The sequence below is a fragment of the Mesoplodon densirostris genome, chromosome X (assembly GCF_025265405.1).
Source record: "Mesoplodon densirostris isolate mMesDen1 chromosome X, mMesDen1 primary haplotype, whole genome shotgun sequence".
NCBI classification, from domain to species: Eukaryota; Metazoa; Chordata; class Mammalia; order Artiodactyla; family Ziphiidae; genus Mesoplodon; species Mesoplodon densirostris.
In genome coordinates, this window is record NC_082681.1 from 42570314 (window position 1) to 42858671 (window position 288358).

Genomic DNA, 288358 nt, shown 5'->3' on the forward strand with positions numbered 1-288358 from the left:
GACACTAGGCAGTTAAGTGAATAAAACAGAGGGCACAGGCAGAAAGTAGCATGTACATAGTCCTTCAAAATCCTCAAGCCTTAAATATGGGAATAGAAATTATGTTCAGAAGATACTCTGAATCATAGGAAGTAGGTGGCTACATGAGTCTGGAACTTGAGAGATCAAAACCTGGCTTGGAAACATAGATCTGGAAGTCATCAGCATAAAGGTGGAAGTCGAAGCCACGGAACTGGATGCGCTCACTCAGGGACAGTTATTCAGAGGGGCGCAGATGAGGAGAGAAGAATGAAGGGACAGCTGTTTAAGGAATAGTTACAAGAAGAGTTTACAGAGGAAGCAGAGGGAAGCAGCAAGAGGGGTGGGAGGCAAACAAGGAGTGAGGAGGATGGCATCAATGGTCACTCTGCCACTGGAACCTCCTTCTGTCACCTCCTTCCCTAGACCTCACAGTCCACGTTCAACATCACTTGAATGTCCCCTGCAAGAATGTCAGAGTTGGGCCTTTAGGGGTTATTTACACAAGGGTATCTCAGTCTTGACACTATTGACATTTGGGGCCAGACAGTTCTTTTTGTGGATGGCTGTCCTGTCAATTGTAGGAGGTTTAGCTGCATCCTTTGCCTCTATCCCCTAGACGCCAGTAGGACACACTCCCCACCCCCAAACCACCAGTCATGACAACCAAAAATGACTCTAGACATTGACAAATGTCCCCTGAAGGGATGGAATGGTCCCCGGTTGATAACCACTGAGCTACACAATCTTCCCATCTCTGAAATTCTGGTAGGGGACATCCAAGTGATGAACCTCAGGCAGATGATTAGAAGGGTCTGGAACTCAGGAGAAATGAGTCTAGATGAGGGTACATATTTGACAATTCATCAACATGTGGTGGAAGTTGAAGCCATGAGCATGGATGAGATCACCCAGGGACAGGGCATAGCATCAGAAGAGAGCAAGACCCAGGACAGAGTCCTAGAAAGCACTGACATTTAAAGGGGAACCTGAGATGAGAATTCAGAGAAGGAGGAATAACAATTCTACCCAAGCTACTACTATCATTTACTACCACATGCCATGTGCCAATGATTATGCCAAGTTCTTCACAGGCATCATCTCATTTAATCCTGAACAGAACTTTGTGAAGTAGGTATTATCATCTCCATTTTCCTGAGAAATAAACAGGCCCAGAGACATTAAGGAAGCCTGCAAAAATGTATGCTGTTAGTCAGTGCCAGAGCCAGGATTCAAACCCAGATTTGTCTGCCTTTTCAGTTCACACATTTGCTGCCAGCAAACCTAGGAAAGAGGGTGGTCCTGGGATCCAAGGAATTAAGGAATATAAAGAACAGAGCAATCTATAGCATCTAATCCAGCCCAACAACATAGGCAGGTCAGAAAAGTACAGAAAAAGTGTAGCAGATGAGCGGCAAGGATGCCATACGTGACCTTGGTGAGGATGGTTTCAGTAGGTGGTGGGAAGTCAGGCTGGATCGCAGACAGTTGAGGAGAGACTAGAGAGGAAACACGTGGAAAAGCAAATGGAGGCTTCAAAGCATTTAGATCTGAAGGAAAGAAGAGAGATAAGGTGGTAGCTACAAGAAGGGAATAACCTAGTGTCTAGGGAGGGTTTTTTTTTTCTTACTACAAAACTTACATGTTTAATGTAGAAGATTTAGAAGACATTGGTCAATCAATGGTATCCCACAAACCAGAAAAAATCACAGGTAATATTTTGGCATTTATCTTTCTGGTCCATCATTGTCCTATAATACACGCACACATTTTTAGAAAAATGTTATCAAACCATTCATATTGTTTTGTAACTTGTTTTTTAATTAAAATACATAGTAAACATTTTGCAAGGATAATAGCAATCAATGTGCTATGTAAGCATCATTCTAATATTTTCTTGCTATTCCTATGGGCCATATTGAAACATCATTTCTCTCATTGTCAGCATCCTTCCCTTCCCTTCCGTTCCCTTTCCTTTCCTCTAGTCTCTTCCATTCTTTTCCATCCCACTCCCCACCCACACCCCCCAAACACAAGCTATCGTGCATTGGAAGTGTAATTAATTCAAATAGACTTAATTTTGAAGAAAATATGAAGAAACTGAATAAAATATCAGAGAAATACTTGTTTGAAAAGAAAATTTGGGTTTTTTAAGCTGAATGATACTTGAGCATATTTATACCTAACAGTGTGTGTGTGTGTGTGTGTGTGTGTGTGTGTGTGTGAGTGAGTGAGTGAGAGAGAGAGAGAGAGAGAGAGAGAGAGAGAGAGAGAGAGAAGGAGAAAATAGTAGAGAGAGATAGGTTGAAGATACAGCTGGGAGGCAGGAAGGGAGGGTTGTCAAACAATGGATCAAAGTTCCGAAGAAGGAAGGAGGATACAGGGCATAGATGCCACAATTAACATTAAATAGATGTCTTTAAGTCTGTGAGGGGTGTATCAGGTTGGGTGGCAGGAAGTTGAGGTAATTTCTGGCCTCTGTAATTATGGAAAAGTAGGAGTCCAGGTTAACTGCTGAGAGGCAGGGGGAAGGGGGCTTAGGAAAACTGGTGAGGAGCTGAACTGGCTTCTTGAGTGAATGGGAGAGAATGCTGATGAAGGGCACACAAAGTATCCATCATGGTAGTGTGGAAAACCCAGCTGAGACTGAAGCCAATCCCCATGCATAAGAGATAGACATTTTCGTTTGATGTAGGTTTGGGGTTCTGCTACTATGCAAGTACAAAGATGGGCAAACAGCAAGGGGTTTGAAAATATTGGTAAGTTGTCTGAGGTGGAAATGAAGAAGAGAGGGCTGATATATTGCTTGGGATATAATGGAGGGGTCAAAGGAGTAGAGGGTTAAATGACTTAGAAGAATAACTGTAGTGACAATAAAGACTAGAGAAATAGAGGGTTTTGGTCAGAGAAGTGGAACTCTAGCCACCAGGGATGCAACAATGCTAGGCCGCAAGGATTGAGACTGAAGCTACCTCTTCTGGGATCGATGCCACTCCAGGCTATGGCAGTATAGAAACTATAACCCCTGGGTTTGCCATCATGTTAATCCAAATAGGCAGAGACTATACACGCTAGGCTGAACAAACTCTGGCCATAGGACCTGGTTTCCACTCTCCTCCAAGATCTGCTGAGATGAAATCCACCAGGCCCTCACCCTGGTTGTCATCACTCCTCCAGCCACAACCTCCTATTGTGAGTTTTTCAACTAGCACTATGAAAATGCCTCAGCTCCTAAAGTCCATGGATCCCTCTACTTCTTCCCAATCTACCAGGACTCTTCTTTTTTATTTCCCTCATTACTTAGCTTAGATGCCATGGTTTATCATTTCAGTACCATTCTTGCCAGTTCTAAGTTCCCTTGCCTTGAACTTGTTTTGTAAACCACCTACCCTGCTAAGCCCAAATCTGTCTTCTCTGTACATGCACCTGAGCACTGCTAGAGAAATTCACACAGGTATTTCAAACCTTCTCAGTCTCCTTAAATCCCAGTTCTCCCTCATATGCTTCCCTCTTCCCTTCATATCCACCCCTATTCTCAGCAGTTCTTCCAGTATCACAAAGAAAATGATCTCCTTCCATCTTCATCTTCTTTTTTGTTACATTAGAAAAAAAAGGTGTTGCTTGTTCTCTCCACTGGCAATAGTTCTGTGTATACTTTTGATCCCATTGTCTGTCTTTCAGAAGTCTTACACTATTGATGATCCCTGATCTTTCCTATTTGTTCAAATTTTTTCTCTCCACTGGATCCTTCCCAACAGGTTTAAACATGTTGAAGTGTCTCTATTAAAAACAAAACAAAAGAAAACAAACAAACAAAAACTTGCTTAACCCCACACTTCACTCAATCAACGACCTTCCCCTTCACAGCCAAACTTCTTGAGAGAGTGGTGTTTCTTACTGTCATTGTTTCCTTGCTTCCTGTCTACACCTCAGTCCACTTCCATCTAATTTCCAGCCCTTTACTACAGCAAAAACAGCTCTTGTCACAATAACCTCCATACTGTCAAAAGTAATGGGCATTTTTCACTTCTCACCTTGCTAGGCTTCTTGGCAGCCTTTGACCAGTTAATCACTTCCTCCTTCTTAAAATGTTCACCTCCTTGACTTTTTAAAAAGTTGAAATTACTATTTTAAGATAATTGTAGATTCACATGCAGCTATAAGAAATAATACAGAGAGATCTCATATCCTTCACCTAGTTTTTCCCAACAGTAACATCCTGCAAAGCCATAATATAATATCCTAACCAGAATATTGACATTGATAGTCAAAATACAGAACAGTCCCATCACCACAAGGATCGCTCACAGTGTCTTTTAATAGCCACACCCTCTTCTCTCCCAGATACTTGCTCTCCCCCATCCCTGCCCTTAACCTCTAATCAGTCCTTCATTTCTAAATTTCATCATTTCAAGAATGTTATATATATGGAGTCATAAAGTATGTAACCTTTTGAGACTGGCTTTTGGCACTCAGCATAATTCTCTGAAGATTCATCCAGTTTATCATGTGTATTGCGTAGTTCATTCCTTTGTATTATTGAGTAGTATTCCAGGGTATGGATGCACCATGGTTTAAGTTGTTTTGTATTCACCTGTTGAAAGACATTTTGGGTTGTTTCCAGTTTGGAGCTATTATGAATAAAACTCCAGTGAACATTCATGTATAGGTTTTTGTGTGAACATAAATTTCCATTTCTCTAGGATAAATGCCCAGGAGTACAATTACTGGGCCATATAGTAGTTTTATGTTTAGTTTTATAAAAAACTGATAAAATGTTTTCCAGGGTGGTTGTACCACTTTTTACCAGCAATGTATGAGTGATTTTTTATCTCCATCATTATCAGCATTTGGGGGGGTTTTCTCTAGTTCTATTTGCATTTCTTTAATGGCTGATGATGTTTGACATCATTTCATGTGCTTCTTTGACATCTGTATATCCTCTTCAGTGAAATATTTGTTCATGTCTTTTTCCCATTTTCTAATTAGACTGTGGTTTTTTACTGTTTTGAGACTTCTTTATGTATTTTAGATTTGAGTTCTTTGTTGGATATGTGGTTTGTAACACTCCTGCTGGTTTGTAGCTTGTCTTTTTTTTTAAATTTATTTATTTATTTATTTATTTTTGGCTGTGTTGGGTCTTCGTTGCTGCACGCGGGCTTTCTCTAGTTGCGGCGAACAGGGGCTACTCTTTGCTGTGGTGCACGGGCTTCTCATTGCGGTGGCTTCTCTTGTTGCAGAGCATGGGCTCTAGGCACACGGGCTTCAGTAGTTGCGGCTCATGGGCTTAGTTGCTCCGCGGCATGTGGGATCTTCCCGGACCAGGGATCGAACCCGTGACACCTGCATTGGCAGGCTGATTTTTAACCACTGCACCACCAGGGAAGCCCTGTAGCTTGTCTTTTAATCCTCCTAACAGAGTCTTTTGCAGAGCAAAAGTTTTTAATTAAGTTTTAAATTTTATCTAGCCCTAGGTTCTGAAGATTTTCTCCTATGCTTTTTCTAAGGTTCTATAGTTTTATATTTTGCTTCTAAATTTGCAATTCATTTTCATTTTTTATAAGGTGTGAAGTTTAGGCTGAGGTTCATTTTTTTCTTTTTCTTTTTCTGTCTTTTTTTCAACTATGAATGTCCAATTGTTCCAACACCAATTGTTGAAAAGGCTACCCTTCCTCCATTGAACTGCTTTGAAAAAAACAAAAACCTTGGCATATTTGTGTGGGTCTATTTTTAGGTTCTCTATTCTGTTTCAGTGACCTATGTGTCTATCCCTCTTCCAATGCCACATTATCTTGATTAGTAGTAAGCTTAATAAATGTAGTAAGCCTTAATAAACGATACCTATTTTGTTCACCACTGTATCCTCACCTCCTTGAACAGTGTCTAGAAAATTGTAGATACACATTCTGAGGTGTAGCAATTCTGGGTGAGGATGATGTCACAAGCTACGCTGTCTAATAGAGCTTTCTTCACTGATGAAAATTTTTCTCTATATGGCAGCCACTAGGCACATGTGGCTATTGAGCACCTGAAACGTGGCTAGTGCAACTGAGGAGCTCATTTTTAATTCTTATTTAATTGTAGTTAATTGAAATAGCCACCTGTGGGACTTCCCTGGTGGCGCAGTGGTTAAGAATCTGCCTGCCAATTCAGGGGACACGGGTTTGAGCCCTGGTCCGGGAAGATCCCACATGCTGTGGAGCAACTAAGCTGTGCACCACAACTACTGAGCCTGCACTCTAGAGGCTGCAAGCCACAACTACTGAAGCCTGCATGCTACAACTACTGAAGCCTATGCACCTAGAGCCTGTGCTCCTCAACAAGAGAAGCCACTGCAATGGGAAGCCCGCACACTGCAATGAAGAGTAGCCCCCGCTCGCCGCAACTAAAGAAAGCCTGCGCACAGCAAAGAAGACCCAATGCAACCAAAGATAAATAAATTAAATAAATAATTGTTTTAAAAGTCCTGTCTAAAATAAATAAATAAATAGCCACCTGTGGCTAGTGGCTAATGTATTGGGCTGTACAAGTCAAGAGAGCAGCCATGAAAGAGCGTGACTAAAGTGGAGGCAGGTCACTATGGAGAACAGTATGGAGGTTCTTTAAAAAACTAAAACTAGAACTACCATACAACCCAGCAATCCCACTACTGGGCATATACCCTGAGAAAACCATAATTCAAAAAGAGTCATGTACCACAATGTTCATTTCAGCTCTATTTACAATAGCCAGGACATGGAAGCAAACTAAGTGTCCATCAACAGACCAATGGATAAAGAAGATGTGGTACATATATATATACAATGGAATATTACTCAGCCATAAAAAGGAATGAAATAATGTCATTTGCAGCAACGTGGATGGACCTAGAGATAATCTTACTGAGTGAAGTAAGTCAGACAAAGACAAATATCATATGATATCACTTATATGTGGAACCTAAAAAATGATACAAATGAACTTCTTTACAAAACAGAAATAGACTCACAGACTTAGAAAACAAACTTAGGGTTACCAAAGGGGAAAGGTGGGGGGAGAGGCATAAATTAGGAGTTTGGGATTGACATATACACACTACTATGTATAAAATAGATAATCAACAAGAACCTACGTATAGCACAGGGAACTCTACTCAATACTCTGTAATCACTTACATGGGAAAAGAATCTGAAAAAGAATGGATATATGTATATGTATAACTGAACCACTTTGCTGTACACCTGAAACTAACACAACATTGTAAATCAACTATACTCCAACATAAAATAAAATTAAATTAAAAAAACAAAAACCCAAAATTGTCTTCCTCAAAGTCACTCCATTCAGTCCATAATAAAAGAGATCAACATACATCTGAAACTAACACAACACTGGAAATCAACTATACTCTAATATAAAATAAAAATTAAAAAATAAATAAAATGGAGGCAGGTCAAAGTCATTAGGTTTTAAGAAGTCAGGAACTGCTAGGCCAAAATTTTGGATGAATAAAACAGGTGAACAGTGAAGCCCCTCAGGACAATGACATGATATTGGCAAGGAAGGCTGTGTATTAAAAGCTAAAAGGCCTGATTTACTTTGAGGGCATAAACAGTGTCTAGACAACAAAAATGAGGTTGTGGTAGATGATTAGACTAGCATGCGACTTGATGTTGTGTTTCCAGCAGGGCAGATAAACAATGGCCTGGAAGCTGCCTCAAAAAAGCAGGAGGGGGCTTCCCTGGTGGCGCAGTGGTTGAGAGTCCGCTTGCCGATGCAGGGGACACGAGTTCATGCCCCGGTCCGGGAAGATCCCACATGCCGCAGAGTGGCTGGGCCCGTGAGCCATGGCCGCTGAGCCTGCGTGTCCAGAGCCTGTGCTCCGCAACGGGGGAGGCCACAGCAGTGAGAGGCCCGCGTAGTGAAAAAAAAAAAAAAGCAGGAGGCTGCAAATCACTCCTGCGGTCCTTATAAATGAGTGTCCTTGGCAAAGTGCCGGCGTCAGCTAGGGCAAGGAGGAGTGAGTAGCATTTGGTGATGGTGACTGGGAAAAGCATGTAGGAGAACTTGTTTATCACGCAACAAAGGATCTGAGGGACACAGTACAAATATTTGCGAGGGAAAGAAATCATGGGAAGAAGGGCTGAGGAGAAGAAGGACAAAATAGTACAGGCATACCCTGGAGATATTTTGGCTCAGTTCCAGACCACCGCAATAAAGTGGATACTGCAATAGAAGGAGTGACCCGATTTTTTTTTTTTTTTTTTTTTTGGTTTCGGAAAAAAAGCCAAGCCCAAATGTCCTCTCTGTCACATGGCCTCACAGCATGTCCCTGGAGGTTTTGTGTCTGAGGCTGGTCCACCCCCCTCCCCTATCACTTCCTGGCCACCCACAGCATATGCTCAGTAAATATTAGCAAAGTGAGTTTACTTGATGTTTCTTTTGGATGTCTCAGAATAAAGGAATCTTATACATTGAAAAAAAAGTTATGTTTACACTGTACTGTAGTCTGTTGAGTGTGCAGTAGTGTCATGCCTAAAAAAACAATGTACATACCTTAATTTAAAAATATTTTATTGCTGAAAAATACTAACCATCATCTGAGCCTTCAGCAAATTGTAATCTTTTTGCTGGTGGAGGGGCTTGATTTGATATTGATGGCTGCTGACTGATCACGGTGGTGTTTGCTAAAGGTCGGGGTGGCTGCGTCTTAAAATAAAACAGCAATGAAGTTTGCCACATCAATTGATTCTTCCTTTCACAAAAAATTTCTGTATAGCATGCAGTGCTGTTTGATAGTATTTTACCCACAATAGAACTTCTATGAAAAATGGTGTCAATCTTCTCAAACCCTGACACCGCTTTACCAGCTGTTTATGTGTCAATACTATTCTAAATCCTTTGTTGTCATTTCAACAATCTTCACAGCATCTTCCCCAGGTGTAGATTCCATCTTAATCAATCAATTACTTTGGTCATCCATAAGAAGCAACTCCTCATCCATTCAAGTTTCATCATGAGATTGCAGCAATTCAGGCACATCTTCAGGCACCATTTCTAATTCTAGTTCTTTTGCTATTTCTACCACATCTGCAGTGATCTCCTCCACTGAAGTCTTGAACCCCTCAAAGTCATCCGTGAGGGTTGGAATCAACTTCTTCCAAACTCCTGTTAGTGTTGATTTTGACTTCTTCCCATGAATCACAAATGTTCTTAACAACATCTAGAATGGTGAATCATCTCCAGAAGGTTTTCAATTGACTTTGCCCAGATCCATCAGAGGAATCATTATCCATGGCAGCTATAGCGTCATGAAATGTATTTCTTAAATAATAAAACTTGAAAGTCAAAATTACTCCTAGATCCACAGGCTACAGAATGAATGTTGTGTTAGCAATCAGAAAAACAACATTAATCTCATTGCAGATTTCCATCAGAGTTCTTGGGTGACCAAGTGCATTGTCAATAGCAGTAATATTTTGAACGGAGTATTTTTTTTCTGAGCAGTAGGTCCCATCAGTAAGGTTAAAATATTCAGTAAACCGTGTTGTAAACAGATGTGCTGTCATCCAGGCTTTGTTGTTCCATTTTTAGTGCACAGGCAGTGTAGATTTAGCGTAATTGTTAAGGGCTCTAGGATTTTTGAAATCCTAAAATGAGCATTGGCTTCAACTTAAAGTCACCAGCTACACTAGCCCCTAACAAGAGTCAGCCTGTTCTTTGAAGCTTTGAAGCCAGGTATTTTCTCCTCTCTAGCTATGAAAGTCCTAGATGGCACCTTCTCCCAATAGAAGGCTGTTTCATCTACATTGAAAATCTGTTGTTTAGTGTAGCCACCTTTATTAATTGTCTCAGCTAGATTCTCTGGACAACTTGCTGCAGCTTCTACATCAGGACTTGCTGCTTCACCTTGCACTTTTATGTTATGGAGACGGCTTATTTCCTTAAGCCTCGTAAACCAACCTCTGCTAGTTTCAAACTTTTCTTCTCTAGCTTCCTCACCTCTCTCAGCCTTCATGGAATAGGAAAGTTAGGACCTTGCTCTGGATTAGACTTTGGCTTAAGGAATTTTGACATGCCTTCCTCACTAAGCTTAATTGGTTTCCAGCTTTTGATTTAAATGAAAGACATGTGACTCTTCCTTTCACTTGAACACTCAGAGAACATTGTAGCACTATTAATTGGCCTAATTTCAATATTGCTGTGTCTCAGTGAATAGAGAGGCTCAAGGAGAGGAAGAGAGATGCGGAAACGGCTGGTCCGTGGAGCAGTCGGAACACACACGTTTATTGGTTAACTCTATCATCTTACATGGGTGCAGTTCATGGCACCCCAAAACAACTACGGTAGTAACATCAAAGATCACTGATCACAGATCACCATAACAAATATAATAATATTGGAAAAGTATGAAATATTGTGAGAATTACCAAAATGTGACATAGAGACACAAAGTGAGCAAATGCTGTTAGCAAAATGGCACCAACAAACATGCTCAACACAGGGTCTCCACAAAGTTTCAATTTGTAAAAAACACAATATCTGAGAAGCACAATAAAATGAGGTATGACTATATGAGAATGTGAGATATGATTGCAGCAAGGCTGCTCTCCCAAACTGCTGAGGTGGTGGCTAGAGCTGGTCTCCTGGGAAAAGGCTCTGTTGTCCTGATTATGAACACTATAATATTTAGCTTTTGTAATTTTTTTGTGCAGGAAAGTGATTTTCTGTAAACCTGCAAGGTATATTAAACTTTGTATAAAAGTTAACATTTTGTGTAATAAATGTTTTTTATTGTGGTAAGTTACACATAACATAAAATGTATCATTTTATCTATTTAAAAGTGTACAGACCAGTGGCGCAAAGTACAATCATAACGAATGAGTGGTTTTAAACAAAAAAACGCTGGTGCGGCGCATTTGTGGTGGTGGCCAATGATGAACTCTGGTGGCCTTCACTGTTCTCAAGGTTCCAAATGCAATGAACGTATAGTGACAAGGTACTTCAGACCAAGTGCTGGATCTTGAAGCAGCTGGTAGCTCTGGTCTGTAGGCTCTGAGGTGGGTGCATATACATTTAGTTCACTCAAAAGGAAGGCATAAGTGAATGTTCAGCCCAGTTCTCTCCTGCCTCTGAAGGGCCCAGGAACACATTATTCTGAGCCACAAAAGTTAATGAAACCTCTACTAGCCTTGTCTCCTGACCTGTAAAATGCAGTAATCGTCCCAGAGTTGTCACAAGGATTAAATATATGCAGACTACATTAGCATAGTGCCTGACACATGGTATGCTCTCAATAACTGGTTCCTATTATCATTATTATATTATGGTCCTGATCAAACTCTGCCTTCTAGTAGAGCTATTAGAACAATGGACATATCTCCTCTGTTCAACTGAGATCTTGTTAAGGGAAAGGACTGTGCCTACTCATCTTTTTATATCCCATAAACCCAGCACATAGTAAGTAGTGCATACACATGTGTTGAATGAAAATATTCTCCCTTTATGTCTACCTCCTTCTTCCTCCAACCCTAGCCAGAGTCCACATGAAGAGGTGTGGTTGTTAAGGGCACAGGTTTTGGGGTGAGATAGGTTTGAATTTTGGCTCTGCCACTTACCTGTGTGACCTTTGGCAAATTACTTAACCACTCTGCATCTCATATAGAACATGAAGAAAATAAATATCTACTTCATAGAATTAAATGAGAATATATAGTAAAGCACAATGTCTGTCACAGCTGAGTGCCTGAACAGTAATAATTCCTACTACTACTACTATTATCTGTTTCTTTCAGAAAAGGGGGCATGCCTCCCCCCTCCCGCCATTCTGATAGGGATTAAATGAGAGACAGGCTTGGTGAGAGAGAGTGTGATACATTCACACTAGGGAATGGAACTTTTTCTTTTTGGCCGTGCCACGTGGCTTGCGGGATCTTAGTTCCCTGGCCAGGGATTGAACACAGGGCCACCGCAGTGAAAGCACTGAGTCCTAACCACTGGACCACCAGGGAAGTCCCAGAATGGAACTTCTTCAAGGAAGATTTCCTGGATTGGTAAAGCAAGAAAGAGATAAGTGAGCAAGAGAAACAATCAACCATAAACAAAACTGAGAAGTGGGTGACATCTGTCTGTGGTGACTCCCTTCCACACCAAGGTCATTACCTCTCTTTCCAATTTAGGGTTTTACTGATATGCCCAGACAGTCTTCCGTGTTGTCTGGCAGTGCTCTATAACCTTCCCCGCTCCTGTTCGTACCACCTAGCTCACATGTTCTGTATGTTTTAGACTCTTGGAAACCAATCAGGAACTAACTTACTAACCTGAAGTGAGATGTTAACAGCACTTTTGAGCACCTTAACTCATGAGAGAGACTGGCTTATAAAAATTACAGGTCTGGGGCTTCCCTGGTGGTGCAGTGGTTGAGAGTCCACCTGCCGATGCAGGGGACACGGGTTCATGCCCCTGTCTGGGAAGATCCCACATGCCGCAGAGCGGCTGGGCCTGTGAGCCATGTCCGCTGAGCCTGTGGGTCCAGAGCCTGTGCTCCGCAACGGGAGAGGCCACAACAGTGAGAGGCCCGCGTACCGCAAAAAAAAAAAAAAAAAAAAAAAAAAAAAAAAAAAAATTACAAGTCTGGGTGGTGGGGAGGGGCAGAAGGGGGAAAGTTTTTGGACAGAGAAAACTTTTCCATGCTGCACAGGCAACTGCCTACTTAGCCCTTGGGTGGAGTGAGTCTTGAACAGAAGAAAAGAAAAACAAAGTGGAATAGGCAGGTGCTTCCCAATAAACTCCTTTGATGCCCTCAAAGTGCTAACAACCACAATAAGCGCCTCAAAGTTACAGCCACCCCCTTTTGTATTCACACTCATTATCACTCTCATTGACACTACCTTTTGTGATCCTTTTTCCTTTGAGGCTTGCCTCAGATCCAGAGTCTTGCCACCTGCATTTGCCACCAGCTGGTAGACCAGACTCCAGCTTTCTACCATCCTTGGGCCTCCATTCCCATTACAGGCCTGCCTCTCTGCAATCATCTACCACCAGTGGACATCTCTGAACACCTATCACATGTAAGGTCCTATCTTTCCTCCTGGCTACTACTGAGATTGTGTAAAGTGTGGAGCTTTATGCACAAATGTGCCCCTAGTTAGCTCACAGAAAGAGATATATTGAAGCTACTTTCCCAAGAATGGAGAGAGCTTTCAATTGATTTACCCACCTGGTTCCTTTAAAAAAAAAAGTGTACCAACACTAGGGTGATCAACTATTCTGGCTTTCCCAGGACTGAGGAGTTTCCTGGGATGTTCAGGAATCAAGAGTCCTGAATAAACTGGGATGGTTAGTTACCCTCAAACATTTATGGACTGCCCACTGTTTATCTAGCATGACTTTAGGTACCGACGGGTTGCCTTCCAGGTCAGCCTTAAATGAATGGCAGGGAAAGTGATGCTCTAAGGCAAAAATGTGCTGGTAAAGTTTTAACAAACAGCTCTCCTGGAGAGGGGGAGGAGGGGGATCCCTAATTTGTAGCATTTGCCCATTTCTGTGTTGTAAACACTCCCATTATGGCCATTTTCAAGCTACCGAAGAGATGCAGAGTAAAACATTATTGAACATTTCCACTACACAAATACAACAGATGTGAATTACCTCAAGAGCACAGATGATAGTAAAATGTGATAAAAATAAGTAGGAAGTCATGAGTCTAGAATATTTATTACCTTTAATAAAATTTATGTAATCACAAGTTTATATCATGTGATTTTTTAATGATGGCTTTAACAACTGATTGCAAAATTCCTGAAAACGTAACCATCAACTTTCACCAGTCATTATGAGCCAGTTCCAGCACATCACTGAAAGAACCCTGGGAAATCACCCCTTTTCATCACGCACACGTCTCCTTCCCACTGGTATGCCACAAAAGACTGAAGACCAACCATTTGCAATTTATTCCTTTGATCTGAGCTCTGCCTTTAGTACACTAAGATGAGCAAGACCAGGAATAAAGACACAAGTTCTAATCTCAGTCTTATCATGAATTGGCTGTGTGACCTTGACCTCTTTGGATCCCAGGCTCCTTATCTGCAGAGTAAGGGGCTTAGCCAACTGGTGTTCTTAAATGACTCTTTCAGACATGTTTGTGTGTGTATGTGTTTACAGCTCTGTTGAGGTACAATTCACATACAATAACCTAGATATATTTTCAGAGTACAATTTGATGAGCTTTGACTGAAATAATCACCACAAACAAGATAATGAGCATATCCATCACACCCAAATGTTTTCTTGTGCACCTTTATATCCCTTCCTTTCCTCAACTGTCACTAGGCAACCACTAATCTGCTGTCACTAAATACTTTGAATTTTCTAGAATTTTATAAAAATGGAATCATACAATATATATGTATTATGCTCTTATCTTTATTTCCTTTTTTCTGCTTACTTTGGATTAAATTTGATCTCCTTTTTCTAGTCTTTTTATTATGTAACCTGAAGTCATTGATTTAAGACCTTTCTTTTCTAAAATATGTCTCATGTGTTCATTTTCATTCTGTTTAAAATACTTTCGAATTTCCCTTGAGATTTACTCTTGAGCCATGGATTATTTAGAAGTGTGTAATTCTTTCCAAATATTTGGAGGACTTTCCATGTATTTTTCTTTTACTGATTTTTAATTTAACTCTGTTGTGGTCAGAGAACACACTTTGTATGACTTGCATCCTTTAACTTAATATTGAGACTTGTTACATGATCCAGATATGGTCTATCATCGTAAATATTCAATGTGCACTTGTAAAGAATGTTTTCTGTTGTTATTGGGTCGTGTTGTATAGATGTCAATTAGGTCAAATATATTATTGGTGTTATTCAAATTTTCCATATTCTTATTTTCTTTTTGGTCTATCCATTATCGAAAAAGATATTTAAGTCTCTGACTAAAATTATGGATTTGCCTACTTCTCAAGTCAGTTTTTTCTTCATGTATTTTGAATGTTACTAAAATGCACATATCTTTAGGATTGTTATGTCCTCATGATGAATTAGCCACATTATGATGAAATGACCCTCTTTACCTGTTAATATTCTTTCCTTTGCAGTGTACGTTCTCTGATAATAATATAGTCACTCTAGCTTTTTAAAAAATGTTAACATAGTGTATCTTTCCCCATCTTTTATGTTTCACCTATTTGTGTTTTTATATTTAAAATGGATTATCTATAAGCAGCATATGGTTGAGTCTTTGAAAAATATTTTTTTCCATTCTACCAATCTCAGCCTTTTAATTGGGTTGCTGTGAGACCATTGAGTTTAATATGACTACCGATACAGTTCTGTTCAAAACTACCATCTTGCTATTTTTTGTCCCAACTCTGCCTGTTATCCAACGTCTGGAAACTGCTGTTTCCCATATCTTGCCCATTTTTTGAGTCGTTCATGTGAGAGGGTAAATCCACTCACTGTTACTTCATTATTGCTGGAAGTACAAGTCCTCTGTTTTGTTTTTGATACTGACTTGTTATTTATATTTGGACATTTGTTATTATATATATGGACATTAGTCTTGTCTTTATACATATGACAAATATGTTCCTCCAGTTTATCAATATTCTTTTAATTTTATTTATGGTGTTTTTTTTTCATAAAGAATTTTTTTATTTTGATGTTGTCAGGTCTTTCTCTTCCTTTACGTTTTTATGTCATGTTTATAAATGACTGCCCTGTATTTTCTTCTAAATTGTCATGTTTTAAAAGAAGAAAAATAACTCCTCAGTATGAATAAGTTTTATTTTTAACATCAAGTTTATTAATTATAAAAGTAATACATGCACATGGTAAAAATCAAGTAAAACAGAGGGTTATAGATGAAAATGAAAAGTTCCTTTCCTGTTCTCCCAGTGCCCCTGCTTGCCAACTTCCTCTTGCCAGAGGTAACTTCTGTTAGCAATTTCTTGTATATATCCTTCCTTACATACTCTGGACACATACATACACATGCATATTTATCCTTTTGTACACAAACAGGAGACACACACACACACACACACACACACACAGGGTTCTGCAATTTTTCATTTAACATTATATCTTTGAGTCCTTAACGTGACTGAATTTTATCAGATGTTCACCAGACTGACAGAAGGACCAGGGCAGTCCGAGAACATAGTAAGGAAAGTGCACAGAAAAAGGCATATTCACCTCTGTAAAGCCAACACTTAGCACAAAACCTGGCACATAATAAATCCTCAATAAATAAGTGTTAAATAACTAAAGGAAAAGAAGAACTTGAGAAAACTGGAAACAAATTGCTAACTTGACCATTCTTCTCAGGCCAGACCGGGTCTCTGAGAGTTACCACCTCCCAGGGTAGCAGGGAACAGTACCTGATGATAGATGAGGACATGGAGAGCTGGACCTCTCGTCTGCAATAACTTTCCACTGTGTGTCTCTTCCCCCACTAGATTTACCACCTCCAGCACACACATTTAGTTCAAATGTTCACACTGACACACAGTTCACACTGACTACACAGTCTGGGGGCTCAAAGACTACACAGTTCAACTATATTATAGGTACACACTCATACATATAGCTACCATTAATCAGTACCTACTGTGGGATAGGCACCATGCTGGGAACAGCAGCCCTGCAAGGTTAATGTCAATTTACCCCCATTTTATAGATTAGAAAACTGAGGCTCCAAGAATCCAAGTGACTTATTCAGGGTCACACAGCTAGTAAGTAGCTTCCAGAGACAGCTCTACACCTTAATCAGGTCAGCCTACTTTTCTGTCGGTCCCACAGGCTCTGTGCTATTTTCCTTGCCTGGCACTCCCTTTCTCCACTTGTCTCATCTAGTGTTTTGTGGAAGCCAGGCAGAGATAGAAATATGGGGTTGTGCAGGATCCATGCTAGGCTACGGAATATGCTGTGAGGGATGAGTAGTGAGTCAGTCATAAGAGTCCATGAACAAGAACAAACACATGGGGGAGGTATTAAAAGTTCAGAAAGGGAGTGGAGCCTGGGAACTGGAGAGCACCCTCAGGAGCCTAGGATATGAATATTGTGGCAGCTCAAGAAACTCTAATGCAAGTATTTCTCTCTCCCTAGGTGCTTCTGGTGAGCTGCTCACAAACATAGCCCTTTTGCCTGCAGTCTTATAGCCACTGGCCAGTATATCTCCCCGCATCTTAATCCTATTCATTCTCAAGGCCCACATTAAGTCTCACCTCAATGAAGCCTTTACCTAGTAACCCAACTCATTCCTCTTTTTTTTGTGAATTACAGTTTTACTTAAAATCAGCACCATAATATATAACATGTGTTTGTCCACCCTCTTGTTCTTTAATCATTTCAGGTATCTTGCCTCTTTAAGTGGACTCCTTCACATGTCTTTTTTTTTCTATTGTTTCCCTGCCCTGTCTGAGTATTGGGAAACCTGGCTGGATGCTAGTCCCAACTCTCCCAATGAGCTGTGTGACTTGGAGCTCGTCACAACCTCTCTGAGCCTCATCTTCTGACCTTGGAAGGTTTTTGTAAAAACACAGTAAACATTGTAACACAATATAAGAATGTAAGGTATTATTGCTGAAGACATTTCAACTAAGGTGCTTCCACCTTTTACATCCTATTTAGTGGATGGTTCTATGTAAGAAATAGCAATCACTGCTGCTTGTTTCACACTAGTGTCCTCAGCAAAGGTTAATAGGTTTAGAACAAGAATACTGCACAACTGTTAGAGATGGTGCCAGACAGAGGAAGTCTATATGCAGCTGATTCAGGGGCTCTCCTTGAAAACTACCAGGTGATTCCAGGCTTGCTCATTTTTAAAGCTTCTATTTTTCTGAATGTTTCTTCATGTAAATGATCCGTGTCAATGCTATGAAAAATGAAAAGAATCTTGTGTCAAGTCAAGCCAACAGACGCCTTCAGTACCTTTCTTTCCTGTTCTTAAGGATAAGATTCCTATTCACACTTGCACCACAACACCACTCAGTTACTTCATCCACTCCAGTATCTTCCTTCTCCCTCAGCCTTAACTGCCTTCCTCGGATCTCAAAAGAGAAAATGCTTAACTTCCTCTTGAACTCTCACTCCTATCCCTCCCTGCATTTGTCCAAGGCCCTGCTCCATGAGTCCATCAGTTCCTGATCCTGTATCTATAACCTCTCCCTCTCTATGGGCTCCTTTCTCTCAGCTTACAAATTTGCCTATGCTAAAAAGCAAGACAAAAAAGAAAATGAACAATCCCTCCCCAGCCTACAACCCCACATTTCTTCTCCTTTTCACAAAAGTCTTGAAAAAGTAGTCTCGACTCCTTCTCCACTTCTTTATCTTCCATCTTCTCAAGTCACTGCAATCTGGTTTCCAGCCCCATCACACCACTAAACAGCCCCTGACAAGGTCACCTATGACCTCCTAATTGGTAAATCCAAAGGACACTTTTCAGTACTCATCATTTTGGAAATCTCTGCTGCATTTGACACTGTTGAGCAATTCCTCCTTGAAACTCACTTTTTCCATAGCTTTCAGGACACCTTTCTCTCTTGGTTTTCTCCATGGGTTTTCCTTTCCATACCCACCTCTTAAAAGTTGGTACTGCCCAGGGCTAATTCCCAAGAGATGTTCCTCAGAGGTTCTTCTCTTCTCATTCTCCCTAGAGGATCTCATCCATTGCCATGGCTTCAGCTATCACCTCCAGGGAATACTCCTATATCCAACTGTTACCTACTAGAAAACTTCCCACAATGTCCTGCAGGCACTTCAAACTCCACATGTGTATCCCTGATTAAAACCTATTGACTACAAAAGAAGGTATAAACTCTTTCAAGTGTGTAGTGAGGTACAGTTTTTAGTTTTTAATAGATAGAAGCTAATCTTTATCTAGCAAAGTGAAATGAGTAGCACTGCTAGTTATGCAATTGTAGGGTAAGTAGACATTTAACGCCATGGAAGTGTAACAAGAACTTTAGAATTTTTTGAGTGACTTAGCAAAAGCTGTTTTACCACCTGACATGTATAACTCACTGCTGGAGAAGAGGCCGGTCAATATGCTTAGGAAGCCTGGAGGTCTTCTGGGAGTTAAGGGACCACCTACTCTCAACCCCTTCTTTCCAAATTTAGAGTTAGGAACATGTGTCAGGGTGATCTAGGGGGTTTTATCTAAGGCCCAGTGCCTGGGAAAGGCACCAAGGCACCAAAAATAAAATACCTTGAAGAAAGAAGAAGGCGTAAGTGGGGCTCCTGACTCAACTCAGGGGCCTACATCTTTGTGGGCAAGGACTGGCTTCACACATACATACCTGTGGCTGATTCAAAGAGCTCTTCTAGACCCAGACACTCTGACACATATGGTACTTTAGAGAACAATGACTGCACATTTGGGTGTGGACTAAAATATATGTAACCTCGGAGTCCAAGTATAACGGCACTGCAGGGCTGGGAGGGTTCCACACCAGCCAGGGTAGCACCATCCAGTCACCAAGCTTCTGTGGGACTGGGTAGGATCATCAGTTCTCAAGATGAGCCCCATGTGGCAGTAAGAAACAGCAGTAGCAGTGGACTGATTCTCCAACCAGCTTTGGAAGCAAAACTGGCTCCATCTTTGGAACCAGATTCGGAAAGGTGAGGAAAGGCCCCCAAATGTACTACTACTCAGATATGTGAAAGAAAAGAGAGACAACTGAATTCGAACCCGGAATTCTGCAAACAGATCTTACTAATCACACATGGCATACAAGGCCTTGCATACCCCTTCAGTCTCATTTCTTGACACATTCTGCTTTGCACTTTATGCTCTAACAACAGCGAACTTCCTAGAGGTTTCCCACCTCTATCCCCCTCAAGTACCACAAAACATGCTGCTTATTGTCTGTCTACCTTTGCTCATGCTATCTCCTGAGCATGGACTACCCTTCTCCATCCATACCCCCATTTCCCTGGCTATAGTCCCAAGACTCAACTCAGGTGGCCCTTCCTCCAGGAACCTTTCCCTGAGCCTCCTGGGCTGGGTGAGTTGTCTCCTGCCGTGGTTCCCTTAAGATTTCATGATTACCCTACTGCATTCATCAGTTTATGTGCCTGTCTCTACCACTAGGTCCACTGGTCCCTAAAGAGTACAAATCATGTCTCTCATCTTACTCATTCTTGTCTCCCAGCACCTGGCACATTTGCCTAGCACATAGCAGATATTCAGCAAGTGCTTGTAGAATGAGTGAAGGTGAGCACTGTCACTCTGAGGCCACAACCTCTTTTTTTCCCCTCAATCTTCTGAAGGTCTAGATACCTAGTCTTTATTGAACATATCATCAACTGTCTCTTTGCTTTGCCCCAAGATGTTCTAAGTTAATAACTGGTTTCCTATATGCATTTACTAAACGCAAAGCACTGAACTAGAAAGTTTATGGGGAAAATACAATGAGGAATAAGATTCAGACCTCATACTGAAGCAGCTCTTCTTAGAAAACAACCTTCTTCCTTCAGCCTTTCCAATTCTCAGACAAGACTCCCCTTTTAGGAGGCTCTCCTGGATTTATCCCCTCTCTAGCCCACCACCACATTAAATGACCAACAGTTTCCTCTCACTTTACTTGGGCAAGTATATATTTCTACTGATTTCAGTGTTATCTGTCTTATATACACTCTAATGTTCAAAATTTATTTGAGGTCAGTGAATGGTGTCTACTCTGTGTGTGCGTGTGTGTCTGTCCTTTATTTTGTATTTTGAGCTACTATTGCACACTGCTATCAACTTGTAGATTGACAAATTACAAGGGTTTGAAGGTTGGCCTGAAAACACAATGGAAGCACATTGGTTAAAAGACAAAGGGTGAGAGAAACAGCAAATGGTGCAACAATTTACAATAAAAAATAAATAATGGCATCACAAAATAATTTCTCTGTGATGTCATTTAGGACTTTTGCTGAAGCTTACACACCATAGGGTGCTACCACATTAAATCACTCTATATTTAAAGAAACATTAGGATTGATTGTTGAGTTTATTTCAACCTACTGAAAATACAGACTCCAGTCACCCTTTTCTGAGAAAGACACCAGGGAGGTCCCTAAACCCCTGAGGCTTATTATGTTGTGAATAATTCCCTCTTCCTGGGCAGTAATTACCACAGTCTCGAGTCTAACAGACTTCACTTTGCTAGTAGAGAACCAGCTTCTGTTTCAGCCAGACTTGTAATCAGGCCTTTATGCTGTTTTCATTTACGCTTCAATCCATCAAATTGGCTTTGGAATGTGGAATTTTTGCACTCAGCCTTTATTTTCCATTATGTGTTCCAGTTCTGAATGCCAGAAATAAATGGCCATTTGGCCACTGGTTAGCTGCCAACAGAGCATAGCTATATCCTATTTAAGAATTACTTTGTGTGTTATGCCTGCCTGCTGAGCTGGCAGATGGATATTGACCCGAAAGGGTGAAGACCTCCACTTTCTGTAACTGTAATTCTGTAACAGCTTCATCCCCCTGAGTCTTGAAGATTCTCAAAGTGTAAACATCAAGCCCTCTGGCAGGTATTAGAAGAAGAAAGGGAAAGGGTCTAACATTTATGGAGTACCTCCTATGTGCCAGGGGCTGCACATTCATAATTAACGTCTCACTTCATGCAATCCCCATGCTAACACCAGGCAGTCAGGTACTACTCATGTTAGCCCCATTTTATAGACAAGGATACTCAAGTTCAGGGAGGTTAAGTAAGCATGGGCATATAGCTAGTAGATGCTAGACCTAGTATTTAAGCCAGACCTAGCAGAATGTGGATCTGATGCTCTTTTTCCTACACCCTGTTGCTTTTCTTAGTAATGGGATCCAGCACTACCTGTTCTCTACCTCTCTCCTTGTCCCTGTGTCCAAGGAAGAGGCCTACTGGTAATTTCACTTACTTTGATATTTTGCCTAGGTATGGCCAGCCCTCATATTTTCTTCTCTTTCCTCACTGCAATGACTATGATCAAACCCAATGTGCCTGTCCTGACCCCCCTCTCCCACTTCCCCCACCACAATAACTTACTAGAATGTTTGTAGTTTACATATTGGATGAATCAGTGCATCACACAGCAGTTGAACTCCGAAATCCTTAAGGTCATTTCCACTTAAGTCTAGCAACGTTAGGTTCTCATTTCTGTTGAGGACAGAGGCGAGGGCTCCACAGCATGCATCTGTGAGATGACATTCTGCTAGCCTATGGGGGATTGGGGATTCAAGAAAGAAATTGGTTTTACCAAGTTCCACAGTGACCCTCCATTTCATATACAGCCTGGAACAAGAGCCCAGGGTACAAAGAGTCTCTGTGCACTTACCACAAGGTCTGTAGCTTGCAGGAGGGGTGTTTCAGCCCTTCACACAGCACCTGCATGCCCTCGTCCCCTAAGGCATTGTCACTGAGGTCAAGAACTCGTAGGTGTTCATTGGTATACAGTGCATTGCACAAATCCTGACAACACTCTCCAGTCAGGTGACAGGTCCACAGTCTGCCAGGAAGTAAGGTAGATAAGGTTGGCATCATTTCATCTGCATTGGGTCACTTTAGGTATTAGGATTACCCACTAGAAAAACACATTAGAAAATCAGAGTGGCGGGCTTCCCTGGTGGTGCAGTGGTTAAGAATCCGCCAGCCAATTCAGGGGACATGGGTTCGAGCCCTGGTCCAGGAGGATCCCACATGCTGCAGAGCAACTAGGCCCGTGTGCCACAACTACTGAGCCTGCGTTCTAGAGCCTGCAAGCCGCAACTACTGGGCCTGCGTGCCGCAAGTACTGAAGCCCGCATGCCTAGAGCCCGTGCTCCACAACAAGAGAAGCCACTGCAATGAGAAGCCTGCGCACCACAACCAAGAGTAGCCCCCACTCTCCACAACTGGAGAAAGCCCACGCAGCAACGAAGTCCCAAAGCAGCCAAAAATAAATAAATAAATAAATAAATAAACTTATTTTAAAAAGAAAAGAAAATCAGAGTGTCATGTAAAAAAAAATCCCTTGGGTCAGGGCCAAACAGAGATTATGGAGAGGGGAAGATTTATTCCCCCTAAATTATCTGGGTCTTCATTTATTGTTTCCTCAGAGATTATATCACCAGGCCAGAAAAAAATCATTTAGTTTTGGGAGTTGCTGAAACATCAAGGAACTCTGCCTGTGGCTATTGTCCACGATACTTACGCCAGATCCTTTAACTGACAGTCAGGCTGTTTTAATCCTTCACACAGCAATTTCAGTCCCAAATCTTCAATTTTGTTATTAATTAGGAGCAGCCTTGTCAGGCTCCGGGTAGAGCTCAGGACTTGGGCGAGGGACTCACAACAAGCTGCAGAGAGGGAACATTCGGAAAGCCTGGAGGGATGGGGACACCAAGGTGGCTGTTAACCACTGCAGCAGGGAGGCCCACCGAACCTCAAATGCCAGTGCCCACAAGAAGGACAAGGACAAGCAGACACTTACACAAGATTCTCGATTATACCATTTGCATGCCGCAGACCTTCACAGAGATGCTGTACTCCTGTGTCCCCCAGGGCATTGGCAAACACAAACAGCTCTTTTAAAGTCTGACTCACTTGCAAGAAAGAAGAGAGCTCCACACAGCTAGCATCTGTTAGGTAACATGTGCTCAAGCTACCCAGAGACAAAGAAGAAAAATTAGCCACTGCTGTCATTTAGCTTCCTGGGAATGTTCTCCCAGCCTCCCCATTTAGCTAAGTCCTAGCCATCCTCCAAGTTCCAGCTCCTGGCCCACCACTTACACAGAGCCTCCTCCTGAGGTCTCCAGCCCCCAGTGACCTCCTCCCTTTCCCTGGGCTCATCTGGCTTTTCTAAATGATTCTACAGTGTTCGGCACTTGATTACACGTTGAACTGTGTTGCTCTCTAACTGTTTCATATCTGTGTGTCCTTAAGGGCAGCCCTGTCACTTGTAGTCCTTCTGATAACTCCATCCACATCTAGCCCAGTGTTGAGTACATAGTAGTATTTTTTACAGAGTTAATATTTAATTAGCATCACTCCTGTAAACACACAGGATGGTAGTAATACTGGAAAGAGCATGGGGTATGGAGATAGATTTTGGAGTCACATCCTGACTATACCACTTTTTAATGGTGTGACCTTGGACAAGTCACTTTTCCCCCAATCCTCAAAGTTTCCTCATCTGTACAATGGGGTAAGAAAAGCCACCCTATATCGTTATTTCAAGGAGTGAATTACGTGAAATAACTTCTGGCAAGCACCAAGCATAGATCCTGGCACACAGCAGGCATTTAACAAGTTCAATAGTTATAAGATGATGCCAGATAGTTCTAAAAAACTTACTCTAGTTTCTCTACTTTACAGTTGGAATGTCTGAGACCCTCACAAAGATACTTCACCCCTGTGTCCCCCAGGGGATTTTCACTGAGGTCCAGCTCAGTGAGGTTTGGATTGCAAATGAGAACAGAGGCAAGATATCTGCAAATAGTCTCTGAGCTTCCAGGGAGAAAGCTAGCACACAACCTGGAGAGAAAGAAAGATGAACAGACACAGAATTGGCCACTTTATCATCCTACTCCCTACCCGCAAAATATCATGAGCAAAGAAAATACAGGCTCACCCATACGAGACCCCCCAACCTTGAATATGTCACAACCCCCTTTTATCCATGAGAGTGACTTTTACGTTGCTCCCACAACACTGTGTCCCCCAATGAGAACTCAAAACATGTTGACTGCCCCCAAAAAGGAAAGAATTGGGAGGAAATATCAACACGACCTAACCTCATTTTAATTCCCTGCATGGATTTTAGCACTCTATCTCATATCTTCTTTCGAATCACAGGGGAAAATGCTATAATCATCCTTAATAAAGTTTACCATCAAAAGATCTTTCCTTTCCTTTTCTTTTATCTAGAAGTTCATTACTAATTAATTTGCCATCCTTAGAGAGACCCAGCTCATCACCATCATCCATATAACATTTCTTCTTTGGCACAAAGAGTGGCTTCTACTGACCTTCCCATCTTCTCAATCTTTGGTTCTCCATATTAGGTAGTCCAATTCCTTGAACTATTTCCCATCAACTTTCTCTTCCATCACTTTCAAGAATTTCTATGATATACATTAAACCTCTGAGTCTTCAATTTTCTCTTGAGTTACCAGGCTCCAAACTCAGTCTTGAAGAGGGCTCATAAGGACATCATGTATCTATATTTCCCCAACTTGGAAATTTTAAATAGAGGTATTTTGCCCAAAAAATGAGTTTCAAAGTGGATTTAGAAAGCTTTAATGCTAAAGAGATTTTACTTTAGAAAACCCCACATATATGTTGTGATGGTTAATTTTATGTGTCAAGTAGTTGGCTAGGTCATGGTACCAGATATTTGGTCAAACATTATTCTAGATGTTTCTGTGAAGGTAGTTTTTAGATGAAATTAACTTTTAAATCAGTACACTTTGAGTAAAGTAGACTACCCTCCATAATGTGGGTGAGCCTCATCCAATCAGTTGAAAGTTTAACAGAGGAAGACCGACCTCCCAGGAAGAGGATGGAATTCTGCCAGTGGACTGCCTTTTGACTTGAACTGCAACACTGGCTCTTCCCTGTGTCTCCAGTCTGCTGGCCTACCCTGCAGATACTGAACTTGACAGCTGCCATAATCCGCGTGAGCCAATTCCTTAAAATAAATCTCTCTATATATTTATACACATCTCTTTGGTTCTGTTTCTCTGGAGAAACCTGACTAATACATATATGGTAAATTTTTTATTACAGTCACTACATGGACTTTGAAGTCAGACACATCTAGGTTTCTACTTGTGCCTTTGCCATGTTATTTAGCCTTTTGAACTTGGGTTTCTGTTTCCTCATCTGCTAAAATGGGGAGAGTAACCTGAATCTCTCAGAGCTGTTGTGCACATGAAAGGAAATCATGTATACAAAGCACTCAGCAGGATGCTTAGCACAAAGTAATTGCTCGGTAAGTGTGGGGTTTCATTATTGTCATTAACGTTATTGCCACTTTTATTCTTCCTCTCCATGACTCCTTGAAATGTGTTTTGATCATATAACATCCATCTTGAGCTGCAATATTTTAAAATTTTTTCTTGCAGTATGGAAACTAATAGTGACAACTTACTTGAGCTTCTGTACTTTGCAATTTGGATCTTTTAAGCCTTCACAGAGCAATTTCAAAGCTGAAGCTTCCAGTTTTGTTTCACTGAATTCCAGCTCAGTGAGCCACTGATTGGTGCTGAGAACAGCTGCTAGCGCACCACAAGAAGCAGGAGAGATAAGGCATCGGTACAACCTTCAGAGAACAGAAGAATGACCTCATTACCTTATTCATGCTCTATCCCAAAACAAAAGAAATTGACAAAAAAATTACATGAACACAGACAACAAATTCTCCTGCTCAGTTACCTCAATGTCTGTAAGATACAGTTTGGCTGTTTTAATCCTTCACACAGAAGCTTCATTCCGGAATCTTCCAGGGTATTTTTCACAAATTCCAAATCTGTCAGATATTGGTTGGTTTCAAATACTAAGGCAAGGTCTCTGCCATAAGAAGCTGTGAGGTGGCAGAAAATCAGTCTGTGTGGAGAAAAAGGCATTTCAGAGAAGAAAATAGAACTCTCTTTAAAGGTACCGGTTTGTCCCTTACCGATGTAATGAATTATTTAAATTCATTCAATAATTAATTTATCAGATGCTTACCACTGTGCTAGATGCTGAAAACACAGAAATAATTAAGATCCAGACCCTGCCCTCAAGGAATGCCCAGTTAATGGGGAAAAATTAGAAAATCATGGATTATAATAGTGTGAAAAGTAGTGCAAGTGGTATGCACAAGGTATCATGAGGACACAGAAAGGTGGCACAATTCAGCCTAGCTTGAGGTGGGGTTTGGAGGATCAAGAAATATTTGTAAGAAGAACCACTACTTGAGTGTTGTTCTGAAAGGGTAATAAAAATTGAACAGGACTTAGATGGATGAGGAGAATGGGAGTGGGGAGAGCAGGAGGCGCTGAGGGACAATCCACTCATGGAGCAGCCTGAGTGAAAGCGAGGAGGCAAGAGATGGGATGCTTCATTTGAGAAACTGCCAATTATTTGTTATGGCCTACTTTAAAATACTGGAAGATATATATCAAACTGCTAACAATGGTTATCTTCCAGGTTGAAGGGAAGGGTTGGATTACAAGGAGACATAAACTTTCTAGATATTTAGAAATTGTTTACAGTGATCAGAAGTTATCAGGAAAAAATATCTTAAAAATCTGAAAAACATAATACATGTTTATTATAAATAATTTTTACAGTAGAGAAAATATAAAGAATAAAGGTTTTTAGGGCTTCCCTGGTGGCGCAGTGGTTGAGAGTCCGCCTGCCGATGCAGGGGACATGGGTTCGTGCCCCGGTCCGGGAGGATCCCACATGCCACAGAGCGGCTGGGACCGTGGGCCATGACCGCTGGGCCTGCGCGTCCGGAGCCTGTGCTCCGCAGCGGGAGAGGCCGCAACAGTGAGAAGCCCGCGTACCGAAAAAAAAAAAAAAAGAATAAAGTTTTTTTGAGAAAGTTCTGTATTCCTACCACCCAAAGGTAACCACTGTTAAAATTTTGGTATATAATTTTCCAGATTTTTAATGCATGCATACATATACCATCATATGTTCTCTGTAACAAATGAAATCACAGAAAGATTTTTTTTTTTTTTTTTTTTTTTACGGTATGCGGGCCTCTCACTGTCGTGGCCTCTCCCATTGCGGAGCACAGGCTCCGGACGCGCAGGCTCAGTGGCCATGGCTTACGGGCCCAACCGCTCCGTGGCACATGGGATCCTCCCGGACCGGGTCACGAACCCGTGTCCCCTGCATTGGCAGGCGGACTCTCAACCACTGCGCCACCAGGGAACCCCGAAAGATCTATTTTAAGAGACGAAAACGTTTTCCCAACTTCCCCTCCAACTCCACCCCCAAGAGGTCCCCTGCGTTGACAGTCTGATGTGTATGCTCCCACTCCTTTCTCCAAGATCATAGAAACATATGCAAACACACACACAGGGTTTGTACATTTTACAAAAATGGGACCATAGAAAACATTACTACTTTACATGCCCTTTGTCATTCAGTCCTTATCTTAGGCCCATAGGTAAAAACTGAAATTTAATTATAGCACAAGGTCATACAGTAAGTGGCAAAGTAGTACTCAACCTGAGGGCTGTCTGGTTTATCCTCTACGCCTGGAAAAAACATTAGAAGTTTAAAGAGACATGGTCAGATCCCTCTGATGCCAGGGTAGGGCAGGAAACAAACCTGGGGTCAGAGGGCTGCAGTGGTCCAGGGAATAAATTGCCCAGGGGGAGGGGGGAAGGCCTGGAGGCAGAGAAATTCAAGACACGTTTTTGGGTGGGATATGGCCAGGATCTATTACCACTTAGGGTGATGGGGGATAAGGCTGTACTCTGGCTCCACCTTCTTCCTCCACAGGGTAGCGGAGGCCACTGAGGGATGGGGGCTATTTCCGGTTCTAGAATAGTCCACCTCTAGGAAGGGCAGGGCCACCGAGTGGAACAAACCATTATGGTGGTGGGGGGGGTGTTTGAGATTTTTGTACTTGATTACAAGCGCTTCCCGTTCTTGGTTCTGAATCTTTTCTGACCACTCCTGTTTCTTCCCGCCTGCAAAGACTTTCAACAGCATAGGGGGTTCCCTTATGTCGGGGGTGGGGGGCGGGAATCTTCCTCATGCACCCCACCCACCCCCGCTGTTTCTGGAAGTTGGAACAGTCCCAACGTAAAGCGTGAAGGGGTAACGCGAGGCTTTGCTTCGTCGGAGAAAGAGCGAGCGAGCGAGCGAGCGAGCGGTGCCCTCTCTTTAAGCGTGGTAGGCCCGTGTGTTCAGCCTGGACCCGTACTAGCCAGGAGGTAAGGCTTGGCAGGAGGTGTCCTGGGGCAGGGCAAGCCAGTCGGGGGGAGAGCTCTTTATTAAGGGGGGAGGGGGGAGGGGGAAGGCAAGCGGAGATGAGGAGACTGAGGGAGGGGGGAGGGGACAACTGGTTGATTTATCCCCGCAGGGCCAGCCAAGCCCCAAAGGCCCTCAGCTATCATGGCCTTGAGCTCCAAGGACGACAGTAGTGGGTTCCGGCATGGCAGCGTGGTGGCCTTCATCAACGAGAGGATGGCCAGGCACGAGAAAGGCTCTGCGTTCTATTTCGAGAATATGTCCTTGTCCTGGGAGGCGGTGGAGGACAAGCTCAAGGCCATACTGGAGGATAATCAGGTGCCCAGCAAGGCCAAAGAGGCCTGTGCCTGGGGCACCTTGGCCCTGGGCGTGCGCTTCAACCACAGGGAGAACCTATTACACAAGCACAGGGAGCAGTGGCTGCACGACTTGTCCAAACTGCACAAGACGGCCAAGAAGGCCTTGGTCTCAGACCTGTCGTTGCTCAAGGCACAGCACGAAGTGGAGCGCAAGGAGACGGCCTCCCTGATGCGGCGAGCCCATGTCAGGCTGACGGAGGTGCAGAAGGAGCGGGACCTCCTGAGGTGGAAGCTGCTTCAGGTAGTAAGATTACTCTGACTTGGTCCCTGGCCCGTCCCGGGACCCGCCCTAAGTCCCGTTCGCTGCTCCCGTGTCCCCCCCACCAGTGCCGTTCGCCGCTCCGCTGCCCCCGCCATCCCTGCCCCCAGTGCCGTTAGCCGCTCTGCCACCCCACCCCCGCCCCCGTCCCCAGAACAGGTCTCAGACCTGCTCACTTCTGTCCAGGAGCCGGTTGCAAAGGGACCAGGCCTGGCCACTGCCAGTTGGACCGGGGCAGAAGGAGCAGGTGAGGAGGAAGAGGAGGCAGGGGCCGCTGCTCCTACTGCAGCCACTGGTGGAGCCACAGGAGGAGGAGGAAGACAGAAGGATGTGGAAGGGTCAGAAGCTGCCAGGCGAGCCGAGGAGCTGCGTGGAGACCATATGCAGCTTCTCGGATTCAGGAACCAGACAATGTACACCTCTGGGGGGCAGAGGGAGAGAGGTCGCTGGGCCGTGGATACAGGCAGGCTTTATGTATCTGGGATAGCAAAGTCCAGGTCCACAGCCTCACAGAAACCCCCTCCTGCCCAGCTCCCTGCCTCATTCCCACCCTCACACTCATGCCCCTTATTCCCCTTCCCAGACGCACCCACGTCCTCCCCACCAGCAGCGCCGTTCACAGCAGGAGCTCCATCTCAGACGTCTCCCCGCTTGGGGCCCTCTTATTCTAGCTTTTGGTCTGATGTGGGGGGCCAGGGAATGGGCCCTCAAGAACCACAAAGAGAAGGGAGGGACTCTGATCCCCACCAGCAGGGGAGACCTCCAGTACTTCGAAGGCCAGGGGAGAAAATTTGCTTATACTGTGGGAGGGGAATCTGGCTATAAAATCCTTGAATTCAGAAATGTGAAACAGAATAGAAACGTACCCTGATGGGAAGTCAGTTTTCAGAGGGAGGGGGAGGGTGGGGGAGGGCTTGGGAGGAGTGGAAGGAAAGGGTGGGTGGGTGGGTGGGGCTAGGGAGCTGTGAGAGAGGAGGGGAAATGGGGTGGAAGGTAGGGTATGGGGTGGTGGCTGGGGAAGTTGTAGATTAGGGGCTTAGAGGGAGAGAGACCTAGAGAGACAGACGTGTTCTGATGACCCTCTTTGTGTTCCAGAGCACTAGTACTCGACACCCCAGAACTACTGCCGCTTCTCTGTGTGTCTCTCCCCAACTCTAGCATCTGGTGGACCTGGGCAGACAGTATATAACACCCCCGTCTCTGTTTCCCCCCCACCCCTGAAACTAGACTGTAGATGACTGGAGCAGGAGTGGACATTTGACCCATCCTGAGCCAAACAGATCCTCACACTAGAGAACCTGAACAGAGAGGCAGATTACATAGCCAGGATGGTGTCGGGCAATGAAGCAGTGGGTCACTGGGAGTCGGGGGCAAGGTCGGAGTCATGGACACCGAGGCCATAGCTGAGGCCTGGCCTTGGCTGTGGGGGAACAGAACCACGTGCTTTACAAAGGCCCAGTGCCCTTTAGAGAATCACAGTCTGAGGCCCGAGGGAGCAGAGAGACAGAGAAGCAGAGAGGAGTTGATCCCGTGACCCTGGATGTGCAGAGTGGCAGCCCGACCACTTTTCACTTCCTGCAGTTGTGCTGAGTGAAAATCCACTTTACACAGATCCTTTTGTCTTTAAGCTAACTTGAGTGGGTTCTTGTTCTGGGCAACCAGATTATTGCCAAGCCAGAAATTTACACCAGAAGAGCAGTTGCAAACCACAAACCATCAAAGAAAATGCCAGAACTGGCAGAGGAGGTGCATCAGGGAGTGATGGGTAGTGGGGATTCCTGCGTCCCACGTCTCCAGGAATGAACTGGACAGGAAGCTCATTCATGTTCTGGGCGAGTTACATCATGAGAAACAATCAAAACAGGCCTGGGGTTAACCCTGGGCTTACAACAGGGCCACCCCTAAAGGAATCCTTCAGGGCTGCACACACAGGACACCAGCACCAGCTGCAGACGAGGACTACTATCATTCAGCCCCATGACAGGAGAAGCCTCCCCAGTCTCCAGTGGGGAAGCAGGAGTGGGGGTATAGGGTGGGGAGGGGTACGGGGCAGTGGGATGGAGGGCTTTTATGTCTTTATATACTTTGGTGTTGTGTAAAGTAAAATAAATGTTCACAAAAGTACAAAAAAGTAAGTGAATTTACTGGCTCGTTTGAGTTTGGAAAGGCTACCTCTTCCTCTGGGGCAGAAGGGAAGGAAAGCAGACACCGATCTGTGTGGCGAGGAGGTGGGAAACCAAGCAGGCTCCTGTCTGTGTGTGTATGATGTGGACAGACAAGCAGACAACTCACCTGAGAGTGAGCGAGGATGTAAGGTCCAGGTGGGGGGTGGGGGCTTCAGAGCAGTGGCACTTGGGGGAATAATTGCAGAGGAGGATGGGGGTGGGCAATGGAGGGAGAGAAAAGGAAACCAAGGGGAAAGACAATGGGAGTCTGGAAGGAAAAGGCAGGGGAGTGGGGTAGGGCCAGGACGGGCATCAGACACAAACTTGGGTTTTACAGCCTGGCACGCACTTGCTACAGCAAAAACAGCACATACAAAAGGAGAAGAGGCAGGAGGGGTTGGCAGGGATCACTGCCTGACTCCCTACCCCTTCTAGGCTTGTAGCGTATCTTTTCATCAGCTGGGAGTGTGATTTCTAGCAACCCAGTCTTTACCTGCAAATACCTAAGAGTTTAAAGCAAAGTTCAACTTACTTCAGGTCTTTGACTTTACAGTATGGGTTACGCAGTGCTTGGCAGAGCAAGTGTAGTGGAGAGACTGGCAAATTACGCAGCTGGAAGGGCCTAAAAGAGATGAGAAAGCAAAAATAAAATGATTAAAAACAAAATTTTAAGTAACAGGCTTATTTTGGCTTCTGTTGCCATCTTAGTACTAATTTACAAAAACCTTAGGAGGTATTTACAAATACCTTAGGAGGTATTATCCCATTTTTCAGATAAGGAAATTAAGGCACAAAAAGGTAATTTGCCCAAAGTCACATAGGAACAGAATGAAGGTCAGTACTCAGGTCTGTCTGACTCCAAAGCCAAAGCCGTGGTACTGTATGCCAGGCACCGAGGTAAACACTTTACACACAGAATTTATCTTACCTGGTCCTTAATCCAATGACAGGTATTGTAATCACCATTTTGCAGATGCTCAGAGAGGTCAAGTGACTTGCCCAAGCTATCTGTACACTGTAACTGATTCTTGGTTGTCAGTACTAATAGAAGAATTAACGACAATAATTGAGAACTAGGAAAGTTCAATACGGTTGACCTTTGAACAACATGGGGATTAGGGGTACCAACACCCCCACAGTTGAAAATCCACATAAAACTTCACAGTGAGCCCTCCCTATCCCTCCATATCGGAGGTTCTGCATCCGAGGATTCAACCAACCTCAATCCTATAGTACTGTAGTACACATTTATTGAAAAAAATCCCCATGTAAGTGGACCTGCACAGTTCAAATCTTTGTTGTTCAAGGATCAACTGCAGTAAACTCTCAGTCAACACGCTTGGGAAAAGTGGGTATTTTGTGGGGTTTTTTTGGGGGGGGTTAAACTTTGAAAATAAGCCTTCTGATGAAAGCAATGGGGTTGAAGGATGGGGACTCCATCTAAGGCTGACTTTCTGGAAACCCAAAATGAGCTAGAAGCCCCTTTGTGTTTGTGTTTCCATCAGTGCTTAAAATCTCTCAATGTATATTGTCCATTATTTTACTTTATAATATATGGTTGGATTGAAGCTGTCATGAATTCATGAAGACACTGTAGCCAAAGTGCTTCATAATTCCAAGTCCATGTAACTTCTCCTAACTCTTCCCCTGTGGTCCCAAAGTCTTGCTGCACCTCCCTTCCCCTCCTCACTTTCCACAAACACACCTATGCCATGCTCAATTCCACCTCTATGCTACTGCCCACTGAGGAGCTAACAATTACCAGAGAAAAGACTCGGGTTAACTCACTTCCCAAGTTGAGCCTTCTGCCCACTCCTGTCTCCTTCTCAAGGTCCCCTACCCCTCACCTGGCCCCACAACTAAATGAGAGGCACTGTCCATATTAACCTGAGTACTGAGAACAGACTTATGACCAGTGGCATTTTCCAGACAATGCAGGTATAAGTCTTCTTGGCTGCTTTAGTAAGTCAGTAGAGCTGTATTTTGTAGTATACAGAGTACATACTGTGTAAGTGGTTTACCTAAGCCTCTTTGAACTCCAGCTCTCAACTCTCCATGTAGGTGTGAGTCTAGCAGAAAGAACCCAGGCTTTATAGCAATATACACAGGAGTGCAGCTCTGTCCCATACCAACCTGGAGCTCTTTGAGGCCTCAGTGATGAAATATATGTAGAGAAGAGTGAGGACAAATTGAACATTAAGTTTACAACTTTTTCCAGAATTGTCATCAACACCAAAATGGCAGAGTCTTCAATGATAATCTTAATGATTTATATGCTCATAACTTTTTATAATTATAAAGCACCTTTACAGAGAGACAGTGAAGACTAATGGACACTCACATACACACACTTACAGTGGCTAACACAGTGCCTGGCACATAGTTAAGTTCTCACAAATGTTAGCTTTCCCTCAGTGTCTACCTTGGCCAGTGTTCAATATGTGATAGATACTCAATAAATCCTTATTGTGTTGATTGACATACAATATGGAAAGCAGAGATAATTCAGTTTATTTATTGGCAATGCTAGAAATGATTATGTGCCTCAATACTTGAAATAAACAAGAAGGCCTATCATTTCTGTAGGCCAAAACACTGGTGAAAAGACATTAGTATACTCACTGATTAAGTGTCAAGGTTGGTGGCATGAATGCTGAAGCTCGATCTTCCTCCTCAAATCCAAGTAGATGCTGACACTTCAGAGACACTGACAGGTGACTATGACTGCTTTTTACACAGAATGACATAGCCAGAATGTCCATTTTTGTATAGGTAGGTTGAAGCAGTATAATTGACCCTAAATCATCAATTATTCTTTTTGCATATTCTTCTTCCTGAATCTCATACAAACAGTGAAACAAGTCCATTGGCTCAATCTGTAACCTAGAAGATTTATCTTTTATTTCTTTCTCAGTCCACTTCAACAACTCCTCTCGAAGTCCTGGAGACACTTTTCTCCCAAAAGTTGTTTCCACAGACTTTCCCTTTCCTTTATGTAAGAGGCCAAATAAGAACTGTATTGTTAATGATGAAAACCCTTTTCCATATTGTTGGAATATTTCTTGCCACGTTTTCCCCACTTGATCAAAAAACATCCAGCTGCTGTCATTCTTCAGGGCATAGAACACAGCAGTCAGGAATTCTTGGAAACTGAAGTGAAGGAAAGTATAGACACTGACACCTCCTTCAACTTTTTTCAAAAAGTGATTGAGAAAAGTGCAGTTGGTATCATACACTCCTATCCCATGTCTTCTGAGGTCACTGATTTCAAACAGGACCTGCTGGTTCTGCAGTCCCTCTGCAGCCAAAGAGCAAAGGCCCCACAGGCAACTCTGTCCCTTCCACACCGAGATGCCTGTAAGGGTTTTGAGGCACTTGGAAAAGTAGAACAGATACACATCAGTCATGGTTTGAAGTGATCTCATAAGAGTCCTATCACCATCTCCCTGTGACTGCAGGACACTGCAGATCATCCAGGAGATGATGGGAAGAGAAGACATGATGTCAAGGCCTTCATTTTCTCGCAGACCATAAAAAACTCTCATTGCAGCATTAGCACCTGAAAACTGACTCAAGAAATATGCTCTTTTTTCAGCATCTGTAAACCACAGGATCTCTGCCTGGGTAGCTTGTTTTAACAGAGAATGAAGCTTCTTCATGGTTGTAGGCCGGGCAGTTATCAGGAGGGAGGATTCAGGAAACAGTTTTTTCCTCACGAAACTACATAAGAGGGTCTCTACTGGCTTCCTCTCCAGGGGATTGGCACTAAGATCCTCTTCCTGGTCACCTACAGGGTACTGAAGCTCAGGAAATCCATCAAGAATGAACAGAAGCTTCTCTGGATATACAAGAATAACATCCAGGATTGGTCCATCTATATCTTGAAAAGTGTTAGTGATCAGGTCAGCAGCACTAAGGTTAGCAAAACGGCTTATTTCTCTGCAATTTACATAGATGAGATAGTCAAATCTGCCTGGAGTAACCATTCCTGCTGCCCAGTCAAACATGAACTTATGCACCACAGCTGTTTTCCCAATCCCAGCACATCCCTGAAGCACCACAGTTTGGGATAAGCTGGAGCCCTCTTCATCAGGATCAAATATATGTTCCATCTCAATAAAATTATTTTGTTGAGGAATTCCGCACGGTGGCTTTTCTGATATACAGTGTTCTTTTACAACAAGCAGTCGTGACTCTATATGCTTGCCATGGTGATAACATTTGTCAACTCCTTTTTTTAGGTATTTTTCTTTTAGATGTTTTCTAAATACTTTCCTGTAATCTAATGGGGCGACACCAAGAGTCAGTAATCACAGAATCCTAGACAACAGTACAAAGAACAACTATAACTAATACTACCATCACCACCATCTCTACTCAGGATGTTTCAAAGGCTCCTCAAACTTCATGCATCTGAGCTCTTGATTTCTATTCCACTGCCCGCCTCCCCCCAAAAAAAACCCTCCTCAGGGCTCAGAAAAATGTTAGGATTCATTATTTCTTTTTTCCCCTTGAATCCTCCACATCTATTTAGCAAGGCCTATCATTTATATCTCCAAAATAAGCCTCCAATCCATTTATTTGTCACTACAACCTCAAATACCACCCAAGTACAAGGCACTATCAACTCTTTCCTGGACGGCTGAAACAGCCTCCTACTCATCTATACTGTTGCCATCTATGGCTCCTCTCCACACAAGCAGCCAACGTGATCTTCTAAAAATATCAATTACATCATGTCACTGCCATGGCCCAAAACTTTTCAAGAGCTTTTCATTGCACTTGATATAAAATCCAAAATCCTTACCTCATCCTACAAGGTCTGCTATGATCTGGGCCCTATCTACCTTCACTCCCCAGCCTTTTATATCACTCTCCTTCTCAGTCCCTATACTAAAGCCACACTAGCTTACTTTTAGTTCCTCACAAACGCCATGTTCTTTCCCACTTCCAGGCCTTTCCACCAGCTATTCTCTCTGCCTGGAACACACTTCTTCCTGCTCTTCCCATGGAGATCCCTTTCTCATCCTTCAGACCTTAAACATTGCCTCCTAGAAGAAGACTTCCCTGACCACCCAGTTTAAAGCAGATCCTCTCTACTATACCCTCTCCCAGGACCCTGTTTTCCCTTTATAGCACTTAGCACAATTTACAATTGTCTTGTTTATTTTTTTCATTATCTGTCTTTCCCACTAATCTACATGAAAACAGGGACCTTGCCTGTCTTTTTCATCATAGTACCCTAAGTACCTAGCTGGTGCCTGGAATATGGTAGACACTCAATATTTATTGAAAATGGCTATAAATGCTTGCTTTTGAATTAAAAACAAGCCATTTATTATGCCTATTCTGTGTCAGATACTGTACTAGGCCCTTTACATACATTTTTTAAAATTTAATCATCATAATAATCCCATGAAGTAGGTATTATCCAGATTTTATAGTTGAGGAAACTGAAAACTTATAACCAGGGTTATACATTCATGGGTGTGCAATCTGTGCTTAGGCCTCGTGCTCAGAGGATCCATACTTGGTGTAATACTCTGCGGTTCCTATCTTGAAATTCTTAATAATTTTTGAACAAGGAATCCTGTCTTTTCATTTTGCACCATACCCCATAAATATGTAGCCAGTCCTGCTTATAGCATTGGGTAACTTGTCCAAGGTTCGACAGCTAGTAAATGGCAGAGACTTCAATTAAGACTCAGGTTTGTCTGAAGCCATGGCCTATATGCTTAAATACTATATTACATAGTTTTTCACTTTCTGCAACTAGAAAAAATAATCCAAGGAGTCAGTTATCAAGTTCAAACTTCTGTTAAGTGAATATCTAAGCTAGTATTTTCCAAATAAGTTTCTTGTGTAACATTTTTGCAAGATATTAATAGGAGAGCTGTGAAAAAGGTGTGCAGTGGTCAAATAAGGTAAGGGGAATGCACCTTCTATCCCATTTTAGAGTTTCTCAATACATATTAGCATATGAAAGGCTCTGAGCGAACCAACAGTTAAAAAAAAAAACAGACTGTTTAACTTTGTTTAATCCAGTATTTTCTGGACTTAAATGACTACAGAACCCTTTATTAAAAGCAAAATTATTAACTCCTGGAGAATAGTATTCTGTAGAATTCAGGTTGGGGAATGCTGATCTAGATAAGTGTTTGCAAACTTTTTCTGTAAAGTTCCATAAATAGATTAGGCTTTTAGGTCTCTGCTACAATTATAGGCATGCCTTGGAGATATTGCGGGTTTCGTTCCAGACCACTGCAATAAAGCGAATATTGCAATAAAGCAAGTCACACAAACTTTTTGGTTTCCTAGTGCATATAAAAGTTACACTTACACTAATTGTACTGTAGCCTATTAGGTGTGCAATAGCATTATATCTAAAAAACAATGTACATACCTTAATTAAAAAGTACTTTATTGCAAAAAATTGCTAATCATCATCTGGCAACACAGGGTTGCCACAAATCTTCAATTTGTAAAGAACCACAATATCTTTGAAGTACAATAAAATGAAGCGCAATGAAACAAGGTATACCTTTACTCAACTCTGCCATATTAGTGTGAAAACAGCCCTAGACAATATGTAAATGAATGGGCATGGGTGGTTCCAGTAAAAGTTTATTTACTAAAACAGGCAGCTGGCTGGATTTGGCCCACTAGCTGTAATTTGTTGACCTCAATCTAGATCATTCCAGAAGCAGACTGGTCTATTCTATCCATAAAGTCCTGTTTATCTGGTGCTTGACTACCATCATCAGAGGTCCTCCTAGTATTTGAATATCTATTCTAAATGATATAAAAGTCCTATTTGTTATGACAGTTTGGGACTTCATGAGTATTACCAAAAAAACCATTGATTCTTGCTCAGTGAATATGGGGGAAGAAATGGGAGAGGAGTGGGGATGAATGGGGTTCATGGGAGACACTATTCCCAAAACAGAAAAAGAGTAAATCAGAAAAGACATCTACCTGTAAGCTCCTTCCATGAAAATGAAGCCAGAGAACTTGAAGCAGCTGTGGGAGGAAGAGCTGGGGTTAAGAGTATCGCAAATACACGTTTGTACCAAAACATGAAATCCACAGAAATTTAGTCACACTGTTACAGCCATTCATGCTGTTCCCCAAACGGAAATAAAACAAAGAAAGAAAGCCATCTCACATCTATTCTAACTTACCAAAAAGGTATTTCATAGCTAATGTCCAACATAAAGTAAACCTAAGAAATTCCCACACAAATATATTTAGGGTGTAAACATTTATATTTATATGATAAATAAGGAAAATTTTAGGCATGAACTTAAAGGGGCATTCATTATTTGAAGTGACTGTTTCTGGTATTTTGTTTTCCTTTGAACGTTAGCTTATTGCTTCTGTTGGAGCTTCTGTTGAGTCTAACTTGTTAATGAGAAAGAATAAGACATTGTTGATGTTAGTTGGACAGAAATATACAATGACCTACATTCAAATGCACACACACACACACACACACACACCCCTTCACATTCCTATAGGTTTTTAGTACTTGCACACCTTTATAGGCAAGAGTGAGACATAGTTGGGAGCTGTGACTAGGTGGATGGGAGGAAGCAGAGTATGGAGAGACAGATATTAGAATGTCACAGAAATGAGCAGCAAGTGAGTGGTCTGTTGAAGATAACCAGTTTCTATTCCCCATAACTAAACATTCCTTGGAGTTCAGGAATCAGCCACATGGGGAAGGACTCCAGAAATCTTCACTCTTTACTCTTTTGTGCTATCTCCTGAGAAAATCTGTGGTTACAGTAAAGGAAGAGACTTAAGAGTCTTTTATGATTATAGATGCTTTGGGGACTATGGAAAACATTATAAATACCAGATGTCTCTTCACAAAAATTGTGGAGAGATTATTAATGGCTAAATTCTGTATCCATGTAATACCTTAATACACATATACCTATACACATACAACACAATTTTAAAGATTCAGAAAAATCCCACAGTCCATGAGGAGAAGTAGGGGAAAGAGAATGAACAAGATTACCTAGATTATACCCTCTTTTACCTCATTCAGTTACTCACCTTTCTGTTCAGACAATAAGCTCCAGGTGCAAGCAGGTTCCATATCTTTTCGTTTCTTTTGACTGTTCATCCTGGCAAATCAAGAAGACTGTAACCCAAAAGAGAAATGATGACTTTAAGGCCCGGTGGAAGCCCAGAGTAAAAAAAGTAACTCAAGAAAGACTACTCAAAGCATCACAGAGCTGGGGAAGAGAAAAGGCCTAGTAACCAAGTAGAGAGCTAGCGTGGGACTAGGAGATCACAAGAAGATAGACCAAAATCAACGGTCTTCAGCTTGAAGAGAAAATAAATAAATAAATAAAATAAAGAGAGGATAGAATGTCCACAGACTTTTGAAGAGTACAAATACGGGAAATGTCAAATTGAACTCTAAAATGCGTTAAGGGAAGGATAGGATTTAGGCAGTATACCTCTAATGTTTGTGGTCAAGATAAGAAAGAATGACTGTGTCCTTCTACAACACAGTCAATTTGGTACCACTGGTCAAGGGAGAATTCTAAGACCACAGATTAGAATACTGTGGTATAAGAGAAACAGTCTAGAGAGTCAGGAGATCCAAGTCCTAGTTCCATTTCTATAACTATCTACCTATGGACCTTGAGTAAGATTCTTCTACTTTCTGAATCTGTTTTATTATTTTCAAAATGGTGGAGAGAATGTTAGCCCATGTTTCTTTCCAGGTTGAACATTGTAAGATCAGTGGTCCTAAGTCCCAGCTGCACATTAGAATTACCTTCACACCACCTTCCAGAATGTGTTTTCTTTGTTTCAATATTACTTATCGATTTCTAACACACTTGATTATTTTCTTATGAGTTAGGTTTATTATTCACTTTCAGTATTTCCCCTTAAGTTGAATTATTGGCCCCAATTCTCAGCCCTTGCCATGAACTTGGCAGGTCCACAACAAAGAAGTGGAACTTATTTTCCCACCTCTTATTTTTGAGCTCAGCTTTGAAACTTGCTCTGGGTAATGGAGTGTACACAGATGTGACTCAAGTAGGGGCCTGATATGTGCTTGCACAGTTGTACATACTCCCTCTTGTGATTCTGCCACTGGCATGAGATGAGCCATGAGAGAAACAAGCCCCAGGTAGTCCACTCGTCCACAGATGAGAAATACATGCAGTAGAGCCACCCCAGTTTACTCATAGTCCTGCAGCAAGAAAAATAGAGTCACCCCAGCCCGAATCAGAGCTGCCCAACAGAACCCTGCCTAATCAGCTGAGTCCCAGCTGGCCTCCAGATCGGTGAGAATAAGTGCTTAATAAATTCTTAACTTTTCATGCCACTGAGATTTTGTGCTTGTTGTTATGTATTGTTGTGGCAATAGCTAACTAATACATCTTGCTAGAGAGTAAATGCCTAGAAAGTGTTTGACATAGAGAAGACATTCATTAAACGTTCATTGAATAAATGAATAAAATCTTAAAAATACTACAGTGCCTAGTCTGCATTCCTGATCAATTAAATCAGAATCTTTGATGATGAGGTTTGGCATCGACCTTTTTTTTAAGCTCCCAAGGTGATTCAAATACGCAGCCAGGGAAAAGAGCCACTGTTCTAAGAATTAGCTATTTTTGATATAGTGTATTGGTGAAACACACAGGCTTTGGAATCAAACAGATGTGTTCAGGCCCTGACTCTACCACTTACTATGTGACAACCACGGAATTAACATCTCTAAGCCTCAGATTCCTCAACTATTAAATAGGGATAACAACAGTTTATAACAACAGTTGATCACAACCTTTCTTAAAAGGTTATTATGAGGATTAAATGAAGTATGCATACGAAGTATTCAGTACACTACATGGTACACAGTAAGGGCTCAATAATCCTAAACTATAGCTAATGTTGGCATTGCTGTATCATTTGATAAAGAGTAAAAATGTCTGAACTCAGATAGACCTTACTTAAATTCCATTTCCACTGCTTTCTAGCAAGATGACTTCGAGTAAAGTTACTAGAACTCCTGAGACTACAGCAACCCTTCTGTAAAATATGGTGGTAATAATAACTACTTCATTATTTTGTTGTGAGGATTAAATAAGATGACACACATAAAACTTTTAGCAGAGGACCAAGTGCAATATAAATAATGTTAGAGAAAAATAAGTTGGCATTTATTATAACTGACAGAAAGAAGTTACATTCTATTAAAATCTCCACATAACAACTTCTTATGAGACAGAGTGTTCCCAGCACGGTGTTATATTCCCACATCCTGGGTTCTTTTCCCAGTCACTAGGAATAGCATGTCCTCTAAAAAGTAGAAAAAAAATTCTCTAGTTACAAATTACTCCAGTAAGCACTCCTGCCCTCAGGTAATGGAGCTGGAGGGGTACATGGTCACTCACTCTCTTCCTAGGCAATCTCCACGATGCCCACGATTTCAATCATTCCTTACAACTCCTAATTGTTTATCCCAGTCTAGCCCTCTTCTCTCAGATCCAGATTTATTCATCTAACGGCTTACTCAACATCTCCACTTAGATGCTGACCCCTCTCTTTTTCTTACCTCTGCTGATAACTACTGTTTGGTTTGTCCAGCATTCTTTCACTGATCTTGGTTTTGATAAGATATCCCATATATCGTGTGTGTGTGTGGGGGGGGGCAGGGTTGCAATTTAATAGGGTAGTCAGGGAGGCATCAATGAGAAGACAACATCGGAGCAAAGGCCTGGAGGTGAAAGAGGGAGCCTTGAGAACATCCGGGGGAAGAGCGGCGCATGCAGAGGGCCCAGGGGCAGCACCATGCTTGGCACGTTGGATGAACAGTGAGGAGGCCCGTGGCCATTACAACTTCTGTTTTTACTGAGAGCCATGGGGAAACATGGGAGGGTTGGGACGATCCGCCTGCCCAGAACAGGCCACCAGCGAGGGCAGGTGTGGGGTAATCTGACTTTAGAGTCCTCCTAAGAGGATGAGGGCCCTCATTTTCCTGGGACCAGACAGAATTAGCCTCGGGGACCCTGCCCTACCCTACCTGTCCAGCTCTGGAGGAGCCTGAAGGACAAGAGGGCCCTGGTCCAGCCCCCCAAGCAGTGTGGTCCTGGCACTGTGTGTGTGTCCTCCAGCTTCCTTCAATCTGGTGGGCACCAGTGGGGGTGGATGGACAGGAGAATGATGAGTAAGCCCAGGTCCCTCGGCTCAAGTGACTGGCCAATGAAGATAACCCCTGTGACCCTGGCAGAAAGGAATGAGAAGTCCCTTCCTTCTGGCTGGGCTTACTGAACTGGATAGGGGGTGTCAGCTAGAAGCCCTGGAGCCACCGCTGCCCGAGGGAACTACCCACTGGAGTTAAAAGGACCCAGAGATGGAGAGCCACATAGCTGAATACTGAAGCACCTGGATCCAGCCATGCCTGAAGTCAGCTCGTACCCCTGGACATTTCAGTTCCTGAAGCTCACAAAGACTCTCTTCTGCTCCGGATGACTTGATTCAGCTGTGAGTCCAGTGCAACCCAGAGCGGCTTGGCTAGAAAACCCTTCCCCTCGAGGATGGAGGCTGGGGCCTCTTGGGCAATGCTAGGAATTCCAGAAATGAAGGTGAGCAGCTCAGTGAGGCTGGGAGGGGAAGATGGACCTGCAGACGCCCAGCAATCATTGGGTGGAGACTGGGCCATGGGACCACTGGGTCTGAAGTGCCCACCTCCCCACTGCCTGCCCCAAGTCTCTCCTGGCCCTGAAATGCGACAACACCCAGAGGCATCTGGAGCCTGCCAGCAATTGCCCCAAGAAGTCTTTATTGGCCCCCAGGGCCCTGATTCAGCCTCAATGCAGGGGCCATCCAGTAACCCCAGTGAGGGTGGTAGTCTCCTCTGTTCTCGGAGAAGTCTGTTTTTCCAGAAAATAAAAAGTCCAGGGGGTGGGCTGGGGGAGGTACCCACCGCATCTCCTCCAGGTCACTGGAGGGTCATGGTGTTCTGGTCCCTCCCCCTCTAGAATTTCTCGTTCTTGCTCAGCCAGTAGTGGTGCCAAATGTTGTGTTTCCACAGCAGCCAACAGTACTCCCGGGTCTCAGGGTCCAGCTCCTCCAGATTCTTGGGGGGACCCACGTTCATCTGGAACAGCCACTCTGGGTACTTGGAATCCGCCTTCAGGACCACATCCTGGCCCTCCTTGTAGATGTTGACACCCATGGTGTGCGTGGTGAGCTGGATGGGGTCTGTACACACCTCTGGGTCCTTCAGGGTGTCACCGACCACAGCGCCCTTGCCCCCCTTAATGACCGGTCTCTTGGCATAATCTCGTACATGGAGTCTTACAGAAGCGGCAGGGTCTGGGAGCTCCCGAACCCGGCAGCCGGCCAAGCTCCACGTAGCACCGAAGAGGCGCCTGGCCGCCATGACGTATCCCGGCCGCCTGCACGTGCACGTTTCCCTCCCATATCTCTTAATGGAATAATCAGATTCTCTGTGCCTGAATTTTAAAACCTGAGTGGGGACTATAGAGACAGAGGTTCTGATACCCAAATGCTCCAGGCTTCCTTAGTTCCTGACCTCCCTGGAACCTTGTTTTTGAGCACTTCATGTAGTTTCAAGTAACTCCAGTATCCTTCCAAAAATCTCTATTTTTGCTCGAGTTAAGTTACTCAGAATCAATTTCTATTGCCTGCAACTAAAGAACTCTGACATAGAAATTATACCAGAAACACTAACAACAAGCTATCCGAAAGAGAAATTAAGAAAACAATCCGATTCACAGTTGCATCAAAAAGAATAAAATACCTGGGAATAAGTCTACCTAAGGAGATAAAAGACGTGTACTCAGAAAACTATAAGACACTGATGAAACTGAAGATGACACAAAGAGATGGAAAGATATACTGCACTCATGGATTGGAAAAATTAATAGTTAAAATGACCATATTACCCAAGGCAATCGACAGATTCACTGCAATCCCTATCAAAATACCAATGGCATTTTTCACAGAACAAATATTCTAAAATTTGTGTGGCAATACAAAAGATCCCAATTAGCTAAAATAATCTTGAGAAAGAAAAACAAAACATAAAGGATCATGCTACCTGATCTCAAACTATACTACAAAGCTACAGTAATCAAAGCAGTATGGTACTGGCACAAAAACAGACACAGATCAATGGAATACAATAGACAGCCCAGAAATGATTTATATGGGCAATTAATCTACAACAAAGGAGGAAAAAATAAACAATGGGGAAAACATAGCCTCTTCAATAAATGGTGTTGGGAAAACTTCATTCAAAAGAATCAAACTGGACTACTTTCTCACGCCATATACAAAAATAAACTCAAAATAGATTGAAGACTTAAATGTAAGACCTGAAACCATAAAACTTCTAGAAGAAAACATAGGCAGTACACACTTTGATATCAGTCTTAGCAATATTCTTTTGGATATGTCTCCTCAGGTAAAAGAAACAAGAGCAAGAATCAACAAATGGGACTACATCAAACTAAAAAGCTTTTATACAGTGAAGGAAACTATCAACAAAATGCAAAGGCCACCTGCTGAATGGGAGACAATATTTGCAAATGATATATCCTATAGGGGTTAATTTCCAAAATATACTAAGAACTCATAAAACTCATCATCAAAAAAACAAACAACCCAATTAAAAAATGGGCAGAGGAGGGCTTCCCTGGTGGCGCAGTGGTTGAGAGTCTGTCTGCTGACGCGGGGGACATGGGTTCATGCCCTGGTCCGGGAAGATTCCACATGCCGCGGAGCGGCTGGGTCCGTAAGCCATGGCCGCTGAGCCTGCGCATCCGGAGCCTGTGCTCCACAATGGGAGAGGCCATAACAGTGAGAGGCCTGCATACCGCAAAAAAAAAAAAAAAAAAATGGGCAGAGGAACTGAATAGCCTTTCTTCCAAAGAAGACATACAGATGGCCAACAAGAATATGAAAAGATGCTCAATATCACTAATCATCAAGGAAATGCAAATGAAAACCACAATGAGATATCACCTCACACCTGTCAGAAAGGCTATTATCAAAAAGACAGTAACAAGTGTTGGCAAGGATATGGAGAAAAGGGAACCCTTGCGCACTGTTGGTGAGAATGTAAGTTGGTGCAGCCACTATGGAAAACAGTATGGAGATTCCTCAAAAAATTAAAAATAGAACTACCATAAAATCCAGCAATTCTGCTTATGGGTATTTATCTGAAGAAAATGAAAACATTAATCAGAAAATACATAAACAACCCTATGTTCATCACAGCACTAGTTTTTTTAAAATTTTTATTGGAGTACAGTTGATTAACAATGTTGTTAGTTTCAGGTGTACAGCAAAGTGAATCGGTTATACATATACATATATCCACTCTTTTTTATTTTTTTTATTTTTTCCAGTATTTTTTTAAATTTTTTTAACATCTTTACTGGAGTATAATTGCTTTAGAAGTGGTGTGTTAGTTTCTGCTTTATAACAAAGTGAATCAGCTATACATATACATATATCCCCATATCTCCTCCCCCTTGCGTTTCCCTCCCACCTTCCTTATCCCACTCCTCTAGGTATCCACTCATTTTTAGATTCTTTTTCCATATAGGCCATTACAGAGTATTGAGTAGAGTTCCCTGTGCTATATAGTAGGTCCGTATTAGTTATCTATTTTATATATAGTAGTGTGTATATGTCAATCCCAATCTTCCAATTTATCCCTCCCCCACACCTTACCCCCTGGTAATCATAAGTTTGTTTTCTACATCTGTAATTCTATTTCTGTTTTGTAGATAAGTTCATTTGTACACTTTTTTTAGATTCATATATTTGTCTTTCTCTGACTTACTTCACTCAGTATGACAATCCCTAGGTCCATCCATGTTGCTGCAAATGGCATTATTTTGTTCTTTTTTATGGCTGAGTAATATTCCATTGTATATATGTACTACAACTTCTTTATCCATTCCTCTGTTGATGGACATTTAGGTTGCTTACATGTCCTGGCTATTGTAAACAGTGCTGTAATGAACACTGGGGTGCATGTATCTTTTCAATTTATGGTTTTCTCCAGATATATGCCCAGGAGTGGGATTGCTGGATCATATGGTAGCTCTGTTTTTAGTTTTTTAAGGAACCTCCATACTGTTCTCCATAGTGGCTGTACCAGTTTACATCCCCACCAACAGTGTAGGATGGTTCCCTTCTCTCCACACCCTCTCCAGCATTTATTGTTTGTAGATTTTTTGATGATGGCCATTCTGACCGGTGTGAGGTGATATCTCATTGTAGTTTTGATTTGCATTTCTCTAATAATTAGTGATGTTGAGTAGCTTTCCATGTGCTTTTTAGCCATCTGTATATCTTCTTTGGAGAAATGTCTACTTAGATCATCCACCCATTTTTTGATTGGGTTGTTTTTTGATATTGCATTGCAGCATTATTTATAATAGCCAAGATATGGAAGGAACCTAAGTTCCCATTGATAGATGAATATATATATATATATATATATATATATATATATATATATATATATATATATATATATATATATATATATAAAGGAACATTACTCAGCCATGAAATCGTGCCATTTGCAACAAGATGGATGGACCTAGAGTGTATTATACTAAGCAAAATAAGTCAGATAAAGACAAATACCACATAATCTCACTTATATGTGTAATCTAAAAAACAAAATGAATTAACAAGCATAATTAAACAGAAACAGAGATTAAACAGATACAGAGAACAAAAGGTGGTAGCCAGATTGGAGGAGACTGGGGGAGGAGAGAAATAAGTGAGGGAGATCAAGAGGTACAAACTTTCAGTTACAAAGTAAATGAGTTACAGTGCGGGGAATATGCTCAATAATTATGTAATATCTTTGTATGGTAACAGATGACAACTAGACTTACGGTGACATTTTGAAATGTATAGAAATATTGAATCACTATGTTGTGTACCAGAAACTAACATAGCGTTTTAGGTTAATTATACTTCCAAAACAAACAAAGAAACAAACTCCTAGAAAAAGAAATCAGATTTGTGACCACCAGAGGTGGGGAGGGGGGAATTAGGTGAAGGTAGTCAAAAGGTACAAACTTCCAGTTATAAGATAAACTAAGTACTATGGATGTAATATACAGCATGATGAAGATAATTAACACTGCTGTATAAAAGTTGTTAAGAGAGTAAATCCTAAGAGTTCTCATCACCAGGAAAAAATATTTTTTCTATTTCTTTAATGTTGTACCTATATGAGACGACATAATCATTTCATGATGTATGTAAGTCATATCACTATGCTGTACATCTTAAACTTACACAGTGCAGTATGTCAATTATATCTCAAAAAAACTAGAAAAAAAAGAAATTGAAAAGAAAAAGAAATTATACCAGAGAGTGAGTTACAGTCAACAGACCTTTAGGGAACAATGGGGTATTTTATAACTGGTTATTAGACCCAGTTAGAGTAAAAGGCTGTGAGATGGCCCAAATTCCATGATGGGAAAGTAGTATCCATTGTACTAGGAGTTCCACTAGAATATATGGAATCGTTATGCAAAGTACCAAAAGGTGCCCTCTTCAAGAAGAGAAATCAAAGTAAGTAATTCAGTCTCCTCCAAGCAGCTGAATTACAAAATGGTAAAATGGTGCCTCTTCCTCTAGGCTAGGGGAGCACCAAGCTAGGGAACACAGGTTAGAGAGCAGGGTATGGGCTAATTTCAGTCCCCCTTCACACCCTTGGCTGTGTGCCTTTTCAGTCAACAAACTGTACAACTTTTCATGGTGACTTGACATGGTATGCATGCTTCCAAAAACAGGAGAAAGAAATGCTACAAATCTCACCTCCAGGCCTAAAATGAGACTCTGGGTTTTTTTAATTGAGATATAATTCACATATCATAAAACTTACGCTTTTAAAGTGTACAATTCATTGTTTTGTAGTACATTCACAAAGTTTTGCAACCATCACCACTACCCAATTCCAGAACATTTTCATCACCCCAAAGGAAATGCTGTACTCATTAAGCAGACACTCCACATTCTGGCCCCCCCTCAGCCCCTGGCAACCACAATTCTATTTTATGTCTCTAAGGATTTGCCTATTCTGGACATTTCATATAAATGCAATCATACAATACGTGTCCTTTTGTGTCTGGCTTCTTTTCTTAGCATAATGTTTTCAAGGTTCATCAATGTTGTAGCATGTATCACTTCTTCATTCCTTTTCATAACTGAATAAGAATCTATTTCACATCCACTGGAATGGCTGTAATTTAAAATACGAAAAATGGCAAGAATGTGGAAAAATTAGAACACACATACATTGCCAGTGTGAATATAAAATGGTGCAGCCACTATGGAAAAGTTCAGCAGCTCCTCAATAACTTAAACACAGGATTACCATGTTACCCAGCAATTTAACTCCTAGGTATATACCCAAAACAACTGAAAACAGGTATTTAAACAAAAATTTGTACAAGAATAGTCACAGCATCACTATACTAAATAGCAAAAAAGGTGGGAACAACCCCAATGTCCACCCACTGATGAACTGAATAAACAAAATGTGGTATATGCTTACAGTGGAATACTATCCAGCCATAAAAAGGAACAAGGTACTGAGGCGTGCTATAACATGGATGAGCCTTGAAAACACTACGCTACATGAAGGAAGCCAGACACGAAATTCCATTTATATGAAATGTACATAATAGACCAATCCATAGAGAAAGAAAGTAGATTAGTGGTTGCCAGGGGTTTGGGGAAAAGGGGAAGTAGTAGTGACTGCTAATGGTTATGGGATTCTGTTTCAGGTGTTGGAAACATTCTGGAATTAGATAGTGGTGATGGTTACACAGCACTGTGAATATACTGAAAATAAGTAAATTGTATACTTTAAAAGGGTGGGTTTTATGTTATATGAATAAAATCAATCAGATCAATTTAATAAAAGCTATAAACTAAACTTGTGATAATCATTTTGCAATATATACATGTATCAAGTCATTATGCTGTACACCTAAAACCAAAACAGTGTTATATGTCAATTATAACTCAATTAAAAAATAGAAAAAAATCAATTGTAAAAGTAGGAAAAAATCAATGAAAAATGTAATTATAGAAGAAAATGAGAAAGTGGAAACAATCCAAATGTCCATCAGCACATGAATGGATAAACAAAATGTGGTCTAGACATACAACACATTATTCAGCCTTTAAGGGGAAGAAAATTCTGAAACATGCTACATGGATTAAATTTGAAAACATTATGCAAAGTGAAATAAGCCAGGCACAAAATAAAAAATATTATATGATTCTATTTATATGAAGTACATAGAATCGCCAAATTCATAGAGTCAGAAAGTATAACGGTGGTTAGCAGGGTCTGGGGGGAGAGGGTAATGGAGAATTATTGTTTAATGGGTATAGAGTTTCAGTTTGGGAAGATGAAAAAATTTTGGAGGTGGCTAGTGGTGATGCTTGGATAACAATGTAAAGTACTTAATGCCACTGAATTGTACATATAAAAGTGACTAAAGTGAGCTCTACCCACAACCAGTCCCTCCCATCAGGAAACTTGCACAAGCCTCTTAAATAGCCACATCCACCAGAGGGCGGACAGCAGAAGCAAGAAGAACTAAAATCCTGCAGCCTGTGGAACAAAAACCACATTCACAGAAAGATAGACAAGATGAAAAGGCAGAGGGCTATGTACCAGATGAAGGAACAAGATAAAACCCCAGGAAAACAACTGAATGAAGTGGAGGTAAGCAACCTTACAGAAAATGAATTCAGAAAAACGATAGTGAATAACTGAGGCAGAAGAACGGATAAGTGACCTGGAAGACAGAATGGTGGAATTCACTGCCGCGGAACAGAATAAAGGGAAAAGAATGAAAAGAAATGAAGACGGCCTAAGAGACCTCTGGGACAACAGTAAACGCACCAACATTCGCATTATAGGGGTCCCAGAAGGAGAAGAGAGACAGAAAGGACCAGAGAAAATATTTGAAGAGACTAGAGTCGAAAACATCCCTGAGAGGGGAAAGGAAATAGCCACCCAAGTCCAGGAAGGGCAGAGAGTCCCATACAGGATAAACCCAAGGAGAAACACACCAAGACACATAGTAATCAAATTGGCAATAATTAAACACAAAGAAAAATTATTGAAAGCAGCAAGGGAAAAACAATAAATAACATACAAGGGAACTCCCATAAGGTTAACAGCTGATTTCTCAGCAGAAACTCTACAAGCCAGAAGGGAGTGGCATGATATACTTAAAGAGATGAAAGGGAAGAACCTACAACCAAGATTACTCTACACGGCAAGGGTCTCATTCAGATTCGATAGGGAAATCAAAAGCTTTACAGACAAGCAAAAGCTATGAGAATGCAGCACCACCAAACCAGCTTTACAACAAATGCTAAAGGAGCTTCTCTAAGTGGGAAACACAAGAGAAGAAAAGGACCTACAAAAACAAACCCAAAACAATTAAGAAAACGGTCATAGAAACATACATTTCAATAATTACCTTAAATGTGAATGGATTAAATGCTCCAACCAAAAGACACAGGCTTGCTGAATGGATAAAAAAACAAGACCCATATATATGCTGTCTACAAGAGACCCACTTCAGACCTAGGGACACACAGAGACTGAAAGTGAGGGGATGGAAAAAGATATTCCATGCAAATGGAAATCAAAAGAAAGCGGCAGCATCAATACTCATATAAGATAAAATACACTTTAAAATAAAGAATGCTACAAGAGACAAGGAAGGACAGTATATAATGATCAAGGGATCAATCCAAGAAGAAGATATAACAATTATAAATATATATGCACCCAACATAACAGTACCTCAATACATAAGGCAACTGCTAACAGCTATAAAAGAGGAAATCGACAGTAACACAATAATAGTGGGGGACTTTAACACCTCACTTACACCAATGGACAGATCATCCAAAATGAAAATAAATAAGGAAAGAGAAGCTTTAAATGAAACAATAGACCAGATAGGTTTAGTTGATATTTATAGGACATTCCATCCAAAAACAGCAGATTACACTTTCTTCTCAAGTGTGCACGGAACATTCTCCAGGATAGATCACATCATGGGTCACAAATCAAGCCTAAGTAAATTTAAGAAAATTGAAATCATATCAAGCATCTTTTCTGACAACAATGCTATGAGATTAGAAATCAATTACAGGAAAAAAAACGTAAAAAACACAAACACATGGAGGCTAAACAATATATTACTAAATAACCAAGGGATCACTGAAGAAATCAAAGAGGAAATCAAAAAATACCTCGAGACAAATGACAATGAAAACACGACGATCCAAAACCTATGGGATGGGCTTCCCTGGTGGCGCAGTGGTTAAGAGTCCGCTTGCCGAAGCAGGGGACACGGGTTCGTGCCCCGGCCTGGGAAGATCTCACATGCTGCGGAGCAGTTGGGCCCGTGAGCCATGGCCGCTGAGCCTGTGCGTCCGAAGTCTGTGCTCCGCAACGGGAGAGGCCACAACAGTGAGAGGCCCGCGTACAAAAATAAAATAAATAAAAAACAAAACCTATGGGATGCAGCAAAAGCTGTTCTAAGAAGGAAGCTTATAGCTATACAAGCCTACCTCAAGAAACAAGAAAAATCTCAAATAAACATTCTAACCTTACACCTGAAGGAACTAGAGAAAAAAGAACAAACAAAACCCAAAGTTAGCAGAAGGAAAGAAATCATAAAGATCAGAGCAGAAATAAATGAAATAGAAACAAAGAAAACAATAGCAAAGATCAATAAAACAAAAAGCTGGTTCTTTGAGAAGATAAACAAAATTGATAAACCATTAGCCAGACTCATCAAGAAAAAGAGGGAGAGGACTCAAATCAATAAAATTAGAAATGAAAAAGGAGAAGTTACAACAGACACCACAAAAATACAAAGCATCCTAAGAGACTACTACAAGCAACTCTATGCCAATAAAATGGACAACCTGGAAGAAATGGACAAATTCTTATAAAGGTATAACCTTCCAAGACTGAAACAGGAAGAAATAGAAAATATGAACAGACCAATCACAAGTAATGAAATTGAAACTGTGATTAAAAATCTTCCAACAAACAAAAGTCCAGGACCAGTTGGCTTCACAGGTGAATTGTATCAAACATTTAGAGAAGAGGTAACACCCATCCTTCTCAAACTCTTCCAAAAATATTGCAGAAGAAGGAACACTCCCAAACTCATTCTATGAGGCCACCATCACCCTGATACCAAAAACAGACAAAGATAACACAAAAAAAGAAAATTACAGACCAATATCACTGATGAATATAGATGCAAAAATCCTCAACAAAATACTAGCAAACAGAATCCAACAACACATTAAAAGGATCATACACCATGATCAAGTGGAATTTATCCCAGGAATGCAAGGATTCTTCAATATATGCAAATCAATCAATGTGATACACCATATTAACAAATGGAAGAATAAAAACCATATGATCATCTCAATAGATGCAGAAAAAGCTTTTGACAAAATTCAACACCCATTTATGGTAAAAACTCTCCAGAAAGTGGGCATAGAGGGAACTTCCCTCAACACAATAAAGGCCATACACGACACACCCACAGCAAACATCATTCTCAATGGTGAAAAACTGAAAGCATTTCCTCTAAGATCAGGAACAAGACAAGGATGTCCACTCTCAGCACTATTATTCAACATAGTTTTGGAAGTCCTAGACAGGGCAATCAGAGAAGAAAAAGAAATAAAAGCAACACAACTTGGAAAAGAAGAAGTAAAACTTTCACTGTCCACAAATGACATGATACTATATATATAGAATCCTAAAGAAGCCACCAGAAAACTACTAGAGCTAATCAATGAATTTGGTAAATTTGCAGGATACAAAATTAATGCACAGAAATCTCTTGCATTCCTATACACTAATGATGAAAAATCTGAAAGAGAAATTAAGGAAACACTCCCATTTACCACTGCAACAAAAAGAATAAAATACCTAGGAATAAACCTACCTAGGGAGACAAAACACCTGTATGCAGAAAACTATAAGACACTGATGAAAGAAATTAAAGATGATACCAACAAATGGAGAGATATACCATGTTCTTGGATTGGAAGAATCAACATTGTGAAAATGACTATACTACCCACAGCAATCTACAGATTCAATGCAATCCCTATCTAATTACCAATGGCATTTTTTACAGAACTAGAACAAAAAATCTTAAAATTTGTATGGAGACACAAAAGACCCCGAATAGCCACAGCAGTCTTGAGGGAAAAAAAACGGAGCTGGAGGAATCAGACTCCCTGACTTCAGTCTATATTACAAAGCTACAGTAATCACGACAATATGGTACTGGCACAAAAACAGAAACATAGATCAATGGAACAAGATAGAAAGCCCAGAGATAAACCCACACACCTATGGTCAACTAATCTATGACAAAGGAGGCAAGGATATACAATGGAGAAAAGACAGGCTCTTCAATAAGTGGTGCTGGGAAAACTGGACAGCTACATGTAAAAGAATGAAATTAGAACACTCCGTAACACCATACACAAAAATAAACTCAAAATGGATTAGAGACCTAAATGTAAGACCGGACACTCTAAAACTCTTAGAGGAAAACATAGGAAGAACACTCTTTGACATAAATCACAGCAAGATGTTTTTTGATCCACTTCCTAGAGTAATGGAAATAAAAGCTAAAATAAACAAATGGGACCTAATGAAACTTCAAAGCTTTTGCACAGCAAAGGAAACCGTAAACAAGATGAAAAGACAACCCTCAGAATGGGAGAAAATATTTTCAAACAAATCAACGGACAAAGCATTAATCTCCAAAATATATAAAGAGCTCATATTAAAGAAACAAACAACCCAATCCAAAAATGGGCAGAAGACCTAAATAGACATTTCTCCAAAGAAGATGTACAGGTGGCCAAGAAGCACATGAAAAGCTGCTCAACATCACTAATTATTAGAGAAATGCAAATCAAAACTACGATGAGGTACCACCTCACACCAGTTAGAATGGGCAGCATCAGAAAATGTACAAACAACAAATGCTGGAGAGGGTGTGGAGAAAAGGGAACCCTCTTGCACTGTTGATGGGAATGTAAATTGATACAGCCACCATGGAGAACAGTATGGAGGTTCTTTAAAAAACTAAAAATAGAATTACCATATGATCCAGCAATCCCACTACTGGGCATAAACCCAGAGAAAACCATAATTCAGAAAGATACATGCACCCCAATGTTCATTGCAGCACTATTTACAATAGCCAGGTCATGGAAGCCACCTAAATGCGCATCAACAGATGAATTGATAAAGAAGAAGTGGTACATATATGCAATGGAATCAGCCATAAAAAGGAACGTAATTGAGTCATTTGTTGAGACGTGGATGGATCTAGAGACTGTCATACAGAGTGAAGTAAGTCAAGAAGAGAAAAACAAATATCATATAGTAACGCATGTATGTGGAACCTAGAAAAATGGTACAGATGAACCGGTTTGCAGGGCAGAAATTGAGACACAGATATGGGGAACCAATGTATGGACACCAAGGGGGGAAAGTGGCAGAGGGGTGCTGGTGGTGGTGTGATGAATTGGGCGTTTGGGATTGACATGTATACACTGATGTGTATAAAATTAATGACTAATAAGAACCTGTTGTATAGGAAAATAAATAAAATAAAATTTAAAAATTAAAAAAGTGACTAAAGTGATAAATTTTATGTTATATATATTTTACTATAATAAAAAAGGAAATGGGCAAAATATTTGAACAGACCTTTCACAAAGGAAGATATACAAATGGCCAATAGCACATGAAAAGATGCTCAACATCATTAGTCACTAGGGAAATGTAAATAAAAACTGCAATGAGGTACCAGTTCCCACTCACTAGAATCGTTAATATTAAAAAAACTGACACTACCAAATGCTACTAAGGATGTTGGTAGGAGAGTAAAATGGTACAAAGATATGGAAGTTTCACATAAAACAAAACATACCCCCTATGTTCAGCCATAAAAAAAACATGAAATCTTGCCAGTTGTGAGAACATGCATGGACCTTGAGGGCATTATGCTAAGTGAAATAAGTCAGACATAGAAAGACAAATACTACCTGATCTCGTTTATATACAGAATCTTTAAAAAAAAAAAACCTCAAAGACACAGAGAACAGATTGGTGGTTGCCAGAGGCAGGCAGGGAGGGGGTGGGGAGCGGGCAAAGTGGGTGAGGGGAGTCAAAAAGTACAAACTTCTAGTTATAAAATAGCTAAGTCATGGGAATCACGAGAATGTAATGTACCACATGGTGACTATAGTTAGTAATACTGTATCACATATTTAAAAGTTACTAAGAGACTAAATCTTTAAAGTTCTCATCACAAGAAAAAAAATTCTGTAACTATGTATGGTGATGGATGTTAACTAGACTTATTGTGGTGATCATTTAACAATATATACAAATATCAAATATTTGTACACCTCAACCTAATATAACATTGTATGTCAATTATACCTCAATTTAAAAAATCAATAATTATCAAAATAGAAAGCAAACAATAATTAAACAATAGAGTAAATCAATAAAAGGAAATAGTTCTCTGAAAAGAACAATAGAATGAACAAATTTTTAGCAAGTATGATTTCAAAAATAAAGCCATCATACATTAACATAAAAAATGAAAGGGAACCAAACTACAGAAACAAGAGATTAAAAAATTATCCAAAAAGTACTATGTATAATTTTTATAGCAATAATTTTAAAAACCTAAGTGAAATGGATAATTCCCAAGAAAATAAACAACCAAAATTGGCCTAAGAAATAGAAAACTTAAATAGACCAATTAATCATAGAAGAATGTGAAATGATAATACTCTACCTCAAAAGTCACCAGCCCCAAAATGTTTTGTGGGAGAGTTTGACCACACCATCTAGGAACAGATTAATCAAACTTTACACAAAAATTTCCAAAGCAAAGTAAAAGAAGGGAAATGACGCCATACAACTCTAGGCTAGTATAATCTTGATACCAAAACTGACAAGTAAAGGGAAAGAAATTATAGGCCCATCTCACTTATGAATGTAGATATAAAAATGCATAACCTTAATACCATAATCAAGCACAGGAAAACCATAGGCCATTATTTTTCAAGGGATTGCTGATGGCATTTTTGGCGGAACAATTCTTCATTTAGTATCCCTGATCCCTATCTATTAAATGCCAGCAGGACTTCCCACCACACACTCACCAATAAACTGTGACAACCAAAAGCACCTCCAGGCATTTCCAAATGTCCCCTAGAGGGATGGTTAGCCCCTGGCTGAGGATCAGTACTATAGGCAATCTCACTTATGAACACAGATACAAAACTGCTAAATAAAAGATCAGTCCCTCAAATCCCAGAGTACATTAAAAAAGAAAAAAACCCACATCATTCCCTGACCTGATAGGTTAATATTAGGAATGCAGGGAAGTTTAACACTTACAGATCTCTCAGTGTGGAACAGGACACCAACTCCTTACTTGGAAAATTGGCAAATACAGGGAAAGAGTTAAGCGTTTATCCTGTCTTTCGTATAGGAACTGTATTTTAGGCTTACCAAGTAGCCCTAGTAGAGGAGAGATAATTCTTCTTACAGAGGTATGCTAGCTAATAAATTCAGAAAGAATAATAGAATTAGAAACTTGTTATTTTGAAATCCTTAACGAAATAATTGACTCAGATAATAGTTATCAAATGGATGGTAAAGCCACTAGGTGAAAGGATGATGGAGAACTTTTACAATGACAGGATCAGACTAACACCACTTCAATCCAGTTTTAGTATCATTAAGAGTGAGACAGGAAAACATTATGTAAAAGAAAGTACATAGTATCAACCACTAAACAGTCTTAACAAATAATAAGAACCTGAATCTAATCAAGCATTTAGATCCACCTTCCAGTCTACAGGAAATACAAGCAATACAGAAACAGATAAAACAGCACCTCACGGAAGTAATCAGCCAAATCCAGAATGTGGGAGAGTCTATAGAACAAATGGCAGGTTGCTTCAACAAACCAATGCCATGAAACTAAAAGGGAGGAGGTGTTCTGTCTTAGCTTTTTAAAAACTTAAAAGAAATCTAAGAGATATAACCTAATACAATGAGTTGTTAGTTGGGTCCTGATTGAAAGAAACCTCAATGGTAAAAACATTTTTTAGGACTTCCCTGGTGGTGAAGTGGTTAGGAATCTGCCTGCCAATGCAGGGGACACGGGTTCGAGCCCTGGTCCGGGAAGATCCCACATGCCGTGGAGCAACTAAGCCCATGCGCCAAAACTACTGAGCCCGCGTGCCACAACTACTGAAGCCCACACGCCTAGAGCCCATGCTTTGCAACAAGAAAAGCCACTGCAACAAGAGAAGCCCGCGCAGTGCAACAAAGAGTAGCCTCGGCTCTTCCCAACTAGAGAAAGCCCGCGCAGCAACGAACACCCAACACAGCCAACAATAAAATAAATAAATTTAATTTTTTTAAAGTCTAAAAAAGAAAACCATTTTTTAGACAATTAGAAAAATTGGAAGATATGCCAGGTATTAGTATTATAATGGCATTATGATTATATGAGAAGATGTCATGTTTGCTACAATTTTTTTGCTGAGGCATACTGAAATATTTAGGAGTGAAATCATATGATGCTCATGATTAGCCTAAAACATCCCAGCACAAAAGAGGGGAGGGGAATAGCTGAAACAAGTATGGCAAAATGTTGATGGCTATTAAAGCTCAGTTATGGGTGCATGGGGGTTTACTGTACTCTCTACTGTCATTTATGTTTGGAAATTATCATAATGGAAAGTTTTTAAAAAGCTATCAATGCATGGGCTTCCCTGGTGGCGCAGTGGTTGAGAGTCTGCCTGCCGATGCAGGGGGCACGGGTTCGTGTCCCGGTCCGGGAAGATCCCACATGCCACGGAGTAGCTAGGCCCGTGAGCCATGGCCACTGAGCCTGCGCGTCCGGAGCCTGTGCTCCGCAATGGGAGAGGCCACAACAGTGAGAGGCCTGCATACCGCAAAAAAAAAAAAAAAAAAAGCTATCAATGCAATTCAATGCATTAACAAGTTAAAGGGAAAAAACCTATATGTCCAACTTATAGGTGAAAAAGCAACTGATAAAATTTCATAGCCATTCTTGCTTTTAAAAAGCCTCAAAAGAGTAGGAATTAAAGAAAACTTACTTAACTTAATAAAGGGCAACTGCCAGAACCCACACTAAAAAGCATACTTGATGAAATTTTCGAAGCATTCCCATTAAAGGGAGGGATAAGTTAAGGATGTCTGATATCGTTGTTACTATTCAGTCTTATACTGGAAGTCCTAGACAATGCATTCAGATAAGAAAAATACACGTGGTATACAGATTGAAGCCAGAGAGAAAACTATCAATATTTGCACATAATCTGTTTGCCAACCTAGAAAATCCAACAGACTCAATGAACAAACTATTAGAAAGAAGGAGAATTCAGTAAAGTTGTTGGACACAATTTCAAACAAAAAAACAAGTTATCTTATATACCCTTGATTACAAAATGAAAGAAAAAATCCTATTAATAGTAGCAACAAAAGCTATAAAATATCTAGAAATAGCCCAAACAAGATATATTCAACACACGTATGGAGAAAATGACACGTTATTAAAGGACTTAAAAATCTGAATAAGTGGAGAGTCATACCACATATATTCATATAAAGGAAGAGTCATTAATGTAAAGGTGCCAATTCTCCCCAGTTAAATCCGGAAACTCAATGCGAGGCCAACAAAAATGCCAATAAGATTCTATTTGGGTATGATAATTTGATTCTAAAATCCATATTAAAAAGTAAATATGCAAGAATAACACAAAATTGAAGAAAAAAGATGACTTTCCATGTCAGATATCAAATGTTATAAAACTATAGAAATTTAAAGTGTGGTATGAATGCAAGTATAAATAACTGGATCAGTAGAACCAAATAAAGAATTCTGAAACAAACCTAAATATGCATAAGAATCTAGTATTGATTAAAGGTAGCATTTAGAAGTGAGTAGAGAAAGGAAAGAGGGAGGCATGTAGAAGGATATACATTGCAGCACATTTTATATTAGCAAAAAACTTGGAAATAATCATGACAATGGGGAAATGGCTAAATGAATTATAGCATATCTGTTCTGTAGAATACTCTGAAACAGTGAAAAAGAACAAGTTAGATTTACATGTACTAACTTGAAAAGTTCTCAGACATTATGTTGGGTGAGAAGTAGCAAGTAGCAGAACAATACATATAAGCATGATAAAATTTATATATATATATATATATTTAACATCTTTACTGGAGTATAAATAATTTACATTTTTAAATAACACTAAATAGTACTATATATATATTGTGTGTGTGTGTGTGTGTGTGTGTGTGTGAGAGAGAGAGAGAGAGAGAGAGAGAGAGAGAGAGAGAGAGAAAAGGTCTGGAAGAAGCTAAGTCCAACAGTGAGTAGGGAGGGAGAGAATCAGGGAGGAAATCAATGATGACTAAAGGAGGCTTTAGCCTTCCCTGTAACATTCTAATCCTCTGAAAGAAAAATGTATTCGTGTGTCAATTGTGTAATTAAGTCAATAAATAAGAAATTTTAAAGCTGCATAATGATATGAATAAATTATATATGGTATAAGGATTTATTTATTCATATAAATGCATGGAAAGGCGATTGTAAGGATACTCACCAAACTGCTGACAATTAGTTTATTCTTTGTTTTGCTTTTTTTGGGGGGGTGGGAGTGGAAGTAACAACTATAGAGGGAGCAGAAAAGGCAAGTTTCAAGATTAACTATCTCTACAACTGTGTACTGTTTCAATCTTTTACCATGAAAATATACTTATATATTATTGAGTAATTAAAAAATAAAGACATGGAAAAAGTCAAAGACACACTGTTAAGTGGAAAAAGCTAGTTGCTATATTATATATATAATTCTATATATAGAATAATGTATACATCTATTGTATTATATATGTGTACATATGTATTCTAATGCATAGAAAGAAAAATACAAATTGGACTTTCACAATTTATATACTTGTGTTGTTTGATTATTTTGTTCTAATGAGCATACAGTTGTGCATTACTTAAGAAATACTATGCTAATCATTTTGCAATATATAAACATATCAAAGCATTATGTTTGTAATATATAAACATATCAAATCATTATGTTGTTATGTACATCTTAAACTGTACAATGTTATATATCAATTATATCTTAATAAAACTGAGGTGGGAGGAAGAAACATAGAAATACAGATAAATCTAGGACTTCCCTGCTGGTGAAGTGGTTAAGAATCTGCTTGCCAATGCAGGCAGACATGGGTTCAAGCCCTGGTCCGGGAAGATCCCACATGCCGTGGAGCAACTAAACCTGTTCGCCACAACTACTGAGCCTGCGTGCCACAACTACTGAAGCCCACATGCCTAGAGCCCGTGCTCTGCAACAAGAGAAGCCACCACAATGAGAAGCCTGCGCACTGCAACAGAGTAGCCCCCGCTCGCCGCAACTAGAGAAAGCCTGTGTGCAGCAAATAAAACCCAACACAACCAAAAATAAATAAGTAAATTTATTTTAAAAAAAAGAAACAAATACAGATAAATCATGTCATTCACCTAATCAAAACCCTTTAGTAGGAGTATTCCCAATGCTCCTAGGATATAGCCCAACATATTTAAGGGGCCCTGCCATCCAGTCTCAGCTCCCAATACTCTCCCCCTTGCTTAATGTGCTCTAGCCACAGGAGACACCTTTCAGTACTTCAAGTCCCTTGCACATGTTCTAGCTTCAGGTCTCTGCACATGATGTTTGTTTCCTCTATGTGGAACAATTCCTCCATTCATCCCTCCTCTATCTCCTTCTACCCCAGCTGATCCTTCAGTTCTCATCACTTCTTTAGGAGAGTCTTACCTGACATTCCAGACAGAGTCAGGTCCTCTTGTTATAAGTACTTATAGAACGCTTATTTTTCCTTCATAGCTCTTATCTCAATTTGCAGTTTTCTACTTATAGGTGGGATTATTAATGTCTGTTATCACTCCTACTAGACTGTAAGCTCCATGAGAGCAGGACTCTTGTCTGTCTTGTTATAACCTGACATTTAGTAAGAGCTCAGTAAATAACTGTGAAATAAATCACTGCTCCCTGTTAATCAGGGTGAACCTTATTGGCACTAGCTCCATTTTCCTCTCCATTCCAACCCATGTCATCAGATAAGCAATCTCAATGGCTATGGATGACTCATCCAACACTCTAGCTTCATTGTCCCTTGACCTCCTCTACTTCTGCAACCTCTGACTACATGCCACTTCACATGCCATTTCTAGCTATTAGTGCCCTAGACCACCCGATAAACATGGAGCTGCTCCACTTCAGAATTTCTGAACTCCACTAACCCAATCTCTGGCTACAACCTCTTACCCTTATTACTTCTTGGTTCTCAGAATACCCACTCCTCATTCTCATCAAGATCTCCCATCCTTTGACTTCTGCCATTCTTCAGCTCATTACCACTTCATTGCTTAACTCCCTATCAGTCTAGTGGCCATGGTACATCACTTCAGACACTCTTGCTAGCAGCCTCACTGCTCTAATCCATTTTAATCTGCCATTTACTGAGCTACTATGAGTTACTATGGGCCACTCTATATGCATTACTTCTGGAAGTTCTCACAACACCTATATGAGGCAGAGATCACCATTATCCCTTTTTACAGATAAGGAAAAGGATTCTTAAAGAGGTGAAGTAACTTGTGCGAGGTCACACAGAAAGCGATGGAGCAGGGTGCAGTTGGGATCTGAAAGAGATCTGTCTGACACCAAGGTCTGTGCTCCAAACCAGCAGGTTACTTTGTAGCTCAGAGGGAATGATAACTCTGACTGCAACACGGAAAATGAACGGGAGGGAAGCAGGCCAAGTGTGAAGGCTTGGCGACCAAGGCAGCAATCCAGGTGAGAGTTGATGGTGGACTAAGCCTTATCTCTCAGAACATCTCAAAAGATTCAAACTAAAAGCCCACTTACTTCAGGCGTGTGACTTTACAGGATGGATCTGGTGGGCTTTGGCTGAGGATGGCACAACTAGGTGTGCCTAGAAGAGACCAAAAAGAAAACCAGCAGTTTAATACATTCTTTCAGGATATAATTTCTACTTTAACTTATCTATTTACTTATTTATATTTATACTTAAGGTATGATGACATTCATTAAATGCTTTCGCTTGCTGGGAATTTATTATAGTCTTATTTACACTTCCAACCACGCTGTGAGCTACTCTCCCATTTTACAAATGAGGAAAAGTGAGGCGCAGAAAGATGAGGGAAATTGCTTCACATCCCACAGTTAGTGATAAAGATGGAATCAGAACCCCAATCCGCTGCTCTCCTAGTCACTTACCCAGCCAAGGGCCAACCTTAGAGCCTCGCTCCCCACACTACACCCGGGCCGGGCCGTGGAGACGCTTGCGGGTGCGGGGATCCGAGGACGCGCTGCGCTCCGACCTGAGGACCTGAGCAAGAGCAGGGAGCTGACCAGCACGTCTGAGGCCGGTGCCCAGATCTGGGCTGACCAGCCGGCCGTCTCACGGGACCCGGTTGTGAGGCCTGGCGCCCCGGCTGGATGGCGAAGGCCATGGGTCCCGGAGCGGCCGTACCCTGGGGAGCGACCCCGTTTCATACACCCACTCTGAGGGCGCCACCTCCCAAAGGCACGGTGACACGGCCTGGAAGCCACCAAGCCCAGGACGGGCCCGCAGAGAAAGGAGGCAACAGCTCGGTCACCTGTTCCGTTCCCCCGTCGCAGAATCACAAGACCCAGTGGCAAATACCTAAGTCACCTATTTGGGTTTTCCGCCCGACTTCAGCCACAGTCTGGGGTCTACGGATGGCCGTCCTTGGGCCCAGGAACCACCATGTGCTTTTGTTTGGTTTTTTGTTTTTGTTTTTTCTTTTTGAGGAGATGATCGATACTTTTCCTTAGAATTTCAAACGGGTCACGTCCACCCTCCACCCGCCCTTCAAAAAATAAAAAAGTTAAGAATGCTGACTCGGAGCTGTCAGCCAGAGATGTTCTGATATCTTTACCTCAATCCCGCAAGCTCGCGGTGTCAGTCCCCACCCCCGGCGTCCCTCAGCATTCCTTTCTGTTCTCTCCTCCCCCCCACGCACGCCTACACGCACGCACCCCACACGCACGGCCCCCCACACGCACGCACCCCCCCCCATGGACGCGCCGCACGCACGCGCTAAGGTTCTCCACACACACCCCCATAAATTGCTGCAACCAGGCGCGTCCTCCTGTGCCTCTCCGCGCAGATGCGTGTTCCCCAAGTCCTGCGCTTCGATCCCCCCTCCACACGCGCATCCTCTAGAGCTTCTCCCTTCTCCCCTTTCCAGGGCGGGCTTTCCTCGGGGGCTGGCGGCCCGGCCCTCCCCGCCCCCCAGCTTCGCGGGCAGCGAGGTCCCTCCCCGGCGCGCTGAGCTCACCCCGAACGAGCCTGCGGCAGGCCAGTCCAACTGGGCCGCCGCTTCCCTCCTCGCATCCCAGGAGACACCGGGCGGGGTGTGGCACCTCCCACGCTCGGCCACCGGGGCCTTCGGACTACGGGGAAGCCAGCCACTCAGCCGGAGGGAACTCCCTCGGTTTCCTGCCCCTCCCAACGGAGTGTGCGCTGGGGGGCAGGGTGGTGCGGCGGGAGGCGTTTCTTGTTCTCGCTGAGAAAAGCGCTCACCTGGTTCCCAAAGCCAGTTTGCCCTTCCTCTCCTTCCAGCCAGAGGGAAGGGAGAGCCAAGGTCTTGGGGCGGAGAAGGGGGAATGACTCAGAGAGGAGGCGTCTCAGAGGGAGGGGCCGGCCTGGAAAGGGGGGGGGGCATTGGGGAGCGGGAGGGAAAGGGGAGGAAAAATGAGGATGGGAAAACCGCGGTGGGAGAGGTTTCGAGGGTGTCTAGCGCAGTCCTGGGAATCCTGCCTGGTCAACCCCGAATGCAGGAGCCACTAGGCTGGATCTTTTCCTAGGTGCTGGGCCCTGACTCCTTTACCCCGCGCCAAAGGCAGCCAGAGCCAAGACCCTTGCTAGCAACTACCGGGCAGCATGGAATCTTCTGGGCTGGGCAAGGGCACAGGAATTAACTCTTCGTGTCCTTTGGAGTCAATACTAGTAGTCTTTGCCTCATACTGTTGCTGGGAGAATTAAATTAGTTACTACATCTCAAGTGCTTAGAATAGTGTCAGGGACACTGTAAGCAATCAATCAGTGATAGCTCCTATTATTACAAAGGTGTTCATTTGTTGGTGGTCTGTGTCACCTCTAGATTGTGAGTCTCATGAGGGCAGAGACTACATATTTTCTTTATCACCGAACTACAGCACCTGACACAAAGCAACTATCAATCAATTATTTGTTGAGTTAATGAATAAATGGGTGATTGAATGATAACTTGGACTAGTGGCTATGCCAAGACCCTCTCTGCCACGTAAGGGGTGAGTTTGTGGAAGTTTGAGGAAGAAGGGCTATGATTGGGAAAGGGGGCACATAGGACTCCTGTTGATTGCTATATCAAGTGACCTGCTCTGCCCTTGGAAAATGGAATGTCTGGCAGTTTCCTACATGGACGACTGTCAGACAGCTGACCTGAAATTTGAAACTGAGCTGTGGCTAGCTACATCAGTATTTGCATCTTGTACCGTTAGTAAGTAAAGAAGGAAGTGGGAGAGGGCTGAAGTGGAAAACTCAAAAATAATGGGGGCAAATGTTAAGTGGGGGAGATTGGTGGGGGGAGCTCTGAATGAATCGAAGTGTGTATGGAGGAGCATAGTGACCCCAAAAGGAAATCTGATAGTGGTCCTAAAGTGACAGCAATGTTATCCACCTTTCTGTTCTAGTCATAGGGTTCCTGATGATCTGCCCTCATGTCCCAACATTCTTGGGGTAGGTATGCAGATTAGGCTCCTACCACTACATTCACTAAACTTGCATTTATGGAAATTAATACTGTTAGAGCTAGAAGGGACCTTAGAAATTACTCATACATTTCAATTCAGAGTTGAAAAACTAAGAGCCAGAAATGGATAGCAAAGGACTTGGGCTTTGGGATTCTCTGGCCTTGGTACTGAATCTTTCAGGGCCTGAATTTGTTGTGTGTCCCATTATTCCTTTAATTCCTGCCCCACCCTATCCCAAACCCCAAAGAGACTGAATGGAAGGACATAAATAGAAGGTCAGCAGAAGGGAGGGAGAAAGGAAGTTCCTCAACAGACTCTTACTTTACTTCCTTTTTTCCCCCTCCAGGGAAGGTACCTGGGCCTTCAGCTAACTGCTTTAGAACAACAGCTCCACCACGGTACCCTGGAAAATGCATTATCCACATAAACCCCGCAGGCAAAGCCTTGAACCACAGCTAATCTGAGTCTTGGCAAAATGCCTGTGACCCTCCCAGAGAACAAGAAGATAGGAGGCTTGCAAGAAGTTGCTTCAGGGCCATCTCCCACTCACCTCTGTATCTCTCCTCTCCCCTGGGAAACTGTCAAGAGACAGTTTTTCATCGCCTCCCACCTGCTGAGATCTGATGAGATAAGAGTCTTCCTGACTCATCCCGCTCAGAAGAGAGCTACAGAATATAAAGTCATTTAGTTGCAGTCTAGAATTGGCTTCAGAGCAACTGGATGTCCCATAACTACCATTGCAGTCCTCTGGCCCCCCATTTTTTTTTTTTTTTTTTTTTTTTTTTTGTGGTACGCGGGCCTCTCACTGTTGCGGCCTCTCCCATCGCAGAGCACAGGCTCCAGACGTGCAGGCTCAGCAGCCATGGCTCACGGGCCCAGCCGCTCCGTGGCATGTGGGATCTTCCCGGACCAGGGCACGATCCCGCGTCCCCTGCATCGGCAGGTGGACTCTCAACCACTGCACCACCACGGAAGCCCCAGTGTAATTCTTTTGGTGCTTGGGATATGAACCACTAGGAGCAGGAATCTTTGACTACTTTTCCTTTCACTAATAAAATAAAAAACTGTTTGACTCTGAACGTGATTCATTGCATCTTTACCTGCTAAATGAGTTAGGCCTTGGACTCGCCTTGCCTTGTGTACTTGCTGCTTGCTGTGAATTTCACATTTCTGGTATATCACAGCACCCTCCCTTATCACTGAGGGAGTTGAGCTGAACAAAAAGATATGTACATCATAATGGCCTTTTCCTGCCACTGTACATCGGGAGAATCAGCCCAAATTCCATGTTTCTGGGACTTCCAATCTGGCGGGAGGAGTAGCAGATCCTCTTTGCCATCTAAGCACAAGTAGAGTGGGCATTTACATTCTGTTATTTGAAAGACTCCTTTTAGCCCAAAATATGTTCCCAACAGGCTTGCCAGAGCATTGTTGGCTGACCCTTTCCAAACATGAAAATCTGAAGCTTGCCCCACCGCAGTCACCCCTAGGTTAGACAACAAAAGCATTGCCCCCGGAAGGTCCTTGTTAACATTTTCTTGTTTTCTGAGAAGGAAGGAAGTGGTAGAGTGAGGAGTTGGTAGAGATGTGAATTTTTTTTTTTTTTTGGCTGTGTTGGGTCTTCGTTGGTGCACGTGGGCTTCTCATTGTGGTGGCTTCTCTTGTGGAGCACGGGCTCTAGAGTGCAGGCTCGGTAGTTGTGGCGTACGGGCTTAGTTGCTCTGCGGCACGTGGGATCTTCCCAGACGAGTGATCGAACCCGTGTCCCCTGCATTGGCAGGTGGATTCTTAACCACTGCGCCACCAGGGAAGTCTGAGATGTGAATTTTGCCCATGCCCTTCCATTTACACATTACTGATGGCTACTATATTAATTTTTCCCTTTGAAAGAGACTGGCCATAAAGAACAATAGCCTGTTGACCAAGAGGGAGTTGTGGGAATGCTGGACCAGAGATACATGCCTGAGAGGAATTATATGAGTGGTGGTGTGGAGTTCACCTAAGACAAACCTCACAATATATGAGGCGGCCCATTTGTCATTCTGCTTATCAGGTTCTTATTCTATTCAACCAGCACTTACCAAGTATCTCCTATGTACAGGGCTGGTAAGAGCTTCCACTCTCACCCCTGCGTCTCCAATAACGGCTTCGTTTTTCAGCTACCACTAGTAACTCTAATTCAGAGATTGAAAATTATTGGGGAAGAATTATTGAGTTGCGTACCCCACCAGATTATAAAGTCACGAATACTTCTTAATATGTCCCCGCAGATATGAGTAGAGTCCTTGGAACATAAATAAGTGCCTCGTGAATGACCAGGCCAGACCTATCACAACTGTAACTTGTGTATGATGCTCAACAGTTATAGGAAGACCACCTTGGTCCTAACCCTAACCCCTAGAAATTCGCAGTGAGGGAGAGTCATTCTCATTAGCTATCATGCTATATACATTTCCAGTATCCATGTAACAACCTATCTGGCCTCCATTACTCCCAATCTTTGTAACACACCACCTCGCCCCTACCTACAGGCTCAGCTTCACTGAGACTCTAGGACCAATCGTATTTCTAGGAAGGGGAATATAAAGAACTCCATGTCTGCTCTGGCCTGGCACATTAAGATGGAGCCAGCGTTTCCAAACATCACATCCCCCAAAACGTATAAACTCTTAGCTGTGGGTAATAGCCCCATATTCAGCTTCTGCATGGGCTGCTGTTCTCCAGATGGGCCACTAACACCTGAAATTCCAACTTTTTGTCTTTTATATTTTAACCCTCTTGCCTTTGGGCTCTAGTTCCTAGTCGCTTTGCTAGCTGCCACCCTTGACTGGCCTGCTTTGCTTCACATTGCATGCCCCCTTTAGTAACTCTGATTAAAGTATGTCCAAGCCCAGCTCGGGGGTGGGGGGGTGGATCTCCTAACCCTCCCAGGCTCCTCCTACAGGCCAGATGTTTAACAGCAAGTCAGCTTACATCTGGCCCTATCCTGACTTTAACCACTAGGTTCCAGCACTGGGATTTTCTTTGTTCTTCCTTAATTCCCACCTTCTGGCCCAATCACTGAAACTGAATGTGCCGTGTTTTCTTGGGCCTTATACCTTCATTTCTTTAGTCTTCCTGACTGTATCTTGCTCCTGAAACCAAAGTCTTCATGATTGGATCTCGATTTCCAGATGCTCTGGATCCTCCCTGCCCAAATCTCTACCCACTACATAATTAATTTCCCCTAAGTCATTTAGACAATTCCAGTAACTCATGACCTTTTTCCTTTTAATCTTCCCCCAATTCAAACTCCAGTGAGAGACAATCAAGAACTCATGAATACATATATATTTATTTAATTCATAATATAGCATTTTGAATGGGCTGGGATATTTTAGAGGGATGAGGCTGTGTAATCCACAGATGCTCAGATTTCTGTCACTAGGTGAGACACTATTGGTCCAGAGCTCCCAGTACAAACAAGCCTGGGATCAAATATTTGATAAAAAATAGTCCAATAGTCTAATAAATATTCTAGCCGACAACAACATAGCGTATGTCTGAAGCTGGCAGACCAGACTGTAAAAGGCAGTTTCACCTGACCTAACGGCGGTCAACCTGGCCAACCTGTAATACACACAAGTACAGCCCAATGGCTCTGAGGCTGCAGTTGGCTTCAGGAATTAAAATAAGTGTGGGAGTAGTTCTCATCTGTCAGCCTCACATTCTCCATTCTGTAGAAGAAAGGGTATCAAACATTTGCACTTATCAAAAAGTCCATCTGTGGATTGCTCCAACCAGGTAGTCATATATAAATATGTAAACCATGGAAGCTTAGAAAATTCACCTAGCGTATTTTAGCCGAAAAGAACATAGAAGTGATTTTGCTGCAATTTGAAATTCACTGCATCCAAAGTTTACACAATGGAATTGCATGATAAAAATACATACAGACGCAGTTACTCTTACTTACAAGTAGCCAGAACTCCAATGTGGCATTAAAGTTTTTTTTCATATTCTCAAAACATGTTTAACTTTATTGTTGATTATTTTTGTGCTTTCTTCAATAAGACGATATAAAAAGTGAAAATAAGCATAAACTGAAGACAGAAAGAATAATGTGCTGGCAGAAAGGATTGTAGGAGAACAGACTGAGGAGAGCAACAGTGAAAACTTATGGAGTCTCCTTCCTTGAAGATGTTAAATACAGGTCCTATTCCCTTTGTCCAAGTGGGTTTAGCTAGAGGTAGTCAATGACTTCTCTTAAGGTACCTGGCATTGACAGTATTCTATGAAAGTCTTAAGTTTACTGAAGTATCTGGGACTCACCACACCCCCACTGAATACTTTGCCACCATGTTTTTTCTTGGAAAGCACTTTTTATTATTTGGCTCAGAAACTTCATTGCTTACCCCAAACCCAGTTTATTTTCCTACTTTATTCAGTAGACTTAGCTCTGAGTGATTTGGGGCTATGACCAAAACTTAAATCCACATTCAAAGTTTGAAAAGACTGAAAAGTTACTGAAAAGAATGGTGCCACATGCTCCAGACAATCCCCCAAGTCAACTTCCAAAAGAGCTTTTGAGGAAGACAATACTCATTTATATGTATGAGACCTAGGACATTTGCAAAATAATATCAATACAGCCCAAATGGAGAAGTAGCCAAGCATTTCTGCCCGGAAAACAACAAACACTAATATGGATATCAGAGTACAACAGGGAAACTTTGATTATTCATTTGTTCACTCATACATTCATGCAATTAACATTAGCCAGGCAACTACTCTGTTCCACACCCTATGTCAGGTGTTGAAAATACAACAACAAAACCAAAAGACACAGCCTTTGCCCTCAAGGTATTCACAGTCTAGTGAGGAAGACGATTCTTATATGTTAAACCTTTGTGTGCATCAGAATTACCTGGGGGAGCTTGTTAAAGGTGTAAAATTCCACTTATGTGCCCAGACGTTTTAATTAAGAAGATCGAGGGTGAGGTCTAGGAATCAATTGTTTTAACAAACACCAAAAATGATTCTAACATGGTCTGAGGACCACACTTTGAAAAACACTGCTATACAATGTGATTATTGCTGAGAGGGGTTAGTGCTCAGGGTGCCATGGGAGCTCCGAAGAGGAGAACATAACCCAGCCTAGGGTTTCAGGAGTTAATCTAGTCGAGCGGGGCAGAAGTGGGGAAAGCAAGTCCAGGCTAGAGTCAAAAGTAGGTTGGAGAAACTGAAGCTTTGTCTCAGGGCACTAAAATCTAAAAGGCACAAAAAATGAATGGCATGGGAGTCCCAAGGCCAAGGTAAAGAAAATCGGACTGGGGTGAAGGTGAAGTGTTCTGCACTTACAGCATTTTCACACTATTCCCTTAATTTAAGAACAATTCCTACTGTTTACTCTGGGCATCAAAATTGTTACTAATGTCTCTATTCCAGGCCCAGAGAACAACTTGTGTAATTCGATAAGCTTGGCTGGAGTAATCAGTGTGAGGGGGAAGGTGGCAAAAGATGAAGCTGGGAAAGCAAATAGGGACTTGAAAAGCCAAAGTGGGTAACTGGGACTTTCTACTGAATGCTATGGGAGCCAGTGAAAGATTTTATGAAGGGGTTAAAATCACCTGTTTTGTTTAAGAATTTGGAGACAGGCCCTAGAGGAGAGACTTAGGGTGACTTAGAAATGACAGACATCCATTTTAAAGCACTGCTACACTGTACTGGGCCTGGGGCTGAGTGGAGGAAATTAATATTTGTTGCATACTTAACTAAATGCCATGCTTAATAGTTAAGTATGCCATACTAATGCCATACTTAACTAAATGCCGGTGTGTGCTAAGCAGTTTCCATGTGCTATCTTTTTTCATCTTTGCAACAGCCTTGTGAGGTAGGTATTATTGTACAGAAGAGGAAACAGCGGCTCAGAGAAGTGAAGTACTTGCCCTGGGTCACACAGCTAGTAAATGGCAGAGGAAATGGATTATTTTAGTCTGAAGGCTATGATGAGCTTTCCATCACAGCAAGCTGTTTCCCATCACTGCTGAATCTTACCGAGGTTGTTCATTTCCTGATTAGCAGGAAGTACGTGTAGGGTTTTTAAAACCAAAAAAACTGACTTTGCCACTAGATAGGTAAGTTTGAGCCTGCCATCTGTAGCTGCATCAGTCTTGCTTTCCATCTTAGGTGTACAGACAATACGAAACTGTTTCTTAGGGGATTTGTATAGATACTTTGTCTCTCCTACAGAATAATAAGCCATTTGACAGCAGGGGCTGTGGATTATCAGTAGGTCAGCTTCAGCGTGGTACCTGGCATCTAATAGTTGGTTGAATGAATTAATGAATGAACGTCCACCAAGGCTGTGGAAAGGAAGAGGGGGTGAAGTTTTGGCATTGTTTCAAGGCTCCGATCTGGGGACATGTTACAACTAACACGTTGTGCAACCACAATATTTTCACGACTCCCAAGAAGTAGACTCCTTAAAGCCGACTCAGCTCCTGAAAGGAGAAAGCTCTGGTGCTGACACTCCCAATCCCAGCAGCGGAACTGACAGAAGCACAGACCAGAAAGCTTGATTCCCTTCCATGATAGTGATAAGGACTGGGTTGAAGCTTACATCCGCATTTGCCATAAAGGGTTGGCTACGCAAGTGAATAGTGTAAATAAGATTGCGGGAAGAATGATTATTTAACCTGTTTAAGAAAACAAACTATTCTCAGGCATTCTTAAGCACTTCAGAAGTGTTTTATCTGAAAATATAAGTACATTTATATGCAAATAGTTGTTGCATCTACAACACTCCATTCTTACTGATTAAGTAAATAAAGAGGGTTCCTAATGAACCTCCATTATGCAACTCTTTTTTTAAGCCTAATTCTAGTAACTGTATGTACTTGAGAGTAAGAAAACTGTACTTCTTTGAAATATTCTGTGACAGAATTTTTAAGAATTCGGACAAACCTCCTCCATTAGGTAGCATCGATGAGACTGTGCTACATATAACACATCTACCTGGATCAATTTTCTATCCAGCAATAGCATCTCTCATGCAATCTTGTCTCCCTATCTCTCCTGATCCAACCTAGAGCTCTTCCCAGCATCTATGTCATTATTGCATGTGCATGTGTGTGTGTGACAGGAGGGAGGAAGGGAGGGATGAATGGCGGGAGGGGAGAAATGTTGACTGATTTTGATGTTCCCTTTAGGGGACAAAAATGGATGGTATAATTTATTTTCCCTTCCAGTATATTTCTCACGCAAATGACTAAATTAAAAAGTTTATTATGTATATATAATTATAAAATGAATATATAATATATATTATTTATTCATTTTATATATATATTATATATACACAGACATGTTTTCTTTATAATAAATCCTTGATTGTAGGTTTTCTCATAAAAAGCTACACATAATATGGGATCATTTGACACTTCAAAATTCTACTTGGCCTAACTGGCCAGTACTAGCAAGGCTGACACACCCCTGCTTTCCGGCTGGCTAGCCCCTTGTTCAGAGCATCCTTCTACATTATTTACCTACAAAGACCCTAATTCCTTCCAATATCATTTATACTCCTAAATCACTGGGAATTTTTAATTCTCCAATGACAAGAGAAGCATTCTTCAAATTTCTTGTCCAATGGCTTGAACCCAGACTACTCAGATAATTTGTTCTGAGAAACTCAATACATTAATTCAAATACAAGCTTTAATGCACACAAATTAAATCTATAATATCTAGTTATTTTGGATGCTTCAAATGAACTTTATTTTTGTATCTTGTATATTGGACACTAACTGAGGTTTAGGAGGGGAAGAACTGCTGAACTGGAGAGCCAGTGAATTATACGCTCTCTTGAAACTTAATGGCAAGCTTTCATCCCAGAAACATAAGGGGATTCTTGAGGCCTGCAGTTGCATTCCTGCCGCTCGGGGTAATCAATAAAATCTGGGGCAGGCAAGCCAGACAGGATCATCAGGGATTTGTTCCAGATTGTGAATGTTGGACAAACTGGAAGAATGAAGGTCACATCAAAAGTATGAAGATGGAGAGAGTTAGCTGGGTCATAGAAAGACAGCATGTTGTTGTCATAATCCAGAAGGACACCCAGACGCTTCAACTGTGGTGGCACATCCACCAGCATTTCCTTGTTGTTATGTCTGACTACGAAGTTACTATTGCATCGAGAGAAGACCCATGAGGAGGCGTTCTTGCCAATCCATTCATTCTTGGGAGCTGATTTGTAGGCAATGCCAATTGCATACCTGTGAGGCAGTAGAAAGGAGAGAGAAATAAACATTTATTAATTATCTGAGTTATGCTAGACACCGTACAGGATATCTAAGAAATAGAATACATGTTTCTTCTTTAAATAGTTTACAGTTAGATTCATAATACTGACAGCACTAGAGCTTTTTTTTTTTTTTTTTTTTTTTTTTTTTTTGCGGTACGCGGGCCTCTCACCGCTGTGGCCTCTCCTGTTGTGGAGCACAGGCTCCGGACGCGCAGGCTCAGCAGCCATGGCTCACGGGCCCAGCCGCTCCGCGGCACGTGGGATCTTCCCGGACCGGGGCACAAACCCGTGTCCCCTGCATCGGCAGGCGGACTCTCAACCACTGCACCACCAGGGAAGCCCATCACTAGAGCTTTAAAAAAAGTTAGCAATTAGAGTGCTGTAACTTTCAACTCCTAGCTCAGTATATTTTCCCTCATTTTATTTTTTAAAAACTGGCAAATTTTTCTAGCAGTCGTTTTCATCACATGCTTTTTAACCTTGACTTACTGGTATTATGTTTGTGCTATAGAACTGAATCTCCCAGGAACCTAACAACAGGGGAGAGAGGAGAAAAGAAAAGTGGGATCCACTTACCATGTTGAGGAACCCATGACCACCTCCCAGTAGTGGCAGCCACTGTCAATGAATATATTTCCTGCTGCCCCATAGCATCCTGTGCCACTAAACCTCTCTGGGGTATGGCTCTTCTTCAGAGAGCTTTCATCCTTCTCCATCTGCAGTCCATCATTGGAGATCTTCAACTTCTTGTGAGTCATTTTGGGATCCAGTTTAAAGGGTTGGCCTGAAAAAAGTAGAAAAAAGAAAATGCATGAGGAAGTATTTAAGAATTCTATCTTTGTCCTCCAGGACCATCACTATCAGAGGAGCCTTGACAAGGTGATCATTCTTTTTTTTTTTTTTTTTTGTGGTATGCGGGCCTCTCACTGTTGTGGCCTCCCCCGTTGCGGAGCACAGGCTCCGGACGCGCAGGCTCCGGACGCGCAGGCTCAGCGGCCATGGCTCACGGGCCCAGCCGCTCCGCGGCATATGGGATCCTCCCAGACCGGGGCACGAACCCGTATCCCCTGCATCGGCAGGCGGACTCTCAACCACTTGCGCCACCAGGGAGGCCCAAGGTGATCATTCTTGAGTCAGTGAAAGTTGACTGGTGTTTGGATTATATTAAGGAAGCAGGCCAGAAGCCACTGTTTTCAATAAAATAAAAATAAGCTGTCCCCCCTTCACAGACTATCAAGTTAAAAGGAGGCTCTCAGGGTCTCATGTCCTCAAATAAGTTTTGTACTTTGCTTTATTTCAGTGGGTGGTTTGGGCTTTGAGCAGATTTTAGGGGAAGGAGTATTTGAGGTGAGACAAAGTGAGGGAATAGACGAGATAACTGCTGCTTGGTGGCAGAACAAAAAAACCTGAGAATAACTCAACTACAGGACAAATTGTTTGCCCTCTAACTACTGGGATGTAAATAACACATAATTAGGTAACTTTGTTAGAGTGACTTTTGCATCATCAATAATTAGAAAAAATATTTGTTGTGCAGGATCATTCACAACAAAATATTCCTTACAGTCATAGACAAAATCAGTTAGTAACTAGAAGCCAACAGCTGGGTATGGCAAGAGCTGTATAACACAAAACGCGTCTGGCAGACACCGTTGGCGAACATAACACCCACCCCCTAAGTTTTCTCTCTTACCTGCTTTTACTATAGAGGTCAGAAAAGCTAAATACTCAAGCTCCTAGCCTCCCTCGCTGCTAGGGTTGACTAAGAAGATGGAAGCACAAGTCAGAGAGGATGGAGGAAACTTCTAGGAAAGTGTCTGCTTTCTTGATGAAAGGGACAGCCATCACGTGTACCAACACTTTCCCCCTTCTTTCTATCTTGAAAGGAAATATGACGTCTAGAGGTTGCAGTGGCCATGTTGTGACCATGTGACAATAAGCCAACACACAAAAGGAGAAGGAGCCTGGGTCTCTTACGACATCACAGAACTGCTGCACCATCCCTGAACCGCCTAACCTTCGAGCTTCTTGCTACGCGAAAGAGAGAGAAAAACACTATTTGTTTAAGCTGCTAAAAAATACTATTTGTTAAGCTAAATTAGTTGGATTTTTCGGTCACTTTCAGTCAAAAGCATTCCTAGCAGGTATGGCTTCTCAGCAGGATTTTACCAGATTATCACAAACAGTACTCTTTTACTCAATTGTCCCCAAAGCATGGAGACAGAGTGCAGAGAAAAACTCTTCACTAACATCCTCCCAAGCCACCAGCTGTTTTATGTGTATCTCTGTGTCCACGTACCTCCCAAGGACACAAACAAACCCCCTGTCCAAAGCACAGACTCCAACAGTACAGCTCCTCTACCCAGTGCCACTGCCCTCTTACACTGCTGTGGGTGCCAGTGTCAGGCTAAGTGTACTTGCTGGCACGGAGTGCAAAACTGCTCTCTCCTTTTGGAATCACCACAACGTACTGTTTGTTTTGAGTCGGGTAGGCTCACTGTTCCGGCTGCCTGCTTGGTTTATGGCTTTAACAATGAAGATGTAGCGTGTCCCACTCTGAAGTCCATGAACTGTGTAATGGTTCTGTTTGATGTTGGGCACAATCATCCAGCTATCCACGGAATTATACAGGCCTGTAACGTGGGGAAAGCAAGGATGTTAAGGTAATAGAGGCAGGATGATGAGAAGCACACTGAAACTTCATCATAAGCCCCGCCCCCAAAAGTGAATTTCATTCTGTTTTCTTTTGAGTCGTGGAAGACATAGTGAGATGAACCTCCTCTGCTTCTTTTGTCCCACGGAGCTAAGCTTATGCCAGGCTCCTTGCTTCTGGTAACTGAATGTAACCACCAGTGAAAGTTAGGTTACTCCAATTTGCTGCCAAATAATACAGGAAAACTTCTATACAAAATCACAGAATCATCTATTTTATGGAGTCTCTAGGTCTTTACCCCAAAGGTCCAGTCCTCTGAGATCTGAGTCTGACCTCGAGTGGGTGGAGCAGAGCACAGTAACATGGAATCTCAGAGCCAAAAGGACAACTAGGCACTATATTTCCCTCATTTTACAAATAGGAAACTAAGACAGAGAGAAGAAAAGTGACTTGCCCAAGGCCACAGATAGCTGGGGATGGTGCTGAGAGTAGAACTCTGGTCTCTTTAATCCTAGTCTAGGGTTCTCTCCACTACATCACAATTCACGGAGCAAACAGTAATGTTCCTTAGTCTCTGCAAGGTAGTGAAGCTTTCAGGGCTTATGATTCAACTCTCCCACACCATCCTCACCCTTACTTCCAATCTTGGTGGGCTCCAAGGTGTCATAGGGAAGCCAAGGAGATGACATAACAGTCAAAGCAGAATATCATCTCCTCACTTGACACTACCCAGTTTTACCCCTTCCTGGTTCTGATTCCAATACTCATTTGAGGTTGGGTGGTCCAGGAACACATTGTTGTCTGGAATCTCCTTCCCTCCCAAGTAGGGAAAGGGATCAGAGATCTACGTTTCTGCATTTGAAACTCTTTAGACCATAAACATTGACTTAAACAGAGAAAATGTACATAATTAAAAACATGTATTTGGCTAACTTTTAGTAAAAGAGGGATCGGCATTCTAGCTTGTGAATTTAGACTTATCTCTTCTGTTATCTGCTTTTCAGTCAGGTTACCACTTTTTAACCATAATTCTACCAGAGGATAGAAAAGAAAGGGAAGGGAAAATGAGTGGTGAATGTAGTCATTTCTATGCAGCTCTAGCAAAGGATTTAGTGAGGTTAAAAACCGGAAATAATAATAAGTGATTTGAAAGAGATATGATCAGAAGGGTTTTATAATTAATTAGGGGAGCGGTAGAAGAAGTCTAAATTAAAACTAGAAGAAGAAGCATAATGGGGTGCAAACAGATATGCTATAGAAAGAAGAATAATTGGTGGTGATGTTCAGTGATTCTCATGAAAAGACACAAGGATAAGGGCCAGGAAAAATGTTTGAGGGCTTGGCTGCCTATGTATCAATGCACAGTATGAATCATAAACTGCACATTAAATTTTAATACTAAGAGGGAAATATATGATCTTCCAGATATACTGCTAACAATACAAAACCAAAACAGACTTCACAATGAAGTACTATGCAGCTATAAAAAAGAAGGTGGAAGATCTCTATGAACTGATAATGGAGTGATTTCCAAGATATACTGTTAATTTAAAAAAGAAAATTGCAAAAGAGTTTATGTAGTATGCCACCTCTTTTTTTTTTTGCGAGAAAGAAAGGCAAATAAGAAAACATACATATATTTGCTTAGATTTACAAAACAATAATAACAAGAAGAAGGAAAAACCAGAAAATAATGAAGCTGGTTGCCTACAGGGGTGGAGGTGGGGGTAGAAAATGACAAGGATACAGGAGAGAATGACACGTCTCTGAGTACACCTTTTTTGTATAGATTCCCCTTTTGGAAACATTGTTGTTTTACAAGTTCAAAAAATTTAAATGCTGTCAATATGAATGGGAAGAGTGGGGTCTAAAACTGAAGGCAAACCGAAACAAATGAAGCCACCTGCATTTCAAATGTAAACAATCACAGCAAAGGGCAAGAGGAGAACTGTAAACAAATCCTCACTATTGTTTGTGTTTGCAGTGGGATGGGCAAGGCCATTCTGAAACTATTTCAGATACGTTATTGAGCAAATGAGTATCCATGTTGATGTTGCTGGGAGCCAGCCTTCTCATTGTGGAAGTAGGAACATACAAATATGAAATGGGGGAAGGTAAGAAAGAACCTGTGGGGATGGACTGGAATTGGAGATATTGGTATAAACTCATGATTTCTAAAATATGTATTTGTATGTGTATGTGCATATATATTGCACATATGTTAAGTATGTGTGTACGCATATTATGTGTGAATATGTATATGTACATGGGTGTATGTGTGTACTTCTAGTACCCAGGTTTTGGTCTGTAATAACATTCTCCTACTAAAAGGGACCAGGGTTCCTCGGAAAAACGGCTGACTTCAGGGCTGGGGCAGGATATGGTCAAAATGAGCGTACAACCTTTTGTTATGCTGAAAAGTAAGGAAGCACTGGAGAAAATGATGGAAGACTATAAGGACCCAGGAGTCAGCTTAAAAGGCTCCCACTGGCTAAATTTGGGCAATCTGAGCACCAAAATAAATAAGGGCAGTAAAGAATTATAAACCATTGAAAAAAGAGAATTCATAAGTCCCTACTGAGAAGTAAAAACAAATAATAAATAAACAAATGAAGGATGAGACTTTTGCTTAAAGTAGGATGCAGAGCGGCAACTTGTAAATGTGGAAGGGGATGCTCAGTTGGAAGATCGTTATTCTGCCATCATCAGAGTAAAGACTGGATCAGGTGAGAATTATTGATTGATGCTAAAACAGGGATAGGGTGGGATGGGTTTGATGAGGAAGCAGGATATTTTCATGGTCTTAAAGTATCATGGCACAGATTGCTTATTAGTTGCAAAAGGAAAAATAGTAACTATGCAAAGAAGAAATCAGGCAACACCTTTGATCAAGTGATCAAAATTAGCATCACCAATGAAGGGCAAGTACACATCATGTGTCTCCAGTTGTGACCTCCTAAGGAGAACACGTCTCTTATGTAGCCTTCCAGCCATAAATGTGTAACCTGAATATAATCGTGAGGAAACATCAGACAAACTCAAAATGAGGAACAGCATAATAAACAAATTAAAAGGGCACTTTAAAAAATATCAGTGTCATTAAAGACAAAGAAAGGCTGAGAAAATGTTCCAGATTAAAGGATGCTAGAAATATGACAATTAAGTCCAATGCCTGATCCTAGACTATATGGGACAACACTGGGTCCTTAATATGTCATAAGGTATATTATTGGGTCAACCGTCAAGACTGGAATATGAATGGTGGATTAGTTAAAAGTACTGCATCAACGTCGTACCTCTTAAAGTTGCTAACCGTACTGTGGATACATAAGAGAATTTTTTTATTCTTAGGAAACACATGCTGAAGGATTTAGGGGTGAAGGGCCATAATGTATGCCAATTACTCTCGAATGGTTCAGAAAAAATGGACAGAAACAGAGAATGTTAGCAAATGATAAAGGAAATGGGATAAAATATTAACAATAGGTGAATCTGGGTAAAGAGTATATGGGCATTCTTTGTGCTGGTCTTGCAACTTTTCTTTAATTTTGAAATCATTTCTAAATTTTAAAAAGGTAACTATATGATCCTCTGGGTATCACTGAGACTTAATGAGATGGGATTTATCATTGAATCATGGTAATGGAAGTATAAACCGTGTTCAAAATGGAAAGACCACAATATGGAAATCCATGAACCTGAGTGTAAATGTGCATGGAGAGTACTTGCATGAGAATGAAAATGAGGGGAAATAGAAGTTACATCTTTGTGGCAGTATGTTACAGACTGCCTGGCCAGGGAGAGGTTATAACCAGTGCTTTCATCATGCAAAATGCAAAGCTGAAACAGAGGAAAGATATACAGTAATGGGGAAGACCATTATCCAAACATCTGTTGGAATTCTCATTCAGCTAACAGCATCATCTGAAACATTATTGGCTTATAACAATTTCAAATCTTACATAAAGTGGGGAGAAAGTTTAAAATAAAGGGGGAAAGTTGAAAAAATAAGAAGTACTTCTCCAGACAAAATTTTAACCAGCAAGGAAGAAATTTCTGGTTAAAGAAAATGTGGGGGCTTCCCTGGTGGCGCAGTGGTTGAGAGTACGCCTGCCAATGCAGGGGACACGGGTTCGTGCCCCGGTCCAGGAAGATCCCACATGCCACGGAGCGGCTGGGCCCATGAGCCATGGCTGCTGAGCCTGCACGTCCAGAGCCTGTGCTCCACAATGGGAGAGGCCACAACAGTGAGAGGCCCGTGTACAGCAAAAAAAGAAAAAAAAATGAAAATGTGGAGTTTGACTATTTTAAGATTCTTCATGTAAGTGGTATCATGTAGTATTTGTCTTTCTTTGTCTGGTATATTTCACTTAGCATAATGCCCTCCAGGTTCATCCATGTTATTGCATGTGGCAGGATTTCCTTCTTTTTAAAGGCTTAATAATATTCCATTTTATGTATATACCACATTTTCTTTATCCATTCATCTGTTGATGGACAACTTTTTGTATGTCAATTATACCTCAATAAAGTGGTTTTAAAAAAGAGAAAATATAGGAAAACCTCAAGGGAAAGTAGCTCTCACAACCAGGGTTCAGTCAACAGTGGCACGCCAGACCAGCATGTAGGACTGGAATCTTCATGAATATTTTTTCCTAGTAAAATAGTTTCAACTTATCTGCCCATTGCCATCCAAAATTTTGCTTCAGGGCTCTGTCTTTGTTCCTGTCCTATTCTACTTTTCTACCAATGGTTGAAGGAGGAAGACATAGAAGGCAAGCTGGAAGGGAAAGTAAATAAATTGAAAGGCAGAAACTACATACAAAAGAATTTTGGTAGGCTGGAATGAGGAGTCAGAACTAACCAGATAAAATGTCATAGGAATAAATTCAAGATGTTGTATTTCAGTTTAGATATTCAATTGTATAGGAATAGGATTTGGAATGCCTGGGGATTTCAGCTGACTATATGCTCAGTCAACACAACAGTCAACATGGCTGCTGGAAAAAAGGTACAGGACAAGGGGGCATCAGGTAACACACAAGAGCAATAATACAGCTATCCTCAGTGGACTAGGACTAATTGGTAGCTGGTTTAATTCAAGGAGCATTAACCTTGAAGTCTGACAGGCTTGGGTTCAAATAATGACTCCATCAGTTTGTAGCTCTGTGACCTTGGACAACTCATTTAACTTGAGCCTCAGTTTCTACGTCTATAAAATAGAATTAATATCATCTATTTCATAAGGCTAAGGAAGAAGTCATGAGGACCAAATGACATAACATATATGGGAGTGTTTGTAAATGGAAAAGCATAATATGTATCCAAATTGTTATTATTCACTAGGAGGAAGTCTTAGGCCTTTTATAAGGAAGCACTGACAATTATTTATAGCTGCACAACAACTGAATGGGCTATTTTGCTAGAATTCAGCTACCCGTCACTGGAAATGTTTGAGCAGAGACAGGACAATCACCTACAGGGTTTCTGGTAGAAGGGAAGAAGATTTGACAAGATGACGTCTGAGGTCCCTTCCAATTCTAAGATGCTATGGTCCTATCACTATTAAGAATTATCCTCTAAGCTTTTCTTTACAAAGGACTATGTACCCTTGAAAACAGAGGTGACAGCCTTTTGATCTTTGTCACTTCTTAGACTTATTCTCAACTCCCAGGAGACCATTGCTCTCCCCATATCAGGAAAGAGAAGCACAGTTACTGGCTTCAAGACTTTCCCGAGCAGGAGAGACAACTGCAAACAAGTATGTTGGGGAGGCCTTAGCGTTTTGCGACTTCACAACCTTAAGAAACACACAGGAAAGCAGCTACCAGGGCCAAGTGGCTTAGGATGGAGCTGCACGAGGCAAGTGTTTTTTAGGGTTTGAGCCCAAATGTCCTCTCACCTCCCCATCCCACCATGTGGCCCTAAATTGTCACAAGACGGGAAAAGGAAGCCTATCGGGATGGTTTCGTTGGAAAAACTCCTCTCATGCGGGTCTGTGAAGTCAGACACAGAAGCACAAACACAAGGTAAAAAGAAAATACTAATTTGCAGCTACGCAGATGCAAGCTTAGGGTGCAAATCAGTTCCAATCTTGAATCCACTTTTAATTCTGCTTTCATTTCCATTTTCCCCAGCACATTGAGGGGAACTTGCAGCTCTAGTTAAGATCCTACTGCCTTGTCTTGCTCCAATTCATCAGAAGGTGAAACCATAACATGTAGGCTAAATGACTGCTTTGCGAACGTCTTTCATTTGCTGGCCCACTGATGGGCCATTTTATATTTGGTGTAATTCTTGGAGGAAAGGGAGAAGGGGTAGGGGGAAGAGTGACAGAGGCAGGAGGCTTGTCACTTCACCTATTCACTGATACAAATAGGTGTGGTAAAGAAGTGGCAGTCTTTGAATGTAATGTATTTTACCATGATAATGAAGTGGAAGAAGAGTCAAGGAGAGAGATGTTCACACATATAGAATCAGCAATGATGGTGGCTTAGCTACTCAGGAATGAATTCTGAGCTGTGTTCTGATTTGGGAGAGTGGAGTGACATGGATTAACTGAGGAAAAGCTAAGGATTACATAAACAAATGGGAGTGGCCCCAGTGACTGCCCAGCAAGGAAATACACAACTTGCTTGTCACCCACCAGTAAGGTCTTTGCAATGCCCTGGGGGAGCTTGCACTGTCCACGAAACACTATACTAAACAACCTAACATGTCTTACAAACACTTGCCTCGTGGCGCCCCGGCCAATCTTGAGCAGCTTACTGCTTCCTTACATTTCCTTATCTCTGGCCACAGGCCCCAACTACACCATGACTTACTGATGAAGTTAGCCTGGCCAGTGAATATGGTGTACTGAAGCTCATAGGAGCTGATGCTGAACTCATCATCCGAGATCCAGTGGACTGTAATGGTGTCATGGGAAGCAGTACAGAGTTCCTCTCGGATAGATGGTGGGTTTGGGGCTGTAAGGAAAGGTGGAAAAGAAGGTAAGGAAAGCATACTCTCTGTTCTGGAATTTTACAATCGTTATTCTTGCTGCCCAACCCAACATCTCATGGAAAGGAGGTTTTCTTAATAAGAAACTTTAGATTGCATGTACCATACAACCTGAATCCAAGTGCTGAGACCTCAAGTTCCCCCAAACCACTTTTGCTTCAATGGTAAAGGTATTTTAGGCAAAGATCTAAGGCTAAGTTATTGAGATGATTGGTTGCCCATCGTCTACTCTGCCTGCACTAACACATATGTAGATATTAGAGCAAAGTGGTCACATGTTTCCTTATTACATGACTTTCGACCTATTTCTTTTTTTTTCAAAGTAAGTTGTATTATCTATTTTTGGCAGTATTAATAGGGGTTAATTGTGCAAATTAATATGAGTTCCCTCATCTGTAAAATGGGGATGATAATTACCTCACAGATTCGTTGTAAGGATCATGATATAAAATTAATATATAGTGTCTGTTATAAAGTAGATGTTCAATAAATGACAACTATTTTAACATAGTAACAAAGATAACTACAAACACAAAGTTATTGTGTGTGTATTTTTGTCTCATGGAATGATCATTCAACAATCCTGAAGGTAGTCAGTATTTTTAACAGACTGTTTGTCTCCCTCATCTTCTAAAATTCTCTGCAAGTCAGATATTTTTCTTCCTAATCTGCTAATCCCTAAATTTCCTTAAAATCATTTGGGTGGTACCTATACCTATGTGAGACATTCTCTAATATTCTTTAATTACCACCCAAGTTCTACCCCTTATAACAAGTGACATTATATTACTGACAGGCTCATAAGGAGAAACCATCAGCAACTTCTTGTTTTTTACCTTTAAGTAAGGATGGTATGTATACCCATTCTGTCCCCGGAGACACTGACAACTCATTTCTCTTTTCTGTTACATGAACTAAAATATATTCTATGTAAAAAGATACATGTATCATTTTAAAGATTATAAAAGCATTTTCATGATCAATATTGCCCTTTACAGATTATTTTAAAGTAAAAGCACACCAAAAGAAAAGGACTAAAATGGAAAGGAAAGCACAGTATTTTCACACCTGTTAAATAATCTAGCCCCTCCAGCAGTTTCTTTTCTCTGGAAAAATCTAAAGCAAAGTTTTCAAAGGCATCATTAAAATTGATGTCTGGAATCAGAACTTGAGAAGATGCAGTTGCCATAGCGACTCTAGAAGAGAGAAAAGTACATCAATATACATCAAAATAGGTTTGCAACCTTTATCCAATGTTTGATTTCTGGTTAAACAAGGTGAAAATAAATGACTGCTAGGGCTTGATTCATTTAGTGAAAGATATCATATCTGTGCTTTTCCAATGGAAACCATTTAAATTTTAATCATCAGGAACCAATTAAGGGTTATACCATATTTATTCACATATGCTCACCCCTCAAACACACTCCCCCATCCTGTCTTAATTAGGAGAAGTAAATACAGGATTCTTTCCCCTCTGCATCATTTTCCATCTGGCAGGCAGCATCAAAACTAGACCTCTGAAGGCTTGGTAAGAGCAGTTTGAGAGAATTTTTTCTCCCCCTCTGTTTTTTTAATGCTAATCAACAAGCCAGCATGCTGGGGCTTCGTTAAAACCCTCCCCTAAATCCTGTACTTTGTTTGACCTTTTATAACATTTACATTTAATTTTATTATTCTCTAATTGTATAATGCTATGCTAGTTTTATCTCCCCAACTAATTCTAAGAGTCTCAAGAGCAGGATCCATATTTTGTACCTCTTATAATCTTCCATGGTCCCTAACACAGTGTTGGACACATAATGAATAAATAATTGTTGAATGAATAACTGAATGACTAACAACAACACAAATGCTAACCTTATTGAGCATTTAGTACATGTAAGACACCATGCATGCACTCTACATACATTAAGTTACTCCTTACTATCACCCTGCATAGCAAAGGTTATTTCCATTTTGTAAATGAGACATAGAAAGGTTAAGGAACTTGCTCAAGGTCACACAAGGATCAGAAAAAAATATATAACTGAACCCATGTTCATTGGATTCTAAACTTTATACCCTTAACCATGTAGACAGTTCCTTTTTAAAAAAAAAATAAGGTATATTTTTACATACTTCAGCAGTTCTAAACCACTGTTCCACATCAGATTTATCTCTGAGCTTTGATCAAAATATGCATGTTTAGGTCCTGTGCCAGACCTGAATCAGAGCCAATGAAGATCCTTGAGCAAGCAAATAACAGGATGGAAAGAAACATTAACTTGGCAACAGTGTTGCATGTTAGAGAGGAGAGAAGAGGCATTGAATGCAGGAAGACCAGAGAGGAAACTTGTATGGTGAACTAGTTGTAAGGGGATGAGGAGTTAAACAGATACATATCCTTATGCATGGATACCCTGTTACACATCTACCTACAATAGCTTTTGGCTGTTTCTGGAAATTGAGATGTTTCAGGAATAAAATTCAGGTCAGGATAAACAAATGAAAGACTAATACAATGAGAGCCACTGAAGCTTCTGAGGCAAAGGAGTGATGTGCTCAAATTTACGTTTCAAGGACAACACTCCAGGGCTTCCCTGGTAGCACAGTGGTTAAGAATCCACCTGCCAATGCAGGGGACACAGGTTTGAGCCCTGGTCCAGGAAGATCCCACATGCCTCAGAGCAACTAAGCCCATGTGCCACAACTACTGAGCCTGTGTGCCACGACTACGGAAGCCCACGCGCCTGGAGCCCATGCTCCACAACAAAAGAAGCCACCACAGTGAGAAGCCCGTGCACCACAATGAAGAGTAGCCCCTACTCTCTGCAACTAGAGAAAGCCTGCGTGCAGCAACAAAGGCCCAACGCAGCCAAAAAAAAAATAATAATAATAATTAAAAATATTTTTTAAATAAATTAAAAAAATAAGAACAATACTCCAGCTGCAGTGGATGGACTGGAAGGGGTCAAAACTCGAGGCGGATCTGATTTTAAGGTGTCTGGGAATGAGCAGAAAGTAAAGTGGTGACAGGAGAAGCGTAGACAAATAAAACAGAAAGTTAATTCATAACACATCAAAATAGCCAACAAATATATTAAAAAGCCCAACTACATGAAAAATCAAAGAAATGTAAATTAAATGATAGCGTTTATGATTATAAAGACATCATAGGAGGTTTTATGTCTATATTAAATAAGGCCTACATGTTTTTATTAGGACTGAAAATGATTCAAATTTTGGAGGCCAAATTTAGCATTACATATCAGAAGAGCTTAAAATGTAAATATGCTTTGACATCACAGTTCCACTTCATAAAATTTTTTGATCTATGATTTTGGTTTTAATTCTTAAGCCTTATGATCACATAATGTACAAAATTTGTGCTGATGGTATATCTCCTCTATTTTAATCCTTCTAATGAGTTGGCAAAAGCACCATTACCAATCACACATATACAGTAGTTCTACAGTTGTATGTGTTTTTGGATAGCTGTTTAAAAGACAATCCTGAATTATAACTTGGTCTGACTTAGTGAAGAATTCCCAAGCAAAATTTGCTACTGTATCTTGTCATGCTGAATTTTAAAAATATCTGACCTTATAGATTATCTATAAAAATGTGAGAAGGATTAAATACTCTTTATTTGGCATTATACCTAAACCAGACTAAAATGCCTTTCATTAAGTAAAAGGCAACATTTTAGATACAGAGAATTTTGATTAAATTGGCATAGTTAAGACCAAAAAGAGAAAGTGGACATTGCCAGCTTATCGTTAGTCTTGGCCTTAACAGGCTAATGAACACAGCCTGAAGCACAGGTGAGCCTTACTCTGTTCAATGAGACAGTGAAGGGATCTTCTCAGTATTCAAATATATTAATACCACCAGTTATATAAATCTAAATATAAACACAGTCTCCTATAGGTTTTGAGATGGCATTCACCACCTCTGTGCAAAGTTGAACATTATTAATCAAGTCCAATCATATCTTTTTAAAAATAAATTTATTTATTTATTTTTGCATTGGGTCTTCGTTGCTGCATGAGGGCTTTCTCTCTAGTTGTGGTGAGCGGGGGCTACTCTTCATTGCAGTGTGTGGGCTTCTCATTGTGGTGGCTTCCCTTGTTGTGGAGCACAGGCTCTAGGCACGTGGGCTTCAGTAGTTGTGGCTCACGGGCTCTACAGTGAAGGCTCAGTAGATGTGGTGCACGGGCTTAGTTGCTCTGCGGCATGTGGGATCTTCCCGGACCAGGGATCGAACCCTTGTCCCCTGCATTGGCAGGTGGATTCTTAACCACTGTGCCACCAGGGAAGTCCCTCAGTCATACCTATAGAAGGGGAAAATAGTGATGGCACTTGCTGAACTGGAATTACTATCAAAATTCATAAAGCTGATCATACTCACTATCCACAAGCCAATCTTATATAAGTCATGACTGTCCAACAGAAATATCCTATCAGCCATTCATGATCTGAATTCTGGTGTATGAGATCAATTTAAATATGGTACACATATAAAAGTCATGAGCTCTTTCTGTTTTGTAGTAAATAAGGCAGTGGCCAAATATTACTCACTAGTAGCTTTTATTGAGATAAGCTATCAAGTCTGTCCTTTCTACCTTTTTCATACCAGCAAATATCATTTTTGTTCCAGGGATGTCCTTCCTGGGATTCTCCAAATACTCAATTCAATATCTCCTCTCCCCAGGTGATGCCTTTTGTTCTTGTTGACTTCTGTGTAAGAGAATCCAGGGACCTGACCTGCTTTTCACCCAAGTAGACAATGGAAATTTGGCCCAGTCTTGTGCTTGGCTCTCCATTCCATGGTGTGGCACTGGGAACATTTCAGAACAAAATCTTCTTGCCCTTCTCAACACTGGCCATTTTAAAATATGTTTTTTCATCACACGCTACACAGAGGTTCCCACTTGCAAACCAGACGTCCCGTTCTCTAAGTACTTCATAAATTTTTTACTAAAGAAGTAACTAAGACATATGCAAAGATACAACTATAACAGCACTCAACACACTGTATGTAACCTAGTTGTCTAACAATGGGGACTGAGCTAAGTAATGTGTCTTACATCAAAAGATGAAACACTATAAGGTCACTGAAAATCAGGTTATAAAAAAATATCCAGTGCCAGGGGAAAGTTCATGATATGTTACGTTTCAAACATAGGGTAAAATGCAGTATATATGACATGACCTTATGTTTGTGAGGTATACACACACACACACACACACACACACACACACACACACACACACACTCTCAAATGTTAACAGTGGCTGGAAGGTTAAGGATGAGATAAAATTGACATTGACATATATGTAAGTGTTTGTGTCTGTGTGTGTGTCTGTGTTTCTGTATTTAAGCAAAACACAACATTAGCTATCTCTCAAGGCTCTGATCTCTATTAGGGATAATATATAATAAGTGCCATTTGTAAGGGGGAAGGAATAACTCTCCCAGTTAAAATTTCATTTTAACTGAAGTCTTGGTTCTTAATACATTACAATGAATAATTGTGGGGAAGAATTTCAGACCCTATGAGAGACCAGTGAGAAAGATATTTAGGTTGCATAGATGATTCTCAAGCCATACCACATAGTTAGCCATCTATTCTTCCTACCACGTAGGCTATACATGAGCCCATGAAAAGAAGATTTAGATATAGAGAGTTGGGAATCATAGACAGCTAGATGGTAACCGAAGCCCTAGGTGCTACAAGTCTGCAACAGGGAGAATGTGTACTGAGAAAAGAGAATAGCTTAAGACAGAATCACAAAGAACAGCATAAAGGAATAAGTCAAGGAATAGTTGCTCACAAAGGCAAATGAAACCAGACAGGTAGGAAGAAAACCAGGAGTGTTCTCAAGCTAAGGGCAGAGAAATATTAAGTAACAATGGTCAGTAGGGACAAATGCTACTGAGAGACCAAGTAAAATGAAACAGTAAAATAAAACAAAGGAATGTCTATTATAAGTTAGCAACAAGGTATTCATTTGGTGACCTTGGAAAGAATACTTTCAATAGTGAGAAATATTAAGTAACAATGGTCAGTAGGGACAAATGCTACTGAGAGACCAAGTAAAATGAAACAGTAAAATAAAACAAAGGAATGTCTATTATAAGTTAGCAACAAGGTATTCATTTGGTGACCTTGGAAAGAATACTTTCAATAGTGTGGTAGTGGCACAAGACATTTCAGAGAGTTGAAGAGTGAGTGGACATGATTACATACAGTGGTTTAAATATATGTTTTATCCCTGCTCTCATGAAATCCCACTGAAATGACAAAGAAAAAAAATAATAAACCCACAAAGACAAAGAGAATGGAAAAAGAGATGCAAGTAAGATATTGTCAACAAATGTCTGGTAACTAGAAAGGGATGGATGAGTGGTAACCAACAACAGAGCAGAGAAAGCTGAATTGGGAAGCCAAAAACATGAAGCTGATTTATTGCCACAGACAGTTGAAAGTCTGCATTAGGAACAGCAAGACCACCAGATCCACTCAACCACAGACCACCCCTCTCTCATCTTGACGCCATACTAAAAGCAGTCTTAAAACGCTTTCCCTGCTTGGCTCCTAGAACAACGGCAGCCAGACCTGTACCCTTCATCCCCCTCCAGAAGCAGGAGATTGGTGGATTCCTTCCACAGGTAACTGACCCAAGAGAAAATACCTACAGACGGGTCCACTCAATAAAAATCTGGCATTCCGGACTTCCCTGGTGGTGCAGTGGTTGAGAATCCTCCTGCCAATGCAGGGGACACGGGTTCCATCTCTGGTCCGGGAAGATCCCACATGCCGCAGAGCAACTAAGCCCGTGGCCACAACTACTGAGCCTGCACTCTAGAGCCCGTGAGCCACAACTACTGAGCCTGTGTGCCACAGTTACTGAAGCTCGCGCGCCTAGAGCCCGTGCTCTGCAACAAGAAAAGCCACCGCAGTGAGAAGCCCGCGCACCGCAACGAAGAGTAGCCCCCGCTCGACTCAACTAGAGAAAGCCCGCACACAGCAACGAAGACCCAACGCAGCCAAAAATAAAAATAAATAAAATAAACAAATTTTTAAAAAATCTAGCATTCCGCCTTATAATCCTATAGCAAAGTTCACCAAGCAACAAACTGTTCCCACCCCCTCAGATCTTCCAGTCACCTTTTAGTCTTAAATTCAAACAGGCAGTGAAAAGCTCCCCAAACATTTAGGGAAAGACAGAAACTAACAGAGAAAAGGAATGTGGAGGAAACCAACACAATGCAGTTTAGAAGAAAACTTTTTTAGTGATCCTTAATGTCATCAGGAAGATAAATAGTTTGTATTCATAAAGCAAGGACGGAGTGCTAAAAAAGAAGCAAAGATCAAGAAAGAGCTCTTATAAATAAAAATATAAATACTTAAATTAAAATTTTAATAGAAGGATTGGATGAAAAATTAAGGAAACATCTTAGATCAAGAAGATAAAGTCATGGAAAGTGGGAGATAAAAGATTTTTTAAAATTAGAGGGAAAATCAAGGGTGTCCAAAATCTGGCTAATTAGAGTCCCAGAAAGAGAGAAGAGAGAAGGGGAGGAAGTCCTTAGCAAATAATAAAAGACAGTTTCCCAGAACTAAAAGTCAGTAGTCTTTAGATTGGAAAGACTCACTTAGTGCCCAACAAAAATGAATAATAAATGACCCACACGAAGGCATATCTTGGTGAAATTTCAGAAAAAAAAGTAGATTAAAAAGATAAGACCTTCAAAGCTTCAGATTTTAAAATATAGGTCACATTCAAAAGATCAGGAATCAAAATAGCAGTGGAAGTTAGGAGACAATACAACCATGCCTTCAAAATTATAAGGAAAATTTATTTCCAACCTATCAAATTAGAAAATAAATTTAAAATATTATTTAAACAAAAAATTCTCAAAATTTTATTTACCTTGTACTCTTTCTTAGGAAGCCGTGGGAAAATTTGTTCCAGCAAAAATTAAGGGAATAAAATGGTACATGAAGGGGGAATCAGGTGGAGCCCGATGGAGTCCCTAATTAAGAACACAGATCTGTGAATCCAAGGAGACTAAGTTGGTTGGAGTTCACAGGGCAGAGTACTAGAGAGGAGAAAGCTGCACAGAGAGAATTCTGGGACCTTCAGAGGGTTTGCCTCTAGTATTCAATAAAATACTGATCAACACATGCATATAAGGAAACTGCCCAATGCTAGAGAAAGAGTCACCCAAAAAGATTAGAGTGAACAAACCCTAATGCTCACACAGGGCCAGGAATAGTGTATGTTCCCACCAGCCAGACCAGAAAATCTCATGATTCATGGGGGACCTGGTAGCGTACTCAGAAGGGTCTTGCCTCAGTAGTGGGGAAAAATTTCCCCTGGACTAAACACTGCTTTGATCACACCTAACAAATCTTAAAAGCAAGACCTGAAAGGAACAAGCTATTTTCAAGTAACTTAACCGTGTCCCAGAACAAAGTTTAGGAATATTTATAGGAATACAAAAATGTATAGTGCCCAATAAGATAAAATTCACATTGTCTGGCATCCAATAAGAAATAACCAGACATGCAAAGAAGCAAGAAAATAAAGCCCATAATAAGGAGAAAAAAGCTACTAGTTGAAACTGACCGAGATATTAGAATTAGACATTAAAGCAATTATTATAACTGTATTCCATATGTTCAAAAAGCTAGAGAACCCTGCTACCTTCTTGCTCATGCTCAGCAAATGGCTTTGCCTCCTATTTTACAAAGAGAAGGGTAGATATGAAATGATAAATTCCTCAATTTCTCACACCAAACTGCTGGGCATACTGACATCCACATCCATTACTTCCGTCTTCCTTCTGGTTAAATGGAAGAGATGTCCCTTCATTTGTGCTTTGGCCACATACCTTCTTTTTTCCATAGCTTCAGTTTTGCCCCATCTCTAGCTGACCTGCATCCACTTTTTTTTATAATTTATTTATTTTTGTCTGTGCTGGGTCTACGTTGCTGCACAGGCTTTCTCTAGTTGTGGCGTGCAGGGACTACTCTTCGTTGCAGTGCGCAGGCTTCTCATTGCAGTGGCTTCTCTTGTTGTGGAGCACTGGCTCTAGGCGTGCGGACTTCAGTAGCTGTGGCGCACAAGCTCAGTAGTTGTGGCGCATGGGCTTAGTTGCTCCGCAGCATGTGGGAACTTCCCGGGACTAGGGATCGAACCCTTGTCCCCTGCACTGGCAGGCAGATTCTTAATCACTGCACCATCAGGGAAGTCCGACCTACATCCACTTTTAAACTCACTCACATCTCTCCTATCTAAAAAAATAATACCCACAACTTTCCTCTACCTCATAGTCATTCTAGCTACCACCATATCTCTCTCTTTCTCTTCATAGCAAACTTCTTGAAAGAATTTTCATTTCTTCACCTCTAATTTACTCTTCTTAAACATTTGAAAGTTACTTATATTAACGTAATACTTTTACCTAATTAAATACTCAAATGTTGCTAATAGTTATACTGCAAGAAGTAGCAATCTCCTCTCATCCTCAATTTCTGCTCTCCAATAATAATAGTATTGAGCATTTACTTTGTGTTGGGCATTATTCTAAGCCTTCATAAGTACTAACTCATTTAACCCTCACAAAAACTTTATGAAATAGACACTATTATCGTTCCCATTTTGCAAATGAGAGAATGAGAATGAAGCTCAGAGAGGTTATATGACTTCCCTAAGAGCAACCAACTAGTTTAGGGTTAGAGGCAGGATTCAAATCTAGGGAGTCTAGTGCTATAGTCTAGACTTAAGAAGGGCATGCACCTATCTATGTGGCCAGAAGTTTCTCTGCCCCTACACCAACACCAACATAGAAAGCTCCAGGCCTGAGTGGGCAGCAGAGAGCCATGACATCACTAGGGCACATGGTTGGCTGTGCATTAGAAGAACTGGTAGGCTACAGAGACAGAGAGAAGGGTGCCAGAAATCCACAGGGCAATCTACCACACTGAGGCTTAGTAACTAGCCAGCTGGTAAAATATTCAGGTGGCAGCTGCTACATATTGATACATGCCTGAACAGAATTAAGTGACTTTAAGCTGGCCCCTTTTCATAAGAGGAGGCATGCTGAAAGAACATAAGGAACTCACCTCTCAGCAATATTTTTTGCAGACTGGAGAAACCGTGCCTGGTCATTTTCTTTCAGGATATGCTCAGCTTGGTTGATGAGGACTGTTGAGCGTTCAAGACACTGGCGGCAATTAGCAACCTGCTGTGCCAACTTTCTCAGTTTCATAACCTTAAAGAATTAGCAAAAGAAAAATAAGATAACACATCCAGTGGTTAATTAAAAATGATAAAACAACATGAAGGAGATCTGTTGCAGTGATTCTAAAAATAAGACCTATTAACATCCCATGGTCCCTGTACTAAGCACTCACCTTGTCACCCTACCCACCATGCCTGTTTTGTCAACCCCTCCTACCACCTACGGCCCGCTTACTTACCCTGTAACACAGTCATATACTCCAGGTTACCTACCTCCTCTTTTTATTGATCAAGTTAATTATTTTTATTATAAAAGCAATGCATGGTCATTACAGAAAATTTAGAAAATAAAAAGTATAAAAAGAAACCCTACCACCAAGAGATCACCATTGTTGACACTTTATTGTCACATACATGTTTAATAAAAAGCACCTCCTTTTTCTTTATGAGTATCTACATTTCCATGTATATATTTCTCTAAGCATCTTTAAGCATACCTATGTGTTCACAGACCTGTGTTCTCGGACACTTAAGTTCCTGTGTTAGTTGGAACCACCCAGCATGGCACAAAGTAATGGTTATCACTCCAGGCTCTCATAACTTCTCACACTGTACACACAGCATGAGCTCACAATCACTATACTGACCAGCAGACCAGCAAGCGTAAAACCATAGAGCTGTATAGAGGCTCACTCCTGAGCTTCTTGACCACAATTCTTCAGTTCCCATGCTAAAAGCCTGGAAAAGTCTTCTCTCTCTCTCCTTCATCTTTTATATCTAATCAGTCGATGATTCCCATCATTTCCTTGCTAGCAATGCCTGTTATGCTCTTCCCTTCCGTTTGTGCTACCACTTCCCTGGTTAGGCCTTCATCAACTCATGCCAAGAATCATTCCATAAGCCTCATAACATGCTTGCCTGACTTCAGTATCATCCCATTCTGATCTACACTGCACACTTCTGCCATATCTATCAGTCTTCTCCCTTCCTCAGAAACTAGAATGATTTCCTAATGCCTTTCAGATTAAGCCCAAAGTCCTTACAATGGCAGTCATGATCCTTCTGTAATTCTGGTTCACACTTCTACCATTACTTTTTTTCTTTTTGTATTGACTTATACCATACACACAGTAAAGCACCCAAATCTGAAGTGTACAACTCCATGATTTTTTGCATATACACACACCCATGTAACTACCAACCAGGTCATGATATAGAACGTTTCCAACACCCCAGAACTGCCATCATTTTGACTGAATTCATAGCACTAGGCCAAATATTGCTTCTTCTTTGCCCATCTCCCTAAAATCTCATTTCTTCTTGCTTTCATGACCCAAGTTCAAACTGGAACCATCGGGATGAAGCTTGGACATTTGTAAAGTCAACTCGGCCTTGGCCTCACTGAACTGCTGTGCTTTACCTTTGTCTCTTTGATTTTGACAGCAATCATTTGTTTCCTCTGCTGGATGATCTCTACCAACTCGTCACATTCTTCCATAAGTTTTGCCTCATGCATAGCAGTATTCACCTGCCAAGAAAGTCCAGAGTGTTACACAGTGAATTCTGCCTTTGTCCCCTGCGGGCTCTCTAAGGTTCGGACTGATAGCTAAACATGCATAACTTCTTCCATACCTCCCTCATAAGATCCACTCCTAGAAGAAGGGTAGAGATGATGATATTAATGATGCAAGGGCATTGAAGCACCACAGATAGGAAGCTCTCCGGCCTCTGGTAGATCATGATGGTTAATGGAGGCTGGGCAGAAGGACAGATGAGATGGGGGCATATTATTCTCACTGTGAAATTCCCTTTACTCCAGCACCCTGTCCTCCTACTGTTCTTTTGGAAAGAGGGTAAGGAGATTTAAGTACATCAGGGAAAGAGGATCCCTCTCCACAGGCACAACAATATTAAGATAACATTACAACAACATATTTGTATCATCCTAACAAAAGTATTTTCAGTTTTCCTTGTTCCCTTCTAAAATATAGAAAATGTTTCCATTTTAAAATATATGAATGCATAGCTATATCTTCACATTAAATATATGATTGTGTAGATATATTTTCACATAGCTGTCATCATGTCTTAGTAGATATTTCTCACTTTGGGCTGTCCAGTATCTGAATACCTTTCCTACTTGGGGATACTGGCTATATGAAAATATCTTTACTGCCAAGTCACGGTAGGGGGTGAAAAAAAAGCCACCATTCTTCATTGTCTTCCCATGTACTGACTTCTCCTTCTGCCCATCTCTATTACTGTTGACATTAGATGATATGAAGTCCCAAGCTGGGCTAAAATGAGAGCAGAGGATCTTTGGGCTGCCTAAGTGTAAAAGGAAAGGAAGGGGAAAGGAACTTACAGCTTTTAAGCATTTAATGTGTCAATTACTTTATATCGATAGATAAATGATTTCATATAATTATCAGAACCACTATAGGAGCTATTCTTATTTCCATTTCACAGATGCGAAAACTGAGGCTAAGAGAATTTCAGCAACTTGCTCAAGATTGCACAGCTGGGATGTGGTGAGACCAGTATTCAAACCAAGACGTGTCAAGGGAAACCCCTGGGCTGGCGAGGTGGGCGGACAAGGTTCAGTTCCATTTCAGCAGCAGTCACACAGGGAAGCACAATCATTCCAAGAGACTATTCAAGGATCACTCGAGTAGAGCTCTAAAAAGCCGAGGAATAGACAATGGGTTACTTGAGAGCACCAAAATTCAAGTGGCCAGATGTGCTTCATTAGCAAGGTAGGGCTGCATTTCCAATTGCTAGCCCTCTTCAAAGGGCTCCTTTACATACTCCCAAGCCCAGCAAAATACCTGTCGCTGGACCCTGCTGCCTCCTCTCTCACCCTCTAAGGTCCCTGCTGGCCAATTTTCTGTTTCTTACCTAACTGAAATAAAATATGCTTGCCGAATTTCAACCTTGTTTTGTTTTATTTCCACTTTCCAAGGGGCAAATGCCACAATGAGAGCTTCCATTTGTCCTGAATGAACAGTCCCACTCAGGCCATTCTAGTTTGTTTTCTCAGACTCCTCACTCTCTCCCTAAGTTGGATCTACCTTTCCAAGGTAGATAATATCACCCTCTCAAAGAACTCCCACTCATGTGAGAATAAGAGATTCATCTAGTGCTCCCTGGATCTGTGTTTAGACTATCTGGAGACTTAGTTCCCATTTATAGTTTCCTTTTGAGGCTGCTGATGGTATAGTACACAGTGGTATGGTGCCTTGTTTCTTATAATTCAGCCCTTGGACTAACCTTGACATAACACTCACTACATGCCAGGCACTGCCCTAAGCAGTTTATATACTAGCTCTCTCAATCATCAAAACAACCCAATGAAGGACGTACCATTAGCCCCATTTTACAGATAAGGAAACCTGAGCACAGAGAGACTAAGTGACTTGCTCAAGGCCACACGCCTAGTAAGTGGCAGAGATGGGATGTGAACCCAGGGAGTCTGATTTTAAGAGTCCACACCTTTAACCATCACACTAAACTGCCTCTCCAGTCTAGTGTAACAGAATCCTGTCTTCAGTTCCTGATGATCATTACCTCTTCTGCACCATCCATCTTTATTTTGTCATCCCATTCTGTTTAGTCTTTTCAGACTACCTGTTGTTCCCCTAGAAGGCCATGCACATCCAAGTCTTGTGCCTTTGCTCAAGACTCTCCTTTCACTTGGAAAGTCACTTCATTATTTGTTTGTTGAACAAAGTTCTACTTATCTTTCCAAGCCCAGCTCAAAGATCGTCACTTCTGAAACTTTTTCTCACCTGCTTTGATACAGTTGGTTCCCTATTTATATTCCCATAGCACTTTATATATAATTCTATTATACCATTTACTACATTACAGGAATTTATTAGTTTGTCTTCCCTGATCAAACATGAGTTCCAGAGGCCAGCGGCTGTGTCATATTTGCTGATATCTCCAGCAGAGTGACTAGCATGTGGTTGGAGTTCAGTAAATATTTGTTGCATTGAATTGAATGGGGGGCAGTATCTCACTGCTTGCCAGACACGTCCACTTGGTTACTCAAGTTACCCTAAACTCAGTATGTCTCAAAACAAACTCATCACTTTCCCTCTAAATCCAGCTTCCACCTCTGATTTCCTCTTTTTGGTTATTTCTACTATCATTATTGCACTTGCTCAGGTTCCGTTACCTACTTCTCCCTCATCCCCCACATAAATTCACAGCAGTCCTGCCAGAGTCCTACTCTCCTTTACTTTTCAATCTCACTAAAGTTCTTCTCATAATACAATGAGGCTCTGGGCCAAGGAAACAATAAATTGAAGCCCTTATCATCTTTTTGGACTATTATTGTAAAAGCCTCATTAATTCATCCCCCTACCTCTAGAATCTTTCCTTTGTAACCGCCCCCCATAATCCACCCTACACCCTGAAACCAGGGAAAATCATCACCATCTTCATCATCAACCATGTATTAATCATCTCTTGTGTGCAATGCATTATGCTCAGGAGCTGCCCTCAATAAATGTGCAGTCCAAAGGGTGATAAGGGCTTCAGCTTATTGGTTCCTTGGCCAATTTTATGGGGGAAAGCCTCATACATATAAAGCAAACAAGTCAAGTTAGCATAAGTGAAATATCAATGAGTGGTGAAGGCTACAATCTACAGAAATTGAAGGGAAAGATCACTCTCAGTGGGGAAGTGGAGAAAAGACGCTTGAATGGAGTGGGACTTGAATTGAGCCTTGGAGATGGATAGGACTCAGATTTAAAAGGTGAGAAGGAGGGAAATTTTGAGCCAAGCTAATGAGATTGAACCCTACTCTTTAGACAATGTGGTATCTTTGAAAATTTGGGAAGGGGGGGGGGAGAGGGTAAGATGGTGGGAGAATGACCATAATTAAAATTTTTAAGAAGATGAACTGGGATTGTGATTGGGGGCAATAGTAAGCATGGGGACAATTTAGGAGGCCATTGTGATGTGAACAGGGCCTAGCCAAGGAGGGTAACAGGAACTGAAAGGAAAGGTCAAATATGAGACGCACCCCCTTGCTTGAAAATCTTCAATTAGACAGCAAGCTCCTTGAGGAAAGGTTTTATGACACTTTGTTTCTCCCATTAGAAAACATTAGAAAATATACTATAGTAAGTGCATTTTGTAGAGAAAATGTAGGTTGAAGTGAGGGAGCTTGGGTGGGGTTTGGACAGTTGCATCAGGCAGGATAAAACAGCCAGATGCAACTAGTAGAGCAGAAAGTTGGCTGAAGAGGCAAAATCCCAAACTAAAGGTAAAGCAGTGACATTAAAATCTTTCCATGTCAAGAAGCAGTGCAAAAGAGCAGGGTCCTTAAGTGTTTTCTGAACAGGAAATACTCCGGGGAAAATCTGTCTTCATGATGTGAATAGAACATCTCAAATTGCTTGGAAGGCACTTGAAAGCCCTGGTATTTTCCTTGTTTGCAGTTTTCTTTGAAAATGCAGTGAGGTATTTCACTTGCTTATTAACCCTCAGCTGAAAACAACTGGGGTTAACTTGATAAGCATTCTTGGTCGGTTGATCTCTTGGTTGGTTCATTGGTTAGTTGGTTGGTGGTTTGTGGAAGACTCAAGATTTTTATTTGAAGTTTGTTCTTTGGTTTAGGTTAGTGGGTTTGACTAAATGGCTTTATGTCTGTGGAAAAATCTATCCTCCCTGAAAATACCATTAGAGTAATCTTGGCAACATACCTGTGTAAAGGAAGGGCAGTTTCTGATGTTTAAGACTGAGTCTCAGCACCAGTCTTCCAAGGCCTAAGCACTAGGGAACATGGGCCTTCCTGTTAAGCCTCCAGATCTCTTCTGCTCTGTGCTCTCTTCTTTCCTCCCAAAGGCAGCAAGAATTTGACTCTCATGTTTCTTTCCAACCGCCCACCCTACTCTATTTCCTGTAGTTCTTTCCTACCTCCCAGCCGAAAGATTAAACCCAGAGTCAGACCTAGTCTTCCCCAATTTCCATCCTTCCCTGACACAAAGACACACGTTCGCTATTTGAAGGATTTTCTTGCAGGTCACTACAAGGAAATCAATACATAGGGGTTCACAAAAGCCACAAGTTGCCAAGGTTTAAGAGACTGCAAAAAGTTATTTTGGTCATTGTTCCTGTTCCCTATTGAAATGTAAATGGACTAACCTTTTACCCTTCCCTTCTTTTAGAGAGTTTATTTCGTAATTTCTTGGGAGATCTCCCACACACTCATTCTATAGGTCTTTTATCTCTGGGTTTTAAGTTCATCAGCCTTCCCTCCAGCCCACCCTCAGGAGAAACTTCACCGCTCATACCCTCCCCTGAGCTCAGTCACGTCCATCAGTCCTGCAGAGCACGCACTGGAGTTCAGGAGGAACTGAAATTTCATGTTCAGGTGGAACAATATGTATGAAATAGTGGATGAGCCCTCTACGCAGACTCAAGTGCAATTTATTTACATGGTAATAGAACTCCTCCTTGGCATTTCCATCTTAGTGTACTACACTCTAAAAGATCAATGCCAGCTTGGTTTATTTCCTGGACTTCCCTGGTTGCGCAGTGGTTAAGAATCTGCCTGCCAATGCAGGGGACACGGGTTCAATCCCTGGTCCGGGAAGATCCCATGTGCTGCGGAGCAACTAAGCCCCTGTGCCACAACTACTGAGCCTGTGCTCTACAGCTGATGAGCCACAACTACTGAAGCCCATGTGCCACAGCTACTGAAGCCCGTGCACCTAGAGCCCGCGCTCCACAACAAGAGAAGCCACCGCACCGCAACGAAGAGTAGCCCTTGCTCGCCACAACTAGAGAAAGCCTGCGCGAAGCAACGAAGACCCAGCGCAACCAAAAGTAAAATAAATAAATAAATGATTATTTCCTGAAACCTTCTGCCCAAATAGATCTTCCCCTTCCACCTAGGAGATTTTGAAATGCCAGCATTAAAGATCATTTGGAAATGTTTTTATTTCAGCAAACACTTATTGCGTGCCCACACCACATACAAGGATTCCTGAGTGGGACCAAAATGATGAAAAAGACTCAGCTTCTGCCTTCAAGGCACTTATAGTCTAGTGCAAAAGATGAGTGTGAATTCAGCTAATTACAATTTAATGAATAGCAGAACAAGCAATAGAATACAAACACAGCTCTCGGAGAGCATAGAGAAGGGAAAATAATTTGGCCTGTGGAAAAGGACAGTCAGGGGATTAGGGAAGGTTTCATGTAGCTGAGCTGGTCTTGAAGGATGAGGTTTATGGGGAGAGAATTCCAGGCAGAGAGAATACTATAAATAGCATGAGCAAAAACACAGGCAGGAAAGCAAAGAATGTGTTTGGGTAAAGCAGATCAGCCTGACAGATGCAAGGGAGGGAAATAGGCTAGAAATGGAGACTGCAGATATATTATGGAAAGCTGCACTGTCATTTGGAGTCTTTGAACGTACCTGGATAAAATGTCTGGATCTTAATGCCATAGTTAACACCTTAACCATCTTAGTTGAGAACAAGGTGGAGAGAAAAAGCAGGCATAGTATTCCAAGAAGTGGAAGGGCACAACAAATTTCTCACTTCCCATTCTTGCCCAGGAGCACCCAGGTAACCACTGCCCCACCTTCTCAGACTCCAAAATGTCAGAGAAAATAGGCTGAGGGCTTCATTCTACACGCAGCCACTTTCTGTGCAAAGGAGATGAGAAGGAAAAGTGAGAGGTAAATTGAACATCCGACGAATTATCAAGGAATTGTTACGAACAACTCTGTCACCTTGCTGAGCTGCAAAGAATTCATTACTCTCATAACAATGCAGTCAAGAAAACACAATGTTCTCTCTGTTTCTATGAGTTCAGGTTTTTTTTTAGATTCCTTGATTATACTTAACAAGACTATATTGTATACTTGAAAGTTGCTATGAGAGTGGATCTTAAATATTCTCACCACACACACACACACACACACACACACACACACACACAGGTAACTATGTAAGGTGAGGAATGTATTAATTAACCTTATTGTGGTAATTTTGTGATATATTAGCATATCAAATCATTGCATTGTAAATCTTAAACTTACACAATGTTTTCTGTCAATTATATGTCAATGTTATATATTATATGTCAATTATATATGATATATGTCAAATAAAACACAATGTTATATGTCAATAAAGCTGGGGGGTAAAAAGAAACCACGATGTTTATGATACAGATGTTGCACTTACTGTGGCAGCATCTAAGCTAAGGTGTTAATCCATATCACACTTTAAAGGACACCATCACACACACCACCACCTCCGCAGCCCTTCGTATAAGGAAGGTTCAAATGTATAAAAGGAAGAGGAAAACGAGACTACCTTCTTTTTCGTTTTCCAAAGCAAAACACTGCAACATTTCAAAGATGATTCTGCCAGCTTTACATAAAAATAACTAAATAAAGTAGGGTTGTTTTTATGAATTTTATCTGTTTCATTGGATTTGGAGGGAGGGGGTCACTTAACAGACTGGGGGACATGTAAAACTATTAATAGGATTTTGAGTCCCCTGTACTGGAGTAACTGCAGCTTAGGAGACAAAAAAAATTAAGAATTCCTGAGGCATAGTTAAGCAACCTACTGCCTCAGTGCTTAAGTTTAATTTTTTGGCAGAGGAGTGGATGAGGGGTTGCAGAGTAGAGGTAGGTGGGGGATGGGAGTGGCTCACTCCCATCTAGGGTGTGGATCACACACACTAGAAAAGTAGTGTGGCTGAGGAGGTAGCAGCCAGGCCATCTCTTGACGTGTAAGAACCCTAGCGTATTGGGCCCAGGGATCCATGCTGTGGGAGGCCTCGAGACAGACATGGACATCGACTGACAGACACGTTTCCTGTCAGCTTGTGGGTGCTCATGATGTGCTAGGTGCTGTTCTAATTGCTTCATATATTTTAACTCATTGACTTCTCCCACTTACCCTATGAAGGCACTGTTGGTATCATTGCCATTTCACAAAAGAAACTGAGAAACGCAGAGGTTATGTAATTTGCCCAAGGTCATACATATAACTACGTAAATGGCAGAGCCAGCATTTGCCCTCCGGCAGTCTGGCTCTTGTCCATGATTTAACCAGCGTGCGTGCGTGTGTGTGTGTGTGTGTGTGCACACATGTGTGTGTGTGAGAGAGAGAGAGAAAAACAGAGACAGAGAAAACGTGTTCATAAACATACTTCTTTTCCTCTCAGAGTTGCCTCTCAAGATAATCACATTCCTTAGAGTTAACTATTACAAACATTTTGTGTAATTCTTTCCTGATTTTGAAAATAATATATAGTATAAAATGCATATAATGTAACATTTAGAATATATAATGCACACACATGTGTATCAACACATACACGTATTCCATATTTATTTTACCCTGAGTTTAACTAACAAAAATTTTGGCAACAGAGAGGACAATTTGCTCCATATACGTGCCTTAGGAATGGCCCTGTGCCATGTGGCAATTCTTTGTTGGCTTTAGAATCCCTTCTCCTCAGGGATCAGACCCCCAAGCCTTGGTAGCCTTAGGGTTAGTTACTTTCTCCCCCATATTCTCTTTCCACACAAGGTTGCTGTTTAGAACATGCAAGAAGTAGGAGAGGCATAATCTAGGTTTGCACCTGGGATTCTATATATATATAGCTATAAATCCTATGTGAAATGAGGCAGAAACCTCCTTTCTATCTCTTCAGAACCACCGAACTGTCAGATCTTAAAAAGACTGAAGAAATCATCAATTCCTAGCCCCTCACTTTACAGATAGAAATATGAGGCCTAGAGAGGAGAAGGGCTTACCCAACAATCTATTACTGATCAATGACAGGGCAAGGCTGGAGCAAGATCCTTTGACTCCCCATCCAGTGTTCTTCCTACTCTACTGCTTGTTTTGTGAAGCACAGCACTTGCTTATAACCCCCTCTGAAGATATAAAACTCTCTAGATCTCACCCTTGTGTATTTACCCTAGAAATATGAACATGTATGTCTAAACACAAAAAAACTTGCATGAATGTTTATAACAGCTGTATTTGTATTAGCCAAAAACAACTGAAATGCTCTTCAGTGGAGGCATGAATAAACAAATTGTGGAACATCAACAATAAAATGTTTTAAAACTATTGATACACAAAACTTAAATGTATCTCAGAGGCATTATGCTGAGTGGCATAAGCAAATCATAATATGTCACATAAAGTATGATTCCATTTATATAACATTCTACAAATTACATAGTGATGAAGAACAGATCAGTGGTCGCCAGGGGGCAGATGTGACGACAAAGAGTTTGCACCTCAGAGGTTTTGGGGGGTGATGAAACTGTATTGTTCTGATGATAGTGGTGATTACACGAATCTATACATGGGATAAAATTCATGGAAATACACATACTCCCCCACCCCCCAAAGTTTGAGTACATGTAAAAACTGGGGAAATTTGAATGAGGTCTGTAGTTTGCTTAGTAGAATATTGTACCAATGACAATTTCCTAATTGTGATAGTTACATGGTTATGAAAGATGTTAACACCAGGGAAGAGGAGATGAATGGTATGTTGGAACTCTATTATTTTAGCAAATTATTTTCTTTAATTTTTTTAAATTATTTTTTTATTTTTAAATTGCTAGATTTTAATGATCTTTTACGGTTCCCTTTTTGATACAAGAACTTACTTATTTTAACATTTTTTATTGGAGTACAATTGCTTTACAATGGTGTGTTAGTTTCTGCTTTATAACAAAGTGAATCCGTTATACATATACATATGTTCCCATATCTCTTCCCTCCTGCCTCTCCCTCCCTCACACCCTCCCTATGCCACCCCTCTAGGTGGTCACAAAACACCGAGCTGATCTCCCTGTGCTATGCGGCTGCTTCCCACTAGCTATCTATTTTACATTTGGTAGTGTATATATGTCAATGCTACTCTCTCACTTCGTCCCAGCTTACCCTTCCCCCTCCCCGTGTCCTCAAGTCCATTCTCTACGCCCGCGTCTTTATTCCTGTCCTGCCCCTAGGTTCATCAGAACCATTTTTTGATTTTAGATTCTATGTATATGTGTTAGCATACGGTATTTGTCTTTCTCTTTCTGACTTACTTCACTCTGTATGACAGACTCTAGGTCCATCCACCTCACTACAAATAACTCAATTTCATTTCTTTTTATGGCTGAGTACTATTCCATTGTATATATGTGCCACATCTTCTTTATCCACTCATCTGTCGATGGACACTTAGGTTTATTTTAGCAACTTCTATGTGAGCTTAAACTTATTTCAAAATTTAAAAGAAAAAGAAAGAAAGAAAACTCTAGATGTCCCACAATGATTTAGGCAGGTCTGGTGAACCAACATTTATGTATTTTTCTGAAGTTATAACTAATATGTCTTCAGGCCTTTGCTCAAATGGCATCTCATCTCATACTCCACTTTGCACCCTGGTTTATATTTATCCATAACACTTATAACCTCTAATAAAAATATATTTGTTTATTGTGTGTCTCCCCCAACTAGAATGTAAGCTTCTTAAAGTTAAGGACTTTGTTTTGTTCACTACACCTAGAATAATGCCTGGCACACTGTGGGTACTCAACAAATATCTGTTGAATTAATGAATGAATGTGAGTATGTTGCCCCTGAAATAAAGGACAAAGGCAAAATTGTACACTAGATTACATTTCTTCATTACATGAGACAAATTTCCCTTAACCTTTTCTTTTTACATAATTACTCAAAATGGTAATTTTGTTCTGTCATTTACATATTGTTTGCTGCATTATGGAAGATTTGGAAAGATATCGGAATAACAACCTGGGTGCTAGGAGATCACATATTCTGAAATGGTTCTTCACCCAATGTTAAAAGAAAGAAAAAGTTACCTCCTCTGGATAATCGGCTGAGCTTTACTCACCCTTACCATGCATAAAAGATTATACTTACAACAGTCAGCCACCAGAGGGTACTGTTTATTCAGTTATCCTTTCTCAATACCTATTGTGTACCAAGCCATGTGCTGGGTATAAAAAAGTGGATAGGACACAGTACCCGTCCGCTCTCAGAGTTTGCAGTATGGTGGGGAGACAGATCAGTACATAGAAGTGCTACGACAGAAGTATGCATAGGGTGTTCCAGGTACACGGGGTAAGGAGAGAGAGAGAAGTGCAGAGCATGTGTGATGGCTCCCTGGAGGAGGTGATGCCTGAGCTGAGTCTTAAAAGACAAATAGTAGTCAGCCAGGAGAAATGGGGAAGAGTGGAAGTTCTGTGAGGGCAGGGGCCATGTTCACACTGTGTTCCCAATGCCTGGCTCAAGGCAGAAATATGCTTAAATATCTGTGGAATGAATGAACAAATTATAAAGTGCAGGTAGTAAAAAGCACATGCTAGAGGTAGGTAGGGTCCAGATCATGATAGGTCTTATAAATCTTTATCTTAATGGTGATGGAGAACCATTGAAGGGTTTGTGGTAGGGGAGTGACATGTGGGCTTTGCACTTTAAAAAGATCATTCCCACAACAATGTGGAAGATGGATTAGACGGGGGACAGCATGAGTCAGAGAGACCAGTTAGGAATTGTGGTTTCCAAAATGACTATGGCGTGGGTCATGGCCACCGCCCTTAAGAAGCTTATAGTCCAATGAAGGACACAAAACAGAATCAGGTAATTCTAATACAGCAAAGCAGGCAGTGTAACAGAGTTGATGCACTGGCCACTCTGCCCAAGGTCATGCAGCTAGTGGGCGGCGGCGGAGCCAATATCAGAAACCAGGTTTCCTGATTCCGAGTCTAGGGCTTTCCCCCAAGTCCTCCTTTTAACTGCCTTTCACAACCACAGAACTATGTAAGAGAAAGAGAGCAGGGCGAGCCAATGAAAGATTATGCCTTCTTTAGGCTCAGACTAGACCGTGGGGAGCACTTAGCCCTTCTTTGTACTCAAGTCTGACATAAGCATCCCTCCCTAAGACCTTTGTTTCTGGGAGATGGCTTTGGTATCCTGATACTTCCTATATACATACAGAACAAGGAATCTACTGCGAGAACCAACGAAATTCACACTCTGACAGCTAAGGTCAGGGAAGCCATAATTCTGAGAAATAAGTCATTCTTTATGAGACAGGGGACTTCAGATGACAAAAGGAAAAAAAAAAAACCTGGATCCATGTTCAGAAAAGGAAGATGGTCACTAGAAAGAGCAAGGGCCCAAGTGGAAGAGTGAAAAGAGCTGAAGAAGAGCCTATATTGCTTTCTAAGCTGCAGAGGGCAGAGGAACTGGGGAGTAGGGAAAGCAGACAGAGAAGCACCAGGAAAGAGCCTCAGGACACGGACTAGAAAAATTCTGTACGAGAGCATCAGTGAAAAAGGAGACCCCAGAAAAAAGGTCCAGTTCCGTGAGTAGGTAACAAAGATGCCTTGAGAATGTATTTCCAGGGGTCCCGACTGCCTCATGAGCCAGGACAGAGACCAGAGCTAAGGAGTTTCTATGTGGGAAAGCGCAAGGAGATAAAGGGGTCCTGAGGAGAGCTCTTGGTCAGGCTATCTTGGTGGGGATGGGGTTGGGGATGGAGAGAGACAGAGAGACTGAGAGAGAGGGTGTGCACACACATGCGTGCACACACACACACACACACACACATGCGGGCACTCGCTGGGAAGGATCCCTGGGTGTCCTGGGGTAGGGGGTTATCTTTACTGAACCAAAAGCCAAACTGAAAATTGTTAAAAGGATGCACTTTGAAGTCAGACATGAAGTTAGCCTCAGGGTAGCTTTCTATAGCTCTGCTACTTACCAACGACCTGTCTGATCTTGGGAAAGCAGCCTAAGTTTCCTCTTCTGTAAATTAGGATGATACTAGTATCTAGCCTCATAGGGTTTTGTACATGCTCATTAGATTAAACAACAGAAATAAAGCACCTGGGCTTCCCTGGTGGCGCAGTGGTTGGGAGTCTGCCTGACGATGCAGGGGACACGGGTTTGTGCCCCAGTCTGGGAGGATCCCACGTGCCGTGGAGCGGCTGGGCCCGTGAGCCATGGCCGCTGAGCCTGCGCATCCGGAGCCTGTGCTCCCCAATGGGAGAGGCCACAGCAGTGAGAGGCCCGCGTACCACAAAAAAAAAAAAAAAAAAAAAAAAAAAAGGAAATAAAGCACCTAATACATTTTCTGGTATAAAATAGGTAGTCAAATAGTTGCTTTTTTGTTTTTTTTTTTTTACTACTTCTGCTCTGATGATGGTGATGACTGTGACTACTATTGCTAAAACCACTGTATCTTCTGGGGTTTTTTGCCGAACAAACAAGGAAGCACTGTTTTATCATCTGGTTTATTTTTATTCAGTTTCTGCATCTTTTTTGCTTTCTGGAACATACCGGGTCACGATTTGCTTTTCTCTGAGATTACCATGTCCCTTTTCTTATTCTTCTTCCCACACCTAAGCATCTAGATCTCATGCCCAAATGTAGTTACCTCCACACTGCTGGACAGGGTTCACCCTGCATCTGAAGATAAAATGGTCTCTCTTCCTACCAGGAGCCAGACCATCACCTTCCCCCTCCATTCAGAGCAGAAGGCTGATGCCAGAAAGGAGATCAAGTGCTGATTTCTGACAAAACACTGATTACATTTCACATCTTTGGCTGGGAAGGAATTTGGCTGGCTCAAGCTTGTTATTCTCTGTTTTTCTGCTCTGGGCTCCCTCATAATTAACACAATTCCCCAGGCTCAGAGCCCAAAAGATATTAGGGTGGGTCTCGAAGAAATAGGTGTGTAAGCAAGAAAGCTAACACATTCCCTCACTTACAAAAATATAATACCATAATTACATTCTGTTTCAGTTTTCTCTGCGGTGCTCCCTAAGGGAGAGGACCCCATCTGTCCTGTACTCTGAGCTCCAAGCATAGTAGAGCACTATACCTTGGAGGCTCATTAAAATACTTGTTAATGCATTGATGAATATGCACCTTCCCACACACAATCCCTGCTCTACAGAGCAGGGATTCACCAGTTAGCCTGCCTGTGGTATTGATGAGGAAAGATGAGAGGCAGTTGTCAAAAATATGAACAGAAAGTATGGTATTATGCAAGTATTACTGGAATCAGCAATGGCCCTAGGTTACATCTAGGGACTCTATCCTGATGGGCATTGCCTTATGGTGAAAAGCCCCTGAGGCTCACATATGTGTGAGTGTTTGCATATGTGTTTGTGTGTGTATAATTCCTGTTATTCAAAATCTCTCTCCACCTTCACTAGGACAAAGCAGGTAGGTCTGTGTCCCCCAACCTCACACTTGCTCAGACAAAAGGCTACCTTTTGTGAGCTTCTTTTCCCTTATAACTCTGCCCTTGATGTTGCCCTTAACCTGATTCACCTATACATAAACAGTGACGGTATAAGGGGGCACAGAATGTGATTTACTTTGGGTCTTTACTTTCTGCCTAGGGCTCAGGGCTCAGTTTCTCACTTTGGGAAGTCCAGTAGCTCCTAGAGAAAATACAAAGAAAAGGAGAAGCAAGAAGGACTTGCTGGGAAATTCCAAAGAGCTGATCATCTTAATACAATGTTACTATAACCAAGGAAATCATTAGTTACAGTTGTGTAGTTAATATAGCTGTGTAGTTGTTATGGTTTAGACTAGAGACTGCTTTCAGGTATATTTGATTTCTACATTTGATCTTCATAACAACCTTACAAGATTGCTAGGGCAGGCGTTACTGTCTGCATTTTATAGATGAGGAAACTGAGATCCAGAGGTAAAGTGAGTTATCAAAGTCGTATAAACTACGAAGCGATGGAGTTACAACCCAAATTAGGTTTTCTAATTTCAAAGCCAGGGCTCCTTCAGATTCCCCATGTTTCACTCTAACCATCAAAGAAATCCTGCTCTTTGATCACTCTCTTTGTAGCTATAACTAGAGAGAAAAAACACCCTTCCTTTTTTCTTTTTGAGGGTTTTCATGTGCTAAGTTGCCATTTCTTCTCAGCACTTTTTTCTCCCGGGAGGCAACAAAGTAGACTGGAAAAGGCTCTGTATTTAAAGTCAAGCAGGTCTGAGTCTGAATTCTAGCTTTAACACTTATAAGCTGAGTGACCTCAGACAAGTTACTTAACATCTCTGAGCCCATCTTTCCAGCAAGTAAAATAGAAGCACTGTCACCTATCTCACAGATTGTTCTAAAAACCAAATGAGAAAACAGAGATAACAGCCTTAGCACAGAACCCGGAGCATTGTAGGAGTTAAATAAATATTGATTCCCTTTCCCACCCCTCCTACACCTCTACTTGCTACTCTAGACTGGAAATATGCAGTACTTCTTTCCCAGAAAGCTGAAATTCATTCTTAGGTTTATGTCTATACTTATTTATATTACTGTAAAAATAGGAAGACTGGCATTTCAACTCTCGATGGCTTATCATTTACAACTGATATTTGTGTAATCTTTTGTTGGTTAATTGAGATAGTTTTGGAATTTAAAACATGTAGGTGTGTATGTGTGCACATCTGAATGTGTTTCCAAATCATTTAAAGGCTTCAATTATTACTCGGAAGTTATTTCCATTCTCTCAATCTTCTTAATCTCATCTAGAACCTAAAGGGCTGGGTTGGCCTTATTTGAACAATAAACTAACTTATTCAGGTACTTTGTTATGAATATACTGTAGAAATTCAGGTCTAAGATCCCTTAGAGCTCAAATCTCACATCTCCAGCACCAGATTCCAACTGCATTTTCTAAGGAAGGATGCATCCACAAGCAGCCAATTCTTTTTTTTTTTTTTTTTTTTTTTTTTTTTTTTTGTGGTACCCGGGCCTCTCACTGCTGTGGCCTCTCCCATTGCGGAGCACAGGCTCCAGACGCGCAGGCTCAGCGGCCATGGCTCACAGGCCCAGCCGCTCCAAGGCAAGTGGGATCCTCCCAGACTGGGGCATGAACCCATGTCCCCTGCATCGGCAGGTGGACTCCCAACCACTGCGCCACCAGGGAAGCACAGGTGCTTTATTTCTGTTCTTTAATCTAATACACATGTACAAAACCCTATGAGGCTAGATACTAGTATCATCTAGATACTAGAAAATATTTGAAAAGATTATAGTTGAAAACTTCCATAATATGGGAAAGGAAATAGTTAATCAAGTCCAGGAAGCATAGAGAGTCCCATACAGGATAAATCCAAGGAGAAACATGCCAAGATACATATTAATCAAACTGTCAAAAATTAAATACAAAGAAAACATATTAAAAGCAGCAAGGGAAAAACAGCAAAAAACACACAAGGGAATCCCCATAGGTTAACAGCTGATCTTTCAGCAGAAACTCTGCAGGCCAGACGGGACTGGCACGACATATTTAAAGTGATGAAGGAGAAAAACCTACAAGCAAGATTACTCTACCCAGCAAGGATCTCATTCAGATTTGATGGAGAAATTAAAATCTTTGCAGACAAGCAAAAGCTGAGAGAGTTCAGCACCACCAAACCAGCTTTACAACAAATGCTAAAGGATCTTCTCTAGGCAAGAAACACAAAAGAAGGGAAAGACCTACAATAACAAACCCAAAACAATTAAGAAAATGGGAATAGGAACATGCATATCGATAATTACCTTAAATGTAAATGAATTAAATGCTCCCACCAAAAGACACAGACTGGCTGAATGGATACAAAAACAAGACCCATATATATGCTGTCTACAAGAGACCCACTTCAGACCTAGAGACACATACAGACTGAAAGTGAGGGGATGGAAAAAGATATTCCATGCAAATGGAAACCAAAAGAAAGCTGGAGTAGCAGTTCTCATATCAGACAAAATAGACTTTAAAATAAAGACTATTAGAGGAGACAAAGAAGGACACTACATAATGATCAAGGGATCAATCCAAGAAGAAGATATAACAATTGTAAATATTTATGCAGCCAACATAGGAGCACCTCAATACATAAGGCAAATACTAACAGCCATAAAAGGGGAAATCGACAGTAACACATTCATAGTAGGGGACTTTAACACCCCACTTTCACCAACGGACAGATCATCCAAAATGAAAATAAATAAGGAAACACAAGCTTTAAATGATACATTAAACAAGATGGACTTAATTGATATTTATAGGACATTCCATCCAAAAACAACAGAATACAGATTTTTCTCAAGTGCTCATGGAACATTCTCCAGGATACATCATATCTTGGGTCACAAAAAAAGCCTGGGTAAATTTAAGAAAATGGAAATTGTATCAAGTATCTTTTCCGACCACAATGCTATGAGACTAGATATCAATTACAGGAAAAGATCTGTAAAAAATACAAACACATGGAGACTAAATAATACACTACTTTAAAATGAAGTGATCACTGAAGAAATCAAACAGGAAATCAAAAAATACCTAGAAACAAATGACAATGGAGACACGATGACCCAAAACCTATGGGATGCAGCAAAAGCAGTTCTAAGAGGGAAGTTTATAGCAATACAATCCTATTTTAAGAAACAAGAAACATCTCAAATAAACAACCTAACCTTGCACCAAAAGCAATAGAGAAAGAAGAGCAAAAAACCCCAAAGTTAGCAGAAGGGAAGAAATCATAACGATCAGATCAGAAGTAAATGAAAAAGAAATGAAGGAAACGATAGCAAAGATCAATAAAACTAAAAGCTGGTTCTTTGAGAAGATAAACAAAATTGATAAACCATTAGGCAGACTCATCAAGAAAAAAAGGGAGACGACTCAAATCAATAGAATTAGACATGAAAAAGGAGAAGTAACAGCTGACACTGCAGAAATACAATAGATCGTGAGAGATTACTACAAGCAACTATATGCCAATAAAATGGACAACCTGGAAGAAATGGACAAATTATTAGAAATGCACAATCTGCCAAGACAGAATCAGGAAGAAATAGAAAATATGAACAGACCAACCACACACTGATATTGAAACTGTGATTAAAAATCTTACAACAAACAAAAGCCTGGGACCAGATGGCTTCACAGGTGAATTCTATCAAACATTTAGAGAAGAGTTAACACCTATCCTTCTCAAACTCTTACAAAATACAGCAGAGGCAGGAACGCTCCCAAACTTATTCAATGAGGCCACCATCACCCTGATACCGAAACCAGACAAGGATGTCACAAAGAAAGAAAACTACAGGCCAATATCACTGATGAACATAGATGCAAAAATCCTCAACAAAATACTAGCAAACAGAATCCAACAGCACATTAAAAGGATCATACACCATGATCAAGTGGGGTTTATTCCAGGAATGCAAGGATTCTTCAAAATATGCAAATCAATCAACGTGATACACCATATTAACAAATTGAAGGAGAAAAACCATATGATCATCTCAATAGATGCAGAGAAAGCTTTTGAAAAAATTCAACACCCATTTATGATAAAAAACCCTCCAGAAAGTAGGCATAGAGGGAACTTTCCTCAACATAATAAAGGCCATATATGACAAACCCACAGCCAACATCATCCTCAATGGTGAAAAACTGAAAGCATTTCTACTAAGATCAGGAACAAGACAAGGTTGCCCACTCCCACCACCCTTATTCAACATAGTTTTGGAAGTTTTAGCCACAGCAATCAGAGAAGAAAAGGAAATAAAAGGAATCCAAATCAGAAAAGAAGTAAAGCTGTCACTGTTCGCAGATGACATGATAACTATACATAGAGAATCCTAAAGATGCTACCAGAGAACTACTAGAGCTAAGCAATGAATGTGGTAAAGTAGCAGGATACAAAATTAATGCACAGAAATCTCTGGCATTCCTATACACTAATGATGAAAAGTCTGAAAGTGAAATCAAGAAAACACTCCCATTTACCATTGCAACAAAAAGAATAAAATATCTAGGAATAAACCTACCTAAGGAGACAAAAGACCTGTATGCAGAAAATTATAAGACATTGATGAAAGAAATTAAATATGATACAAATTGATGGAGAGATATACCATGTTCTTGGATTGGAAGGATCAACATTGTGAAAATGACTATACTACCCAAAGCAATCTACAGATTCAATGCAATCCTACCACTGGCATTTTTCACAGAAGTAGAACAAAAAATTTCACAATTTGTATGGAAACACAAAAGACCCCGAATAGCAAAAGCGATCTTGAGAAAGAAAAACGGAGCTGGAGGAATGAGACTCCCTGACTTCAGACTATGCTACAAAGCTACAGTAATCAGGGCAGTATGGTACTGGCACAAAAACAGAAATATAGATCAATGGAACAGGATAGAAAGCCCAGAGATAAACCCACGCACATATGGTCAACTTATCTTTGATAAAGGAGGCAGGTATGTACAGTGGAGAAAGGACAGCCTCTTCAATAAATGATGCTGGGAAAACTGGGCAGCTACATGTAAAAGTATGAGATTAGAACACTCCCTAACACCATACACAAAAATAAGCTCAAAATGGATTAAAGACCTAAATGTAAGGCCAGAAACTATCAAACTCTTAGAGGAAAACATAGGCAGAACACTCTGTGACATACATCACAGCAAATCCTTTTTGATCCACCTCCTAGGGAAATGGAAATAAAGACAAAAATAAACAAATAGGACCTAATGAAACTTCAAAGCTTTTGCACAGCAAAGGAAACCATAAACAAGACCAAAAGACAACCCTCAGAATCGGAGAAAATATTTGCAAATGAAGCAACTGACAAAGGATTAATCTCCAAAATTTACAAGCAGCTCATGCAGCTCAATAACAAAAAAACAAACAACCCAATCCAAAAATGGGCAGAAGACCTAAATAGACATTTCTCGAAAGAAGATATACAGACTGCCAACAAACGCATGAAAGAATGCTCAACATCATTAGTCATTAGAGAAATGCAAATCTAAAGTACCATGAGATATCATCTCACACCGTCCAGAATGGTCATCATCTAAAAATCTAGAAACAATAAATGCTGGAGAGGGTGTGGAGAAAAGGGAATGCTCTTGCACTGCTGGTGGGAATGTGAATTGGTACAGCCACTATGGAGAACAGTATGGAGGTTCCTTAAAAAACTACAAATAGAACTACCATATGACCCAGCAATCCCACTACTGGGCATATACCCTGAGAAAACCATAATTCAAAGAGTCATGTACCAAAATCTTCATTGCAGCTCTATTTACAATAGCCAGGAGATGGAAACAACCTAAGTGTCCATCATCGGATGAATGGATAAAGAAGATGTAGCACATATATACAATGGAATATTACTCAGCCATAAAAAGAAACGAAATTGAGTTATTTGTAGTGAGGTGGATGGACCTAGATTCTGTCATACAGAGTGAAGTAAGTCAGAAAAAGAAAGACAAATACCGTATGCTAACACATATATATGGAATCTAAGAAAAAAATGTCATGAAGAACCTAGGGGTAAGACAGGAATAAAGACACAGATCTACTAGAGAATGGACTGGAGGATATGGGGAGGGGGAAGGGTAAGCTGTGACAAACTGAGAGAGAGGCATGGACATATACACACTACCAAATGTCAAATAGATAGCTAGTGGTAAGCAGCCACATAGCACAGGGAGATCAGCTCGGTGCTTTGTGACCACCTAGAGGGGTGGGATAGGGAGGGTGGGAGGGAGGGAGACACAAGAGGGAAGAGATATGGGAACATATGTATATGTATAACGGATTCACTTTGTTATAAAGCAGAAACTAACACACCATTGTAAAGCAATTATACTCCAATAAAGATGTAATAAATAAATAAATAAATAAATAAATGGGGGGAAAAAAAGAAAGCATTATGAATTTCAGTGTCCCAGAAAACAAGTTTTGAAAGATACTGGAGAGAAGAAAAAGTCATCACTGTGTAGAACAAAGAGAGTGAGAAAGCTGGGGGATGCAGGGGTGGCAGGAATTGTGAAGAAAACTACTTAAGGTCCAACATGGGGATATTTAATTGCTTACTCACAACTTCTTTTGATTTCTCTGACCTCGTTCTGTATGGAAACAACCCAAACCCCAAAGACTCAACAGTCTTCCTTGCAACAGGAGTTAGTAGGCCTACTGGATGACATGTCAGTTTTGTCAACCCTAACCCTAATCCAGTGGGAGCTCCTGCTCTTAACTACTGCTTGGCATCCAGTGATTTTTCTTTTATAAAGAAGACTGAAAAGGCTAGGTGGAGTTGACTGAATTCAGTAGCATTCTGTAACAGTATGGTAGAGGAAAACACAGGAAAGCCCCATCTGCTCCCTTGTACATTTCTGGTGGGAGTGTAAATTGCCTTGGTGAACAGAGAATGTTGACAATATGTATTAATAACTTTAAAGATGCTCCTTTTCTTTAAACTGTCAGAAAAAAAAACTGTCAGTTGCACTTCTAGGAAACAAATATTCTTAAAAATAGGAGAAATGACAAGGGGAAAAGATATAGTTACAGTGGGAAGCAGACAGATGAAATAAGTAGGTTTCAGACTAAAAAATAATCAAGGACATAGAGAATATGGGAAAAAAATATCAGTAAAACAATGTGGGCTACCCTGGTGGCACAGTGGTTAAGAGTCCACTCGCCAATGCAGGGGACACGGATTTGAGCCGTGGTCCGGGAAGATCCCACATGCCACGGAGCAACTAAGCCTGTGTGCCACAACTACTGAGCCTGCGCTCTAGAGCCTACGAGCCACAACTACTGAGCCCACATGCTGCAACTGCTGAAGTCCACGTGCCTAGATCTCATGCTCTGCAACAAGAGAAGGCACAGCAATGAGAAGCCCGCACACCGCGATGAAGAGTAGCCCCTGCTAGCTGCAACTAGAGAAAGCCTGCATGCAGCAACGAAGACCCAACACAGCCAAAAATAAATAAAATTAATTAATTAATTAATTTAAAAAAACAGTTACAAGTAGAACTTTGCACCCTACAGAAAATATACATTCTTCTCTTCTATTCATGGAACATTGACAATTCATCATGTACTTCACCACAAAGAACAACATAATACAGATACATTTTTAAAAGATTTTATAGTCTACCTTCTCTGATTATAATCCTGTACAATAAGAAGAAAATAACAAGAAAGTGAACTCCTGAATCCTTAAATACTTGGAAATAAAGAAACATATACCTAAACAATTTTGGAATCAAAGAGGAAATTAAAACTGAAATTCTTAATTTTATAGAAAAGAAAGAAAAGGCACACTGTAACAAAATCTACAGGGTATGCTTAAAGCTCTACTCAGGAAAATGCATAAAGATGAAATATAAATGAATTAATTTTTCAAGTTAACAAACTGGTAAAGGACATTAAAATAAACTAAAAGGACACAGAAAGAAGGATTTCATTTTTTAAAAGTTAAAATTAATGAAATAAAAATGAAACTATCATGGATAAAGAAGATGTGGCACATTGGGCCTCCCTGGTGGCGCAAGTGGTTGAGAGTCCGCCTGCCGATGCAGGGGATACGGGTTCGTGCCCCGGTCTGGGAGGATCCCATATGCCGCGGAGCGGCTGGGCCCGTGAGCCGTGGCCGCTGAGCCTGCGCGTCCGGAGCCTGCGCGTCCGGAGCCTGTGCTCCGCAACGGGGGAGGCCACAACAGTGAGAGGCCCGCATACCGCAAAAAAAAAAAAAAAAAAAAAAAAAGAAGATGTGGCACATATATACAATGGAATATTACTCAGCCATAAAAAGGAACGAAATTGAGTAATTTGTTGAGATGTGGATGGATCTAGAGACTGTCATACAGAGTGAAGTAAGACAGAAAGAGAAAAACAAATATCATATATTAACACATGTATGTGGAACCTATAAAAATGGTACAGATGAATCGGTTTGCAGGGCACAATTTGAGACACAGATGTAGAGAACAAACGTATGGACACCAAGGGGGGAAAACTGCGGTGGGGTGGGGATGGTGTTGTGGTGAATTGGGCGACTGGGATTGACATGTATACACTAATGTGTATAAAATTGATGACTAATAAGAGCCTGCAGTATAAAAAAACAAACAATCAAAAAATCAACTAATACTAAACTTTCTTTGGGTTATTTGTATGGAAATATGTTAATATAAATGTTTCAGACATTACATGAAATTTCTAAAAATTTTATATGTTCTGGTATAATATTATAAGTCATAATTCTAGTTATTACTTTAAACTGTATATCTCAGAAATAACTAAATTTTCTTGTCAATTGCATTATTATGAACTTTCATCAAATCGTTAACCATGGTCACTTTTAAGTCTTTTGTCATTTACAGACAGTTCTAGGTGTACTCTGATGCTTTTCCAAAAATGTTCCTATAAAAGGGTTTCATCTTCAAGGAATTCATGGAAAAGACTCTGACAGGTACAGGTTTCTGGTAACTGACTATACTGCTGAACTGAATGAGTAAGCATTTTCAGAACTCTAATGGAAAACTGATGAATTCATAAACGTGCTAACAAAGATCAAGATGAAAAAAAAATTAATTACACGGGACTGAGTGAACTGATGAGGATGATTATAATTTTTGTGACTTTCCATTTGCATAGAAAAAAAATCCCACCAGGACTCAGAGGCAAAAAATACACAAATCAATTTTCACTGCAAAGTAAAGGAGCTGTTACAGTGGAGGATTACTGGATTGAATGTCAATATTATGACATAGTATGAGTGTGTTTCGTGTTTGGTAATTGCAATCATTGTTGCTTCTGTTGTGGTCATCCATTTACAATGCTTGGTGTCAGTTTATCTATCTCTTGTAAAAATAAAATACAGTGTGTGTGTGTGAAAAAAAATGGGGAAACTGAGAAAAAAAATAAACTACAAAAAAAAAAAAAGAAAGACACATACACCCCAATGTTCATCTCAGCACTATTTACAATAGCCAGGTCATGGAAGCAACCTAAATGTCCACTGACAGACGAATGGATAAAGAAGATGTGGTATATATATACAATGGAATATTACTCAGCCATAAAAAGGAATGAAATTGGGTCATTTGTAGAGACATGGATGGACCTAGAGTCTGTCTTACAGAATGAAGTAAGTCAGAAAGAGAAAAACAAATATCGTATATAAATGCATATATGTGGAATCTAGAAAAATGGTACCAATGAACCTGTTTGCAAGGCAGAAATAGAGACACAGATGTAGAGGACAAACATATGGTCACCAAGGGGGGAAAGAGGGGGGAGGGGGTAACAGTGGTGGGATGAATCGGGAGTTTAGGATTGACATATATACACTAATATGTACAAAATAGATAACTAATAAGAACCTGATGTATAAAAATTAAATAAAATAAAACTTAAAAGAAAAAAAAGTGGGTTCTTTGAAAATCCTGATTAAGGAAAAAGAGAGAAAGCAAAGCCAAACAAAAAAAGAAAACACAGTGGAAAAGGAGATACACTCATTGATACAGACAATAGTATGCTGGTAAACATTTAACAATTGGCTCTCAAAAAACCCCTCTATTTGTAGAGCTTGCTGATTTTCATGGTGTAAAAACTCCCACCATGGTGGATTTTAAGTTACCGATGTGTAGTCACTTAACCCAGAAATGTGCACAACTGGCTAGCCAACTGCAGCATACCACTAGATGGACATAAACGTAATTACAAGGGAATATTACGTGCAACCTACAGCACACAGTTGAAAAATCTATTACATACTACCGAATTTTACCCAAGAAGAAGTAACAAAACCTAGAGAGACTGATAACTCTAGGCCAGACTGGAAGATGTGTAATTTTTTTTTAAAAGACTCCAGGTTCAGATGGTTTCAGAACTGGGTTCCACAAACTCTTTAGAAAACAGATCATTCCCATGCTGCTTAAACTATGAAGACCACAGAGAAAGATAAAACCATCCCAAGTGCATTTAGTGAATCTAGTATAACCACAATACCAGAAATCTAAAAAAGGTACCGGAAATAATAAGACAATAGATTGATTTCACTTCTGAATATATATGGAAAAATTCTACATAAAATAGAAAATGAAATCCAGAAGGGTAACAAAAGAATAAAACACTATAATCCAACAGGGTTTATTCCAGAAATAAAAGAATGATTCAACATTAGAAATATATATCAACATACAGGATTATACTGATACATTCTTAAAGGTTTTTAAACGAAATTCAGCAGGCAATCCAAATAAAAACTATACATAAAGGAAAACTATTAAATATGATAAAGAAAGCAAATAACAAACATGACAGTCAATGGTGAAAATGCTAAGGTCCATCCCAGAACATGAACAAGGCAAAGCTGTTCGATATCACCACTATTATTCAACAGTGTTTTTAATGTTTAAGCTGAGGCAAAAGAAAATAAGAAAATTAAATAATTGATATAAATATTGGTGAAAAAAGAGATTTACATGCTTCAAATAAACCTAAGAGACTCTAGCTTTTAAAAAAATTCTAAAGATATTAATTTGGTAAGATTATTACATATAAGAAAAGACATAAAATCAAGAGTTTCCTCCACATGCTATTTTAAATGGAAATAGAAAAGCAATCCACTCACAACATGGAAAAGACCATAAGACACCTAAGGATCAGTTTAACAAGAAAGGTGTACCTATTTGAAGAATACAATAAAATACTAAAGAGAAGTTCCAAAAATAAAACCTAAAAAACTGCAGGGATATACCATGAGTCTGTTTGGGATGATTTAACACCATTTCTTCGCAATGTAATAATATAACCACAATCCACATTAAGCATATTCAGTAACTAGATAAACATATTCTAAAGTTCATATGGAGAACAAAATATCCAAGAATAGCAAGAAAATTAACACAAAGAAATACAAGATATTACCAAATACTAAAAGTTACCATACAGATGACATGATACGCTACATAGAGAATCCTAAAGATGCTACCAAAAAACTACTAGAGATAATCAATGAATTTGGTAAAGTAGCAGGATACAAAATTAATGCACAGAAATCTCTTCCATTCCTATACACTAATGGTGAAAAATCTGAAAGAGAAATTAAGGAAACACTCCCATTTCACGATTGCAACAAAAAGAATAAAATACCTAGGAATAAACCTACCTAAGGAGGTAAAATACCTGTACTCAGAAAACTATAAGACACTGATGTAAGAAATCAAACATGATACAAACAGGTGGAGAGATATACCATGTTCTTGGATTGGAAGAATCAACATTGTGAAAATGACTATACTACCCAAAGCAATCTACAGATTCAATGCAATCCTTATCAAACTACCAATGGCATTTTTCACAGAACTAGAACAAAAAATTTCACAATTTGTATGGAAACACAAAAGACCCCGAATAGCAAAAGCAATCTTGAGAAAGAAAAACGGAGCTGCAGGAATCAGGCTCCCTGACTTCAGACTATACTACAAAGCTACAGTAATCAAGACAGTATGGTACTGGCACAAAAACAGAAATATAGATCAATGGAACAGGATAGAAAGCCCAGAGATAAACCCATGCACATATGGTCAACTTATCTTCGATAAAGGAGGCAAGAATGTACAGTGGAGAAAAGACAGCCTCTTCAATAAGTGGTGCTGGGAAAACTAGACAGTTACATGTAAAAGAATGAAATTAGAACACTCCCTAACACCATACACAAAAATAAATTCAAAATGGATTAAAGACCTAAATGTAAGGCCAGACACTATAAAAGTCTTAGAGGAAAGCATAGGCAGAACACTCTATGACATAAATCACAGCAAGGTCCTTTTTGACCCACCTCCTAGAGAAATGGAAATAAAAACAAAAATAAACAAATGGGACCTATTGAAACTGAAAAGCTTTTGCACAGCAAAGGAAACCATAAACAAGACCAAAAGACAACCCTCAGAATGGGAGAAAATATTTGCAAATGAAGCCACTGACAAAGGACTAATCTCCAAATTTTATAAGCAGCTCATGCAGCTCAATATCAAAAAAACCAAAAACTCCAATCCAAAAATGGGAGAAAACCTAAATAGACATTTCTCCAAAGAAGATATACAGACAGCCAACAAACACATAAAAGAATGCTCAACATCACTAATCATTAGAGAAATGCAAATCAAAGCTACAATGAGGTATCACCTCACACCAGTCAGAATGGCCATCATCCAAAAATCTAGAAACAATAAATGCTGGAGAGGGTGTGGAGAAAACAGAACACTCTTGCACTGTTGGTGAGAATGTAAATTGATACAGCAACTATGGAGAATAGTATGGAGGTTCCTTAAAATACTAAAAATAGAATTACCATATGACCCAGCAATCCCACTACTGGGCATATACCCTGAGAAAACCATAATTCAAAAAGAGTCATGTACCACAATGTTCATTGCAGCTCTATTTACAATAGTCAGGGCATGGAAGAAAGCTAAGTGTCCATTGACAGATGAGTGGATAAAGAAGATGGGGCACATATATACAATGGAATATTACTCAGCCATAAAAATAAACAAAATTGAGTTATTTGTAGTGAGGTGGATGGACCTAGAGGGTGTCATACAGAGTGAAGTAAGTCAGAAAGAGAAAAACAAATATTGTATGCTAACACATATATACGTGGAATCTAAAAAAAATTCTGAAGAACGTAGGGGCAGGACAGGAATAAAGATGCAGACATAGAGAATGTACTTGAGGACACAGGAGGGGGAAGGGTAAGCTGGAACGAAGTGATAGTGGCATCGACATATATACCCTGTCAAATGTAAAACAGATAGCTAGTGGGAAGCACCTGCATAGCACAGGGAGATCAGCTTGGTGCTTTGTGTCTACCTAGAGGGGTGGGATAGGGAGGGTTGGGTGGGAGATGCAAGAGGGAGGAGATGTGGGGATATATGTATATGTATAGCTGATTCACTTTGTTATACAGCAGAAACTAACTCACCATTGTAAAGCAATTATACTCCAATAAAGATGTTTTTTAAAAAGTTACCATTAAGCCACTATGATCAAAATAGTAAGGTATTGACATAAGAATAGAAAATTAAATCATTAGAACAGAGTAGAGTCTAGAGTAAGTACAAGTATATATGGAAACCCAATATATGGCAATGGGAAAAGGACTGTTGTGTGAATAAATGGTCTTGGCATAGGAGCTATTTATCTGGAAGAAAACAAAACTACATATCCTAAGATAAATTTCAAAACTTTATATCCTAAAATAAATTCCAGGTATATTAAAGCCTTGAAATACAAAAAAGAAAACCACTGAAAATGTGAAAATAATGTTTAACGAGGGGAGAACTTCCTCCACAAGCCAGAAAAACTAAAAGACATAGGAAAATACAGATAAATGACAAACCAGGAAAAGAATCACAACACGTGACAGATAAAAGATTAACATCACTAATATAATAATACAATATTGGATATCTCCAATATTAGTGATATTAACTATTTATCTGTTTTATACACACACACACACACACACACACATATCTCCATCCTTCTTCTCACCTAAGCAACATTTTGATTCTTGTGGGTTTAAGTGCAACCTATATGCTGATCACACAAGCATAGATTGATTCCCCTTTAAATTCGTGGTGTCCAGCTTCAAGCAGGCTCTCAACGTTTCCTACTAATCCTATATTAATGATTCTCTTGACAGCTCTCTCCACCTCTCCACAGTAGCTTATTCAAATCTCCACAGTCCTCAAAGCACCAAAGCCACCACCTCCCTTCTCACTCATAATATTCAATAAAATCATAGCAAATGATTTTACTTCCTTCTTCACAAAGAAAATAGTACTCATTCCAGAGAATTCCCTCAAATTCTCAAAACAAACCAATAAACAAACGTACCTGCATCCTCAACCATCCTGCCCTCTTCTAGCATTATAAAAAATGGTGTCTCTCTTCCTCTAGAAAGTTCATCCCTCTACCTGTGCTCTGCATCTCATCCTCTCCTGCCCTCTTGGGGTCCTCACTTAATCAATCTTCCCTTCTCTCTCCTTCATTCAACCTCTCTCTGTCAACTGGTTCCTGGATCCCATTGACACTTAAAGATGTTTAAGTCTCTCCTATAGTTTTAAAAAAATCATCCATTTACTTCTTCTGGAAATGCTCTCTTCCCTTGGCTTCCATGACACTAACTCTCCTAGTTTTCCTTCTGATCACTCTAACTCCTTTGCCTGAACCTTAAACGCCAGTATTCCAAGAATTCTATCACCCTCAGTCTCTCGTGATCTTATCCATTAAAAAAATAAATTTATTTATTTATTATTGGCTGTTTTGGGTCTTTGTCGCTGTGCATGGGCTTTCTCTAGTTGCGGCGAGTGGGGGCTACTCTTCGTTGCAGTGTGTGGGCTTCTCATTGTCGTGGCTTCTCTTGCTGCGGAGCACAGGCTCTAGGTGTGTGGGCTTCAGCAGCTGTGGCATGTGGGCTCAGCAGTTGTGGAGCACGAGCTTAGTTGCTCCGTGGCATGTGGGATCTTCCCCGGCCAGGGCTCGAACCTGTGTCCCTTGCATTGGCAGGCAGATTCTTAACCACTGCGCCACCAGGGAAGCCCGATCTTATCCATTTTTAAGGCCTCAGTACCACCTGTATGCCAGTGCCTTGCTTATCTTTTTTTAAAAAGAGCTTTATTTGGGACTTCCCTGGTGGTCCAGTGGTTAAGACTCTGTGCTTCCAATGTAGGGGGTGCAGGTTCAATCCCTGGTCAGGGAACTAAGATCCCACATGCTGCATGGCGTGGCAAAGAAAAAAAAAAAGAGCTTTACTGAGATACAATTTACATACCATAAAATTCATCTATTTTAAGTGGAGAATTCAATGATTTTTTAATATATTTTTTTCAGATTATTTTCCATTATAGGTTATTATAAAATATTGAATATTGTTCCCTGTGTTATGTAGCAAATCCTTGCTGCTTATCTATTTTATACATAGTAGTGTATATCTGTTAATCCCATACTCCTAATTTATCCCTCTCCCCACTTTTCCCCTTTGGTAACCATAAGTTTGTTTTCTAAGTCTGTGAGTCTGTTTCTATTCTGTATATTCATTTGTATTATTTTTTAGATTCCACATGTAAGTGACATCATATACTATTTGTCTTTGTCTGACTTACTTGACTTAGTTTGATAACCTCTAGGTCCAACCATTTTGGTGCAAATGGCATTATTTCATTCTTTTTTATGGCTGAGTAATATTTCATTGTATATATGTACCACATCTTCTGTATCCATTCATCTGTGGTGGACACTTAGGTTGCTTCCATGTCTTGGCTATTGTAAATAATGCTGCTAGAGAATTCAATGAGTTTTTATTAATTTACAGAACTGTGCAACCATTACCACAATCCAATTTTAGAATAATTCTGTCACCCCAAAAAGATCCCTATTTGCCTCACTTATCTTTCTCTCCATCCTAAATCTCCCTCCTGAAATTTACACCCATATATCTAACTGTTTACTGGACACTTTAATTTGTATAACCACAGGAACCATAAAATCAGTGTTTCCAAAACTGAACTCATCTCCTTCCCCCACACTTTTCCATTAAATCTGATTCTTCTCTAATACTCCCTAAATGAATGAATGGCACCACCAGCCCCTCAGAAATCCTGGGCATTGTTCTTAACTTCTCTTTCTCATCCTCCACATCCAATTAATCATTAAATCCCATATATTTTACCTCCTAAATATAATTTGAACCTATCCCTTTCTATCCTTTATTATTACTTCACTAGTTCTGTCCACTAGAATCTCTTCCTTAATCTATCCATCCATCCAACAAATAGGCATTGAGTACCTAATACATAAGTACCAGGCACTACACTACAATAGTCATCTAACTGGTCCCTCTGTCTCTGGTCTGTATCTTCCCAATACAAAATGTGTTCTTAATCCAGCAGTTAGGCAGCATAATCTTTTTAAAAAAACACACTCCTCCCAGGCTTAAAATGGCTTCGTTCTAATTTTCAACTGGCTTCCCTCTGACCTTGGGATGAATTACAGACTTCTTAACATGGCTCTTAAGGTCCTTTGTGATCAGGTCCTTCCTTGCCTCTCTAAGTCTCAGGTCTCATTACTCCCCTTGGATAAGTCAGTTATCTGAGCTTCCTTAACTTTTGGGGATAATAATAATAATGCTTATCTCAGAGGTAGCTGAGAGTATGAAATGAGATAATATGTGTAAAGCACTTAGCACAATACCTGGCACATTTTAAGTATCAACAAATGTTAGCTATTGATGAGACTGATGATAATGTCAGCCTTCTTTGATCTCCCTCTCCTCTGAACTCCTATAGCCCTCATCACACAATTAAGGACCCAATTATTTTATTTTGTATTGTTTACCATTGCTTATACTGTTAGTTCTTGTTTCCCCAACTAGACTATAATGTCCTTGAAGAGAAAGATAGTGACTTACATACCTGCTCTAGTCCCCTGTAGTAAGTAGCACAATGCTAAGCACTGAGTGGAGTTTAATAAATACCTTTTGATAAAGGTTCACATAGGAAAAGTGACAGAAGCTTTACTGACTCTCTATAAGGGTAGTTATTTTTTAAAAAGGAAGACCATAAATAGTAAACACTAATATCCTGGGGACACCATTTGCTTTTACCACCTGGGCTAATGATGTGTCACTGTGTTACCAGCTGTACAGTAGGTTAGCATTAAGCATGGTGCTTGGCAGTACTCACTGTAGGTCAGTGGTTTTTTTTTTTTTCAGGTGGTTTGCTGCCAATATCCTGTTTTTGACAGAAATGGAACGCAAAAGCATGAAGATGTTTAATTCTACTCCCTGGCCTGCAGACAATACACAATTTGCCTACTCACCTGTGAGATCAGATTCTTCTTAAATAAAATGTTCTATCTGTGCTACCAATATAATATAAATTCCACTTCATTCGAAAGCCAATGGAATCCTCCTAAAATAGTTTGGATTTCTTGGCTGATGACTTAGTGGCAATCAGAAGCCCAGAATAGCCCCAGGAAGCTAGAAGATTCAGAGCTCTTCAGATCCTAGAACACGTCACAGATTTGGCAAGAAATTTGTTATGTGCACTATATACTAAGCTGGCATCTTATGATTGTTTTCCCCCTTCCTTTTCACATACTTTCTTACAGTGTACCATTGTGATCCCTTCCTGCCTGGTCTTCTCGCCCTCTTCTCTAATCCTCCTCCTGTCCTGTGCTTGCCCCTCCACCTGAGATGTTGCAAAGAAGATGTCCTTTTGCACTCGTAAGCCTGCCATTGTGTGCCAATGCATGACTACCTGTATATAGATTGGGAGTGGAGGAGCTAAAGGCAGAAGTGTGTGATTCTATGCGACATGGACTCCCATTGGTACCATGCAATCTTTTGGCTAAAGTTTTATTGGTTTAGAAATGATTCCAAAGCCAATGATTGTCTCATGCTTTTGATGTTACTAGAAGAAAATGGAACAGGCTTGGGATATGGAGGAAAAGAGGGCTGAAAAACTGCTCTGAACACAAGAGACAATGTTTCCAATCAGAGGAGACAAAAGACAACCTCCTCTAGTTGTTTCCCAGTTTCTTCCCCTATATGGGGAAAATTCCGAGGGTTTGGAAAGAACCCTTTGAGGGGAAAAAAAAACAGATGTCAAAGCAGTCCTCACGACCCAGTTTAATGTTTAATTAATTAAACACTAATTCTCTTACTAGACATGTTCTTCTTTCCACATATATCCTCTTTACAATATACCCCTACACACACACACACACACACACACACACACGAGATGAACACTCAGTCAGCCATGTATGAAATAGAGAGATGCATAGCATGTGCAAGAGTGCTAAGATGCATGCTCTATAGGAAGCTTATCACCACAAAGAAGGGCATGCCTAAACACTGCTCCAGATACACACCATGTCCTTCCCACATGGACACACATTCACATAACACACCAAGACTGGTTATACAGACAGACGTCTGTCCTTGCCCGGATCATAAGCACAGTAATCAGCAACTTGGAAGGCACTGCACATAGAGCCATTACGTGATCTGGTTAGCTTTGCCTTTCACTTTTAATACAGCATAGTGATTAAGAGCATGAATTCTACAGTCTAACTGGATACAAACCCTCACTCTACCACTTACTCCCTGTGTGACTTTGTACAAATTAGTTACCTGCCCTGTGCCTCAGGTTCCCCGTCTGTAAAATGAGAATAATAATAATACTTATCTCATAGGGTTATTGTAAAGATTAAATGAATGAATGCATATAAAGCTCTTAGGAGTAATAAGAGTTCCTAGAACTGCCTGAGATGGGGTAAACTTAGATTCGAGATACGATGTAGGTTAGAGGACAGGTAGTGGGAATGGGATGAGCTGCGGAATTCTCTTTCTGTCCTGAGGTGGTAAATAGCTGATTCCGTGGGTGTACCTGCACTTCTCAATAATCATTCCATCAAAGGACATGGGCCCACTGTTAATAGTAACAGTGTATCTGGACCACTACCTAATACCATACACAAAAATTAACTCAAAATGGATTAAATACTTGAACATAAGACCTAAAACCATAAAGCTCCTAGAAGAAAACATAGGCAGTAAGAACCTTGTGGAGAAAACCCCTGTGTACTTTTGGTGGGAATGTAAATTGGTACAGCTGTTATGTAAAACAGTATGGAGGTTCCTCAAGAAAATAAAAATAGAACTACCATATATGATCCAGCAACTCCACTTCCAAGTATTTACCCCAAGAAAATGAAAACACTAATTGAAAAATATGCACCCCCGGGTCCATTGTAGCATTATTTACAATAGCTAAGACATGGAAACAATCGAAGTGTTCATCAGTGGATGAACGGATAAAGAAATTGCGATATACTTATATAATGGAATATTATTCAGTCATAAAAAAGAATGAAATCTTGCCATTTGTGACAATATGGATGGCCTTCAAGGGCATTATACTAACTGAAATAAGTCAGGCAGAGAAAGGCAGATACTGTATGATCTCTCTTATATGTGGAATCTAAAAAAATTTTTTTAATTAAAAAAATAAGCTCATAGATACAAAACAAATTGGTGGTTGCCAGAGGCGAGGGATGGAGGGGAGGAGAAATGGGTGAACTGTTTCTATTTTTTTTAAGTTTAAATAAATTGAATTTTTTAAAATAGTAACAATATATGCACTTTTTCTGAGGAGATCCATATATTTGCAGTCACTGTGGAATTATATTTGTTAGTTATAGTCAAAGTATGATAAGATTAAGGACACTTTTTGAGAGTAAATCTTTACTGTCAAACTCTTTTGTAATGATTAAGAAAATCTGTGTTGCATGGAGACGACAGTCATGCCCTAGGATGACCCAGCAAGACAGTCTCAGGAAGGAAGTGTGGGTCCCACAGTAAACTGACTGTATGACCAGGGTCAGTATCGATACCTGGAGCTGCCCACTCTGTTTTCAACCCCTGACTTGGGTCTCGTGGCACAAAAATAATCTGAGCAAGTAAGTGCCTTAACTGTAGGCACTACTGCTTCCTTCTGCCAACTCTAGCAGCCGTTCTCCCTCTGCTTCCTAACCCCACGAAGGGCTGTTAGGACAGAGAGCTACTCTGGGCTATCAAATATAGGTACATAAGAGGCTTACCATGGAGTCAGGAATGCCAAGGCCCCAAATAGATCATCTATTCTTCTGGAGCTGTTTGATGAAGGGAGGAAAATCAGTGGACATCCTAAGCCGTCTCTTTTCTATCTGAACACAAATGAATCCGTGGCAAATAAACAAATAGTGCAGCAGAAAGAACACGGACTTCAGAGTCAGAGAGATGCAAGACAGAGCCCGAGCTTACTCTATGTGTGACCTTGAATAAGTCATGTAATTTCTCTCACTCTCAGGTTCCTCATTTGTAAAATGGGGATATCACCAACGTTATCACAGGGTTGTCATAAACACTGAGATTAGGAACAAGAATGCCTCTAGCACAAAGACCAGCACATATGATTCAAATATGATTCTCTCCCACTCCTAATCTCTACTTACCATATCATACAGCTGGACTCTTCTAGACAGGCAGAGACAGAAAGGGCATTTCAAAGGCTGTGTGCATGTCTGTTATAGTGGTAGTCATTTCCATTTTAGGGGTTTTTTGGTCTTTGTTTTGTTTTATTTGTTTGGTATTTTGGATGGGTTGATGGCAAGAGAGATTGGAGGTAGGGGTGGAACTGGAAACATTTAAAAGGTACAGGGTAGGCTTGATAGGGTTTTAACTTGAATTATTAGAATTCTACCAACTTTCCAAGAGCACATTGGAAATGGGGAACTTGGGTGGATTTTGAAAAGAGCAGAGAAAGCAGAAGGGTCCAACATTAGGCAAGTGTTCTGGTCATTTAACATAGAATTTGAACACTGAGAAACCAGAACTGGAGGAAGAAGGCAGCAGATGGGGAATGGAGCTATAAAATGAGCTTCACTGCACTGAAAAAAAAAGGGCAAAAACAGAACAAGAGTGCATGCCTATATGAACTGTTCTGACTATGAAAACATGGAAAGTTTATATGCCCTATAGATATGGGGGAGGAGAGGAGGGAAAACAATGTTCATCCTAACTCATTTTATCCTTACAACCCTGTCATGTGTCCATACCCTCCAAATGTTTCAAATGCAACCTTTAATGTCCTCGAAAATTTTATTTCACTGGAATATATCAAGAATTGTCACAAAGTATTTTTGAAAAAGAATCAAACACATTAGGTGTCTGGAAAATTATAAAGCACTTTCTTTTCTAGTATAAAAATAGGCTATGCCCACATGTCAGATTGCACAGTTGATTTAGGTTTTTCATCTATATTAAATATTAATTGCCATATACTTAATAAGATTGAATATAATACTCTGAATTAGTCATTTCAGTAGTATAAATGAATAGACTGACTAGGTCACTATGTACTTATTTCCCATTGTTCATGAAAACCATTTTCTCCACTTATAATTCCACATTGGTTTCAAAATAGCCATTTCATTTTCACCAGGCATTGGTAGCCCAAATCGTCCTCAGGAGCATAATATTAAGTCTGCTGGTCTTGCTCTTCCATCTCCCACAAAAATACAGAACATTCTGGCTAATAAATATCTTAAAATCCCAAATAAATATTGAATCGCTATGCTGTGCATCTGGAACTAACAGAGTTGTATGTCAATTACACTTGAATAAAAAAAAAATCCCCCAAACTCTCTGTTTTTAAAACCATTAGAGGTGAAAGCATCTGTCCCTCCCCAAAACTTTTCTTTTGCGTTTGCTTTGGGGCAGTAATCAAGAGGAATTTGGGCAGGATAATAGGCAAGTTTACTTAAGTATCAACTTAAAGAATCCCTTAGATATTCTTGCAGAAGGGCAGTGAACTTTTCCATACTAAATAAAATTTGTTTAATTCAGTAACTGAAAACCGGCAGCTTATTGAGCATAATAACCCTTTTTAGTGTACCACCTTTGCACAGTTGTTGGTGGGTGATTAAATAGGGCCATATGGCTGAGATTTCCAACATTTTTAGTGCCGTAATTTCATTACCACTCCCCCTTCCCAAGGAAAGTTCTGGTTCATGTGTTAAATTTAAGATTGATTGTGAACATTGGGGACTGACTGTTTTCCCCACCCTCAGAAATAACAATGATTCTCTAGAAGTCCTGAGGTCAGGGCTAGGAATCTCTCGCAAAGGTGAGGTGCCCAGAAATACTGCTAGTACTACTAGTACGATTAATACTAACAACTGCTCCTGTTGTTACTGCTGCTGCTGCTGCTACTGCTACTACCATTTATTGAGCCTTGACTATCTGCCAATTACAGTAGCAAGTGTTTTACATGTACTACCTTTCCCTTCAAAATATGATTAGGCTAAGTGTCATAGGTAATGAAACTGAGGCTCAAAGAAGTTATGTGTGTGTCCAAGGTTACACAGCTAGTATGCCCAACTCCAAAGCTACAACATCACATTGCATCCCAGAACCTACACACTTTCTAGGAGGAGTGAGTTGTAGAAACTGAGGCGTGGAGCTGGGCAGGAGGGCCCACAATTGGAAAGATGGCTGGAAGCCAAGTCAGGATGGGAAATGAAGCATGTGTGGTCAGTGGATCTAGTGACTCCTACTGTTAGCTACCCAGTAACAAAATAAACAACTAGAATATTGTAAGAGTGTTTGTGAGTCTGATTGTTTTGCACTTCAAAAGGATAATAACTACCACTCTACTTCTCTCTTCACTTTCATGATCAAACCTCTCACAGCGTGCATTTCCTTACAACTTACTTTCTCTTTGACCTCCCTGACTCTATCTTCTATTCTCACCTTTCCACTGAACCTTCTCCCTCAAAGGTCATTAATGATATCTTCCTGTATAATGGTGCTGCTCCAATGGTCTCTATCAAAAGTTCCACACCTTGAAGGCCTCTCTTCCTTTGCTATTTTTGGCCTCTGTCTTGTCAGTTTTCTTCCTCCCTTCTGCTCCATCTGTTTCTCTTTTGCTTTCTTCCAGAATTCACACCCATATATCATTCTCCTTACTGACTACAAGCCATCCTCATGATGGGTCAGGAACCACTGGTGATAAACAAAGGACATCCAAGTGATGTGTACCTTGGCCTTGCAAAAGGAACTATAATGGGGTGGTTAGGGGCATAGGCTCTGGAGCTGAAGTGCCTGGATTCAAATCCGCACTCTGTTACCTACTAGCAGCATGACCTTGGCAAATCACTTCAACCTCTCTGTATCTCAATGTCTTGATCTGTAAAGCAAGAATAATAACAGTGTTCACTTCATAGAGTTTTTGTGAGGATTAAATGAGTTACCACATATAAAGTGATTACCTGCAATATATGAAATCTTCATTAAGTGTCACTTATTATTATAGTCTTTATAGAGGTAATTTCTAAAATGTTGACTATTCCCACAAATGAAAACTTTCCTCCTGATATTTAATTTTTTAAACACATGCCAACCCTCAGTAATCTCATAAAAATCTCCACAGTCTTTCCATTTATTTTTGTAAAGTCAGTCTGTTGCTGTATTCTGAGTGACAAACAATTGGATTTCTGTGCCCTAGGCTTTCTTCTCATTGTACATTGTACATTCTCCATGGCTTTCAGTGCCACTTAGATGACTCCCAAGTCTTTATCCCTTTCCCAGACCTCTCTCCTGACCTCCAGATCCAGCCAGCTGTCCAATAGGCATTTCCTACGTGTCTCTCTGACTGACAGCACAACAAACCTCACATGTCTAAAAAGAACTCTGGGAGATTGGTTCAAGATGGTGGAGTAGAAGGATGTGTTCTCAATCCCTCTTGTGAGAGCACCGGAATCACAGCTAACTGCTGAACAATCATCGACAGGAAGACACTGGAACTCACCAAAAAAGATACCCCACATCCAAAGACAAAGGAGAAGCTGCAATGAGATGGCAGGAGGGGCCCAATCACAATGAAATCAAATCCCATAACCACTGGGTGTGTGACTCACAAACTGGAGAACGCTTATACCACAGAAGTCCACCCACTGGAGTGAAGGTTCTGATCCCCACGTCACGTCAGGCTTCCCAACCTGGGAGTCCGGCAACAGGAGGGGGAATTCCCAGAGAACCAGACTTTGAAGGCTAGCAGGATTTGACTGCAGGACTTCGACAGGACTGGGGGAAACAGAGACTCCACTCTTGGAGGGCACACACAACGTAGTGTGCACATCAGGACCCAGGGGGAAGGAGCAGTGACCCCATAGGAGACTGAACCAGACCTACCTTCTAGTGTTGGGGGGTCTCCTGCAGAGGCGGGGAGTGGCTGTGGCTCACTGTGGGGACAAGCACACTGGCAGCAGAAGTTCTGGGAAGTACTCCTTGGTGTGAGCCCTCCTGGAGTCCACCATTATCCCCACCAAAGAGCCTGTAGTCTCCAGTGCTGAGTCACCTCAGGCCAAACAACCAAGAGGGAGGGAACTCAGCCCCACCCACCAGCAGACAAGCAACAAGCGTATTAAAGTTTTACTGAGCTCTGCCCACCAGAGCAACACCCAGCTCTACCCATCACTGGTCCCTCCCATCAAGAAGCTTGCACAGGCCTCTTCGACAGCCTCATCCACCAGAGGGCAGACAGCAGAAGCAAGAACTACAACCCTGCAGCCAGTGGAACGAAAACCACATTCACAAAAAGATAGACAAGATGAAAAGGCAGAGGATTATGTACCAGATGAAGGAAAAAGATAAAACCCCAGAAAAACAAGTAAATGAAGTGCAGATAGGCAACCTTCCAGAAAAAGAATTCAGAATAATGATAGTGAAGATGATCCAGGACTTCGGAAAAAGAATGGAGGCAAAGATCAAGAAGATGCAACAAATGTTTAACAAAGACCTAAAAGAACAAAAGAACAAACAAACAGAGATGAGTACAATAACTGAAATGAAAAATACACTGGAAGGAATCAATAGCAGAATAACTGAGGCAGAAGAACGGATAAGTGACCTGGAAGACAGAACGGTGGAATTCACTGCCACGGAACAGAATAAAGAAAAAAGAATGAAAAGAAATGAAGACAGCCTAAGAGACCTCTGGGACAAGACTAAACACAACAGCATTCGCATTATATGGGTCCCAGAAGGAGACGAGAGAGAAAGGACCAGAGAAAATATGTGAAGAGATTGTAGTCAAAAACTTCCCTAACATGGCAAAGGAAATAGCCACCCAAGTCCAGGAAGTGCAGAGAGTCCCAGGCAGGATAAACTCAAGGAGAAACACACCAAGACACATAGTAATCAAACTGACAAAAATTAAAGACAAAGAAAAATTATGGAAAGTAACAAGGGAAAAATGACAAATAACATACAAGGGAACTCCCATAAGGTTAACAGCTGATTTCTCAGCAGAAATTCTACAAGTCAGAGGGGAGTGGCACAATATGTTTAAAGTGATGAAAGGGAAGAACCTACAACCAAGATTACTCTACCCAGCAAGGATCTCATTCAGATTGGACAGAGTAATCAAAACCTTTACAGACAAGCAAAAGCTAAGAGAATTCAGCACCACCAAACCACCCCTACAACAAATGCTAAAGGAACTTTTCTAAGTGGGAAAAACAAGAGAAGAAAAGGATCTACAAAAACAAACCCAAAACAATTAAGAAAATGGTAATAGTAACATATATATTGATAATTACCTTAAATGTGAATGGATTAAATGCTCCAATCAAAAGACACAGGCTCGCTGAATGGATACAAAAAAAAAAAGACCCACATATATGCTGTCTACAAAAGACCCAATTCAGACCTAAGGACACACAAAGACTGAAAGTGAGGGGATGGAAAAAGATATTCCATGCAAATGGAAATCAAAAGAAAGCTGGAGTAGCAATACTCATATCAGATAAAATAGAATTTAAAATAAATAATGTTATAAGAGACAAGGAAGGACACTACATAATGATCAAGGGATCAATCCAAGAAGAGAATAATAACCATTATAAATATACACGCACCCAACATAAGAGCTGCTTAATACATAAGGCAACTGCTAACATCTATAAAAGAGGAAATCGACAGTAACATAATCATAGTGGGGGACTTTAACAGCTCACTTACACCAATGGACAGATCATCCAGAGAGAAAATTAATAAGAAAACACAAGCTTTATATGACACAATAGAGCAGATAGATTTAATTGATATTTATAGGACATTCCATCTGAAAACAGCAGATTACAATTTCTTCTCGACTGCGCATGGAACATTCTCCAGGATAGATCACATCTTGGGTCACAAATCAACCCTCAGGAAATTTAAGAAAACTGAAATCATATCAAGCATCTTTTCCGACCACAACACTATGAGATTAGAGATCAATTACAGGAAAAAAATGTAAAAAACACAAAACACATGGAGGCTAAACAATACGTTACTGAATAATCAACAGATCACTGAAGAAATCAAAGAGGAAATCAAAAACTGCCTGGACACAAATGACAATGAAAACATGACAATCCAAAACCTATGGGATGCAGCAAAAGCAGTTCTAACAGAGAAGTTTATAACAATACAATCCTACCTCAAGAAACAAGAAAAATCTCAAATAAGCAATCTAACCTCACACCTAAATGAACTAGAGAAAGAAGAACAAACAAAACCCAAAGTTAGTAGAAGGAAAGAAATCATAAAGATCAGAGCAGAAATAAATGAAATAGAAACAAAGAAACAATAGCAAAGATCAAGAAAACCAAAAGCTGGTTCTTTGAGAAGATAAACAAAACTGACAAACCTTTAGCCAGACTCATCAAGAAAAAGAGGGAGAGGACTCAAATCAATAAAATTGGAAAGGAGAAAGGAGAAGTTACAACAGGCACTGCAGAAATACAGAGCATCATAAGAGACTACTACAAGCAACTCTATGTCAATAAAATGGACAACCTGGAAGAAATGGACAAATTCTTAGAAAGGTATAACTTTTCAAAACTGAACCAGGAAGAAACAGAAAATATGAACAGACCAATCACAAGCACTGAAATTAAAACTGTGATTAAAAATCTTCCAACAAACAAAAGACCAGGACCAGATGGCTGCACAGGTGAATTCTATCAAACATTTAGAGAAGAGATAACACCCATCCTTCTCAAACTCTTCCAAAAATTTGCAGAGGAAGGAACACCCCCAAACTCATTCTACGAGGCCACCATCACCCTGATACCAAAACCAGACAAGGATGTCACAAAGAAAGAAAACTACAGGCCAATATCACTGATGAACACAGATGCAAAAATCCTCAACAAAATACTAGCAAACAGAGTCCAACAACACATTAAAAGGATCATACGCCATGATCAAGTGGGATTTATCCCAGGGATGCAAGAATTCTTCAATATACACAAATCAATCAATGTGATACAACATATTAACAAACTGAAGAATAAAAACCATATGATCACTCAATAGATGCAGAAAAAGCTTTTGACAAAATTAAACACGTATTTATGATAAAAACTCTCCAGAAAGTGGGCATAGAGGGGACCTATGCCATATACGACATAATAAAGGCCATACACGACACACCCACAGCAAACATCATTCTCAATGGTGAAAAACTGAAAGCATTTCCTCTAAGATCAGGAACAAGACAAGGATGTCCACTCTCACCACTATTATTCACCATAGTTTTGCAAGTCCTAGCCATGGCAACCAGAGAAGCAAAAGAAATAAAAGGTATACAAATTAGAAAAGAGGAAGTAAAACTGTCACTTTTTGTAGATGACATGATACTATACATAGAGAATCCTAAAGATGCCACCAGAAAACTACTAGAGCTAATCAATGAATCTGGTAAAGTTGCAGGATACAAAATTAATGCACAGAAATTTCTTGCATTCCTATACACTAACAATGAAAGATCAGAAAGAGAAATTAAGAAAACAATCTCATTCACCACTGCAACAAAAAGCATAAAATACCTAGGAATAAACCTACCTAAGGAGGTAAAACACCTGTCCTCAGAAAACTATGAGACACTGATGAAGGGAGTCAAAGAGATGGAGAGAAGATATACCATGTTCTTGGATTGGAAGAATCAAGATTGTGAAAATGACTATACTATCCAAAGCAATCTACACATTCAATGCAATCCTGATCAAATTACCAGTGGCATTTTTTACAGAACTAGAACAAAAAACCTTAACATTTGTATGGAGACACAAAAGATCCCAAATGGCCAAAGCAATCTTGAGGGAAAAAAACAGAGCTGGAGGAATCAGACTCCCTGATTTCAGACTATACTACAAAGCTACAGTAATGAAGACAATATGGTACTGGCACAAAAACAGAAACATAGATCAATGGAACAAGATAGAAAGCCCAGAGATAAACCCACACACCTATGGTCAAACTAATCTATGACAAAGGAGGCAAGGATATACAATGGAGAAAAGACAGGCTCTTCAATAAGTGGTGCTGGGAAAACTGGACAGCTACATGTAAAAGAATGAAATTAGAACACTCCCTAACACCATACATAAAAATAAACTCAAAATGGATTCAAGACCTAAATGTAAGACCGGACACTATAAAACTCTTAGAGGAAAACGTAGGAAGGACATTCTTTGACATAAATCACAGCAAGATCTTTTCAAATCCACCTCCTAGAGTGATGGAAATAAAAACAAAAATAAACAAATGGGACCTAATGAAACTTCAGAGCTTTTGCACAGCAAAGGAAACCATAAACAAGATGAAAAGACAACCCTCAGAATGGGAGAAAGTATTTGCAAATGAATCAACGGACAAAGGATTAATCTCCAAAATATATAAAGAGCTCATGCAGCTCAATATTAAAGAAACAAACAACCCAATCCAAAAATGGGCAGAAGACCTAAATAGACATTTCTCCAAAGAAGACATACAGATGGCCAAGAAGCACATGAAAAGCTGCTCAACATCAACTAATTAGTAGAGAAATGCAAAACTAAACTACAGTGAGGTATCACCTCACACCAGTCAGAATGGGCATCATCAGAAAATCTACAAACAACAAATGCTGGAGAGGGTGTGGAGAAAAGGGAACCCTCTTGCACTGTTGGTGGGAATGTAAATTGATACAGTCACTATGGAGAACAGTATGGAGGTTCCTTAGGAAACTAAAAACAGAACTACCATATGACCCAGCAATCCCAGTCCTGGGCATATACCCAAAGAAAAGCATAATTCAAAAAGACACATGCACCCCAATGTTCACTGCAGCACTATTTACAATAGCCAGGACATGGAAGCAACCTAAATGCTCATCAACAGATGAATGGCTAAAGAAGATGTGGTACGTATATACAACGGAATATTACTCAGCCATAAAAAGGAACAAAAGTGGGTCGTTTGTAGAGACGTGGATGGACTTGGAGACTGTCATACAGAGTGAAGTAAGTCAGAAAGAGAAAAACAAATATCGTATATTAATGCATATATGTGGAATCTAGAAAAATGGTACAGATGAACCGGTTTGCAAGGCAGAAATAGAGACACAGATGTAGAGAACAAACATATGGACAACAAGGGGGGAGGGAAGTGGTGGGGTGGGGGGGGATGAAATGGAAGATTGGGACTGACATATATACACTAATATGTATAAAATAGATAACTAATAAGAATCTGCTGTATTAAAAAATAAAATAAAATAAAATTCAAAGAAAATGTTAAAATTTAAAAAATAAAAAGAACTCCATCTATTTCCTAACCTAGTTAAAGGAAACACGTCCATTCAGTTACCCAAGCCAGAAACCTATAGATCACCCTACTATTCTCTCATCTCTCTACCCACTGCATCTAACTGATCACCAAGTCATGTTGATTCTACTTACTACAAATGTGTTTTGAATTTATCCCCTGCTCCCTAGCCCTACTGCCATTGCCTTAGGTTGGGCTTCCATCTCTCCATGGATCAGTAAAAGCCACCTAACTGGTCTCTTTACGTTCAGTTTTGACCCTTGACCCTTGCTCCATCCTGCATACTACAGCCAGAGCAATCCTGAAATGAAGACCTTATCCAGTTATTCACCTACTTTAAAACCTTCCATGGGTCCCTAGAGTCTTCAGGATAAAGTCCAAACACCTATGCATGGCATACAAGGCCCTTCACTATCCAGGCCCTAGCTACTTCTCCACACTCACCTCTTGCAATGATCTCACATCTCACATTCTGGCTGAACCAAACTTCTGGTGATTTCCTGAAGACCTCTATGCTGTTTACCCTTCTATGTTCTCGCATGGTGTTCCCTTTGCTCCCTTTTCTCATTTTGTTGGCAAAATTCTACTCTTAGTTCAAGACAATTTTATTTTTATTTCCATTTTGCAGTCCTTCCTAAGTCCCTCAGGCAGACTTAGGTGTTTCTTTCTCTATGCTAGCTTGTCATCTTGCACTTACCTTCATTACAATAATCATCACTTCACATTATATTTGACATTTTACCTGTTAAGTTCCTTGAGGTCAGGGACCATTTGCTATTTATCTCTATATACCCAGTGTATACCTAGTGCATAGTGTACCACGTTGCCCATGCAATTTGCTCATTTTCACCTCCATTAATATCACTGCTCTCTGTCTCAGCAGAGGGAGGAATTTATTTTTCCTCCTGCAACATTTGGCTAAAATGCATTTTATCCATTAAATTTTCCCTAGTCACACTTACTTCAGTCTAATCACTCCTTCATTTTATCATGTCCTCCGTGCTTGCAGAAGAGTCCTCCAACAAACATCTTTGTGCTTTAGTGATTTAGATTCTATTATTGCTTCTAGCTCGACCACTCTAAAACATTTCAGGATCATCTGCTGAAGTCATCCATAGTGGTGTGCTTTTTTAACTAATTTCTATTAAGTCACTTATTTTTATGCTTGGAGAAGTAGTCAGACATTGAATCTTGCTCTTCCCAAACCAAATACCATTTCAATGAGCAACATGAGCAGAAAGGGGAGAACTCCAAGCCACCTACGGTTTGAGCTCTAAGACTTCTGAAAGTTACTGGAGCAAAGACCTGGGGGCAAGATGAAAAGCTGAAATTCCCCAAACTAAGGGAAGCCTTTCCCTCTCTTCCAGCTAATCTCCTTTCTTTTTTCTTTCTCTTAATGCTAAACAGCCATGCCACCCAGCCCCTTAAAAGGCTTGAGAAGAGCCAGAAAGAAATCAATCTGCCCATGGAGCTTCTGGGATGGACCAACCCATTGTCCTGCAGCAGTTCTGGAAGGGAGGAAAACAGATGGCACACAAAATAGCCAGGAAAGTGCTTTAATGTGCTCCATGCCCTAAAAGTTAACAAGAAGACTAAAAAAGTAAACACAGAAGGGCTATACTACATTCATCTGTGCTCCCCGTACTGCATGCTGTGTTATAAATACTCCTCTTTCTCTCTAGATACTGGGTTGTCCCTAGCTAGACTAATAAAAGTTTCTGGAGGTCATCAATAACATATGTTTCTTTTGTAACCCCCAAGTGACCTACCACACTGAGTACATCGCATTTGCTCAAGAAATGTTGCCCAACTGATTACTAAGTATTTAACCATTTTTCTTCCCCTCAATATTTTCCGGAATGCTTATTTATTCACAAAACCATGCAGACTTGGAAGCCAAGAGGAACTACTCATCTGTTGGTATACATTTTCCCTTGGCTATGCATTAAACAGAGATTTCCTCTGGAAATGTAAACAAAGGATGCCTGATGAGTCGGGACAAAGAACTATATATAGAGATCAAGTGGCCAGAGTAGCAAGGTCAGAGCATGCCTTTCCTTCACCAGATTAAAGGAGTCTTGGGCCTGCCTCTCCCTCCTTCCCATGTTCTCCAGCCCCGACAGAAAATATTTTCCAGCTGCCTATCCACTGATTTCTGAAAGCTGGGCAGTGACTCTAACAGGCTGCATTACCAAAGAATTCAGCTAACAAATCTGTGGTGATCCTAATCTCTGTTTCTGTAATAATAGGAAGACTGCAGCTTTGTTTACTTTCTGAGGAGAATAGAGAACAGGGAGAAAGAACCAGGAGAGGGAGGCAGTATTTATGGCTCTTTTATGAAAAGTCAATCTGTGGCAAAAACATTTGCAGACAATCAGGAAGGGGAACAGGTTTGGCAGGAAAATAGCCTATTCTAGTTTTCTCAGAAGTGCCTTAGCTGGTATCCTCCACCCCCGCCCGACGTGAAATGCCTGGTTTACACTGTGAATATAGTCATTCCCGATAGACAAATCTGGATTAGATAAAATGAAAAAAATTCAAACCACCCCTTAATGTCTGGCTTACATGAAAGTATCCTACTGTTTATTTCATTTTATAAAGTACTTATAAGCATTTATGAAGTCTCGAATCTCTTCTTTAACTGCATTTCTAATCCCGGGGCTTGTCTTGAAGCCTTCTGCACACACAGGCTCTGTGCTGAACGAACATAATAAGTACCCTGGATTCACCCTATTATTATGGGGAAGTTAGGGCACATCCCTAACCTTTCAGAAGGCATGATGTCATAGAGCACAGCCATGGCCTTCCATAAACCATCCTGTAGGGCCCCTGTCAAAGACAGAATCCTAAACTGAATAAGACCATGGAGTTAACTCCCAAAATACTCTCGCCCTTGACATGTAATGCAGTATCTCAAGATTCTTTCCCAATTCTCAGTTAACATTTTAATTCCATCGTCTGTATTTCTTGCACATGTGTATCCACATCAGGGTGGATTTGTATAACATGTAAGCCCCCAGAGGGTAAATACTGTGTCTATGCTGTTTTCTTTGTACCTGGTACAGCGCTATGCATAAGTAAGCATTCATAAAAGGTGACCTTGGGACTTCCCTGGTGGCGCAGTGGTTAAGAGTCCGTCTGCCAACGCAGGGGACGTGGGTTCGAGCCCTGGTCCGGGAAGATCCCACATGCCTCGGAGCAACTAAGCCCGTGAGCCACAACTACTGAGGCTGTGCTCTAAAGCCTGTGCTCCGCAACAGGAGAGGCCACCGCAGTGAGAAGCCCGTGCACCCCAACGAAGAGTAGCCCCCGCTTGCCACAACTAGAGAAAGCCTGCGCACAGCAACGAAGACCCAATGCAGCCAAAAATAAATAAATTAATTTAAAAAATATATAAAATAAAAAAAAAATATATCCAGTGTGCCCGTAAAAAAAAAAAAATAAAAAAAAAAATAAAAGGTGACCTTTTGTGTACCAGAGCAGATGATTGGCCGAGGATTAGTAAGCATCCCTGAGGGGGTCTCTTACACCCTTCCTTTGCTGGTTGCCATGGGGCTACTTTTCCCACCTACTTTGCTTACATTTGGCACCACTAGTGTCATCTCCTGAAGGCTCAAGCAGGAATACTAACTTCAGAAAGGCACTGTGAAAACATCACCTATAACCTAGAGGACCAGGATGAGTCCTCCTCCACTAACACAATCATGCACTGCTTCATGAGACTAGCTCCTTGCCACTTGAAAAGAGTAGGGCCCTGAATCATGAGGGTTTGATTGGTGCGATGGGCTGGGAAAGGTTGGAACAGGGCTATGTTTGGGTGACGCTGGCCAGGGTAATAAGCTCCTGGCGTGGGGGAGTGCGGGGGCGGGGCGGTGCAGGGGGGGTGGGGTGATAAGATGTTACAGGGGTGCTAAAGTGAATAAGCAATGAAAATAAACTGCTTACTTTGCTAATTTGACTACAACTTGCTCTCTACTTAAAGAACTTTTTGATGAGAATGAGGAAGTGATGATTACAATTTCTAACCACATTTTATTCACTATGAGATGTTACCCCACCCTCAATCATGTAAATTCTAAACCAAGGGATTTCTTATCTGGTCTCCTGCTCACAATACTTCCTTGTCTCTTCACCAGTGTGGGTTTCTTATACTGTAATCTAACAGCATAATCAGAAGCTTTGATAGAGTAGAACATAAAGGGATTCTGATTAGCTGAAAACCACGCTAAAATGCCTTCTGTTTTGCTTCTCCCCTCTTGGAAAGGATGAGACCGAAGAGAAAAAGAAAAGAATAAAGAAAGCAACCATTCATAGAATCACGACTTGAGAAATCTGGAAGTGACACTGAAGGTCATGTATTCAGTTCAATCCCTCATTTTATAGGTAAGGACACTGAAGTTGAGAGGCTAGATGACTTACTCAAGTTCATACTACCGGTTAATCACAGAGTCAAGTTCAGAAACCAATTTTCCAACTTACATTCCAGCATTCTTTCTTTCCATTCCTTATGCTTCTTCCTAAAGTCCCCACCCCATTCCATAATCTCACACCTGAGTTTAACTGGTATCCTGTGTACTCTACCTATAGCACCAGTCTCTTCCACAAATAGAGTGTCCAGCAGGGATTAAATTGCTATGGTATGCTCATCAGACAACAACAATCTACTTTAAGAAACCCAATACTTTAAGATATTCAAACAATCAGGAGTGGTTACTTATATAAGAAGATTCTTTGCCTTCTAAGAAGACTCTCCACATTCTCTTAAATAGGACTCGCCAGGGGGTATTAAGAGATGAGATCTTAATAAAATTATTTTATTGCTTAAAATAAACTAAACTTGAACCATTATATTTTCTGTCATACAAGTAAGATTAGCACCAGACTATCAGGTTATAAACAGAAACTTTTTTATCCAACCACTGCCCATGAGGAGTCCTGTATAATATTTTACCCGACCCTGTTTACACTTTAAGCCCTACCTACCATCACCTCTTCAACAAAATCAACACAAAACCAAATGCTATGGCTGAAGTTTCACACTCTTGCAAAAAAGAGAGAAATAACATCTTTGTTTTATTATGTCCACTTAGGAAGAGGTCGACTCCTCTTGTAGGCTCTGTTCTGAGATCTGATGTAGATAACCTCATATTGTACAACACTTGATAATTCACAGATAACTCTAACACAGATATCATTTGTTGATGACAAGAATAAGTGGAAAGGCGATGAGTGAGGACCAGGTAAGGTGCATGGGGAAGAAGGAAGGAGAGGTTAGGAAGAGGAGAAGCAGTTCTGATAATATTCTTATAGAAACAATATTGCACTGAACAAACCTCACTCTACCCTGAGGACCTGGGGTTCCCAACTTCCCTTACTCCGTAGCAATCTTTTTTTTTTTTTTTTTTTTTTTTTCGGTACGTGGGCCTCTCACTGTTGTGGCTTCTCCCGTTGTGGAGCACAGGCTCCGGACATGCAGGCTCAGTGGCCAGGGCTCACGGGCCCAGCCGCTCCGCAGCATGTGGGATCCTCCCAGACCGGGGAACGAACCCGTGTCCCCTGCATCGGCAGGCGGACTCTCAACCACTGCGCCACCAGGGAAGCCCCCTAGCAATCTTTTTAAAGAGCTAGGATGTTCAGTCTGATGAAGAAAGAAACACACTTCATTTTGGATTCTCACACCACCTTCTATTGGAAAAGGAGAAGGGATTGCCCCTGGGACTGACGTCTCTCCAACCCACCACCACCACTTATTATTTTTTAAACAATAGCTATCTGCCACTTTTCTTGGAACAAGCATCCTAAAGGAATGAGACTTCTTAAAATTATCATTCAGCCCTTCACTCCAAATGGCCGAGCTACACTCTGACAAAACAAGTCCCCCCAAAAGGATCGCCTGATCCAGGTTCTTCGAAAGAATGACAGATGTTTCTGTTACATACCTCAACCTGCTGGCAGATCTGTATTAGCTTGGCCATTTGATTTTCTAGTTCACTGTTGCGCTTAACGAGGTTGGTGAGGTTCATCTCCAGAGTTTGCTGCCATCACAGAGTATGAAGCCAGAGGGAAACAGGGAAGAGGGGAAAAAAGAAGAAATGTTCAATGAGTTTGAGACCCAGTATCACGTGGAAATCAGTCAGTCAGTCAACAAATATTTCAAAGATTCGTTGCACATGGGCCAAGCACTGTTCTAGGTGCCAATTAATAATGTTGTACATTTGCTCCAGACTGTCATTATTGGGGAAAAGATGACATTCATGACTTTGTGAATGTAGGAATTTAATAACATTAAAGCAACTTTATGTTTTCTGTAATATTTTTTAACTTTGAAAAGTATTTCATAGTCAATAGCTCATTTTGCCCTCATAGTAATCCTGTGACATAGGGAGGACAGATTTTATTCTCTCTTTTTACAGATGAATTGACTAAGAAAACTATAATTTATTGAACAATTACTACTTGCCAGACACTATGCTAGGCAATTTCATACATATCATTTAATAATCATGACAGCCTATGAAGTAGGAGATGTCAGCATCTTACAGATGAGAGAACTGAGCTGCAGAGTGGGCTTCAAGTGTTTTGCACAGTCATATAATTAGTATGTAGCAAAGCTAGGACTGGAATCCAGGTCTCTAGTCTTCAGATACAGCTTTGCCCCAGTATTCCATGATTTTTTTGTCTTTGTTGATAACACTTTATATTTATCAGTAGGTTCCTTCAGAAAAAAAGATGGTATTTTCAGTGTGGAATTCATCAAAATCTAGCGTTGTATCTCACAGCTTCCCTCCTTTGGCACTAAGCAATAGCCTACAGAAATGCCAGACTTCAAAATGCAAAGCCTAGCTGTATGTATCAAGACAGGACATCCATTGTTTACTGTTGTTTACTGGGACATAGATCCTTTTAGGGAAACATTAGCAGTGCTTTGCAAATCTGTTTATTATAACATAGTTAAAATAGTACTAAGACCTCCTCGCATATTTTCAGTTGAGCAAGCTACTCTCTTACATTCCTCATGTGAAAAAAAATAGAATGTTATTCACTCTAGATTGGTAATGGGCTTTTTAAATTCCTCCTCATTTCCAAGTCTTCAGCTCTGGTGGCTGCTTCTTCCAGGACCTGCCCCAATATCCACTCCTCTCTCACTCACCATCCCAACATCCCCACAAAGTCTGTTCCAAATGGAATACCCCAACTTCCTGGCCCTTATTCTGCTAGCACAGCATTCCTTCCCTTGGTCGTGTGCATTGCTTCATTGCTGTCTCCATGGTTCCTATGGTTTAGAGTTGTTCAAAGTGCACGTTTTGGGCGGGGCGGGCGGGGGGGGGAGAGGGGGCAAGGGATAGTGGGAAGAAGGGGAGAGGACTCGTGTTGGCCCCTTTCTTCTCCGCTAGGTAGCTGTGGCTCTTTAGTACCCTTGGCACTGTCCCATGAGTCCATCCCAGAGGAGTATTCCCACAGATATACGTATTTCTAGGACAGGCAGTCTGATATCACTTGTTCTCAATCTGGATTATGAGAATCAGCTTAATCTCTGCTTCTTGCCAGATCTCGCTTGGTTTCTTTGGCTTTATGCCCACGGGAGTGATTTTTTCACCATTTATTCCATTTTTCTTGGCTTGGATACTATGTCTCCCCTGGCCTTCTTTAACCCCACCACCATCTCAATCTGTGGTCTTCTCCTTAGCAAGGAAAAAGGGAGAGAAAAAGGAAAAACAAAGGGCCGCAATTGTTGATTTGGACATGAGTTCTAAGCTAAGTAGATGTCAGGGGGAAAAAAAGAAATGGCAGTTCGGAGATTTAGTACAAAAGGTATTTCATTTGTACTTAATACAAAAGGTATTGAGCACCTACTCTATTCAAGGTGCTTTGACTTCAGAGATAAAGAGGAGGTGAAATTATGCTGGGTCTTGAAGGATAAGCAGGATTTTAATAGACAGAGATGGAGGCGGGCAGGGCGTTCCAGGCACAGGGAGTAGCATGAGCAAAGGTAAAAGGGAATAAAGCGTAGGACATGTCCAGGGAACAGAGTTGAGTTTGGCTAGAACAGAGGGTACAAGAAAATAGAGGGGCACAGGCTGGAAATGGAGACAGAGGCCCAGTTATGACGGTCTTAAATGTCTAGGTGAGGAGTCTGTACCTATTTTTGAAAGCAGTAGGGGTTTTCCAAAGGCTTTTGGATCGATCCCTTGATCATTATGTAGTGTCCTTCTTTGTCTCTTCTAATAGTCTTTATTTTAAAGTCTATTTTGTCTGATATGAGAATTGCTACTCCAGCTTTCTTTTGGTTTCCATTTGCATGGGATATCTTTTTCCATCCCCTTACTTTCAGTCTATATGTGTCTCTAGGTCTGAAGTGGGTCTCTTGTAGACAGCATATATATGGGTCTTGTTTTTGTATCCATTCAGCCAATCTGTGTCTTTTGGTGGGAGCATTTAGTCCATTTACATTTAAGGTAATTATTGATATGTATGTTCCTATTCCCATTTTCTTAATTGTTTTGGGTTTGTTGTTGTAGGTCTTTTCCTTCTGTTGTGTTTCTTGCCTAGAGAAGTTCCTTTAGCATTTGTTGTAAAGCTGGTTTGGTGGTGCTGAACTCTCTCAGCTTTTGCTTGTCTGTAAAGGTTTTAATTTCTCCATCAAATCTGAATGAGATCCTTGCTGGGTAGAGTAATCTTGGTTGTAGGTTTTTTTGAGCAAGATAATGACATAATCAGGGATGCATTTATGAGATCAACCTATGTGGGGCAGACTAAGACAGGAGAGCCTGGGGGCAGGGGCACTGGTTAGGAGGAGAGTGCAATATGCAAAGCAGTTGGTAATGCAGATCTGGGCCAAGCTAAGAGGATAATCAAGAGAAACATGTTTCAAGAAAGGATTTGTCACTCTCAGATATGCAGAGAGCGCAAGAAATACGAGGCCTGAGAAAAGGCAGCTGGATTTGGTAATTAGAGGGCACTGGTGACCTTTGAAAAAGGAGTTTCAGTAGAGATTTGGAAGCAAATGCCAAACTGTACATGGTTAGTGAGTATGTCAACAGAGACGATGTGGAGGCTACAAGTCTGGACTCCTCTTCAAAAATTCGAACGTAAGGTGAATATGATGGAGCTGTAGTTTGATGAAAAGGTCCAGCTCAAGTTAGAGAGTGGGCATGCATAACGGGCCCAATCAGTTTGTGATTTCCTCCCGCAGAGTGGTCCAGATTCCTAGATCAGTGGAAATTCCATGTCTCACAAATGAGTTTATGGACATATTAGGTAGATATAATGTAGATTGAGGAACTCAGAGCAGATACAGTATAAGAAATCTGTGTTTCAACTGTAATGTGTTTTCTTTCAAACATGGGATTCCAAGGGGAGAATGTTTTCTAACAAGTGTATGCAACCTGTTGCAACACTTGTCATGAAACTGATATCTTATAAATAATTCATAATGCAGAGCAGGACTAAGATCCCTGCTGTGTGTTCCTCATTTGTGGCCCGCAACTGAGACTCACAGCTTCTGTAAAGCCACTGAAAACAAAAATTAGGGCTGAACACATAATTTGGGGTCTGGTTAGACTACAGACCTTGGGTCTCCATCACAACATTATGGCAAATGGTTATTTTGCTCTGGCCCCCTAGCAATTTGCAGAATGCCAGCACATTTTAACAATCCAGAACTAGAACTGGCAAGATGACTCTAATTTCATCTTTACTTCATTAATATGAAAAGGCTTTGAAAAATAAATCTTTGGCTAATGAAAACACCATCTGTTGATGGCTTTTTGCCACTGTTTTCTTATATTACGAGACATAATTTGAGGGAAACACCGAACATTTACTTACTCACTTCCTATTCATTTACCAGGAATTAAAGCCTCCTCTCAAGCTGGAATTGATTCTCAATAATCAACATATGCAAAGGGAAGCAGAGAATTGAAGCAATTATGCAGTTGATTTCCTCACCCTTCCTTATCATGCTTAGCCCTGACAAATCATTTCGAACTAGAAATTCTGGGCCACTCTAGGTATGAATGATTTCATTGATTTGGCCAAGTAATTATCAGGTCTATACGCAGACTGAGTAAACAAAAAGGATGTGTGTGTGTGTGTGTGTGCAAAATTTTATGTAAATCTAAACACGTCTCTTTGTTGTGTTGTTGTTGTGGTTGTTTGGTTGTGGAGAACCGGTTTGCTGTGCTCTTTTCTCATGCAGTCCACTTAGTGACTGAGCCAGGCTCCTTCTGCCCAAGCCTAGTTAGTGCAGCTTTCTCAGAACACTTGAACTGTGACAACGAGAGAGCCCAAGTGGCAGGGGAGATTGGAATGGAGATATCTGCCGGGAGGAAACTGGACAGGAGGTTGGCAGGGAGAGCAGGATGAAGCTCCCATTTCCTGCTGCAGGAGGTTACCTCTGGGCCCTTCTGTGCTTCCCTGTGTGAAGGTTAGAGAAGCCATTTCAGCTACGAAACTGTGAGACCCTCCACACCTCCAGGTGACTACACTGTTAGACCTCTCACAAAATTGTACATGTGTCTAAACAGCACAAAGTGAGGGGAAGATTTGGCTGATTTGCATAATTGAGATTTTAAAAGGCCCAAGTTAGCTAAATTGGCAGTCTACACTGATTCCATTTTTATGCAAGTTCCACTTCATTTGTGTCATATAGACTTGGCCTGTTTGTGTTCTGTTATACCCTTCCCAAAGAGGAAAATGTTTTGCTATTTCTGAGAAAGCTAGGCACAGGCTATTCTTCTTCCAGACAGCTTCCCATAAAAAGAAATGGCTTCACTAACACTCTCAAATAATTGCTGGGGTTTTTTTTTTCACTTCTTTAGACACAGGCTATTTCAGATAACTTTCTCATTGGCTCCCTGAAGAAACCTAGCTACATGTCCAAACACCAGCTCTTCACTGAAGCCAGAGAGTCCCCTTATGGCACACACTTGACTGTGATCTTCATATGTCATGCTCCGGGAAGGCACATGTATTCACACATGTATGAGCACACTTTCATACACCTACCTGACACAGCGAGTCTTGAAGCCTAAAAAGGGGCAGAGCCTTTCTGTTTGTTCTATTGAAACATATTTTATTGCCATTGAATGTCTATATTCTCTCTTACTTTCTACAAGGTACAAGGCGAACATTGTCTAAAACTAGACAAGATCCCAACTGTTTTGATGTGGGAATTGAACCTTGAAGGTTTCGAAGAGAAGTGAAGGGAAGAAGGGCCAACCCACCCTAAACCCGAGCCTTCCCAATTGACAGAAGACAACTTCATCTTTAAAAATACTCGGAGCCAGTGACCCCGTTACTATTCTTTGATAAGCTCTTTTTTTGACATCTTGTCTATTCACTGACGTTCCCAGCTCTTCCAAAAGCCAGTAGCCAAAATCTTAGCACACTTTTGGGGTCACATTCTGCCTTCTTTTTTTAACTGCTTGTCTTAAAATACTTACTTTGCTTTTGCTTCAGTCTGTCACTTTATGTATCAATTACATATGGCCTTTCAACAGCAGAACACACCATCTGGTCCACAAACTGAAGCCCACACCCTTATGCCTGAGTTTATTCTTTCCCCAAACATTTATTCGCTGTTGTATAGACACGGGCTATGTCCCAGGACGAGATGCAGGTGACATACTGGAGGTATGAGGTCTACTCTACCTGAGGTTTGCTGGGGAATCACCAGACTGGTCTTCAAGCCAGGTGAAACAGGTGGCCAGCCCTCCTCTTCTCAGAAGGTTCTGAAATCATCCAGCAAAGACACACCCTCTCACAGTCCCCTTATCAGAAATGTTACACAAACAATCCCACGTTCTTTTCTTTTTCCTCTGTTCAGGTGCATAGCATGGTTAAACCTCTAGCTTAAATGTATAAATTATGATTTGGACCTTCGAAAAGAAAACCTATACTAAAAACCTAAATCCAGTGTTCATTTTGATAATATTGAGCTGAAACCACTCTACTTTCCCGGAGGCCTCCATATTGTATTCCACTTGCACGATTCCTCTTCGGTTCCTGCCTCTCATACACATCCTCCCCTTTCTCCTTCACTTGCCCTTCCTCTCTGTCTACCTTCTAGACCAGGAGCGTGCTGCAAGGCTCACTCCTCAGCCTTCATTCAGCTCCCTAATGCCTGGATCTACCTCCACGCTAAAGACCCTCAAACCTATGTCTCTGGCCCTGATCCTTCAGCCACCACAAAGGCCTGAATTTCAACCCCTTCTGGAACACTTGCCCTTTCAGTTCTGAGAGTGCCCCATGCTCTATCTCCAGCAGATATTTGAACAAACTATTTTCTCTGGACTAGAACACTCCCTGTCCCTGACCCCATCCCTGTCCCCCAACTAGGGGTCCAAAACGCCACCCAAAGTCTCTTCTGATGCCCCTCCTATGCACCCTCACACCCACACACACCCCCGTCCCGTGCCTCCACTGCCACAGGACTGACCACACTGTCTTGTAACTGTGTCCTCACTCGTCTGCCTCTGAACACTATGCTGACAACTCCACCAGGGTTGGGATGTGCTGTCTTTATCACTGGAACTGCAACCCCTTTTCTAGTGCTTGGCACCTTCAGACTCAAGTCTGAAGTCATCGCCCAAAACTGCTAGTCCCTTCCTAATTTCTCTATTTCTGTAACCGATACCACCATTCTTCAAGACATCTCCTCCTCAAAAATCATTTTTTAGTTCTTTCTCTCCATCATCTATAACCACTACAGTCATTCTCCAAGTCCTGTCAATTCTTTCTTCACAGTCTCTCTCCAGTTGGCCCTCTTCTCCAATGAATTCATTTATGATTCCCTGCTTTTGAGCTCAATGACTTCCTTTCACTGACCCTTCCTCTGTGCTTCAGAGAACTCTGTGCAAACCTCTGCCATGGCACTTACTATACTGAATTAGAAGATGTCCTTACCTATCTCCCTTACTGAGCTGTGAGCTCAGTAAGGTGGCACTGTGCCTTAGTTCCTGTGTCCCCAGCTCCTACTACAATGACTTGAACAATTTAAGTGTTTAATAAACAAAGTGCATGTTCATTAATTGTTTTTTAAATGAATGAATGAGCCCCTGGCCTAATTCCCTGGGGCTACAGTTTAAGTTCTCGTCTGGTCCATCTTCAGGGGAGATAAAGAACAAGAGAGTACCTCATTATATCAACGCTTTATGAACTTGAGTGTCATTATCACATTTTCCCCTTTAAACCTCACTTCTTTGGGTTCAATAATTCTTGTTTCTTTAATCTTTCTTCACCTATATTATATTTCTGTAACATGCTCTCTTGCCCAATAACAACAGACAGGATTTTCATCCGCCCAATAACAATCTCTGAGTCAATGTTTTGTAAGCTGTTCTCAGACTGATGATTGTTAGCTCTTTCAGATGTTGATGAGGAGGAGACTTGGGACAAAAGAAATAAAAGAAAAACAGAAAGATAAGAACACAGGTAGTTGGAGTATCCACTAGCTAAACTTGCTCTCAAACCTAAGAAACAATAGAAAACATCTTCCAACACAGAGTCCTGTTAATACTATGTGAGAGTAGAGCCAGCGAATCAATATAATTATTGGAGGGGGGAAAGGGGGGTCCAAATGAGTCTTAGCACACAGTTCGAGTAGAAATGGAATAAAATGCATTTTTTACCATCTCACACACATACAAAACATGTACAGATTTATACACATTATAAGTAATGTGGAGCAAGTCTTGGACAGTTAAGAGACCACAGAGAAGCCAGATCTACAAGCAAGAATGATTTTACGATTGTTGAGCTGAAGGCTGGTTTTGCTGAAAAACCCCATGACAGATATCACGCCCACCCCATGCACACATGTCCACCACCATACCTTAGAGAGTCCAAATCTAGACACAAATGCTTTGCTCTTATAATATTTAGCTACTGTGATTCAGTACCTAAGTGAGTGAAAAACAACTTTTTCTGTTCCCTCAGCTATGGTAACCCACTCTGGCCTCCACTGAAGATTTGTCTCATCATGAGGCTCATTTATTAGGGAGATCCCTAGTCTCAGGATAGGTTCTACTGAGGCCCTAACTCTCCCTAGGGTGACCACAGAAAACTTGCCCTACACTCATGGCCCCCTCACACCCAAGTTATCCACAGATAAGTCCACAGAAGACTAACACAGGCACTCTCTCCTCCTCACACACAGTGACACACATTTATAGATACACGTAGACACAGACAGATTACATTATCAGCCACTCACCCATGCAGAAATACACACACTCGTACATAATGGCACATACAAATGTATGCAAATATGCCCTCTCTCAACCCAGTCTCTCATAAAGATATTTCTCCTTCCTCTCTTATACTCATATTCATACTGGTTCAGAAACAGTCAAATGTCCATTGGTAGATAAGTTGAGAGGGTATCTGTTTTGGCAGACGGGAGTGGGTGAGTAGACAAACGACTGGGAGAAGGGTGGTGGCTGAGTGAGAATGGGTGGGTAGATGATAGAGTGACTGAGTAGGAAGAAGGACAAGTGACCAACTATGATAAGATTCTAGAATATCATATTTTCCAACCTTTTGACTCTCGTTGTGGTTTTCCTTTGAATATTCTCCAAGTCTCATATCTCCCATCTCTTTGGCAATCTTTAGCTCTCTCTGTCTCAGCCTCTCTTTGTGTGTATGGTGTGTGTATTTTACTTTCCCATAACAAAAAGCTTACTCTAATACCAGGTAATATTTTATAACAACAAGACCCCTGATAGGTAAATGTAACTACATTTAAGAATTATTTGTAGGACTTCCCTGGCGGTCCAGGGGTTAAGAATCCACCTGCCAATGCAGGGGACATGGGTTCAATCCCTGGTTGGGGAACTAAGATCCCACATGTCGCGGGGCAACTAAGCCCGAGCCACAACTACTGAGCCTGTGTGCTCTAGAGCCTGCACGCCACAACTAGAGAAGCCCACACGCCACAATGAAGAGCCCACACACCGCAAGGAAGAGCCGGCACACAGCAATGAAAGATCCTGCATGCTGCAGTGAGATCCCACGTGTCGCAACTAAGATCCAATGCAGCCAAAGAAAGAAAGAAAGAAAGATTTTTAAAAAAAGAAACAGACATTTCCAATATCTTAAAAAAAAGAATTATTTGTAGTAATGAATTTGTGGAAATGTAATGAGATAAAGAAAATGTACTTGTTTATTCCTTTCAGGAAATTCCTCTATTCCCCCTGGTTTTCATCAGCTATATTTTTGGCAGGCTGTGGGCATGGAAATGTGAAGCCATCACTCTCAAAGAGAATTAAAATAATCACATCTGATTTATACAGATGTCACCATGGGGCTAGGCAGTTGGAAAATCCAGCAATCAAAATGGATAGGCACCTAAAATTAAGGACATGTCGTACTTTTGTTAACACTGTGGTTTTTAACATTATCAGTAGTTCACAGGATATTTTTCTCCCCAGACTTCTAAGGTATTCATAATGGTAAGACAGCTTTATATCTTATGAGTATGGAAACAAGCTATAGATGCTAGTATACTTACTGCAAATCCATTACAAAGATTTAATTCACTTGGATTTCTTGAGCATATACTATGTGTGCTAGACACTAAGGAAGACATTGGAGAAGTAAAAGACATTGTGCCTGGCCCCCAAAGAATTTATGGTATAGCTGGGGTATGTTGGAGCGGCCTCGTGGGATTTTAATTGAGCACTAAAGAATAGGTAGGATTCCTAAGCAGGCCAAGAGAACAGTATGAGTGAAAGTTAAGAGTCAGGAAAGAGAGTAGTATGTTTAGCAGACAGGTTAGACTGGACAGGTGAAGGTAACATGTTTGAGAGTGGCAGGAAGAAAAGACAGCTGGGCAAGCATGAGAACCAAGTTGTACAAAACTTGGAATATTCAGTTGAGATCTGTCACCAATAGAGAGTCACCCAAATTTGACCTCTTTATAAAGCCACATTTATTAATACAATAATATCAGTCTTTTCTAAGGGGAGGAAGTCATGTGACAATGAAAACTCTAAAATGTGAAGCAGGAGAAACGCAACACAGATCATGAACTAAGATATATATTGGGAGTAGTAAATGAAAAGAGAAGTAATAGAGAAAATAGTTACGCTGATAGGCCTTACAACTGTAATAACTGTCATAAACACAATTACTCTTTCAAATTGAAGAACCACTGGTAGCCCTCTGAAGGATATTTAGGTAGACTGGACAATTAACTAAGGATAATAAACTATACTAAGTATCCCAAACCCTCTAGTCCATTTTGAGTACATGTTAAGATGACAGGCTGGCTTCTGGTTATTCTGACCTTTCATCTATAATGTAATGATCTGTTTATTCTTTATTGAACAAATAAATATTAGAGACCACTAATCCTAATGAGGGATTAGTAAAAAAAAAAGTGTAGTTATAAACGCCAACAATGAATCTCCAGAACAAAAAAGTACAAACAAACACTGTATCAGTCACTGGCCAGAAAGTCAAACCCCTTTCCCTATGCCTATAGGACTAACATGCTCCTCTCAGGGCCAGGGTAGTATGCTCAAGGCCACCTCCCCTATAGCTTCTGACAGCTGGCTTTCTCCTTTCTCCTTGGGGAAGAATCAAGCAGATTAAGGGGATAATCCTAAATCATTTTCTAAATTAAAATTAACTCAAAGAAGTGAGGATATGTGACACTAAAAGTCAGACTTCCTCTCTGCTTAATGTGGAGAACTAATATCCTTTTATACTTGGCACCAAACCAAAGTGACTCCTACCCCACTCCATCCCCCTCTCACACAAGCAGCACCTCCCTCTCCCCGCTCAAAGCCCAAGATGTTCCAGACAACATAACAAACCACACGATTGGGAATGATTCATATGTTTCCACTCTATGTCCAAAAATGAGCAAAAAAGTTTCCACTTAATTTATAATCTGAATTTTCTGCACATTTCCTAAAAACTTAAAGGGGAACGATTCAAAACTTGGCCTCTCTTTCTCCAAAAATTACTGATTAGTTACAGAGTAAAGGATCTTTTGGTAAAATATTTTTGTGTTCCGTCTATCCCTGGAGACAAGGACTATAGCTGCACGATGCCAAATATCTAATCAATCATCCAATGTTTTCATGTTTTCGGATGTTTTCAAAAAGCTGGTGCTCTGTAGATACAGGATTATTCTATCCAGTCTTTTGTTATCTCAACAGTACATATGGATACAGATTTTTCTGTTTGTAATATTTCTCAAGGCCAATGCCTTATTATAGTTCCAACACCTGCAAATATTTGGCAAGAGATTGTTCTACCTCTCCATGTCCCCCACTCTTCCTGCACCCCGCCCCCACGTCTTGCCATTAAAAAGCTGTAAGTTTATACTATGACTTTTCCTTGACGCTGTTAACCATTTATCTGTGACCCATGAAATGTGCAGTTGCTGGAGCATAAAAGTAAATTTCAAATCACATTTCATAGGGAAAATTTAGGTCCAAAACAAAGTGGCAGCAGGCTGTGATAGAAAGCGTACTTAATTCAACTCAGCTCTAGAAGCTGAGTTCCAGTTCCAGTTCTCGGACTTTGACCAAACTGCTTAACCTCTCAAAGCCACCATTTATACCACTTTAAAGCATAGGGCTTCAACTAGACCAAGTCCAAGGCCTACCATCTTAGGAGTCTAAGAATTGCAGCCACTAGATGACATGATACTATACATAGAGAATCCTAAAGACTCTACCAGAAAACTACTAGAGCTAATCAATGAATTTGGTAAAGTAGCAGGATACAAAATTAATGCACAGAAATCTCTTGCATTCCTATACACTAATGATGAAACATCTGAAAGAGAAATTAAAGAAACACTCCCATTTACCACTGTAACAAAAAGAATAAAATACATAGGAATAAACCTACCTAAGGAGACAAAAGACCTGTAGGCAGAAAACTATAAGACACTGATGAAAGAAATTAAAGATGATACAAACAGGTGGAGAGATATACCATGTTCTTAGATTGGAAGAATCAACATTGTGAAAATGACTATACTACCCAAAGCAATCTACAGATTCAATGCAATCCCTATCAAACTACCAATGGCATTTTTCACAGAACTAGAACAAAAAATTTCACAGTTTGTATGGAAACACAAAAGACCCCGAATAGCAAAAGCAATCTTGAGAAAGAAAAACGGAGCTGCAGGAATCAGGCTCCCTGACTTCAGACTATACTACAAAGCTACAGTAATCAAGACAGTATGGTACTGGCACAAAAACAGAAATATAGATCAATGGAACAGGATAGAAAGCCCAGAGATAAACCCACGCACATATGGTTACCTTATCTTTGATAAAGGAGGCAAGAATATACAGTGGAGAAAAGACGGGCTCCTCAATAAGTGGTGCTGGGAAAACTCGACAGCTACATGTAAAAGAATGAAATTAGAACACTCCCTAACACCATACACACAAAAAAAACTCCAAATGGATATAAGACCTAAATGTAAGGCCAGACACTATAGAACTCTTAGAGGAAAACATAGGAAGAACACTCTTTGACATAAATCACAGCAAGATCTTTTTTGATCCACCTCCTAGAGGAATGGAAATAAAAACAAAAATAAACAAATGGGACCTAATGAATCTTAAAAACTTCTGCACAGCAAAGGAAACCATAAACAAGATGAAAAGACAACCCTCAGAATGGGAGAAAATATTTGCAAATGAAGCAACTGACAAAGGATTAATCTCCCAAATATATAAGCAGCTCATGCAGCTCAATATCAAAAAAACAAACCACCCAATCCAAAAATGGGCAGAGACCTAAATAGACATTTGTCCAAAGAAGATATACAGATTGCCAACAAACACATGAAAGGATGCTCAACATCACTAATCATTAGAGAAATGCAAATCAAAGCTACAATGAGATATCACCTCACACCAGTCAGAATGGCCATCATCAAAAAATCTACAACCAATAAATGTTGGCGAGGTTGTGGAGAAAAGGGAACCCTCTTGCACTGTTGGTGGGAATGTAAATTGATATAGCCACTATGGAGAACAGTATGGAGGTTCCTTAAAAAACTAAAAATAGAACTACAATATGACCCAGCAATCCCACTACTGGGCATATACCCTGAGAACACCATAATTCAAAAAGAGTCATGTACCACAATGTTCACTGCAGCTCTATTTACAATATCCAGGACATGGAAGCAACCTATGTGTCCATCGACAGGTGAATGGATAAAGAAGATGTGGCACGTATATACAGTGGAATATTACTCAGCCATAAAAAGAAACAAAACTGATTTATTTGTAGTGAGGTGGATGGACCTAGAGTCTGTCATACAGAGTGAAGTAAGTCAGAAAGAGAAAAACAAATACCATATGCTAACACATATATATGGAATCTAAAAAATATATATGGTTATCAAGAACCTAGGGACATGACAGGAATCAAGACGCAGACGTAGAGAATGGACTTGAGAACACGGGGAGGGGGACGGGTAAGCTGTGATGAAGGGAGAGAGTGGCATGGACATATATACACTACCAAATGTAAAATAGATAGCTAGTGGGAAGCAGCTGCATAGCACAGGGAGACCAGCTCGGTGCTTTGTGACCACCTAGAGGGGTGGGATGGGGAGGATGGGTGGGAGATGAAAGAGGGAGGAGATATGGGGATATATGTATATGTATAGCTGATTCACTTTGCTATAAAGCAGAAACTAACAGACCATTGTACAGCAATTATACTCCAATAAAGATGTTAAAGAAAGAAAGAAAAATTAAAAATGAGGAAAAAAAAAAGAATTGAAGCCACTGAGATTGTTGCTCTCTGCAGTCTTGATATGAATGAGAATATCACCCTTAGTGAAATCAACAAACATTAAACTTTGTACAAATTTATAAATATTAAATGTAAATAAAAAATCAAAAACAGCACAAACCATTGTCAGTGTGACTCTCAATATTACTTTCAATAAATTACAGAAGGGAAAAATGTATCCTATTCTGAGTATTACTACCCTCACCAACATCATAATTTTTACATACGTTACAATGACTTTTCTGTAGCATGGCAAGAGGAAATATCCACTCCTTTACTGCCTTCCTTCCATCCATCTGGGTTTTCCTTCCAGCTTGGCTTATATATCTAGGCCTGATTTTGGAGTGGTAATTTTATTATTCAGTTAAACATTTTATTTTTCTGGAATTTCTGTTAAGTAGCTTCTTAAGAGAAATCAAGCCACATAGCAGACAGGCAATGGGAATAAAACAATTTTGCTGGATCTGACACTTGTTAACATCAACGTGAGGTAGTAGTGCTTTAAAAAAACAGGCACTTAGGCTTCCCTGGTGGTGCAGTGGTTGAGAGTCCGCCTGCCGATGCAGGGGACACAGGTTCGTGCTCCAGTCCGGGAAGATCCCACATGCCGCGGAGCGGCTGGGCCCGTGAGCCATGGCCGCTGAGCCTGCGCGTCCGGAGCCTGTGCTCCGCAACGGGAGAGGCCACAACAGTGAGATGCCCGTGTACCGCAAAAAACAAAAAACAAAAAAAAACAGAAAAAAACAATAAACAAACAAAAACAGGCACTTAGACTTGCATATAGACACTATGCTAGCACAACAACTTCAGAAAACTGGCCACCGAACAGGAACTTCCCTGTCAGAGACTGCAAACAAACACTTCAAAACGAACACTGGCACAAAATATGATACTGGATTAAATATTTATTGCCTTCAGTTAAAATTTTTAGTTCAGGTATTTGATTATGCCTCCTAACTTCGTGGTACACTGAAGTCCCTTTTTTGTCTGTTTGTTTTGTTTTGCTCTGTTTTTTAAGGCAGGTTTAGAATTAGCCCCCTCTTAAGGGCTTGGTGGCAATCTGTAGTGGCCAGTACCAAAGCTTTGTTTATTTAGTGTACTGAGTGTGCAAACACATACACTACTGTCCTCCACAAAAACCTCTCACCTACATAGATACACTCAGACACCTCCACCCACACATACCAGAGACACACCCAACCTTCCCATAGCTATACGCATATATATGCAAATCAGCACATATGCTAATTGTAATACACCTACATGGGTACTCACATACTTAAAAGAAGAGGTAGAAAGATCATGGCAAAGATATATAGGGTACAATATATCAGTGTCAGAGGAGAGAGGGTGCTGTTTCCCTGGACGTACTATTAGTATGAGCCATAGGCTAATTCCCCCAGAACTGGCCAGAGGTGAACGAACGCAAGCAGGTTTGTGCAACAGATGAAACAGGTTCTAGTGAGAGCCTGCAGGCGAGGAGGCTATTTGTCACGAGAAGAATTGGGAGTTAATTCACTTGTCATATAGAAAAAGTGACCTGTTTTATTAGGGAACTTGTTAACTGCGTAACTGTGTATAAAGAGACAAAGTCGTGTAAGGGGTATCTCCCAGATCCCTTACCTTGAGCTTCTCAAACCGATCATTCAGGGACGCGACCTGATGGTCTCGGTGACGCCCCACCAGTTTGCATAAGGCACAGATCAATTGGTCATCAGATACACAATACATGTTCACTTTCTCATTCTCATGGTCCAGGCAGGTGATCCCTCGAAGATGTGTGTCTGGCACTGGTTCCACCAGGCGGTGGCTGGTGAAAGGTTTCTTATTGGGGTGTGTGGCCCGCAGGCAACGGTCACAGTAGGAGACCTCGCAGGTGATGCATGTTTTCACTGCATCCCTTGGCGGGTCCTGCTCACAAAACTGGCAAGCAATTCGCTCACTAGACATGGCGTTGCTGGGCCTGTAAGTCCTCTCCCGGCGGCTCTCACTTGGGGAATTGGGTCCACTGACGGAAGCCTTCTGGAAGCGGTCAATAATGTTCTGCAGAGTCACATTCCTCTTGAGGCCGTCCAGGCCCCGGTGGTTCAGTGAGATAACATACCTGCACGTAGGACACTGGAAAGCAGTAATGGGTTCAACGGATTCACCAGAGCTACAGCTCGAGACCAAGATGCGATGGGCACAGCTGAAGCAGAGGCTGTGAGCACAAGGGAGCAGAAGGGGGTCTTCAAACAACTCTAGGCAGATTGGACAGGTCAATTCAGACTCCAGTGTTTCCATCTTTAGTGAAAATAATCCTGCTGAGGCATTAAGAACCGCAGAGGCTGGGCTTTCACCTGCAAGGAACATGAAGCAAGAGTCATTAAGCATTTCCAAAGGAAACGTGGATGTAGCATAATTACACACTAACCAATGGAGGTTTTACAGGCTGGATTCCCCAGGGATGCTGGAGCAATAGGAAAGTGAGTTGGGAATTAATCAAAAAGCCATTCTCTCCCTTTAAACCTTGTTTTTGTCAAATGCCTGGGTTTATTTTCCTGCACTAATAAACAGAAACTAGAGGCCACCTCTGAATCCCGGTTTACTGACTCACATTCCTGTTCCAACTCACCACACTGGTGCGGATCAGTCTCTCCCACACCCTCTCCACTGACATCTCTTGTCCTGGACTATGATGCACCTGAAGCCCTGCCAAATTCTCAGTCTCCATTCTCCAATATTGTTCTCTATTTTACTTCCAGTTAAAATACAGAGGCTGCTCCTATTTCACATCTAGTGGAAGGAAAACAAGGCCATATTTGAAACTAACTCTCTAGTTCTTGAAATGATCCCATTCTCAGAGCCTGCATAAAAAGAGAAGAGAGAGCTTTAGAAAAATGTAGTTCTCAGCACAGGATAATAAGTTCTTCAGATGTGTGAACTTGAATTACTTCCTGTTACCACACATGGAAATTTCTGTTCCATCCTATTTCTAGTAAACTGAGTTACTAGAGACAAATAGGAAAAATATTAAAATATAAAAAGTATAAAATATATTTTGTTGGTTTAAAGTGTTAATCTTATATATAGGAAAGAGAAAGGCATCTTTTGCTTTTGAATAGCTTTTGTTCATCATCTCACTATCACCGGAGACTTTCATCAGGGCTTGAAAGTTTGATTCTGCCACTGGTATTTGTTCAGGTTCTGTCATCTGTCAGAGATATCTGCACAGCCCTCTCACAGGAAACTTAAATACTGAGTACAATTATACATTGTGCATAAGTACAATAGATGTATCCCTAAAAGCTGTTTCTAAATCAAACCTTTTAAGTGCACTGAACTAACTAGCTATTTAATGGAAATCTATAGGAAATTGGACTGTAAAAGGGAAGAATCTTTTTGTAAAACGGTCACTCTCAGTTGGTTTGATAAGTTTAGATGTTTGTATAACCACTTTTTTTAAAAGTGAGGTGTGTGGTGTTCTTATTTTACAATTTACAAGAGCTTGGAAATTGTTGGCTAGTATTTTGTAGCTTATAACATCTATCAGCATTCACCTATAGAGATGAAAATGTAAAACAATTAAAATGTACATATATCATAGAATCTTAGAATTGGAAGAGACTTTAGAGATGATAGATTCTAACTTCCACTCAAGGCAGGAATATTGCCTTTGGTAGTTCCATTGGTCAAATTCAACATGTCCATAAATGAACTTGCTATTCTTCCCTGCCCCCCAAAACAAAACACCTGCTCCTCTTCCTATTTTCCCTATCTGTTGAATATCATCATCCAAGCCTAGAAACCTAGGAGTTCTCTCACTGAACATGTTTATCACTTCAACCACTTGGTGGCTTCCAGAACATTCTGTTTTATTTCATTTACACATCTGTGTCTCCAGCTAACCCTCCTTGCTCCTTGAGGGCATCAACTATTTCATATTTTTATTCATAGTACAGTGCCTCACGCTAACAGAGTATTTAAAAATTGTTAAATGAAGGATCCCTTCAAGTATAGGAAGTTAAAGAAGGGACCTAGCATTTATTGAGCACCTCCTGTATTCTGAGTGCCATGATAAGAACTTTACACATAATATTTCATTAAATTCTATCAGGAAGGCTATACGGAAGGTACTAATACTATACGCATATTATGGTTGGGAAACTGGGGCTCAGTGTTATTAAGTAAATGAACCAGGAACATACACACCCAGAGCACTGGGGCAGTCTAATGCCAAGGCCTGTGCTCTTTCCCACACACCTTTATTTCAATCATCTCACCTCCTTCACTTGACAAATATCTTGACTATTTACAAGAGGGCTTCTAGACACCATGGTTCCACTTCTATTTGTGTCTCTCTGTGCCCCGCTGACTTTCTCTGAACCTGCCTCTCACTCCTAGTCCCTTTCAGAATAATTTTTCTTTCTTCTAGGCCCATCTCCACCTTACTCTGCATTTCTATTACTGTCTCTTCCAGAACTGCGGGTCTGCATTCCTCAGTGTCTGTGTTGGAAGCTACCAGGGAGAATCGAGTAAGGCCTCCTGCCAAAATTATAGTGGGTCAAGATGCATTGCTGATAGACCTGCCTCTGTGTTGTAACCTTTACAGAAACAATTAGAGTACCACAACTCTTCTATATCTTAGGATCATGCCATATTAATTCTTCTGTACAGAGGAAAAGCTCTGCGAATTTTCCTGCAGTCCTAAAAGTTGTTCCTGACTAAGTGAGACACTTGAACCTCACTATGAAACTAAGCTTAGGAAAGCATGCTATGGGTCAGGATTGCCTTGGATAAGGTCAAAATAGGATTTTTAACCAGGGATTCCTGAAACTTCTAGAAATGTTTAAAGGATACTGTATGTATATCATATATACACTTTCACAGGGAGAGGGTTGTCCATAGCATTCAAAATGTTCTCAAAAGAGTCCTTGACAGAAAAAAAAGCCAAACATCAGTGCTTTAAAATAACTACCTTAACTGATTTCAGCTGTATAGAGAATAATATAAGATGGTTACAGTCTGTTCCTAATGGTAAATAACTTTTTCTATTATACTGTTTCTATTCTGCTTTATTTTACAGTTTCGGGGAACTGAGTATTTTTGCAACTTCTCCAAACATCTGTTCATCTCATCTCTCATTTATGAGGCCACCTTGTTCTGGTCACTCCTAATATTTCAGCATCCTTTCAACCTATCTCCCATTTTCCCTACCTCCCTGATTACCTAAGCACATTTCCCCTTTAAATTTATTGTGCTTTTGCCATGTGCCAGGCACAACAACCCTCTAAAAGGCAGGTACTATTTTACAACAACAAAAAAGGTAACGTGTCCAGGGTCACACTTGTTTGCAAGTAGCAAAGTTAAGATTCAAAACCAGATAAAACTGAGAGTCCAAAAATAAACTCATATATTCATGGTCAACTGACTTTTGATAAGGGTTCCAAAACCATTCAACAGGGAAATAATAATCTTTTCAACAAGTGGTTCTGGGATAACCGGATGCCCACATGCAAAAGGATGAAGTTACAGCCCTACCTCACACTATACATAAACATTTACTCGAAATGGATCCACAATCTAAATGTAAGCACAGAAACTATAAAACTCTTAGAAGGAAACATAAGTGTAAATCTTCACGAACTTAGGTTAAGCAAGGGTTTCTTAGATGACACCAAATGCACAAGTAACTGAAGAAAAAAATAAACTGGACTTCATCAAAATTTAAAACTTCTGTACTATAAATGACACCATCAAAAAAGTGAAAAGACACCTCACAGAATAGGAAAAATATTTGCAGATTATACATGTGATACAGGTCAAGTATTTAGAAATACACAGAACTCTTACAGCTCAACAATAAAAAGGCAAAAAAAAATTTAATGGCAAAGGATCTGAATAGACATTTCTCCAAAGAAGATATGCAAATGATCAGTAAGCATATGAAAATGTACTCAACATCATTAGCCATTAGGGAAATACAAATCAAAACCACATTGAGATACCACTTTACACTCACTAGGATACCTATAATATTACTTCACACACACTAGGATGGCCATAATTTAAAAACATAGCAAATGTCAGCCAGGATATAGAGAAATTGGGACCCTCATACATTGCTGGTGGGAATGTAAAATGATGCAGCTTCTTTGGGAAATAGTTTGGCAGTTCCTCAAAATGTTAAATGTAGAGTTACCATATGATCCAGAAGAACTGAAGATATGCATACTCAAAAACTTGTACACAAATGTTCACAGCAGCATTATTCACAATAACCAAATGGTGGAAACAATCCAAATGTCCCTCAACTTATGAACAGATAAACAAATGTGGTATGTCCATACAACAGAATATAATTTAGCAAGAAAAAGGAATGAGGTACTGATACATGCTACAACATGGATAATCTTTGAAAACATTATGCTAAGTGAAAGAAGCTAGTCACAAAAGGTCACAGATTATATGATTCCCTTTATAGGAAATGCCCAGAATAGGCAAACCCATAAGAACAGAAAGTAGATTAGTGTTTGTCAAGGGCCTGGGTCGGCGGGCATGGGGGTAGAGGGAATGGAGAGTGGCTGCTAATGGTATGGGTTTTCTCTTGGCGATGATGAAAATGTCTAGGATTTAGCAGTGATGATTGCACAGCTTTGTGAATATACTAAAAACCACTGAATTGTATACTTTAAAATGGTGAATATTATGGTATATGGATTTTACCTTAATTTTTAAAACAGATTCAAACCCACAATCCAGAGTGTGAACAAACAGCTAACCACTATTCCATACTGTCAACTGTGTAATTATGTACTATTTCTAAACTCTACTGAATTGCTTACTCCTTTCAATTGCTCTTCTAGGTTAGTGATTCCTTGTCTAGGTTTTGCAATACCTGGGATATCTCTAATGATCAATGGGTGTCAGAAAATTGTCAGCTCCCAATTTTTTATTCACTTAAAAATGATAAGACTCCTAAAAAATATTTGACTCCTAGATCACAAAATACCTTTAGGAAGTACAGGAGGAAGTGGTATGACAAAAAATAAAACAATGGCAGTGCTGCAACTTCAAAAAGTTTGTGAATCATTAATCTATGCAGAATTAGAGAATATACTAAGGATAAAGACAGGATGTAAACCTGATAGAGTATCACTGAATGACAGGTAATCATGAAGCTTTTGCCAGAAAACACAATGGTTTGTCATAAAAATGCACTGATGAAATGCCTAGGTGGGCAGACCAAATGCCACGTTAAGAAACAAATGCCCACATCCACATCCACTGATTTGTTCCCTTCCATATCATTTAGTTACTGCTGTGTAGTCAAATAAGGATGCTTATGTATTTGCCCTTGTTCTAGTATAAAATTGTTTCTGTATGGCTTATCGTCACCCTGCACCCCCCTTCAGGCTGAGACTCCGGGAAAAAGTTGATGAGAATAAACTTTAAGAAGGTATCATAAGGCTGTGTGAGTAGATAGAAATACAAAGGAGGAGTTTTCAATGCAGACGATTAGAATAAAAATAATACATTCTGCACTTACAAAATGAAAGATTGATTTCAGCGTTGCCCTTCAAACCCAACATTCGGTTAACTCTGATCAGAGAGCGAAGTCATGATCTGCACTTGGCAGAATGCTATTATTTCAAGTGTTATTTGAACATAATTAAATGCCCACTTATTTCAACAGCTTATATTCCATCTAGTGTTCATCTTCCAGATCCACGGAGCATGGGTCTGGGCTCTTATTACCTCCCTGAGGAGCCACAGTCTCCCTTTCTTCACAGAAAAACCATGAGTGTAAAACCCAACCTGACCCCTGGGCTGTACAGTGAGGATTGAGCTGGCTTGTAGGATTTACATTCTTCAGGATATTAACAGTAATGTCCCATGAGCTCTTCCTAAAAACACCAGAAACTGTCTCTCTGCCTTGGAGGATGAGCAAATGAGTCCTGGCTTAGTCTGATGTTCCCTTAACTGTAAAATATCATTCAAGTTGGACTAGAATCACCAATCTCTTTAACATGTGTTCCAGCTCTGACATCCTATTATTACAGAGCTCTTGCTATCTGTTACCACATAGGAAAGACACCTTGGATTACTGAAAACCAGCTCCTCAAGACACAAGTCTTATTTATTAGTGTGACTAGAAAGGCTGACAAGCGATGGGCATCATCATGAAAGGAACTGGAAATGAACAAAATGCATTACTTACCCTTGGCTAAGCCAAGGTGCCCCAGGACAGTGGCTGGTTTTGCCTGTTGAACTTCAAAGAAGATATAATGGGTGTTCCAGGGGACAACTAAAGGCGAGGAGAGTCCCATGGGAGTACAAACTAATGACAACACCTTTTGGGAGAAAAGGAAGACAACCAAATCCTAGAATACTATTAGTAGGAAAAGACCCCTTTAATTTCAGAAATGATCATTTGGGAACATAAAAGGCAACCAATGCATAGAATTCTCACCCTAAAAAGATAGGCTGAAAATAGAAACCCAGAAAAAAGAGGCTAGGTGGTCAGTAAGCATAATTAATAATAACAGTCACCTTACATTTGTGTACCAATCTTACACTTTTCAAATGGTTCCAAAGCCACTATCTCATTTGATCCTCACAATAGAGCCTGGTTGTAGTCCTAGCTCTCAACTGAATTAGCTGAGTGATCCCAGGTAAGACATTTAAACTGTTTGGGCCACAGCCTCCTCATCTGCCAAATGAAAAATACCTGCCCTACCCATCTCACAGGCTCTTGTGAGGATCAGATGAGAATAAAATAAAATTATTAACTTGCTTTAAAAATACAGATATTCTCAACACACATTCACAGATGACAGATACAGAGCAAGTTATTAAGGAAATTGCACATGTTTGGAAATTCACCCCAAATGCATGGTTGACATAATGGAGGACAATTACACTCCCCCACAAGTTTTCTGGAGGGCCATGGGTCTGCTTGTGGTATTTATTATGCTCATATGTCTCCCCTGTTAGACTGGAGTCCCCCCCCCAAAGGGAAGAACGGTCTCTCTTCTTTTTTCTTAAGCTTTTATCATGCACAGGGTGAGCTCAGGACTGGAGGTTGATTACCAACTGACAGCACCAGAGCCAGTTCCTGTCAATAGGTTATTAAAGCCTACTTAATATTTTATAGTACGTGGATTTAATGATTTTTTTAATGACTTGAGACCTATACTTTTTTTAAAGATGGTTTTGATGTGGACCATTTTTAAAGTCTTTATTGAATTTGTTGCAATGTTGCTTCTGTTCCAAGTCTTGGCCTTTTGGCCCCAAGGCATGTGGGATCCCAGCTCCCCCACCAGGGATCCAACCCATACCTCCTGCATTGGAAGGCGAAGTCTCAACCAGGGAAGTTCCTTAATGATCTTTTTTTTTTATAATAATTAGCTCCTAAATCCAGCCATTGGCTATTTTATATAATATAGTCATCATAAACATTAAAAGGAATATCACAATAGCAGAACTAAAAGTCCTAGATCTGCTACAAACACAATAGATTAATCTAAGTAACCAAGAAACAGATTTGCCAAGGTAACACATGATAAGCGTCACAAATTGTTAAGTATAATTCATAAGACCTTTATCTTAATGACAATTACACTAGCTGTTTCCAGATTGGAGAACAAACTTAATTTACCTACTGCTACCAGCACAGCCTTCCATCTATTCTAGGACTGCTTTTCCCAATCTCTGTTACCCAATAAAATATTTGTAAATTTTTTAATGTTCAGTGCAGTGCCCCCCCTGTATGGGCAGTCATCTCTATTTCTACAGAATAAAATTGGCAATATATGTATGTAGGGCATGCTGTTGAGTGTTAGGCTGAGAGGACCCCAAGTTCAGGTCAGAGACAAGGGACAGAGAACAGAAACCTATTTGAAATCAAGCTTCTACTCCCCTGGGAACCACATGGATCTTAGCAACACTGAACAAAGGGCTATAGACAAAGCGATGGAGGATTCTGGACCGTAAACCATTTTTCTATCTCTGGGCTGTATACATTCAGACATGTCACTGTCCTGCATTAGCACTGTCTACCATGCCCATACATTATACCCCTAACTGGGCAAATTGTAAATACCGGGATTTTCTGTTTCAGGAGGATTTTAGGTTATATAATGAATTTGTTATCAGATCTTCTGGTCTCTGTAAGAGGAAGATCCAGAGACTGGGGATGCTGTTCATCAACTAGAGGAGTCTGACCTGCAGGAAAGAGTCTGAGACAAAGCCCAAGGTCAGGCAGTCAGAGCTCTGCAAGGAGAAAAGAACCCAAGTAGGACAAGTCTTCCCAAGGATACTTTGCTAACTCACTTAGGCAGAACCAACACCCTTATTATGTATTCAGTTGAACCCAACACAGAGAAGGGAGTAGTGGATGTTGGCACATTACTCACAATCCCTCCACCACCCATACTTTAACCATCTAGTAGTCTTAGCAGCTTACAGGATTTCTAAGGGCAATGCAGGAGCTGGGAGATTGTCAAAAAGAATATGTCTGTCTGTGATCATGGAGAAGGGGAAGATGGAAAAAGAGAAACTGTAGAAAGAGCCACAAACCTCCAGTGCCCACAGAAGACTCTTAGCAGAGTTTTAATTCATGAAAATGGAGACAGAAACATATATTGATCCTTGGAAGAGAGGGGAAATAAAAAGAGGGCTAGCAGCCCGTACAGAGGGGATCATTGGAGTTGGAACTTCTTGTCTCAACACCACTCATCTGGTCTTCTCACATGTTAGCATGATCTAACACACTGGTTGAGAAACACTTTTCTAGTCTATTTTTCACACTGCTCAGTGATAAACACAATGTTTGTTGAGAGACCTGAAATACAGACATTAGCACAACACCACCTTGGTACCCAAATTTCATTCATCAAAAAGTGAACAACTGGGCTTCCCTGGTGGCGCAGCGGTTGAAAGTCCGCCTGCCGATGCAGGGGACACGGGTTCGTGACCCGGTCCAGGAAGATCCCACATGCCGCAGAGTGGCTGGGCCCGTGGGCCATGGCCGCTGAGCCTGCGCGTCTGGAGCCTGTGCTCCGCAACGGGAGAGGCCACACAACAGTGAGAGGCCCGTGTACCGCAAAAAAAAAAAAAAAAAAAAAAAAAAAAGTGAACAACTGTGAACTCTCCTGAACTGTCGTATATCCAGTATCAACATGTTACATGTCATATCTTGGTGATGCAAGGCTCTAAGTCAAGGCACTCAGCCTAAGTAAGGAGGTGCTTCGCAAACACAGTACCACATGTTCCCCTTTTGCACAGAAGAGAAGACCAAAAACTTAATGCTAACTGGAAATGAAACACCCCCCGGCCTCCACTAGCAGCAGAGGCCCATGGCCTAACAGCTAGGGACCTACCAAGACCCATAGAGACTGAATGACACACACACACACAAGGCCAAGCAAGTACCTCTGAGAACAGCCATTTGAGACACATTCTGTGCCTCAGCCCTGTCTTCACCTCCTTTTTAGGGCTGTCTGTCCCTGTTGGGAAAGAGAGAAACTGAGTACTAAGGGACAGAGTCAAGGGAGGACATTCTCTCCTCTTCACCAAGTAGCAAAGACATACTCCTTCTGCAGTTTCCTTCGCAACTGTCATGGTGTCAGCAGATTTCATGGGAGGAGGGATGAGGGAGTGGACAGGCTCACTACCCACAGCAATTTTTGGACGCTATTATGAGACTCCACTGGCACTGCTTTAGGATATACAAGTTTGAGCAAGTTGCTCTGCACTTAGAGGAGGGATTAACTAAACCAATTTCACCTAAATCAATTTGCACTGTTCAGATGATATGTTCATGAAGCAAGCAAGTCATTCTGATTTGCGGCAGTACTTCCCCGGGGGGTGGCCTTGCAAGGTACAACATGCTAGATGAGGAGTCTAGTAGTCATGAAAGTAAATGGGAGGGAAACAATCACTCCTTCATGTCCCTATAGCCTCTACCCCTGCCCTGCACAGCCCCTCCCTGGCCTAATCCCGGAGCTGCAAGTAAGGAGGTAGGCCTTAAACAAGCAGGATGCCAAGATACAAGGCCAAGGCTGCGGCCTTAGACCAGTCAACAGAGGATTCTGCACACTGTAGGTGCTTTTAATAAATATTGTTGACTCACCACTGCTAGATGCTAATCATGCTCAGATAGCCATAACTAAAATTATTTATGCCACTTTTCAGTAGAAATTAACTACCTTCCCCAATATGGGCTAAAAATTAGTGAGGTTATGTTTTCAAATGAGCCTGACTCAGATTGTTAGGTTGGAGTACATTAGATATGATTCAAGCCTTAGCATAAAATAATCACCAATTACTCTGTATGCCTACTTTTATGTATGTTTTCATTCAGTTGCATGTGCACGAGAGGAAAAGAAACAGACTTAGGACCAAAGTAGAGTGATATATTTGGCTCCCAAGGGGATTAATAATGGCAAGTGAGGGTTCCCAGTAAACTAGGGTTGCTACTTACACCCAATCTATTACCCCAATAAAAGGTAAATGAAGAACTTTCTTCGAAAAGTATAGTGCTGAGAGTTTATAGAGCCCTTTCATCTTCAAAGGGCCAAACCAAGACTCACAATAGCCAGTACACAATATGATGCCTTTCATACAAGTGAAAGGTCATAGGAATGTCCTAAGGCCACAAAGCCAATGCAACATCAGATTTGGGATGAACTCTCTGATCTTCTTGGCTCCTGGACTTGTATTTCAAGCATAAATCAAGTTGTGAGGAACAATCAGGAGAAATCTAATTTACATTATATAACTGCATTAAGTTGATTGATTGGGCAGGAATATAGAAAAATAGCAAAGACTCTTTCCCCCCCATGGGCAGTGACCAGTGGAGAGAAGTGAAAAGGGGCATGTGAGAGTTAGGGGTAACCAGCCCGGGTAGAGTACGGAGGGAGTCGCCCTATTCAGCATTTCCCTTCTTTTGGAACATTGCCAGAGAAATGATTAGAGTACTGGGAGGGAACAGAATGGGGTTAAAGGCAGCCCTCTTGGCCCAATTTGAGAATCAGAAGAATCAACTCACACACAGTAGTACTTGTCTATTTACATAGCCTCTAATATATTCCTTTATAAGGGCTCCTCTTCACAAACAACCATCACCATCCACCCTCCCCACACTCAGAAACCCTCAAAAAGGCAAACTGGTTCACAAGCCAGAGGCTGCATGGCTGGGAGGCTGGGAGTGCACAGATTGATGGGGAGGAGTCCAGGGGATGGGTGGTTGGTGGGAGATTCGGGTGGGCAGGTAGATGTGTGATGACCACGTAGGAAGAAGGCGAGTGAGCGTGAAGGTGGGTAGGGGAGTGTGGAAGAGAGAAAGTGAAGAACCTAACGACCCCAGGATCCCCATTTCCTGCTCCGAGAAGAAACACCTCCAAGAAATGCGCTGCATACGAAATGCTAAGTAACCTAATCCTTATCACCGAAAATGTTTCTGTAAATCTACTCCGCCGTTATTTACTTAATTCTTACGAGCCAGGAATGGAAAAACCCCACCTCTCCCGGGTTCAGTCGCAGCCTGTCCTGGGGGCCTATAAGTTTTCCCTCTCCCCCACTGAGCTGCTTTCACAGCTAGGCCAGAAATAAGGAACCACCCAGACGGAGACTCGAGGATCGCTCCCCCGGCAGCAAAGGGATTAAGTTTCGCCGGGCCTTCCTGCGGGCAGGCTGTCCGCAGCAACCGGCTGCCGCAGCAGCCACCGCCGGGCGGCCGAGGGGCGCCGCCCGGGCCGAGGAGGCTGCCGGCCGCGGGAGCGTGGGAAGGCGGCTGTGCCCTTTCCCAGACTAGCACCCAGGCTCCAGGAGAGCCGCTCGAGGGGCCTCACCCGGCCCCACCGGGCTGCGCGGGAGGCCTCGGACCCGCCCCCGCCCTGCATCGCGGAGTGCAAACTCCGTCCCAGGAGGGCAGCGACGGGTGCCCGGGCCCCAGCGGCGCAACAGGAAGCCAGGGCCGGGCCGGGGCGCCCTCCGTCGCCGCCGCCACCTCGAGCCTCGCGGGCCCCGTCATCACGCCCCGCCGATCCCCGGAGCAGCCTTCTGCCCGCGCCGGGCCCCGGCCGCACCTGAGACGCGGCCCGAGCTGGGGCCGAGCCCTGCGCCGGCGGTGGCGCTCGGCCCCCGGGGCCGCGGCGAGGGGGCGCGTTTTACCCAGAGCATTCCCAGCTGCCGGCCATGTCCTCGGCGCGCCCGAGGGCGCCGGGTGCTCGCCTGCCTTCTGCGTGAACTGGCTCGGGCTCCGGCGCGAGCTCCCCGGCCGCCGCCGCCGCCGCCGCTGCCGCCGTTGCCGTCGCCGCTCTAGGCCGCCGCCCGCCTTCGCCGCCGCTGCCGCGCAGCAGCCGGGATCCGCCCGCCCGCGCGCCCCGCCGGGGACAGCACGGCGGCCGCCAAGCTACCGCGGCTGGGTCTCCCGAGCCAAACTTAGAGTTTTCGCTCCTCAGTCCAGGGGCAGCACCATGACACCGCGGCAGCACCACACTGTCATTTCCGCCGCCGCAGAAGGAGGGGGAAAAAAGGCAATCCTGACGAAAAGGGGGATGGGGTGGGGGCGAACCGGGCTGGGACTGCCGCCCTGAGGGAGCTCTGGGAAGGGCCCGGCAGCACGGGTGCTCGGCCACCTTCCCCGGCTCACCTTCCGCCGCCCCCGCCGCTCCCAGCTCCCCCTGCCCCTCCTCTGGAGGCGCGTTTACATGTTTTCTCCCCCGGCAGGAGTGACCGGAGAAACCTGAGCGAGCAAAGGCAGCGGGTGGGTGGGGTTCGGGCTACTACTGTACCTACCAGCTGATTCCAGCAGCCTTTTCTCCAGCGCCCTGTCATCTTGAAGGAAGACACACGGAGAGGGGCCCGAACGGGTGTGTGTGTGTGTGTGTGTGTGTGTGTGTGTAAGAGAGAGAGAGCGAGAGCAGAATGTGTGTGAAATGCAGAAGGAAGGCTCTGGCCAAACTCTTCTCCCAGCCGCCAAGCCCCTGGTCCCACAAACCCCCAGGTTAGAACAACGAAAAGGCAGTTGCAACCGGCAGTGGAAAAGAGTGCCTAGGTCCACCGCACAGGTCCTCGGATGAAGCTGCTCTATGCAAAGTTAACTACAGAGTAAAACAAAAATAGTGGAGGAGACAGAAAAGGGCAGACAATTGAAGGAAACCCAACCCCTCTTTCTTTTTACAAAGGGAGAATGGCTGTGTTTTATTGGCCTTGGGCAGAAGTTGTGGGGATGGATTAAAGCCACCAAAATTTAAAAACAAAACCAAAAAAAAAATGGGAGAGAGAATACGGCTTCATTTACACATTCAAATCCTTGATGGACAAAACAAGAGGGTCGTTAATAAAAGGACAATGGGACAGATGCCAGCCATACAGGTATTCAGTGTCCCTAATAAGCTAATTGGTCCATCTGGAACCCAGAAGCCCTCATTGGTCTGGAGTCAGCCCTTGGGCTGACCTGTCATTGGCTCAGAGACCACTGCCCCACTCACGAGGAGGGTGGGAGAGGGAAGGAGGAGGCCCCAGAGGAGATTCTGGAATGGGAGAAAAAGGGGAGATGAAGGGAAAGAAGTGAGAAAATGGGAGGAAACAACCTCCTCTCACATAGGCCTCCCATTACCTTCCGTGGGAATGATTCCAGAAAAATTAAGGTAATTCTGGGTGTATCCCATCAGAGAACCAATAGTAATTAGCCAACACCCCTGTAAAACAATGTGCTAGGACTTCCCTGGTGGTGCACTGGTTAAGAATCTGCCTGCCAATGCAGGAGACACGGGGTTCGAGCCCTAGTCCGGGAAGATCTCACATGCCACGGAGCAACTAAGTCTGTGCGCCACAACTACTGAGCCTGCGCTCTAGAGCCCACGAGCCCATGCTCAGCAACAAGAGAAGCCACGGCAAGGAGAAGCCTGCGCACCACAACGAAGACCCAAGGCAGCCAAAAATAAATAAATAAATGTATTTAAAAGCAAAACAAGACAACGTGCTAAAGAGTACTGAGGTGGAAAGGAAGGCAAAAATCACAACCAAGCTATCCTGATGAAAGTCTGGCCCTAAGAGAAGTAAAAGTTAGAGTCACACCAAAAGCACAGGCAAAAATAGACAAGTGGGACTACATCAAACTTAAAAAAAAAATTCTGTGCAACAGGAGACTCAACAGTGAAAAGGCAAGAATGGAGAGAAAATATTTGCAAACCATGTATCTGATAAGGGATTAATATGTAAAGAACCCCTTCAACCCAATAACAAAATAAATAACATGATTAATAAATGGGCAAAGGGGCTTCCCTGGTGGCGCAGTGGTTGAGAGTCCGCCTGCCGATGCGGGGGACACGGGTTCGTGCCCCAGTCCAGGAAGATCCCACATGCTGCGGAGCGGCTAGGTCCGTGAGCCATGGCCGCTGAGCCTGTGCATCCGGAGCCTGTGCTCCACAACAGGAGAGGCCACAACAGTGAGAGGCCTGCATACCGCCAAAAAAAAAAAAAAAAAAAATGGGCAAAGGACTTGAATAGACATTTCTCCAAAGAAGATATACAAATGGCTAAGAAGCATAGGAAAAGATGCTCAACATCACTATTCATCAGGGAAATGCAAACTAAAACCACAATAAGATATCATCTCACACCTGTTAGTCTGACCAGTATTAAAAACAAAAAAACAAAATAATAAGTGCTGGTGAGGATGTGGAGAAACTGGAACACTGTACACAGTTGGTGGAAATGTAAAATGATGCAACTGCTATGGAAAACAGTAAGGAGTTTCCTCAAAAAATTAAAAATAGAACTACCATATGATTCAGCAATCCCACTTCTGGAAATATATATGAAAGAATTGAAAGCAGACTCTCAAAGAGATATTTGCACCCCCATGTTCATTGCAGCATTATTCACAATAGCAAGAATTGAAAGCAACCTAAATATCCGTGGAGAGATGAATGGATAAAGAAAATGTGGCATATACATTCAGCGTATATGCACTGAATATGGCATATACATTCTGCCTTAGAAAAGAGGGAAATCGCTAGGGGCTGGGGGAAGGGGAGGGAAGGAGTTGTTTTGTGGATGTAGAGTTTCAGTCATGCAGGACTGGGGTGAGGGGCTCTGGGGAATCTGTTGCACGACAATGCGCATGTAGGTGACAATATTGTATTGTACACTTAGAAATTGTTGGGAGGGTGAATTTTATGTTATATGCTTTTTGCCACAATAAAAAAATTAATTTAAAAAAATTGAGTCAGAAATAAAATGATCCTAGCATAACAGAAGTGTATGTATAAGAATTACATATATATGCATTATATATATTTATATATCGCACATATTAAGTGAAAAGAGCAAGCTGTATGTGGTTTGCTACTACCATGTAAAAAAAGGGGGAAGGTATATGTCTGTCCATGTGTGCTTGTATGCGCACAGACTCTTCAGAAAAGATACCTAAGAAACTGATTACCTGGTTCCCTGGGAGTCAAGCGTAGGAAAAGAAGTATTTAACATTGTTAACATTGCCCTTTTGTATTGTTTGAATTTTTTTATAATGTTTGTGTATTACCTTTTCAAAAACAATTTTGCAAGAAAGAGGAGCATAGAGACAGAAAATAGAATAGAGGTTACCAGGGATTGAGGGGAGGGGAGAATGGGGGCATACTGTTTAATGGTTACAGAGTTTCTATTTCGGATGATGGAAAAAGTTCTGGAACTGAATAGTGGTGATGGTTAAACAACATTGTGAATGTACTTAATACCACTGAATTGTACACTCAAAATTGGTTAAAATGGTAAATTTTACATTATGTACATTTTACCACAATAAAACAAATTTAAAAAAGAACAAGGAGGTATACAGAACAGGTAGAGCTTATTGTATTTGTGTAAGAAAATAGATGTATGTATATGCCAGTAAATGCATAGAAAGTAACCTGGAAGCACAGTGTAAAATAGTGTGAGCCTAGAATTGTGGTGGATGTTGAGGGGATCGTTCAGGGTTTTTTTTCAAGGTGGATTTTTTTTCCTGCTTCTTTTTGTTTTTTGTTTTTAAATTTTTCTTTATTTTTTTTTTGCTTTATAACAAATTTAATCAGTTATACATATACATATGTTCCCATATCCCCTCCCTACAAGGTGGTTTTTTAAAAAATATTTATTTATTTATTTGGCTGTGCTGGGTCTTAGTTGCTGCACGTGGGATCTTTAGTTGCGGCATGCGAACTCTTAGTTGCCGCATATGGGCTCTAGTTCCCTGACCAGGGATTGAACCCGGGCACCCTGCATTGGGAGCACGGAGTCTTAGCCACGGGACCACCAGGGAAGTCCCCAGGTTTGATTCTATATATGTTATAACTGTTTGAATATTCTTCAATGAGAATTTCTTTTGTAGTTAATTTTTTTTAAAGATATGTGTCCAAAAATCCCAAAGTTGAGTCAGAAGTCAATTGACCCCTGAGAATTCTTTAATCTCACTTGATATGATCCCTACAGAGAGCTGGAGAATTTTCTAAAATGTGAAGAAATTACCACTTTCATCACAGACACACCGGAAGCAAGCTAGCTGGCTCTTGGCAGAACTGTCACTTAAAGGAGTCTTGCTTTTAATGCCTTTTATTGTCCTTTAGAAACCACCCTTTCCTTTACTTTTTAGCAGTCTCCCCTCCGCCTGAGCTTCCAGTGCTTTCAAGCTATTCCCTGGCTTACCAGAGCTCTATACAGAGTGCCGCAAACCCATCTTCCCTCCCCGAGCAGCAGCCCATATTCTGGACCTTTCCTTTTCCTTCCTCAAAACTTAACGCTGCTTCTGGGTTCCTTTCACAAAGGACCTTACTGATTAAGGATTTCAATCAACTAATTTGAACTAAGTGTTAATAACTTCATTTGTCTCTGTAGATAATGTTTTAATTTTAACAGAGGGCTTCAATGTATTAACTCAAAGCAATGAGAATAGCTTGGGTGGATGGGGATGGGGGTAGGGAGATTTTGCTAATCACATCACATAAGCAGCTGCTTTGAAAATATCCCCATTTTCAGTGGTTTTATGCAAATTATCGCTGTAAATGTTTTGTATCTGACAGGAGATGCAAAATCGGCTGGGAGTATGGGATGAAATTATTTGTTTATAATTATTTAATGGTTACCTTTGTATATAACGTGTTGATCCTATTAGCAAAGTAAATCAGGCCCATGGCAAAAAAAAAAAAAGACAATTGACAGATTCAGCTTGAGGTGTTTAATTGAATTAATCTGAGGCAGACTCAGGACACCAGAGTCCTAGAGTATGAAAGGGACAGCTCATGGGCTCTTTTTTTCTAACTACAAATAGGGAGGTGGGGTAGGCAGGGGAACGCTCCAGATACTTTTCACAGAGAGAAGCACAGAACCTAGTCTGTTTCAGAAGGAAAAAAATCACAGAAGGGAGACTTTGTTGCACAAGAGCATTGTTGCTTCTGCAGAAGGGAACCTTCATGCTGCTCTCAAAAGAAGCAGCTAGTTGTCTGAAATCCAGAGGTTGACTGAAGGCTTTTCTAACGAGGGGGCTCTTAACATTATGGTGAAAAGAAAAGTACTTTGGCACGGGCTCATCAATAAGACATTGTTCTAAAACCAGTTGTGAGCAGGCCATGTTCAAAATAAATACATTCCCAGTATGGAGAAATGGCATGCTCCTGGTATTTCTTATTCACCTTTGATCTATATTTTGGTATTGCTTTAATTAATTTTGTAATTTATCTGAATTATTGTGTTTGTTACAATGAGCACATCTGTTTGAAATCTATAGTACATTAGTAAATATTTCCCTAGAGCTTTTTTTTTAAGTTTTCTTTTTTTTAAATTTTATTTATTTATTTATTTTTGTCTGCATTGGGTCTTTGTTGCTGCATGCGGGCTTTCTCTACTTGCGGTGAGCGGGGGCTCCTCTTCATTGCGGTGCACAGGCTTCTCAGCGCGGTGGCTTCTCTTGTTGTGGAGCATGGGCTCTAGGCACACGGGCTTCAGTAGGTGTGGCACGTGGGCTCAGTAGTTGTGGCTCGCGGGCTTCCTAGAGCTTTAATCTTCAGGCGCAAGCCTGAACCTTCTGGCTCACCGTGATTTCCTAACCAGCGCACCGGGTCACTTAGGGTCTAGTTTCTGTGACTTCAAGTCCTCCAGGTTTTTCTCCCATCTCACTGCCTGTTCCTAGGGATCTGTTGCTTCCTCCTCCTGCTCTTCAACCTCTGAAGGTTGGTGTGAGCCAAGCCTTGGTCCTTGGCTGTCTTCTCCACCTACAGCTACACTTCCTAGGTGACCTCTTCTAGTCCCGTGATTTAAGTACAATCTCCACTTTAGCTCTTCAGCTCAGACCTCTCCCCTGAGTCCAGACTTGCATCTCCACCTGACTATTTCACATCTCCACCTGGATGCGTCACGGGCAGCACTAACTTAATGTGACCAAAAGAGACCTCTCGGTTTCTACTCCTCCCCATCTCAGTAAATGGCACCACTCAATTGCTTAAACCAGATACTGGGATGTCATCCTTGATGCTCTCCTCTCCACAACACCCAATGTTCAATCCATCAAGTTTTTTTTTTTGAAAATATTTTGCGTGTATTTATTTAGATTTCACCTCCAGAAATTGATTGGTTTTAGGTGCTTCTTTTTTTTTTAAGATGTTGGGGGTAGGAGTTTATTAATTAATTAATTTATTTTTGCTGTGTTGGGTCTTCGTTTCTGTGCAAGGGCTATCTCCAGTTGTGGCAAGTGGGGGCCACTCTTCATCGTGGTGCGCGGGCCTCTCACTATTGTGGCCTCTCTTGTTGAGTAGCACAGGCTCCAGACGCGCAGGCTCAGTAGTTGTGGCTCACGGGCCTAGTTGCTCCGCGGCATGTGGGATCCTCCCAGACCAGGGCTCGAACCCGTGTCCCCTGCATTAGCAGGCAGATTCTCAACCACTGCACCACCAGGGAAGCCCCAATCCACCAAGTTTTAATTTGGGTCTCCCCTCTACTACTTTTTCCCTCTTGCAATCAGTACTGCAACCAAAGTGATCTTTTAAAAATGGAAATCTGACCATTTTACTTTCTCCTCTCGTGGCCATTAGAGTAAAATGTAAATTTCTTGACATGGTCTATAAGACTTGGCATTAGCTGGCCCCTGTCTACCTCTCCCACTCCATCCTGTTGCACTCTCACCCTTGCTCACTACAATCCAAACACACTAGCCTTCCGACAGACACCCCTTGAACCACAAGCTCTTGGCCATCCCCAAAACTTTGCAAGTTCTCTCCCTCTGCTGGAGTGCTCTTCCTTCCACTCTTCACATAGCTGTTCTAGTTCCTTCTTTCAGGTTATGCATCACGTACACGGAGAAGCCTTCCCTGACTACCCCATCTAAAGTTACCCCTTGACATTACTCTCTGATATAACACCCTTCAGGGCACTTATCACTAGCTAAAATTATCATATGTGTTTATTATATGTTCCCTGCCATGCACACGTGCATGCACGCATATATATTCCACGAGAACGAGAACCTTGTCTGTCTCCATCACTGGTGTATCTCCAACACCTAGAACAGGACCTAGCTCATAGTAGGTGCTAATATTTGCTGGATGGATGGCAAGAATCAGGAAAGAGTGCAGTCCAGAGATAACTTTAATCACACCGATACAGATTTACCCCAACTTTCAATCTGCAGTGAGAATATCACATGAAAAGGATCTTTTGGCAGAAATTTATAGCAGAGTCACACAGGGAGGCCAGATACATTTCTCAGTGCCTCAACTGCCTAAAAGCCAGCGATTTTCAAACTGACCCAAGAAACACTAGTGTCCCTCGGGGTACTAACTGGTGTTCTGAGAAAAATGAATTTGATCAAGTAAGTTTAGGAAATGTTGCACACTGAGTCTCTCTCTCAGAGACTCACAGCACACATTAGCATATTAAGGCTTTAAGAAGTCCTGCCAGAAATAAAACCTATTTTAGCTTTGCTTAGCATTTACCATATATATTTGACCGTGGAACTTTCATGTTCTACTCACTTATTAATATCTCACAGGATAGTAGCATCTCTCAAAATACAGTTTTGGAAATACTGTCACAGATATAGACAAGTATAGTTATGTATAGAAAAACATAGATATGTATGTCTATAAATATATAGAATGGATATTAATCAGAGTTAACTTAAGATCCATGACAATAAATTCCAAGTCAAAAATATCAGTGAAATGAAGTTGAATGGGATTCAAGTTTAAAATAAAGCAGTGGTTGGAGATAGTGCTTACTGTTAGTATTGACTGGCCTGCGATATGTTAAGAGTGCTGCTCTAAATAAGTTCAAATCTTCTGGCCCAGATGAATTACTCCCTAGGCAATGAGAACCTGCAAGTACAATCGATGAACCACGGTTAGTGATCCTTGGAAAATCGTACACAAGGGAGAAGTACCAGTATCAGATCCTCAAAGACTGGAGATGAATGGCTTTCAAAAGGGGGAAGAAGGTGGATTCTGCAAACTACAGACCAGTGTGGACTTAATATGGATCTGAGGCCAGATTCATTACCATTCATTCCTCTTACCCATTCCAGTACTTCTTTCTGTTCCTTGAGCTCTCCAAGCTCATACCTGCCTAGGGCCTTTGCATTTGCTATTCCTTCTGCCTAGAGCAGGGGTGGGCAAACTTCTCTAAGGAGCCAAACAGTAAATATTTTTGGCTTTGGGGCCATATGGTCTCTGTTGCAACTACTCATCTCTGAGCAAAAGCAGCCACAGACAATATGTAAAGAATCAAACTTTATTTACAAAAACAGGCTAGGGACCGGATTTGGCCCAATAATGCATATTTTCTTATTTATTGGCTTGTCCCCATGCCCCCATACACAGCAGAATAACTAGCATTTATTGAGCTCTTATTATGCGCCTGACACTGTTCAAAGCATTTTACGTGTATTAGCTCTTTTAACCTTAATAATAACCTCCCGGCAATAATCCTTAGTCTCCCCATTTTACAGATGAAGAAACTAGGGCTGTGAGATTAAGTAATTTATCCATAGTCATATAGTTTAGCAGGTGGTGATTCCAGGATTTAGACCCAGGCTCATAAGTATAATGCTATTGTGATATTGTGATTTATAATAAGAAATATATATATTTGGATTTTGTTCCTGTTCCTGGCACAGAGCTCCTAAAACTCTTGGAATTTCCTAAGTGATGAGAGTGGGAAATTTGTTTTTGTTATGTTAATGAGGTGAATTTTGGACCACAACCAAGGTGGGATGCTGGTTGTCAGGGGACCTCCAGGGAGACGGGGGGCTGGAGGTTGATTCAATAGCCAATGGCCAATGATTTAATCAGTGATGCCTGTGTAATGAGGCCTCCATAAAAATCCAAAAGGACAGGGTTCGGAGAGCTTCCAGGTTGATGAACACATGTTGATGCTGGGAGATTGGGCACTCAGAAAGGGCTTGGAAACTCGGTGTCCCTTCCCATATACCTTGCCCTATGCATCTCTTCCATCTGGCTGTTCCTAAAATTATATCTTTTAACAATAAACTGGTAGTCTAGTAAGTAAAACGTTTCCCTGAGTTCTGTGAGCTGCACTAGCAAATTAACTGAATTCAAGGAGGGGGTCATTGGAACCTCAAATCTATTGCCAGTGGGTCAGAAGCACAAGCAACAATCTGATCTTGTGATTGGCATTTAAAGGTGTGGGGGGTCTTATAGGACTGAGCCCTTAACCTGTGTGTTCTAACATTTATGTCCAGGTGGATAGTGTCAGAATTGAGTTGAATTGTAGGATACCCGGCTGGTGTGGGAAAATTCCTTGGTGGTATGGGGACAACCCCAGACACTCATCGGAATTGGAGTCAGAATCATAGCTATAGTGTATCTCAATTACAAGCTCCACAAGAGAAGGGATTTTTTTCTGTCTAGTTTACTAATGATGAGTCTAGAACAGAGCCTAGTGCAATGCCTGGCATAAGTTAAATGCTCAATAAATATATGTCCATTTAATAAAAATTCTAGAACGCTCAGATTATTAAAGGGAGACGTTTTTACTAAGAAGAAGTCAAATTAACCTGATTTCCTTCTTTGATGAGGCTAATTGTTAGGAAGAATAAGCAAATGGAATCTTGCATTTCTTTGGATTTTAGCAAAGCATTAAATAAGTTCTTTCCTGGAATCCCTATTTTACTAGACCTTTCAGTGTCATTTAACACTGCTGCTCATTTCTTTATTTTTTGTGGTTTCCATGACACCACACTTTCCTTGTTCCCTTCACACCTCTATGACTATTCTTGCTTGTTCTTTCACGTGATCCTCCTCCCCCATCAACCTGTAGGTGTTGACCAGGATTTCATCCTGGGTCCTTGGTTCCTCTCACTTTCCAAATTCTCCCAGGTGGTCCCATCCGTTCTCATTGTTTTCATTTTTACCTTTGCTCTGATGACACCTAAATGTATAACTCCAGGCCAGAACTTTACTCCAGGTCTGAAAAATCCTGCAGGTACCTCAACTTGAACATGTCCAAAACCAAACTCAGTATCTCCTCCCCAGATCTATTTTTTCTTATATTCCCTGTCTCAACTGATGGCATCACCCAGTCCCTCCCACACCAGAAACCTGAAAGTCAGTTCTCCCTCCTCACTTCCTCTCACTCCCCCCATAGCTAAACCCTGACCCAATCTTTTTTTTTTAATATTTACTTATTTATTTATTTAGGCTGGGCTGGGTCTTAGTTGCAGCATGCAGAATCTTCCTTGCGGCATGTGGGATCTTTAGTTGTGGCATGCGGCTCTTAGTTGCAGCATGTGGACTTCTTAGTTGTGGCATGCGGACTCTTAGTTGTGGCATGCCTCTGGGATCTAGTTCCCTGACCAGGGATCAAACCCAGGCCCCCTGCATTGGGAGCGTGGAGTCTTACCCACTGGACCACCAGGGAAGGCCCCCCCAACCAATCTTGATAATTTTCCTTCTGAAATATTTCTCACCTCATCACACACCTAGTAACTGTAACCAACTCTTAGTTGATCTCCCTGCCTCCAGTTTTGACCCTGTCCAGCTCTTCATACAACCACCAGAATGAGCTTTTGAAATTGCAGATATGATCATGTAACACATCATTACCTGCAAGATGGAATCCAAGCTATGTCAGGGTCATGCAAATCTCAAACTTGCCAACTTCATCTCCCACGCTACTGCCTCACTCACAGCTAATGTCTCAACAATACCAAACTGCTTGCAACCTTGCAATTCTCCAAACACTTCTATGACTTTGCTCATGCTGCAGCCTCTGCTTTGATGCCCATCCTCTCTGCTTCTCACTCCCCCTTTGCCGGGCAGACTTCTTCTTATCCTCTCAGACTCAGCCCAGGCATCATTTCCTCAAAGAAAGCTTCTTTAACATGTCCCATCCTGGGCTGGGTTAGATTTTCCTCTTCTGTGCTTCCAAAGCATTCTGCTTCTATCCCAGCACTAGTCCAGCCATATTTTTCTTGTCTGTTCTCATGCTCGTATCCCTTATTAGACTATGAGTTTCCTGAGGGCAAGGACTATGCTTTATTCAAAATTGTATCCATCACACCATGTACAGCTCCTGGCACATAGTAAGAATTCAATTAATATTTGATGAATCAACTATTTTATGGCCATTACATACTGTTGGCTCATTAGGTTGACTTATAACACCCTTAATTCTTTTCACACAAATAATTGTTACATAGTGTGGTAAGTGCAATGATAAAGGTAAAACAAAAGAACAGAAAAGGGACACCCAATTCAGCCTGAGATGAGGGGAGGTAGAGGAAATGATACGTCAAACCTAAGCTGCAGTGATAGAAATAGAGTATGTGGAACCAGGGAGGAGATAGTGAGGGTCTATTTGCATGGTCAAACTATGCCTGAACGACATTTCAATCAGTGGGCTCAGTTGGATTATTCAATAAATGGCAGTGGTTTGGAAAAAAATAAAGCCAAAGTTCAGGAATGGTTGAAGGAACAGGGAAGGTTTAACCAGGATAAGAGAAGACTCTAAGGGACTTGATTATTTTCTTCAAATATTTGAAGGGCTGTGTTATGGGTGGAATCGTGCCCCGCCCCCTCCACAAAAGGTATGTTGAAGTCCTAACCTCTGGAACGTCAGAATGTGACCTTACTTTTGAATGAAGTCTTTGCAGACGCAATTCATTCAGATGAGGCATATTGGCATAGGGTCGGCCCTTAACCCAATATGACTGGCGTCCTTCTGAGAAGGAAATTCGGTCACAGACACAGAGGGAAGAAGGCTAGGTGAAGCAGGAGGCACAGCTTGGAATTGTGGTGTCACAACCCAAAGAGCAGGAGCCCTCAGAAGCTGGAAGGGGCAAGAAGGGATTCTCCCCAGAGCCTTCAAATGAAACATAGCCCTGTCAACACCTTGATTTCAGACTTCTAGTCTCTAGAACTGAGACAATAAGTTTCTGTGTTAGGCCACCTGGTTTGTGGCACTTTGTTACGGCAGCCACAGGAAACTAATACAGGCTGTAATGGAGCAGAGGGAGCAGATTTGTTCCATGTAAGACCCAATGGATGTAAGATACAGGGAGACAGCAATCTTCTTTATATTGAATGGAAACCTCATAGTCACACTATCGAAAACTAAAATGAGCTGCTGTGAGAGCTGGTAAGCTTCTCATCACTGGAGGTCAAGGCTGGAGATTTGTGTGATAGAAATGATAATAATGATGATGATAGTAAGAATAAGAGGGCTTCCCTGGTGGTGCAGTGGTTGAGAGTCCGCATGCCGATGCAGGGGACATGGGTTCATGCCCCGGTCCAGGAGGATCCCACGTGCCGCAGAGTGGCTGGGCTCGTGGGCCATGGCCGCTGGGCCTGTGCGTCCGGAGCCTGTGCTCCGCAACGGGAGAGGCCACAACAGTGAGAGGCCTGCGTACTGCAAAAAAAAAAAAAAAAAAAAAAAAAAAAAAAGAATAATACAACTTCCATTCTTACCCTGATTTGAACAAGCCAACTTCAAAAGACTGTTTTTGATATAATTGGAGATATTTGAATGCTGATTGGATATTTGATCACATTAAGATTTTGGGGTTCAATTTTAGGTGAAAATAATGGCCTAATGGTTTTAATGAGAGAGAGAGGGAGATAAGGGTGGGGTGAGGATTGGTCTTTCAGAGATACACACTGAAGTGTGTCTAGGATTTGCTTTAAAATAATCCAGAGGAAGGAGACATGGGTTGGTGTACAGGTGAAACATGATTGGTCATGTGGTGATAATTGTTGAAACTGGCTGATGGATACATGGAGATCCACTTATACTGTCCTCTTTACAGTGTGTGTGTTTGAAATTTTCCAAAATAAATTTTTTTTTAAAGCTACCGACTACCATGTTCTGAGCACTTAAGATGGCCGGGAACCATGCAAAGTGTTTTTAAAGCATTATTTCATTTAATTTAATCATGGCACATAAAGACAAATAAACAGCAACATTTCTGTATAGGAAGGCACAGTACTGTAAAGATGTTCTCTTCGAATGTGTCTGCATAATCAAGATGAAGAGAAAGTTCAATTGGTTTGGATTGCTTGAATTTTCAAAAGAATATATCTGTGTCAATTTGTATTCTTTAAAAAATAAATCTCACAACAGCCCATGAGGCATTACCATATCAATTTTATAAGTGAGGAAACTGAGGATCCGAAAAGTGAAGTAAATTGCCCAAGGTTGCATAACTACTATGTAGAAGAAGTAGGATTTGAACCCAGGTTTCTCTTGACGCCACCGCTGTGTGCTTTTAATGCCCTTGCTATTCAAAGTGTGGCCTAAGGACCAGCCACATCATATCATAGGAGAATTTCCTAGAAATACAGAATCTCAGGCCCCCTACCCAGACCTACCGAGTAAAATTCCACTTTAAAGTTTGAGAAGAATTGTATATGCTATAATGCCACCAGGGTATTTAAGCACTGGTAAGATGATTAGACCCAATCAAGGGTTCTAAACCCTGGTTGCTCATCGGAACTAATTGAGGAAAATTTTAGAAATACTGATCTCAGATTATACTGTATTGTACCTCTTGGGTGGGGCATGAGAATCTGTATATTTACAGGCTCCCTCAGATGAGCTATCAGTGTGGGGAAGCACTGGAAAATGAGACCTATAAAGATCTTTTTCAACTCTTAGATTCTCTAACTCCTGATAAGCTTGTAGGAGAAAATGAAGAATTCAGTTCTGTGTGACTGTGGAAAATTACCTGTTCACTGAAGATAATCATTTAGAATGGACTTTAAGTTGTGTTCTAAGGAAATATAAGCTTCAAGGAGTTAAAATGGAGTCCAGGTGGACAGAATGAGAGAATTAGCAAATATATCAAAATACATGACAATTAATATATAAATCTGGGACTTCCCTGGTGGCGTAGTGGACTGCGGTCCAAATACAGGGAGCCTCGGTTCGATCGCTGATCAGGGAACTAGATCCCACATGCATGCCGCAACTAAGAGTTCACATCCTGCAACTAAGGAGCTGGTGAGCCACAACTAAGGATCCCGTGAGTTGCAACTAAGAACAGCACAACCAAATAAATAAATAAATAAATAAATTTAAAAAACAATGTTTAAACAAATATATATGCCATATTTTATTTAAAGGAATTATCAATGCATATACAATGAGATAAAATACAAGCCTGTGACTACAAAACAATTGGATTGGTTTTCATTGGTGCTGTATGTAAATCAAACTCATTATACTAGCGTTCATTTTTTCAGTGTGTGCTGAGTCCCTGTCCTCAAGGAGTCCACAGTCTAGTAGGGGAAAGATAAGTGAACAGACAGTTACAATAAAGTGTGATAAAGCACTGAGATACGATAAATAAAAGATGCTACAGAGCATGTAGGATGGGATCCTACTAAGCAGTGGAAGTGGGAGGAGGGTAGCCAGGGAAAGCTAAGTCTTGAAAGCAGAGTAGAGGGACTTCCCTGTTGGTCAAGTGATTAAGACTTCGCTTTCCAATGCAGGGGGTGCGTGTTCGATCCCAGGTCGGGGAGCTGAGATCCCACATGCCTCGCAGCCAAAAAACCAAAACATAAAACAGAAGCAATATTGTAACGAAGTCAATAAAGACTTTAAAAAAGAAAACACTATGTCATCTTTCGAAGGCAGAGTAGATGTTGTTCAGGGGAAGAAGGGCATTTCAGAAAGATGGCACAGAGGCCAAAGGGAACATGGTAACTTCAATAAATGAATAATATTGTAGGCACACAGGACTTCCCTGGTGGCTCAGTGGTTAAGAATCTGCCTGCCAATGCAGGGGACACAGGTTTGAGCCTTGGTCCGGGAAGGTCCTACGTGCTGCAGAACAACTAAGCGTATGCGCTACAGCTACTGAGCCTGCGCTCTAGAGTCCATGAGCCCCAACTACTGAGCCCACATGCCACAACTACTGAAGCCCACGCACCTAGAGCCCATGCTCTGCAACAAGAGAAGCCACTGAAATGAGAAGCCTGCGCACAGCAACAAAGAGTAGCCCCCGCTCACTGCAACTAGAGAAAGCCCGCGTGTAGCAACAAAGACCCAAAACAGCCCGAAATAAATAAATAAATAAATGTATTTAAAAAAATATTGTAGGCACATAGGATGAGGATGGAGTAGTATAAAGAGAAAAAGCTGGTGAGATAGTCCGAAGGCAGTTGACGAAGGACTCTATATGACATTCCAAGGAGTATGGACATTATCCAGAAGCTATGAGCAATCTTTGAATGGCTTTAAATAGAAGAATGCCATGATGAAATTTGCATTTTAGAAAAATTACTCAGGTAGCTGAAGTAATTCGAAGGGGTTGAGACAGAAGCAGAAGAGCTGTTGGGAAACCATTGCAATATGTGAAGCAAGAGATAACAAGGAGAGCGCACAAATGAAAGAGATTTAGAACTTTGTGACAAAATAAGTGAAGGAGAAAAAAGAGTCAGGTTTCTGATTGGGTACTTGGAGACGGTGGTGTTACTATCTGGGACAGGGAATGCAGAAGGAGAAGCAGACTTTGGGTAGAAATGGGGATGGAGAATGTGGGGGAAGCATAATGAGATCAGCTTGGGACATGTTGAGTGTGAGGAGTGTAGGGAATAACTAGGTGGAATTGTTGAGTAGACGAATGGATATGTGGATGGGGAGCTCAGAAAAGAGATAAGGGCTGAATACACAGATGTGGAAATCATGAGTGTGCACACTGGAATTATGAGAACACATACGTTCACCTAGGAAGAGGCTGCAAAATAAGGTGAGAGATGGGCTGAGGACAGAGTTTGGGGGATCCTCACTATTTAAGGAGTGGCAGAGGAAGAGACCCCTGGAAGGAAGGAAGAAGAGCAGCCAAAGAGGTAGGAAAAGCAGGCCAGTGTAGTATCAAGGAGCTAAGTGAATTCGTTTTTTACTGCTACTGTACTGTATTCCTATTGTATTGCATTTCTATTTCTATTGCATTTGTTATCAAAGTGCCACAAACTTAGTGGCTTAGAACAATACAAATTTATTTTCTTATGCTTCTGGAGGTCAGAAATCTAAAATCAGTCTCACTGAGCTAAAGTCAAGGTGTCAATAAGACTGGTTCTTTCTGGAGGCTCTAGGGAATAATCCATTTGCTTGCCTTTGCCAGCTGCTAGAGATCGCCTGCATTCCTTTGCCTCATGGCCCCTTCTTTCATCTTCAAAGCCAGCAGTGTAATCTTGTCACATATCCTTCACGGTCTCTGCCTCTGATGTCATATCAGCTTCTCTAACTGCTCTCCTTCCTCTCTCTTATAAAGACTCATCAGTGGATGCTAAAACTAGTGGATGACAATTTGAGTAAAAAGATATTTATATAGTCTCAAAGTGTTTCCTTACTAGATATCTATTAGTACAAGAGGGAAAAAATAATAACCTTGCAGCAGAGAAACCCAACAAACAGAATCTGAACCAAGTGGTCAAAGTTAATATGGCCACTAACGGGACAAATCAGCATCATGTGCCTATTGAGGACACAGCCCTTCTGTGATGCTCTTTTTAAAAGCACATAATCTGAACCTAATCATGAGGAAAATTCAGATACACTCAAACTGAAGGACAGTCTACGAAATAGCTGGCCTGTACTCTTCAAAATTATCAATGTCATGAAACACAAGGACCGTAGAATTATTCCAGATTAAAGGAGACACGAAAGCTGAGTGCTACTCACGAACCAAGATTTTCTTCTGCTACAGAGGACACTATTGGGACAATGCATTCAGCGAAATCTGAATTAGGAATTAGGTCTGTAGATTTATTAATACTGTATCAATGTTAATTCCTGATTTTGATCATTGTGCTTGAGTTATGTAAGACAATATCCTTATTATTAGGAAAAACACTCTGAAATATATAAGCATAGATGGCATCATGTCTGCAAATTACTCTCGAATGGTCCAGAACATAAGTGTGTGTGTGTGTGTGTGTGTGTGTGTGTGTGTGTGTGTGTGGCGGTGGGGGCGGGGGAGGTGAAGAAGAAGAAGGAGAAGGAGAAGGAGAAGAAGAAGCGGGAGGGAGAGGAGGAGGAAGCACATGTGGTAAAGTGTTAACATTTGGGGCATCTGAGTGAAGGGCAAAATGGGATTTTTTTAAAACTCTTCTTGCAAGTTTTCTGTGTCTGAAGTTATGTTCAAATAAAAAGCTAAAATTTCACAGAAAAAAGTGATTCAGAGATGAAGAAGTGGAGACAGCAACTTCTTCTCAACTAGTTTTACTTTACTTTCGACTTCTTTTTAGCAAGTTTGCCTGTGGAGGCAAGTCCAGAGGGAGGACAGTGGTGGTAGTGGTTGCAGCTGCTGCTGTTGTACAGATGGGACAGATTTGTGCCAGTTTATAGCCTCAGGGGAAACATCAAGTGGAAATATAGTAAAGATACAGGAGAGAGGGGATATCGCTGGCATGGGGCACATTGGTGCAGTTCCACATTGTGGGAGCATTAGCCTTAGACAGGAGAGTAGATAGATTTGCACTTAAGAAGGAAGAAAACAGGGCTTCCCTGGTGGCGCAGTGGTTAGGAATCCGCCTGCCAATGCGAGGGACATGGGTTCAAGCCCTGGTCTTGGAAGTTCCCACATGCCACAGAGCAGCGAAGCCCGTGCACGACTACTGAGCCTGCACTCTGGAGCCTGTGAGCGACGACTACTGAGCCTGTGCGCCTAGAGCCCACGTTCCACAGCAAGAGAAGCCACCACAATGAGAAGCCCGCGCACCGCAACGAAGAGTAGCCTCCGCTCGCCACAACTAGAGAAAGCACGCACGCAGCAAGGAAGACCCAACGCAGCCAAAAATAAATAAATAAAATTAATTAATTAATTAATTAATTTTCAAAAGAAAGAAAGAAAACATGGGACTGTGCATACGTAGGTAAGTTTGTAAGTTTGTACGTAAGGAGTTGGTGAGAGAGATTTCCTTCCTGATGGCCTATATTCTTTGTGAGTAGGAGGCAAAGTCACCTACGCAGTGCAAGGAGGGAAGTACATAGTATAGGGTCAAAATAGCTATTCTGAGGAATGGGAGAGGAAGCATTCAGTCCTGTTGACCACTCCTTCCAGTTTGAAATACACTTCTCTCTTGCCTTTCTTTTTTTTTTTTTTTTTTGTGTTACGCGGGACTCTCACTGTTGTGGCCTCTCCCATTGTGGAGCACAGGCTCCGGACGTGCAGGCTCAGCGGCCATGGCTCACGGGCCCAGCCGCTCCGCGGCACGTGGAATCCTCCCAGACCGGGGCACGAACCTGCATCCCCTGCATCGGCAGGCGGACTCTCAACCACTGTGCCACCAGGGAAGCCCTCTCTTGCCTTTCTTGACACCATTCTCCCATGATTTCCCCCCTAACTGCTTAGCCACTACTCATTCTGCTTAACTATCTGCTCCTCCTTTAGCTAATTTTTAAATATTGGTATTCTTCAGTGATCTGTCTTATACTCTCTTCTGTTTCTACTCTATGTTCTCTCATTGGGTGATCTTAGTCATTCCCATAGATTTAAATACCGTATTTTATTTTGATGACCCCCAAATTTAAATCTTTCCATCACAGTTCTCCTCTGAGTTCCAGTTGTCCACTTGACACCTATATAAAGATGTCTCACAAATATAGCACACGTTATGTATTCAAAACTGAAGTCTGGAGTCCCCTAATCATCTCCTTACGTTCAGTAGTGAGCACTACCATCAATCCTATTGCCTAAGCCAGAAATCGATGTGTCATCTTTGATTCTTCCTTTTCCCTTATCCTGTCCTCACTGCTCAGCAGGCTGTATCTTCAAAACATATCTTAAAGCTAGTCACACTTCTCCATCTTCATTGTCATCACTCTAACGGGACTACTTTCCACTCAAGTCTGGATTGCAGTAGGACCTAATTTCTCCACTTGCATTCTTGACCCCTCTAATCCATTCTCCCACAACAGCAAAAGTGACCCTTTTAAAATGAAAGATCATGTCACTACACAGCTTAGAACCCTTTAGTTCACCTAGGGAAAAATACAAATTCTTTATCAACTGCTGGACCTTGTATAATCAAATCTCTGTCTGTTTCCCCGGAATCATCTCCCTTGTTTTAGCTCCCCTTGTCTTCTTTAAAAAGTACTTGAAACACCTAAGCTCTCTTTCGAGACTGGGTTTTTGCACTTGCTTTTCCCTCTGCCTAGTATACTCTTACCACCATTCCTTTATATCCTTTATGTCTGAACTCAAATGCCATTTCCTTAGATATGCCTTCCCTGGCCAATCCTTCTAAATAAATTAGGTCCCTTATATTATTCTCCTTCTTAGCCTCTTGCTTGTTTACTTTGTAGAACTTACTATAATTTATAATTATTCTACTTATTTACCTTTTTTTGTCTGTCTCCTCTTTGGGCAGAGTTCAGTGGGGATGGCTCATCTCTGCTCCACATGGTATTGGATGGGGCAGCTTGACTAGGTCTGGAGGATCCAGTATGGCCCCACTCACAAGAATGGAGCCTTCGTGCTCGCTGTCAACTGGGGCACTTTAATTCTCCTTGTGGCCTGTTTCTACATCAGGAGAGCTTGGATTTCTCTATGTAGCAGCCACGTTCTAAGAGGGTAAAAACAGAAGCTGCAAAACCTCTTAAGGTCTAGCATTGATAATTTTACAAATCATTCCTGTCCCATTCTATTAGTCAAAGCAAGTCACAGGAGCAGCCCAGATTCAAGAAGAAGAGGGGAAACTCCACTTCTTGATAGGAGGAGTACCAAAGTCACATTACAAAAAGGGCATGCTGCATGAGAGGGATTATTACAGTCATACAATCCACCACACTCAAATATCCAAATGGCTAGCTCCTTCACCTCGTAAAGATTTTTGATCAAGTGACACTTTCTGAGTGAGGCCTTTCCTGACCACTCTATATTAAATTGCAATCCTACTTGCTCATTCACTAAACAGTGTTTTATTTTAACACCATAGTACTCATCACCATCCAACATATATATTGTATGTATTTATTATGTCTCCTCCTTTTTGAGTACAAGATCCATGAAGGCAGGAATTTTTGTCCATTTTGTTCATTGCTATATTCCCAGAACCTACAGACTGGCTGGCATATAGTAGGCACTCAATAATTATTTAATGAATATGAGTTCAAAAATAGTGAAAACAGGGCCTCCCTGGTGGCGCAAGTGGTTGAGAGTCCGCCTGCCGATGCAGGGGATACGGGTTCGTGCCCCGGTCTGGGAGGATCCCATATGCCGCGGAGCGGCTGGGCCCGTGAGCCATGGCCGCTGAGCCTGCGCGTCCGGAGCCTGCGCGTCCGGAGCCTGTGCTCCGCAACGGGGGAGGCCACAACAGTGAGAGGCCCGCATACCGCAAAAAAAAAAAAAAAAAAAAAAAAAATAGTGAAAACAAAAAACAAAAACAAAAACAAAAAAACATAGTGAAACCACATTTTTTCAAAATACTTAGAAATCTACTATAAGACTATTAAAGAATTTATAACTCATTAGTTTTCCCTCCTTTTTATTTCCCTGATTTCTTGGTAAACGTTGAATAAGTTGTTATCTTCAGGTCTTATCTGCCCACCAGCAAATGAACACACATAATAAAATAGTGAACTTTATTAGAGAAAAGCATGGATTATCTCAGTAAGGGAGTTTTGGGGGAATCCTATGAGATGAGATGTGAGATCCTATGAGGTGAGATACAAGGCCATTCTCAGTTTATTATTTTGTACCTTGTGCCCAATTTACGCCCACAGGGGACAGCCAGTTCAAGTTCCAGGGGGATTGTTTTTTTGGTCTGGAAAATTAGTGAAGATGAAAATCTCATTGTCCAGTTGCAAAAATAAAAAATAAAAATAAAAAATCCAAGAGCATCAAGAGGACAGAGAAAGTGTCTTTCAGGGAGGAAGTGATTTAAAGGTAGCATTATATATCCTTTCCAGTTATCCCTAGATTGAGATCAGAAATTGGTCCAGTGCCCTATCCTTATCAGGACAAAGAGAATACAGGAACGAATCCAAATGTCTGACTAAATATATATCCCTCCTCCCCACAAAGGAAAGTGTTGGTGGTGGTAGCACCATAGAAAAACCCATCAAGGAAGACAAAATGAAAGAAGATGGACTGGGGGTGAAAGTAGGGTTGTAGGGAAGACAAGTCTTAATAAATTTTTAATTGAAGAAGTCTTCAGTATTACCAGGATATACACAGATAAAATAGCCTGTCTCCCCCTATATCTGTCCATATCCAACAAACTTTTTTTAAAATACATTTATTTATTTATTTGGCTGCATTGGGTCATCATTGCTGTGTGAGGGCTTTCTCTCTAGTTGTGGTGAGCAGGGGCTACAATTAGTTGTAGTGTACGGGCTTCTCATTGCAGTGGCTTCTCTTGTTGCAGAGCATGGTCTCTAGGTGTGTGGGCTTCAGTAGTTGTGGCATGAGGGCTCAGTAGTTGTGGCACATGGGCTTAGTGGCTCCACGGCATGTGGGATCTTCCCGGACCAGGGATCAAACCTGTGTCCCCTGCATTGGCAGGCGGATTCTTAACCACTGCACCACCAGGGAAGCCCCCAACAAACTTTTTACTCAGTGTGATTTTTTAAAACAGTTTTATTGAGACATGTCACATACCACACAATTCACCCATTTAAAGGTTTTAGTATATTCATAGAGTTGTGCAACCATCACTACAATCAGTGTGGAACATTTTCACTACCCCAAAAAGAAATCTCATACCAAATAGCAATCATTGCCCCCCACCTCCCTGGATCCTGGCAACTATTAATCTGCTTTCTGTCTCTGTGGATTTACCTACAGTGGACATTTCATATAAGTGGTCCTTTTTGACTGGTGCCTCTCAGCATAATGTTTTCAAAGTTCATCCATATTATAGCATGTATCAGTACTTCATTTCTTTTCATGGCCAAATAATATTTTATTGTATGGATATACCACATTTTATCTATCCATTCATTAGTAGATGGATGGTTGAGTTGTTTCCACTTTTTGCCTCTAATAAATTATGGTGCTATGAACATGTGTACAAGTTTTTGTGTGGGCATATGTTTTCACTTCTCTTGGGTATGTACCTAGGAGAAGAATTGCTGGGTCATTTGGCAACCCTTTGCTTAACATTTCAAGGTACTGCCAGACTATTTCCAAAGCAGCCGTGCCAAGTTATATTCCCATCAGCAATGTATAAGTGTTCCTGTTTCTCTATATCCTCACCAACACTTGTTATTAGAATCTGACATTTTGGTTATAGCCATCCTACTGTTTGTGAAGTAGCATCTCATTGTGGTTTTGGTTTGCATTTCCCTGATTGCTAAAGACACTGAGTATCTTTTCATGTGCTTATTAGCTATGGGTATTTCTTCTTTGGAGAAATGTCTATTCAGATCCTTTGCCCATTTTTACTTAGGTTGTTTGTCTTTTTTTGTTGAATTGTAAGAATTCTTCATATATTCTAGATACAAGTTCCTTATCAGATATATGGTTTACAAAATGTTTCTCCCATTCTGTGGATTGTCTTTCTACTTTCTTGGTGGTGTCCTTTGAAGCACAAAATTTTTAATTTTTGATGATATCCAATTATCTATTTTTTCTTTGGCTTTTGGTGCCATATCTAAGAAACCATTGCCTATCCCAAGGTCTTAAAGATTTATGTTTATGTTTTCTTCTAAGAGTTTTATAGTTTTAGCTCTTATCTTTAGTTATTTAATCCATTTTGAATTAATTTTTGTATATGCTGTGTGGTAGGTGTCCAGCTTTACTCTTTCACATGTGGATATCCGTTTAAAGCTGTCCCAGTACCATTTGCTTTAAAGGCTATTCTTTCCCCATTGAATTGTGTTGGTACCCTTGTCAAAAATAATTTGGCTGTAAATGTGAGGGTTTACTTATGGACTCCCAATTCTATTCCATTGATCTATATGTCTATCCTTATGCCAGTACAACACTGTCTTGTTTACTGTAGCCTTGTGGTATGTTTTGAAATCAGGAAGTGTGAGCCTTCCAACTTGATTCTTCTCTTTCAAGATTGTTTTGGCTATTCTATTACGTTTTCATATGAACTCTTGGATCAACCTGTCAATTTCTAAAAAAAAAAAAAAAAAAAGCCAGCTGGGATTTTGATAGGAATTGCACTGAAACAATTGATCGGTTTGGGAGGTATTGTCCTCTTAACAATATTAATAAGTCTTCCAATCCATGAACATGGGATATATTTTTCCATTTCTTTAAGTTTTCTTCAATTTCTTTCAACAATATTTTGTAGTTTTCAGAGTATAAATTTGGCACCCTTGTTTTGCATTTTTCCTAAGTATTTTATTCTTTTTGATGCTATTTTAAATGGAATTGCTTTCTCAATTTCATTTTGGATTTTTTATTGCTAGTTCATAGACGTGAAATTGATTTTTATATATTGATTTTATCTCCTGCAGCTTTGCTGAATTATTAGCCCTAGTAGTTCTCTTTTTTGTGGATCCCTTAGGATTTTCTCTTGCAACCTGCAAGTAAAGATATTTTACTTATTCCTTTTCAATATGAATGTCTTTTATTTCATTTTCTTGCCTAATTATCTTAGCTTAAAACCTCCAGCACAATATTGAATAAAAGTCTATTGTTCCTGATCTTAGGGGGAAAGCTTTCAGTCTTTCATCATTGAGTACGTTAGCTGTGGGGTTTTCATAGATGTCCTTTATCAGAGTGAGGAAGTCCTGTTCTATTCGTACTATGTTGAGCATTTTTATCATGAAAAGGGTATTGAATTTTTTCAAGTGTTTTTTTCTGCATCTATTGAATTTTGATCATGTGATTTTGCTCCTTTATTCTATTGATTTATTCAGCATTATTTTTAAAATAAATTTATTTATTTTATTTTTTAATTTAGTTTTGGCTGCATGGGGTCTTAGTTGCTGCATGTGGCGAAGTTGTGGCGAGCAGGGGCTACTCTTCGTTGTGGTGTGTGGGCTTCTCATTGCGGTGGCTTCTCTTGTTGTGGAGCACGGGTTCTAGGCATGCAAGCTTCAGTAGTTGTGGCAGGTGGGCTCAGTAGTTGTGGCTCACGGGCTCTAGAGCGCAGGCTCAGTAGTTGTGGCGCACAGGCTTAGTTGCTCTGTGGCATGTGGGATGTTCCTGGAGCAGGGCTCGAACCCGTGTCCCCTGCATTGGCAGGTGGATTCTTAACCACTGTGCCACCAGGGAAGCCCCTATTCAGCATGATTTTAAAGAATGTGTTATATTGTAAGAACTACTGGAGGAGTCTTCTAGCCATGCAGTATGAAAGTTTCTTTAACTTAACCAACAGTATGCTTCATAGGACATTGTTAAATCCTTAAAGACATCCTTGGGAGCAGGCTAAGTGAGTAGCCACTATGAAGAGTGGTTGGGAGATATGCCAAGGTACTCCTCCACAAACATCCTGTGATAAAAACAAAATTTTAATCCCATGACTTGAAAAATCTCTTTTTATCTTTCAGGGAAGTTACAAAGAGGGGATGCTAAAAAGTTAGTAAACTCCATTGCTGTATGCAGAGTAAGCTAAATTGGCCAGAAATGCATGTCGGGTACTCCTGTTTCTCCCAGAGAGTAAAGATAAATATGGCTGGGTGGAGTCTGAGTGATCCTCGACATCAAGGCCAAAAGGCGATCACACTTGAGAAGCTTGCTTGAGGGAGAGAGAGCTCAGATATGACGTAGTCAGTGGGATAATTTCCTGAGAAAGAGGAAACTCAAAGAGAGGTTTGGACCTCCTGGCTTGACTGAAGATAAGGGAAAGAGATAATGGAGTACCTTGATTAAGGGCACCATCATTGACATAGATGCCTTGGTTTGAACCCCAGCTCTGCCACTTACTAGTTGATGCCTTTACCTCTCTGATCTTCAGTTTTCTCATCTATGTAAGGGGCGCAGAGTTGTTAAGAGTAAATGAAATTGTGTTTTAAAGCCTCTAGCAAATTTCCCAGCACATAATAGTTATAAAAATTGACATTCCCTTTCCTCCTCTACTCAGGAAAGAATGTTACTGAATGGAGAGGTTAACCTCAGGTCACAGGGTGAAGGAGTCAGGAGTAAGAAGGTGATTTTATCTAACTTTCCAGATGAAAGGTGATGAACCCTGGAGAGGTAAGTTTGGGGTCATGAGAGCACAATTTAAATCCTTTGTACAAGAATGAAATTAAGAAAAAGTATTTGGTATCAGAGTATTTTCAGATGCATGTAAACAAGCTGGCTTACAGGATAAAATAATGTATTATCTCACATAATAGGACATCCAGATGTAGTGTGTGCTACAAGGTTAGTTGATTCGACAGCTGGATAATTTTTTGAAGGACACAGTTTCTTTGGTCCTTCCTCCCACCTTCTAAAGAGTCCAATTCATCCTAGGGATTTTTTCTCTTGTGGTTGTAAGAAGGCTGCTTGTAGCAATCATTGTACACATACTTATTCACATCCAGTGGGAAGGAGAGAGACAACCGCTCCTTCAAACATAAATTAAAAATCTTTCATTTCTGTCTTATTGGGGTCCCCACTGGTCATTGTCCACCTATGACCTTATTAATAGCCAAACTCATGGGATTGTAAACCTCTGATTGGCTTAAGCCTGGGTTCCTAAACCAATCACCAGTAAGAAAGAGGGAATTACCATAACTGATTCACACTACTGATAGTAGATAAGACTTCTGGGCCCCAGAAGGAACATGATCATGGCAATCAGCAATGGAAATGTAGTGTGAGGAGCAGACTTTAGTGATTTTAAGCCACTAAGGCTTTTGGGGTTGTTTGTTACTGCAGCATAACCTAACCTATGTGATGTAACAATGGAAAATGTAAGTATAGTGTTGTAAACCCTATTGAGAGGATTGAGAGAAGAGAAGTGCCAGTGGGGGTGTAAGTGAGCTAAATTCTCATCTATGAAAGCAGGGAGTCAGTAGATGACATTTAAAATTAAAATAAACAGTATAAGCAGTCATGTTATTTAGAAATATGGAGGAAACTACCAGCAAAGAAGCCAAAACAACCTGCTAAAATAATTGAAAGTTATTACCCAGGGAATAGGTCTGGGGTAGGAAGAGGTGGGGCAGGAGGATTTTTGCTTTCATTATAGATCCTTCTGGATTTTTTAATATTTTAAAATAATGTGCTTGTACTCTTTTAATAATTTTTAAAAGTTTTCCAATTATTTGACTTCATTTTATTCAAAGTCTAAAAAAATGATCATTTCAGGCCCTGGGAACATGGTCATAAAATCCAACTGACACTTCCTGAAAGGGAAGTTGTGCTTTTCATGACTCATATCTCACATACCTAACTTATTCCTGAAGAACACTTCACTTTTGACCACCTGATGATCAAACTGGTAATCTGACAACCAGCTTCAAAATTAAGACAAGAACAAGAGACTATTTTTGTTCGCACCATTTAATAACATTTCAGAGAGAAAGGTACAGCAAAAGGGTTTCTGCCCAGCAAATAAAGTAATTTAGATTTGTTATGAAATGGGCTATTTGCTGACCTGGTATTGTTCTTTAATAGATTTTTTGAGGGGCTAGAGTTGCAGGTTTTTCTCTAGTGGATTACTCTCCTACCACGGACCTGAGCCTGTTTTCCAAAGCCTCCTCTTCACAAAATTCATCTTTTACCTGGCTCCCAGATTGGCCATGGCCATATTGTCTGCCCTCTCTAAAGCCTAGATCGCAAGCTATGTGGACAATACGGTTATCTAGGTGGGTCCCAGTTAGGAATCACATGGCATTTTTGGCATCAGCTCTGTTATGGTATTCTACAAAACAGAAACCACGTGCCGTTTTCTTTATTTTATCCAGGCCCATAAAAACATTCTTGACATCACCACATCTACTAAAGAGCTCAAATATTTGCTCTTCGGTTGTATGAAAGGGAAGATTCCCCACATACAGTGTGGAGTTTTCCATCAGTAATTTTTCACGCTCATCGTCGTTGCTACTAAACAGCTGGCCCTGGTACTCACTCTGCTCCAGGGAGGAGTCGCTGCACAGAATTCTCAGGTCCTTGGACATAGTGCCCAGTGGGCGCTGTGAGGGCAGCAGTTCCCAATCCAGCGTAGCAGCAGTATCACCACCAAAGAAACCCTAAATTAAATTTAACAAAAGTAAAGTTACAAGGAGGGAAACTGAAATACAAACCTGTGTATATTTAAGAGGTTTGTGCCCAGATGCACAGACATCTCAGCTCTTGACCATGAGGATCACATCAAGGCAAACCAAAAATAGAAAGTTCCAAGCCCCAGGAACATGGTCATAAAATCCAATTTTTCAAGTCTTCCTGAAAGGGAAGTTATGCTACCTTTGGTTGACTCAGATCTTACATACCTCATCTATTACCAAAGAACACATTTCATAACAGTACGCTCTCAGAAAATACAGCATAAAACAGTAAAATGGATCAAATTTTAATGGAGAATGAGCACTACTATCACCCTGATCAAGCACTAGGCATCAGATAAAACACATACATAATCAGGGTCAAAGCACAAATACAGTTGTGGCATACTCTCTTATGATTTAAAATAATAAATTTGTGATTCAAGTCTATAATATGGAAATCAATATATTGTGTTGTTAGGTTAGGCAGAATCCCTATGTACTATCAAGTACACGAGAAGCTCTATAAAAATAAGAACTCTCTGGCATCATAAATCTGAACTAAATTAAGATTAGATTTTATTAGCAATAATTCCACTCATCATCTTAGACTTTAGACTTTTATTTAATTATTTGAATATCCCAAGTCTACTTAAAAAACCTTCCCAGATAATTTTAATGAATGCCCTTTTCCCCCTTTACTAAATTTTCCTACTGTAGTCAGAGGCATTAAAAATGATTCAACTGGTTTTAGCTACACTTTTCAAAAATATGCATTAGTTCTCCCCCTTCCCTGACTCCTATTTTGCAATGGTTCCCAAATTTTAGTGTGAAAGAAATACCTGCAGAGCTAGACTGAAATGCAGCTTCTCGAAGCCCACCCTTAAGAGAATCTGACTCGGCAGATCTAGAGCAAGATCTGGGAACTGACATTTAACATTTAACCTGCACACTTCGGTGATCCAGATGCAAGTAGTCCAAGGACCACACTTCTGAGAAACTCTTCTGAGGAAATTCATTCTCTTAACAAACCTATAATGAGCAATCTTTATTTGCCAGGCACTATGCTAAGTGCTATGAATGCAAAAATGAAAAAGATACAGTGAAAGTATGATTTTCAGAAATTATTGTATCCACAGCGCCTAGCATGAACAATGACTTGCACATACAGTAGACATGCAATAAATATGTGTTGAATGATAGAACGCATGAATTCAGAATTGACTGATGAAGCCAGACAAGTAAACAAGGAAACATGATATGGTGTGATCAATACTATTTTAGTGAAATACCCGGGGAAAGGGAGAAGGAAACTAACATTTATTGGGCATCTACTTTGCGATGGATATTTCGTGCACTTTCCATTACATCACACAGGAGGAGAAACAGTTACCCAGTTTGGAGGCACCAGAGAAGGTGTCCAGAGGAAGGGCTGCGTGCACTGATTCTCAAATGACAAGGAGGGTGTGTGTGTGTGTGTGTGTGTGTGTGTGTGTGTGTGTTTGTGGGGAGGGTGTAGAAATTTAGGGAAAGAGCCAGATAGAGAAAACATGTGCAAGGGTAGAACACAAAGAAAAATAAAAGCATAGAAACCTGAAATGGGAGCCTAAATAAAACCAGGTGCTGTACAATTCAAAGCAATGAAAACGGGGGTCCCTTCCTACTTAGTAGGAAGACCACTGCCCCAAAATCATCTTCCTGACAGCCTGTCAATGGTGTCTGAAAGTCTGCTGCTAGAAACTCATTACTTTGAGTCATTGACAAATTGCCCTGTTAAAAAACAAATATCCCTCCCAGACTTCATTTCCTTTTTTTTTTCTTTTTTGACCTGGTTACTAGATTGGCAGATCAGAGAATGTGATAGCTATAGTGGATTTCATTTCATCCAGGCATTAGACAAAGTTTCCCATAATTTCATTGCAGATGAGATGGCAGAATATAGGCTGGGTGCTCCAGCTGTTTGTTAAAATGAGTCTGTAACTGATTGAACAAACGAATGATTTGGTGTCAGACTAGAAGGGAAGTTCTAGGAGTGAGCCAAAAAGCTTTATTCTTGGCTGTGTCTTGTTCAGCTCATTTATAATTTTGGCTTCCTACAAATAAGAGCTTTTAAAATGGTCAGAGCAGTCCAAAGTTGGAATGGGCTGCCTTGGGGAGCAATGAGCACTAGGCACCGAGGAGTTCAAGCCAACCTTGGAGAACCCCTTGCCCGGTAGTCGGGCAATGTAGACACCCTTTTTAACCAGTGAAGTGTTATGAAGCAAGTATACATTTTGAAATCAAAAGACCTCAGTTCAAATCTCAGCTTTACCACTTATTAGCAATGTGACCCTAGGCAAAGTACTTAACCACACTGATTTCAATTTCCTCATCTGTAAACCGGAGATAAAAACACGTACCTTGAAGCAAATGCTGTGACAATGTCATAGATGAAAACACCTCGCACAGTGCTTAACATACTGTAGGTGTTCAATAAACAGCAGGTAATAGACAAATTATTCCAATTCTGTGATTCAGTGACCCAGAATAAGACATATAAGTACATATCAAAGCTGCTGATGACACAGAGCTAGGAGGGACTTTGAACAGATCTGGGCAGTCTTGGATGATTGAACCCAAACTGACAAGGTGATGGATAATACTTAGGGATTAGTGTGAAGTATTACTTTTTAGATTCAACACAGGGCAAAAGGACAGAGTGAGGGAGATCTGGAAAGAGCACAGGCTTAAGAGTCCTGTTTTATAATTTTATAATCCCATAGCTCATTCATTTATTCAGTCATTTCTTCATTTTTTCAATAAATATTCATGGAGCACTGTGCTAGATTCTAGGGAAATAAGAAATGAGATGCAGCCCCTACCCTGAAGGAGCTCACAACCAGGGGAGACAGGCAACTTACAAGATAAATTCCAACACAATGTGATTATTCTACTTATAGGAGCACATACTAGGCCCAGAGGTAGCACAGAGAAGGGACAGAAAACTACAGAGGAGGAATATGAGGGGGGGGACAACTTTCTAGGGGGACATGATCCCTGAGACTTTTAAAAAATGACTACATTGTATTTAATTAATTAATTAATTATTATTATTTTTTTTTGAGGTACGCGGGCTTCTCACTGCTGTGGCGTCTCCCGTTGCGGAGCACAGGCTCCGCGGCCATGGCTCACGGGCTCAGCCGCTCCGCGGCATGTGGGATCTTCCCAGACCGGGGTACGAACCCGTGTCCCCTGCATCGGCAGGCGGACTCTCAACCACTGCGCCACCAGGGAAGCCCTGTATTTAGTTTTTGAATAACCGATTCAGATTTGTGGTACAAAATATAAAATGTACAAAAAGATGGGCAAAGCAAGTGTGCCTTCCGACACTGTGCCCCAGCCACCCCGTTCTCTGCAGAGGCAAATCACTGTCACTGGTTTCTTGTGTATCTATCCAGACACACACCAAGTCCAATTCTGAAAGGTGAATAAGGGTTTGGCTGGAAAACAAGGAGTCATTCTGAACAGAAAGAACAGTGTGTACAGAGGCATGGAGGCATGGTGGGGTGTTCAGTTTGATACCATTTGGGCAAGAAGATAAGGAAAGGATTATAGAAGATAAGACTAGAAGGGTATCCAGGGCCAGGTTGTGAAAGACCTTGTAAGGCATGTGGAACAGTTTGGACTCTACCAATAAGCAGTGGAGAACCAAGTTAGGGCTTGAAGCAGAGAGTGATGTGATCTGATATGCGTTACAGAAAACTCATTCTAGTATCAATATGGAGAAAAGATTAAAGGGGAGTAGGCCAAGAGTCAGGGAGACCACTTGTGAAGCTATTTTAGTAGTTAAAAAAAAAGAGATGATGGAGACTCTGGACTAATACAATGTAGTAATATAAAGAAAAGACATACCAGATAGACACTTAGAAGATAGACTTAACAGGTCTTGGTAAGTAGTTGAATGAAGAGTCTAGGATGACTCCCAACATTCAGGCCTGGACTACTGTGGATAAAGTTCTGAGTCACCAAAATTGTAGTTATGGGGTAGGTAGATCAGGAGGAACAGATTTGAAAAGGAAGATGAATTTGTGACACACAGTTTGGTGTTGAGGTACCTGTGGGACATATGTCCCACATGTTTAGTTGCAATTGAGTATTAAGGCTTGAAGCTTACAAGAGAGGTCTGGGGCCATAGATATAGATTAGGGAGTCGACAGCACAGTCGATAAAACCATGGGGATGGATGAGATGATCTAAGGGAAAGGTGTAGAATGAGAAACATCCTGGGAAACACCAGCACTTAACGGGTGGCAGAAGAAGAGTCCACAAAGAAGCATATAAAGGAGCAACTAGAGAGGAATGAGGAGAATCAGGAGAGGAGCAGCATCATCAAAGCCAAGGAGTAGCTTTTTTTTTTTTTTCAAGAGAGGCATGAGGACAGACATGGAGCAAGAATGAGATGTTAAATGCAGCAGAAAGACGTCCAGTAAAACAAAGGTCCAGTAAAACAAAGACTTAAAATTGTTCGTTGGATTTGGCAATCAGGATGTCATTGGTTTCCTTAACAAGAGCAGTTAACAGTGGTGTTCTGGGGTCAGAAAAGCCAGACTGGGGGGTGGAGGGAGGCGGGGCTGGCTTTTGAATGGGAGGTGAGGAAAAGGAGACAATAAGTGTAGACTACTCTTTTGAAAAGCTTCTATGATAGTGGGAGGAAAGAAATAGGGTGAGCACCAGTTAGGGACAGAGTCGAAGGAGAGTTCTGCTTCTTTGTTTCTCTTTGTTTAAAATTGAAGTATAGTTGATTCACAATGTTGTGTTACCATCTGGTATACAGCAAAGTGATTCTGTGATACTGTGCTATACAGTAGGACCTTGCTGTTTATCTATTTTATATATAGTAGTTTGTATCTGTTAATCCCAAACTCTTAGCTTATCCCTCCCCCCCTCCCTTTCCCCTTTGGTAACCATAAGTTTGTTTTCTACGTCTGTGAGTCTATTTCTGCTTTGTAAATAAGTTCATTTGTATCATTTTTTTAGATTCCACATATAAGTGATATCATATGATATTTGTCTTTCTCTGTCTGACTTACTTCACTGAGTATGATAATCTCTAGGTCCATGTTTGTTTCTTTTTTGAATAGGAGAAAGCTAAGCATATCTAAATGCTGATGGGAAGCAGCCAGTAAAAAGACAAAGAGTGGTTGATGATACAGATGGGAGAGGGGATAACTGATGAAGAAAGGTCCTCAAGAAGGTGGGAGAAAATGGGCTCCAAAGTCTAAGTAGTTCCCGCAAGACAAGAAGGAAGGAGGGGGCTTCCCTGGTGGTGCAGTGGCTGAGAGTCCGCCTGCCGATGCAGGGGACACGGGTTCGTGCCCCGGTCCGGGAAGATCCCACATGCCGCGGAACGGCTGGGCCCGTGAGCCATGGCCGCTGAGCCTGCGTGTCCGGAGCCTGTGCTCCGCAACGGGAGAGGTCACAACAGTGAGAGGCCCGCGTACCACAGAAAAAAAAAAAAGAAAAAAAAAAGAAGGAAGGAGGTTAGGATGTGTAGGGTTGCGGCTCTGTGGCAAGGTGGGGTGAGGGCAGGAAATTGAAAGGGTTAAACTAGTAGATGGGTCATTTACAAGGACATTAAAGTCACTCAGGATAAGGGCCAGAGTTGGGGAGACTATAAGTGAGGTACCGAGGTGCTCAGTAAGTGAGAGACCTGGAGGGCTGTAGATAACAGTAAGAAGGATTGGAAGAGGGTAACTATATCATTTCCTGGCTCCACGGGGTAAGAGAGAACAGAGAACCTCTGCCACTGAACCTTTGGAGAAGTTGCTTAGTAGATGTTAAGTATCCGACCCAAAGGAGGTGCTCAATAAATGTGAAGAAGTGACTTTTTTTAAGCCCACACAATAGTAAAATTGCATTAGAAGATCACAAGAATGAACAGTCCTAATGTACTCAGCTCTGGTCAAACCAAACATGGAGCAGTACATCCATTCCTGGGCACCTTATTTTAAAGTGAACACTTACAAACTAGAGTGGATTGATTAGGAATTGGGCATGTTTAGTCTAGCAAAGAGATAGTTAACCTTTAAAGGAGGATATGACCGGCATCATGATACATTTGAAGGGTTATTTCTGCTCCATATGGTAAAAGTAAGATTAATGGATAGAAGTTACAAGGAGAAGATTGCAAATCTTTTTCTGCACAGTTTTTCATTTGTCCAATGATGAAATGTGAACTTACCTAGTATATTAAAGTGGAGGCTGGATGAATACATACCTGAAAAGGGAGTTAGAAAGGCTACTGTTAGAGAAGATGGAAAAGCAATGGAGTCGTTGCAGGCCACAGATCATCAAGTTGATTTGTAGACACTGTGAGAGACTATTTCCTACTTTATAAAGTAGAGCTTGGCTAGAATAGAAGGCCCTCCCTGACTCTTGCTAGTGGGGAAGAATGAGTCAGAGCATCTAAAAATAGAAGAAAAACTTGAAGAATGGCTCAAAATGATCACAATCAAAATCCTAAGGGGAGGGAGGAGAGAAGGTGGCAAGATGAAGCAAATAACCTTCCAGGAAACAAATTTTACTGGCTTTCTGGAATTAGCAGGAGGACTCTGCGAAGAACCTTTTCAATGGCTGCCTTAAATTAATGCTTGGTATTATTTCAACTATGCAGAAGAAATAAAAATTTGGACTCTTTAAAAAGCCAGGCTGTTTCCTGCTCCAGATCAAGGCAGTAGCTCTGAGAAAGGAAATTAGAAAGAGCTGGGACAGCAGTGTTACATGCCTCACCTTTATAAGACTGTTCCTAGGAAGACAGAGAAAGCTGAGAGCAGCTGTTGAAGCCTGGACCTCATGGCCAGAGATCTGGCTTGTACCAAGAGAAAGTAATGCTTGATTGAGGCTGCTTAGGCCTCAGAGTGGTAGAAGATGCTCATATGTCTTTAACACTTGTATTTTAAAAAGCAGTTGAGCATAAGCTGAAACAGACAGGCAGACCCAAAGCAGAGACAATGGCCTAGGACAGCCCACAGGAGAAAAGAGTGTAATAAGCGACTGTTCAGTATAGAAGCTGACCCCGATTAAATTAGTAACAAGGAATTAATGATGCTTAATGGGGATTTTTTTGTTTATCATTTGCACTGTACGGCCTTGCAATTCAAAGTGTTGCCTGTAGAGCAACAGAAGCAGCATCGGGTGATTTGAACGCACAGTACAGGTTGAGAAGCACTGCTATACCTGGTTTCTTAGCTGAACTTTTGCCTAGCAAAACTCTCTCTCCCTTCTTCCTTCCTTTTCTCCCTCCCTCCACCTCTCTTGATTTCTCTGATTCTTGTTTACATTGTAAGCTAACAAACAACTCTAATTATGTCTGAGAGCCCTAAAAGTAGTGCTCATGATATGCCCAGATAAGGAAAAGAAAAGAATAGCCAGGTAACATACCGTAAAGCATGAGTTTGGGGAGTGGGAAACCACAGACTTGGTTTCCCACTGTACTGTGTGAATAACCTTCATCAAGTTTATAAACCTTTCTGAGCTTCAGTTCCCTCATCTGTAAAATAAAGGTCATTATAGTATTTGCCTCATAGTGCTTTTGTGAGGGTGAAATGAAGAGAATGTATGTAAACTGTCTAGCATAGGGCCTGACACAGAGTAGATGCTCAGTATATAGTACTCATTATTATTGAAAGCGATCAGTTTCAAAGTGAAGTTAGAAATAACAAAGAACTAGTGTAGCCTTCCAAAGTCCCCTTGAGAGCCTCCATGAAAGCCCCACTTTCCTCATCCAATTCAACCTCCTTGATTCCAGCGCCAGCCAGCAGTCAAGCTGAAGCATTTCTTATTCCCTTGGACTATCTTCTTGTTTTTGCTGAATTAGTAAGATTTTCTACTTTTTCATCGCAAATGGCCCACTGTTCTAGTACATTAAAGCTAAAAAATATCTTTTGTGGGCTGGCCTGGAAATGTAACTATCATTTATTAACAATGTTTTTTCTCCTATGGAAAAACACACGTCACCTTACAAACAATTGACTTCAGAGTGAACTTTGAGATCTCAGCCTATGTACAAGTTGGAGGCTGCCTGTATGTCAACATACGGAGTGGTGACAAAGGGCTAGATAAACCGAGTCCAGAATTCCAGAGGTGGCTGAACGGTAAATGAGAATGCTCCAAGGAGTGGAAAGTAGGGTAAATAGATCAATCTGAGTGCACAGTGTCAAGGTTTAGAAAGCTAATACAGGAAGGGAGATACACCTCAGGAAGGATATTAAAAAACAGCAGCAAGAACAACACGAACCATTTTTCTACTATATTAGGTCAGGGGCCCCTAATCAGTAGCTTGGGATCTACAAACAATATAGAGGCCTTACAAGCTATCTCTGTGAGATGGTTACCCTCCTCCTGCCTTGCTCTCTGTAATTTGCCTGGATTCTCAGTTCAGAAAAGAAGACAGAAAACAGCATCCCCAACCTCCATTCTTCTCAACCCACACCCTGACAACCACCCCCCAGGTTTACTTGGCTTCCTTCTGCCCTTACCTCCTTCTTTCAAGAGGAGATCCAAGCTTCAGGAAAGTACAACACAGTTTTTCCTTACAAAGAGGGAAAAGACTACTGTTTTGGGTAAAATGAGATGACTGGTGAAAACAGGATTCCCAGGATGGAGAGAGGTGGAAAGCTAATAACAAAGGACCATGGAAAAAACAAAGGACTTTTGTGCCTCCTCACTGAAGTCTTTAGCAAGAAAATTGATTATATCGAGGGGAACTCTGGGTTAATAGGGCAGCAAGCTAGCAAAGTCTGATACCCACCATTTACGAATGCCCATTACGATATCCATGAAGCTCTGCAAGAACAGTAAGAGTTTTGCACTAGCTAGGGGAACAGGGGGAAAACCGATCGTCAGCTGCTAGTGGGGAAGGAAGAACTGGCTCTTGTGGGGAGACTGGGTTGGACTGAGGACCATACTTGTGGCCTACATACACTCTACCAGACAGTGAAAGTGCCCAAGAAAGAGGGGGAAAGCATTTGATTCACTTCTACCAGATGTTTTCAGGGGCTGTACTGATCAGAAAACCAGAGACTATCCCTTTACTACACAAAAACATCTTCCGAGGCAACCAGAGTTCTGATCCAGTTCTTCTACCATCAGCTCCTCTATTTTCTATACACTTTTGGAGATTACAACATGAACACACCACATGACTGGTGATGGTGGTAGTGGTGGCTGGGCCAGTGCCTGTTATAAGGGAAATCTCAAATATAAGCACGCTTGGAGACACTATATATGAAATAACGTAACAGGACAAACTGAAGAGTCATACAACCTAGAAGATCAGAGATAGACGATTCCATCTCAGTCCAGTAGAACCTAAAAATAATAAAACCACCACCACCAACACTATCCACTGCCACCTTTTCCTGTGCACTTATTACGTACCAGGTACTATCTTAAGTACTTTACATGCATTATCTCATTTATGCCTCAGTGCAAACACAGGTTGTCTTTCAAGTTTGTTTGAAAGGGTCAGGTAAAATAATATATAAACAATTATTGAGCTCTCACTATGTGCTAGGCACTAAGTATTGTATATCTACTATCTCAACTCAGCACTAGAAAATGGGCTCAGCCTTCCCAGTTCATCCTTCAAGGATCAATTCAGGCATCACCACTTGGTCAATCAACAAATATTTATGGAGCATCTACCATGTCCAAGCACTGTGCTAAGAAAATCTGTGGCTGGGAACCCAACCCTGGCTGTCTATGAGAATCACCTGGGGACCTTTTAAAATTATAGATCCCTGGTCCCCACGCCGGAACTACTGAATCTGAATCCTTACAATTGGGATCTGTTGTGGGTGATATTACGTTCCTCCTCAAAATCCCTATGTTGAAATCCTAATCCCCCCTATACCTCAGAATGTGACTATATTTGGAGACGGGATCTTTAAAGAGGTAATTAAGTTAAAACAAGATCATTATGGTGAGCCTTAATTCAATATGACTGGTATCCTTATAAAAGGAGGATGTTTGGGGCTTCCCTGGTGGCGCAGTTGTTGAGAGTCCGCCTGCCGATGCGGGGGACACGGGTTCATGCCCCGGTACGGGAGGATCCCACGTGCTGCGGAGCGGGTGGGCCCGTGAGCCATGGCCGCTGAGCCTGCGCATCTGGAGCCTGTGCTCCACAACGGGAGGGGCCGCAGCGGTGAGAGGCCCGCGTACCGCCAAAAAAGAAAAAAAAAAGGAGGATGTTTGGATATAGACATGTACAGAGGGATGACCAGGTGAAGACCAGGGGAGAAGATAGCCATCTACAAGGCAAAGAGAGAGGCCTCGGAAGAAAACAACCCCGCCAACACCTTGATTTCAGACTTCTAGTTTCCAGAACTGTGAGAAAATAAATTTCTGTCGTTCTCTTCCACTTGCCAGCTGTGTAACCTTGGAAAATTAATTCCATCTCTCGGAGAGCTGTAAAACAAGGCTACCTCATAGGCTTGCTAGGAAGAATAAATGGAAAATGGTTGTAAAGCCCTTAGCACCGTGCCTTGCATATAGTAAAGGCTCATTCATGTTAGCTGTTGTTATTAATATTATAAGGTGGTTGGTCTAGAACAGGAACTCTTAAAAAATCAGGGGATAAATGAACTTCAAGGGAAAAGTATTACATCTGTATTTTCACCAACCTCTAACTGAAATTTAGATTTCCTTCCATTATAAATGCAGAGAACAGATCACAGTAGTATTAGCAGTACCTGTGACTTTGTCATCAGTAGAAATCACAGTTTTATGTCACATTACTGTTATTACCGATGTCTTTAAATATTTTTACACTCATCATTACTTTGAAGTTACCATGGTTATCAGAGCTGCATCCATATCTTGCTACTTACATTAATAACAAGCACTTATATAACTGTATGACAATTTTCCATTTTTAGTATTTTGATAAGTACATTTCAATATAATTTACTTCCTTTGTAATCCTACGTATTGTATTCTGTGTATCTAAAAACATTGTTCTGAGAAGACATCCATGGGCTTTATTATATATTGTCAAAGGGATCCTTGGCACAAAAAAAGGTTAAGAGCCCTGATCTACAATGGAACAAGATAGAAAGCCCAGAGATAAACCCACGCACCTATGGTCAACTAATCTATGACAAAGGAGGCAAAGATATACAGTGGAGAAAAGACAGGCTCTTCAATAAGTGGTGCTGGGAAAACTGGACAGCTACATGTAAAAGAATGAAATTAGAACACTCCCTAACACCACACACAAAAATAAACTCAAAATGGATTAATGACCTAAATGTAAGACCGGACACTCTAAAACTCTTAGAGGAAAACATAGGAAGAACACTCTTTGACATAAATCACATCAAGATCTTTTTTGATCCATCTCCTAGAGTAATGGAAATAAAAACAAAAATAAACAAATGGGACCTAATGAAACTTCAAAGCTTCTGCACAGCAAAGGAAACCATAAACAAGATGAAAAGACAACCCTCAGAATGGGAGAAAGTATTTGCAAATGAATCAACGGACAAAGGATTAATCTCCAAAATATATAAAGAGCTCATGCAGCTCAATATTAAAGAAACAAACAGCCCAATCCAAAAATGGGCAGAAGACCTAAAAAGACATTTCTCCAAAGAAGACATACAGATGGCCAAGAAGCACATGAAAAGCTGCTCAACATCAACTAATTATTAGAGAAATGCAAATCAAAACGACAATGAGGTATCACCTCACGCCAGTTAGAATGGGCATCATCAAAACATCTACAAACAACAAATGCTGGAGAGGGTGTGGAGAAAAGGGAACCCTCTTGCACTGTTGGTGGGAATGTAAATTGATACAGCCACTATGGAGAACAGTATGGAGGTTCCTTAAAAAACTAAAAATAGAATTACCATATGACCCAGCAATCCCACTACTGGACATATACCCAAAGAAAAGCATAATTCAAAAAGACACATGCACCCCAATGTTCATTGCAGCACTATTTACAATAGCCAGGTCATGGAAGCAACCTAAATGCCCATCGACAGATGAATGGCTAAAGAAGACGTGGTACATATATACAATGGAATATTACTCAGCCATAAAAAGGAACAAAATTGAGTCATTTGTTGAGACGTGGATGAACCTAGAGACTGTCATACAGAGTGAAGTAAGTCAGAAAGAGAAAAACAAACATCACATATTAACGCATGTATGTGGAACCTAGAAAAATGGTACAGATGAACCAGTTTGCAGGGCAGAGGTAGAGACACAGATGTAGAGAACAAATGTATGGACACCAAGGGGGGAAAACTGCGGTGGGGTGGGGATGGTGGTGTGCTGAATTGGGCGATTGGGATTGACATGTATACACTGATGTGTATAAAATTGATGATTAATAAGAACCTGCAGTATAAAAAAACAAACAAAAAAACAACTAAACTTTCTTTGGGTTATTTGTATGGAAATATGTTAATATAAATGTTTCAGACATTACATGAAATTTCTAAAAATCTTATATGTTCTGGTATAATGTTATAAGTCATAATTCTAGTTATTATTTTAAAATATATCTCTCAGAAATAACTAAATTTCCTTGTCAATTGCATTATTATGAACTTTCATCAAATCTTTAACCGTGGTCATTTTTAAGTCTTTTGTCATTTACAGACAGTTCTGGGTGTACTCTGATGCCTTTGCAAAAATGTTCCTATAAAAGCGTTTCATCTTCAAGGAATTCATGGAAAAGACTCTGACAAGTACAGGTTTCTGGAAACTGACTATACTGCTGAACTGAATGAATAAGCATTTTCAGAACTCTAATGGAAAACTGATGAATTCATAAATGTGCTAACAAAGATCAAGATGAAAAAAAAAATGAATTACATGGGACTGAGTGAACTGATGAGGATGATTATAATTTTTGTGACTTTCTGTTTGAAAAAAAAATCCTACAAGGACTCAGAGGCAAAAAATATACAAATCAATTTTCACTGCAAAGTAAAGGAGCTCTTACAGTGGAGGATTACTGGACTGAATGTCAATATTATGACATAGTATGAGTGTGTTTCGTGTTTGGTAATTGCAATCATTGTTGCTTTTGTTGTGGTCATGCTTTTACAATGCTTGGTGTCAGTTTATTTATCTCTTGTAAAAATAAAATACAATGTGTGTGTGTGAAAAAAAAGAACTTAAAAAAAGAGTTGTGTAAATGATGCTGGCAGGTAGAAAATAATAAAGCTAATATGAACATGCAAAAAAAAAGAATATATTATATAGCCATTTAAAATTATAATTATGAACTGTATAAAACTACATAAAAATGTTTATATTAAGTGAAAAACTGTGTACCAAATTAGATCTTTGTTCTAACCATAATTATGCAAAAAATGTGTATAAATGCATAGAGACAAATAGGAAAAAAAACAACACAATTTTCTAGAAGGTGAAATAATTGCTAATTTATTTCCTCTTATTTTATGTATATTATACTTACATATTATATACATATATTGTATATTATGTTTATATTTATTCTTTGTGCTTCCAAAGAAATTTTAAATGAAAAGAAAGAAAAAACATTACATTATAAAATAGTAAGTCCAAAAAAAATCTTTACAGAAACATATTTTGAATGTGTACTGCTTACCGTTTCATAATATGTTTTTTTTTTTTTTTTAAAAACTGATTCAGAGATTGCATGCATGATACTGAGATTATTTGTTTTTTTGTCTGTATAATTGGTTCTTCCCAATGTAAATTGATTTAATCCTTCACGGGACAATTCTTAAATGGTTTAACTATAGGTCCAGATCAACTAAATAAAGATATAACCTTATCTTTTAATCATCAAAAAAAATAGAAGCCCTGATCTAGAAGGTTTTAAACCCTTACCAAATATAGCAGTCTACAAATCTGTGAACAATTGTGAAAGTTTCAGGAAAGATAATCTGCTTTGTCCCATTAAGAAAGTTTAACAAAATTAAATATTGATGGTAGGGAAATGGACTTATCTAAAAACTACTGTATGCCTTGACTTGAACTTAATTAGACTGTAAGTGCTTAGACGGCAGCTTCCTATTCTCTAGATATGCTATATAACCTCTCAGTGCCTTGGTTTCTTCATCTTTTAAGTGGAGATGATGATAGTATCTCACAGGGTTGTTGTGATAACTAAATTGGATAATGCCATGTAAAGCACTTGGCACAGTGCCTGGCACATGGTAGTAATAAAAAATTCAGCTATTATAATATTTTTTAAATATTTATTTATTTATTTTTGGCTGCACTGGGTCTTCATTGCTGTGCACGGGCTTTCTCTAGTTTCGTTGCAGTGTGCGGGCCTGTTATTGCGATGGCTTCTCCTGTTGTGGAGCACCGGCTCTAGGCATGTGGACTTCAGTAGTTGTGGCACATGGGCTCATTAGCTGTGGCTCGCGGGCTCAAGAGCGTGGGCTCAAGACCGCAGGCTCAGTAGCTGTGGCGCACGGGCCCAGTTGCTCCGCGGCATGTGGGATCTTCCCGGACCAGGGATCAAACCCGTGTCCCTTGCACTGGCAGGTGCATTCTTAACCACTGCGCCACCAGGGAAGTCCATCAGCTATTATAATATTAATTATTATACCAGACTTATCAATTTCCTTCCTGGCTCTCCACAGTACAAATAAAAGTCTTTAAATATATTGGTCAGGGCAGAAGACCCATATAGACATTTTTCCAAAGAGGAAATGGAAATGGCCAACAGGTACATGAAAAGATGTTAAACATCACTAATCATCAGGGAAATGCAAATCAAAACTATGATGAGAGATCACCTCATACCTGTCAGAATGGCTAGCATCAAAAAGAACACAAATAGCCAATGTTGCCGAGGATGTGGAGAAAAGGAAACCCTTGTACACTGTTCATGGGAATGTAAATTGGTGCAGTCGCTGTGGAGAACACTATGGAGGTTTCTCAAAAAACTAAAAATAGATACCGTATGATTCAGCAATTTCACTCCCCGGTATACATCTGAGAAAAACAAAAACACTAATTCGAAAGGATACATGCACCCCAATGTTCACAGCAGCATTATTTACAATTGCCAAGATATGGAAGCAAACTAAATCTCCATCAACAGATGAATGCATAAAGAAGATGTGGTATATATACATATATACACACATATGTATGTGTGTATATATGTGTATACATACACACACACACAATGGACTACTACTCAGCCATTAATAAGAACGAAATTTTGCTATTTGCAGCAACGTGGTTGGACTTGGAGGGCATTGCGCTAAGTGAAATAAGTCAGACAGAGAAAGACAAACACTGGTTGATATCACTTATTTGTGGAATCTAAAAAATACGACAAACTAGTGAATATAACAGAAAAGAAGCAGACTCACAGATATAGAGAACAAACTAGTGGTTACCAGTGAGGGGAAGGGGCAATATAGGGGTGGGGGGTGTGAGGTACAAACTACTAGGTGTAAGATAGGCTCAAGGATGTATTGTACAACACAGGGAATATAGCCAATAATTTGTAATAACTGTAAATGGAAAGTAACTTTTTAAATTGTATAAAATTTTTGAAAAATTAAAAAAAGAAGATTGTGGTCATATATATATATATATATATATATATATTTGTTAATAAATCATTGATTGCACTTTTTTCGCAGTATGCAATCTTCTTAAAACAGATGTTATACTTTGTAAATGTATAATAAACCATCACTAAAAAGTCACCTAATGGTTAAAGGCATAAGCTTTGAAGTCGGAAAGGGGTAGGTTCAAATTCAAATGCCACTACTTACTACTTATGTGACATGAGAGCTTCTTTAACTTTCCCAAGCCCAGATCATCACTGGAATCATAGTACCTACTTCATAGGATTGTTGTGGGGATTAAATGAGATGATATATGTAAAGTGCCCAGCACATAGCATGACCTCAATAAGTAATATCTATTCCTTTTCTTAATAATTGCTAAATGTGTGGCAAACTTGTGAAGCGGGAGGATTTCCTTAATGCTTCACACAAGGTCCCCTGAGACCTGGTCCTGAAATCCCTTTCTAGCCTTGACTCTCATTGTTCCATCTCTCACATCTTACTCTCCAGTAACACCAACTTTCTTTGTAATCCACAGGCAGCCCCCAACATACACCCTGCTCTCACCTCCAGGCCTCTGTTCTCTCCTCTTTCCATGTAGATTGCCCTTCCCTCCTTCACACTCCCACAGCGGTGCTCCCCACACACACACCAGGCCTCCATCATCACTTCCCGTTTGTGCTGTTTTTGTCTGTTTACGTATCTGTTTTGCCAACTAGACCATGAGTTCTTTGGGGGCTTGGGCTGTGTCTTATCTACCTCTGAATCCCCACTAACCCCATACTTGGCACAGGGCAAGTGGAGGGTATGTGACTGTTGATGACTCCATCTGAGAAGGAGTTGTCCCTTTTCTCCCCTTTCTACTCCACCCAGAAAGCCACCAGCTCTGTCTGCAAGTGGGGTCCCCTTCTGCTTGCTGGGTTTATGTAAGAACGTTTTGCTACTTGGAGTCTCTCCATCCAACACAATATATGTGAGCAAAGCAAGGCTTCACAGAGAGGAGTCAAGGAGGCCCTGCCCAGTCAGCCTTCCCGCGGAGGTATGCTATATGTCAATACAAGCTGGACTTGTATGCAAACACACAACAGCTTTCTGAACTCTATATCTGAACTATCTAGATTTTCCTCTTTCTAAGTTATATTTGCTCTTGATCAGCCTGGATATAGTATGCGAAGCTGTACTGAATTATTAACAATACTGCTTGCGAGCAAAGACTACAACAAGAGAAATGTCAAGGGGACAAAATCTGGAGTTTAATGGTGCCAAATGCCAAGAAGGAAATACTTCCACCAGGGCCTCGTCCCAAGGTTATGCACAAAGATAAGAGGACTCAGGCAAGTGTAGAAGCAACAGGCCCCAGCAGGTCTCAAAACACAACTTAAATAAACATTTACGGAGCTAATATATTTTGTTATAATGTTTAACATAAAATAATCATAAACAAGAGGGAAATCATAAACACTGTAATTAAAAACAATTTAGTAGGCTATAAGTCTACACAATGCATATGAAATTTCATATTCTACTACCTCTTCTGGCTTTTACCCAAGAACATTAAAAAAAAAGCGAAGAAGAAGAAAAGGGGAAATTAACGCATCTAAAGGATTGGGTTTTGAGAGAACAAACAATCTTCAGTAGTCTGTGAGAACACAGCATACACTCAGCTTTGCTGGACTGGTCAGTGACCTCCCAACACCTCTTTCATGTCTTATCTTGGGATCCTGTCAGGAAGCAGGGGTACAGCTTGATTTTGGTTTTCTGGGTCCTACAGCAGAGAGAGTATGGCCCTCCTTCCATTTCCGGAAATTGCTGGGCCCCATATAAGACCCAAGAGCCTTGGAAACAGGAGTTTACTGGCTGTCCTTTGCTCCTAATCATGGGGGTGATCCTCGTGGCATACAGAGGGAATGTCAAATCTATGAAAGCCCAAGCTACAGGGAGTCAGGCAAGTGGAGCGCCACTAGAAGAGGGTGGCTCTGCCCCGGCTGGTGTCAGTCTGGCCATGAAGCCCTTTTAGTGTACAGGAACCACCTCCTCTTTCCTCTGGCTCTCAGGACCAGTGCAGTGTGAATTCCACTAGCAGGCAAATGGAATTCCACTAGTGGAATTCAGTGTCTCTGCAAGACCTGACTCAGGCAGGAAATGTTTGAAGTCTTGAACACAAGATGGCAGTATATACTGCTCTATTGCAAGGGCCATGGGCTTGTGAAAGAAGTGGGGTGGGGAGTGCTGACTGAAACTGAAATCCATTTGAGTTTTGAGTGAAAACTGAACATCATGAATATTTTAAATATTTTTCAGGAACCAATGATTATTGAATCCTATGCATTCAAAGTATTCCAAGTCTCCAAGTTCGGAGACACCCCAGAACCCTACCACTTACCCACCCAGCGCATCCCTACATCTCACAAAGCTGGGGTTTGACCCAGGGCATCAGCCTGCCACGCTCAAGTCTGCCCTTTCACCTCAGCTCAGCTCCAGAGGCACCTTCTCCTCAGGGTCAAGAACCCCTCAGGTCAAAGTTTCATGAGATGCCCCCCTCCCCCACGCCCAGTGCCCATGAACATCCAATCACTGCACCTCTTTTTTTTTTTTTAGTTATTCATTCACATTGTTATAATAAAGCTGCACCAGTTGTTAAAATGTTGAGATATATCCATAATGGTTGGTGAATAGCGGCTGCCTGGAGCCACCTGCCTCCTCCCCTACCCCCCCTCTCCCACCAACCTCTGCAAAGCTCCCAGCTACCGTGGCCATCCTGGCTTCTACCCCTGCCCTCCACCTTCCCTCTTAAGAGACCTCCTTGCAACTGAAGCATTAATTGACTGTTAGCTGCCACAGGGGCCACCAGGACATTGCTGGAGCATTATGGCCTGTTCTTGTTCTAATTGGTGATATTTTGAAAAGAGGAAGTTCAAGGGAAAACTGCCCATGGTCAGCTGGCCAAAGCTGGAGGTGGGATCTACCCAAGACAGGCTAACCGCTATGCTATTCTTCCTCTACTTTCTAGAATTTTTTGAGCTTTTCTCTGTAGTCTTATACAAATTAATTTTAGTAAAAGTTCTCTGAGTAACTGAAAAGAAAGTATATTCTCTCTGTTATCAAACTTTAGAGTTTGATACAGGGCTATTAGATTGATGTTTTTCAATTACATTATTCAAACATTATTAAAATTAACTTTAAAAATATGGCTATATGAAAATTAAAATTTATATATGTGATTCTCATATTTCTATTGGACACAATTGCCCTATACTCTTTTTTAAATTTTTTATACAGCAGGTTCTTATTAGTTATCCATTTTATACATATTAGTGTATATATGTCAATCCCAATCTACCAATTCATCCTCCCCCTACCAACACCTCCCTGCTACTTTCCCCCCTTGGTGTCCATACGTTTGTTCTCTGCATCTGTGTCTCTATATCGGCCCTGAAAACCGGTTCATCTGTACCATTTTTCTAGGTTCCACCTATATGCGTTAATATACGATATTTGCTTTTCTCTCTCTGACTTACTTCACTCTGTATGACAGTCTCTAGATTCATCCACATCTCTACAAATGACGCAATTGTGTTTTTTATGGCTGAGTAATATTCCATTGTATATATGTGCCACATCTTGTTTATCTATTCAGCTGTCGATGGACATTTAGGTTGCTTACATGTCCTGGCTATTGTAAATACAGCTGCAATGAACATTGTGATACATGACTCTTTTTGAATTATGGTTTTCTCAGGGTATATGCCCAGTAGTGGGATTGCTGGGTCATAAGGTAGTACTATTTTTAGTTTCTTAAGGAATCTCCATACCATAGTGGTATGTACCAATTTATTGGTATGTATCCATTTCTCCATAGTGGCGGTATCAATTTACATGCCCACCTTGAAAGGGTAAGGACAGAGATCACCTAAGGTGGCAGGTGGGGATCGGAAAAGGGAGGGGAGACGAAGTTTGGAAAAATCGGGGAAATTAAGTGAAGAGAGGAGGATGGGACAAAACTAGGGAGAAGGAGGAGGTGCAGAGGTGAGGGAAGCGAGGGGGAAATAAAATGAGGGAAAGGAAGGGGAAGAAAGAAACCAAGGCGAGAGAAAGAGGAATCGGGGAGGAAAGGGGTGAAATGAGGAAATAAAGAAAATGAATCCAGAAAAGGAATAAAAAAGGGCGCGGGCTTCCCTGGTGGCGCAGTGGTTGAGAGTCCGCCTGCCGATGCAGGGGATACGGGTTCGAGAAGAACACATGTGCCGCGGACCGAGAAGAACACATGTGCCGCGGAGCGGCTGGGACCGTTAGCCATGGCCGCTGAGCCTGCGCGTCCGGAGCGTGTGCTACGCAACGGGAGAGGCCACAACAGTGAGAGGTCCGCGTACCGCAAAAAAAAAAAAAAAGCGGCGAGAAAGAAAGGAAAGAGCAGAAAGGAGTAAATAAAGAGGAAAACTGAGAGAAAGAATGGGAGAAGGGCCAAGAGAAGGCAGGCTGGGGGATGGGGGATTGAGAGAGCGAGGGAACAGGGGCGGCGGGAAGCCCGCTGAGGGGCTGGCACTCCCTGAAGCGAGCTCAGAGACCGCCTCCGCTGGGGCTCAGGGGAGACAGGAGAGAGCAAGTGGGAGGAAAGGGGAAGATGAGTGAAGGGATAAGAAAGGGACCGAGACCAAGGAGCAGTTGAGTGTGCTTCTGTGAGTTTTGTTCCAGGCCCGTCTTGGGTCCTCCCGAGGCGTGCCCGGCGCCCTCAGGCTCTCCTCAGGGGCCACCGCTCTCTCTGCACCCCACCCCCACCACCGCCACCCCGCTTCTCGAAGGCGGCGTCTCTCCTGTAGGGGCACCCGTCCGCGGTGGGACCAGGCACATTGGCCCGCCCGCCGAGCTCGAGACCGGGGTGGCGAGGCCGCCCCGCGCGGCGGCTCTCAGAGATTTCTGGCCGAAGATGCGCCAGAAGCGGCGAGGGAGCCCGAGCTTGGGCGCCGCGGAGCGCGCTCAGGGAGGGAGAGCTGGGCCGGGATCCCGGCGGCTCGGGCGAGGGTGCGGGCAGCCGTGCGGGTGCGGGGGGTGGGGCGGGGCTGGGGGCGGGGGCAGGACCGCGCCGGCTCCTGGGAGCACGCGGGGGGCCGCCGCGGCGTCTCACGGGTCATTTGCGTGCAGTCACGGCCCCGCGCCGACTCCCGGACGCGCGGCTCGCTCGCTGGCTCACACGCGCTGGACTCCTGATGCCGCTCCGCCGGCGCAGCCCCGGGGAGCCCGAGATCTGGCGAGTCCGCGAGCCGGGGAGGGAGGGAGGGAACCCGGGAGGGAGGGAGCGAGGGCGCGCCCCGGCTCTCCCTCTACCCCGCCGCCCGCCCTTCCTGCTACCACAGGTCCGCCCCGGGCCCCCGCTTACACTTGGGAAACTTGGGACGGCTCTGGGGCCGCGTGTGGCACCTCAGGGGGGCGGCCCTGGCCCGGAGAGGAGGACGGGGTGGGAGAGGAGGAGGACGGGGTGGGAGAGGAGGAGGAAGAGGAGGAAGTGAGCCCGAAGGATCCGCTCAGAGCTGTTTGTCCAGCTGTTTCTATTCGCACCCCGAGCGGCGCAGCCAGAAGGGGGCCGAGCCGAGGGTGGCCGGCTCTCGGCGCTCATTTCCAACTCTTCTCCTCACAGCTTGTCTTTCCCAGACACCCTGGAGTCTCCTCAGGCCGGCCCGGCGGGCGCGCACCTGCCGGCCGCCCCTGACCTCGCGGGCCAGGCGTCCCCCGAGGCGGAGAATATGGCCCAGCCCAAGCCCGACTGCCGCTCACCTGTCGGCCTCGACTGCTGCAACTGCTGCCTGGCCCTGGCCCACCGGAGCAGGCTCCAGCGCGACAGCAGCGGGGACAACAACCCGGGCAGCCCCACCGTGAGCAACTTTCAGAAGCTGCAGGAGAAGCTGATCTTTGAGAACCTCAACACCGACAAGCTCAACAGCATAATGCGGCAGGATTCGCTAGAGCCCGTGCTGCGGGACCCCTGCTACCTGATCAACGAGGGCATCTGCAACCGCAACATCGACCAAACCATGCTCTCCATCCTGCTCTTCTTCCACAGGTGGGTGGCAGGGCACGCGGGTGGGCACACGGGCCCGGCTCGCAGCCGCCTCGGCTGGACCCGCCCCTCTGACAGAAAGGGGCAACCGAGAAGGCCAAGAGGGGCACTGGGGGGGCTGTTGGGCTCCCGGGCTGCCACGACTAGACCCTGAGACTACCTGGATTCCTGTACGGCTGAGGGGAAGCCTGGCTGGTGGGAGCCCTGTTTTGAAAGGTGCCTGCAGAGTCTTTCCTAGGGAGATGCTGGAGCCCAGAAGGTGGACAGAGTCCTAGATGGTTTGGGTGTAGCTGGAGGCACTTTCTCCCCAAATGCCCACCTTTCTACAGCAACTTTGGAGAGTGTGCCATGGGATGCTCTTGGGATCTGTGTCCCACCCTTATCAAAAAGCCCATTTCCAAATATGCAAACTCAGATGGAAACTGCAAGGGCTTTTAAATTACTGAGTGGCCCTGACTGAGGATGAGGGCAAGCAAAATGTCGAGACAAATTAAGCTGCTGGTGGTGTAGGGGAGAGCGGGGGATAGGCAAAATTAGAGACTTAGGAGAATTTCTTGAAACTCCGGATGGGGCGGGACCCCGCACTTCTCCATGGATCACAGCCTTCAATTTCCAATGACGGCTAAAAGCAGCCCCAAAGAGCATCCTAAGGACAGGAGGGTGGATGATCCATGTCATAGCAGGCGTGTGTTGGAGTGCGGGTCAGGCTTTCTAGAAATCTTGCTGAAGGGCAAGGAAGAGAGAGGGAAGGAGAGAAACACAATGGGAAGACCAAAGGTGACTGCAGTCCTCCAGTCTGAGACACTCTGGTAAGAGCCGGTCTTGGGGGGACAACTGAGGCAATTTTGAGGCAGGGGAGGCAACTTCAGGAAACCCAGTGGTGGATTTGGTGTTCTTAGAGCCATAGGAACAGGGCACTGGTGTGTGTTGGGGGGGGGGTGTGCACGTGTGCATGTGTGCGTGCACGCGTGCGAGCGGGCAGATTTTTTCTTTCTCAACATCACAGGTTATGTAAGAGAAAGAGAAACCCCACTGTGGGAGACCTGGGTTGCAGTACAAATTATGGCTCTACTTCCCTGTGTGAACCTGAGCAAGTCGCCTGACCTCTCTGGTCTCTAAGGTTCCTTCTAGTTCTGAGATGCCAGGTTGTGGGCAGGTAATGTGCTCAGACAAGGTAATAAGAAATTTTGAGCTCCCACAGAATACTTGAATAATTGAATGGCTTTTCAGTGAGGCACAAATAAGAAAGTTTAAAAGCCATGGAGCTAGGCAAGAACTACCCTCACTTAGTGCTCAGCCCAGGTTTGCGTCCTCAGATCCAGAAGTTCCAGGAGGGGACAAGCAACTTAATTAGCATTATTATAACAGGTTATATTTTCAGGCATTTCCCACGCCATCGAAGCCCTTTCTCATCTATTATTTTACTTTACGCATCAATTTATCTCATTGTCTCCAAGAAACCACACCATGTATGGAAAAGGTTTCGAGGGAATCTTCATTTCTGGTGAAAGATTACTACAAGTGTATTCAGACCACAGCAGCTGCAACCCTGCTGAGCGAAAGCCCTAACAGGCTCCTAACAATCTGCTGGGATCTGGGCTCCTAGGCAGCGGGGGAGGGGTGGCAAGACACCTGGAAAGCGCGCCTGTAGCACTTACACTCTTTCAGCTGGGAGAGAAACGGCTCCAAGGTGGCTTGATGACACATAAGAGGGGACGCTTCCTCGGCTCTGGTTCCTAAGTTGGAGGCCTGGGAGGGTCAGACCTAAGCGAGTGAGGGGTGAGGCTGAAAGCCTGAAATCAAAGTGTTCACTTGTGCCACACCTTGGGAGGCTTTCTGGTGGCCTGGGTTTCTTGAGTGGCAAGACCTCCTTGTCACCTACTCCACTGACACTTGCTTGTTGACGTTTGGTTCTTGGCAAAGCCTGGAAATGCCACCAGGTTGGTTGGGGGCTGAGAGCATTTCATTGGTGGAGGGGGCATCTCAAGCCCTCAGGCTTCCATGAGGCTGGGGAGTGACAGGGTCCTGTGGTAACGGGCCTTAACGGTTCTAGCGGGACAATAGCAGGACAAAGCATTCTCTCATTTGCCTTGACAACTGGCACCTTAGAGATTGGAGATTCTCAGTTTGGTTGAGGTTTTGCCTAGAATGACATGCTCATTGGCAAAGTAGGAGGCCATTATTACTGGTCACGGGGTTTCTCCAAAATCTGAGCTGGGCAGTCTTCTCCCGAGTGAAAATTTCCTCTTCTTACTTCATTTATTCCCTGGTTTTCTATCTTCATACCACAGCCATCATTCTTCCTTCAGTTCCATTTAATGATTTGATATTTCAGATTCTTGCCTGGGTGTCTTTTTCTTCTAATTTGTCTACCTTCAAGGCAGTCTCTTCTGGAGAAGCGACTCTTCCTGCCCCTCCTCCTACAGCCCACTCCCCTGCTGCAAGGGCTCCTATATTCTTGGGAGAAAGGGTGGGGCAAGTTCTTGATTTCTATCTGGTGTGTCTGCTTTGACCTGTCCCGGGCTCCTAGCTTAGCTCTTGGTTTCCTTTGAACACAAGAGTGTAAGCAATTTGAGGGTAGGGCATGTTTTCCACTTACTTGGCTTTCCCTTGGCTTTTAGTTATACGCCCAGTACTCAATAAAGGTTTTTTTTGGCTAGATGACTGCTTAATTGTTGGTGTGATCCTCTGTAAAGATTTTACAACTTTAGTCTTGGGAAATTCTTATTAAGGTTTAAATGTGATTTTTTTTTCGGTATGAACCTCATGCAGTAATTCTAATAGCCTGGTAGAAGTCCTGATGAACAGTGCTGTGTATATACATGTGAATCAGTGGTAATGGCCATGTAGCTCGTTGGTATGTAAATGGTGCCTCTAAACTACTGGGGTGGGGGGAGATGATGTGTTTTACACACCATCCCTTCAATCTTGTGTTAGGTAACTAATAACTATAATAGATTAATAGATAACATCTACTGAGTGTTTACAGTATGTACTAAGCACTATAGCTGCATAACGTCATTTAATATTTACACCAACCCAATGAAATGGGTACCGTTATCACCATTCTTCATTTTTTAATGAAGGAAACTGAGGCTCGGGAAAACCAAATAACTTGCCCGATGCCTTACAATGAAGAGCAGAGCCAAGACTCCACCTAAGGTCAGTAAGACACTAAAGAATTGTCTATGAAGAAAGAATTGTTAAGCAGAGGTAAATATTAGCCCAGAAACTAACCAAATGGTTAAAATGTCCTTATTAGGTCGGGTGACCAACCATCCCAGGACTTTCAACCAACACAGGAGCTTCAATGGTCAAACTGGGACAGTCCCAGGGAAACTGGGATGGTTGGTCACCCTATTATTAGGGGACTATACCGTATCATTTGAAAATGCTTCTAAAACTGGAAAACTTAAGAGGCAGATGTAATATGCTGGACAAAGAGCTAAAATTTCCAATTGAAATACAGCCTATTAAAAAACTTGCAAAGTTGAAATTTGAGGGGCCTTAATTCTCCGATCAGTAAGGTGTAGCAAGCTGGAATGGGAGCTTTTGCCATACTCTGTTGTTGTCGTTGTTGTAACCTCAAATTTATTTCTGAGATTTTATCCAAAACTACTTAATCAGCTCTATTCTGCCTTAGGCCCCCAAGCACATCAGCCAATGTGATCTGAGCTGCTCTGAATCTGAGTTCCCTTCCAGCTCGGAGAGCCCCAGGAGTCTACCTTTAAGCTTCTGAGCTGGCAACAACTGGTCCCCACACTTAGATGATCAGAAAATAATAATAGCAAAGATTTCTAATTGTTTTATGTGTGCTAATTCATTTAACCTTCCCTATTGATGTAATATATAACAGTAAAGGGAAAGATGTAGATTCAGAGATCAGGCTTCCGACAAAAAATTACATAAAAATTATGTGTGCTTCTCTGAATCTTCAGACTAATGATTTCATAAATGTATATTCCTGGACCTGATTTCTGAGGACGTAGCCACTTACATGATGTGATTTGAGGGACAAAACTCCTGCCTGCCTGCTGTAGTGCCTAAATTCATAGTCTAAGATCAGTTTTCTGTCCTTGTACCATCTAAAACTCCTATCCCATAGCACAGTGGTATTTGGACCACACCATAAGAAATCCTGAATTAGAGACTGCAACCCTTTGTCAACTAATTTGCCATTTGATTTTGAGGATGGTGTACTTTGCCGTAGAGAGGTTTTGGGTTTCCGTGTGGTTAAGTCTGTCATTCTTGGCCTTCGTGATTTTTGCTTTTGGTATCAAGCTTTGAAAGTCCTTCCCTAGCCCGAGTTAATTTAAAATAACTATTTCCTGAGTGCCTAGTGGTCTGACAAATAGGCACTCTTGGATTAAGGCATATTCTCTGTTAAAAATACAAATGCATTTGCAAAGTTAACATTCATGGTTTGTATACCTCATTTGAGAACCTCAATATGTAAGAAATCGCCTTTTTGCTGAGGCACAGATGTGAATTCCATGTGCTAAGAGGCTTTGGGTAGTGACCGAACCTACTGCTCTACCAGCAGCTACTATATATATTACATAGGTGTGTGTTTTATATATGTATATAAAGTGTATATATATATATATATATATATATATATTAGTATGTACATATATACCAGTAAAATATAACATAAAATTTGTCATTTTAACCACTTTAAGCGTACAATTCAGTAGCATTAGGTATATTCACAATGGTGCAGTCATCACCATTATCCATTTCCAGAACTTTGTCATCATCCCGAACAGAAACTCTGTACCTATTAAATAACTCCCTATTCTCCCCTGCCCCCCCCAGTCCCTTGTAACCTCTATTCTACTTTCTGTCTCTACGAATTTGCCTATTCTAGATATTTCGTATAAGTGGAATCATACAATATGTGGCCTTTTGTGTCTGGCTTCGTTCACTTAGTGTAATGTTTTCAAGGTCCATCCATGTATCAGTACTTCATTGCTTTTTATGACTGAATCATATTCCATTGTGTGGATACACCACATTTTGTTTAATCCATTCATCTGTCCGCGGACGCTTGGCTTCTTTCCACCTGTTGGTTCTGCTGAAGAACGCTGCTTTGGACATTGGTATACACGTATCTTTTTGAGTCCCTTCTTTCAGTTCTTTTGGGTCTCTACCTAGGAATGGAGTTGCCCAGCACCTACTTTTCAACTCAGTTTTTTGGTCCTCTACTCTTAGTCAATCCATTCAAGTGTAGTAATGCCCATGAAGTGAGTGAATGTCTACTTCTTTGGGGAGAACACCCCCTCCCTGAGTCAACTGCTACTGCTAGCGATCACAATGAAAAGAAAGCTAAGAAGTTTAACAAAACAACAGAAATAGTAGAAGTCATATGAGGGAAATGATGTGATTTCAGGATGCTCATGAATTAGGAACTGGCAAAAGTTTTGAGCGTGTCTCTCTAATGAATGGCCAGGGTCTACGGGGGTTTACTACCCGAAGGTGTCCTTTTTAAAAGAGTAACATGTAACAGCTTTGCTTGTCATTAACTACTATGTGTGGATTTGTTTATCAGAATTTTCCCTGGTGTGACAGCTCACTGGGAGTAGGGTTCTATGGGAATGGAACATGGGAAAGCCAAGTTTGAAGAAGAGAAGCAGAGAGACGGGACCAGAGTCCTTGAAAGGCCTGCATCAGTGTGGAGCTCTGGGCAGCATGGAGCTCGAGAGGTCCGGATGGAATGCTCGTGCTCTTCAAGAAAGGTGGCAAGAACAGAACACAGATTTCACCTCCTCCACCTCTGGCTTGTCAGGAATGGACCCATGTGAGCCCACACCTCAGAAAATAACTCTTTCCAGGGTGACCTTATTTTCCCTCCCAGCCTGAAGAGAAGGTTAACAATCCTGCTTATATTTGCACTTCCAGATAAACTAACAAGCTTTCAATTCCAGGTAGAGCTTTGGCTCCTTTCCATAACAGGTCCTGAAGGCCAGGAAGTCTGGGAAAATGGAGATGGATGTGTTTGGCCACAGCTGCAGGGTCTCCAGGTCCCCTGGGTGATGGAGCCCAGCAGAGCATTGCCCACACCTTGTGGGCTGGTCAAGAGGAATAAGGTCGGCCATGTCTGCACCTGGTGGTGGCCATTGCATGGTGTTTGCTCATCACGATTCTGCTCCTACCTGAACTTTCTCCTCTTATGTAAGGCATCCCTCAAGATAACTACAAAGACATAATCTGCCATGGCTGGCTGGGTTTACATAACAAATTGGTTGGTGTCATGCAATAGTCTCTCTACCCCTGGAGAAGCCAACGTGCTGAGTGGGCCTGAAGCTTGGACCCATTTGGTGGGGCATCTGTGTGCTCAGTACACTCAAGGGAGAGCATTCCTTGACCCCAGGGGTCAAAAAAGATGAAATTTCCCTTTTAGACGAAGAAGGCAATAATGGCCCAGGACATGTGCTCTCCCAATGCTTGCAGTAATGGGACAAGGGTTAGGGCTTCGCTGTCGGGCCGCAGCTTTGGCAGAGCAGGACACTGTGGGCTAATGGGATCTCTGTGAAGGCCTGAAGGATAGATCCCAGCCTCAAAGCAGGTTTGATGAGGAGTCAAGTCAAGGAAATGGCTTATGGAAGCTACCATGTACCATACTGAAATCCAGCTTAGTGAAGGAGTCAGAGCGGTGATAAGAAGGGATCTTGGAGAACAGAAAACAAGCTTTTTCAAATGCTAATCCAGGCAGGAGGGGATCTTCCCTACAGACGAGTCTAATTCACTTGTACCTTCTAGCTGGAAATCCCTGCCCCAAAGTAGCTACTGCTCTTTTGGAAATAGTTTAAGAGGTGTGAGATCCCAGCCAGCATGGAGGCTGACTGGGAAGCTTCCCAATGTGCAGACACTAGCCCAGGGGGAAACAAGAGCTAGAAGCATGCTTGGTCAGTGATGCCCCAGGCACGCTATCAGCCTTCCTCCCCTGGGAGTCACTTTCCTCAAATAGACCCAGCCTGAAATCAGGCCCCTGCCTGTGGACAAAGTCCCACAGGGACCTTCCCCATCCTTCCTCGAAGGAAGAATTTACTCACGAAACAGCCTTGGGTATTCAACCTACTTCCTCTTGTCTTCTCTTCAGGGGAGATGGAGAGCAGCTGCTCGCAGCTTAGGGTCTGGCCAGGATTCCCGCTCCGAGCTCTCTAGGCCAGTGATTGGCTACAGCTATCCCTGAGGAAGAAGGGGGTGAGAAGTGAGAGGAAGGGAAGTGGTTCCAGCGGCTCCTTCCTGGCTACACACCCACCCACACACACACCCACCCACACACACACACACACACACACACACCCACACACACACCCACCCACCCACACACACACACACACACACACACACACACACACACCCTACACACCTCCCTTTTAGCCTCACTCCCAGACTAGGCTGGGCCTGGGCCAGCCTGAGGTCCCTGACTCATATCTCGCGTAGTGCCTTATGTAACAGAGCCAGGTTACTGAGGCATCAAGCTTCTGCTTGCTCAGTGGCAGGCTTCCCTGGGGCCAGGCATTCAGAAGCCTGATGGGGGTCTAAGTAGAGCTCACTACACTTCCAAAGGAACAGCCTGCTCTCCCTAGTGTCAGGCCAGCATCTGCTCAGAGCCAAGTGCCAGGCTGTGAAGGTGATTCCCTCTTGAGCCCCCATACTCAGCAGCAAATGTAACCAGGCAGGCGAGCTGCTGTGGGCTTAGTGTGGTTTGGGGTGTTTTTTGGGGGGCGGGTGGCATCTCCTGCTATCACCTGATGGTACGGTGCTAAAGAGTCAGCCTGGTGCATCTGGAGGGGCCCCAAAACAGGTATCAGAAGTTCTTCCTTTTGTACCTGCTTGTTGGTTCAAGTACTGTTCTGGAGACTTTAGGGAGAAGGGTTTAGTGGAAGCTGGAGGAACTTTTTAAAGGAAGGCCTAAGCCAATTCCCAATCCATTCTCCACAAAGTCTAAAAGTCCCCAGGCTGGCCTGAATTCACAGTGATACTTAGCTTTCTTCCTAGCCTATTCAGAAAATTGCATTACCGGTTTGGTGCAACTGAGCCCCCAGTGAACTGGGGCTTGCTGAATTCTATGACGTATTTCTCTAATAAGCTTACTCGAATATCTACATTACAGAATAGCCCTATCAATCTAATAGTGCATTGGCTCAAAGTTTGTGACTAAACCAATAAGTCCTCTTCTTCTCTTTCCTCGTCTTTGCCCAGCCTGTCACACTGTGTTGCCAGGGGGTAAATGGCTCACAGGTTGAGGGTAGCTGGGGACACTGCTGTCCTGTCTGAGAAAAAGAGGAAGAAACAGGGAGATAGTCAAAAAGGTGGCATTGGGAATTACCAGCAGGTATGATTTGTATCCAAATCTCAGAGTCATGAATCCTCAGACAAGCTGAAGACCACCATCTCAGGGCTCAGGAGAGCTAGGGACCCCAGGTTCCCTGAATCCAGTGAAAATTGGGGGCAGGGGTTGAGGTGGAGGTGCAGAATCTCCCTTCCTTGAGGCCCTCCCAGGCCTCCAGCCCTTCACTTCTCCCTGTCTCCTCACCCTTTCAGTTCATAGTCAGTTGCAGTAAAATAAAGAAACAAAGAAAAAAGAATAAGAAAAACCCTGCCCAGTTTTAAGGCAATATACTCTGCCTTCCCAAGGTACACAGGGAAATGAACGAACTCAGGCCCTGCACTGAGTGACCAAGCACTTCAGTTAATCAATCCATCATTTATCGACCAGGGGCCTGCTATTTATCTAGCGCCTACTGCAGATTTATTGAATGTCTACCCCGCTAAGCACTGTAGAGGACACAGAAGAGAGGCAGCAGAGGCACGGGCTGGGCTGCGGGGAGCTGAGAGTGACAGAGCTGCATCCCAAGGCCTGCGGGGAACAAAGCAGTTCCACCGGAGCCACCGCAGGCCACACTGGGGCTTCTGCTCCTTGAGGGAAAGGCCTTGAGCTTGCTGTTCCCTGGATCCGCAAGTCCGGAGCTTAGGCAATGCCAAAGCAGACTAGGAAAGGAGAGTCTCTTTCTGGCTGTGGCTTCCAGCAGGGCCTTAAAGAATGGATTGGTTGTGGCCCGGTGGGAAGAGTTGTAGGGCTCTCTAGTTGGGAGTGGGAAAGGGAACCTTGCCAGTCCCGCGGGGCTCAAGGGTCAGAACGAGCTGGCTGCGGTGGGGACAGTGAGGAACACTTTCCATTCTTCCTGGGCTGAAACCCGGAGTCACCCGGCTTCAGGAAGGAGAGGCCTACTCTGGTGCTCCTCTCATGGCCGCTCTCTGACTCGGGGCAAGCTGGCCCCTAGTAGCCTCCCCTCAGAGACCTAGCTAGGCTTGGATAGGTGGAGGCCTTCAGGGCCCAGGAGCAGGAAGGCACCTCTCGTGGATGCTTGTGGAAAGCTCATCAGAACCAGCAGCGTTGAGCTTGGGAGTGCAGTTGAGGGTGGGCACCCGAGGAGCCTGGGGGTATGGCTTCACATTTGTCCACCTCTGGCCTCAGTCTCCACCAGGCCCCTTCTAAGGGGGGTGACAGAAGCAGGGGCGTGCCAAGGTGCTGCCCTGATAATATGTATGCCTTTTGCCCAAATCTGTCTGCAAGAAAGCCACTGGACGCCCCACAGGGTGTCATTTTAGCCTCGCTTCTACTTCGGTCGAACGCTTCTTTCCCAGGTGCCCTATAAATGAAGGTCCTGGGGTTGGGCTGAGGAAGGAGAGAAGCCTCGAGCTGACGGGAAAGGAGAGGGAGCTGGAGTCGCAAAAAGGAACCAGCCCCAGATCATCTGGGGAAGGAGGATGCTGCTTGTGGTCAGCACCTTACTTTCTGGGGCCCTGTCCCCGAGCTAGTGTCCTGGGCATCCACGCCCACACCCTTTCCCATCAGTGCTCTGGAGAATTCACATTTAAGTTCATGAACAGATTCAGTCAACAACAAATTCTTGTGTGCCTTCCATGTAACAGGCTCACCGTTAGGCACTGGGAATAGAGTGGGAAACTCACAAAAGGCGTGGTCACAGCCATCATGGGATACTCCATAGAGTGGGGGAGATGAACACTAACCAGAAGAGCCACTCTAGTGAAAGTATAATTACAAATATGTGCCAAGGGGGAAAAGGAATAAGCTTCTCTCAGAGAGTATAACAAAGGATCAGACAAGGCTTCCTGAGGAAGTGATATTGAGCTAAAGAAATGAATCTCTATTGCTGAAATTCTAATCATCAGACCCGAGCCAAAGGAGACGTGTTTAGACAGAGGCTTTCTCAGGAACCCCTGAAGTTATATAACATTAGGTAGCTGCTCACACTCTTGGAAATATTTCTAGGCCATGAGTGGCCAGCAGGTCCAAAAGAGGAGGACTGACAGCATTCTGACAAGAGGAAGAGATGAGTTTGAAGCCCACGGGGCAGCTAGTACTTAACGTCATCCTTCGCTAAAAATAGTCCATGACAGTATGGAAATGCGTAAAGGCTGGCCCTGGGGACCAGTGATAAAGTGGGTATAGCATATGGGGAGGAAAATTTGTTTTTGTAAATTATTTACTGTAAAGAAAAAGAATGGGGAGGGTCGTCCGGATTTTCTTTTCCCTTTGCGGGCCTCCTTGTGAGTTATGAATGCTTCTCATTGTACAGAGGCAGTGGGGCACAGAGCTTCAGGCTGCACTCCTTTTTGGGGCCTGGGGTGTAAATTTTCTGGGCTGCAAATGTCAGATAATTTGTCCAGGCTGAAAAACAGCCTGAATGCAGAAGGGAAGAGAGGCTTGTTTAGCCAACAGGCTAAAGCTTGGGGCTTCAGGGAGCTGTGTGGCCAGGCTAAAGGAACTAAGATGATTGATCAGAGAGGAACGTTAAGGGTGGGCCTGAGGGTTGTGGAGAGAGAGAAGAGGGGTTGATCTTCAAATATAAGAAAAGTTACAACTCAGAGATGGTGACTAGCTGTTTCCAAACCACACTAGGAGCAGAACAAGAGGAAATAGGCCTCTACTGTAGCATGAAGAATTGCGATTAGATATCAGAAAGAACTTCCTGCCTACCAACATTCAGAGAAGCTAGACAAAATTACCAAGGGATGTTATATTACAAATATGGGGAAGGTGGTAACAATAGCAAAATAAAGAACTGGATAAAAGTGTGAGAGGGCTGGTTATAAGGACCATGGACAGAAGGGGATACACAGGTGGGGAAAGCAAAGGAGTCAGAAGTAGGTGCTTACAAGGAAAAGGAAAGTGCCTGTGTGAGAGATGAAAATGTTTTTAGGAAGATACTTTCATAATAGAAATGTGTATGAAATTTCCATTGGAGAACAGTCATGAAAGCTAGCATATACTCTCCTAGGACTGGAATCATGTTGGGGAATAGACTCGGGAGCTGTTAGGTCCCCTCCGCATCCTTCAGCCTTATCTCCTGGCCAAATTAGCTTCAATGGGACACCCATCCTCCACAGTCTAACAATTTGGGGGAGCATCTCAGTGTGGGGGGCATTGGGGTAAGACTGCCCACCCCAGGTGCATGGGGAAGAGGAGGATTTCTCCTTCCACACACAAATGAAAATCAGACACAGGGGAGAAAGTGGCAGCCAACAAGCCAGGCAGGATCCCCGCGGCAGGAAATTTACAATCTAGTGGTGGAGACGGACATCAAATAATAATTACACAAATAACCATATCATTACAATTGATCATAATGAAGAAAAGGTGCAGGAAGTCGTGAGAACACAGGCTAAGGGGGCTTCCCCCAGGATTAGAAAATCCGCAAAAAGAAAAGTCACCTTGTTAAAACCTTGGGCACTGTTTGTGTCCCTCTGTGAGGGATTCTTGCCCCAAATCAGTAGCAAGGAAAGTTAAAATGAACCCAGTCACTGCTAATACCCTAAGATGTGGATTTTGAAGTTCCTCTGGCTCACTGGGGCCCTCAGATAGGAGCAAACCCCTGAGGTAATTTTCTCATTGCCAAGATCAAGCAGCCATGATTTAGGCAGAGTGATTCTCTAAGGGCCGTAATAGCCTATCAACTGAAACTCGGGATCAGAAAGGCTTTGAAGAGCTCATCACCTGCCAGATGAACAGGATGAAGGTCAGTGAAGAGAAAAAAGAACGAATGTGCTGAAAGTTACACTCGAAACTGGCCCCCCAAAATGACCATGTCTCCAAAATGCTGTATCTTCAGTCTCCTATTCAAACATGGGAGGCTTTGCTGGTATATTCTAGTATTGGCTGCAGGGTGTGCCCAGGGCTTTAGAGACCGGGGGAGCAAGGATTGTAGAGAGGCAGGGCCCCCGCTCTGCTTTCCCCGGTTCCTCTCCCAGGGAGGTGGGAGGTGCTGGCCCTTGTGGGGAGCTGGGTTGGGCTTCTTCACCCTTGAAAGTTCCTGGAGGAGCCGCTGAGGAGTAGACAAGGACATCAGCCACTGTGTGCTCCTGAAGAGTCTGATAAGACTACCATTGACAGACTCTGTGGCTTTGGCAAGTGACTTCTCTGGACCTCAGTTTCCTCGTGTAGAAAAGGGTGGAAGTGTGGTTGGGAAGGTTAAGTGAGAGGACGCTCCCAGGAAGCACTCAGTAAAGGGAAGCCTTCGTTATCATTAGGCAAGTCATATGTGGAACCAGAAGAAAACCTCTTCAGACTTGCCTCATCTCCCTCTCTCACCAGTCCCCTCACCGACCCCTCCCCTTGCTCCGTCAGTCACACACCCCATCCTGCCCAAAGCCAGCTAACACCTGCAACCCAGTCTGTCAAGCGTTCTCCCTGTCAAGGTTTGCTCTCTGAACCGTCTTCATTCACAGTCAGGTGGAAATGACTGGGAAGGCTTCCGGTCTTCCTCCTGTTGGGGGGACGAGCTGCTGGGAGCTCCGAAATTTTTAACAGATCAAAACCTACAGAAGCACCAGGGCACCTTACTGGCACTGCTGGCAAATAGAGAAGGATTTCAGAGGGCAGTGGAGCTGGGGACTGCCTCTTCAAGACCTTGAGCTTCCCCCTCCCGAGGGTTGGTGGCTGCCACATGCGTCTTAGCCGGAGACACAAAAGCTCAGAACTGGTAGGGCTTCCGTAGCCATTCGGTCTGACGCCCACCCCTTACAGATGAGGAAACTGAGGCCCAGGGATGGGTGGGTACCTGCCTCAAAGCAAACAGCCAATTAGTGACCAGCTGAAAAAAGAAACCATGTCTCCTGATTCTCTTGATCCAATGGCTTCATGACTTCTTGTCTCTAGACGGCTGTGGACATCCCATCCCAGTAGGTACACAACACCTCCATGCCAGGAGACCAGCTTTGGGTCTACCTGATGCCAAAAACGGTGTTTTTTAATTTGATTTCATTTAACGGGATTGACCAGTGGCTTGGGTGTTAATGGAGTCCCAGCCCTGGAATCTTGCTTCTGCTCAGGCTGGGGCTGCATGCCACAGCCACAGTCATGCAAGGGGGACAGAAAGGCCTGCTGTTCGGGTTGGAAAAGAAATCAGTTACTGAAACATTGGTCTTTTTGAAAGTTCCAACCACAGGGGCTGGCTGGCAGAGCCGACGTCTGGGCTCCCCCGGAGGATCCGGCCCTCCCCTTCAGTCTGGGAGTTAGTTTAGGAAGCTGGCCCGGCCTCGGCAGAAGATCTGGAGGGCAGCGCTCGCCCCAGGAGCTCCAGCCTTCCCTCAGAGCCTGGGAGCCCCCGAAGGCACTCGGGGCCGGGGCTGGGGCCGAGAACTTCCTCCCACCTCCACAGCTGAGCCAGCCCAGGCTGGCCCCAAGGCTCCTGAGCACTTTTTCTTCTGAGCCTGGGAAAGAGTTTCCAGTTGCTCCCGCCTAGCCAGGCAGCTACAGAGGGAGAGCTAGAGAGCGAGAGGGAGGCACGGAGAGAGAGAGAGAGACAGGAGCCAACCCCAGCCAGGCAATCAAGGTTTCCCTGGGCAACAGTGAGATGAAGGGGGAAAGGCTGGAGGAGCCCCAGCTCGTGGAAGACCCCCAGCTTGTAGAGGACCCTGAACTCGTGGAGGAGGCACAATTCCTGGAGGAGCTACAGCTCGAAGTGGTGGAAAGTGGGTCAGATTTGGATCCAGAAGATCTGGGTTCGAATCCTGATTTTGCCACCAATCTGATGCTTGAGCTTGAGTAAGTAACTCCCTGCCCTTCTGTGGGCTGCTTTCCCTACTTAAAAAATGGGGGAGGGGGGAGACAAGGTGGTCTGTAGGGTCTCTTCCAATTCAGATATTCTGGAAGGCTGCACCTCTAAAATCTTGATGTGTGTAGATGGGATGCATGGACAGTTGAATATGTCATTGAACCCCTGAATGTTAGAATGGTGGGAGTGACAAAGAGGGGGTTCGTATGAGCAAAAAAAGGAAGGAGAAGATGGTAAATGTGTAGAGTCGTGACTCCAAGAGAGGGTCTAGGCTGAATAGAACATTAGGGTCCATTTTCAAAACCCAAGGATGATGGGCTCGGAATGAGTTAGTAACGAGAACCAGGGTGTTTGGGGGTGTGGTCAGTGTGTAGTTGCCAATGAGCCCCCCACCAAATGTCTCCCAGTGGCGCCTTCACCCCCACAGCTCAGGTCCTCAATCCAGAATGCGTTTCTTGAGTTCTTCATGTGTGTCTTTGTGGAAATTCTCATTCGAATTAGGGGGATTTTCAGGTCTTGGATGTTCACATCCAGACCTAAAAGACTGCCTAAGAAGAAAGACTAGAATTTGACGGCTGCTATGTATAGCTACTCTCCCCCCCAAATAATGCACGGATGAGCTACCGGAAACCAGTCTGCTTGGTGAATGTTGGTGTTTGGTACATTTCACTGCATTCAGATTCCTTCATAGTGGGTCATCTCTCCCTGGGTTATATGGTGAGGGTCCAGAGCCACAGTAGGTGCCATTTCACCTTGAGAAATGGCTTGAGAGCTCAGGGTTCCCTACATGGTAGATCATCTCCAGTGTCTTCTGCCAGCCGTGTACCCACCAGCCTCTCCACTGCTGGGGAGACTGTGGTGGGGAGGGTGAGTAGAAGAGGAACCGCCCCCACCTGTCCTGACACCTGCCCACTGCCCTAGCGCCCTCACCCTCAACACCACACACTCTGCTTCCTCGCCGCTAGCCCTCCTTCTTCTTGGCTCAGTTTGTTCAACAATCATTTCTTGTGCCTCAGTTAATCAGTCATAGATTCCTATGGTTGCAAGGGATCTTACAATTCCCACAGGGAATGGTGCTGCACTATATAGAGCCCTATGATCCTCCTTAGTGCCTTAGGGACTGCTGAAAGGAAAGAAGAAGGGAGAAAGGAAGGAGAGCGTTGGGGGCAGGGGAGGAGAGGCCAGGGAGAAGGTGAATTTGAGGGAGGAAAGGAGAAGAGGAGAGAGTTTAGAGGGGGACAGAAAGAAAGATGGGAGGTTGATTGTGCCACCGCCCTCACCAAATAGAGGTTACACTTCCAAATAAACAAGGTCACAAAGAAGAATCTGCATATGTCTTTTAAAGTTGGAGGGGTTTGGGTCCTCACCTGGCTTAATTTTCCTCACCAGAGGATTTTCGAGCTGGGCTGCCCTGAACTACAAGGCATTTCCTGGTGGGTGGTGGAAGTTAGGGGGCTCTGGGCCGAGTGGGCGGAACTCCCTGCCTCAGCCCCGCCTCCCTCAGAGCAGTTCTGCTCGTCTGAAGACTTTGTATCCAGGGGCCCTGAGAGCGTCCAGGTCAGATTTGGGGAGATGGGGATGGGGAATGACTATCTGTTTAACAACAACAACAAAAAAGGCCGTAAGCCACTGAAGGGCCTTAACTCTCCAGGCCAAACAAGAATGTCTTGTAAAGCATCCCCAGGGGGTGGACACACTGCTTCAGCTTGAAGGCATCTATCTACCCACAAGCCGGTTCCCTTGTTGGTCAGTCCTGATTGTTATACAGTCCTTGTGTTTAGCCAACACTGGCACAGTCTTTCTGGCCTGCAGGATGCTTTAGCCCCACTGCTCATGTTCTTGCTGCGGGCCTCCTTTGTCTCCTGACCACCCGGGGAGCAGGCTCAGAGGGGGGTTGCTGGCTTCCCAGGGAAGACCGGTGTTCCCAGCTAAGGGCACCACGTGCTCCGAGCTTCCCAGCCGGAGGTTGCTGGGGCCCATGTGAGCGCTGGGCTGGACAGGCAGGCGACTGATGTGGGCTTAGGGCACTCCAGCCAAAGCAGCCCCTGGGGCCAAGGCTGAGGAAGTCCACTCCACAGAGGGCACTGTCCGAGTTAAGTGAGGTCTAGTGAGGAATTCTCAGCAGGGGAAATAGCTCGAGGGAAGGAGCACTTGACCGAGAATAAGGGCCCTGTGTTCTGCTGCAAACTCCAGCCTTGGCTGGGGCTGGCACCTGAAAGGAGGAAAATAATAAAAGCCAGGGCTCTAGCCCTGAGAGGAAGGCGTGAGGGAGGCATCCCGGCCATTCGGCCCTCTAAAGCCCTGCTGGCTTTACATCGCAGGAGGAAATAAAGCCGTGCTTGTTGGCGGTGGGGACCATCTGCGTGCACTATACAGAGGGCACTGTTCCCCCAAGTGCGGTAAACATACGCTGGTGGTGTGCAACATGATTTTAGGTGGTACGTAGACTAACTTTGTTCTTCTATTTTTATAGCTATTTATTTATTTAACATGTATGAGGGGGAAGTGTGTACACTGTATGATTTCAAAAATATTTCTGAGGTAGAGGCATTTTTGAAAAGTTAATCTGCTTTAAGTTATTTTAGAGAAAGGAGTAAATAAATAACAATACTGGTGGTCCTCAAATATGGTCCAGATCTTGAGAGTGGTAGGCAAAGTATTGGATTTGGGGCCATCCTACCACACTGTGTTAGCAGAGCGGGCAATAGGAGCCATGCAGTATGATTTGACATTGTCTTGTCCATGTACACCTAGCTTGAAGGCCCCCTCTGACAGCCCGATTCCAAGTGTAAGAACACCCTGCTATTTTTATATCTCTGGTGTCCTGCTCTGCCCCGTGACACTCAACACTCCAGATCAGCAGCAGTCCTTTCCCTGGCTCCAGGGCATGGTCTCTACCATGCTCGGGCACACACGGGGACACAGCACTGAGAAGTTGTCCTCACCAGCTTCCACTGACTACTTCTCAGCATTGTTCATGGACATATTCAGCTCCAACCTAAGGAGTATATCCAGGAAGCAAGTCAAAGAGGTTCCAATCTTTCTCTGAACGCACAAAGCCACAGTAGAAGGACAGGAAACATGTCACTGTGGCAATTTCGCATGAACCGGTGCCGATTTCCGGACAGGTTTGGGCAAGATTCGGTGGGAAATTTATATAAAATCAAACCGTACAAGAGGGTTCCCACTTCTGCCAGGAATTTGTGATGGGCTCTGTGTAAATAAGCTTGAGTCACTTCCTCCTTCCATTGCCCTGAGATAGGGAACATGATTTGTAGTCCTGCTTCCTCCCAGGGCTCACCTTGCGGATTGTGAGGTGAGCCCTGGAAGGAAGTGGAAAGGTGATAAAGGTTTTGGGTCAGGTCTCCTGCTTTCCACCTGGATTGTACCTCAGGAGCCTTGAATGTCTTTCCTGTGATGTCCCTGGAACTGTCTTTAGCCAAAGGCTCAAGGAGAGACAGCTGATCTTCCAACACCTCTAAGAAAGGAAATACCACAATGTCCTTTGGTCATACACTCCAGTGTTCAACAACCTCTGCTCTCTGAAACTGTTCCTCCTAAATTCTGTCCTCCTGCTTTCAGATATACCCCCTTAATATGATTAAATGGTAGTTATTATGTCCTTTGTCAGCTCTCTTTTCCAAATTAGCAAAATCTATTAAAAAATACTTCGGGGCTTCCCTGGTGGTGCAGTGGTTGAGAATCTGCCTGCCAATGCAGGGGATACGGGTTCGTGCCCCGGTCCGGGAAGATCCCACATGCCGCGGAGCGGCTAGGCCCGAGAGCCATGGCCACTGAGCCTGCGCGTCCAGAGACTGTGCTCCGCAACGGGAGAGGCCACAACAGTGAGAGGCCCGCGAACCGCAAAAAAATATAAAATAAAATAAGAAATACTTCGAACCAGCTTGTATTTCTCCATCCCTTAGACAGTCTCCAAATTCTCCACCAGAAACTTCATTCTGTCCTCCGTAACAGCTGAGAGTATAGCAGGCACGCCTCTGCCCTTAGCCAATCACCCCAATCTCTCCTTTGACCAGTGACACACATTTGCAAGAATGCAGGTTAGGAAAGGAGCAAAATTAACTGGACCTCGGAGGACCCAATCACCTGCCCTAACCCCCGGAGCTGGCTGTCCCACGGGAGACTGGAACAGTGTAGGGTTTCATTAGTGGCCAGTGGCCATAGAATAGAGAAGGAAGATGACCTCAGAGTTCCTACATGCTTCTTCCTTATTTAGAGCATCCAGGATCATGCTTTTTCCTTAATGATACTAAATTGTGTGCTTATAATTCATTGCAACCTCTGTCTTTTGCTGCCCTACCCACATAGCCCCATTCTCGTATCTGGGTAGAGTCATAGTTTGATTATTCTTGTATTCATTATCCACATCGGGGATTATCCATAGAAGTCACTGAATCTCAGGTTGCCAGCACACCCCACCCCTTGAGCTGCTCTCTGGGTGTTCAGGCATGCAGGGTCACTTTGACACCAGTCCAAGTCAAGCATAAATAAAGAAGATTCTTGCAAAAATAAATTATCTGCTCACACACAGATTCCAAATAAAATCATAGTTGAATTTTATGTGGCTGAGGTAACATTGGACCTGTGGCACAGATAATCAAAAGTAAAAGTTACACAAAAAAATCATGTATAGCTAGCTTTCGAACTGCACTGTGGGTCTAGTTTTTTTTTTTTTTCCCAGTAGTTCTGCCTTCCTAATTATTTGGACCCATATGAAAGTGAGCTTGCATCCCTGGAGTATACAGAAACTAGGAGGAGAACCTGGGTGTAGGGAGAAGCTAAGCTGAGACCAAGCGTTGCCACAGACATTTCACAAAGTGGAAAAGCCACCAGAAATACTTGGGAGTTGGCTTTCAGAAATCTTCTCTGTGTGTCTTTGGAATGTGTCATATAGTTGTTTAAGCCATGGATTTGTCCAGGAAGGTCTAAGGGGCCTGCCTACCAGTACCTAGTTTGACTTGGGGAGGCACAGGGCCAGGGAGTTGACCGGAAATCATCGTTCCCTTCTCCCTCTTCTCCATAGCCTGATGGCTGTTGCACTGTGCCTAGTCTGGTCACCTGACCTGTGCAAGTCTGAAGGAGGTGGTGCAATTCATCTGAGGAAAATCACGTCTGAGACAGGAAGGGGCATGGCAGCCTCTTCAGCCAAGGATTTATGTATCTGTCACAGGAGGGAAGTGTGAGCTGAGAAATGACTCCCAGAAGTGCTAGAACTGGAAGAGGCAGCACTGCTACCTTTCACAGTCAGTAGTGTATTCATGCGGAATCCGGGCTACCTCAGGAGGCCAGCATCCTGGCCCTTCCTCCCTTCCTCAAGTCCAGCCTCCCTCCTCGCCCCCTTCCTCCCTCCCTCGCTCCTCTCTGGCTCCTCACACACTTAAGAAAACAGCAGAGCTGGCCAGGTGCATCCCGCCAGGGGCCAAGCTGTAGGTGAAGGGAGGAGGCTTGTTGCTGCTTTTTGCCTGGCAGTTAGAGGCCAAGGGGACGGACCCCAGACCCTTGAGCCAGTCACAGCAGCTTGCAGTGGATGCCATGTTGCCATTGACGGGCATTGTGGCAACCTGGTGGATGGGGTTCCTCAGGTCCCTGCAGCCCACAGAGGCCAGGGGGCTCTATCTAGACTTAATTCTTTGCAGTCTTTTGTTAATTGATGTTTGCATTTTTTGCCTGCCAGGCGCATTTTGGCTATGGGCCCTCTGCTGAGCCTGGGACTGCATCTTTGCTCCACGTCCCTTCCCCTGAAGCGTGGCTGCCAGGATTGCTCCCTTGGCAATGTCCTTAGGCTTCCGTGGTGTCTCTGGGGAATATAAGCTGGGCAGCAGGGCTCCATCTTTCGGTCTCTAGTTGTCCAGATGACTTCTAGCCTCTCCAATGCCAAGGGACCCCAGCTGCAAAGTCCAACCCAGTGTCTTTAGGAGCACCCACTCCACTCAGGTCTGTTCCCAGCACCAACGGAAACAGACTCCTGGCCTCCAGGTGCAGCTCTTTGTGTGTTCCTTTCCTATTCTTTGTCTCCAGGGCAGGGGCTTGGCCAAGGGAGCAGATTCCCCGCCATGACAAAGAACTAGTGACTCAAATACCATATATTAATGCATATATGTGGAATCTGAAAAACTTGGTATAGACGATCTTATTTGCAAAGCAGAAATAGAGACACAGACGTAGAGAGAACAAATGTACGGATACCAAGGGGGAAGGGGGGTGGGTGGGATGAATTGGGAGATTGGGATTGACATATATACACTATTCATACTATGTATAGGATAGATAATTAATGAGAACATACACAGGGAACTCTACTCAGTGCTCTGTGGTGACCTAAATGGGAAGGAAATCCAAAGAAGAGGGGATATATGTATACGTATAGCTGATTCACTTTGCTGTACAGTAGAAACTAACACAGCATTGTAAAGCAACTATACTCCAATAAAAATTTTAAAAATAAAGAACTAAATAAGCAAACACAAGAAAGAAAGAAAGAAAAAAAAACTAGTAACTGTTGTCATGCTCCTCTTCTCAGGAAGCAAGGGGTGGGCCATGCCAGGCCTTGAAGCCCAGTAGGGAGGGTGGTGAATGACAATCCTGGCTCCAGATCTCATCCCTCCTCACCAGCACGTGGTCCCTACGTTATGTGGGAGGCAATGAGTCTGAATTCTGGGGAAATGCGTCTGTCTGGAGAGGTGATTTTATCTCTCTTGTTGTAAACCTAATTGCCAAATCTGAAACATTCTCAGCCTGGATAGAGGAAGCAGGCACATTCTACAGAAAATGGCAAACTGGGTAGAAGTTGGGTTTGACCCTCTCTTTTCTCCCACATTCTCCTTTCTAGCACAGGTTCCCTCAAACTACCCCCAGCTGCTTAGGGCTCTCAGCTACAGGGGGGCAGATAGCTCGTGTTCCAGAACTTTCCTGATTACCCTGCCTCTTAACCATGCCCCTGGGGGAGGCTTACTTTCTGCTACTGCTAATATGGTACAGTGAATCCAGCCAAGGTGTAAACAGCTGATAGTAACTGAATGTGCTTCCCCTGCCCAAGTCACAATTCTGTTTAGACCTAGACCTTTGATGGAAGTGAAGTGAAAACTGCAGGCTCAGCTGGGGGCTAGCAGAGCTGACCTTTTCGGGCAAGGTTCCTCTGACCTTTAGCCCCTTAAATCATACCAAGCAGGCAGCTACCCTCTCCATCTATGTGCAAAGCCATCCCAGGGGATGCGGTTGACTTTACCAGAGGCGACTGGGAGAGTCCTGGCTGTGCCCTGCCCCCATCCCCATAGAAGCCCATACACAGGGGTAAGGCTCCAGCTGAGCTTAAATTCGGCCTTGGCCTCTGCCCTCCCCCCCACCAGCCAGGCAGGCACTTTTGGATGATGCTGGGAAGAAACTGGAAATCCTCGCTTGTGTGTGTGTGTGTGTGTGTGTGTGTGTGTGTGTGTGTGTGTGTACCTAACTCAGTTGTCTTTTTCAATATCTGAGAAAACAAGAGTGAGGCAATTACTTGTAATAGCAAAACCATTCTCGTTTGAAGGGAGGAGCTCTAACCACTCACAGAGCAAGGGTTACAGTCCTTCCAAGGGGTCTGTTGCTAAGCTATTTTTGGCTCACTTGCTCTTCTTTCCTCCTCGAGTTCTGTTCCTCCCCAGGCCCCTCAGGAGCCCCCCCTCTCTACCTCCTTCCTGGTGTCTGTGCTCACACAGGCTTATGCAGGGGAAGTAACCTCTAGCCAAGTGATTCTTTCATCCAACACATTTTTCGAGATGGTCCCACTGCTCCTTTCCAGAAGAGCAGGGACAAAGACTGTCTGGGCCCGTGTAACGACCTCTTCCCCTCCGCCCAAGCACACCGGAATTCCAAATGCTCTCGTTTCCTTCGAGCGCAAATGGCTTTTGCCACTGATCCTCTGCTCTGGGTTACCCATTTCCTGCTCAGCCCTGGCACAGCAAACGTGTCTCTGTAGCAGCTACCTCAGGGTAATTTGAGAAGGAGCTCTAGGCCACCACATGTGCAAAAGGAATCAGGGGAAGACACATGTGGAATAAGAATCTCTACAGAGAGAAGGATGCTGGGCTTTTGCAAACGGCCTGAATAATATAGAAATACCAGCGCCGGATGTTTCTCGGATGCCAGCATCATTTAGTCTAAGGTGACTTTTTTTATTATTATTATATCCTCCCAGTCACAGCGACTCAAACAAAATCCCTGACACTGTTCCATCTGCCTTAGGGAGTCAGCAACAACCCATGTCCTGGCTGTGTGAAAGTCTTGGACACACATACCCCTATCTGGCCTGGAACCCTCAGCCTGTACCTGCAGTATCTGATCGGTTTCTGCCTAGTCAGTCATCTGTGCCCTGTCACTGAGCCTGTTTGGGTGGGGAGGGTGGGAAAATGGAGCAAGCGCTCCAGGAGGGAGCCTACTCTTTCCCCACCCCCCAACTCCCCAGCTCTCTCTCCTTGTTCTATGTCTCAGGCTTCTGGATTCCAATCCTGACCAGGCCCAACACCCCCTGCCCCTCAAAGCAAAATAAGAAAGCAAGAGCCCTGCTCACGTTCATTTGGTCCCAACCTTTGTTTTACCATTTCTAGGCCCATGCTTTTCGGTAGGCCTTCCAGCACTGATTCACAAAACTGCAGCCCCATTGTAGGGTAACCCGAGAATGCTGGCCTGGGACCCTAGACAAAGCTGCTGAGTAAACAAAAGGTGTTGCCCCCAACTCTGTCTGCCTTTCTATAGCATCCTCTCACCCCCCCTTCTCTATGTCGTGTACCCCCATCACTCCAGTGCCCAGGCTGTGGCTGCCCCCTGGATGTCTGGAGCACTGGGTGCCAGGCAAGAGCTCCTGCTCTACACTGCCGGTGTTCCAATGTGCTCCTTTTGGAGCCCTGGGGAGCCACCAGAGCGATCTCGAGGGCAAGCGGAGAGCCCAGCCAGTGGGACTCCATGGGCGTCATCTCAACTTCAACTAGTGTAGCTCTGCTTTCATCTGTTTTATAAATTGGGTTTTCCATGTGAGACTCTGTTTGAAAGAAAGGATTCGCTTTTTTAAGAAAAAAATATCACTACCCCAGGCCTTACTCTCTCTATTTCCAGATCAGCCTACTCCTTCCTTGTCCTCTTTCCTCTGGTTCTGAACTCTACTAGGGGACAATGGGGGGTAACGCTAATCAAAGAACCACCCCTACTGATGTGTTAGTCGGCTACAGGCTGGCTGACAACACCAGTGCCTTCACCCAGCGAAGATGGTGAGGAGAGCAGGCAAGTTGACACTCTGCTCCCCCTTACATCACGTGGCTGCCTCCCCACCCGTCATTAATAATAATCCCTCGCATTTGCATAGCACTTGACAATTTCCAAAGCACTTTCACAGACTTTATCTTATTTGATCCTCTGGAAAGCCTGTGAAGGCCGCCAGGGCAGGGACTGTTATTTACATTTTACAGACTCAGGAGACTCTCAAGACCATTTAATCATCCGTCTCTCTGAAGAGCTTGCTAAAGGGAACTAGTCAGGATGAGCTGAAAGGCTGGTTAAAAGGAACGAGAGTTGGAAAAAGGGTTAAAAAAGATGATGGGGGAGGGAGATGAGGCTGAAGGGAGCAGCAGAGCCCACAGTGCCACCAGATCCCCCAGCCTGGTTTGTGAAACTTTTCAGAAATAGAATGGAACTTTGGGAGGGACCAACCTAAGGAGATATCCCCATCTCCATGATGGTGACTGCTTGAGCCGACCACTGCCCCCATCTTGTCTCATCCCCATTTTACAAACCTGACCTGGTCACACAGCTCTCTTAGGGCTCAGGAAGTAGAATGTCAAGTCCTAGAACCGGAAAGGCCCACAGAGATCATCTAGTCCCACCTCTCACGTTATAGGACAGGAAACAGAAGCCCAGAGACAGAAAAAGTCTTGTCCAAGGTCACACAGAGAAGCAGAGGCAGAGCTGGGTTGATACCAAGATCTTCTGACTTGCAGTCCAGAGTGCTTTCCGCTATAACCCACTGCTGCCGCAGTGTGTGTGTGTGTGTGTGTGTGTGTGTGTGTGTGTGTGTGTGTGTGTGTGTAGAGGTGTGAAGGAGGGTCATGTGCAGTGCTGGAATGCCTGTCTGGTGAACCACCGTGGCCTGAACTTTGTACCCATGTGCAGTGGCTGGGGGTTAAAGCCATTTGTAGGGCCTGGCGTATGATAGGATGTGAGAAAGACGGAGTTCAGGGTTTCTCTCCCAAGGGGATTCACCCATATAAACTGCTCCAGGTAATTAAGATCCCAGAAGAATTGGCAGCTGCTTGCTGAACAAATTAGACTCTGCCTTTATGGGCATGTTCTGTGCTGGAGATCAGAGGGCCCTCCCTGATGTTTGGTTCATTAGTCATTGTTCCCTGTCAGAGCAAGCACTCAGAAAATTGGATGTCTGGCAACAGCCTGTATTCAGAAATTAAATAGCAGAAGCAGCAATGGCAAGAGCGAGTGTCTGGGACAGTGCTCCATGCACAGTAGGTGCTTGGAAAATGCTTGTTAGCTAACTAATGAACTAAGTAAAGAAAGCCTTTAGTCCTCTGTGCTATTCAGAATGAAACAGTGTCAATAACAGATCTGATTGCTTTTCAGCCTAGCCACATTTCAACTTTTTAATGGGCAGGCTGGTGGGACTTGGATAGAAACTAACTGGACCGTAGACTTCCTATGCAGATGGCACTGCGTAGGTCACAGTGCCCACCACCTGGATCTTAGATCTAATAGACTAACGGCACACTCTCAGCTTGCCCATGACTTCCTTTTGGTCGAATCCAAAAGCCTTTTCCCAGTTCTAGTCTTCTTTGGCCAGAACAGAGGCAGCCTGGTGGGGGACAATGAGATTCCAGAGCATGTATGGGGAGGGGGAGGGGGACAGTCTCCAAGAGGCCATCCAGGGCTGATGGGCTTTAAAATCAACTTTTCCTTCTTTGCCATCTTGCCACAGGCCAAGCCTGCCAGGTGAGTTTGCACAGACACTTTAGTATTGTTCTTAAATGTCAGGGAAAGACTTTTATTTTTGTTTTGTTTTGTTTTGTTTCTTATACTAAATGTTCTTGGTTCAAAATACCCAGGATTCCTTGCAAAGGTCAGCTAGCATAGCAGGACTAAGAGAGTCTTAGATGCTTTTGGCAGCTGCTAAAGGTTACCGCTGGTGTCTTGTCTATAGGCCAAGGGAGTGAACTCTGTGAGGGATTTCAAATGTCCTTGACGGACTTTTCCACCATGCTAAGAACCATGCTAGGAAAAGTACTTCTCTAGTTCACCTAGCTATCCAGCCACTCCTTCAAATCCCACCCACCAAGGAAGAAAGCACCAGAATTTATGGGGCACAGACTTTTTTGGCCTTTGATGGGAAGGAAGATGTGTATGAGTGTGCGTATGTGTGTAGCTGTGTACATATGTGAGGACTTGGTTGTGTGGAGGGAGTTTGGGTAGTAATGTGGAATGTACATAAAAATATGTTCAAATCGTATGCAAAAAAGGTATGGAAAATGTATGGTAAATATATTTACGTGTAGATGGGGAGGGACACTTGTGTTCGTGAAGGGACAGCTGGAAAGATGGCATCTGGGAGGGTTGGTGTTCTTGTGTGTATGACATATGTGTGTAACTCCATCTGAGCCCATTCCTGTATTTGGGACTTGAGAGTTAGGGTGAGGAAGGTATATGTAAAAGAGGCATGTGTGCCTCTCTGTATGTGTGTTTGTGTGTGTGGTGAGGGTTTGTGAGGGTGTATATGTCTGGACTATCCTCAAGTCCTAGGCTTGCCTGGGAGAACCATCTCGGCCCCTATTCCCTTTTCTCCACTCACAGACCTCTTTAAGCTCTCTGCCTCTGCACTCTCCCCCCCCCCCACCGCTTTCTCTGTTTCATGATCTCTATCATCCCTCCCCACTGCCCCCCCTCTCCCAGGCCACCTGCAGTCTCTATCAACAAAGTGGGGGTGACTCCACCATTGAGAAGGGCAGTGCTGAATGATCGGGAAACAATCTCCGAGCCAATAAAATGTCTGCCTAGAGATTGTTCTTGGATCAATGGGAATCCTGTGGGTCACCCTTGGACAGATTAACATCATTAAGAAATGTAATATAGATATTCAATCCGAGAATTTTGGTGACTTAATTAAAGCCTTGTTTTTAGTTCTATTGAGAAGGAAAATCATTTATTATCTTAAGTCTGACCCTGTGCCTTCAAGAGAACTCTTATTCTGTGAAAATAAGGGCTGAGGTAGGCAATTCACACATACTTGTGAAATCTAAGCAGATTATCTCACCAGTGGCTATAACTGTAATAAACTGAAGTGACCTCGGTTTAAACAAACAGATGTTTGGGGCTGACAATTGAAGTGCAAACATGACCTTAATTAATGACTGGGTTAATAGTAAGTAGCTCACTCGTTAGAGATATTAGCTAAATTCTCAATCTCAGCTATAACATAGGTCTCCAGGCTACCTCTGTATTCTTCCTGTTAGAAATGAAAGATTTCTAGCTACTCAGTTTGTGAGGCCACTTATGAAACAGGAGAGAAGGAAAACCTAGAGACAGTTCTGATTGGAATGAGTGTTTTAGGAAAAGTATTCCTAAATACTCAAGGTTCCCATCCATAAATGTGTATCCACCATCAAAGCCAGTCCTCTTTTATCTTCCCCTAGGTAAACCCATAAACAAGGTATATGTTAATAACCATTAATGAACAAACATGATCTCTAGTTTCAAATAATTTCCTATCAATAACTCACTCTGGGTCCACTGTCGTCCCACAGCTAGATGCAGGGAGACTGTCACTTGTGGAAACAAGCCTAGAAAGAAGCCTAACACCCTGATGCCAAAGAGATGGATGAAACAGAATAAAGGATGTTGGGAAACGGAATGTCCAGCTCCTCGGCTTAATGGCCGCTTGGTGTGAGGCACCCCACCCTTGTCCCAACTGCCTAGTTGTTGTTTCATCAAGATGGGACAGGGAGGGGGTAGTTAAGTCAACTGACATGCTGGCTTTGGGTGACCCTCCCTTCAAGAATAGCTCTTTCTTTACGGCAGCGGATACATCCAGCTGCAGATTTCCGTCATCACTGGATGCGCTTGCCGATGAATCCAGAAATTTTGCTGGCCTCCCCAGTTGTTGTTACTGAGTTGAACAAGCACTGTTGAGACCATCCTCTCGGCCACACCACTGTCCTGAGTGCTACAGGGAGAGGGAGGAGGGGAGAAAAAGCCACCAAAGGCCCGCTTCCCACCCATCAGGAGCTTTGGGTCAAGCTGGGGAGATAGACTACACACAGAGAAATCACTGCAGAACAATTATAGAGCTAGTCCACAGATGTAAAATAACACATAGCAAAATGTCTTATAAAATGATGGTCTCTATAAAATGATGGGTGGAATTAAGTGGTAAATGCAACTGGCTGGAATCTCGGTGCAGAACTTGATGAGTGGGATCAAGAAGGACCTTGTTCTGTCACTTGAATACCACAGCCCTCAGCAAGAACAAGGGGGAATGGAAGTGGTTAAAGTAGGTTCTAAAGCATGTGTTTAAGTATTGAAAGTTTTGGGCATGATTGTCTTCTATGCTGAACTCTTTATGTTAATGGAGCTTCTTGCAGATATCCAGGTCACTGTGTCTCAGAAAACAGCACGTGCTGTTTCCACACTGGCCATAGTGAAGGGTTAGTGGCTTCTAGTAGCGGAGGGTTGGCTATGTCAGAGGGGGTGGGGTCAACTCAGCTTCAGCCCCAGCGCATGGCTTGAAGACAGACCCAGTCGATATAACTTCAGCCTGAGCATGCCAGGCTCAGCCTTGCGGGCCTTGCCATCTGCTTACAATCTGGCCCCAGAGCTTGCTCAAAGTTAAGAGAGCTATCTAGGGCTTATTACCTTCTTGAAGCTGATAGGCACTCCTGCCTACCCACTTCTTCTTCCCTGTTCACAACTGGAGGATTATACCTGGGCTGTGAAGGAACAAGGTGGGCTCTGAATCCCAAAGAGGTGGCAAAAGCCACATACCTAGGCTTGCCCCATACTGCCCTCCCCAACCGGTGGAGAAACTATGGCTGAGTTTCTTCCCCCTCCAGAGCTTGAGCCCTGGTAGGAAGAATACTCTAGAAAAGGTGAAGGCAAGAAAGAGCGGGTGTCCCCAACCCAACTCCGACTTGACATTGAGCCCCAGGTGTGATAGCCACCTGGCCCCATAACATCAACTGGCATATCCCTTGACAGGTGAAAGGGATCTAAAGTGCTCACAGACCCACACCAGCCTCATGGCCACATTCAGCTCACCGGGCTACCCTGCCCATGTCAACTCAGAGCTTCTGGATCCCAGAATTCTTGCTTGGGCCTTGTGTTGACATATCGTCTTCCAACCATGGCCAGGACCCAGAACTCGTTGGGCTAGTGCCCTGACTTCTAGTGCCAGCTCTTCTGCTAACGAGCAGAAGTCTCCACCTCACTCTGTGCCTCAGTTTCCCCATACGTAAGATGAAATGGTTGGACGACATGATCCCCCGAGGTGCTCTGGCTCTGCCATCCTGCAGTCTAGGTGCTTAGGTTCTCTCATGAGGCAAGTGCTTTTTTTGCGAGGGGGCGGCCAAGGTATATTTGAGGACTTTCAGTTTGGAAGCTGGCCCAAAGTTCCCAGGTTGTGTTTGTTTCCGTGTTTGCTTCTTCCCAACTGGCTTCTCCCATCGCTAAGGGCCGGCGGCCCCTCGGTTTGGGCCTTGAATGCGGTGGGGCGGCAGGTCGGTGGTTCAGGGCCGCCCCGGGCCTCCCCCTCTGGCTGTGGAGGAAGTTGTGTGTCTCCTCCGGGCCGGTCCTCCTCCCCTGGGAGGCAGCCTTGCGAAGTGAGCCAAGCGGGCCCCTGGGAGACCCGGCCCCCGTGCGCCTGGGGCGGACTGGGTGTGGGAGTGGGTGCTGGCTCGGGGCCCTTGGGGAGTGGGGTCTTCTGGGGACCCCGCGAGGAGCCCATGCCACTCCCGGGTGGGCAGGCTGGTGATGAGCTTCCCCTCAGGGATCTGGGACACTGGGGCCTGGGGGCGGCTTGTCATTAGGCTGTCGATGAGCCTGGGGGAGACGGGGGGCAGGGGCTCTGCTACAGCGCCTGCTCTGCTTCCTCCAAGGGACCTGGGAGGCCTTCAAGCCCGGCCCCTCATTTCACGTGGGCTGGAGGAGACTGGCTTCCACAAAGCCACAGGACCAGGGGTTTGAGGGAGGGTGTGTTGTTCTGTGTGATCACGTGACCCTGGGACTCCTATTTCCCAGTGCTTTCTGGGGAAACATTAGTGGCCTGGAAGGATGCTAGGCGGGGAGAACAGTGATGGTGTGCCACACAGAAGGCAGTGTCAGCCACAACAAACAAGCAGAGCCTCTCAGACAAACAGACTCTCTCTCTCTCTCTCTCTCTCTCTCTCTCGCTCTCGCTCTCGCTCTCGCTCTCTCGCTCTCTCACTCTCTCTCTCGCTCTCTCTCTCTCTCTCACACACACACACACACACACACGCCTAGGCCTCACTGCACACCCCTGTGCCTCTGTGGCACTGACTTTCTACGACAACCAGCTGGCAGCCCAACCCACATCACCTGTTGGTACAACTTCACTTTGTCTAGGTGTGGGGGAGGGATGAGGTTCCTTGGAAGGGGAGGGGCATCTTCTAAAGCTTAAAAAAATGAAAGAAAGAAAGAAAACAAAGCAAGGCTGAAGTCCTCCCACAGGCAGGCTTGTGCTCCGGGTGTGCTTTCGCAGGCCAGAAACTACAGAACTGGGAGTACTGCCAAGTGCTTTATCAAAGGAAACAGCCCGCCCAACAGCTGGAGATGGGCTCCTGCCAGCTGTGTGTGCCTCTTGGTTGCTCCTTCTGCTTTTCTCTCCCCTTCTCCTATCTCCATCCATCCATCTCCTGCAGCCTTGCACTTTGCATTGGGAGAGTCCGCAGGCGGACTTCCTTGGACCACAGAGAGTACCCTTGACACTGAATAACTGAGCAGATCGCAGCCCCAGCTGGAGTGGGGTGGTGGTGGCTGTCATTGCAAGGGCATGTGCCGTCCAGAGGCAGGTCTCCTGGCATCGGGCGAGGGGGTGCTGGGTGGCGGGTGCTTCTGATGCAGCTGGAGCCTTGGGGAGATACAGTCGAGTAGTCACTCGGAGCTTCCTTCTCACCCATGCTGGGTTGCGGGTGCCTGGCTGGGCTGTGTGTGTTGGCGGCAACAGGGTGTTTTCCAGCAACCTCAGCAACTTCCCCATCCATATTCATTAATTAGTTAATTACTTGGACTCATTTCTCTAAGCCTTGGGCTTCCCAGGAAGGGAGGAGACGATGGGCTGGTGGGGGAGAACTCTGAAGAAGAGTGTTCTCCCCTTGCTGGAGGTGGGAGGCCCACTGGCAGAAGCTAAGGAACGAAAGGGCGAGGGTATCCTCCTGTGGCTTCACCACTTCTCCCAGCCCTCACCCATTTCAGGCTCCCTGTGTGTCAGCTAAAGTGTCCCAGCACAGCCCTGAAAGGCTGCTCCGAGCTACGTTTGTAGAAGCAACCCAGTGGAGAATGGTGCCAGCTGGGCTGCCTAGCTCTGTGAGTGGAGCTAAAGGCAGCAGCCCCGTCTCTGGGGAGACCCAGGGGCTTCGTTCTGTTCCCTGACTGTGCACAGCCCGCACCGTTAGCCCCAGTTAACCCCTGGGGGTGGCTCAAGGCCAATCTAACATCTCCTCTGCCAGCCTGCCACATCTCAAGGGCAGGGTGCCTGTTGGGTTTGTCTCTATCCCCCCAGTGCCTGCCACGTGCTGGGGGCTTAAGTAATGTCTGGTGACCTGGCCTCTGAGGAAACCACTTTTAAGCTTGGGTCTTACCAAGAGGGAGGCAGCAACTTGGTCTGTGTGTATTCCCCAAGGTTGCTCCTTAGCAGTTTTACTGAGTGAGTACTGGTGTGAGGGCAAGCACCATGATGGGGGACCTTGGGGGTTCCCAAGGGTGTGAGGTTGCAAACTTAGATAATCTTAGCTTCTGGCATCTGGTGGGCGTTCTGCTGCCCATCCTCCCTCTTTCACACCATGGCCCACCATCTCCTCCACCACTGTGGTTCTTCCCCAAGGCCCAGCTCTCCAATCTTCCCTTTTACCCCTCTCTTCCTTCCTTCCCTGAGGCTTTTTGTATAAATGGGCACATTCATATGCTTAGTCACAAGGGCCCTGTAGTTTAATGAGCACAGGCTTTGCAGTCAGCCAGACCTCTATTGAATCCCTATTCAGCCACTCTACCTGGTGGGACTTTGAGTAAGTTATTTCGTCTCTCTGGACCTCCGATTCCCCTTCTGTAAACTGGGGAGGGTTAATTGAGATAAAATACGTACTGTATATGAAGTGCTTTGAACTATGTTTGGTGCAAAGTAGGCACTCAATGAATGTTAACTGCTGGTGTTCATTACTGCTACCGTGTGTGTGTGTGTGTGTGTGTGTGTGTGTGTGTGTATTGAAGGCATCTATCATGCACAGCTGAGCTGATAAGACTATGTGCTAAACCATAGACAAACTGGAGGCCCTGACTAAGACACTCAGAAGGCACTCTGGCAGTTCCATTTGTCCAGCCCTGGCAGCCACAGTCTTGGGTGGAACAAGGTATGGAGGTCAAGAGCCTGAGGCAGAGTTCAACCCCTTATCCCTGATTCTGTGCCTCCCAAGTACGACTTCTCCTCAGGCCATAGGCTGGACTAGACTCCCGGGCGTGGATAGGGTCAAATGTCTTCTGGAAAACTCTACCTTTCCTACAACTTCTCTGGACTCTGGCTTCTCAGCTCCCCTCATTTGGGGTCTCCTATGTCTCATCTGTCAACCCACCCTATGCTCTAATACACATGCCCTTGCTGCATGTTCCCCAGCGTGTTGTCAACCCTGAGTGTAACTTAAAAAACCAGGCTAAGACTCGAAATGACCATTTCTGTCATGGCCTGTTGATAACCATCTCGCTGAAGATGATGTGTGTGCGTGTGCGCGTGTGTGTTTCTGTGTGTGTGTGTGTGTGTGTGTGTGTGTGTCAAGAACCTGCAGCCTTGGGGTACCAGTTCTTCTGCGTGTTTAAACTTTGTGACATCAAGATTTCTCATTCCTGGTATTTTCTGACTGCTCAACCTTCCCTCAGCAGCGGCCTCTGAGAGCTGTGCAATCGGAAGGATGCTGATGTGGGCATGTACACGATTTGCAATGTAGGTCTTCACGAATGGAGGTTTGTGGGGATTGCCCCCTCCGGTACCCTCACAGGGGCACTTCCGATGGTTGGCACCAGCACCATGTCAGCTGCAGGGAGCAAATGGTGTGAGGAAAGAGATTCCAGGTCTTCTTTGGCTACGGCTGTCTCCTTATTTCCTCTCCTTTCCCAGTTTGGGAGCATTTGTTGCTGTCTGAAGGGCCGGGCAGTGCCAAGACCACAATAAACAGCTTGTCCAGTACACACAAGCTCTTTGGACCCTGAAATGTCAGCTGGCCAACTGGCTCACAGCTAGACCCTGCTGCATGCCGTTTGCATCCGGCCCCGGCAGTGCCACTCAGCACTTGTAGAACCCTGTATCGTAGCAACAGCCCTGGGAGTGGGGACCCACGGTGACCTAGCCCTAGCCCTGGGATGCCAAGCTTAGGGGCCCCACTTAGGGCCCCTGGAAAAAAATGACTGCATTAGGGCTGCAGCTCTGCGGATACCAGACCAGCAGAGGGACCCGCCCTCCCCCTCCCCCACCTGGGCCTGGCCCTGCGGGCAGCAGACAGCCAGACTCCCCATGCCCCATATGGTTGAACTGCTGACTGGTGTCGGACAGAAATATCTCATGCAGTGAAAGCTAGTGGGGTGCAGGGCACGTGCCTCCAGACGGTGCAGACAGAGCACAAAGGGCAAGAGAAGAGAGGGAGAGGCAGTGGGATCTGGTGGCAAGAGTGCCAGGCCAGGATCCAGGAAACCTGGGCTCTGCTCCCAGCCCCTGCCACCAACTCCCTTGGCATCCTTGAGCAAGATCACCCAGAGGGCAGGGTTGGGGGACCAGGCACAGGACCAAGACCTTGCCTAGGAGAAGATGAGCTGCAAAGTAGAGTTCATGCACTTGGGAGGTGGAGGTGGGTGTTTAACCAGGAGCACCGTCCCCTGAAGAAATACCTAGTTGCCTTTAAATGTCTTGGATACCTCTTGACCAGCAAGGGAACCAAACTCAGGGGCCCGGGGGACATATCAGAAAAGAGAGCACCGCTCCTTCCAGAATGTCCTGTCCTTTGCCTTGCTTGCGAGGTCAACAGGCAAGGACTGAGGATGGAGTGCACAGCTGTCCCTTAGCCGTGGAAGGCCCTGTGATTGTCCTCACCTCTGCCTCTTGCGGCTACCCAGGACAGCTTCTCTGGTGTGTGAGGTTTGTCCCTGGTCCTAGGAGTCTGTGTAGAAGTGGCATCTCCTAGCTCACCACCCTAGGCACCCATGCCTCAGTATCCCCGATGTGCAGAGACCCACACTGTGGTACACGCTTACTCTCAGGACCTGCCTTCACAGGTTACCCCCGAGCTTCCTCTGCCTGGTAGCAACAAATCTGCTCCTTCATCTGACCCTACATGCTCGTTAGGAACTCGTGAGGTACGGCAGTCTTCAACTGCACAAACACAGTTGATAGAAGCTACCAGTGTCTGATACAGAGTAGGCGCTCAGTAAATATTTGTGAAATGAATCCAGGTTGGAATAAATTCACAGTACTTTCATATAAAGGGCAGCATTTAATAGAAGAAATGTCAGGCTCAGACTCTGTGGTCTGGTTTCAGGACCAGTTTCGGGGCAGGAGGAAGAAGCCTGTTTGTGACCATGCAAATAACAGCATGAGGGCAGCCACTCTCTGTGTGCATGGAGGGAAGGTAGTATACACCCACTGGGGCTGGGGGAAGGATGTCTGGGAAAAGGGCCAACATCCACTCCAGTCTGAGGGCCTCAGACACTTCCCAGTGCAGGAAGGCCCCCATGGTGTTGTCTAATTGGCTTTCTAGTTATTCTCTTCCTCAGTGAAGGCCCAGTGTGGCAAAGCTGGGGTAGGGCCGAGCTTCCAGACTCACTACTGGAGCTCAGGACAGCTTCTGATTATTCCCAACCAGGTGCCAGTTACCAAGGAGGGCCTAGGATCTGATTAGCATTGCCCGAGGGTTAGCCAGGAGGGCCTTGGCCAGGGTCTTCACAAGTCACTCATACCTTGACGTGCACCCACCCCTCCCCGTTCGGTTCAGGGGCTCTGGGAGCTGAGCTATGGTCTGGCCTTTGCAGCTTCGCTTGCCAGATTCCTGTGTTGTCTGTGCCTTCACAGCAGAGTGGGTGAGAAAGAGCGGCTCAGAAGGAAAAAATAAACAGGAAAGGTCTCCGGGTCTGTTGACGTTATAAGTGCTATTGATTTTACAAGATTTTTCCATTGGGAGGACAGTGAACTGACCTCATTTTGCAGCCGGCTCGGGCTTTGACGCCACCGTCTAGGCCATGAACTGAGAATCCGAGAGGCTATTGCTTTATCTCAACACATACTTGGTAGTCACCACTCTCGGCAAGGCCAGGCTGGGGCCTCCCAGGGTGGGAGGTGGGAGGATATGGGCAGTTCCAGGCCTCTGCTCCTTCTACCTTTCCCCAGTGATGCTCTATGACCCTGGGCCCAAGCACTCTCAGATCTTGCGGGACCTGGAGGGCAGAGGAGGGGGGATTTCCAAACAAGAAGGACTCTTGGCAAAGAGTGCAGACAGGAAGAGGGTGGTTGAAAGAGCACTGAACTAAGAGTTGGTGACTTGGACTTGGCTCCCAGCTGGGCTACTAATTAGCTCTCTGATTTCGAGCAGATGACTTCCCCTCTCCTGGTCTCAGTTTCCTCATCTGTGCAGTGATAGGTGAAACTAATGATCCCCGAGGTCCCTTCCAGCTCTAAAATCCAGCAGATTTGTGGAAAATGCAGAAGTTAAGAAGGAGGATAAGAATATAAAGAAGAAGCAAGAATGAAACACCCCAGTACAGTACAGAACGGGAAAAATGGGATAAAAAGAGAGGTGCACCACATCGTGGTATAGTGGGAAGAGGCCCCAAGTGGAGACTCAGAGACCTAGATCCGGTTCCCAGTTCTACCACTGAAGAGCTGCATGACCTTAGGCAGCTCAGTTCCCCTTTTTGTGCCTCATTCAAGTGGGAGGAATGAGTTAGCTCCCGCCCCCGTAGACTACTTTCTCGTTGGGAAACCTAGATACACACATGGGAAACAATTAGGGAATAGAATCAGTGCTCAGTGGTGTGACATGGGCAATAGGTGCATTTGGAGAAAGAGAGGGGAATGGCAGCTGGTGGGCTAAGGCCTTACCTGAAGGGTAAGGGAGCAGAGTAAAGGAGCCGAAGCCCCAGAATCAGGTAGACCTGGATGGAGTTTTGGCTTTGCCCCTGCCTGGCTGTGTGACCCTGGGCAAGTCATTTGCTGTATTCAAATTTGTTTCCTCGCCTATAAAAGGAGGGGTTGGAACTAGTTGATCCTCAAGTTTCCTTCCATCTCTCTGAATATGTGGGAAAGCAAAACACAACAAAAAGAGGTCTGATAATGCCAAGTAGGCCAAAGGGGAGAATTGCCCGTTTAAGGAGGAAGCCAGCCAGTGTGGATCAGACATATTTGCCAGGAGAAAAGAAGGATGGTGTTCCCAGAGCAATAGTGAGCTGGGGGGAAAGGAGGGCAAGGAGAATTGGGAGGAAGAGGCAGGGCGAGGTCATCTCAAAGGAGTGATTGGAAGGGGCATGGATGCATGTTCAGTGAGAGGGGCCTTGGTTGGAGGGCATGCCAGTTAAGGAGCCACTGCCTGGCACAGAGGTCTTGAGTGGGTCCTGGACCAGATGTTAAGGGTGGTGACTGCTACAGTGGACTCACCAAAGGGTAAGCTCCAAGTGGAGTGTGGGGAATGGAAGCACTTTCAAATTGGCAGGGCTTCCTCCACAGAGGACAGAGGCTTCAGGGGCCCATCACTAAGTATTTGACACCCCTGGATTTTATACATCGCTGATCCCTGCCCAGGACCAGAGATAGAGTCTGGACAGGTGGGGAAACTGAGGGCCTGAGAGGGAATTCAACCAGCTTGCAGCCACAGAACAATGTCACGGCAGGGCCAGGGGCAAAAGTTGGTCTCTGTCCTGATTCAGAGCCCAGTACTCTTGTGTGACCCTTGCCCCATTCATTGGATGCTCTTAAACAAATCCCGGATTGGAATTGTTAGCCTCTTAGGGGAAAAAATGGAGTGAAGAAAAACCAATTCCAGGTGACTGAGGCTCTCACTATAAGACCAGATTTCCCAGGTGGCCTCTCCAGAGAGTTCCACCTCCCCTCCACCTGCCTGCCAACATGGGGCCCCAGCAGCAGGCGGAGGGAGGGAGACAGGTGGCAGGGGCCAACAAAATAAGGCCATGTGTTGCCGCCCCGTCACCAGTTTTCTGCCAAGGCCTAGCAAGGTCACCTTTTGCTTCTAATTTCCTCCTTTGGGGAGAGGAGGGTTGAAACGAAGCCCTGAAGGATAAAAGTAAAGGCTTTGCCCCCGCCATTTAGAAGAAACCCTCTCTAGTATTTGCTAGACCAAGAGACATTCCAGCCAAGGGGACTGCTGTCAACCTAGTATAGGAGCAGACATATTAGATCCATGCTGAACTGTGGTAAACATCGTTCTCCAACCCCTAGGAAAAGCCCAGGAGCCCCTAATTCTGCAGAGAGAATCCCAGGTTTCCTCAGGTCAGAAGATTCCTGGGTGCGGCCTTCAGAGAGAGCTGATTGCTTATGCTGGGAAATTCAGAGGGTGCCCCAAACTGCTCTCAGTCTCTTGTCCCTGGGGGAAGGGTGGGGTCACCAGAGAAACTCAGTGGCGCTAGGCCAGGGAGGCCCAAAATCACATTCTAGCATGCAGGTTCTGGAGATGAAAGAGCCCAGCACATTCTCTGGGTTGAGAGGTGAAGGGGAAGATGGGTGGGAAGACCAGGCGGGCAGGGCCTGGCGGATCTAGAGGTGGAGCAATTGCCTATCTGGCGCGATGTCAGGAGCCCCAAAGCAGGCTCCACCCCCAGGTCTCCCCCAGCACACACAACCAAACAATGATGTGTTTCTGGAGCGCATGCTGGGTGTCCCACGTTGTGCTCAGCCTCTGCAGCAAATCATCAAGTTCAGTCATTACCCCTGCCCCAGAGTCCTTCCTCTTCAAAGCTTTGATGGGGATGGGCTGAGGTCAGGGCTGGGAGAGCAGGGTCACTCGGCGCACACGGATGGCCCTGGGCCCTGGGCTGCGAGAGAGGGAGAGAGTGTGGCAAGAGGCCCTTGGATGGTGAAGGAAGGCCTGAGGGCAACAGGATGGGTGGTGAGGGGGTGGGGGAGGGGCGGGAGATGTTCTCAAAGCTGGGCAGACTTACACAGGAGACCAGATTTGTCTAAGGCCCAAGCCCTTGAGGAGAAACAGAGGAAGGGGGCAGGCCAAAGGCACACTGGCATTTTTGTAAAAAGGGCTGTACTAAGTAACCTGAATGAGTAATCCCTGATATTTGTCCCGCGCGTTGCAGTTAGTGGTCTCCCTCCCTCTCTCTCTCTCTCTCCCTCTCTCTGTCTCTCTCTGTCTCTCTCTCTCTCTGTCTCTCTCTGTCTCTCTCTCTCTGTCTCTGTCTCTCTCTCTCTCTCTCTCTCACACACACACACACACACACACACAAACAACACACACACAACACACACACATCTCCTTTAATTTTCAAAACACCCCTGTTGAGGTGGGTAGGGCAAGGGTAATTACTCCCATTTGAGACTCAGAGACTCAGAGACTCAGTGAGATTGCATGACTTACCCAAGGTCACACAGACAGTTTTAATGGCAGAGATGGGACCAGAACTTTGATCTTCCAAATCCCAGGGCAGCAAAAGACAGAATTGGTCTAACGAGCATCCAGAGTATGGAGGTAACCACCTCCACAGCGTTATATCAGGAATTCTGGGAAAGACCCCTGCCCTGTAAATCTCTCTCTCTCCACTCACTAATACCTGAAATTTCACTCTTAAAGATTCATTCTCCTGGATTGAAACTGTGGCTCCTGTTGAAACGTGAAAGGGTGCTAGAGGAAAGAGTGGGGACACGCGAGAATATCTCAGCGCCTTAGAATTTTGTCTGGGAGTATTCCTAGGAGAGTGGGGTGGGGGTAGGGAGGGCAGGGGGGCAGGCCAGGAGGGGACGGGAGGGGAGGGGAGGGGATGGGAGGGAGGCAGCCTTTTGCGTAAGAAGGTGAGGAGTTGCGTCAGAGTCTGAATGCGGGCGATGCTGAGAAGGGGGCGGGCAAGTCTGCTTCCAGAGGTCTAATGGGTGACTGCACCGGAGTCTTGGAGGGAGGTTAGGGGAGGACTTCACATCTCAGTGGGGGAGGGGGAGGGGACAGCCAAGGCATCAGCTGGACAGGGAAGCAGGTTGGCGTAAGAAGCTGGAATTGTGGACGGCTGAGTGGGGGAGGGGAGCTATTCAGGGAGCTGGCCTGGAGCCAGGGGCCAGTCCCAAGGGGGTGAGCAGAGGCTTGAGAGCTCTGGGCCCCATTCCAGCTCCTGACCTTGAGTCACCATGCAACTCGGCACTTTTCCTACCTCAGCCCAGACACCCATCAAGTCTCTCTTATCTCAGCTTCCCGTTTTACAGAAAACTGTGTAAAAGTTACTCTCCTAACTCCTCCTGACTGACCCTTCCCTTCCTACATTCCTTACCACCCCCCACCCCATCCAGCATCCTGCAAGCCTCCTGGGCCTCCCAGAAGCTCTTGCCTACTGGCTTCGGTCCCAGAGCCTGCCCCCTCTGCAGTGCAGGCTGCCCCTGTACCTTCTGGTCCTGAGGGCAAGGGCCTGAAGGCCTCACCCAGCCTTTGGCCTGGGCCTCTCCACTCAGAGGCACAGCTGTAAAGAGCTGCATCTGAGGACATCAAGGCTGTGACTGTTGGAACAGGCAGCAACCTTAGAAGTCACTTTTGCCATTCCTTCCTTCCTTCCTTCATTCAATTATTCCATTCGTTGAGGACTTACTATGTGCCATACACTGTTATAGGCCCTTGGTATATGGCTTCATGGAGCTCCCAGTCTAAATGGGGGTATCATTCATCAAATAAGCACCCAAATAACTATAAATTTGCAGCCTTGATCCTCTCATTTTACATTTAGGGGAAACTGGGACTCACAGTGGTTATGAGACTTTTCCAAGGTTGTTCCGGTAGCCAGAGGCAAAACCAGGCCAGACTCCTGTCTCCTATTATCCCAGTGCCCTGTCCACCATGCTCTGTAAACAATACAGCATGAGTGTAAGGGTGGAGCGTTTATCCCTCCATGCAGACCCAGACTTGACCTATAGTCAGAGGAGCACATGGTCTACTTGGCAAGATTTGAAGGTCACTGACGAGCAGTCTCCCCCCGCCCCCACTGTTGCCCCCACCCAGCTTGTTCTCTGCCCACCTCCACACCCCCTGCTCATGCTTAAAATTGTACCACTGACTGAAATCTAAGGGTTAGAGCCCCATGATCTGGGGAAAACCTGTTAAGCTACTACCTACCATTTACACAAACACATCTCCCCAATTTGTCCTTTAGGATGGGCTGGGTACTTATGATTTGGGGGAGGGAGACTAAGAGTCCCCCTTAAAGGGGGCATTGCTAGGGAAGACAGGCAGCTGCAAACAGTAGTGAGGGGCCCCATGGAACCCTAGGCAGCAGGAGGGCACAGGTCACCTGCAGGGACAGTCAGGAGGAAGGTACCTGAAAAGGAAGCAGGAAGGTTCTGAAGACACACTCCTACTTCACAGTTTAGCCTGGGGGCCAGCCCTGCACCAACATTGTGATCGGTGACATTTTTTTTTTCAAAATACGTGTTTACATTTGGTCTTTCCTTATACTGGATTATACTGAGTCTTTTGTCCCTACCCCAGCCTGGTGTTGAGTAGTTTGTACTTATTTGCAATTAGGAGGGGCCTTCCCTGTGTCTGGTCAAGCAGTTGCTCTTATACAGTCTGCCAGGCCTGAAATGAAATGCAGATCCATCCCATCCTGGCATGCTAGGGGGGCCCCCCTTATGGGAATCCTTTAGTCAGTGGAAAGAACCAGCCCCCACCTGGGGGGCTTCCCCACCCTAACCCTGATAAAGGCCTGTTAATCATTCCCCTGCAAACTGTGATGAAGGGGGTTCAGCACGAATGGACATTCATGCCAAGAATGCAGCCCTGCCTAGAAATCTCAAGACAAAGCTAAATGCCCAGATAGAGACAGCCTGGAGCTTTAGAATCACACCCCAGAGGTTCACATCTCTCCTCTGCCACTACGAGCTAGGTAACTCTAGGCAAGTCACTTAACCTGTCTGAGACTCAGTTTCCTCATCCACAAAATGGGCATAATGATAATACGATACCCAATTCCTACTATCAGTTATCCATAACTCTTGACAACGTTCAAAAGGCTAATGGATATACTCTTAGCACAGTGCCTGCTAAGTAATCAGTACATGGGAGCTACTGAAGTTATTATTTGGACCAGATGTGGCTTTGAGATCTCTCAGTGATAGGTCAAGACCTAACAGTGGTGCATCCCTGCCTTCTTGTTGAATTAAGGTTTTCATATGTCAGGTTTGCTTAAAGCAAGGTCTACCTGCAGGGCATTCCCTGAGCTGGTGATTCATGGGTGGGATGCATTCCACCCACCTATTTTAAGCCGTTCTACATTTTCTTCCCCTTGACATGGATGTGTTTACACAGAGGAGGACAGTCCCAGTCAAAACAAGATGAAAATACACTGCTGGCTGGGAGCCCCAGGCTAACTGGTTTCAGGTCCTCTCTCAGCTGTCAGCACCTCACAACAGAGCCACGGGGGTGGGGGAACCGGCCCAGCCCTACTCCCCTGCCTCCCTCCATCGGCCCAGCTCTGCCTGGTATCAAGCAGTTGGCCATCACCTGGTCAAGCTAGAGTGGGGTTCTGGGGCTGAGGTTTTGCCAGTTTTACAAGGGCAAGAAGGAGGGGTGCTGAGGGGCAAGGGCTGCCCTGGCCAGCTCTGGTGCGAGTATTGTGTCTGCCGCCAGGGTCGCCTGCTACACAGGCAGAGAAGGCAACTGCCAACAGAGAGTGGTGGAAAATGGCCAAAGAAAGCTCCCCCCAGCAACCTGACCTCCTGCCTGGCATTTCCCCCTCTGGACTCATTCCTTTGGGTCAGCAGGAGGCTCTTGGTAAAAAGAAATTACCATGGGGAAGGAGAACCCATCAACCCCTTATCAGTCACAGAGCCTTCAATTTCTCACCTATGCCAACTTAGCAGTGAATCAGTAGGACTTGAGGAGGAGATTTCCAGGGAGGATGCTTTGATGAGCATGCAAACAAGATCCTTGGGACGGGAAAGCACTGAAGATAGATACCCCCAGTCGGGCTTGGACATATATAGATTACTGCTCCTTGCGGCCTCTTCAGAACAGTTTGCTTGTGTTTACCAAGAAGAGCAGGAGAAAACAATCTCCTCTGTCATAAACTCTGCTACTCAAAGCTGCCCACTCAGGGAGTTTGGTTTCTTTACACTGAGTCCAGGAATATTTGGGCACATTTTCCTGTCCCTGAAAGCCTAAGGCCACCAGTTAGCCAGGACCCATTGTATGGCCCACCCCAGGCAGTATCCCCCTAGTCTATATACTTAGTCAGCCTGGGTCACTCCTCACAGAAGCCCCCCAACTATTCGGACCACAGTGAGCAGGTCATCATGCTCCTTCCCAGAGAAAAACTAAATAGTTCCCCTTCTGAGAAGGACCTCTCATTTTAACAGGGATCCTCAAGATTTCAAACCCAAGGATGACATTAATGGTGAGAATTTCCTTTATGTTGGCAGTCATCAGGGTATTTTTAGTCAGGATGGATTTTTTATCTGCAACCGCCCCCCCCCCTCCACCGCATCGTTCCAGTTATATGGCTGTCACTTGCTCAGAATCAGGCTTGCTAGCCTGAAATCCCTCTTTGATGTTACTGCCAGCTGAGACTTGGCTGCCCTCCTCCTGGGCTTCATCACCCTCTACTGCTCCCTGTGGGTGCCCTGTTCCCAACTGACCCAGCCCCTCCAGCTAAAGGTGGAAACTGACCAAAGTCCCAGCATTAGTGCAGAACCAGGAGCACACACACGGGTGAATTATCCCTTTTATTGAAGAGGTCGGGCCTTGGTTCCAGGTCATTAGTGGCCACTTACTCAATTAAATTGTGTTTGGGTTGGGTTTTCCAAGTATGTTTGATTTTCACCAGTCTTCCGTGATTTTAACTGCAGAGTTGCTCTCGTACAATGATTGTCCCCAAATTAACATGTTAACAGGAGGCAAATTCATGAATTTGCCTATAGTTCTTCCCTGTGGAGGCCATTAGCCAAGTTCTAATACTTATCTAAACCTTCTCTTTAATTATTAAGCACCTGTTTATGGCATTGAGACTGTGGGCCAGGCACTAGTCCAGACTCTGGGGGTACCGTGATGAATAAGATAAGCCCCTGCCCTCGAAGAGCTTGTATTCTAGTCTAGAAAGCCAGTCACTGCTCACTTGAGACCATTTGCACTGTCCACTTCCAGTGGTCATGATCTTATCTCGCTGTGCCTTCAGTCCTGCTTGAAAGACTAGGGGTCCTGCTGATTACTGACTGTGCCATTGGAGAAGCTCTCAAGGCCAAAACTTTATGCAAGTTACAAGTCCTCTGTGAGGAAAGGATTGCTGAGACCTTCAAGACGCAAAATTTATTTTTTTAATAACATCACTTTTTTAAATTGAAGTTAAGGACAAAAGCTGGTCACATTCAGAGATTAACAGGCCTCATCCAGATGGTTAAAACCATCTTCTCTTTCGTGGTTAACCATCTCCTAATTTCAAATGATTTCCACAAGTTCTCTGGAGCCATCTGAAATTGTTCTTTGAGGAGATCTGCCACACCACCGCGTGGCAAAGCTTGAGCAAACGCACCGCCGGACACACCTCACTGGATATCATCATCATCAAAGAGATTTTCAAAATCATTTAAAAAGTCTGCATGAACTGCCTTTTCATTGGCTGCCAAGTCCATCAGGAGCCCTGTGCTGCCTCCTGCCTCATCCAGATCCACGTAGGGCCCGGCACCCTCAGGAAACATCTCGTCCACCGCCTGCTTCACCTCCGCCTGTCAAGACACTAAATTTTGAATGTTGATTCCATCTGAACATCAGTCTCTCAAACTATGCCCCTCCCCACAGGCAGTATCCATAAGTTGTGAAATCATGGAAACAACAAACTGGAACTGGACAGGAAGTTAGAAATGCTGGACTTTGAAACAGCATTGATAGGACTGCTCATCTGGTGAGCCATTTTGCCAACAGCATTTGAGGACCAAGGCCCTGACTCATCATGGCACATATCGCATTCACGTGGCCCTTTTTACTACCTGAAGAACTCAGCTATGCCGCCTACAGGATATCCACCATGTCTGGAAACATAGGCACATATATATATATACACTGTTGTCAAGGACATCATCAGTGTGCAAAAACGATGCAATATTATCTCCATTTCCAGACTTTGGGGAGTCCATAAACATATACACCTTGTGTGTTGTTTATGTGGGGCAGGGGGGCATCATTCCCACTTCATGAACGAGGAGCTAGCGGCATAGGGGGTTTAGAAGCCTTCTAAGCAGTTCTGGGGGCCCGGTGGCAAGGTAGAAAAGGAACTCTGGCCTTCTGACGTATTTTCTTCCCACTTGACCTAGTTCATTTAGAATGGGTGCCAGAGCTGCGTTTCTCAGGGAGCACCTACCCTGGCATACGCACTAGGAGAGTCCCTCTCAATTCTTCTTGTCATTACTCTCTGTCTGAGGACTCAGCTCCATGGGCCAAGGCCATTATTGCAGCAGCCTATTGTTAGAGAGGAGTCACCTGGTGACAAGACAGATGCCTCTGGATTGTCTCCCAACTGTGTTCAGGCCCCACTGCCCCCAGATGTCCAAGGAGTGTCTGTGAAACTCCCTTTTCTCAACTGCTGAGCTAGTAACTGACTATACTTGGCCTTTCCTCAGTTTCCATGTTTACTTTAGCTCTTCTGCAACTCTGTCAACAAACGCCACAGTATTATTAGTTTTTGCAAATAACAGGATGTCAGAACTGTTGACCAGGATTTGTTACTTTGCTGTCAGAGCTCTATCTTAGCACACAGGGGCCAGTGTTCCTCTTATTTTTTAAGGTGTATGAGCTTTGGCAGGAAGCCTTTCCCAGGCAGGCCCACCGAGCTCTGCTCAGTCTATAGGCCCTTAAGGCTGCTCGCTGCCAAGGCTCCACCCACCAAGACCTGGGCCCTTCTGTCTTTGCTCGGTGGTACAAAGACATCTGTAAGTAGATTTTTCAAATAATCAATGCGAATACTTTGACTTTTCCGTTTTTGTGCCTTAACCCTTACAGTCTCGCAGTGGCCTTTGAAGGAAGTCTGTACTTGCTAAGGCAGCTTCGGGGCTTAACATTCATGTGGAGAAGAGCGAGGGGGTGGTATTTTAGGCTGGCACTAAGAATTTCCAGGCTTTTGACCCAAAGTATCTTTCTCTTGCAATCCCACCCCCAACACTGCCTGTCTCAAGGGGCAAGAAAAGAGGTTAAAAGGGTCACTCTGTTGCTGACAGGCAACCAGGAAGTCCAGGCCTTGGGGGAAACATAGCCTTTGTTTATTTAAGCCCCAAACCTAGCAGGCAGTGTAAATTAAACATAAAAGTTAAATAAAATACCGAAACACAGGCCGGATGCCTACCACAGAGAGAAGTGAATTCCCTTGGGAGAGTGGAGTCAGTGAGCCGGAGGCGCCCTCCTTGCCCCGGAGGCGCTTGCAAGCCATGGGGTGGGACGCGGACGGTAGGGTCAGGGGAGCGCAAGGCTTGGCTCAGGGACGGGATGGGCACGTTTGCAGAGATCCTGGCAAGTCTTTGTAGTCAGCCCCGGCAAGCTCCTGAGGGGGGAATGAGTCACAGCCCTCCAGCCAACCTCGGAATGGATCCACGTTTGACCAGGCAGGGACAGCCACAGGGCTGGAGGAGAGCTGGCTTTTGTTGAAGGCGGGTAGGGCAGGTTAACTGACCAGACTGTGCTGTTGGAGAAAAATCAGCCCCTCCCTCTCTCCCGGGTTCTTCTCCCTTCCCGCCCTGTGATGCCTGCCCCCCACGCCTCCAACCTCCCAGGCCAAGAGTTCCCACGGACAGCTGTGAAGTGTCTTAGAAGCAATCTGTTCCTCATAACAGAGAAGCCAAATTTGCCAAAGGTTGATTTATAAATCAGAGCAAGTTTGGGTTATCTTTCTAATAGCAGCTCTCATTCACGTTCTGATCAAGTTTTCAGGAGTGAAGAGGGAAAGAGGTAGACTAACATGACAGGGCAGGAGATGACTGAACAGATGTTAGGCTCAGAAGATGCTGAGCCCCATCATCGTGTGTCATACAGAGTGGGTCATGGTGGCCGTGGCGCTTTGGGAAGTCTTCGGGTAGATCCTGTCTTGGCTCTCACCTGTAGGCCAGTGGTTCCCAAAAGCAGTTCCATGGACTGGGGCCAGAAGAGCTGCATCCGCGTCTCTTGAAAGTACCCTTCTCAAGCCACCGATGTATTCCACTAGATTTTCTAGGGCTGGAGCACAGGACATCCATACTCTCGTCCCCTGGACCCATGTCTTTCCCTCCGCAGCCCACCAGCAAGGTGTACCTGCTGTGTGTTTAGTCATCTTCTCATGCTGATCCGCCACTTACTACTGTGTTGAAAGTCATACAGAAATTTAGTTTATCCCTATTTAAGTGTTTGTAGCTGATAGTGGCAGAATGGGGTACTTTCCCAGGGCTTTTGCACCGGAAGAAAAAACTTTCCTAATTCCTCAAAGTGTAAAGAATTCCATTATAACTCAAAGGTATGACTCCGAGGGTGACGTTTGTAGGCACTGCAGTAGTCCGGTCAGGCAAACAGCTTGGACCGAGAGGAATTTTTCTCAGTGCCGTTCAAATCACACTTCTCAGGTCGTCAGCCACATGTGACATCTATGCCAGGACTGGCTCTCTTTAGAACTGTCCTCGTGAGGAGCCTATGGGAATCATTTCCTAGGCATTCACATGATTGATTGTACACAAATGGTGCTTGTTTTTATGTCTCGTTCATTTGAATGCGTGATTGACATCTTTGAAAACTGTGGACCTGGCAGCACCAGCACTTCCTGTGCCCGGTGTACAGTGTGAAGCTTCACGCTAGTTCTCCCATGCCCACCTGACTTCCACTCCAAGCTTCCCCCAAGAGCCTGTCACCTATGACCCTTGCACAGCACGCAGCCAGCTCTGGATGTCAGAGAGAGCAGAGGCCACGGCTTCTGACACTCTCACTGGATCTACAGTGTCCTGCCTTGCCACTTTGCCATGTCCTATTGCTTTGCTACCCCTTTGGGGGTCATGAAGCTGGCATCACGTGAGAGAGAGAGACAGAGATGGAATGATGCCCTCTGCGTGCCTAGCTCTGTGAATTAGACTTTGTCAAAGGCTGAACGGGTGTTTGCATAAACGTGTGTGTGTGTGTGCTTGTGTGCTGCCCTTTCTTCCTGATAAGGTGTGTGTATTCCTTGTCAGCAATTCTCAAACCAGGCAGGAGGCCTTCCTTAACCCCTCCCTGCATGCCTTTGAGCTGCCTGGCTCTGTTCCCATGGCTGGGGCCGGGTGGGGGGCCCCCAGGGAGAAGCTTGCCCTGTTTCTCTCCTTTCTTTCTCTTCTCGGACTAGTGTGTCCCCTGCCCCTTCCTGCCACCGCCCCCCACCTCAGCTGGGCTGCCTTCTTTCCATCCAGGAAACCCAAGGGAGGGGGGAGGCGGCTGGAGAGCCAGAGGCCCTTTGCAATTACACAGCCTTCCCTCACAAGTCACAGAGTCCAACAACAGAGGATCAAGGAGCTACCTCAAGTGAGCCCACGGTGAATAGCTGCGCTGTGAGTTAAACAAGGGCCTCGGGCGTACAATGTGAGAGCCTTGGGAAGCTCATAATGCTTACCCATCCTGGCCCAGGAGCCCCCACGCCTGAAGAGGCCGGCGTTATTACCGTCGTTTTGTTCCCCAGGGAACCTGGACCACTTCAGAGGTCACCCATTCTATAGCGGGGCCCACAGGGGAGTCAGGTGCTGCACCTCAGAGCCCCTGGCCTCTTCACAGGCCCCTTGTCTGCTGGCTCAGCGTCCCCAGCAAGATCCTCCTGGTTCTCGCCTTCCAAGCATTGCCAATAGTCCCAAGTCCTTCACATACCACTCAGAGTAACCCCGGCAACTGCCAGAAAAAAAAAAAAAAAGGCTTGGAATTTCGGCTCTTGGGACTGCTCCATAAAGCAAAAGGACTGGGAGAGGCCCTGCCAGTGTCTCCCTGGCCCGGAGAAGCTGGTGGAGGGCTGGTGCAGACAAACAAACACGGAGAGTGGCCATGTTCTTGCTGCTTCCTTTCCCAGCCCCTGAGAAGGCTGTCGAGGGCCAGGATTCCCAGAAGGTAGGTCGTGATGAGGGAGTTTATTTGCCCACGTGAAGATGCTCGCTGGTCTGGGAGGGCACTACAGAACAAGGATAAGACCACGAGGAGGTTGACAGATAGAGGTGACCCCCTCCCCGTGCTAAACATAGACCCCCTTCTCCGGAGGAAGGGACTGGAAACTCAGAGACCCTTAAGGACCTGTGTTTTGTTCCCCTGGTTTACAAAGGAAGGGAATCAGAGTGAGGGACCCTGACACTCATGGTTGGCCACCATGTCAGAGGAGCCTTGGGTCCCACAGAAATTCCAAGGTTTGTGGCTGCTATGTTAATCCCCATCTGGATGGGCACGGACCAAACGACAGGGTGGAGAGAAAAAAGACGGGCCCGATTCTGAGGACTGAAGTGATGCCCAGGGTGATGGCGGTGGTGTGGCCCTCCCAAACCCCAGGCTACCCTCCTGAGCACCCCCAAGCCCTAGGCTTTTTCCTGAAGTAAACATTTCACTGAGATCGACCTTCTCTTTTTTCAGGAATATCTGTTTCATACTTGTAGATGGGTAATGGGGACGGTGGAAAATGAGAAGAGAGCTTAGAAAAATGATGGAGGTAAATTTTCCCAGCTGCAAGGCAAAAAAGAGAAGGGAGACAAGCATAAATATTGATACAAGGTTCATGAAATTTAAGATCCACTGAGCTAAATTGCATTCATTCCTGGATAACGTTGCCAGTACTTCCAGTCTTGCGGAGATGCCAGGAGAGACTGCCTACCCTTTGTTAGCCACCAAAGTTAGGGTAACAAAGGTGATTTGACAAGAGCCCCTTTTGACTTTTTTGAACGAGGTTGAGTGGAGTGGAGTGCCTTGTCCAAATGGGGTTTGGTTCTGCCTGTCAGCCCTCGTGTCACTGGGAGATTGTTTGTGAAGCTCACATTGGATCCTGTCTGGGGAGGGAGCTGAAAGGCACAATTCATTGCTCCTGCCATCATTCAGTGCCAGGGTTTGGCCCAAATCAGTTGCTAGAGCCACTTTTCCAAGACAGTGCCCCTCTCCAGCACGATTCCTCTTGGGCTCCCTGCCACCCACCACTGCCTTCTGCATCTGCGTGCGCATCCTCCTCCCTGTTTTCCTGCCCCCCAAAGTCGACGTTCTGGGCCCTGGCCATGCAGGGCAGTTCACGTGACCCACAGAGGACAAGGCACTTTGTCTGTCTCCGTCTTTCCTTCTTGCTTCCCTCCTTCTGGACTTTGGGCATTTTCCATGTGGCCAAAGTAAAGATTAAGTGGCAGCATCCTTCCTGTCTATAGTCTCCCACACTGGAGTGGAACCGAGGGGAAGAGAGAAGAGTGAAGCCAGCACAAATGAAATGGTGGCATTTCAGCCTCCCTATTCCCCCAGCCTCTTCAGAAAAAGGGACAAGTCAGTAATTAGAAGTGGACAGAGCTTCAGGCAGAAGGGGGCCGCCGTGGAGGGGTAAATGGGGAGGGTCGTTTTGCAGCTGCCCTGTCAACTGTGCTAACACTCCGGTGCTCAGTATCCTTTTTGATTTCCTTGTCCAGCTCCTAACGCAGAGTTTGCCTGGTGGCTTGTCCCGCACCTCTCCCATCATGTCTTTTTCCGCTTCTCCTGCCACAACACCCTGTGTTTCGCTGGCAACATTGCGGAGCCTTGGGGGTGGAACATTCCCTGTAGAAAATAAGGAAGACTTGCCTATAAAGAGTTTCCTTTGGGCTGTGTGGTACACAATGCTTCGAGTGTGACAAAAAGGGAAGTGAGATGTTCCCCCTCCTCGCCGCCCCCTACCTACCGCACCCACCCTGAGTCTGCCTCCCACCCCTCGGCAGCGTGCTGAGGTCCTGCCCACAGGTTCCAAGGCCCAGACTGCCCAGTGTCTGCCTTCCTGCACCGTGGGAACCCGAAATAGGAAGGGCTGTTGTCCTAGAGAGTCTGGCTTTTGAAGTGGAACAGAACGGTGACAATGTTGAGACACTTCTTCCACTTCAAAGGGAACAAGTTGGCTTCCAGGGCCCCCTGAAATGGCGGGAGTTGACCCCATCCTCCTCATGCCACCCTCCACCTAGAAGGTCACCGTGAGAGAGGGAGGGTCAGCTGTGTCTGTTTAATCACAGAATCCCATAGCTGTAGGCCTAGAACCGAGAGCCAGCAAAGGACCTGGCTCATCAGCTGGGCGCTGTGACTGCGGTGGCTCTGGGTCCAGCCTACCATGTAACTCACAGGATGGAAGAAGGGAAATTTGGAAACACACATGTTGGAGTTGCTATGCTGTTGAATCCTTAGGCCACTGTTTCCTGCCTGGGGCCCACCTCCAGAGACACAAGGACGCTGAGAGCCTCATGGATCAGCACTTTAGGCAGAAAAGTTAGATGAGATCGCAGATACCCTATACAGCACAAGCTTCCACTCACTGCAACATTTGGCTCAGCTATTCTGGGCAGAGGAATTTTCCGGTGTGCCGAGGGTTACACAGAAAGCCTTTTGGGTTCCTGCAACTTCTCCCTCTTCCCCTCCTATCTGCCCCTGTCTCCCCTACCCCTGCTGTTTGAAAATCTTTCTACAGGGACATTTAGGTTGGTGGTCTTCCTTTAGCAAAGCCTGTGATCCAGGGATCCAGCCATTATTTGCGAACTGAGAATCATAAGGCCTCAGGGTGAGCTCTTCTCACTATTGGTGAACTAGAGGTGCAGAGGGGATGAGAGATTGGCTGAGTGTGGGCTGAACCTGGGACATCCTTTCAAAGTTGTTTTTCTGAAACGAAATCCCTGTTATGAGCTTGTTTTCTTGTTGGCTTCATTCTCCTAAAAGCTGAGCACAGCAGGAATAGGGGGCGGGGGAGAAAAAGTTAATTAAGGGCGCGCCAGTTACAAACTGGAGATTGACTGGACTGTGATTATTATTACGAGACTCCATACCTAATTTGGGACGCCGTGTAGTCCATTCTGGGAGCCACCTGGCTGGATTCATAGTTCCTATTTCCTAGGCAGAGAGGGCTTTCTTTGAGGACTGCATGGCTGCCTTCTGAAATAATGCAGACGAGCAAAGTCCTGTAATGAAGCTCATTTGGACACTTTGGATATTCTTCCGGTCCCCCATGCTGCTGGAGTCCTAGGAGTACTTCCCCTGCCCCCCACCTTTTCTTCCTCTGCACCACTTTCCTGGCACCTCCAACCCATCCCCCAACTGCCTTGACTCACTCATTCAACAAACCTACTCCCTGCCCCCACTAGTACGTGTAGTAAGAGCAAACTTGGTCTCTACGTCAGGAAGACCTGAGCTGGAGTCCCAGTTCTATAATTTATCAGCTGTGTCACCACCTTGGGCAAGGTAGCCTCTCAGACCCTCGGTTTCTTCATCTGTTAAATGATGGTGACAGCGCCTACACCACAGGGTTTGTGACTCAGCCAACACAGCGCCTGGCCCATAGCCGTTGCTCAGTTAATGGTAGCTGTTATTGTCAGTGGGTCTCAAACCGAGCTTATTCCTAATTGAAGTATAATTAATGTACAATTCAAACACAGCCTTACTAGCAAACTTCACCTGTTGTTTTTTTTTCCCTCCCCAAACTACCTGGATTTCTATGCCTCTGTCTCCATATAAGGGAGTCCCCATTGAAGGAGCTGGTTTTTCTTCTGTCCTATGCCCTGTTTTCCTGGTGGTGTTTTTTCCCTGCCGACCCGGCTTATTTATCTCTCTTTTTTTCTTTTCATCATCTCCCTTGGAATCTTGGGGTAGGTAGCGATAGTGAGTTGAGGAAAGATTTACAAGCCAATGAAAGGTCAACTCAGACTCTTCCTGGACCAAGAAAGCTCTATGTGACACAGAGGGCAGATTAATATATCAGGGAATTCCAGTATCAGTTAAGCTCCGGATTTAAGAAGGTTTGTTTTTTTTATTTTTGCTCAGATAATGTTCTTGATGACCTATAAATGTGGTCTGCACTTTGTTCTGTCTACCGCGCGCAGCTTAGCGTGAACACCTTGTTCAGGGAGTTTGTGACCTGAAGATAACATGATATCCTGAGATTGGGATTGTCTCCCAGCTAAACTGGGGTGAAGGAAATCGCCATCCTGGGCTAGTGCAGTAGGTTTGCTTGGGTAGATCTCTTTGTCGGTCCTTTGCAAATAGAATGGCCCTTGTGCACGTATTACCACCAGTGGGATCCAGTGGGAGCTCCACATCATAGTGAAAAATGTTGGCTGTTCGGTGGCATGACTGCACGGGCAGCCTGAAGAAAACTAAGGCCTTCAGACTGGGCTTAACCGGGGCCTTGGCCAGGGTGTCTGTGCCAGGTACCTGGTTAGGTGAAATATCCTGAAGCAAATAATAATTACCTTTTTTGCTGATAAGAGGCCCCAGTACTTTTCCAATAGCTTGATTGCACTAGGGTATTTCTTTGGACCATAGCCTGAATCACCGACTGATTCATGGGTACTGGCCCTAACTTCATCCAAACTATTGTATGTGTGGTGAAACCCAATGTTCTCCTAATGGCCCTGAGTTGGTGTAAATAATACTCCCAGTTGCATCACCTGTCCCTTGTTTGGTCTAGGTTGCTCCATCTGGCTGCAATTCTGCTTCTGACCACCAGGTGGCCTCACTTAGGAAAGAGCAGGATAAAAGGACCTCAAGCCTCTGATGGCTTTTTTTTTTTTTTTTAAGCTTGACGCTTAAAAGAATGAAAATATATTTTGATGGAAACATGTGTAACTCTTAGTAGGCAACAATCACCTCATTTTCCCTGTGACTTGGAATCTGTTTGTTTGTGAAGTACCCTGTAACCCCGTGTGTGGCTGGACCCATCACAGGGCGGGTGTTCTCCTGGGATGGTTTATATTTAGCCTTGGTTTGTAGTTTTGCTGTCATTTGCTGTTCATAGGACAGTAACAATATCTTGTTTTTAAAAATAGGAACATGAGATCCTGGATGATGTTGAATAGGGTGTTGAGACCAAAGAGAAAAGGGCTGGCATCTTGCGGTCACTGCAGTGCCCACTCCCCTACTGTCTCCTCCCCACCTCCTCTGTCACCCACCTGGCCCCCAGCTGCCCCCTTGTACATGTTCCCCCACTCATCTGAGTTCCTGGACACTCACGCTGTCCTCCATACATGCACACTGGCATGTACAGATTAGCTAGTCCGTACATGCCACAGATCTGTGCATGTGTCAGTACATGGACAGGTACATCTGTAGGAGGAGGTGAGTGGATAGATGCTGGGGATGGGGGCAAGCCAGTGGGCAAGCTGGCTGGGTGAGGGGACATGCAACTGACAAAGTCTGTGTGCAGGAGAGAGGCTGAGAAGGCAGGCGCCAGGAAGGAATGAGGGTCCTGATGGTGAGGGCCGGTGTCCAGGGAGGGCGGCCTGTGATAGCACTGCAAAGACACGGGAGGTATGCTGGCTGACATCCGAAGAAGAGCTTTTAAAACCAGCGCTGCCCTCTACTGAACGCTTCCTACCTCCTGTAATGGCATTTGTACTTCTCATTTCTCTAAGAAATCAGCTCCATTTGGTTTTTACCAATCTCCAGAGCCCTCTTTAGAGATGCCAGTTGGCACAAGAAAGTGCTGAACTGTTTGCAGTCCCAGACTAAGGTTCAGGGAGGGGATGTGGTTTAACTGAGCCACAAAGCCCGGTACAGGGCTCATTTGCATGCCGCTGACGCCATGTGACGCAGCCGGCTCCTCCTATATAAAGAAGAAGGAGCCGAAATATCTCCGAGTCTGGGTTGGACTGGCGGCCGTGGGGTTTGTGGCACACCAGGTGACACCCCTCGAGTCACTTCCCTTCAACTCTGGAACGCCCGCCCGGCTTTGGGTTCGCTCGGCAGCCTTCGCCCCCCTCCTAGCCCCAGGGCCCAACGCGCAGAGCCCAGCCCCGTCCAGCGCGCCAGCAACCGGCGGCCGCCCAGCCCGCCCAGCTCAGCCCAGCCCGCAGCCCGGCCAGAGCTCCCCGGCAGCCCGAGCCATGAATACCGAAATGTATCAGACCCCCATGGAGGTGGCGGTCTACCAGCTGCACAATTTCAACATCTCTTTCTTCTCTTCCCTGCTTGGAGGGGATGTGGTTTCCGTTAAGCTGGATAACAGGTAACCCCTGGCCACAACTCCCGAGCCCGGGCGCCGGCGGGGGCTGGGCTGAGAGCGGGATCTCCGAGAGAGCCGTGCGCCGCTGGTCCCCGTTCCCCGCGGTGTAGCATCCTGGGAAGGGGCGGGGGTAGGGGACGCAGGGAAGGCGGGGGGTCACCGCCGCGCTTGGATCCGCCGTCGGAGCGTCCCTGTGGCCGCTGTGCCATAAGAACGAGCTGCTGCAGCCGGGGGCGGAGGCAGAGGGGGCAGTGGGCCTGGGCTGGGCTGGGCTGGGCTGGGCAGGGGGGCTGGCCGCGCCGTGCGCCGCTGGGGAGTAGGCCGGAAGCTGCCGAGCCGAGGAGGAATTCCTAGCTAGCTTCGGAGCTCGGTAGGTTTGCCCGGGACCTTCTGGGCTGGCGCCGGAATGGGCTGGCGGCAGGGGACTCCCTGGGCCGCGCGCCCCCATTGTTTGCATGTCGCCGAGCAGGCCTCGCTGGCCCGTGCGGCCCCGGACCCGCGCGCTGCTCCACGCGGAGCTCTGGGCGGCGGCAGCGCGGAGCTGGTCTGGGTGGGGAGGTGCAGCTTCCTGCAGGGGCCAGAGAGGGACCTAGGGACAAAGTGCCCGGAACTTCGGGCCAGCGAGGCGATAGAGAGGAAGAGCTGGGGCAGATGGAGGACTTTGTGGCCACCGCTGCCAGGTACTCAGACTGGAACCAAGTGGGTAACGCGGTCGCTTTCCTTTTTGTCTTGGCAGTGCCTCCGGAGCCAGCGTGGTGGCCCTAGACAACAAGATCGAGCAGGCCATGGTGAGTGGCATCACTGCGTCATTCCCATCCCCAGACCTGGCTACTGCTTATGTAACTCAGGGTGGCAGTGAGCGGGTGGGTGCAAAAGCCAAGAGCCTGAGGAAGCTGACAGCCTGCCTCCTATCCCCTTGGAGGCCTTAAGTAGAGTCCCATCAGAGTGGCACCTTTTTGGGCATTTCCAGTCCACCCTTGCTGGACCCCCTCCTTTCCTCCTCCTTCTCCCATCCCAGGGCTTTGCAGCAGCCTCTGGCTCCCTCCTGGACCCGTGGCAGGGCAGGGAGCTCAGACCCTTGGATTCGTCTGCATCCCACAGTTGGCAGGGGCCAGAGCTCGTTGGATGCCACCGCACTGCAGTGCCGCTGCAGAGCCTGGGCTGGGGTCAGGAGTTGGGAGGAAACAGGAAGCAAAGCACCCCACCCCTTCTCCCTCCTTCACCAGGTAGAGGTCGTACTCCACCAAGCAGCCAAAATGGCTGCAGGGGATTGGGCCCTCCAGCAGTTTTAGCAAACACTTTATTGTGCCCCGGAGCCTAATGACACAGCTCCCCGCCCCCAGTGCAGTCATCTGAATTCAGAGAGGATGAAGCCATCCGGGTACCTTCCCCCAGGGCCAGTGTCCTTTCGGGCCAGGCTGCAGGACAGCTGCAGCTCAGTATGCTGGGTCTTGTGGACAGGAGGAGACTCCAGAAGAGCCCATTATATTCTCCTGGTGGAGATGGGTAAAGCAGACCAACAGTACGGGGTGCATTGCAGGTGTTCCCTGGGATCTGGGCCAGCCGCGGGACCTTATATGGAAATGGGGATATAGCATACCACCGCCAACCAGCAGAAGTCTCACCCAAAAGTCTCCCAGGAGGCCAGCTTTGAAAGTCATCAGAAACTTACAGGGGGGAATTCCTATGTAGTTCAAAGCTGGGCTCCCAACTCAGGTGTGGCCCCGATCACGCAGCTCTCCTGAGTGAGGGTTTAGGTGCTTCGGAGAAAGGGGCAGGAGGACCAGCGCTGCGGGGCCAGCGTGCTGAGGGGCTGCTGAGGGAAGGCTGGAGGTTGGCAGCATGAGGGACAGCGCAGGCGCCCCAACGGCCAGGAGAAGGTGCCGCAGAGGGGCTGCCGCGGCTAAGGGATAGCTTTGTCGTGATCTCCTCCGGGACAGGATCTGGTGAAGAATCATCTGATGTACGCTGTGAGAGAGGAGGTGGAGATCCTGAAGGAGCAGATCCGGCAGCTGGTGGAGAAGAACTCCCAGCTGGAGCATGAGAACACTCTCTTGAAGACCTTGGCGAGCCCAGAGCAGCTGGAGAAGTTCCAGTCCTGTCTGAGCCCCGCGGAGCCAGCTCCCGAAACCCCAGAAGCACCCGAGGCCCCCGGTGGTTCTGCGGTGTAAGTGGCTCTGTCCTCAGGGTGGGCAGAGCCACGAAACTTGTTCTACCTAGTTCTTCCCAGTTTGTTTTTGGCTCCCCAAGCGTCATCTCACGTGGAGAACTTTACACCTAGTATAGCTGGTGCCAAGAGATGTCCCAAGGACATGGCCACCTGGGTCCACTCCAGTGACAGACCCCTGATAAAGAGCAGGTCCCTGAAAGCTGAGTTGCATGGGGCCTCGTCACCCCAAGCCAGCGAGATTCTAAAGCCACCATGCCCTGGGGGCTCCCAGGGCCTGGGCAACTTAGCTGCAACTGGCAGAGGAGAAAGGTAGTTTGAGACAGGCCGCCAGTTTGCTCCAGAAAGTCTAAGGGGTCTGTTTTTTCATTTCCGTGGACATCTTCCACAGCTTCACCTGACAATGACTGTCCTATGAAGAAGCCAGTTGTGGTTTAAGCAGAGGCAGCCTCTCTCTCCTCCCCTGCCTCACCAAGGCAGGGCCACAGTTGGGAGAGATTGAGCCAAGTCAGCCTTCTGTTGGTTAATATGGTGTAATGCATGGCTTTGTGCACAGCCCAGTGTGGGATTACGGCTTTGGGATGACCGCTTACAAAGTTCTGTTTGGTTAGTATTGGCATAGTTTTTCTATATAGCCATACGTGCGTATATATACCCATAGGGCTAGATCTGTATCTTAGTGTAGCGATGTATACATATACACATACACCTACGTGTTGAAGGGCCTAACCAGCTTTGGGAGTATTGACTGGTCCCTTATCTCTTAAGGCTAATTCTTTGACTGTGTTCATTTACCAGGTTGATCCAGTTTGTCCTTTAGGTTAAGGGCAAAGAGTAGGTTAAAACTAAAGAGTAAAGGTTAAAACTAATTAAAAGAGTAGGTTAAAACTAAAGAGTAAAGGCGGGGAGGGGGGCCACCCTCTGAATGCCTTGCTGCTGCAACCTTTGCCCCATCTGTCCCCTGAATACATGTGAGGTCCTCTTTTGAATGCCAAACCCACCATTCACTGGTGCTGACTACATAGAATGGGGTTGAGAGAAGATCAGCTGGAACTCCACATTGTCATTCGAAAACTTTTTTTTTTTTTTTTTTTTTTTTTTGGAAAACTTGCAAGTGAACGGAATGATTAGCTTGCCTGTGTCTTCTTGTGGACAAGGGATAGACAAGGGAATGGCTTTGACCCGACGGTGCCTGGGTGATGTGCTCAGGGAGCTTGTCTCTAGGGAGTTCTGTGGCAGTGAACACTTTCCACTTTCTGACACCGTATCCTGATGTTATGTCTCCAGGATTTGGAGTTTGATGTTTCAAATGTGGCTTGAAATTTCAATAAACGTTGCTCTTGTTTTTGTTTTCTAAAAATAAACCTGGTGTCTTACTGAGTTTAAAATGGAGTGGGCGGTAGGGGCCCCACAGGTGGTCAGGGGCACTGGTTTTCTGACTCGCTGTCCATTCACGGGCACCCCATGAGTATCAGGCCTGTGCTACAGCCATGATCTTGTGTAACTGTCACAACACCCCCATTGTACAGGTGAGGAGGCTGAGGCTCAGCCCGTTTAAGTGACTTGCACGAAGTCCAGCTATTATAGCGAGTTGGGACCCAATCTTCCATCCATCCCTCTGTCCTGCTCCTGCTTTCATATAACAGCTTCGGAGTGAGTGGCGAGGTGACTACTAACACAGCTTCAGCTCGAGGGGGTGATTTGGGAGGAAGGATACCCCAAGAAGATCCAAAAGGAAAGGACAGGGGGTCCATGTGAGGGAGCATGAAGTGAGGAACTGAATAAACATGAGTGGGCCCCTTCCCTCTTTTGAAACATCATCCGGGTTACTTGGTGCATTCTCTTTAATACCAATCCACAGGAGACCCCTGACATGGACAAAGGAGCTAAGAGGGCCTTAGTGAGGAAAGGACACAATGTACGTGGTGGCCCAAACCCCATCCCTCTCCCCCAAGGAAAGATGCTCTCAAGCCCTGCTGCCCCACGTGTCACTGCTGAAAGTTCACTCACAAAACCCACCAGCCTCGTGGGCACGGCCAAGTCCAAGGATCCCGACTCCACTTCCCTCCTCTGCCTCTCTTTGAAGGTCATCCTCACCCATCACCCTTTCCCTGGCCCCATGTCTCTGGCATCTGGAGTCCTGCCCTTTCTGATTCTGGGCATTCACTGTCTCTTCCACCACGCCCTAACCTGGAGCCACTGCGGGCCCTGAGCTGTGTTCTAAGCCCCCTGCTTTCCCAGGGGAGGCTATCACACCAAATGTGAGTGACTCCGTTCAATCTCAGCTTCCTATAACATGTGCACCTCCAGCTTTGTCACTTGAAATTTAAAAGAACTCCTTGATTTTCCTGAGCCATAAACCTCAAGGACCAAGAGGTCTTGGCTCCCTTTCTTGCACCGTCGCTGCCTAAATACTTTCCAAACGTCAGGCTTCCTTCACCATACAGGTCGTATATGTTGGCCTGTTCATTCCGGATCACTAAACCTCTTCTTAGAACGTTACAAACGCCTGCTTGCTGGCCTCTCAAATCCCAGCTTCCCTCCCTGCTTCTCACCTCCCTATTCATGATGCCAAGTTCATTGTCTGCACCTGCCCATTTGATTGATTTTGGGGCTGTGCAGATTTCACAGTTGCTGGGATGGACACAAACTGAATCAGGCAGCTACTCCCCTAGCTTCCCCCACCCCTTGCCCCAACCGGGCCCTCCCCAGTTCCCACTTACTCCCATCCCCTCCCTGCTCTCAAGAAGAACTGAGAGACTTCTCGACTCTAGGGCTCATCTGCAGACTTCCCACGCCCTGATTTCCAGCCAAACAAGAACCAACAGACGAAAAAAGGAATCTCCAAAGATGCCCCAGCAAGCGTACAGCCCTCTCTGGTCATCTAGCCCTTCCCTACGAGAAAGGGGAAAAAACATACCCACAGTCACACAGTGGGAAAGAGAGAACAACTTCACTTCCTAGGCAACCGTGACTAAACAAAGACAAACACTGCAACTTCTAAGGCCACAGCGGTTGCTAGAGTAGATAAGAGGAACTTTGTGGCTGTTTGTTAGTCACATAGGGGAGCAGCTCTTGTTGTTCCACAGAAAACCAAGCAGGGGTGGGGAAAGGCAAAAGAACACATTGCTCCTGGAAAGACCTTCACAGGCTTTAGGGTTCTGGGCTCAGCTGGTCCAGCTGGACCCAGAACAAGGAAAAGAACCAGAAGAGCAGCAGCCGTAATGGTCCCCTGCCTGGACATGCCCCCTCTCCCAGGACCCTCCTATCTATCATCTCATCTAATCCTCATGCAGCCGGCCCTTAGAAAAAGAGGCACTTAAGATTCACCTCCATTTCACAGATAAGAAAACTGAGAGCCAGAGAGCTCCATGCTACTCCCACAGCTCCCCCTGATCCCATGGGGCAGTGGTTCCCACAGCCTTGTCAACAAGGGCGCCTTTTAAATGTCAAAAGATCTCAGATCTCCCCCAACCTGAGGGTGGTTGAACTCTTAGTATAGTCATACCTCACTTTATTGTGCTTCGCGGCTACTGCATTTTGTTGTTTTCTTTTTTACGAATTAAAGGTTTCTGGCCACTGTGCGTCGAACAAATCTATCAGTGCCATTTTTCGAACAGCATTTGCTCACTTTCTGTCCCCGTGTCACATTTTGGTAATTCTCGCCATATTTTAAACTTTTTCACTATTCTTATATTTGTTATGGTGATCTGTGATCAGTGATCTTTGATGTCACTATGACTCACTGAAGGATCAGTTGATGGTTAGCATTTTTCAGCAATAAAGTATTTTTTAATTAAGGTAGGCACGTTGTTTTTTAAGCCACAATGCTGTCGCACACTTAATAGACTACAGTACAGTGTAAACATAACTTTGATATGCACTGAGAAACTAAAAACTTCATGTGACTCACTTAATTATGATATTTGCTTTATGGCCATGGTCTGGGACTGAACCCGCAGTATCTCCAAGGTATGACTGTATTCTCTGAGAAAGAGAGAGAACACGTAATGACAAGCAGTGACTGTGAACTCCATGCGGCTTTTAAAGGAACTTAACTGTATTCGCTACAAAAGCATAGAGGTGGATTTGAAAAGTAGAACAGAAATGTGGGTGGTAGATTATTTACAGACAAAGACCTCAGGGGTGCAAGGTGCAGGGCTCCCAGGCTGGAAACCACCACAGAAGAGGATGTTTCTGGTTAGGCTCCAAGAAGGAACCCAGGGAGTGAGCAGATGAGGAATCGGGGCCACTGGGACATGGCGTGTAGGGAGAAGGATTCTAGAAAGACCATAGTAAATAACGTGCACAACCCAATATCTCTTAGGGTATTTTGAAGTGTCCTAACATAATCCTACCTATCCTGGAAAAATCTTGATTTCAAATCTCACCTCCTCTCCTCCTAGTTGGTTAGAAATTGATGGACATAATTATTGCTTTGTAGACAGCCTAGTTCCTCAGGTTGTCTCATGCAGAGCTGCTCACTGGAACCCAAATACTTAACAATTAACTACCTCCGCTAGATCAGGCAAAGTTTGACAGAGAACGCCACCAGTTAGCTATTCCAAGCAGAAGTGGTTTCCAGGGAAGAGCTCGCTGGAAGGGGCCATAATAACAATGATTAAGTAATAATAGCTGACACTTACATGGCACTTACTTTGTGTCAGACAATGTTCTAGGCCCTTTTACTTCTATTGCCTCTTTTAATCTTCTCCGCAAACCTATGAGGATGTACCATTAAGATCTCCATTTTACAGATGAGAGAATGAAAAGACGAAGGCACAGAGAGGTGAAACAACTTGCCCGAAGTCCTATAGCAAGTGAATGGCCAGGCCACGATGGAGGGGACGGGAGATGGATGCACTGAGAAACTGGCTGGAAAATCTCAACAGTTTTCATACTTACCCCTAAGTCACCAGAGGTGTTCTGGGGGTGGGGCGGGGGGAGGTAGAAAGGAGACCACCCCCAACTAGCAGAGGGACTAACATGAGATTAAAAATGACCAATGAAGCTGGCTGGATGGAGTGAATAGAAAAGGAGGAAAGATTAAGAATGGGAGGCCAACTTGGCTGGCTCCCAGCCAGTTGAATCGAGCTAGGACCTAACGGGTCTGAGGGAGCCATGGTAAGCTTCTGAGCAGGGAAGTGATGTGATGCCAAAGATATTTGCAGAAGACGGGTCCTGGCAGCTGGGGAGGCTGGAGCAGAGAAAGGCTAGCCGAAGGCAAGCCAGCTGCTGCGGTAATCCAGGTGTGAGGTGATGAAGGCCAGCCGGGGCAGGGAGGGGGTCGTGGAAAAGAGACAACGGGACAAAGCCAAGAGGCACTGTAGGGCAGTGTTTCTCCAAGTGTGGTCTGCAGTCCACTCACCTCAGGTTTGTTGGGAAGTTGGTTTAAAATGCAGATTCCAGGCCCTACCCCCAGACTAAAGAGGGGAGCGGGAGGGGCTTGGGATTGATAACGCTATCAAGCTCCCCTGGTCATGCTGGAGGATGTGGAAGTTTGAGGAACCACCACTAAGTGAAAAAATTATCAGCATGACCTGTTAACAAAGTGAGTTGGGATGAGAAAGCAAAGTAGCCACAGGTCAAGGATGACTTGAAAGTTTTGTGTTTTCTCTTCTTTTTAACTCTGATAATATATATATATAGCATAAAACGTACCATTGCAGCCATTTTTTTTAAGATGTTGGGGGTAGGAGTTTATTAATTAATTTATTTATTTTTGCTGTGTTGGGTCTTCGTTTCTGTGCGAGGACTTTCTCAAGTTGTGGCAAGCGGGGGCCACTCTTCATCGCAGTGCGCGGGCCTCTCACTATCGCGGCCTCTTGTTGCGGAGCACAGGCTCCAGACGCGCAGGCTCAGTGGTTGTGGCTCACGGGCCTAGTTGCTCCGCGGCATGTGGGATCCTCCCAGACCAGGGCTCAAACCCGTGTCCCCTGCATTAGCAGGCAGATTCTCAACGACTGCGCCACCAGGGAAGCCCTGCAACCATTTTTAAGTGTGTAGTCCAGTGGCATTAAGTACATTCACATTGTTGTGCAACCATCGTCACCATCCATCTCCAGAACTTTCTCCTCCTCCCAAACTGAAACTCTGGACCCATTAAACACCAACTCCCCTTTTCCCCCTCCCTGCAGCCTCAGGTGACCTGAAAGTTTGGAGTCCGGAGGATTGGGAGACAATGGAAGCACCGAAGAGGCAGGGGTGTAGGAAAAGGCTGCAGATTTGCCAAGGGAAGATGAATTCCAATTTTGATCTCTGGCTGAGCTAAGCATATTTCCATATGGAAATATCCCAGAACCAGCCATGGAAAGAAATGTGAGGTCCGAGGCTGGAGCACCAGATGCGGGTGTGTCTGCGTGTCACAGGGCCTGGAGTGATGCGAGTGGACGTGCGCCCCAGGAAGTGGGTGCAGAGGAGGCCAAGCAGAAAGCCCAGAGCCACGCTTCAGAGGCCGCCCACAGTGAGGAGGGAGGGCCGGCTGGGAGGTGTCAGAGAAAGACAGGAAAAGCCCCAAGGGAACACTGAGGTTTTCTGATCTCCTCCCCATCTTTATCTTTTGGTCTATTCTTTTTGACATTTCCTCTCCAGAGTCCTTAGCCCAAACCCCACCAGCGTATTAAATTAAACTAATCCTTAAAGGTCATTTTGGGGTAGAATGAGGCAGCTGAGATAGTCTAGGAAGAGGAGTCAGGAGTCCTGGACTGTTGTCCTGGTCTTTGGCTAACAAGCTATAGGACCTTGGGCAAGTCATTGGTGTCCTCACCAGCCGTGAGCTTCCCAATCTGCAAAACAAAGAAGTTACCCAGGATCGATTCTCAGCCACGTGCCTAGGAAGGACCCGGGCCAGGAAGAGCCCTCTAGGCATGAGATTTGTACAGCTACCTGCTGGCTCTAGGCCTCAGTTTTCCTTCCAGTCCCCAGATTCTATTCATCCTCATATCGAGTTCTTATCAAGTTGCTGAAGGAAAAGCCACTTTTAAAGACAGATACATCGCTCAGCACCCCGACACTCCACGTGATTTTGTAGAGGAAGGAATCACCTACAGCCTTACTTCCCAGCCTTTCTCATTGCATGAGTCACTTCTGGTTGCCTCTATTGTGACAACACACTTACGAGCTCTGGGTCAACAAAATCACATGGGAGGGAGGTGGGCGGGTGGCAGGTCATCTTGGGTAGGCAGAGGGAATCGGTTCGCCTAGGAAACACTTGTGACTGATGCAGATAAAGAGAGAGGGCGGGAAAGGAATGAAAAAGAGGCGACTTCGGAGAGAGTGTGCAGGATAGGACAGGAACTAGAAGAGGATAGGAATGTGGGCCCCAGGGGCAGCCCCAGCCCCTTAGACCTTCCTCAGCATGGCTCCTCTGCCATGAACTTCCTGCTACCACTGCCTAAGAACAAACAGGACAAATTCTCCACCAAAGATTGACTCTGTGGGTCCCGAACTGTCCCAAACATCTCTTCTTTGCCATCCTTTGCCATCCAGAACCCAGACATCTCAAGGACAATGCTAGCCCAACCGTCGTGCAGAAGCATCTCAAGGAACAGGCAATGTCCCAGTGAGTTAAGTCACACCTGGGATCAGAGGACAGAGTAATACGCCATCAGTGCTGGGCGGGGCCCTTGAGATCAACTGTCCCAACCTCCTCATTTCCCAGAGGAGGACATGGACACCCGGACAGAGAAACAGGCTTGTCCCAGCCCCTCATGCAGTAGGCAGCAGGGCCAGGACGAGCCCACGAGTTACAGTTGACCCTCTTGCTCTAGGCCTCAGGGTCCCCATCAGTAAAGGGAGGAACTGGGCCAGAGAAATGGTTATTAACTTCGGCTGCACATTGGAATGACCTGGCAAGAGTTTAATGGAATGCTGGTGTCTTGAACTCCATCCCCAGAAATGTTGATAAAATCGATATGGGATTGTAACCTGGGCACCGGAACTGGTCAGCTCCCCAGGTGATTCCTGGATGATCTGTGAGGATGGTTTCAATCTTGACGTCCACTTGTGCCACACACATCGGCACCTGCTGGGTGCCCGGCCCTCTGCTAGGCACGGGCCAGGGCAAACCCGGGCCCTGTGATCCTGGTGCTGGTTTCCTGTCTCCATGTGGAGAGGGCAGATGAGACAGGCTGCTCATGTTAGCAGGCCTGTTCACAGGCGGCTCTACTCTTTCTCCAGGCAGCTTTATCATTAATAAAGGAGATATTCTTATCTCCTGTCTGACTCATATGTACGTCTCTCTTGATCAATTCTGATTTCAGGCAGAAGAAAAAAGATGCTATGTATCAGCCTCCTCAAACTCTAAAACATTCTGCTGGGGATGACGAGCAGTATACAAATAACCCTATGGCCCCTTGTCAGCCTCGTGTGCAGGCTTCTCCTCCTCTAAATGTTGGAGCGCCTCTGGGCTCGGCTCTACCCTACTTTCTCGCTCTGGTTGGTTCCAGCTATTCCCAAGGTCCTAAGTAGCATCCCCTCATTAATGACTCCCAAATTTATATTGCCAGTCCTAAGCATTCCCCTGAACTCCAGGCTCAAATATCCGACTGTCTCCTTGACAGCCCCATATGTGTGTTTCACAAGTACCTCAATATCTACCTGATCAAAGTCAAAGTCTTGACTCCCAATTCCCCCAGTGTATCCAACCGGTGTAAGGCACCACCATCTACACAGCTGCTCATAGCGGACGCTTGATTCCTCCCTCCCCCTCAGCTCCCACATGTAATCCATCGCCCGGCGTGAGCCACTCCACCTCCAAAAACACACCCCGAATCCCTCTACTTCTTTCCAGCCCCATCACGGCTCCCTGGTCTAAGCCACCCTCATCTCTCACATGGAGGCAAAAGCCTCACACATTGGTCTCCCTGCTTGCACACTGGCCCTTGTCCACTTCCACACAGCAGCCAGAGTGACTTTCTTAATGCAAATCTAGATCCTAGTATTCCTTTACTTTAAGCTTATCAGAGGCTTATCATTGCGCTTACAGTAAAGTCCAAACTCCTTCGCATGGCCTACAAGTGCTTATGTGATCTGGCCTCTGCTGACCTCTCCAGCCTTTAAGTGTTCTTCCCTCATTCTTACCAAGCTCCAACCCCCCTGAGTGTCTTTTATTCCTGAAACACACCTCAGAGCCTTTGTGCACGTGGTTCCCTCAGTCCAGATGCTCCCACCAGCTCTGCCACCTGACTCTCTGCATGGCTGTTTGTTCCTGTCCTTTGGCTGTCTCCCTTCCTCTGACAGGTCTCAACCCAACCCTATCTACAGAAGTTTCCCACATTATTGTTTCTTTCCTTGCACTTATCCCAAATGGGAATGACTAGTTCACGTATTTTTGTTTGTTGTTTCTCCCTCACTGCACAGGAAGCTCCCTGAGGGCAGGACCCATACCTGTTTTGCTCACCACTACATCCTCGGAGCTGAATCCAGGACCTGACACAGGCTGATCAGCAAAAAAAAAAAAAAAAATTAGGGGAGGTTCAGACGTTGTAGCAGGTGATGGTAGGTTAGGGAAGAAATTTTGGATGGGGACACGGAGGGAGCTTTCCCAGTCTTTCAAATCACACACGTAAATTGGTCTGTTGATCATGTCAATTATGAAAGCAACAAACTATTCGTTCAACAATTTTCAGTTGAGCCTCTCCTATGTGTCAGACACTGGCCTAGGCACTGAGGATACTGTGACAAATCTGAGAGTGTGATGTGGGTTCTCTTGGGGCTTACTGTGAAGGGAAACTGCATACAGCCTAGTGGTAGTCCCATACCTCTTGCCTAGGGAAATCCCCTCTGTTATCCCTTAAGACAGTCTAAATGCTCACTTTTCTCCACATTTTAACCTATAAAACTTCACCCCATTACCTGGAGCCACTTGTCAAGCTCCAGTCTCATTTTAGGGAGAGTGTATAGTATTAGTTACGATTAGCTCTGGTTGCAATAACAGAAAAAAAAAATAATAGTTGCGTCAAAAAGATAGATGTTCATTTATCTCTCCCATAAGAAAAGTCTGCAGGTAGGCAGTCCAGGGTTGATAGGGTGACTCTATAAAGTCACCAGAGACCCAAATTTCTTCCAAGTTGCTGCTCCACCAGACTTATAGCATGTTGCCTCATTGTCCATAATGGCTGCTCAAGCTCCAGCCATTGTATCCACATCTAGACAACAAAAAGGAGGAAGGAGAAGAAAAAATCACTGCTTCCTTTTGAGGGAGTTTGCCAGAAACACGGTACAACACTTCTGCTTACATCTCATTGGCCAGCTCTTAGTCTGGCCACTCCTCCTAAGGGAGGCTTTCTTTAACTGCATACATGGCCACCCCCAAAGAAATTTAAGTTTCTGTTTTGTGAGGTTTTTTTTTTTTAAGCTACATCTGTTATCTATTGCCACGATAACACTGCATAGCAAACAACCATCGGAATCAGTAACATAAAACAATAAATATTTATTTAGCTCATG

At 43.3% G+C, this 288358-nt stretch overlaps 6 protein-coding genes across 30 annotated transcripts; 1 reads left to right on the forward strand and 5 right to left on the reverse strand.

The window, feature by feature from the left end:
• Positions 1 to 15779: 15779 nt before the first annotated feature.
• On the reverse strand, positions 15780 to 64619 carry LOC132482213 (NACHT, LRR and PYD domains-containing protein 12-like). Of its 11 annotated transcripts, none has more exons than XM_060087352.1 (15): positions 64576 to 64609; positions 63243 to 63354; positions 62871 to 62937; positions 39780 to 39850; positions 38691 to 38735; positions 34338 to 35997; positions 32248 to 32337; positions 26392 to 26562; positions 26108 to 26278; positions 24310 to 24489; positions 23447 to 23617; positions 23168 to 23338; positions 22313 to 22483; positions 22024 to 22194; positions 15780 to 17879 (listed from the first exon to the last, which is right to left on the reverse strand). In XM_060087352.1, the coding sequence occupies exons 4-15, from the start codon at positions 39847 to 39849 to the stop codon at positions 17798 to 17800; spliced, it is 3153 nt and encodes a 1050-aa protein (XP_059943335.1). In that variant the 5' UTR covers position 39850; positions 62871 to 62937; positions 63243 to 63354; positions 64576 to 64609; the 3' UTR covers positions 15780 to 17797. The 11 variants fall into 11 exon arrangements, with proteins under 11 accessions (XP_059943335.1, XP_059943329.1, XP_059943338.1 ...); XM_060087346.1 differs by having other exon boundaries at positions 39780 to 39867; XM_060087354.1 differs by lacking the exon at positions 15780 to 17879 and adding an exon at positions 20542 to 21297 and having other exon boundaries at positions 39780 to 39867.
• On the reverse strand, positions 43723 to 44130 carry LOC132482701 (large ribosomal subunit protein mL54-like). The gene has a single exon (XM_060088014.1). The coding sequence runs from the start codon at positions 44128 to 44130 to the stop codon at positions 43723 to 43725; it is 408 nt and encodes a 135-aa protein (XP_059943997.1).
• Positions 64620 to 69156: 4537 nt separating the features above from the next.
• Positions 69157 to 173796, reverse strand: MID2 (midline 2). 10 transcript variants are annotated; one of them, XM_060087220.1, is made up of 11 exons: positions 170264 to 170297; positions 161463 to 161623; positions 160472 to 161187; positions 145003 to 145098; positions 95385 to 95492; positions 93847 to 93995; positions 84794 to 84921; positions 83458 to 83691; positions 76542 to 76703; positions 74647 to 74854; positions 69157 to 74041 (listed from the first exon to the last, which is right to left on the reverse strand). In XM_060087220.1, the coding sequence occupies exons 3-11, from the start codon at positions 161129 to 161131 to the stop codon at positions 73639 to 73641; spliced, it is 2148 nt and encodes a 715-aa protein (XP_059943203.1). In that variant the 5' UTR covers positions 161132 to 161187; positions 161463 to 161623; positions 170264 to 170297; the 3' UTR covers positions 69157 to 73638. The 10 variants fall into 10 exon arrangements, with proteins under 10 accessions (XP_059943203.1, XP_059943210.1, XP_059943207.1 ...); XM_060087227.1 differs by lacking the exons at positions 161463 to 161623; positions 170264 to 170297 and adding an exon at positions 173633 to 173796; XM_060087224.1 differs by lacking the exons at positions 161463 to 161623; positions 170264 to 170297 and adding an exon at positions 173070 to 173512 and having other exon boundaries at positions 83548 to 83691.
• A 26029-nt stretch (positions 173797 to 199825) lies between these two features.
• NCBP2L (nuclear cap binding protein subunit 2 like) lies at positions 199826 to 200335 on the reverse strand. Its single transcript, XM_060087770.1, is given in 1 exon segment — positions 199826 to 200335. A coding segment is annotated over 1 exon segment (510 nt).
• Positions 200336 to 220663: 20328 nt separating this feature from the next.
• TSC22D3 (TSC22 domain family member 3) lies at positions 220664 to 279273 on the forward strand. Of its 6 annotated transcripts, none has more exons than XM_060087764.1 (4): positions 220664 to 220679; positions 221636 to 222058; positions 276479 to 276530; positions 277683 to 279273. In XM_060087764.1, exons 2-4 carry the CDS (start codon positions 221742 to 221744, stop codon positions 277911 to 277913), a joined length of 600 nt encoding a protein of 199 aa, XP_059943747.1. In that variant the 5' UTR covers positions 220664 to 220679; positions 221636 to 221741; the 3' UTR covers positions 277914 to 279273. The 6 variants fall into 6 exon arrangements, with proteins under 6 accessions (XP_059943747.1, XP_059943742.1, XP_059943743.1 ...); XM_060087759.1 differs by lacking the exon at positions 220664 to 220679 and adding an exon at positions 220877 to 221022; XM_060087760.1 differs by lacking the exon at positions 220664 to 220679 and adding an exon at positions 221095 to 221248.
• LOC132482570 (COP9 signalosome complex subunit 9-like) lies at positions 265138 to 274717 on the reverse strand. The gene is made up of 2 exons (XM_060087897.1): positions 274691 to 274717; positions 265138 to 265321 (listed from the first exon to the last, which is right to left on the reverse strand). The coding sequence occupies exons 1-2, from the start codon at positions 274715 to 274717 to the stop codon at positions 265142 to 265144; spliced, it is 207 nt and encodes a 68-aa protein (XP_059943880.1). The 3' UTR covers positions 265138 to 265141.
• Positions 279274 to 288358: the final 9085 nt, after the last annotated feature.

Excerpts from the sequence above, each read along its gene's own strand:
- LOC132482701 (XM_060088014.1), bottom strand. The coding sequence starts at position 44,130 with ATGGCGGCCAGGCGCCTCTTCGGTGCTACGTGGAGCTTGGCCGGCTGC.
- LOC132482213 (XM_060087356.1), bottom strand. The coding sequence starts at position 64,208 with ATGCGCGTGTGGAGGGGGGATCGAAGCGCAGGACTTGGGGAACACGCA. Across the intron at positions 39,851-62,870 it reads TGTAAAGTCACACGCCTGAA|GATGAACAGTCAAAAGAAAC; the intron begins GTAAGTGGGCTT and ends TTGATTTGCCAG. Across the intron at positions 24,490-26,107 it reads TGCAAAGTACAGAAGCTCAA|GTTGTGTGCTAGCTTTCTCC; the intron begins GTAAGTTGTCAC and ends CTTTCTCTCCAG.
- MID2 (XM_060087227.1), bottom strand. The coding sequence starts at position 161,131 with ATGGAAACACTGGAGTCTGAATTGACCTGTCCAATCTGCCTAGAGTTG. Across the intron at positions 84,922-93,846 it reads GCAAAAAATATTGCTGAGAG|AGTCGCTATGGCAACTGCAT; the intron begins GTGAGTTCCTTA and ends TCTCTCTTCTAG. Across the intron at positions 76,704-83,457 it reads ATTGGCCGGGGCGCCACGAG|GCCTGTATAATTCCGTGGAT; the intron begins GCAAGTGTTTGT and ends CCCACGTTACAG.
- TSC22D3 (XM_060087759.1), top strand. The coding sequence starts at position 220,928 with ATGCGCCAGAAGCGGCGAGGGAGCCCGAGCTTGGGCGCCGCGGAGCGC. Across the intron at positions 221,023-221,635 it reads TCCCGGCGGCTCGGGCGAGG|CTTGTCTTTCCCAGACACCC; the intron begins GTGCGGGCAGCC and ends TTCTCCTCACAG. Across the intron at positions 276,531-277,682 it reads ACAAGATCGAGCAGGCCATG|GATCTGGTGAAGAATCATCT; the intron begins GTGAGTGGCATC and ends CCTCCGGGACAG.
- LOC132482570 (XM_060087897.1), bottom strand. The coding sequence starts at position 274,717 with ATGTACAAGGGGGCAGCTGGGGGCCAG. Across the intron at positions 265,322-274,690 it reads AGGGGGCAGCTGGGGGCCAG|GCGGAGGTGAAGCAGGCGGT; the intron begins GTGGGTGACAGA and ends GTGTCTTGACAG.